Source organism: Perca flavescens, chromosome 5 (assembly GCF_004354835.1).
Source record: "Perca flavescens isolate YP-PL-M2 chromosome 5, PFLA_1.0, whole genome shotgun sequence".
In the NCBI taxonomy this organism is placed as follows: domain Eukaryota; kingdom Metazoa; phylum Chordata; class Actinopteri; order Perciformes; family Percidae; genus Perca; species Perca flavescens.
Window position 1 is genome coordinate 25,529,974 of NC_041335.1, and position 238,112 is coordinate 25,768,085.

General features: G+C 39.8%; 9 protein-coding genes across 21 annotated transcripts; 5 read left to right on the forward strand and 4 right to left on the reverse strand.

Moving 5' to 3' along the window:
* Positions 1-13,851: 13,851 nt before the first annotated feature.
* On the reverse strand, positions 13,852-44,954 carry cspg4ba (chondroitin sulfate proteoglycan 4ba). Its single transcript, XM_028577987.1, has 10 exons — positions 44,679-44,954; positions 40,100-40,263; positions 33,682-37,257; positions 32,536-33,009; positions 31,582-31,758; positions 22,826-23,024; positions 21,349-21,480; positions 19,003-19,175; positions 18,371-18,554; positions 13,852-17,735 (listed from the first exon to the last, which is right to left on the reverse strand). The coding sequence occupies exons 1-10, from the start codon at positions 44,764-44,766 to the stop codon at positions 15,676-15,678; spliced, it is 7,227 nt and encodes a 2,408-aa protein (XP_028433788.1). The 5' UTR covers positions 44,767-44,954; the 3' UTR covers positions 13,852-15,675.
* A 1,077-nt stretch (positions 44,955-46,031) lies between these two features.
* si:dkey-193c22.1 (probable isoprenylcysteine alpha-carbonyl methylesterase ICME) lies at positions 46,032-51,030 on the reverse strand. Of its 3 annotated transcripts, none has more exons than XM_028578631.1 (9): positions 50,970-51,030; positions 49,497-49,524; positions 49,252-49,401; positions 49,036-49,156; positions 48,697-48,909; positions 48,399-48,482; positions 47,799-47,940; positions 47,370-47,532; positions 46,032-46,849 (listed from the first exon to the last, which is right to left on the reverse strand). In XM_028578631.1, coding segments are annotated over exons 2-9 (1,110 nt in total). In that variant the 5' UTR covers positions 49,499-49,524; positions 50,970-51,030; the 3' UTR covers positions 46,032-46,614. The 3 variants fall into 3 exon arrangements, with proteins under 3 accessions (XP_028434432.1, XP_028434430.1, XP_028434431.1); XM_028578629.1 differs by lacking the exon at positions 50,970-51,030 and adding an exon at positions 50,676-50,768; XM_028578630.1 differs by lacking the exon at positions 50,970-51,030 and adding an exon at positions 50,565-50,728.
* A 46,188-nt stretch (positions 51,031-97,218) lies between these two features.
* Positions 97,219-103,218, reverse strand: lipg (lipase, endothelial). Its single transcript, XM_028577438.1, has 10 exons — positions 102,904-103,218; positions 101,507-101,694; positions 101,052-101,231; positions 100,007-100,118; positions 99,698-99,916; positions 99,212-99,454; positions 98,890-99,010; positions 98,242-98,469; positions 98,043-98,147; positions 97,219-97,931 (listed from the first exon to the last, which is right to left on the reverse strand). The coding sequence occupies exons 1-10, from the start codon at positions 102,992-102,994 to the stop codon at positions 97,919-97,921; spliced, it is 1,500 nt and encodes a 499-aa protein (XP_028433239.1). The 5' UTR covers positions 102,995-103,218; the 3' UTR covers positions 97,219-97,918.
* Positions 103,219-106,433: 3,215 nt separating this feature from the next.
* Positions 106,434-120,075, forward strand: LOC114556370 (E3 ubiquitin-protein ligase KCMF1). The gene is made up of 7 exons (XM_028579292.1): positions 106,434-106,681; positions 108,834-109,001; positions 110,071-110,210; positions 114,990-115,091; positions 116,405-116,585; positions 117,761-118,073; positions 118,563-120,075. The coding sequence occupies exons 1-7, from the start codon at positions 106,666-106,668 to the stop codon at positions 118,888-118,890; spliced, it is 1,248 nt and encodes a 415-aa protein (XP_028435093.1). The 5' UTR covers positions 106,434-106,665; the 3' UTR covers positions 118,891-120,075.
* Positions 120,076-127,934: 7,859 nt separating this feature from the next.
* Positions 127,935-191,030, reverse strand: slc20a2 (solute carrier family 20 member 2). 11 transcript variants are annotated; one of them, XM_028579115.1, is made up of 13 exons: positions 190,970-191,030; positions 187,734-187,846; positions 183,284-183,547; positions 146,869-147,440; positions 143,624-143,764; positions 141,727-141,812; positions 139,391-139,487; positions 139,042-139,161; positions 137,504-137,737; positions 136,286-136,922; positions 135,834-136,019; positions 132,693-132,777; positions 127,935-128,797 (listed from the first exon to the last, which is right to left on the reverse strand). In XM_028579115.1, the coding sequence occupies exons 4-13, from the start codon at positions 147,155-147,157 to the stop codon at positions 128,633-128,635; spliced, it is 2,040 nt and encodes a 679-aa protein (XP_028434916.1). In that variant the 5' UTR covers positions 147,158-147,440; positions 183,284-183,547; positions 187,734-187,846; positions 190,970-191,030; the 3' UTR covers positions 127,935-128,632. The 11 variants fall into 11 exon arrangements, with proteins under 11 accessions (XP_028434916.1, XP_028434915.1, XP_028434919.1 ...); XM_028579114.1 differs by lacking the exon at positions 190,970-191,030 and adding an exon at positions 188,668-189,152; XM_028579118.1 differs by lacking the exons at positions 187,734-187,846; positions 190,970-191,030 and adding an exon at positions 188,668-189,152.
* On the forward strand, positions 188,205-208,463 carry mthfd2l (methylenetetrahydrofolate dehydrogenase (NADP+ dependent) 2 like). Its single transcript, XM_028579125.1, has 8 exons — positions 188,205-188,398; positions 194,604-194,788; positions 195,004-195,126; positions 195,463-195,615; positions 199,031-199,138; positions 204,183-204,275; positions 207,722-207,847; positions 208,020-208,463. The coding sequence occupies exons 1-8, from the start codon at positions 188,256-188,258 to the stop codon at positions 208,133-208,135; spliced, it is 1,047 nt and encodes a 348-aa protein (XP_028434926.1). The 5' UTR covers positions 188,205-188,255; the 3' UTR covers positions 208,136-208,463.
* Positions 208,464-208,481: 18 nt separating this feature from the next.
* On the forward strand, positions 208,482-211,848 carry epgn (epithelial mitogen homolog (mouse)). Its single transcript, XM_028579126.1, has 6 exons — positions 208,482-208,610; positions 209,736-209,813; positions 209,998-210,129; positions 210,641-210,761; positions 210,908-211,060; positions 211,527-211,848. Exons 2-6 carry the CDS (start codon positions 209,780-209,782, stop codon positions 211,579-211,581), a joined length of 495 nt encoding a protein of 164 aa, XP_028434927.1. The 5' UTR covers positions 208,482-208,610; positions 209,736-209,779; the 3' UTR covers positions 211,582-211,848.
* Positions 211,849-213,503: 1,655 nt separating this feature from the next.
* Positions 213,504-220,226, forward strand: LOC114556219 (proepiregulin). The gene is made up of 5 exons (XM_028579128.1): positions 213,504-213,571; positions 217,041-217,124; positions 218,024-218,150; positions 218,264-218,410; positions 219,261-220,226. Exons 1-5 carry the CDS (start codon positions 213,532-213,534, stop codon positions 219,325-219,327), a joined length of 465 nt encoding a protein of 154 aa, XP_028434929.1. The 5' UTR covers positions 213,504-213,531; the 3' UTR covers positions 219,328-220,226.
* A 5,287-nt stretch (positions 220,227-225,513) lies between these two features.
* areg (amphiregulin) lies at positions 225,514-232,378 on the forward strand. The gene is made up of 6 exons (XM_028579157.1): positions 225,514-225,550; positions 226,273-226,440; positions 227,230-227,452; positions 227,964-228,134; positions 229,903-230,013; positions 232,323-232,378. Exons 1-5 carry the CDS (start codon positions 225,514-225,516, stop codon positions 229,994-229,996), a joined length of 693 nt encoding a protein of 230 aa, XP_028434958.1. The 3' UTR covers positions 229,997-230,013; positions 232,323-232,378.
* Positions 232,379-238,112: the final 5,734 nt, after the last annotated feature.

A 238,112-nucleotide genomic window follows, 5' to 3' on the forward strand; every position in this document is an offset into this window, starting at 1 on the left:
CATTTAACCAAAAAAACAACTGTTTTGTCAACATGTTGGTGACGCTAAAGGAAAACATCACGAGCATCTGTCAACAAATCCATAGCAATCCATCCAAAGACAATGAGATAATACAAGAATAAAGTGGTCGACCGCCAAGGCCATCTGTAGAGCTACACCGCTAGCATTGCTAATAATAGCCTATCATGTGGGGAACTAGTTCCGCTTGGAAACTCTCACCATCTCCTTCCTCTTTTCTAACCTCTATTTCTCTGTTGTTATTTCTGGTTTTCATTTGCTACATAAACTCAATACATGATGCACAGAGCTATTCTCACCCCTCAGGCTTTCTGTCAATACTGCCAACGCCCGAGGAAATGGGTGCTCCTGTTTTTACATTCTTGCTTCTGCCGGCCATGAGCTTTGGTTGTTCTGAATTAGTTAAACTGATAAATGTTAGGCACATAAAACTCAGAAAAGAAATTGGGTTGAGAACATTTTGGAATTGACAATTTAAGACCCACATATGATGAAGAACAACAACGTCCTAGATAGCGCTGAGTACCGAATTCAATACTTTTTAGACCGAATTGCCTCTAACGTATCTAGTATCGAAAAATGTCTCGTCATTCAATACCCAATTTCAATACCTAAGGAGTATATCTCATCAGTGTCAGTGAGCCAATAAGCACGCAGCATGCTTCAACCAAGATCTAATAATGTTTGTGATTGGCTGTCTAACGTTACACGTCGTAAAGATATGCAGGAAAAACTCTATGTTACGCACAGAAACGGGGCTCACGTAGTAAGAGCTGACAAATAAATTGAAAAAATTGTGCCGTAATGTTGTAATATCTTTTTGTTTTATGAAATTGGTTTCGAAAAAAAGTATAGTTTAGGAACCGGCATCAAAGTCACAGTATTGGAATCGGTACTGATACTGAATATTTTTTAACAATACCCAGCCCTAGCCATAGCAAAGTGGTAGTTTTGGTTCTGCTTGTCATTTTTTTAGTTAATTAAGAGTGCAAATCTTTTGAGTGAGGTCATAATCAGTGCAGTGCGGTTATTCTAAAACAAGGGCTTCTTACTCACCACAGTCAAGCGTGCAGGAACAGCTTTCGATTCAGACTTCCGACTCAAACGTTAAATGTGTGAAACAATGGCCACACAAGATGCTGCAAGGTTGCATGATAACATAGCATGACACAAGTGTAATCGCTGAAGGGTGAAAACATAGAGATTGTGACTTTCTGGAGGATTTGTTCTGGGAGAGTTTGTTATGGAGGCAGTCGTAGCATTTCAGCTCTAATGAGAAACATTGTCATGTCCAAAAACAAAATGGTCATCACCGCTCCCTTGAGATTTGGCTCTCTTCCTTTTGAACAGCGGCTCTCTGGAATTCACTGAATGTAACCCAGAAACGTCTGTACCTTTGTCGTTAGTGTGGCGACGACCCAAAAATGACTGCATCTGGCTGAAATCCCTCCCAGCTGCTCATTTACTGCTCTCACACAAGGAAAAAAAGTAATAATTTGACAGCATATGTTCACCTCTATCATAGCTGAATAGCACTTTTGGATTAGTTTCTTACTTCTTAAACATTTTTCTGTTTTCATAAGACTTGTTTACACGTAATCTAGGTCTGGGTTTGTTTTTCATCAGTTTCAATAGTTGGCACTGAGAAGCAGAACAGTAGTTCTCCCCTCTAATGACCCGGGCACTGACGCCGCATTTAACCACATTGCTTTCATAAGGCCTGAATCAGTGTCTCGAGATCCTTGAGTAGATTACACCCAATTCCTGTTGCACCCTCCCTGTGCAACACTCAAGTCTGATTCCTAAGTGAAACCAAGAAGCCAAGAAATAAACCTCTAAAACTGGGAGTACAGGCTCATTTCTGTCTGTAAATGTAAATCTGCTTGTCAAACACAACATAGGTATCCTTCAAATCACTCATCTCTGCTTTGATCCTACCATGCCACATGTGCTCATTTCACATCTGCTAACTAATACACCCTCAGCTCATCACCTCCCCCTTCAGAGCTTTTCCCATGACATAATTTCACACCTATCAAGTCTGAGCCTGACTTCCTCTTATTGGTTCAGCTGATTAAAGCCTTCCAAATGCCACATAATAATGCCAGGAAATGCCCTGAGGCAAACCACAAAGCTTTATTTCCTCATATTTCTTATTGTAATATTACTACAATATTGGAAGAGGAAGTGCCAAACCAAACACAGGATTTCTGTTAAAATAAAATGGTTTGTTTTGGATTGCAGTACCATATTTCAAGTCAAGGAGTGACTGAAAAAACAGAACATTATTTTTTTTTTGCATATTGTGTTGAAACAGCTGCTGTATGGTGCACCCCAGATAGTTGAATATTTTTCGGAAATGCACTTATTTGCTTTCTTTGCCAGATTAAGATGAAAAGGTTGCTACCACTGTCATGTCTGTATGCTAATGGTGCGTTCTTTTTGTCTTGTAATCGCGACTTCGGTGGACAAAAAGAACGCACCATAATTGTGAAGCTAGAGCCAGTAGCCGATTAGCTTAGCTTAGCCTAGCATAAAGACTGAACGCAGGAGGAAGCTAACCTAGCATAACTCCAAAATTAAAAAAATATGCCTACTAACAACTCAAAACCTCACAAATGAACACATAGTGTCTTGTTGGTTTAATCTGTACATAAATGTAGAAATGACAGGGCGTTAGAGCTGTGTGCAGTGACTTCTTTTCTTGTTGTCATGGTGAGGTTTCCAACCAACAGAGACGCTGCTCAGACATGTTGGGCGGCTGGATAAACTATTGTTCCTGAATCTCCATACTGCAATAATGGATTTACAACAACACCGACTTATCATCTCCATTATTAAGTTGACCTGGTGAACTTCTTATCAAACAGTTGCCTTTATAAGCATTCGGCATATACAGAGCAAAATTAGCATTAGCATCAAATAAGACCGTAATTTAAATCATGAAATTGATAGAAGTGGTCAATATATTGCAGGACTTTGGTTAATAAAGACAAATGGACTTAAACCAGAAGTCAGAATCCACGTCATAATGTGCAGATGAAGACATGTTTATTAACATATTCATCACTTCAAGTGAGTGTCTTGAAAAAGCAGCTGCACATTTAAAAACTGAGACTCAAGCCGCACTTCATAGTGTGTTGCTTCAGGTTAAGTTATTGCTCTTGAGAGGCATGCAGTTCATTTTTCTCGCATGGTAGATCAAATCGTCCAAGCATCATGATTCCATTTCCGGAATTTCAGTTCTTTCAAATTATTTTATAATGCTGGCTGGCATTAAACAATAACATGCAGGTTGGTTGTGTGCTACTTTGTCTGCAGTTGTAAGGCGGAAGCAAACTTCAGGTGCAGTTTCTGTTCTGTCTCGTTTTTTTTTTGTTTTTTTTCAGAGTTCATGCTTTTGGAATGTGAGGCGTTTGCCTGTACTCAGCATATTGCTGCTGGAGGGGGATTCTGTCTGGATCTGTTTTCTATTACAGCCGGGTCTATACTGGCCTTTGATCAGCGTCTGGGCAGACTAAGGCAGAGGGGAGATCTGGTCCTGACACAGCTGACTCTGGGCTGAACAGATTCTCTCTCTGGGGAAGAAACACAGAACCGCTCTCCAACACCAGACGTTACAGTCCCATTGGTACAATCCCTCCATTAAAACATTAAAAACAGTGTGTGCGTGTGTGAGTGCGTGCGTGCGTGCGTGCGTGCGTGCGTGCGTGCGTGCGTCGTGTCCTCCAGACGCCTCCTGAGATTTGTTTTAAGTTGGTCCCCTGTGAATTTGTCATTATAGTTTCACATTTTCTTAACCTTTTAACATTACTATAATGTTTGGAACTGATAATCTCCACTTCAACATGTTGGATGCTATACTACAAAAACTAAAATAAAAATAAAAGTATTTAAATCAAAAATAATTGACTTTTTGATTTAAATACTGTCTCCACAGGTATGGAAAATTACATCTTCATTCCTTTCTGTCATATCAGACCTGTTCATGTGACAGTGTAACTGGAAAGTTTGGTCGTTGTGGTTATCTGCAGACTGTTGATTTCATGGTAGCTGGTTTTCAAACAAAAATGACGTCAATGTTCTTTCTTCCTTTATGTTTAGCTTAGCACTTAACATGCCTAAAATGTTTAAACTCTGTCGTGTGTTTAATAGAAACTGAGAGTACCTGATTGTTTTTAGAGCAGTGTCACGTGCCAGTTTGTATTTCAGGCTGAAATGTAATTAAGTCTATTTAATTACTTTGTCACTCCCGAAGGGTTATGTTGCTCGGCCAGAGGTTAACTGTGTATATCAGTCAGCGGGTTTAGTCCAAAATACTTTGTTAGTTTTTTACTTTTAATGTTCTTATACATGATTTGTTTGACTTATCATTATTTTATTTTTATTTTACTGTGTGAAAAAGAAAAACCTGCTAAAAAAGCTTTTAACCGAGTCAAGCTCACAGTAGATAATGTTTCTCAACATTATTTTAAAGTATATTCCTGTTAAATAAAGAACAAACAGAACTAAGTGTGTACTTAGAAAAGAGCTGAATCTTTTTTCTCTTTTCTGTGTTTTGATATGATATTATATTTATTATTTTGCTCTTACACAGTGGCATTACAAGCACTTTTTAGTTTAGCAGGAAGCGTGATTAGACAAACATGTCATGAGATCATCCACTGACCTCAGCGCAGCAGCACCATGCCTACTCTCTGGGGCGAGGCCCTTAGTACTGAAAAAGGCTCTGACATGCTACACCCTGCTTATAAAAAAATATTTTAGGCTTAAATCACATTTGCTGTGTCTAAAATTGTGTACTGGGTTTAATCTAATTTAGAATCAATACAGCACGAGACTGTATGGCTGTATGGTTTGAAATAGCAGAAGAAACAAACAGAAAAGATGTTGCCTTTGGGTTTGTATGGTACTGGCATGATGAAATCAACTTCCTGCCACAGCCACACCCATTGTCAGTGTTACTGGAAAGTGAAGAATAAGACTACAAATGTCTACTAATCTCTTTTTATTATTGCCTGCTAAAAACAGTTTTCATAGAAGAATACTCCAGCTTGTCTCAATTATTTTCTCCATTGCTAAATAATTTTCTTGTTAAAGCAACCATATTATGCTTATTTTCAGGTTCATAATTGTATTTTAAGGTTGTACCAGAATAGGTTTAAATGGTTTAATTTTCAAAAAACACCATATTTTTGTTGTACTGCACATTGCTGCAGCTCCTCTTTTTACCCTATGTGTTCAGGTCTCTGCTTTAGCTACAGAGTAAGACATCTTACTTCTGTATCATCTTTGTTGGCACTCGCACATGAGCAGTAGCTAGGTAATGGTGCGTTCTTTTTGTCCACCGAAGTCGATCTACAAGTCGTTTTCCGGAGTTACGAACAGGAAGTTGCAAAAAGAACGCCCCCGAGGTCGTATATACGACTCGTCTGAACTCAGAGGACCCCGAGTTCACTTTCAAAGATGGCTACGTCGTGCATCACATGTAGTAAACATTGTGGTGTGTCTACAATTTTAAGCACTTTTGTTGTTGTTGTAACCAAATGAAGAAGTCGTACACATAGCACTGTATACTGCTACCTATAGGTATGTCGCTACAGTCTTATTATGAGTTAAATACCGCCTAATTAGTTATTTTGTAGCTTATGCAGCTGAAATTGGCTAGAGACGCTCGGTTGCTATATGACAACAAGGGCCGAGTCTTGAGCAGAAAGCAGAGCAGTAGCCTACCCGCGGTTATTCGTTTTTCGACACGGATGTGACGTCACACTCAAGCTACTAGTCGCGATTACAAGACAAAAAGAACGCACCATAAGGATCATATATCAGCTAGCTAGCTGTTTCCATAGACAGTAAAATAAATGCTGTTTCTCCAACATCGGTCAGTTACAAGGCAGGATTAGCTGGGAGACTTCTTCTAAACGAGGGCGCACTTCCAACTTTGCGTGGAATACCTGCAGAACAGGGACATGTAAGTAGTTCTTTTGTAGATTATGGTGAACTTGTGTGTGTTGTAGCAGTGTTTTGCCATTGAGAACGAGGTATCACGCTAACGCTAGCATGCTACGGTTAGCCACCTCATCTCGGCTACTGACGTAGAAGGTCCGGCAGATTTTGAACAGCTCACCCGGAGACTGAAGGCAGAAGACATTCAGAAATCTGTACCACTCAAAACAGCATGGATGGGTTATGCGTGTGGAAGCACCCGAGACACAAAATAACACCCCAAATCCCATAAAAAGTGTTTTTTTCATAATATGGGCACTTTAAAGGAGTGGCTAATATTGAATTTTCTTTCAATAATAGAGAAAAAAAGATTTCCAATACATGTTCTGATATTTGTCCTCAGAGGGTAGATTCTAATGAAGCTCAGCGTAACTTCTTTCAGGAAGACTTCTAAACTTCATCCACCTCTCTCTCTCTTCCTAACTGATCAGCTGTTTCGGGGTGTTCACTTTTCAGTTAAACCAAACAGAATTGGCCATGAATTCCACGAGCCAATCACAGCATGGCATCCTTGCTTTAAATCTGTTCTTCTCTCTGGTGCTGTCAGTTGTCATTTCAGGCAAAGCGTGCAACCCTCCTCCTCCCCTTTCACCTCCGGTCATCTCCATCCACGGCACCTTATCTTGGGTCCTCCTCTAGCGGACCGCCCTTGTAGGATCCTTCCATCCGGTCTTCGGGCTCCTTCACCACCACCAGTGTCTAGACTCCATCGGGGGATATGCCTACTCATGGCTTCTCTACCCCTTATAATTTATTTAAATAACAATGGAGTCTAATCTCCAAAGACTCTGTACATTTCATATTGTGCATATGTACAATAAACCTTTGCATATTTGCAACAAAGTCTCTCCTGATTGAAATGTTTTTGATGACCTCCCGGACCTTTCCTCTATTGCCACCATCAGTCCAAAATGTCCTCTTGCATAAAATAAATCTAATCAAATGGCCAGATTGCTGTGGCATTTTGTGAGTATGTTTCTGCTCCCCACAGGATGGACCTTTTCCATTTTACACCACCACCCTCTGGGCCAAATGAGACCTTTACACAAAGATATTGAACGATCTAATGGGCTGAAATGTATTGGAGGTATGCATGGGGATGAACCTGTTTGATCAAGGTGCAATTGAGGGAAAACTAGATAATTTCAGCCACATAGCTCTAAGAAAAGAAAAATAATATATTTTGTGTTTGTTGTGTGGAACATGTTTGTATTGTGAGATGTAATGAACATGACAGTCTCTATGGACCATTGGCGGGTCTTAGATGCAGCATTTAGATGCAGCGTTTACCTTTAGTGGCGTACATGTTTTCTTGTTTTCAATCAATGGCAATGCATCATGGGAATTGTTGTATATTTCTATTTATAAGGAAAGAGAGGAGGACATGCTATGTGTCCTGTACCTGGCAGAATGTTCAGGAATGTGGGCGCACTAGGCATTCTTTAGCCCCGGTTTTGTTTTTATAGCCCTCACACAGGAAGCTCGTTCCGGTGGGGCCTCATTCATGTAGTCTGAAAAACGCTGACTGCCCTCCCACCCCCACCTCTCTGGCTGCTCTCCAAGATAGACACACACACACACACACACACACACACACACATTTTTTTGTCTTTGTGGACCAATGTGCATTCTCCCCTCCCCCTTCCCCATCAGAGAGTTTCATTTATAGCTCTAATTACAATAAACAAGCGAGAACAACTAGGGAAGAGGGCACTTCCCCCACTCATAAAGTTATTGTCTTTTTTTTTTTTTTATCAAATGTTTTTATTAAACAACATAACACACTTACAAACCAGCAGCATGTTACAGGTAACAGAGTTCAACAGAAAACATACATGTAACACCCCCCCCCCACCCCAAAGAATAGTAAAAATAGAGAAAAAAGAATAAAATAAATAAATTATAAGGAAATAAGGAGTGTATATATACACATACACACACACACACTCACATATATACATATCTAAATACATACACATGAAACAATAACACCCCACCCTCCCCAGGACGCTGCAGTCACAGCCGGCCTTTTAATGTCTCAGCTGCTATAAGCCACATATCCACATTCACCTGTCTAGCTCCATTGTTGCGGGCTATTGAAAGTTCAACATAAACTATGTCAGGAAAGGTCAGAAACCACTGCTTAATGCCCAAAGTGTGTGGGGGGCTTCCAGCGCACTCCAACCATTTTCTTTGCAGCTGTCAGCCCAGCAACGACTATCCTTTTCTGACATTTAGAAATCTGGAGTGAAGAAATGCCATTCGGCAGCAGAAATGGTATTGTTGCAGGAACTGTCCCAGAAACCAATGTTGTTGAATGAGTTATTTTAGCACCCAGGAATAGAACCACTTGAATGTCTGTCAATCACCATGTTTAGTATATTCCTGTTTTCAAAATAAACTCTGTGTTAGAATTATTGCAGTAAAGAGCAGGTTACTTGTCAAGGCCATCAGATAAATTGTGAGGGTCACTGCTGGAAACAGCTTTTCAATCTGTAAGCGCTAAAATTGAATTCTGTTTGTGAGATATTTAATTGTATTCTAAAAGCAGAAGAACTTGAGTCATTTGCACTGGGTAGGTCATGCAAAACTTACAAACGTTAATAGTAATGTTCCTTTGTTCCCAATTGGGAGGGCAATGACTAACCAGAACCATCCACTGTGAGTACTGGTTTTGTTTCTTGCTAGCTTCATTTTCAAAATGACAGGATCTCTTCAAAGTGTTTTTTTCATGACATCGTGAATACAGGGACAGGATGTCCGTGTTTGCACATTGTAACCTTAAAACTAGCCTCTTAAAAAAGTGAGACGAGCGAAATGTCACTAGTTTCAAAGGATTACCCTCATTTCTTTCTGCGTGTGACTTACTTGTCCTCATGTTTATAACACATACCCACACGCGGACTCTCTCATATAAAATCAAGCACACTCTCACTCTTTCTCTTCACACACACACACACACACACACACACACACACACACACACACAGTGCTGACCAGCTAACCGCCCTCTTTGTCCACAGACCGCAGTCGACCACAGTCATCAAATATACCAGCTGACATGGACGCTGCGGGTGGTCTGACCTCTCTTCCAGTTACAACACACACCTCCTCCTGTACAGGTTCATTGTTCACAAGCTCACAAGCTCTGTGCAGGGCTTCAGGGAGAGCACGACATCAGGCCGACCATTTGATGCATGACGTCTGTATTTTTTTTTTATCCCACTCTGGATGAATCTATTGACCGATTTTGACAGGGAGTTAATAAATCAATGGACAGCGGGACACGTGGGAGTTGACAACACATGTGTTTGTGTTATGTGTGTTGGTAGCCTACTCTGTGTGAATGAGTGAAGAGATGCTGTTAGATATTAGGTTACACAGATGTGCCTTTATAAGGAAAAGTTACAGGCTTCAAAATCAGGTAAGATGCCGCAACCAATAAGTCCAAATGATTAAAATGTTGCCTTCAGTTTGCAGCAGATCAACACAATGTGGACTGTGTTGTAAAATACACTGCAACAAAACAACTTCATGAATGACCCAAAAAAAAGTTTGTATTCAAGTTAACAAAGAATGCAGTCCTAAAAAAAAAAAAAAAAAACATGAAGAAAATGAAAGTACAGACACACAGTGTAGCCTATGCTATAAATTGCCGTCATACCATTTATCAAAAACTTTCCCAAAAGTTACAGATGAGGGAGGCAGAAGAAATCCCTCAAACTAAGTAATCACCATTACTACTTGTTTACACCTACAAAACTTAAATGAGATGAATAAATTTCAGTTTCCCCGGGCATATATTACTTTTAATATGTGCATGATCGGTTTCTCTTTGGTGCCATTTCAGATCAGCCATGTGCAGAGCAGCTGCCAAAAATCAGAGAAAAGCTTATCTATGAATCAAGCAGCTAATCCTTTCCTCAGCTACGCTCAAGACCCAGTTTAGGAGCAGATAAAGCAGGGCCTGATAGTAATGCCACTTGGGTAAAGAGCTCTGGGAGGAAAGGAAAATAAGTTAGATTGCATAGTGGCTTTCTGTTTTTCTTCATCATTTGCACAACCACTTTGGCTTTCAACAACAGCATGCTACATTCTGAAACCCTTTGCAGTATTTTACGTGGCTTGATTAGCTTTTTACGAACAGACTAAATGACACTTTGTGGACAATATGTTAGTGGTACTTCAAATGCACAGACATTGCTATTCTTGCAATAGTTTATAAGACGAGAGCGAGAAAAAGGAGTCTTTGTAAAAATGTAACTGGCGGTTGAAGTGATTCAATTAAACATCTGGGTTTGTCTCTGTGGAACATTATTAAACCAAATGAGCCAAGACTGCTTTGTCTCCCTTAGTCTTGTCTTGCAGGGTGCTATTGTTCTTCAGCCCTCTGCCCCACAATTACCAACACTTAAATTACAATGAGCTCTCTGAGATCTAATATCTGAGGGCAAGAACTCATCTTGACTAATTATTATCTCTCTCTGACTCTTGGCTTCTCTCACACACACATTGGAAAATTGCATTAGTTGTATTGTAAGTGTGTTAAAAGCCCAGGGCTAACACAGTGTGTAACATTGCAGACATCTAGCGTAATACTAATTTAAGCCCTGACTGCTCTAACATGTGACTGCTTCCTGCCAGACGTCCGCGTTTCGTAACTAAATACCATGATGTCAGCATGTTATCTACACCAGTTTCCGCCTTTTGAGACCATAATTTGACTTTAGTTTATGGAAGTACACAACAGTCATGATTGTACGAGCTGAGTGCCAATTCTGTGCCAAACCTGGTTTGCAAAACTAATGATATTCCCATAAGCCTCAGCTGTACCTTGTTTAGTGCTAATTAGCAAATGCTAGCCATGGTAAACTCATATTATGAACATGAGGATGTTAGCGTTGACAATGTGAGCATGTTAGCATGCTGAGGTTAGCATATAACTCAAAGCACCACCATTCCTAAGTGATCGTCACAGAGCCGCTAGCGTGGGTGAATGCAAAGCCTCTTATTGCTATACATTGTAACTTCAGCTCCACTCCAAACTGTCCAAATCAGTAAAAAGTCCTTGTAAACTTTTATGAAATCCTAATATCCTGATTATATGACAATCTACTGGATTACATAAACCCTTCTCTTTTGTAACTCAGGCTGTTTGTAGTATTCGAATTGTGACATTTTGATCAATACGACCAAAATGTAAAATAATATCACATGATTCGTGTCAACACCAGCTTTCAATGTAGAACCCTAAAGTCACTATGTAATATTAATCTGATGTATCTGATGATCTATTTCACTTTCTCCTCTGTGTTAAAGCCTGTTCTTTTCCATTAGACAAAAGACAAAAATCTGACATGACGTGCAAAACAAAACCATGTATCTCTGCAAATATTTTCAGGCAAGAAATGATCCAGTCTCTGGATAATCTCAGTTTTACAGATCATCAGCATTCCTAAACACAAACAGGCAATCTCACCATGTATAACAGTTGTGTGGACACGTGTGCACGATTTCCCTTGTGATGATGAAAGAAAGAATGATTAAGTGGAGTTTTTTTTTTTCCACAAAATAACACTGTTGGTTTGACAGTTTAGGATTGAGGTTGGAACTGAGGTTGGATCGGGGAAGTACAGGAAAGCACAAAGACAGATCTATCTTTGTATTTTTGTTAATGTGTTTACGTGTGAGGGAGGGAGTGGGTGATCTTCTGAATCCTGCTTTACTTGGAGATAATCCCTCTCCCTTGTGTCTTAACACCTACTTCCCATACTGTAGTTTGAACACACTGTGTGCTATATCATCATCACAGGTTTTTTTGTTTGTTTTTTTTATCAAAAATGTTCTGAGAAATTATGATTCTGGCAAAACTCCAGCCTGGTAATCATACTGAATTGTCATTTCATAGCAACAGAACTTGGTTTCTCTAACCTGGCAAACAGATGTCATTGAACAAAACACCAGAGCTGTTTGAATCCCTGAAAAAAAATGGAAATGTGGGCAGTGACTTGGGGGTCTGAAACTAGGCTAGCAAGACACCACATCAGCACTGCCTTAACTGTAGTAACTGAGTGTTATTGGTGGAAGAAATAATTAGATCTTAGTAGTAATACCACACTGTAAAAGTCCTGCTATATTTTATTTTAATAAAAAGTAGTGTCAGAATCAAAATATTCTTAAAGTACCAAAAGTAAAAGTACTCATTATGCAGATGGCCTGTTTCACAATAATGTATATTATATTGTTGAATTAAAGTTATTGATGCATTGATATGTATGTTACTTTAGTGTGGCAGCTGGGGCTCATTTTTTGACTGCCAGGTAGCTTGTGAATCCCGCCCCCCAGGATCAACTTCTTATCTTAACTGATAATAACTGATATAATAATAACTGATAACCTGAATCTGCAAAGTAGCTAGTAACTAAATGTATAAACTAAATGTAGTGGTGTAGAAGTGTAAAGTAGCAAGAATAGGAAGTAAAATACAAGCACCTCAAAATTGTGCTTGAGTTATTGGTGAATGTGCACTTTTTACCATCACATTAAAAGGGGCTGTACTCGAAATCCTGAAAAAAATAAAACTGCGGGCTGGGATTGCCTCCACATGGCTCTCACAGACCGTTCCCCAATAAGTGAAACACCTATTACTTACTAACTACTAACATTTGTTTAACTTTGTTAACTTAACTTTCTCTAAATTAGTTTTTGGCGCTGGCAGGCAACTGGAGTCAACATACTTGGCCAGTAAAGTTAATTCTGAATTAATTAACAAATTGGGACTCATTTTATAGTGTTTGTGGTGGTGAAGAAGTTCAACCATTGTATCAGTGGGGGGGAGGGGAGGGGGAGTACATGTTTTATTTAGCTGTTTCAGTTCATCTTTTCCAGCGCTTAGAATGTCAGACTGCACACTCCTGAACAATTTGATTATGTCTGTCCAGAGTTGCACTAAAATTTCCTCTCAATAAATGACAATATTGTGGTCAAAAACAGTATCCGGGTGAAGTTCCTCTTGGTGAACTGTGTCGCTTGACATCATTGTGCCAAGTTTGCAACTCACATGTGATGTTATTGCTCACCGCTCCTATTAGCTCATGTACTGTCAACATCACCATTTAGCACACCAGCACTCATTGTGTACGAATCCTGAGCTTGGTGCACTTTTGGTGAAACTATTTGCATTCACTGTGAGCTCACAGTAATCTTTAATTAACACCTGTGCACATGTGACAGACACCCTTAATGTCCCCAGCATTGAGTGTGTGTGGGATCAGGAGAACAAGCAATTGCTTTCTTCGCATGATACCATCAGTCATGTGGACTGACTCACAGCAGCCTCAGCTGCAGAACAAGTCAAATCACATTATGTGTTTAACTTCGGGGTATTCACTCAGATTCTTAGTGGCCATTTGGAAAACACACATCAGATCATGTGACAAAGTCCAGCTGATTTTATTGTTTTCGGATGTGAGAAAACCACAATTAAAAGTAATTGCAGGAAACTGTGAGAAGCGATGATGGTAATAAACCTTTTCTAATTGGTCCTCTGGTGCACTGTATCTTTTGTTACATTGAGTAAAGTACTATTAAGAGGAGGGCAACGGGCTGAAAGTACAGTTTAAATTATACTGATAGAGCAAACTGCCAAAAACTCATCTAAGTGGAAGAAATAAGGGGACAATTTGGACCCTAATGAATCCTGTTAGAGGAGGAATGGGCCAAAAGAACACGAACACACACACGAACACACACGAACACACACACACACACACACACACACACAACACGAACACACACACACACACAAGAAAGTGATTCCTTGCGAACATTTTAAAGTGGTTTATTAAAAATATGGTATAAATAAATATGACACTTCTCTTACATAGTACTTTACATCATTCAGATGAGACTGGAATACAGTGGACAGACACTTCTCTTCAGTACAAAATCATTTCATAACCTATTACAGTGGTTTTCTGTGACAGCGATTTCTCATCTCCCATAGCTTGCCAAAACACAGAGCAGTAACATTTATTTCTTTCAGTTAATACATCAATTACAGAGTTAAATCACCAGGGCTGACAGCAGATAATTTCAAGAAACGGGCTTATCAGCCTATTTTTATATTAATACCAGCACTCATTTCAGTCAAAGAAATTGTCTGTTTCTTGTAATTTATCAATGAAAGACATGTCAGTATTTTTTCAAGATGAACTCCTTGTAATCTTAAAGATCAGTGCCTTGATTTTTCATACTGTACATGCTTCTTGAAAATATATAAATACTGTGCATAGTAAAATAAAATAAAAACATATGAAAACAGTGCTAAACTTTTAATCAGTGTGACTTGATCAGGGCTATACATAATGGTACAAACCCAGCCATTTTAATATACAGCCATGCTGGGAAGTATTTTTGACAACTGCCATTTTATAACAATCAATCCTGTAATGTTCAACAAAGACCTCACTTATTGAATTATGAATACATGCAACCTTCATTAAAGGTAACATGAAGTAAATGACTGTTAACAAAATACCTGAGTTACAAAAAGTTAATATACTATAATATATAATACATAACAATATAAAATCTGCACAATCAATTGAAATGCTTAGACTATACATCTTTGTGCCAGTGTCAGTCTTAGTAATTCACAGTTTCAAGCTGTTATTAGCATCATTTTCCACTCTGATGATCATGACCCATAATGGAAGAGACTTCAACGTGCATGAGGACCAGATAACAATGTAAGTGATTTAACGTACATTAGGCACCAAACATAGGTTATAATTTACCACGACGATGACCACTTTATAAACGCTCAAGTGAACAAAGTCTGTCCCACCAACTCAATATACAGCAGTGGTTGTAAATCAACGTTTCAATGGATTGTGCGACTCAAAGAAAACCCAAAGCTGTTCTGATGCTCATTAAGGTACCGCAAAGCAGTTTGGCCATTGTAGTTTTCTGCTTAATCCATCCAAGTGACAAAAATAATTGTTTGGCCAATAGAGGGCAGAAGACCTTAAAACAAGCTAGTACAGCCTTGACAAACAGTATTATGGCCTTTAGAAAGTTGTTATTCTAAAAGTTGCAAGCAAACAATTGCCTAATTATTCATCCAGCAGGCACAGAGCAACGTCATCATCCCATTAGAGGTGTGGCTTTCGCATTTTGGTGACCTTTTAGCTCTAGCTAGAAGTGTGTGGTGGTGTCTGTATCTGCAGAGAACCAGCCTTCTGCCTGTATTTTCTCTTTTCTTTTCATTTTGCTGTATGCGGGGCATTTCTAGAGGTCAGCCTTTGGGCACTGGGTGTGTAGCCACCAGCCACAGTGCACAGGGTCTGAAACCTGGAAATACCCCACGCAGACAAAGCTTGTTCCAAAATGAGAGTGAATCTCAGATTGGCTTTCATCCTGCTGGATGGGGATGAAGAGCAGTCACGCTTCTGGTGTCGTTGAGCCGGAGAGGAGGGACCAAGTTTGAATGTTGTAGTTTGAATGTTGTGTTTACAAACCAACAATCCTACCCATTCTGCCTTTAATCTAATTTATTGCTGCCTCATTTAAGTACACAACCACATATGTTATCAAAACCTGTAACATTATTCTCTAAAACATATCTACAAGTTGGTGTGTGGAAGATCATACCCAGTACTGATTTGTCTGCAGAGTGGGAGTGGTGGTTCTAATAATTTGGGAAGATGATGAAGGGGAACCATTACTCCAAGAACTTATGAGCATGTTTGAATCAATGGTGTTGTAAGCTAAGCCCTGATTTGGTGTAAATAACCGATCTTGAACAGGGCTACCTGGGCAGCTTGGGTTTAATGGAGTGACAGTCACTGTGGGAACTGTTGTGCTTCTTTGAGGTTGACCTTGGTAGGACTGACTGCTTGGAAGACCAGTGGAAGGTGGCTCCTTTTGTGCAGCAGTGTTCTGCTTCCTATGCCTGTTGTGTCTTAGAAAGACAACCACAACTACAAAGATGATTATAAGTAGCAGCAGGGCCAGTAGTGGTAAGATGACCAGGAGCGGACTGGAGGTTTTTTGAGGGTAGGACTCTACACGTACTGGTGTGTTCCTAAAGGGAAAATCCTCTGTTCCACGCGTTGGTTTGCCAAGAGTTGTACTGAAAATGCTAGTTCTGCTGGAGTTTCCCCAGCGGTTGCGTGCCTTGAACTTTTGCTGGTTTTTGCTTGGTTGCTGGGTGGAGAGGAAAGCTGTAGACAGGACTGGTGGAGCGGCCTCATTTCTGGAAGTCTGGATTGGTGTCTGAGGAACAGATGATGTGGTTGGGACAGGACTCTTTGTGGTTGGAAAAAGTGCTGAATCATATGGCACAACTGTAAAGTGGAACTCCCCTTTAGCAGGTTGGATGTTATCAGCTTTCAGTACAAACACCAGTGAGTCATTCAGCTCTTGAACTCCAGTCATGTTGGCATTCAGCACCAAGGCTACCTTCTCCTGCATCACCTCCTGAAAGGTGAAGGACTCGGCTGGAACAGCTGTCCTGGACATTTTAGGTTTTGTCCAAACCACCTTCCCATACTTAGGATGGGAGATAATTTCAAATATAGGGTCACTATCACTGATATTAGCTAGTTCAGAGGCATTAAGAAAGCTAGTGTTGAGTTTGACAGCAATGCCATTGGGAATCCTCAAACCTTTTCCAACCTTAATCAAAGGTCTGGCCGTTATGTTAAACACTTGGCCAGTTAAATTTGCCTCTGAAGTGAAGACAGTGAACTCAAAGCTGTCTTCTGCAGAGGAAAGGGAGAGCATGTGGTAGGACAACCATCCAGCCTGTAGATCCTCCTGTTCAAACTGCGCAACATCTTCATTATCCTTCAAAAGTTTGCCAAAGTTTGGAGGCCTTGTAATCTGGTAGTGAATGGTGAGGTTTTTCCCATTGGTCTCAGCAGCAAGGTTGTCTTGGGTCAGGAATACTGAAGTCTTGCCTTGCTCCAGTGTCAACCCAGTGTAGTTGACCAGAGAAATGGTGATTTCTGTCACTTCTAGGTTAAATAGTTTATAAATTGGTTTATGATGGCCATCTGTGACACTGAAGTAGAACACCCCAGAGACAGAGCTTCCATCATGGATGAAATAGACGCTTCCGTTATTGATTTGGGCTTGGGTGAAGGCCACTATTGACTCATTCAAACTTCCTTCAAGAGCTAGGTAACCATTGTTGGGCTTGCTAATCACAGAGAACTTAATATCATCAGGAGGGTTGTCTAAATCTTCAACTTTGAGATTATCAGGCCGGAGTGCTACTGTGTCCCCTTGTACCACCCTCAGACTTGGAGCTTTGGTTTTTAGCAAAGGTGGCTGATCATTTACAGGTGTGATTGTAATGTTAAAACGCTCCTCAACAACGTCAGTATCATCTTGAGGGCGTTGCGCAGTTTTGCCCTTAGAATTTAGCCATGCACTGAATGCAAAAGAATCAAGAGTTGTCTCTGAGTTGTCGTGCTTGTAGACGATACCGTATTTGTTAACGATGAACTGGGAGAAGTTAGGTTTCTCCTTGGTGAGGTTTCTCTCACCTACCACTATGACACCATGCTGAGGCAGAGATGTGACCTGGAACCAGACCTCATGGGAGCTCCGCTGAGGAGTCGGCAGCTTAGACATTAGGTTAGTGGCATCCAGCTTGGTCTCATCAATGATGACACTCTCCCCTTCTGTTACCTCAGCACCTAGCACCAAGCAAACATTACGTTAATCACCAAGGACAACATTGTTAAACATTTTTAAGTAATAAAAACATAAACAAGAGCATAGTTAGTGGTTTTTAGCCATGGGAGGCTTCGGTCCAGACTGAAATTTCTCAACAACTATCGGATGGTTTGCCATACAATTAGGACACTTATGGTTTCCAGATGAACGAGCCTGCAACTATTGGATGGCTTACCATGAAATTGGGTACACATCTTCGTGCTCTCCTCAGCATGAATTATAATAACTTTAATGAACCCTTAAAAACATTTCTCTTTAAAACAGTCTATGGCTAACCTCTTGCCGCGCGTGTGTGTCTTGTATATCTCTGCATTTGTATACTCTGCACCGATTGTTTTTTCACTTGCACTTGTTTTATTATTAGGTTCGTTTTATTATGCCAAGCACATTGTGTTGCATTTACTTAACCTTTTATGTATCATGAAGTTAAAATGTCTGTGACCAAATACTTGCAAAATAATTACATTCTCATCAGCCTCAGCTGTACGTTGTGTTTAGTGCTAATTAGGAAATGTTAGAATGCTAAGTCGCTGAGATGTTTAACATCATACCTGCTTTACTCGTGGTCATACTAGTGATAGACTCGTGTTCATACCTGTGTTTGCAAGCAGGACTGTGTTGTGTTCAGGTCCAGTATTCTCATAAGAAATGTCTATTTTGAAGGTCTGGCTGTCCAGAGAAGTAGGCGGGGATGCCACAGAGAAGGTCATAGAGTCCATGGCTTCCCAGCCCACTGACTCGATGGGGGTTTGCATGTACACAACCTCTTTCTTGTCCACCTGAGGTACAAAAACACCACAGATCCTCAGGCAAACCACGATCCAAAATATATTCCCATCAGCAAACATGCAGATCAGCCATCCCTAAAGTGAACTGATGGTTTAATCAACTGTATAAACAGTTCAGTGGCCTAAATAATTATTCACCATTCTGAAATACATTACTACAGTATGTGTAAGATTTCAGCATTAATTTAAATCTGTTTTGCTCAGCAGTAAATAAAGTGCACAGAGCATCACAGCTTTAACTGTGTCAGATCATAATCCTTCAGAAATAATTCATTACATAAGAGGCTTACATGTTCCATTTAGCAAAAGAAGTGCAAAGTCAGTTTTCTGAATGAGGATGCAGACTATCTATTATTCATACCTTGTAAATCTGGCAACTTTCAGTATATCTTATGTAAAATGAGAGAGAAGTGTTGATATGACTTTCAGTTCGTCTCACCATGTCTTGTGTGAAAGTGGAGATGTCCACTGTTGAATTATCAGGCTGTCTCTTCAACAGACGGCCCAGTTTAGGCTGCCGAATCACACTGAATGTAATGATGCGGTTCAAGGTGTTGCTGATGTCATTGGTCACTGCTTGTAAATCCTCATTTGTGATTGGAGTAGAAGAGCCTGGAGGAAAGACATGAAATTAAATGAAGAGAATTACTAGTGAAGTGGCTTGGATAATTGATCATGAAACAATATATGGAAAGAAAATTACTTTTTCTTGTCTGGTTTTCAGTTTAGCTGCCACCACACTGTTAAAGCTCTTGTGTGACTGCATCAAATGCTGCAAGCTTCCCCTCTGGATGCATTTCACATCTTTTTGCCACCAAATTATGCAAAACAAGCACTGAAATAGACCAATGAGAGTCCTTTGATGTGTCAAATCAAAGCTGCACTGCAGACATCACAGGCTTTTTACAGCACTGTCCAACTGCAGTGCGGGGTGTTACATAAAATCCAAACAAGAAATTAAAAGTGGATCAGCTCCTTGCAGGCGCAAAAATCTTCCACTTGGGGAAAATGTAGAGAGACATCAATGCATGATGACGGAGACCGACTACTGAGAGCTTCTTTTCTTCTTAAGATGAATTACATAGATATTCTAGCTCTGCTGCCACTGTGAAGATTGTATGGATCCTAAAGAATGACTGCTGATAAATGATGGAAGGCAATGATAGAGGGAAAGACGGATCAAAGCACTGGAAAATTCATTCATTGTCGTGAGCACTCCCACCATCCTAGTCTGTCTCTCATGGGAAATTTCCCTCTTAGAGGAAGAGGGAGAGACGCACTATTTTATCTTTTCACAAAACCTATCTTGCTCTGAATCTGCACAAGATGGGTTTGGGCTATATTGTCAGATATTTTATGCAGCATTTTGTGACGGCAGTATGAAAAAAGTGGATGTAGTAGCTCACAGGAACATAAAGAAAATACATAATCAAAATACTTTCTAAAACTCCTGAGTTGTTGTGTGTGCAACTGTGGTAATTTGAGACTGAGATATATAAAAAAATAAAATAAAAACTTGTGTGAAACATGCTTACCACTGCACAAACAACACACCATAAATTAAGTTTATGAGGCGTATGGGATAATAATACATCTACATCATACATATAAAATGATGACAAATGATTAGAAGAATACAGCAACATGGAACTGAGATAATCCATATTAGAATAGCATTAAGGCGCTAATATACTCCTATATGCAATGAATGTCTTCCAGAAGAGACTGCCTGAAGGTGTGTCGTTATCCCCACACTTCTGAAAACCAAACCAACGCCAATGGTTATCCCCATATTTAAACAATATTAATTTGTGCTTAACCTTCAAATATGGCCAATGTGAAAGTGTCTCACGTCACCCCTTAACCCATTAAAACCCTTCATTGTCAGTTAAAGCTCCCAATCCCGCCCCATCCCCCCTTCATTTGCCCCGCCTGGCACAAAGCACAAACAGGGCTGCCTAGCACAGACAGTGGCACAGCTTTTCAAGTACCCACTCACCCTGTGGCTGGGAAGCTCAGCAGAGCGTGCCAATTGGCAGTTTGCTGCTCTCACAATATCCTTTCCTTCTAACTCACAAGCCAGACCACTGGGAATCTCAGAAAATCTTGAAACGTGTTTGCAGACACAGACAACAGCCAGCGTGCTAAAAGTAGCATACTCTATATCAAAACTTTAAGTAATGTCAGCTGATTCACCAGACTGGTATTTGGGTAAAGTAATGACTTGGCTGATGGAAAGGTTCTGAATTATTTAACCTGAGCAGCTACTAGTGCAGGTAAAATCTTACAAAATACAGCAAGTAAGAGGGCAAGGGTCTCAAACACACAAACAGACAGAGAGACAGACAGACACACAGACACACACACACCAGGAACAAAAAAGGAGGAAACAATACTTTTATTATGGATATTAAAAGCACAACTAAAAAGCGTGATTGAGAGGCGGGAAACAATATGTTGTTTCAGTTCATTTCAGGAAGGAGCTGTGTAGTTTCATTAAACAAAAGCCTATAAAAAAGGAGAAATTCCACTTCAGTAATTCTTCTTCTGATCTCATATTGAAGGGAGGACAGAAAAAACTGCTAAAAAAAATGATGAAAATGAAATCAAGTTTGGTTTGTACTTACATCAAACCAGTGACCCGTTTTTTAAAGTTTTACATCTTTGAGCTGAGCACCACAGAAAAGGGAAGAGAAAAACTATCAAGAGACACTAGCACATTGTTGGCTTCGTTTGACAATTATAAAAAATATAGAATAATTATCCTTGTTCTTTAATGATTTACCTGGAAACACCTTTAGTGGACGGTTTTTCTCTAAACTGAGAACTAAGGCCCTGGCAGTGATGCTGAAGATCTGCCTGGGAGTGAAGTTCACACCATCGTTGACTTGGAAGTTGAACCCTCCAGACATAGCTCCTGAAAATGTGATGAAACAAAAAATAAACAATTTAAAAGCAGTCAAAAAGACTGAGGCAAGGGGTTGTTAAATTTTGTCTGCAGCAGTGGATTAACTGAAACTTAGTTTTGTGAGAACATGTTTTCACTTTGTTCTTGGCAGATAAGCTGTCTGGGTTCTGTCAAATATACATAAAAAAGTACTTGATCAGCACTCCTGATGCTGGTCTCAGGAAAAGCTGCAATACAAGCTAAAATCCGAGTCAATAAGGGAATACTCAATCAAAATCAATTGTCTAAACTTGTGTGTACAAAAAAGAAAGAGGCATACTTCAACGAGTCCCTTACACACGGTTATTACAACCTTTCCTGGTGGTACAAGAACAGGCTAAGAAAAAAGTAGTAGAACAGTAAACAGAAACCTGATCCGAGGGTGACACATTCAAATGTTGACAGATAATATCAACAATTTCCAGACTGTAAATGTATCAGCTCCAACCAGTCTGTCTGTATCAGTGTTGCTAGGAATTTAACGGCCAATAAAGAAAGTTGCACATTGTTCCTGCAGATGACTATGACGACAATGTGAGTTGACACAAGTAGAAAGTAAATCAAACGTTAGGAATTGTCGACAGCATCTTCTAGTGGACACGAAAGGAACAACAACCACAACAAGTTATCACTGCAATTCAATCTAAAGCATGCAGAGGAATAAAATGAATTTGGAATTTGGAGCAAGGCATTACAGGTTATACTTAGGACTGGTCAATTTGATTTAAATCAATGCCACAATATTAAAAATTGTCAGGATCAGTCTGAGGAACAACATCAGTGTGACTCACCAAAATTTAAAGAAAAGACCAAAACCAAAATCCAGACCTTCCACCAATCAAATATCTATTTTTTATAGAATGACAACATGATATGATCGAATTATCAAAATACAAATCTAATGAAAGTCAATAAATGATAACTGATTACTGAATTACCGCCCAGCCCATATTTATATGGCAATAGTATTTTTTTCTTGAATACCCCCCTCTGCAGAAACAGGAATGCTTAAAAATAGATATTATTGTAGTCACATTTCTGTTTTTTGTCTCTGTTAATTTTTTATCAATAGTCTTTTTTTTATAGTTTTTGTAATTTGGGGGGAGGACCACTGTATAAGTCTATGGCTTCTTGACCTCTCCTGTACCGCCCGTTTCACTTCGGTTTTTCATGCTGTTTGTATAAATGCAAAATAAAAAATAAAATCAAACAAAATTTCTAGCTTTTGATATCTAAAAACTATATATATCTTCTGGCTTCTCCAGCAATGTGCAGTGTTAATATTTCAGTAGGTGATAGAAAAACAGATTTTTACCTTTGTGAACAAACAGTAGCTGGCCCTGGTCTAGGTGTTCTTGGGTGAAGTTGAGCACTGCTTTCATGGGGGCACTCTTCAGGGCCAGGTGTCCGTTGCTGGGTGGGGTCACCATGAAGTGTAGCCCCTCTGGGGGGGTGTCCAGGTCCTCCGCTCTCAGATCCTCTGGCCTGATCTCCGTCACTGAAGACACCCAAACCTGACACACAAGGCACACAACAGGTGCCATTTGTAATCTCCATTAAAAAATTATAGACCTCAAAAAACATGAGGGAACAGAGACGTTCTGTATGACATGGCTCATGATGTAGGGGCTGACAGCTTAATGCCAGTTCGACATTTATTTTGAAAGAAGGAATTAAATACTGTCAAATGTTGTTATACAATGGCTACATTAAAGTTTATTTCCATTTGCAGATGCCAGTCTTTGAACACAACCCCCTTATTCCAAAATAGTAAATAAGCTTGTCTGTCTTTCTCACTTGTAGAGCAGCTATGCAACACCTACTTACTGCTCAGATATACAATTGAAAAGGAAGCGAGACCAACGGAAACAGCTGATGGTCCTCGTCATTCATTATGGCATACAATGGACCCAGGATACAGTGGTGTGAGTCCAGCTCCAAGGCTATTTCACATGTTTTTCGCTCTCTCTCTCTTCTCCTGTCATTTCCCATTGTGCAGTACTGTATATTATCCAACCAAGCAGAACTGAAAATAATCTCTAACTGAGGCACCTTTTGATTATAAAGACGACAACCTATGGAAAAATGTCTCTTTGAGCATCACTCAAGTCCCGTCCAACATCATAATTGAAATGAAGGACATCTCAGGACTAAATATAGGCATGACTATAAACACAGTTGGGTGAACTGCAGAGTGTTGGAGAGGCACAGTTAAGGTCCTGCTTCCATGTGAATTAAAAAGCCTCGAGCTAACACGAAGGAACAGAGGAACTCATTGACACACAGAGCACAAAAGCAACTGAGCCGCACAGACACTTGACAACAAAGGATGAGCCTCTGTACTTCAGGCCGGAAGAAAACTATTACATAACATACCACTGTCCCTCGCACTGGTTAGGATTCCACAGTAATTACTGACAAAAATCATGAGAATGTACAACTTACTCAAATCGGATTACTTGAAAGGACTAGGCCCTTTTTCACAGCAGATATTTTGACTTGTCATAGTAGGAATACGGAAACGGAAACGTTATTTTTCTAAATAAATTATTGCTTGCGTAATGGTCAGTGTGCGGGACTTTCTCTAAGCTTCTGATCTGCTACTTTTGATCATATCCTACGCATCTGACCGACAAAAGAGGTGTGCAAAGAAGCTTTCCTATTTTGACTTGTCATAGTAGGAAAAGCACAGGTCTTAACAATAACATTGACATGGCTCTGTTCTATTCAAGTGTCCCAGTGAGCCAGCATGCACAATACATGAACCCTAAAACTAAACCACCTGTGCTTTTCCTCCTGTAACTTGTCTTCGGTGATTGTGATCTTCCATGAGGCCTATAAGTATTGGTGATCAGTGCCTGCAGTAATATAAAGACAGACATACTGTATTTGGCCACTTGGGGGTAATGGAAACAAGTTGCCAACACTGACACATCATCAACTTATATAGTTGTCATCAAAAACCTCTGAACCAGAAGGCCCGGTCATGTGCACTAATGTCTAAATAGCTTGATATAAAATGTTTTCCATCTGTGACAAATAGCACACGTTTTTATCCAAAAAAAAGCAAAAAGTTGGTTATCTACACATTCAGCAGATACGAGGCAACACTAACATTCATTTGGTGTCATTTTTGTGGCCACCTAATGAATGTAAGTAATAATTATCACATTATGCAGTAATTTGGCCCTTCTTCAAAATATAAATATTGATTATAGCAGCTTTTTTGAAGGTTAAAATAAATATTATATTAAAAGGGTTGGTCACAAAGTCCACTCTGGTTGGAGTTCATGGTCTGAAATGTATTCTTATGTACCATACAATTTACAGTCCTTTTTATACAAATACATTTCCTGTTTAGAGCAGTTTTTAGTAGGCCATACTGTAGTGCAATGCAGCCAGAAGATATGAGTTTTATAAAAAGGGTGTGATCACAGTAACATCTCAGTGTTTACACAGTAGCTAACTAGCAAGCATTTTATTGGCAAGTTCCCACTGCTGTTCTATGAAAGTTGGTACTATATAATGCATATAATACATGACAAAAGTGTAAGAGAATCGCAGGTTAAGTTTTACCTTTTAAAAACACTAAATATTGGGCTACCCTAAAATGACCAAATTAAAGTCTGTGGTGTGACTGGCAGTGAGCTGGCCTCTAACTTGGTTGTAAATGTTACTTCCTGTAAGAGAAGCATGGGGTACTTTTTCAATTAGCACCTGCAAAACCCACATCCAACCACCATATGGGCACATAACACACATCTCATTGGTACCACAGCATAGCGTCTTCACACATGATAAGGTCTATGAGTGTGTGTTCAGCTAGTGGCAAATAACTATACCTCCAATAATCCCCCACTTAACAGGAAGTCACAGCAGGATCAGTCTGAGAAACATCAGTGTGACTCACCAAAATTCAAAGAAAAGACCAAAACCAAAATCCAGACCTTCCACCTGACATCTAGTAAAATAATAACTAATGATCACATTTAAAAACAGTTGAGAACCCTTTTGCAATTATGTAAGCACATAATGTAATCTGAAAACTCCTGCCCTGATTAAAAAAAACAATGCAACTGATCTCAGCTGGTATTCTGTCTGGAATGGAATAGAATGGACATTTCTAAGGGACCCCAAACTTTGGACCGGTTTGTGTGTGTGTGTGTGTGTGTGTGTGTGTGTGTGTGTGTGTGTGTGTGTGTGTGTATCTGTATGTATGTATGTATGTATGTATGTATGTATGGCATATAATACATAACACAAGTGTAAGAGAATCGCAGGTTAAGTTTTACCTTTTAAAACCACTAAATATTGGGCTACCATAAATTGACCAAATTAAAGGCTCGGGTGTACTGGCAGTGAGCTGGCCTCTCACTTGGTTGTTAAGTGTTACTTAGTGTAACAGAAGCATGGGGGACTTTCAATTAGCACCTGCAAAACCCACATCCACCCACCACATGGGGACATAACACACACATCTCATTGGTCCCACAGGCCACAGCATAGCGTCTTCACACATGAGAAGGTCTATGAGTGTGTGTTCAGCTAGCGGCAAATGACTATACCTCCAATAATCCCCCACTTAACAGGAAGTCACAGCAGGATCAGTCTGAGGAACAACATCCGTGTGACTCACCAAAATTCAAAGAAAAGACACATGAGATCAATCTGCACAAACAGCCCTGTGGAGTCAAGATTAATCCCTCAAACATGACGGGAAGTGTCTGCTGCTCATTAGTTTGCAGCTTAAGTGATGGAGATGACAGTCAAGTTTAAGCAAAACAAACTCACATAAGATTAGCACTACATTTGACTTCAGGAGACTCTGCTCACAGCTCTATTCTACTCTCTAGTCACACTTAAAACCCTGACAGTTAAACAATGTTTACAGTGGGGAGAACAAGTATTTGATACACTGCCGATTTTGCAGGTTTTCCTACTTACAAAGCATGTAGAGGTCTGTAATGTTTATCATAGGTACACTTCAACTGTGAGAGACTGAATCTAAAACAAAAATCCAGAAAATCACATTGTATGATTTTTAAATAATTAATTTGCATTTTATTGCATGACATAAGTATTTGATCACCTACCAACCAGTAAGAATTCCGGCTCTCACAGACCTGTTAGTTTTTCTTTAAGAAGCCCTCCTGTTCTCCACTCATTACCTGTATTAACTGCACCTGTTTGAACTCGTTACCTGTATAAAAGACACCTGTCCACACACTCAAACAGACTCCAACCTCTCCACAATGGCCAAGACCAGAGAGCTGTGTAAGGACATCAGGGATAAAATTGTAGACCTGCACAAGGCTGGAATGGGCTACAGGACAATAGGCAAGCAGCTTGGTGAGAAGACATCAACTGTTGGCGCAATTATTAGAAAATGGAAGTTCAAGATGATGGTCAATCTCCTTCGGTCTGGGGCTCCATGCAAGATCTCACCTCATTGGGCATCAATGATCATGAGGAAGGTGAGGGATCAGCCCAGAACAACACAGCAGAACCTGGTTAATGAGCTAAAGAGAGCTGGGACCATAGTCTCAAAAAAAAACATTAGTAACACACTACGCTGTCATGGATTAAAATCCTGCAGCGCACGCAAGGTCCCCCTGCTCAAGCCAGTGCATTTCCAGGCCCGTCTGAAGTTTGCCAATGACCATCTGGATGATCCAGAGGAGGAATTGGAGAAGGTCATGTGGTCTGATGAAACAAAAATAGAGCTTTTTGGTCTAAACTCCACTCGCCATGTTTGGAGGAAGAAGGAGGATGAGTACAATCCCAAGAACACCATCCCAACCGTGAAGCATGGAGGTGGGGATTGGGGATGCTTTTCTGCAAAGGGGACAGGACGACCGCACCGTATTGAGGGGAGGATGGATGGTGCCATGTATCGCGCAATCTTGGCCAACAACCTCCTTCCCTCAGTAAGAGCATTGAAGATGGGTTGTGGCTGGGTCTTCCAGCATGACAACGACCCGAAACGCACAGCCAGGGCAACTAAGGAGTAGCTCAGTAAGAAGCATCTCAAGGTCCTGGAGTGCCCTATAGTCTCCAGACCTGAACCCAATAGAAAATCTTTGGAGGGAGCTGAAAGTCCATATAGCCCAGCGACAGCCCGAAACCTGAAGGATCTGGAGAAGGTACATGGGCCAAAATCCCTGCTGCAGTGTGTGCAAACCTGGTCAAGAACTACAGGAAACGTATGATCTCTGTAATTGCAAACAAAGGTTTCTGTACCAAATATTAAGTTCTGCTCTTCTGATGTATCAAATACTTGTCATGCAATAAAGTGCAAATTAAAGGTCCAATATGTAATATTTGTACTGTAATAAATCCAAAAATGACACCAATGCCTCATCAGATATTAAGGAAACATGTTAAATTGAAATACTATCTTTTCTGACAACAATGCTAATGTCAGTATTTTTTCTTTTTGAAATTTACATTCCGTGACGGAATTTGTGTTTATGTTTTGATCTGTGTGTTGTTATCAACGGCCCAGTTTGACAGCCAGGCCGGGTTGCCAGATATACCTGTAAAAACGTAAACCCAGCACGCTACAGCTGTAACGGTAGTACAGCCATGAAAGCAGCAAACAAACAAACAGGATCAACGGAGATAGATTCTACGTGACATAAAAAAAAGAAAACGGCATGTTTCTAACAGTTGACAGACGTAACAACCCCCTGGTGAATATTGGAGATGTATTTGAAAGATGGAGACAGCTTAGATCCCAAAAGGACGCAGAGTTGGCTTATTTTCTCCTTAACAGGTAAGCATTAGCTTCAGGCTAATTTATCACAGCTACTAGGGATGGGCATTTTTTGTCATTTCAACATTTGTGTACTCACATTGAATTATACAGCTAGAGTACCCAAGTTGGTTACTCGCAATAACAATTGAGACATAGCCAGTAAAGTGATCCCGACTGGTCGCGGCTAACGCCGCCATGCTAACCCTGCTAACTGTTAACGTTACCGGGAGGACCAGGCAAGCAGCCCATGGCTGTTTACAACGTGTAGCCTCTTCAGCGGCTGGAGCCGACAACGGTGAGTTATTTTAAACCACGAGAGGGGGGCTGTAAATCGGAAAGAGAGGACTGTGAGTTTGCAGTGTGTTTAGCGATTGTTGCCGTAATTCTAAGCCAATGAAGTGTGTTCCGTCGGCAAGGTAGTGGTATTTTTAGCGTTTCGTATTGTAATTCTAAGCCGAGGAAGTGTGCCTGACGGGCGTGTGGAGAGGACGGTGAGGTTGTTGTGTTTTTAGCGGTTCATATTGTAATTTTAAGCCGAAAAAGTGTGTTTGTCAGTTGGTTACAGAGCTCCGCGTGAGCACGGGCTTTTATGACTGTCAATATAGCCAGCATCTACCGTTAGCTACTCCGCTGTGCTGTGGAGTAATGTCTGGCTATGTGAGAAAAGCGTCTAGCAACATTGTTGTGAATTCTGCGGTCTCAGCCTGGCAACCCCCGTAAACTTCGAGTCTGGGCAGGAGGGGGCGGGGGAAACGACTCTCCAGTATTTTGAATTGGTAGTGCAGTAACTATATTAACCGCTAGCTGCCAGTATTATATACAATATTACATATTGCACCTTTAATTACTTAAAAATCATACAATGTGATTTTCTGGATTTTTGTTTTAGATTCCGTCACTCACAGTTAAAGAGTACCTATGATACAAATGACAGACTTCTACATGCTTTGTAAGTGGGAAAACCTGCAAAATCGGCAATCAAATACTTGTCCCCACTATAATTCCATCTCAGAAAACCTCCACAGACTGCGGACATGAGTCTTTGGGATGGATTTATTTATAAATGTCTGTCACAGACCTTGGAAAACAGAAACAGGTCAAATGTAAGTCATAAATGTTAGTACTGCCACAAGTACAAAATCAAAACATTTGTATTAAAGTTTACTGGTTTCAGTTTAAAAAGTGTCTGCAGATACCGATATAACGGAAGTTATTTGTTGGCATAGAAAATATTTTTTTAAATCTAGAAATCCTTGGATGATCTTTCTTCTGTCTTTTTTCTTCTTCATTTTTGACAAAATATTTGTTTTAAGACAGATGTATCCATTTCACAGGAAGATCATATTAAATATTAGGGTAAATGGTAATCCCTGTGGCATAATTGATTAATCAAAATCAGATTAGTCCTTTTTATATATAAACATCAAAGCTGTTTCAAAACTAACTTTACAATAAATGATGAGGGAATAAATAAATAACTGTGATTGTGAGACATGTTTAATGAAGTGCAGTGGCAGAGAGCCACCTTGTGGACAAAATCCAGACCTTCTACCTGACATCTAATAATAACTAATGATCACATGTAAATGAAACAGATAATCAGTATGTGCAGACCAGTTTGTCAGTGACTATCAGCAAAAATCATAAACAGCTCCCGTCTAAAAAATATTCTTAGAGTTTCTAATTAAAGCCACTTTAATTCAACTGACATCCCAGTGCTCTTCAGTGCAGTGAAATTTAGAAGTCGCCCTTCTCTGAGTGTGCAGGATCCCAGAGGAATTTGAGGCATTTGGTGCAAAGCTGCACAGACAATATTAGACCTATACTTCAGCCTCTCTTTCCAGCTGGACGTCTCACAACTCTAGCCACTAAAGCTGACAGAGTACAAGTCAGCACTACTCAGCACACGGACACACCCGACAACTTCCATCTAATTTACGAGTAAAACATTTAAAATGTATGCGAGTAGAAGTGATTTTTACAGATGGGTTTTAAAGGGGCCATATTATGCTCATTTTCAGGTTCATACTTGTATTTTGGGTTTCTACTAGAACATAATTACATTAGTTAATATTCAAAAAACACATTATTTCTGCCATGCTGTCTGTCTGAATATACCTGTATTCACCCTCTGTCTAAAACCCTCAGTTTTACCGCCTGTCTCTTTAAAAGGTGCTGTACGTAGGATTGCGAAGATCCAGGACTTAGCCAAAAAAATTTACATTGACAACTTCTCAGTCCCTCCCCCCTTTCTGCTAAAGCCCAAAACGTTCTCCTAAGCCCCTCCCCCACAACGGAGAATGAATGCGTGTGCATGAGCAGTGATTGACACACAGTTAGACACCCCCCCCTTGGCCCTGATTGGTGCATCTGAACAGGGAGCAGCGGCGGGGGCAAATCACACTACAGGCTGTAGGTGGTGCCAGAGGAGCCAGATCTTTTTTTTAATTACCTGCTTCATGTAGTTCTACTCGAACATAGGGTCAGTTTCAGCAAATATGACAGAAAGTTAGTTTTATAAGTCTTACCTACTGGACCTTTAAGCCCCTCTCCCGAAAAAGCTTAGTCTGCTCTGATTGGTCAGCGTTTCCGGGTCTTCCTTAAGGCGTTTTGATACTTTCACAGTATTTATATAGCACCTCAACCTGCTTTATAATCAAATGGAAATCTCACTTTTTACAACATGGCACCTTTAAATAACCAGCAGGGTTTCTTCAGATAGTAAAGAGAGATGTGAAGTAGAGAAAACTGGACTGAACTGAGGACGTGGTCACAGTGTTTGCTATTTCCAGGCCATGCCATCATGCCAGTCAACACTATGATGCTTGCAAAGTGAACTAAATTCAAGCAAGGTATTTTCAGCAGCAACACCGTGCCTGTGGGTTTTTCATTTTGTTTTAAACTCTTTTGCATTCATAAGGAGTCTTTGAAATATCCAGTCAACCCAAACTATGCAAAATAGCAGCTCCCTCTTCAATTCAATTCTTCAAGCAGCATTGCTGGCAATCGACCCACCAAAAAGCAGTGCTTTATTGTAATACTAGGACACGTCCTAGCAAAACAACAAGCTTTTCTACAAGTCCCAGGCACCTCCAATGTATGTCAATGTCTGTATTGTGCTGCGCTGCCAGCCCCCTGAGACCCTCCTCCACATAGCAAACATAGTTTCCCTCATCCAGCCAGCCAGCCAGCCAGCCATGGCAACTTGCAACACTGCCCACATGAAAATTGTCTGACAGTAAGTTATGGTGCCAGAGCTGCTAGTGGAAAAAAAATGTCCAGAGTTTAAATATAGAGCAGCAGTGCCTACTCACCCTGAGGACCCTGTTGGCTGTAATAACAGGAGGCTCGTCGTTGACAGCTGAAACCTGGATGTACACCATCTGGGCTGCACTCTGCTTCCTTAGGCCCGTGTCATTGGCCACCACAGTGAAGTTGTCAGCTAAGGTTTCGCTGCTGTCGTGGACGTAGTAAATGAATTCGTGTTCCACCTGATTAAAGATAATGGAAATAAGTAGGGAGACTATGAGATTAAAACTGCAAAGATGTATTCAAAACAGAGAGGTACAAAACACTAGAATTATTTTGGACTTTTAGGTCATTATCATCACTTGGTCCATGACATAGCATGCATATACAGTATGGACAAAAACTAAAATCATTATTACTTTGCCAAATTTTGGAAATGAAATTAGGAACACTAATTGCAATACCAAGAGATTTCAGCTGGGGTTGGGTGAGATGAAAAGGTGGTCAACCAAAGGTAATGCTATTTTCCTTTCTTTGATGTTGTGATTTAATTAATGATGCCTTTTAGGTTAAACACATTGTAAACATAAAGAAAACCTGTAGATTAGGGTCAAATTTGAAAAAGCTCATTGTGTAAAATGGCAGTGGACATGACAGAAAAATACAGAGGACAAAAGCCCAGTGCCTTCAGTGTTACTTACTGCAATAACAATCAATCACATTTTTTATCCATCAATCAAGAAGTCAAACATTGCTTGATATTATTCTTAATACTGCTATACAGAATTGTAATTAAGAATGTATTTTAGGTTACAAAATTCCTCTCCTTAAAATCATTTTATGCCTGGAAAATGGCAATGATCATGCTAAGAAATGACCTCTGTGTCTTCATTGTTAGTTATGGGAGTGAAAAATATTACGACCACACTAAATTCAATTATTTATCCATCAATCCAACTGCTGGTCTATTGCTATTTTTTTCTGTTGCCACTATAAGAGCGTCTGTCAGAATTTCTCACCTGCCTCCTGGTAAAAGAGGTTATGGCCACACCGGGATGTCGAGAGTGCTCAATGTGACCATGCTGCGGGGGCTCAGTCAAACTATACAGGAAGTTGATTCCAGAAAAGTGTCGGTTGGTGACTTTGAGCACATCCTGGGTCAGCGCCTTGGAGGCGCCCTCATTCAGCGTGAAATTAAACACCTGAAGTGGGATGAGGCGTGGGATGATGTCAACAGACATCCTAATGCCGTTGACGTCTGTCACCCCATTGGTGGCATCAAGGATGAAAGTGTCGTTCACTTGGTTGGGCTCCACCTGCATGTACTGGATGTTCCCACTGTTAATGTCCTCTTGGGTAAACGTCTTGACAGGGGACTGTTTGGTTCCGATGTAGCGCTCCCCCGCTTCGACAAAACGCCGGAGAACGCCATGAGATGGGGCTACCTTCACTGTGAATACAATCTCAGATGGCAGGTTGTCCTCGTGAGTGACCTGCAGCAATCAGAGAACATATTCACTGGTTAAATTTGAAATGTTCCAAGCGTCACTAAAGTTTAGTTTTCATTTTGCTCTCAATGTAACATGACATTATCGTAAAAAGAAAACGCCGGCCAGCATTCAGTGTCTTCCCTTAGAGAAGCCTTTAAAACAGTACAAACTGCTCTTTTACTGTAACATTAGTGAGATATTGTCCTTTCAGCATAGTTTAAACTATCTGCAAAATGTTGTTTCCTTCTGACACCGTAACTACACCACAACATGATGCAGGTTGTTTAATGAAATATTTTTAGAACTAGGTTTGGAAGCTCTTAACATAAAATGTTGAAATGAAACACTGTGCTCAGATTCCACAAGTATGCATATCATTATTTAGAATGTATATAAATTATTATTATTATAATTCTTATCATTATTAGCTTCTGTAAAGGAGATGTTTAGTGACCACTGGTCAAATAATGAAAAAAAAGAAGAAACTAGATTTTTGTGGCAGATAATGTGGCATTGTAATGACATTTAAAACATAAATTGCAATATGAAAAAAAAAAAAAAAAAAAAAGGATGGTATTGGCCTTCAACATGGCCATTGTGTGATTTGAACCAAAATATAAATTGCATGACTTTTGATTAAAAACTCTCAATCTGGGTCTTTGCTGAAACACTCACCTCTAGTTTAGTTTCGCTGATCTTCACTGGTTTTCCCTCTTCCACCAGTAAGATGTTGTGATGCAGCACAATGGGTGGCCTCTGATGACTTTCCAGGTAAACCTTCACATTGACTCCCACTGTAAGCTGAAGACCTTTAGCTTTCACTGTTAAATTAAAATAGTCTGCAAGATGCTTGCTGTCATTGTGCCGATAGGAGATCAGCCCATCCTTAAAGTCAGACTGTGAGAAGGAATCCACCTTTGTTTCATTGCGATAAAGTCCTCCATACTTGGGAGCCTCATCCAACTCGAAGATGACCTCCTGGTCATCTCTGATGTCCATATTTGATATGACACTAAAATTATTGGCAGAAAAGGTTACTGACTGGCCCTTCTGAACCAGTAGGCCAGTGTTTTTGCCGACCTTCAAGAAAGGCTCATGTGCACTGATGTCTAAAAGGCTCGATATAAAATGTTTTCCATCTGAGACAAAGAGCACAAACCTGCCAGTGCTCACACCTTTATGAATGAACAAAACTCGCTTTTCTTCCAAATCCTTCTGTTGAAACTTGAACAGCCGATGAGTAGTGTCATTAACCAGCACTAGGTCTCCCATCGGGATTCCACGTCGAGTGTAAATCAACTGGCCATCATCATAATCAGAGTCTGCATCATGATAACGCAAATCCTCTATAGTGAGTAACTTCTGTCCATCCTTGACTACATGGAAAACTTTATCAATAACACGTACTGGCTTTTGGTCATTTAATAGATGAATAGATATGTTGAATATTCCTTCTTTGGAGCCAATTTCATCTTCTGCGATGGAGGATTTGAAACCTTGGCTGGTGGAGGCTATAAAAGTAAACTCATCTTGAGTTGTTTCACTGTCATCATGGATGTACATTATCCGTTCCTCTAATATATCCTGGTTACTAAAGGTTAAGATGTTGTCGTAGCTAGCATTGGAATTTGACTGACTAATACGGACTAGCTTCCCATGTTTGGGGCTGCTTATGACTGTGTAGTACATATCCTTTGTACTCAAAGTCTCTGCAAACAGGTCATCTTTCATTATAAGTTTACTTTCTCCCTCCAGAAGTGAGAGTCCATCGTTTCTTATAAACACACTGTTGACATCAGCTTTAATGGAAACCCGGAAATCATAGTTTTGTGACTGAGCATGTTTAGAAACCAGCTGAAATTTGAACCTGTCGCTTGTATCTTCATAAGGCCTGTCGACTAGCTCGTAATGTATTCTTAGATCTGTTATATCTCTTTGGCTAAAGGTTGAATTCTTGCTCAAGACTGTGGTGTCGCGCAGGAGATTCCCTTTCTTTGGTGTGGTGAGAACCCGAAAATAAAGGTCATCCTCTGAGAGGGTCACACCTTCAGCTGTGGCAAAAAGACACTCTGAGTCCAGTGTCACTTTCCTAACTTTATTCATGTCTATCATAACATTCCTCAATAGGTGGTACTTCACCCACTTCACAGTGATTGGGAAGAGTATTTCAGTGGTTTCCCTTGCAGCCACATTAACTTTGCTCTTAAAGTAATCAGTGACATTGGATGTCTGGATTTCTTGAAAAGTGCTAATATACCTCAGGCGCTCTTTTTCTAGAAGCCTTTGGGAAAATGAGTCAGTAGGCCTCCATTCACCGCTTGAGTGAAGTCTCTGGAGTTCTCCAAACTGAGGGGGTTCAATGATATCATACCGGATGTCTATAACTTGTTTCACAGCATTGGTTTGCACAGCCAGCTGCTTTGAACCAAGTATAGCTGTCTCTCCTTGAATGATCTGAAGGCCTGTGTTGTTGGCAATCTTATACTCCAGTGCTACAGCCATGACCCTTAGAACCACAGTATTGCTGACCTTTTCCCCATCGCCAACTCTAAGAACTATCCTTGAGTTTCGAACTCCTGTGTGAACATAGTACACCCTCAGTTCCTCCAAGTCTAAATATGAGAATGAGGTCACTGCCTTGCCAGGGTTGTTTTCAATTTCTAAATATCCTGCATCAGCATTTAGGTTCCCAAGCACAGAGAATGCAAGGTCGGTGTAGCTGCTGTCAATGTCTGTGGCCTTTAAAATATCAGTGGTGAGGCGTTTCTTTGAGTTCTCCAACAGGACAAAGAGGTTTCCTTCAGGGAGACTCAATTCAGGTGCATCGTTGGTGGGTGTCACAGTAATATTGTAGCGGTACAACTTGTTGCCCTTCAGATAATCAGGAACTTGCTTTTTACTGCTAGAATAAATTGAAAACATGAAGAAGTCATCTGGTTCCTCTGAGCCTCCATGGATATACATCACTCGTCCATGCCAAAGGTCCAACATGCTGAAGGTGTTCTCCTCTTGGTCCTGATCAACATCAAGCCTTATCTGACCACGAATTGGTTGCTCCCGAATTCGGAACATAATCTGAGACTGTCTAATCCCAAGCTTCTTGAAGTCCAAGAGTAACTTGATGTGTTTGGCCTCGAGAGATGCTCGACCCCCTTCTTGGACTACAAGGTTTTTGAGCTGCACAAAATTTGAGTTATACTTTCTGTCCAAGCCCCTTGCAATGGTGGACATGTGAAGTGACGGTGTTGGTGTCACCAAGGGAAAGAGGGATCCTGGAGCACTTGTTGGAATCACAGTGGTCGATGGTTCTGGTTCTTTCTCTGGCTCACAGCCAACTGAGATATCCTTGGTGACTACAGCATTGGAGAGACCGGTTTTCACTCCGCTGACTTCAATGTTCTTCAAACATCCTTTAAAGGAACCTCCTCTGACACGCTTTCCAGACACAGAGACAAGCCCCACCTTCCTGACTTCAGATCTGGTGCTGTCATCGATACCTCCAACAAAAAGATAACCTTTAAAATGAAGCCCCTTTGAACGAGAGCTAATGCTACTTTTCACTATCTCTCCATCAACCGTAAGCTCAAGGCTTTTGGAACTGAAATGCAACTTGATGGAATGCCATTTCCTGTCATTGATGAATGTAAGGGATCGAAGCTCAGTTATGGTTCCACCTTTCCCAACAATGGCCACTAGCAAACCTTCCTGAATCTCTACAGCCAGAAAGTCCCCCTCTCTGGCTGAATTGTACAGGAGAATTCCCTCTTTGGCTGAAGTATGCACAACACACTCGAATATCGCTTCCTGCTGGGTGTTCCAGGTTGGAAGAGAAATGTAAGCCCTGGAGCTAAAGAAGCTGATAGGGTCCTCCTCTGTAGCAAAGAATTGGGGACTACAGCCTAAAGACACCTCATGGACATTCTTGAATCCGGTATATGGCCTCAGTGATGACAACAAGTCATGTTCGTTAAAAATCACCTCGTCCATGCAGCCTCGGAAGCCGATCGGGTCTCTGGGGAGGTAAAGTCTGTCCAGGCCTCCTGAACCTCCAACATAAAGACCATCAAAAATCTGGAAATCATGATGGGAGCCTGGTGGCATCTTTGCACCCGTATGAGAGTTCTTGTCTACAGTCAGAGTGATGTTGTGCTGCTCATGGCGAACCTCCACAGAGTGCCAGGCCAGGTCGTTAAGCTGGATGCCTCTCTCTGACTGTAACATTAGCTCCCTCGATCCAAGATCAAGTTTCAGCTAAGAGAAGAAACAAAACAACTGGATTAGAAAATCTAAAAAAAGGTAAATCCTCATACTGATCTAAACAGCAATTTTATTTTATTTCAGGTTTATCATATTAGAATAGATGTATTTTGTGATATCCCACATTCAAATATGATAGCTGTTACACTAACGTGCTTCTAGGCAGCGTTGGTCAGTTGGTCAACACTGAACTACTTTAAGAACTACTGAATGGATTTGCATGAAATTTTGGTACAGATATTTGTGGTATTTAGAAGATGAAGCCTACGGACTTTGGTGATCCCCTCCCTTTTCTTCTTGAACCACCATTAGTTTGTTGATTTTATTTTTTAGTAACATTTCTGACAACTATTGCATGAATTGCCATTAAATGTGGTACAGATATGCCCAGAGGATGAATCCTGATGAGTTTGGTGATGACCTTTTTTCCAGCACCACCATGAGGTTCACGTTTGCAGTTTTAAAGTCAAATGTCTTGACAACTTTTGGATGGATTGCCATTCAATTTTGGTAGACATTCATGACCCCCTCAGGATGAATTGTATTTCATTTGGTAGTCCTTTGACTTTTCAACTACCGCCATTATCAGGTGACGCTAAACTAATATCATAAACATTATACAAACTCTACAGCGGTAGAGTTTTGGTTAAACGTTCATAAACAGGTTGCAACTGTTAGGTATGATTATGAAGGCATCATTGTAAAAATAATATTTTAATAAATATTAATATAACATTACAAATGCAAAAATATGCAGATTCAGAAAATATTTTCATTGTATCAAATGATATAATTCTTTCTATAACCTATGACATTATGACTTATAAGAATTAAATTATTAAGTGTAGACACTGTGACACCTGGAAAGGGAAACACAGGATTTAGACTGCTTATGTTCCATGATGTCACCCGCTGTAATAACAGTGAGCTTTTCTGCAATTTAAAGCAGGAAGAGAACTATCATCTCTTTGCCTTCAGCTATGTCCACAGAGCATCATGTCACTATCTCAAAGTAATGCTGCATTTAGATGACGTGCTTGTCAAGGCTTGCTGCTGAGTCCCTGCTATTCATGCACGGATTTCCAGGGAGCGACGCTCATGTCTGACTCATGGAATGAGACCCCAAGCCGGAGGATAAGTGAACCAAAAAAAAAATAAAAAATGGTGCCAGTTTAAGGAACAGGGACGAGCAGTTCACTCCAATGCAACACAGTCGTCAATTCATTTCCGGGAGCACAAGTCTGACACAAATAGAAGCTTAGCCACAAGGATTTCTCAAATTTGATGCACAAAGCTATAATGCATACCTCAGAACTCTGTGTGTTTCCTATGAATGTGTCTGCATATTAAAAAAGCTTTCTACAATATGTCTTTCCATTTTGTATGCTGATTTAGCCTGGCAGAGCTGCTTACAGGATACTTCAGATGAATAGTGTGGCAATATTAGCCTTTTTTACTACTAGTACACAATTTTAGTTAATTTTACTTAATTTTAATTAAAGATGACTTCTCATATTTTTTCTAACCTGGTAATTTAAATGTATTCTACTATGGAATTTAGTGCCTTAAGAAATAGAGAGATACACTCTTTGTGTGTGATAATCATTATTCAATATTACCAGTGAGCTTTTTGAAATTAATTACATAATGCTTTTTAACTAACTGAGCCTTGAATTGAGCAAAAGGCACTCTAGTCACTGAGCAGACACATTTATGGCTGGACATCAGGACAGTAAGTGACAGTGTTAATAACAAAAGGACTGGACAAAGGAAAGAATAGCTTATTTATAATATAATAGAGATGCACCGATTACAACTTTCTAGGCCGATTGCGATTTCCGATTTTGTTTGAGTTAGGCCAGCCGATACCGATTTTAGCGGATTCCAATTTAATTTTTCTAACCACTTTACAGCACACACAAATATTTATTTTCTATCTTTTCTTTAATAGAACATTTTGCACAGAACATAGAACATTTTTTGAACAGATAAATGATCACTATAAAATATAACTATATGGTGTGGGAAATTCACACACATCCAAAGTGCAATGTTAGAACCGGTGTTGAATGAACCGAATGTTGGCCGGTCTATTGGTGCATCTCTATAATATAATATACCATTATATGAAGACCACCACACATTGAATTAAAACTGAAATGATTTTTCAATTAATCACTTAGTTGTTCAACAGAAAATCAATAATTTTAGTAATTTCTTAAGCAGGAATGTCAAACATTTGCTGGTTCCAAAAAAGACATTTCATGGACTAATTAATTAATAAAAACAATTATTCAATATAAAAATAGTTGCAGCCCTATATTACATTATATTATGGAGCGATTATAGTACCAGAAAGTAAGTGCAGGGGCAGACGTGTGTTACACTACTACTGTACAACATACAGTATGATCACACAATGATCACTCGATTATTCAAATACATCAACACACAGATTAGCTGCATTCATAATCTCCTAGTTTCCACTGTGACTGGTATGGAGTTAACGTTCACACCACACAGGCTTGTCTGCTTGTGTTACTGTGTTGAGAGACTGACACTGTCAACTGTGATGGAGCCATAGCTTACGGTGATCAGTGTGTGTGTGTGTGTGTGTGTGTGTGTGTGTGTGTGTGTGTGTGTGTGTGTGTGTGTGTGTGTGTGTGTGTGTGTGTGTGTGTGTGTGTGTGCGTCATGTATTTTTATACACGTGCATGCGGTCAAGCACAAAGATCTGTGTGTATTGTATGCCTCTACATATATGCACGTGTGCATGTGTGTGCTCATGTATGCTTCAATACATATGCTCAAGTGCTGGGGCCATGGATGTACCCACCTGCAGGCGACCAGCATGGAGCTCTAGTAGGAAGTAGTCAGTCTGGCCGGCGGCAAGAAACAGCAGGCCGTTGGTGCTGGAGGTTCGAAAGCGAATGCGGAGCGCGTTATGGTCGGACGACTCCGTTGCCTTAAGCTGTACAAAGCCATCGCCATAGAAGGAAGCTGGAGAAAGAGAGAGAAAGAAGGATATATTCCCAAAAAAAAAAAAAAAAAAAAAAAAAAGAGGAAAAGAGACTATGTACAGTATGTATTCAAATTTGGTGTTCACTGTGTCTTTTGCAGCCTGTTAAATTAACACTTAACACATGTATGAGTATGAAGGAGAACTGCAACAGAAAGTGTACAGTAGCAGCAAATACAGCGAACACGGAACAAGTCGAGTCAAGCATTGTGATCTTAATATAGCCAACATGTGACATTTAGATATAAAAGTCAGGCTAATTATCATCTTGGTTGTTCTTTACAAGTGGAGCAGAGAATGCACACGCACGCGGACACACACACACACACACACACACCTCAGCTGAGTTTAGCCTTTCTGGTGGGCCTGTTGTATTTGTACTTTAGGTGCTCAACCACAGTGATATACATGCCTTCAAGTACAGCAATTATGAAGCACTAAAGCTGTACATATAGAATAATAAGCACCTTAAGGACAAAACAAAACCTGTGCATTGAGACAGAATCGCAGGTATATGCCTTCGCTCGTTCTTAGTTTTAAAAGAAAGTTGTTCACGGACTGTCCAAAATCATAGGAATGACTACTGAATTTAAAAAGTTATTAGACTTTAATGCCACAACAGCAGTATACAAACTAAAGCAGAGGATGTGGAGGTGAGCATGGGGGAGTCAGACATGTTTGGGCCTGCCCTGCCCTGACAGGAACCTTCAACCTGAACATGAAAGGCTCCGACATCTTCAAATTGTCCACGGCCTCATGTTCCACAAACAACGTGGCGGACCGACCCAGCTGTTTCTTCTACCTCACATCCCAGCCTTCTCACATCACCCTGTATTTTGGCCGAAATCGCTCTGAAGCTTTCTCATCCAAGCCTTCATGCCAAACAAACATTAACAAACATCTTTGCCTCTGAAGAAACATGTTTATTACACATTTGATTTATTTGTGCTTCGTGTCCCAGGGCGAGAATGGAGTACTGCTAATGGGCCAGAGTGACTCACTGGGAAAGCTAGATAAGGTTAATGTGAGTTAATGCGTTGTTGTTACTCCTAGAAGGGTTAATGCACTAATAGGTAGTTTGCCTGAACAAATCCAATCTGTATGGACTGTGCAGTAAATTAACCCCATTAAAACGAGTAAAGCATGGGCATAAGCCCTTCAGCCAAATCAACAATCAACAGGAGCTGACAAAGAGAGAGACAAACAACTAGGCTATATAAATCAACCTTAGTGTATCAAACATAACATGCATCCTGTGGAAAACATATACAAAAACACAAAAGAAACACTTCAATGTCAAATAACAAAATCAATTTCTGCTTTCGTATCTTGGAGATGTCCCTCTGAACGTATCAGTTTTTCTTCTTCTAGATGGAAATGATGTCATGTCACATCTCAACTTGGCACATAAAGATCTTGAAAATGATATACAACATCATTTTACATACATGTTTTGTTATCATAGGTTTATACAGTTTAAATTTGGTTCATATGTCAGAGGAACCTACTGTTCTTTGTATCCGTTCTAGTTTATCTTAACAAACGGTGATATTGTGTAGGGGCGGCAACTAACAATTAATCATTTGGTCTATAAAATGGCAGAAAATAATGAAAAATCCCAATTTCTCTCCATCACAATATCCTAAATCCCGGTCTTCAAATATTAAAGCCCAAAACCCAAAGATATTTGGTCTACTATCAAATAAGACAAAGAAACGCAGCATATTCGTACAACTGATTTTGCATGAGAAATAAATTGGTTATCAAAATTATACATTTTCTTTCAATCGACAAATCAATTAAGCAACTAATCCTTGCACTCCTCTAATCCTCAATCCTCTAATTGTATCGTAAATTAAAAAAAACACAATACTAAACCATAGCTGTAAAACAAAATGTGCAAGTATTTTGACCAAGACTCATTCATTTTGTTTATTTAATTACATTACAGCCAGTTTTCTTCCATAACAAGTAGCTAAACATTGTTTTTCAGTGAACTTCACATGGTTGTCTCCATCTCATATTTCCCACTGTAGTCAGCTTCGGTGCTTATTTGTGCACACTCACAAAACAGCACTGTTTTGCACTAACACAGACGTATTTCTTGGGCCCAGGCTGAATAATCAAGTAAAGTGCAAACACAAGCTTGAACAATTATTACATATATACTGTATTTAAAAACATATCCTCCAGTTGCTTACTTTCACCAAAGATTCCTCTACCTGCTGATATACAGTACCTATTATTTCTTTATAAATAAAATGTTTCAATTGCAGTTATTCCTATTGTTTGTTACACTGAATTAACTTTCATTAACAGACCAGTCAGGTCATGTGTAATGTGCCTTTAGCAACTGTTTAATACAGCTGAAAAAAAAGTCATTGATTGGCCCACAGGCACACAGCATCACTTATCCGTACTCCGACCCCTTGTCTTTTCTTATTTAGACGTCATGTTCATTCATCTGACTGGATCTGTGTGCATAACAGGGAGGAAGCATTCTCGAAAAACTAGCCAAGAGGAATGCAATGATATTTGTTCCTTAAATTCACAAGGATGGACATGCATGCTCAATTGTATTTTGGCGATGTCACAGTGACGTTAAAGTCGTATGATTGAACGTCATGTTTAGTTAAAACAAAAAGGTCTTTCCCACAGTTCACCTCCTTATAAGGAACTGTATTCTTGGAAAGATGTAAAAGATGCCATAAAAGAACTGAACACTAACAAATAATGGTGCAATAGCAATCTGACTTTTTCTTTTCTTTTATTATTGTATTTACTATATTTATTGTTTTTATTCTGTGTCTTTTGCCTTTATAAGGGTACTACTGAGGGTGAGTTAAGGAAACATTTCGTTGGACAGCTGCTGTCCAATGACAATAAAACGTATTCTACTCTATAAAATGGAAGAAAATCTTAGTTGTTTCAGCTATTTGTGACATACTCTCATGCTGAAACATGGCCATTTTTGGGGGGTATGTAAATGAAAGAGCACAGTCCACTACCAGAAGACATTACACACATACACATAAACATAGGCGTGTACACCTGACTGTGTCCCTATAGAAGAAGAAACAGGAGGTGTTTGGAGGTTGTTCTATAATCTACATGTCTGCAGGGGCAATTTCTGTGCGTCAGGGACATTTTTTGGGGTGAGATTTCACAAACCGCTCTTTCAACAACAAAGCCAGTGACCTTTTAGCGAACACCCGCTTACAGTTAATTTGAGGGGTGAGACCAGTGCTTGTCACTGCTTGTGTGCTCAATTTATACAACAGATCAGCGATGCAACTTGACTGAAGTGCCTCTTTGGGTTTTTGTTGACGGTCATGCCACTCTGTTGCTGATGCATTGCCAAAGCCTGGAACGTGGATGTTTTAGCAAAGGCTTGTTTCATAATTCCAAGGGAATACATACATTCTGAAGTGCACTGAAGTAAAACAGTTGTCCATACTGTAGTTATTTTCAATGATGGATAATGTGAGAATGAGTCACGGTAAAATAATTCCTGATTATCCCCAGGGCTAAAGCTTTGGTTCAACACTGACTTTAGAGGACACATGCATGGGATCAAATCAACCAGAGAGGCCAATGAATGTAAATAATGTACATCTGAAGCTGTGACTCACTAGAAAAACACATCTCCCCCTCATTAGAGCTTTCAATGCTGCGACAACTGTCCATTTCTTGATTTCATTTGTGTGTGCTACTGTCACAGTCACATTGTTATTTCAGAGCATCAGAGTCCCACTCCTGGTGCTTCCATATGACAAGGTATGAGCAATGCATGTGTGTGCGTGCACCATGCATGCACAGGTTATCCAAAGTAATGTATCTAAGATAAATACTGATGATGATTCATTTGAGAAAAGCATGCAGAATCATGCTGCTTAAAAAGCTAAACATGACTTTCTGTTGTTGCTGTTCTGAATTGGTGATTAACGTTGCAGCCCAACACCCACCAGCAAGACCTCATTCACAATGTATTCAATTCTGTTGAGGTCAACATTTAAAAGACCTTTGAACCACTACAGCAGCTCAACATCATACACAGAAAACATTTAACAATTCTCTGTAAGGGGATACTACAGTAGCCTAAGCCTGATACAGAAATAGTAGTGCAGCCTACTATGAAAGAAATCACAGCCAGCAAAAAAAAAGGTACAAGATCATTTGTTATGACCACTGAAGTGGTAGCCTGGAATTCTCGTTAACGTTAGCCCTCAGCCGGGAACTCCTATTCCCTCAGTAAATCACAAACACCTGGAAGAAACTCGTCAAAGCCCAGTAATATAATGCTATGATTACAGTATTAACAAATCGGCATTGAAGCACCTTCAAATGAGTTTATCTCTCATTTGTTTTCATTGAAAAGGAGTCAAAAAGTTGTCACCTCCCGACGCCAGCTCCACCAGAAGCGACCACCAAAGCAGACCGCGGAGCCACAACTCCTTCTGGGTGTTTTTCACAACGGAGTCCATCTTTCTTCTCCCGGTGGAAACACGAATGTTACATATTTACAGACATGATTTTACTTCTCTTTACGCTTCGGCAAATACCGTCAAACACAACAGTTGTGCGTGTGTGAGTGAAGCTACGCAGCAGAGCAGAACCTGAACTGAGACACCGATGTAGGTCTTCGCTAAACTCCGCCTCGTGTGTGTGCGCGCGTGTGCGTGTGTGTGTGTGCGTATGTTCTTCTCAAAGAAAAAAAAAGTATATTAATCTCAGTTTTCAAAACAAAAGAAGAAGGAGGGAAAATTGCTGGCCAGCTCTATTGATCAGATTACAGGTAGGCCTACTTTAATGTAGGCTACTAGCTATAAAAAGAACCTTCGTTTTTAATTTAAGGTGGAAATTCCTCCACATTTGGTCAGGTTAATTCATGGATACATTTGACTGCAATATATTAAAGTGTTTTATTTTGTTATAACCTCCGTTTAAAAGTTTTTTAAAACCCTCAAAAACTTTTTTGAGCCAATCCTACCTTTCCTATTCAAGGTATTTTAATGGGATAGCTGCATGGTTTAACAGCTTTTAAGGGGTAACATAAATAAATAAATAATGTTGTTCTGTAAAATGATAAAAGAAGAACCAAACATGGCAACTTTTGTGCAGTTCCGACTGTTTTCCTCCTCGTTTTGACGAATTTAGCCCCTGATCAGCTCTACTTTCTCCAATAACAGATCCTGGTCCAGTTTAGCCTCATCCAAACGAGCTTTTCACAATAAGAGACACCTTTATGAAACAGCCCTTTGACGGTTATCCGATGGCTTGTTGTTTACTCATTTGGTGGCTGTAATAAAAACAAATTGTAGCTTTTTAATTAAAAATTGTGTGAGAGTGGCTATATTTTTAAGTCAAACGAAAATGTAAATAAAGCTGGGGAGGGTCTTGTTTTTTATATTTTTTTTAATTTAAATGTTCATACAGTCCCCAAAAGGTGGAGTGGCACTAACAATAGAGACAAATCCATATGTATATAAATGTTATGGTATAGCTCAGATTAGCTCAGAATAATCTGGGCACCACCAACACATTCCAATCTAGGAAAAGTAAAACTATAAATAATGTATATAATAATGTAACTTCCAATTATGCCCAGTCCCTGCAGCAATCTGCAGCCATAGAAAATATCTTTCATATGTTGTAAAATGTATGATTAAATGCTCCATTGTTGAGACTGCATGTATTTGAATGTGTTGTTCTGAGAGATTTGTAGTCAATAAAGAAAAAAAGCAAATGGTTAGTTCCTTCATGTTGGGTTTAATGTGTCTGAGATCAATAAATAGTTATTCAAGAAAAAATATTACAATAAATCAAGAAAAATGTTTCATTTTATAAAAACATGCAAGTTAATGAATCAAAATATCAAAGCAACATCAGTAAGATATAGTTGGCCAAAAAAAAAAAACAAGATATATAGAGTGTAACTGTTCTCCCATTTCAGTACTATGTATAAGTGTGCTTTGCTTTTTTTATAATACTCTTATTGCTTCATAATTGATTTCACTTTTCTTAACTTGTATTTTACATTACTGCAAACTGGACAACAAGTTTTCAAGACAATATTAGAATCAGGTTATTCAGATTCTACTTCACACAAGAGTTTATATCAAAAACCAATCGGATGCAACTGCTGGATTTACTCAATTACAATCTGTTGAAAATATAAATCATTATTATGGAATCACAATCAAGTTAAAATCAAGGCTTAATACAATTCATTGTGAGGTATTAGAGCAGATACTGTAAACAAAGTAAGTGTATGGCACAATCATTAAAATATTAGTGATGAATGGATGTTTTTCTGACGCTCTGAAGGGTCGTCAGCAGGTTCCCAAAAGTTTTCTGTACTCATGTTTGATGCAGCTGTAGATGCAATGGTAGAAGCGCCTGTCTGACACCATGAGGTCAGTGACGATCTCAGTGTGGTCAACTCTGGGCAGCAGGTGGAGCGACACCTTTATGGACAGCGTGGTGAGGAGCTCAGAGAGCTTTATGGAAGATTCAAAAGGAACGATAATGTCATTGGTCCCGTGGAGCAAAACGAACGGAGGCACTCTGGCAGAAATGGAAACAAGAGAATATTGTGCATGAAAAATGTTGTATTGAATAACAGATGCAACCGATTTCATGAAGATTATTTTATTTTGGTCTTCTTGTCTCCACAGAAAAATACTTTGCACATATACAACGTGAGAAAGGGTAATAACTTCATATTATGTTATATATATATATATATATATATATATATAATGGATAAGGCACCAGCAGGTTTTGGAAATATGCCTAAATATGAATGCTCTACACATTATTTATTGTGTGGATTCATTATATAGAAATCAACATACATGTACTAAAGATTGCCCTGGAATTATTACTGTATATATATATAATTATAGTTAATATAGAGGGGTTGTATTGAAGTTTAAGCTCTATCTATAGTAGTGGATATGTGAATGAATGTTATGCACTTATGCCTGATTTCATGTGGAAGTTGTTGATGGTGCACAAAAAAAAAGGTCACCCCCTACAAAAGATGGCTTCTCAGGATGTAACACCATTTGTCTTCTTGTCTCACCTGTTCAGTTTGTCCTGGCTCAACGTCTTCAGTAAGTGTGTTGGTGAGTAGTACGGGAAGTTCTCCACTCCATTCATGGCTTTATGCATGGTGGAGACATATTCGACTGCCCGCTTCTGCTCGTGCTCATAATGGTCCATGATGTTGTACACGCCACTCAGACCTGTCCGGAAAAATATGAGAGATTAACTGAAAAGAATTCTGGCATTTGATTTTTGGAAAATATGAAAGAGGGAGATGTTTAAAGTCCTATTGTGAAAACTTCACTGCCCTCAGATCATAGCAAAGGCAATAAAAAAAACATTTTCAACAGCAATTCAGAAGCCACAAAATTATCTTTGTGACACACATACATTTATTAAAGTTGAGTTTACTTTAGCACAAAATATGGTTGCAATTGTGACTGATGCACTGCACATAAATCCTTACCAATAACTCCTCTAATTGCCAGTGAAATGTCCCTCAGCTTGCTGGCCTCTATGAAAAGCTCCTCTCTTGCATCAATGAGAAACAGAGTGGTCAGTGCACACAAATGTGCACCCGCTGAATGGCCTATTAATACTATGTTGTCCTACAAAAGACAAAAAAACATGACAACATGTGTAATGAACACTGGGTCAATGTGGATCAGTACTCTCCAAGAAAACATTATTATATAAGCTTGTTAATAAATTAGAAACCGATGAGACCGTTTGGATCAGTGCTACTCATACTGAAAGAGAAATGTTTTAGAATGTATTCATGATATGAGTTTAGTCTGTGAGCTTAAAGGACCCATGAAATTGCTTTAATATAATCATTTCCCACATGCTTGGACAACATTTTTTCTGCATGAAAAGGGATTTTGGTAAAAGGGAATGGATTCAGGAAATGTTAAGCTTTGGAACATATTTAAGATTTCCAACTTTTGGGGTTTTAAAATAAATGGTCAATCTTACCATTGTAATCTGAAAGTTTTCCTCAATTTCCAAAGAATCCTTGATATTATATCTTATACTTATCTGACTTGAATACTAAGATATTTCTTACTTTGTCAAAGTTGAACTTCTCACCACTCTCTTGGGCCCAAACCAAGCAGTCAGCAATATCTTGGACCATCCCTAAAACGTTCCCCTGGCAATTAGATGAAACAAGCAGTCAGTTCAGATACCACAGTAACATTTATAATGACATGTCTTATCTGCCATTTGAGTTACTTACTGCAGTATAATTCTTACTTATAGTTCATAAATATGAGAAATACTGTTCACGTTCCAGTGACACTCTGAATTTGTTGAATAAATCGTTAATCCAATTAGACAACGGCATGTTGTTCTAAAGCTTTTACCTTTGGATAGGTGAAGTAATCAGGACAAATGACAGTTGCACTCAGTTCTTCAGCCATCTGCCTCGCCAGCAGACAGTAAATGGATCGATCTCCGGAGCCCCATGCGCCTCCATAGACGAAAACCACCAGCGGTGCAGGCACATCTTTAGACATGCCCACGTTTGGAGGGTGGTACAAGTCCAGCTTGTTGCTTCGGCGGCCAAATTTGATTCCCTTTGAGTCCAGACAGACAAAACCGTAAACTCTGACACCATTTTTTAGGTATTACATAACAAATGTTCCATCGAGTTAAAGTGATGAATGCTGAGACAAACGTAACATTAAGATTCGTTAACACACCTTTTCATAATGCTTACGGTTTTCGTCATTCTTGTACCATGACTTCCACTGAAAGTAAAGTCTCCCATATTGCAGATATTTAAGAGTTTCCAGCACAGCTTTGGTCAAACAGTATATTCGCCTGAAGGAGAGGCCAAACATGAAAAAGGGGATTAAAAACTGACTTTTCCTAATGAGTAAAAAACAAGTACAGATCTACAGTATTTTACAAGTTACCTTGGTTTCAGGGCTTCTATGTACTTCTTATATCCAGGCTTATTGGGCCAGCCATAAATCCACTGGGTAGCCAGAGAGATGGAGTATGGGAGGCCCACCAACAGGACCCCCACCGACACAGGCAGTGACATGTGATATTTTAACCCTGACCTTCAAAAGTAAAAAGAAAATGCATTAATATATTTCTCTTTCAAAAGCAATATCACTCAATGTTCTTCAAAATGTGGTCTTTGAGAGGCTCTTACATGTTGTGGTTCTGTCTGTCTGTCTTACCTACAAAGATGAGAGAAACTTGTCATTGGTTATATTGCTATCAGAAACAATGTTTAATAAATAATGTACTAATGTTTTATAGATCACTTAATGAGGTATTAATAAATGGGTTGGCAGGTTGTGTCCATCATCATATAGCCTTGTGGTTCATCATATAAAAGCTCCAATCGACCGTTTGATCACTAAACTTTTAGAAAAATGCTGCAGAGCATCAAAATCCATTTGCTAATAACTAATTAACATTTGCAATACACGACCTGATGGATTGCTATTAAAAAAAAAAACTTTCTTATTAACTTGTTCATATTTATGATTCCAAATTAATTACTGAGATTTGCTGTTGGCTTATTAGAAAGTGAGACCCTTAATATCACTGACTTATTAACATTTGTAAATGCTTGTCTGATGGCTAATAAGTAGCAATTAATTAGACACTTGTTACCCTTAATTAATGACTATTAATGGCTTACCAGCCAGAGAAAATTTTTCACAACCTGGCTACCCAAACGTTGTTTTAATTAATGGCTTATGACTTATGTATAGAACATTATTAAATGGTGTATATATCATTAATAACGCCATTATGTATACAATCTTAATATTGGGTTACATATAAAGTGGTACCGTTACCCAGTTTTTTTTACATGTACCAGTGCGACCTCTAATGGGCCTTTACACAATAACACCGCTGCTTGTTAAAAGCTCCATCATTATCTAGCTATGCTTCTACTCGGTGAAAGAATAACACACAAATCACATCATCCTTTGATAAGGGCTACTGACGTCGCATGGTCAATTGGTATTAGCTAGCTAGCAATAAGCTACATTTGGATGAAAGTAATTAACGTTACATGTTGTGGTCACCTGCTTTTCACATTTTCGGTGTAACGTTAAAGCTAGCTAAGTGAATGTTTACGTTAGCTCTTTCAATTTGAACACGGTAATGTTAACGTACAAACGAAAGAACTATTAGCAGTAAAGTTTTCTCAACGTTAACGTTGGATGTTTTGTAGCTACACCGGAAGCCAGCGTAAACATACCAACATATAATCATATGTAGCGCTCAATACTGAAGCTCATGTCCCGAAGTGGTTTGGTATTGAATTCTTTGACTCGGATGAAACGATGTGGCGGATAACCTCACACGTTACCTGACTGTCCTCCAAGCCGGTGTCGGCCGGTGTCGGCCTCACGCATACAAAGTTAAATACGGCTCTGCGAGAGGAAAAACCTCCTTACCTTCCGTTTTGGTAAGGAAAACCAGGTAGCTTCCGGTGTTCGTCAGAAGTATTATTAAACCAAGTGAGTAGCCGTATAGCTGATACACATTATAATACACAGATATGTAATCTATTTATTTATTAATTTTGGTACACACTGATGTGCTCACGTTAATGAAATTTTGATGTGTCGGATTACACGGATTTCTATCTTTTGATACTCACCATCTCTGCACTGATAGCCTACCCCGGAAATAGATACTAAAGAACGAGCCCCTTTTATGTAAATAGCAGAAATCTAGTTTTTTTGTCAGGTTTATTGTTGATAATTGAATATTCGTTTTCTTCTCGTAACTTGAAGTCCGTTTCAATTTTACTGAATTTTTCTTCCCCAGCAGATGGACTTGTAGTTGGCTGATTGTTGCCTGCTTCGGTTGCATAATGACAGCTGTGCAAACTCTGTGCTGAGGAAGACCATGGGATGTGTCTGAAAGCTAATTTTAAAAAACGGAAACAAGCTATACAGTAAGTGGAGTGGACCTGACCTTGATTAAGATTTAGGCTAATTTAATCTTTTAACTTCTGCTCAACAGTTTAGTGAGGGTTTAAATTGGGGTGAACTTGGTAAAACTAAAGTAGTCAAAGTATATTTTATTTAAGGCTTCTATATATATATCTCATATTATTAAACTACTATATTATTGTTGATATTATTATTATTACTCTTATTATTACTTTTATTATTATGTCAAGCTATAAATTATCGTGGATGTGTGAAAATCACTGTTTTATTCTTAACAGATTAAATAAATGTGAAACTATATTGTTCTAAAAGGACCACTAATGTGTAAACATGATATTGATTAATCAAAATTGCAAATGTATTGAAATGCCCCAGTCTAATAACTGGGCCTATAGGCTACATGCAGGCATGCAGCAGCAACTTCCCATCAATTGTATGAACCACGCTGAAGACTAGTGTTTTTTTTCCCCCACACACAATGGTCAATTATTTGCCCCTCCAACGTCTTACTTTACCAATGACTCAAACAGTGAATTATCTTGAGATTTTCCACATAGCTCTCAGGCCTACTGCTCTGGTTTGTTTTTCTTCCACACATTAATTCAGGTCAACATCTGGAATGACAAGATAAGAGATTAAGTTTTGAGTTTATGTTATTTTGTGAGATCATGGTTTACCTCCGGTTTCTTTTCTTACTTCTTACTACTTTTGTGGATTGCAAAAAGTATTTTTATCAACTAATGAATCAATCATAATTCTCATAGCAATAAAAACAGATGTTATATGTACATCGCTGTAAAAACACATACACACTGTGAATCCAATTTTCTTGTTTCTTGGAATTCATTTTTAAAAAAACATACCTTTGTTCTAAGTATCACTATCACAGAATCGGTTGTCTTTCATCAAATGCTGTTTGTACATTTGCTTCCAATAAAAACTTTATTGGAAGTGTGTTTAGCTTGCTGCATTACAAAGTTATCAGATTAAATATACTTTTATTTATTAATCCAATTGATTATATTTGTTAAACAGTGCATCACTATAGGCTTATAGATAGCAGCACTTCCAGCATATGCCCAGCAGAGGGGGGAAGAATTCTTTCACTTGGTCCTTGAATTGTAGTTTACAATTTTATTCTGCATGTCTTGCCTGCAATAATTCAGCCAGATGGCATCTACCCAATTAAAGGAGACTAAACAATATGTGGATTTAAAACAGTTTATGCTTGCTTCACACTGAAGCACACACTGGACAGCGCCTCAATGTGTTAGAAATTGTTTTATGGGCCATGCCAATTTTTCTATTGTTAGTTTTAAGTTTGAGCCCTTTAACTACTGTACATCACAGCCTAAAAGGACTTTGGTTATATTACTGGGCTATTTTTACCACCCGCTTTGAATGTTATCATTGGATTGAATGGGCGTTATCAGTGGTTATCAGCCTCATAGATATGGGTCAGTAGGGGCCTGATGCGCCTACTGGTAGGCTCAGAAGGCTGTTATCATCCATTCACATGGTTAATCACGGATAACTACACGAGAAGACTCCAGATCCAATCCCAGAGCAATCCAGTTCTCGCGATATTACGAATCCCACTATGGCCACGCCAAGACCCGCCCTTCAATAGCGTTCACACACTACTATTGGCCAGGCGTCCATGCTTACATGTACAGGTCCTATCCCCTGACCAATCCCCTAACCCTAACCTTAACCACTCGAGGTGAAATGCCTAATCCCAACCAATCGAGCTGCTTTGTAGGGCGGGTCTTGCCGTGGCCATAGTGGGATTCGTAATTTTGCATCCAGGTCGCCGCTAACCGGAAGTCTGCTGGATAACGGCATATGTATACACAGGTAAGACCATTAAAATGAGAGCCTTTAAACTGTGATTATATAGTCAATAAGCGTCAATAAGCGAAAACAATACAGAATTTTTTTTTATGATGGCGTGACATTAGTGTTGACATGAGAACGTTATGGTATACGTGCAGTTAAGTGTCCCAAATTCCCCATACAATGTCCTTAATTAACTATGAACCTGCTAGCTAAACCACCTGTGCTACCATAACCTTAACCATAACCATTACCTGTCTCAAATAAGACCCTCGTCATTTGGGACACTCAGTTGTTGGAACATAATTTAAGACACTAAACTGCATGTAAGTCGAACGTTATTGTATTATTAGCTTACTTGCTTTACGTTAGCATAAATGTTACTAATTAGCATGTTTTGTTTTAGTAAATGACCCCATTAGCTTGAAATTAAGTAATTTCCCACAATGTACACAGTGTACATAGTAAGGCCTATTGCATATATTGTGTAGCGTGACATTAGTGTTGACAAGAGATTATTGTTGCAATTGTGTTAGCTAACGTTATTGTATTATTAGCCTACATTTGTTACGTTAGCATAAAACGTATTAGCATGTTTTGTTTTAGTAAATGTCCCCGTTAGCTTGAAAGTAGTTTTCCACACTGTTTACAGTGTAAATAGTAAGGCCTATTGCATGTAGCTGCTAACGCTTCACTGAAGCTATATCATACGCCTATTGAGTGAAATAAAAATAAATAATAATACCCAAAAGCACAAATCTATCTATATCTATCTATCTATCTATCTGTAATAATACCATGCAGTCATACATACAGACATAAAGTAATTTTAAATTGTTATGGTAATATTTTAGCAGTATGTTGTAGCAATTATTTGTGTCTTCAGTCTGTTGTTTTAAAAACTTTCTTTAGAGCTATAAATCTTTCTCCCTGGGGTTATTCCTATACTTACCTGAAGGCCATAGCACCCATGCTGTGTACATGAAGGACATGAAGGTAATTATCAGCACAGGTTTGTCATTTTACATTGAAAAAATGTGTATGCAATGTATTTAATTTTAAAGTTGAGCAATCCAGTCCTATTAAATGTGGAGTAATGTATGTGTCTCTATGGTAGTACTTTGTTATGTTTTTTATTTTATCTCCCTCTTTTTATTTGGCAGGACAGCTCTGCAGCGTCACTGTCAATATGTGTGTGTGTGAACCAGAAGCCTGCACTCTGCGAAGGTATGGGCTCTGGCCAGCAACAGCCGACAAGCCCCAGACAGCCTTTTCCATCCCTCTGCTCGAGCTTTTTGTTTGTCTGTCAGTCGAGTGTCGGGTTTTTGCAACACCCTACGCTGGAAAAACAACCTTACACTTGCAGATGTAAGTTAATTTGCAGAAGTTAGAAGTCATGTCTGTGAAGTGAAGATTTTAGTTACTTTCATGGAAGACTGACCAGTCCGCATAGATGTGACAATTGGACCTTCTACTTTGATTGTACTGCATCATTATTATTTTATGAAACCGTCTAGGATTATATAGTTAAATGCAAAGTTATTATTGATATTTTTGTATAAAAATAATGTCTTAGTAGGGCTGGGTAATATATTGATATTATATCGATATCGTGATATGAGACTAGATATCGTCTTAGATTTTGGATATCGTAAAATCATAATATACTAAATATGGTCTTTTCCTGGTTTTGAAGGCTGCATTAGAGTAAAGTTGTTCTGTACTTAGCAGACTGTTCTAGCTCTTCTATTATTTGCCTTTACACTTTGCCTTTACTCATTAAATCAACATTTCTGATGATTATCAAAAATCTCATTGTGTAAATAATATTTTATTAAAGCACCAATTTTCAATCCTACAATATCGTCACAATATCAACATCGAGGTATTTGGTCAAGAACATTGTGATATTTGATTTTCTTCATATCGCCCAGCCCTATGTCTTAGTTAGCTATCATCACCTTGGCCTTTATTTAGGAAGTGTGTAATTGTATGAAAAGGTTTCTATGAAAAGTAAAGGTTTTCACTGATGTGAAAATGCTGCTTATACTGTCTACAGAGCCCTGGTGGGAGAATCCATATCCCAGTTTAGGAATTACCACTTTCGACAAAGAAGTTTGGTAGATGTTTGCCCACAGTTAGATGATGGGACCACATGCCCAGCATGTCCAAAGGTTGGTTGTAGTTCCAGCATGGTTATTGTTTGATTAACTATATTTGACCTTTTGGCATTAAATTTATATTGCAAAATCAGTTAATTGTTGTATAAGGTATTATAATAAAATAGTGACAATATTAGTATGAGTGTATGAACCAGGTGTTCTCTGGTACAACCTGCATTTAGGAAGGCTGTATGAGATTAACCAGGATTACTGTAAATGTTTGTTTCCCAGGCGGATGGAGATATGATAGTGACATTGGAAGCCAACTTTGGCCTTGTGAGGAAGCAAAGCTCAGGGACAAGTGTGGTTGAGCCATTTCATGCTAAACTACCGATATAAAGAAAAGCTATTTGTTTACGGACATCAAGCTAGGCTAGCTATGGCTAGCGCCATATGCTATGTGCTTAATTTATGTTACTCACCCTCATAGTTGTGTAGCTACGTAACTTGATATGTCCCACTTCAAAGCTTTCTCCCGTTTCCTGATGGGTGCAGGTGAAAGACCGTCGACCATTCTGTGCACATTATTGACATATACTAATAATAAAGCGATGGACGGCGGGGTTAATTAAACTTGGGTTACAGACCCATGGTTACAGAGGAGCCAGCCGCAACGGATGTTCTCACGTAAAACGAACGCACCCTCAACGGAGCAGGGATCATTTCATTGGTCAACACTACACCTGGCATTCTATTGGTTGTGGAATTTTGATAGTGTTGTAACACAGAAAAATCCAAGCGCGCAGGAGAGATCCGAGAGCAGCAGATTTGCAAGCGCGCAGAATCAGGCTGAGTGCGAGGAGAAGGTTCAAAGCTGAGAGCAGGAAATCTGTCCACAGAACGACATATCTGAGTCCGAGCACAAAGGTTGAGCACAAGCAGAGAAAATCCAAGCGCGAGCATGACCATTTGAGTGTGAGAGCAAGGTTTTGAGGGAAATTATTACAAAATCTGAACGTAATATCAGTGAGAAATGCTCTCAAATTGAAAGAATGCGCTCTTGAATAAAGATAGGAATATAACTCCATATGTATACATATGCCGTTATCCAGCAGACTTCCGGTTAGCGGCGACCTGGAATGCTCTGGGATTGGATCTGGAGTCTTCTCGTGTATTTTTCCGTGATTAACCATGCGAATGGATGATAACAGCCTTCTGAGCCTACCAGCGCAGCAGGCCCCTACTGACCCATATCTATGAGGCTGATAACCACTGATAACGCCCATTCAATCCAATGATAACATTCGAAGCGTTTTTACCCACCTTAAGTTCGTAAGTTTTTGCAAGCTCATCGTCATACTGCTATGACAGTGGCTGCTGTGAAAATTGCACCAATGTAAGTATTTGTGATGCTTGGGAACAGCATCATAGATAGGGTTGGGCATCGTTTGGATTTTAACAATTCTGATTCCAATTCTGATTCTTCCTTTCGATTCCGGTTCTTATTGATTCTTGATTCTTGATTCTGATTCTTTGAGTGGTGGAGTTGAAATGGGTCACATGCTTATTTCACAAATAAACCAGACTAGAGCGCCGCTTACTGTGCTCCATGGCTGCAACACAACAAGTGCCTGGCTGCTACGGAAACCAAAACTTGCACGTTAAATTTGGAACCCATGATCGGATTTTAAACCAAATCCTCCAAACAATTCCAATAAAGAAACGATTCCGATGGAATCGTAATTTTTAGAACGATTCCAAGTAGGAATTCGGTTCGGTTCTCAATGCCCAATCCTAATCATAGATTCCTTTATGGAATCATGGCAATCTGTTAACAATTTAATTCAATAGAGATATTGTTTGGTCCAATTATTACTGCTCTGTGCTCTGTTAATGCCCACCATGCACTGAATAATTCTCTGTAAATTCACAGAGATGTGTATAGTACTGGACAGTGGTTTCATTGGCCATGACCATGGAAAACTTTGGATTAAACATTGCAAATTCATGGAAAGCAGAGCAGCGTACAAGCGCTGACCAGCAGGAGGGTTATTGTTATGTTTGGCCCCACAGCGGAGCCTCCAGCCCTGAGTGCGTGTGTGGTTGTTCCTCCATCTGCCACGATGTGGGGAGGCCCAGGTGCTTTTTCAGAAGCCACAGTGGAAACGTAGCTGTTGAGTGAGTGCAAAGTCAGGCATTCAGCCGTCAGTATGAGCAAAGTCAGCCCGTTTTGAATGCTGTGGTAAAAATTCACAGCATTTACCGTGTCTGTTTAAGAATTATATTATCCTTAACGGAATTATTGTATGCATAGTGGTATTAAGATAATAACAATTGACGTGCAGAAGCGTGTAGGCATAGAGGAGTGTTAGGGAGCTATTCATCGTGAAAAAATGTGTTCTTTGTGGAAAAGGTTTTAAAAGTAATTTTATTTTGTAGTCAAGTGGGAAACCATAAGAATACAACATCTGCCTTTAGGCCTGTATTGAAGTAGAGTGTACAAATGCTGAAAAGCAGTGACAAGATGTCACAATCATATTTTTTGCTCTCTGAGAATTCAGATCACATCAGAGCTCAGAGATTCTGTGGATGCTGCAGGTAAACACAGTGACCCATCACACTGCCTCAGGGTGTCAAGCAAGCAAGCAAACAACTGTCCTACTGACACGTCCTGGGGTAAGATGCTGTATCACTACCAGCTGAAGGGGTGCTGTTCTCGCTGTTGAGGAAACCAATATGACTGGTATCAAGAGGATACTAGTCTGTTCCCTTTTTATGTGTTTAATATCAAAAGGTTAGTTCTATCCTTTGGTTGTTTTTTTGTTGGCCCAATTGACTCCAATTTAAATAGAGTAACTGACAAGGAACAACAACTTTACCTCTAAATATTCTCAGGGACACATTGGCTTAAACCAGGAAACAGGGAAACAGCCTTTCTGACACAGTTAGATGATTACTATCACATGCTGATTGTACGTAACTAAGGCCCCGTCCACACGTACCAAAACGATCTTTTTTTTTTACCCATCTTCCCTGGATTCGTTTCAAGAATAGTTGCGTCCAAACGAATCCACTTGTAAATGACTCAATACGCTACTTCATATGCCAGGCCTATAAGCGGCGCTGTTTCTGCTACAGAAATTCAACAAAAAACGGAGAAGAAGAGCATAGTCATTTCCACTTCCCATCATAACATGACTAGCTAGATTATAATTTTCTCTTAATACATCCATGGACTATATTAACTTTTACCACTGCTCATTTTATAAAGGCCGCCGCAAGAAAATGTCTTTGTTTACGTTGTATAATGTGCTGTTGGATTGCTTTTTATTTTACATGATGCAGCGCGCTAGCAGCGAGCTAACGTTAGAGCGCTAACGTTCACTAGCTCTAACATCAAACAAACATCAATGATCCATGAATTATGTCTTTTTAATAATCTATAAGTTTTTTTTGCAGTAGCCTTTCTACAATAAGCCGTGGTAAAAGTTACTATAATCCGTTCAAGGAGTTGATAAGCAGACAGATTAGCTAGCTAGTTGATAAGTTATCTACTTCCACTTTATAAATAGATAGCCATAGCAGTTAACGTCACTTCGCTGCTGGAGCTGTCAGCTACTTTAGCGATGTTTAACTTTGGCTACATAACGTTAGCAATATATCTTGTGTAGAATCCAGAGGGAAGGGTCAGGGAGCAGAGACACAGTATTTAGATGAAGTGAGCTGATTTGACCATGGAGATGGGACACGCTCGCTTAGCTTCACCGCAGTTGTGTGCGTTAGCGGCCGTGGGAGAGGGTGTAAAAGAGGGGTGTGGCGATGACATCATCAATACGGAGCCGAAGTCACGCCCTTCTACTTCCGGTCCATGGGACCCATCTTTCGAAAAAAATATGAACGAGGGTCAGTGGAGAGATAATAATTATTTTTTGATCCAGTTTGAAGTGAGCCATGGATTACAAATATGATGTTCGTCAATTTAAAACATTATTTTTCAACCGAACAAAGTCTCCGTTTATTGTTAAACTGTTGAAGTATAAGACTTTGAAAATACGTAATTAGAAAGACTACAAACTTCATGGATGACGTCTCTCTGAAGCTACGATGTCTGTGTGTATCGTATCCCCCATATAACGTTACTCAAATGAGCAGAGGATCTCGCTTGTTCTTTTGCTTCTCTGCTGAAAACACTTGACTGGATAAAACACAGCAGTTAAAATAACGTTACATGTGTTGTGGAACAGAGCTAAGCTAGCTAGCTAGCGAGCAAACCAAGCATCAAGCTAGGTGACGTAGATTGTGTGAAACAGGAGATGTAGTCCACTGAGCTGTTTCACACAAAACTAAGTGGTACTATGACAAACCTACGGCTAACTGAGACTTTCTTCGGTTGAAAAATTATCTTTTAAATTGACGAACATCATATTTGTAATCCATCGCTCAATTCAAACGGGATCAAAAAATGATTTACCTCTCCCCGTTCACTACCGTTCATATTTTTTCTGACTTAAGGTCCCATGAGGTCCACCGGAAGGGGAGGGACTTCGGCTCTCCATTCACCATCCATACGAAGCCAAACGAGAGCCGTTTTCGGATTTTTTCACCCTGGTTTCAAAAAAGTGCGTTTTCAGGCAGCGCGTTTGCGGGATTCGTCTGGACGGACGGCCCAAACGATGCAAAACGTGTGGGTTTGCACAAAAAAAAGTTTCCGTGTGGACGGCCCCTAAGATACAGACTCAAGACAGCTTGGGCTATAGGGGTGGGAATCACCAGAGGCCTCACAATACAATATCATCACGATACTTATGTCACGATATTATTGCGATTTTAAACATATTGCAATATTCTGCGATATATTGCAATTTATTACCTTTTTTCCATCTTCATATTTTTCCCAATTTCAAATTATGTCCCCAAAAGGAAACATTGTCAACATCTGATTTATCTAACAAGATAACTTTGTCTGTTTGTTCATCTCACTTCAATTTTATTGCTGCAAAATGGGATTGTCAAGCAGACAAACTGACCAACACATATATAATAATAAATAAATACTTGGAGTCTGTGTACCAATACAGTACTGCCACAGAAAATATCGCGATACAATGCTGCATCGTTTTTCCCCCCCCACCCCTAGAGGGCATAAACATGACGTGATAAACACAACAGATTTCTTAGAAGATTTCATGTCTAGGTGCATTATCAATGCTGCCACCAGGGGCCTGAGATTTCATGACATTGTGTCTTTAATTGCTTTAATTCAGAATACCACAACATGGTATTATTTAGTCATTGCATTAGGGGAGAACTTGTGGTACTAAACCCAAAGTACATTTTGAACTAATATATAAACACTCTCTTTAAAAAGAGAAAGTTGAATTTCAAGAATATCTTGTCTGCATAATTGTTCCTGTGAAATTAAAAGGTGTGTTATTACTGGTGTAACTGACAGGTGACAAAAGCCACACTCAGTCAGAGGAGTTTGTGCACAAATCTAACTGGAAAGGCTGGTGATACTGGTTGTCTCTTTGAAATCAGATCGTTCAGTCTCTTTTGCACATTTAGCCCAATACAGTTGTGCTTTTGTAGTCTGCTACTATTTAAAACTAGGAAGTAAAAACCTAAAAATAAAGGTAAATCACCTATCCCATTTTCTGTAAGTAAACTATGAGAAAATAAATATATCATGTGGAATAATTTCCTGATATAGTGTTTTGTAACTGTGTGAGAAAATACTTTCTAATAAAACAAAGGGTTAAATGTATTTGAAAATGTATGTATGCATGTAGTGGCTTATCTGGTTTTATTTGAACCATTTTCACATTAATGTTATGTGTATTATCTTATTTAGGATGTACTTATCTATCTCTCCCACCGGTGAGTCATTGTGGGTGTTTCACATCAAACAGAAGCTGCACAAAGCGTACAAAGTCCTTCACCTGTGGAAAAAATGAAACAATGAAAGCATAGGGAGTGCCGATAGGATTGTCAAGAGATGAGTCATATGTAAACTATGCTGCAAAAAATATGTGAGGTACACTGCAAAAATATGTAAACTATACTGCTTTTTTTCTTCAATTTCTGAGTCCTAAAATATGCAAATATCTTTTTGTGAAGATTTTTGAAGTGTGCACATATCATATAAACATGGGGTTTGTTTGTTCAACTTTGTAAAAGCATTAGTAATTAGTCTTTGATTATAAATGGAAACTCAAAATGACAGGAGGGACAACATAAGTGCTGGGCGTACAGATGTCTACTTGTGTCAGCTTGTATCTTAGCAGTTGAATGTGTGTTTGCTGATGTAAATGTGTATACACTGGCCTGTTTACTTCCCCCACTGTGACCCAGTCCCCCTGAGCCCTTCACTGATGCGTGGCGCCGAGCCAGGTCCAAAACATGATGCTTCTGTGTTTCTCATTCCACTTGCCCTTCCATCCGCTGTGCTGCACAACCCCGACTCAGCCGGAGTCACAGAGGAATTCTGCTCTCAGTGGGCTCTGGACCTCAGGACACAAAGCCGTCTTTTCACGGGGACTTCACAAACACACCAGGCCCAGAGAGAAACTCGCTTTGACAGGGTGGGACCATGGAAACTGGCACTGACCACAAGGCCCAGTTTCTAGGTATCCCTCTGCCCGGAATCACACCCGTGTCCCGCAGACGCCAGAGGAGCAGCGAAGACAGAGGTGTTGGTGCTCAGAAGGTGAAGTTTTTCAGGGGGCCCACTGATTGATTGGTGAGAAACAGAGCAACAATTCTTGTCAGATGCACTGGATGAATGCTAACAAGCCTGTGAGGATGCTCAAGAGTGCATTCTTTAAAAAAAAACTAGTGGAGAGTGTTTGGCAAGATAAGGTAGTTGATGGGGAGATTGACTAAGAAAAGAAAGAATACTTTAAGTAGGTGAGCGTGTGTGTGTGTGTGTGTGTGTGTGTGTGTGTGTGTGTGTGTGTGTGTGTGTGTGTGTGTGTGTGTGTGTGTGTGTGTGTGTGTGTGTGTGTGTGTGTGTGTGTGTGTGTGTGTGTGTGTGTGTGTGTGTGTGTGCGTGTGCGCAGGTTGAGGGGGTTCAGAGGTACATCACTGCAACAGTTTTGTCTTTATATAGTCCAAGCTTTTTGCAGAGAGCACGAGTCAAGTTTCAGTGCGTCATGTGCCTTTCCAGCACTGACCTAATCAACAGAGCTTCACTCCACCGTGCAGCCCTAAAAAAACATTGAATATTCAAAACCTGACATGACTGATCACCTTGGAGAATATATTTTGAATTGTCAACTGTATTTTCCTTCACAGAAATAAGATGTTTCCACCATAAATTGGTGCATAAAAATGTATCCGAATGAAAGAAATTTAGTGTTTGACGCTAAAAAGTTCATGGGGGAGGACCTCCAGACCCCCCACTCAATGAGTCCCCCCCCAAAGGCACATTATCAGCCACAAAAAAAATCAAATCACTAGTTGTTGATGCCCAAACCAACATCTCTTACTGCCCCCCGATTCAAATCAGTCTAGAAGAGGGGCTGCTTTAATGGCTCAAGCTGCTTTAAATCAAAAGGTGAATGTAAATGCATATAAATAGAATGATACTGACTGTTTAGCTATAGCTTAACCTAACTTACGTGTCTAAGATCACGATTGTGCTCTTTGCTCAAACTGCCACAGTCTGGCGGCTGCATTGTGTTCAACTGAATCCTCTGTACATGTAGCCTGCATGGAGAATCTGATGTTTGTGTCTCTTCTAAGAGTTTCTCTTTGTAGTCAGGCACCAAGACCAAGACAGGATGTTTACTGATGATGTCTCAGATCACATTTGCTAAGATTTAATAAACTTTATTGTCGCTGCCATGGAAATATTTGTGTGTGCCATCGTGCTATTTACAAGAATTATGTTAAATATATGAACAAAGAAGCTTAGTGGTAGGCTGCTATTATCCAGCTAAATCGTGTAACCGTGGGTCTCAAAAGCCTCAAGATCACTGTGCGTCAACTGGCTTTATTAATTGAAACTTTGTTTGGGAATATGTGGTACTCAAGAAAAATCTCAACTGACATGATAAGCGCCTTAAGGTGGGTCTTACTTTATCATCTTGTGGTCTTAAATCTCCAAAATAGTTTTATGTTGCACACTCCTGAATTAGTATGTGTAGGCCTATTACCACACAGCAAATCAGAGGCATGGTAACATTCAAACGTATACATTGTGCAGAGAGTGGGAGCAACAAGGGATTAATAGAGACCCAGCGGCTCATTTTTGCCCCAGGTCCGTTGCAGAGCAGGTTAATCCGCTCAAAAAGTATTTATTGGAAGAGGGCTCTAAATTAGAGGCTGACAACCTTCTGAGACCTTTCCTTTCTTTCTTGTTCACTTAGAGCTGTCCACTCGTATTCGGATCATTAACTATCGGACAGATGTTAAAACCAGGTCAAAACCAGTCAGAGAATAACCAGGTTATGCCAGTTCTCCCCGTATACTAGTCTGGCTATCACCAGACCAAGCTCAATCTTTTAAGATTGAACATTAATCTGGGGAGTCTGCTCTGTATTTTCTACTGCACAAGAGGCGTGATCAACGGGCATAGTTCAAATGACTCTGTACGCGATTGGATAGTCCTTCAACCAATCAGACCAACGATCCGGGTGACATAGCAGCGACAGCGGCATCAACGGGTTGCTGCGCTTCAGTGGCCGCTATGTTGAATGTAAACAAAAAGCTAGCCAGACTTGCTTGCCGTCGCTTCTCTATCGTCATCGTGTTAAACCCCGCCAATAGGGCGCCAGGTGGATAAGTCAGTTTGTGATTGGTCCTCGCAGATTTGTAATGGAAGCAGGACAGAAAAACGTACATGTTTACAGCCAGAGCTGCAGGGCGACATCAAATCGCCGGCAGATCGGGCTGGGTTTACCCAGTCTACCCGTATAGATGAGCGAGGAAGAATGGGAAGAATGACGGAGTAAAAAAAAAAAAAAAAGAATGACGGAGTAACTCTACCTCCGGTAAAGTAGGTGGCGCTCTGCAATGCACAACTGGCTTTTTCTTCTTGCAAAAATTTCACCGAACAGCCACTAAATTAGTAAAAATTTAGCAACTTAATGTTTCATTTACACACTCTTGTCACAGCGAAGGAAAGCACAGTGTTCTCGCCAGATGACTGACAATTTGTTCGGCTCATTATATCTGTGACTAGTGTCGGGTGGAATTAGCTAACTAACATTAACGTTAGCCAGCTGGTGAGGTGTTTATATGGGGTTTGAGAAATCAGGGTATGTAACCCGAATATAGGCACTGCGTGTTTGTCTGTCTGCATGCGTAAGCCACATGAAAGGTTAATGGCCTGTCCAGTGTGTGTACCTTGCCTATCTCTTTTAGATTGGCAAGATCCAGCTCCCTATGCCCTTGAATCCAAAAAGAATTATAATAGTAATATGTTATAGCAATAGCTTGGAATGTTTTAATTCAGCACACTTGTGTTTGATTTTTAGTTCTTTGCGTGCAGCGTCCACAGCTAGGATTTAAGACATTCCTTTCACAGCCTGTTCTAGTATCAAATACTGTGAAACTGAAATACATAAACATTCCTTTTTCAAATTGAGGAAAGCAAAGGTATTTTAGATTTTTACACAAAAAAGTCAGTGTATTGTTCCAGGATAAACACTGGTGTTACTTTCACCAAACTATTCTGGCTTGGCCTTGAAACTGCCTCATATAGAATTATTTCAAACTGGACATTGCTCTTCATTTGTCCAGCGACTAGATTCTTAACAAAACCCCATGGGAACAAAAAACCTCAGCCAAGTGTACAGGGGGAGCGAGTTAATGACTCCAGCACTGTTCTCTTTGATCTGCATCGTCATGGAGCGCTCACTGTAAAGGCTAACAATGAAAGACAGCACCGACACTGAGCAACTGAGCTCTGCCTCAGGCATGCTGACATTTAGGGTGCATTAAATTCCCTTCAGAGCAGAAAGGAGCCTCACTTTTTTGTCAACGTTTAATTAGCAACTGTTTCACATTGTTATAGAATAGTTAATCAGAGACTATTGATCTCCAAATAAAAACTAAATAGTGCAACTACATAACTTTAAATTATATTATATGACATGCATATTTCAGTTTGGATCATTTGCCTTACTGGAACTTTTTCAGCACACCTTAATATGGAAGCATATAGTATAAGATACAATGTCAGGAGTTCAACGTAGCTCACAGCCTTTATCATACAGTCTTTGCACTATTTAAGGCTGCAATTAATCAGTGTGATCCAGTCCCCCTTTTTCCTCTTGGAAGCCTTTATTATACATAAAATCCCGTCACTTACACTAAACTATTAAAAAGCAGAAACACAATACAAAATATTTAAAGGAAGGAAATTAAACATGCATGTCATTTAGAAGGTACTTTAGTTTCACCAGGTTCACCCCAACTCACAGCTTCAAGAAACAGCTGAGCAGCTAAAGGTCAACTTACTAGTTTTCATACACATCTCCCAGTCTTCCCCTATGGAAGCCCATTCCCATACTTGAGAACGTGACGTAATTTTGTTAGACACTGCTTTCCAACAGTGGTCCAGGCAGGGCCTGAGCACAGTGACAGATATGTTGAAAGACAAATGTTTTTTTTACTCAGATAGTCAGCAGATTTAATATTACAAAATCTCACTTCTTTTGGTACCTCCAAATAAGGAATTTTGTCAAAAAGAATTTCACAACATTGCCCTATCCTCATACCTCATGCCTGCTGGTTAGAGGATTGTTTTAATGAAGGCCCTCCTGAACATCTTGATATCCAAAATCTATCAGCCAATAACCAACGTCGGTAGGATTTCTTGTGTGGGGAGTATGAATGTCTGTACAAAGTGTCATTGAAATCCATCTAATAGTTTACTGGGTGAGGTCAGAACCAGGTGGCCAGTCAGTGAGGGCAAAAGTCCAAAAGGAATGCAGATAAACAGCTAATTTCCAGAAGAAGGCAGAGATCATGAATAAACAAACACACAAATAGTACAGAAGGACAAGAACAATATCAGTTTGTTAGCACAATCAACTGTCTGGCCAAGGATTAATGTCTGTAGGTAGCTATATATATGGGGGTCGATGAGGGACAGGTGTCGCTTGATCCCCTAAAGACCCTGACACACCAACCCGACGGCCGACTGAGGTCCAAAAAGTGCCTCGGAACACACCAAAGCGACCCCGATTTGAGCGTACGTTCTGCGCGTGCGCGAGACATAATACGTCTCCATAACAGCAGGCAGCGCTAATTTGTATTGTCGCCCAAAAAAATTAAAACCGGCAGCTGATGGGACAAACGCGTCACGTGGGTCTGGCTGCTCCCGGATTTTTCCACTAGGCATAATGGCGGCTTCGTTCGGAATATGAGCTCATATTTTACGAAGATAGTTCACTGAAACGTGTTTCGGAAAACATTTTAAGTGAGAAATAGGCCATGCGGTTGCTGAATCTGTCTTCATTTCAGATTGACAAAGGTCAGTTTAAAAGATTTTCGTCAGATTTTGAGAGGCTTAGTCACGCTCATCCCGCTCGTCATTTCCGGCTCTTCCAACGGACGACGGCACGGAACACACTGAACAGACTCGAGTCACTGACCTCGCCAGACTGTCCGATGGCCGATTATCGGGTTGGTGTGTCAGGGCCATTAGTTTATCCAAGGGGGCAGACATTGTGTCTGTATAACATGACATGATAAGATAACTTATCTTTATAATCACAATCTGTTTTGCAAAACATACATACTTTTTAAAGAAAAATGCTGCATTTCTCACAGCTCAATATTGCATGAGAACATTGCAAAACTCAGATAACTATTTAATCCAGCAAGTAAACTCATTGTGACCTTTTCTAGAGGCTATGGAATTTCCTCCAGGGAAAGAAACAAATTTAGACACAACCACACATTGCGAGTATCACTGTGTATGATCATAATCTTGAACCTGACGCTGTACACAGTGTCCCTCCTCAAGTACTTCAAATGTTTGAAATTATTTTGCATGATGATTCTTTCAAACTGTCATAGTCAACTTTGCAGCTGACTCATGAGAATGAGTATGAGCATTTATTGAAATATCATATGGTGAAAACATTTATTTTCCTCATGGTGTATAAGGTATGAGATTCTTGTTATCCAATCCACGGATCAACAAATATCCCACTAACTGATTCTAAGTTACTTTATATTTGTGTTTTGTTGGTAACATTAGGAGCGTGGGTTCTCAGGCATAACAAGGGAGCAAGTTCTTCATATAATGATGACAGCTGGTGTCACTAGTAATGAGACTGTGTCATTCTGTGTACAGTAGGAGCAGTGAAAGTGAGAAAGTGTGTCTAATATGTCTTTGTCCAACAGCAGACTTTCACCTCTGTAGAATCAACACTGGGCTGAAATGATACCAAAAGTTACAAAGAGTGCATTTTTTCTATTACCTATATACAATTTTATATAAAGCTTTATTGCAGACCCAGGTCCATATAACACATAATACAGTATAATATATATATATATATATATATATATATATATATATATATATATATATATATATATATATATATATATATATATATATATATATAAAAAGAGATACAAAAATACATAATAATTACATATTAACCTATAGGATATACAGGCTATTGCACCAGTGCTGTCTTAACCTGGAAGTGTATCTATAACAGCTTTTCACAGGGCAAACTAAAGCTTCAATTATTTATTTATTGATATTGAAACATACAATGGTTGTTGCCTGCTCGATGTAAAGATAACACTACATTGTTTGTTGTATTTACCAGAGAAACAGAGGTAAGACCTACTGGTGTCTCACGGGATGTTGAAAAAGGCAAACAAAACACCAAAGGAAGTGATAAACTCGCCTCGCCTCATTTTCTCAGAATTTGAACTTTTTACTTTTAACCTGTTCTCTGGAACAGTGTGACTGACTGATGATCTGAAACAGAAACTTCCTTTTTCTCAGGAATATAATACTACTGTGTGTGTGTGTGTGTGTGTGTGTGTGTGTGTGTGTGTGTGTGTGTGTGTGTGTGTGTGTGTGTGTGTGTGTGTGTGTGTGTGTGTGTGTCTCTGGTTTGTGTCTATGGGATGGTTTTGTGGTTTGTCAATATCTTTTGGAGGGTGGGTGGTTGTCAGTGTTGTTTTTTTTGTCACTTGTTCTGTATGCAACCATGTTGTGTTTACCTGTCATGAAATGTGCCTAGCCTTTCTTTTGGTGGTAAAACTTTATCTCTCATGAACCCTCGAAACACCTCTCTGTCCTTAAGTTGCCATTGGCCTAAAAAGTAAATGTAAAAGGAGATTGACTGTATGACTCCATTAATAGCATCTTGGTGAGGTGATGTCCTCATGCTTGCAAATGTGTGTGCCAGAATATGGCCAACGGTGTCCCCTCAAATGTGGCTTGAGTGCATCAGAACAGATAAACTGCTCTCAGACATCAACAAGAATGAGTTGCAGTTAACTTCTTTAAATATGTAATGTAATCCTTCCAGGAGTAATAATTGAAAAACTAAACTGTCCATTTTCATAGAACTAGAAGTGATCCCCTTAGAAACACAGTGAATGCATATTGTAAAAATCAAACCAAAATCTCAGATAAGAGATGGAAACTGAGAGCAGGTGTTAAATGTCATTAGCCTACAGTCAAGAAAAAAAGCACATCACATACGAAATACTTGTAGGAGGGCAAAGGGGTGGGCAGACAGGTTATGACTTATATTGAAAAAAGAACTGAAACAAAGTTCCCCAAAGTTCTGTGAGGTTTCAAATCCATCTAGTACTGTAAAATGCCACCGGTTTACAAATGCCAGGAGGTAATACAGACAGACAGGAGCTGTTAACATGTACATGTTTCTTTTTGTGATGACACCTGTTATGTCTCACTTTCTCCATCTTCAGCATCAGACCAACTCTCACTGCCTTGCATGTATTGTGAACCTTCCAGACCATGGATGTTTCCCAAATCCAACTGTTGTCGCACAATACAATGCACTAAGCTGAGCTATGAAAATGAAAGCTCCTGCACACCCAATGCGATATTGATTAGACCTAACCCTGCCTCCAAGAAATTACATTTGTTTTCCCAATGATGTTGTGATGGTAAATGTATGAACAGCTCAGGACATGCAAGGAGGATGGTGGGCGTACAAAGCGCTGGACCTGCAGAGAACCAATCAGCCAGAATTGAAAACACTCATGTAGGAGTGCAGGGCCTTTAACACACATTTGTGGTGGTGGTGAGGAAGCAGCATCACTTCAAAGTCCCACTTTGACTGATGGCCACCAGCACATGCACATATTGCGTCATCTCTTGTCAGTACAAAGAGTAAAAGTACACCTCATCGGTGTGTTCCTGCCTCAGCCCATCACCTGATCCTGCTCCTCCCTGCACACTCCCTGTGGCTCGTTCCCTCATCAAGCTCTAGTGTCACCTGACCACACTCCTATTTGCTTAATTGCTTGTCTGCCATTGTGGTTTCACCCATTCCTACCTAAATGTTCTGCACTTACATGCTACATTATACAATTAAAACACTTTGACATTTGCACAATGTCTAGTAATTCTAGCCTATTTGACTGTGCAATAGATTCACTTGAATAATAACAAAATAGAGTAGGCTTTACATTAAAATACCTGAAGATACTTACAAAGATGTAAGGTGACCGTGAGTGTCATGAAAGGCGCCATTAAATAAAATTATTATTATTAAAAATTGCTTGATTTTTTTTTCTGGTGTTGATGGTTGCCATCGTCCCACACTGCAAAAAAGTTAAATAATTGTAGATGACATTGTGACAACTCTGGAGATGCATGAGGAAAAAGAATTGCACAGTTACCTATTTTGTTATTATCCTGTATATTTGCTGCTAAAAAAGAATACACTGTACACATGATGTTTACTTTCAAGTACAACACAGTTGTTATAACAGCGAAGAGAAACTAAAGTTTGATAAAGGACTTAAAGGGGCGCCTGGGTAGCTCACATGGTTGAGCGTGGATGAGTATAGGTCCTTGCGGCAGCAGCCGCTGGTTTGCTTCCAACCTGCAGCCCTTTGCTGCATGTCATTCCCCCTCGCTCTCCCATTTACTGTTTTTTACAATCACTTTGGCACTAATTTCAGAACCTTGACATCATTTTTTCAAAAATCACAACCAATGATCAAAATGCACATTTTTCAAAACTCTAACACTTTTTTTCAATTGCTTGGATACAATACACATAAACCTAAGATCATTTGTTCATTTAACAAAGATCATCTGTTCAATATGACACAACTTAACATCAGAGTACTACTATTTCAAAAAGCAATTCACACATTACATTTCAGATGATTGTCTATTCATTTCATTACAATGATCTAACTATCAATTGATACAACTGCTCAAAATGATAAGTAACTGTTGCGTTACTCTTAATGCATAGTTGTATGGAAACAGACAAACAATATTCTATGTTTAGATCATGAAAGTTTCAAGATAACGAGATTAATTGTCACCAATTAGCGTGGAGCATGAACCAATTAGACTACATTATCTATGGATGCAATATTTCATCATCCTTCTTTACTGTAATGTATTACTGTTTACCAGACACTGTTTCTATGGTCCCATGTACCACCTTTAAGACTATTTACTGTATTGACAGTACTGCACTGTATGGATGCAGGTCCTTGGAATTGCTGGTCCAATTCTGCCAACTCGTTACTGATGATTGAGATATATAATTTATATATACTTTTATATAAAGTATGATATATATATATATATATATATATATATATATATATATATATATATCTATATATGATCAGACTGGGGTTGTACTGGGCAGCTTCCAGGTATGAATGTGGAACTGTGTGAATGTGACAGGTTGTTGTTGCAAATGAGAATTTGTTCTCAATCAACTTACCTGGATACTGTAAATAAAGGGTAAATACAGTAAATAAATAAATGAAATATATATATATATATATAAAATATACTCATACCACATTAGTGGTAATGTAATGTAATGTAATGTAGTATTCTCTCTCTATTAGGTGAATGTATATATATATATATATATATATATATATATATATATATACATTCACCTAATCAACTTACCTGGATACTGTAAATAAAGGGTAAATACAGTAAATAAATAAATAAATATATATATATACTTGTATATGCTATGGACCGTTTTTTTGTATGTCCTGAATAAAGAATATGATGATGATGATGATATATATATATCATATAGACTCGACCACATTGGTCTGTAGTATTCTCTCTACTACTGCAGTACTTTTACAGGGATATATTTATATGTAGTACCATAATGAAACATGTATCACCTATTTTGTAAGAACGATGACACAGTGAAACTATGGGTGTGGGTGATCTAAAGTAATGTTTCAATGGTATTTCACCATAAATTAGTTTTTTGAACCAGTGATTGGGCAAGTGCAAAATATTTCATGTTTCATATTTGCAGCGCGTTTATGTTTTTGGTTGTGTTGTGTTTATTTGCAGCGCGTTTGCTGAATGCTGCGCATGTGTTGTCAAATGAATGAAGATGTTTTCTTAATTTGCTTGTGTTTTGTCTATTTGCGTGTGTGTTCTTAAGTTGCAGGGCGTTTGCCCCTGTCGGCCACCGTCCCTCTGCCTCCTACTGGTGCTCCAAATGGCATTTGGAAGTTTCCACCGCACACGAAGAAAAACAACCAATCAGAGCCTCAGGCCACATTTACAGTTTTTTCCGATTGCTAAACGACAGTGGGCACAACTGGAGTCACATGTGCAAAACTCTGACTACAGTCTGCACTACCAACAGTCACCTGAGCTAAACAGTTCACATCACCTGCAAAACTCATTCAAAGCAACACAACTCTCAGCACATGTCTCAAAACAGGCTCAGTGCTGCCAAACACTATGCACAAGCCTCACTGAGATAACACACACACACACACACACACACACACACACACACACACTGAGATAACACACACTGTCACTCAGAACACACTGAGAGTAAAAACACTAGCATCAAACACCAATACAGAAATTACAAACTTTATCATCTTTACAGTTTGAACAATTTGAGTGACTTGACACTACTCAATAGTTTATTTAAGGAAAAAATATAGATTGTATAACATACCAATTTTTACATACGGTAAACAAGAAGGAATTAAAATCAGTAGTTTTCTTCAATATAGTATTTTGTCTCTAGTAATTTATGGAATTACCGGGGAAAAAAACTAAAGGTACATAACAGTAACAAAGGATAGTGTGACTAATCCTGTCTCTCTCCAGCATCATGTGGCAAGTTTTCTTCATCACATTGGATGTCTGCATCATCTCTAAATACAAATGAATGTGGTGTTTCTATTGCTTTCACCTCCATTACTTTCTAAAAAAACGTAAGAACGCAGTTTTACTATTGTAAAGATCTAGTGTTTTTCACTTTTTTTTATAGCTGTGTACATAACCTCAGACATCTTACCTGGACATGTTGGTATCTTTGCTCTTTTACCTGTTTCTCTCAAACAGTACAGTGTATAATTGTTTCATTCTTATTTGGTGTTTGTATTACAAAAAAAAGGCTTTCTGAGCTTTTTCTGTATAAATACCATATATGTTCACTAACTAGTCTAAAACAAGACACCTGCTTAGGCTTTCAGCTGAAATTACAATCAGCAGTGTTTGATAGGCACCACACTGAAATCTATTCTGTTTTGAATGTGTGGTTTACAGTTTTGACAGCAGTGTGTTAGCATTTGAACAAAGTGCTGTAAATCTACAGTGTTGTGCACATTGTGGTTAAAGTCATGGGATAAGTGTGTAGAGTTTTGAAAACTGTGTTCAAGCAATGAAAAATGAACTAGAGTTCTGTGCAGACTGTAGTTAGAGTTTTGCACATGTTACTCCAGTTGTTCCCACTGTCGTTTAGCAATCAAAAAAAAAACTGTAAACATTTACGGTATCTTTGCCTTTGCAAATGTATGTTAATTATATGTTGAGCACAACTAAAATGGTTGCTATCGACTGTTAGTCAATCTCTAATGTTTATTTCATGCCAGCAGTTGTTTTATGATGTAGACTAAACTGTTTTAACACAAAGTTTTCTACAGGAATAAGAGAAATCCACCACCAGACAACAAAATGTGTCTAGATATGCATAGACCTAAGTGTTTGACTGTGTTACAATGTTTCCTGTCAGGCCAAACTGTCAGCATTGTCTGCAGCCACTTGATGACCATGGTGACATTGTTGTTTGTGAATGCGGTTGCAGGCAGAGTCTACATAAAGACAGTATAAATAAAACAATCAGGTTTTCATGGCATCAATTTCAGAAAGTTAACACCAAAATTGTCTTTCCTAAACCAAAGGTCAGTCAAAATTCAGAGATTTTACAGGATATGGAATAAAAAACCACCCAGGAGGGCTGAAGCTTTGTAAATACACTGAGATGTTTACATCAGTGAACTACAAAAATCCTTTAATCCACAGTGTACAACAGTTTAAGAACTCTATTTTACACATATACAGATGATGAACAGTGCAACAACTGAGGGCAGGAGTACGAGCCAAGAAGGTGCTTAAAGAAGGAAACAAAAAACACACAGAAACTCAATCTAAACAGAAATGAAAAGCCACAGGACCAGGGGCCTGTTTCACAAAAGCAGAATATATAAATCCAGTATAACTGATAAAGCGAGGCTTGACCTAGTCTAATCTGTGCAGCCTGGCTTGGTGCGTTTCACGAAGGCCAAGCCAGGCTGAGGAGGAGCGACTAGGTCGAGCCAGGCTGAACTAATTCAGATAGATGCGCATCCACGGCTTTCCTCAAAAGACCGCAAGGTCGATCACAGATTTACTGATGCCTAAATGGAGAATAAGCATTGTTCATACTTTATACAGAGTGAGCAGCAGCTTCTTGTGGAAGTATGATAACGTGAAACACATTATTTGAATAAAAAGAAAATAACACGGCTGCTGTAACGAAACAGCGAGAGAAAGTGTAGCAGACGATCACGGACCGACTGAATGTGTAAGCAGCCTAAATATCTACATTAACTGACCACTGCTCTGAATGGAAACCGTCATAATCCTACCATTCAATGATTAGGCTACTAATCATTTGCACAAATTAACAATTGTACTCTTTGCCTTAAAAGTAAGCAGAAGATAACTCAGGAAATTTACCATGAAGATCCATTTTCTATAACGCTAGAATATGAAGCGTAAATATCTTTTTCACTCTGTTCCTCCCTCTCTCTCATTGGCTGAAATATAAATTTCCTAAGTCATATTAACTTCCACTACTCGCTTTTAATGCAAAGTCTACAGGTGTTTGTTTTTTCAAATGACAAGTGACACATTGGTTTCATTTAAGAGCAGTAGTTCATAAATGTATATTTTTAGACTATCATTTAGTCGGTTCGCTATTATCTGTCACGCGTTTTTTTATTTTTTATAGAGGACGAGTTTCCTTCTCTACATATTATATGCCTTGCTCCCTGGTATATATGGACATAGAAATTAAAGACACTGAAGAAATTGCACTGTAAAATCTAGAAACTATAAAGATAATAAAGTGATAAATTCCATGCATACTATAAACATGAATGGAACAGAGTATATTCATCAGTTATTTCCCCCCAGGCAAAATATAAGGTCAAAAACCATTGAGGTGTCCTCTCCCTGTTGTTACATGAATGTACAGTAGCCTACATCACTAGATAGTTACTGGTCCAGTGAACTACGGCTATAATTTGGGAGGATTGTACAGTTAGGATATGTTCTTAAAATTGTACAATCCTCCCAAATTATAGTCCCAGTTTACTGGACAACACAAATTGTGTGCTAAGAATGCCAAATACAATGCACATGGAAGCAGAACAAACATGATCCTTATTGTTAAAGAATAAAAAAAGAAATTATAAACTAAAATAATTTAAGGTGCATTGGGGAACTATAGAAATGTACAGCATTGTATGTATTGCCCTTAGTAACAGACTTCATTTAAAACTCATTTGAAATTTTATCAGCCTTTTCTAATTATCTCAACAACTGCCATAATATATTCATCAAACTTCTTACAACAATATGAACAGCAGTCTTCATACAACAATGTAACAATGACAAATTTATAATTATAAAAAAAAATAATGGTCACAACTTTAAATAATAACAGTACTTAAATGAACAGCAATATGCACCTGTTGTATTTTAATCCAGGCTGATAACAATAAGGTGAAACCACTGCTGAGTGAACAGAAAAGGTTCCAGGATTAAATAAATCCTGGCTGTTAGCCTGGTCAGGAGCAGGCTAGCTGCACAGAATAAATCTGCATGGTGATTTATGTGCCTCTGCTTTCGTGAAACCGAGTCAAGGCTAAATTCATCCAGGATAACCAGGAAATCCCGGCTTAATCCCTTATCTTGGTTTTGTGAAACAGGCCCCAGGTGGAAAGAAAATACCTTTCACAATGTCAATTATGTTATTTAATTTCATTAAAACATGTTGGATTCTATTGTATTTCAAGAAAACAGTATTTTTAGAATCTGGTACATAAAAGCTGCCTTTTAGGATTAACATGTTTTGCCTGTCCACACACATAGAAACACACACAAAACACCTGTTAATGGAGACTCCGTGACCCAATTGGTGAGATGTGGTGTGATGTTTATGAGGTGACTGGGATGTGTGTGTGTGTGTGTGTGTGTGTGTGTGTGTGTGTGTGTGTGTGTTTGCAGTTGTTGCAGTGTTGGTGGATGGTGTCAGAGGGGCTTTGTGTGGCAAATTACGTGACAGACAGACTGAGTGGTGTGATATCAAGTCTATCTTTCAAATGGCTGAACACAGTCTCACATACACACACTTGCTGTCATGACCCCAATCTGCTGGGAACCCTATTCTACTGCCAAACGTTTTGTTATAGAGAACAAAGGTGTAATGCAAGCCAAATTTTTCTTCTGAACAACCTGATCTGATGAGCACATTCCTTTCCGCTGATGATATTGCCTTCATTAGGCTATATAATTAAGTAGAAAATGCCACATGTCTTTTCAGCAATTCACATTGGAAAAACAAGTTGGGATCAATAAAGGGAGAGAGATAGGAAACAACATGCACCAGAGGTCTCCATCCGGACTCAAACCAGAGACGTTGCGGTTTACAGTCAGTGCCTTAAACCCAGAGGTCACCATGGCAACCGATGCTTTGGAAAAGTGTTGATGTAGTGGATGAGAGCTCTGGGATATATGAGTGAAAATACTCGGGGAGGTGTCCTGCTATGCAAAAATTAAAGGACCAGGTGCAGATGAATAAAATATTAACTTTAATTTTATTTTGCTATAGTACACTGTCCAGGGTGCTGCTATTGTGCCAAAGTTATCACACAAGCTTTAAACCTTGTTTGTGGTCATTGTTCGGTCTATAGTTGTTACATACGGTTAAGTATAGGCAGGGTGCGATTTGTGAAAAAGCAGATGTTTTTTGATCATGCAAACAAAACAAAACATGCAATAATTAAATCCCCCTTTCAATACCATGGATATAGTGATAAAGTGCCACTCGGCCAGCCATGCCAAAACTCTTTTTTTCTTCAATATCCAATGGAAAATAATATCAAAATGAAATAGCACAACGTGGTGTCAACTTAAAACACAGCACTTTCAAGCTGGAGAGTGGAGTTTACTTTGTGGCAAAAACAAAATACTTTCACCCAGGAAACGCTTGTTTGTTCCTTGTGAGTGTTTTAACCACAATCTTTTTCCTAAACTTAACTAGTCGTTTTGGTGCTGTCATCGCCGCATGACACATACTTTTTGTTGGCTAAACTCATGGCTCCTTAAAGGACCGTCATCTGGCGGTGCCTGCAGCCGGCTTGCAGTCACCTATTGGCGGCTAAACACAACTACCAACTGCCGCTGATACGATGGAGCACCGTCAGAGCCGTAGATCTAATTTCCTTGTGGGAGTCATCCCAAAAGGATCAATAAAGAGAAGTCTAAGTCTAAGCCGGCGTCCCGGAGCTCTATAGCGGCAAAATACAACCAGCAACTGCCGCTCGGATTTAATCGTTCTATCACACTACAGACTTTTCACTTTACAGTGCTTTACTTAGTTTAAAATACTTCTATTTAGGCTATTGGTAAAGAAACATTGATTACTTTGAGTGGGGGGTAAATTTAGTCCCCACCAGGGATAAAAATAATTCAGCAGAGGCAGTGATATGTAGACCAGCAAGGGGAAAACGCACCCTGAGTAAAGGTTACATTTACCTTACAGATTTATAAATGTGGTTGACAGGAAAACTGTTGAATTCTGAATGATTTTCCCAGGTTCGCTAATCAGAAACAAGTATTTATAATTATATAATTACTGTATAGCCACTTCTTCACCACTGAACTTTTGGCTGGAGGATACTTCACTGACTTGTTGACACTAGATTGAAATATTTCCTTCTGATGCTAACAACACAAAACAAATATGATGCTTTAAGATCGTTGAACTCGTGGCTTTAAGGACAGAAGTCTGTTTTACTGCTTTTGTCTTGTTTCGTTGACAAGTCTGGTCATCCATTGATAGAGTTTGGCTGCAGGCATTTCCTGTGATGGCTTTCTTGCTAGCAGTCAACAGACCTCTCTCCAGGACCTTGAGTTGATAGTCTTAGCACACTTTGTTATGTGTCGTTTGTATTATGTCTGACCAGGAAGATGAGAGGGAAATGTACGTTTGAGCTGCTCTGCTGTGCCTCTGCAACCTTGACCTGGCTAGATAGATGGACTTAAACCAAAGGAGAGGCCCTTTGGGCTCAAGTAATTCCTTCAGCCAAACACAGGTTGTGTTTACCATGTAATTATTGTAAAATGGTCTTAGGCCTTTTCTTACTGTTGACCTGGTTTCACATTCTTGCATTGCAAGAAGCAACAGGCAGGAATTTCACACCTTATACAGCACCTCTGTACCCTCTAATTACATTTAAATGAACTTAATATAGTTGCACTCACATCTTTATGTGACTTGTTGTGGTGAGAGCATGTCTAATGGGTTTGAAAGGTTAATTTGCTGTTTTGCCAAAATAAACTTGGCTCAGACTTATTAGATACAAATTATGTATATGAAAATAGAAAGGAAACTGTACGTCTGAATTTGTTAAATTTGTGGGAAAAAAAATATCGCTTCCCGGTGGGCCGATAGTGTTTTGAGGCCGTGAGGGCCGGTCTGATAACAGTTAGGCCTATACATTGCAAGTTCTTAGCAACACCATCCCGCTGGTGAAACTGTGCAGCCTCTGCTCAACCTGTACGGCGGGCCTCAGCAGCCTCTTATTTTAATACAAACACAGGCTAATCAGAAAGCACTAACAAAGTGCAGGTCCCAACTATGTCTAGAATTTTCAGAAATATAGGGGGATCAGTGAGCGGCCCCTCCCCAAATGGCAGAGCCCTGGTCGGTGACGTAAAGCCATCGAACAGTTTATTTTTCCTTCTCACGTTTGGAAGTCTATCGGTAACGTTAACAGACAGTGTGTGAGTCTAATGATGGAAAGCCAAAAAAGAAAAGGGAAAGGTGGCGCTGAGAAGGGCAGACCGTGTTGCACAGCAATCAATCCCCCCCCGAAGGCCGGTGGTCTACGAAATTTTCCGGTAGATTTTTTTGTCCCACTCCACCACTGGCTTAGATAGTCTTCATTCTGTATAGTCTTCATTCTTACAGCTTAAATAGTCTTCATTCTGTGCAGCTCAGCACACCAGCAAGCTCATGTCTTTTTCAGCTGTCCTGTACAGCTCTGCAGCTCAGTCAGTACTTCCATTAACTAACATCAAGGGAAATACAGCACAGACTAAACATAAATTAAGCCAGCTACAAACGAAAAGAGGCCACATCAAGTGGTTTGCTTGGACTTCACCTAAATAAACAAAATTGTGGATTAAACATGTTCTGATGAAGTTATTAGGCAACAGAACAATAAAATAAACACTCTTCTCAGGTAAACCATCCAAGATGCTCAGTTTAGTTTAGTGTTTAGTTTGGAGGCCTCTTGTGTTTTAAAGACATAGTTCACTTCAAAGTTGTTGGATATATAATGTTAATGAGACATGGTTTAGGAAAAGCAATTTTCTTTTCAAGGTTTCCAGACGTCCTAGCTAATATGCCACAAAATATCAAGGTTTAGGTTTTCCTATATATATATCATCTTTTAAAATAAGTGCCTTGCCCAAATATGATAATTTAGTTTTACTAAGATGTCAAGGGTTTGTTCACCCAAATTACATAAAAAAATAAAATTTCACTTGTAGTATAACCAGTGCTATCTAGCCATGCAGATAGTTTTGGTTTTATTTACCTATTGTGATATATACGGCTGTAAAAATCTGACACCACCCCAAAATATACAGTATGTTAAAAAAAGGTCCACATTACCATATAGCACAATGAATTTTGATTCTCACTGCAACTCTATTTCAGTCAGAAAATATAAATAATAAAAATAATTTAAATAGATTTTATTCTTCTGCAATTTGTATTTGGCGGTATGTCTCCATACCGCCATGCCCTTCCATGTGCATACGTGGAAAGCCTAAAGCAGGGAGAGCAGCAGTGGCAGGATCCCCCTAGGTACAGAATAGAGCAGCATCAATGACAGCAGACTTGATATTGATTAAGTCAGACAACATGAATACAAATTTAAAAGGAGGAGCTGGGGTGGAAGTGGGTTGCAAGCGCTAGCAGAGATGCAGCAAGGTAGGCTGGAAAAAAGCAGTTTAAATAGAGCGCTCTATTTGGAAATCCAATCATATGGTTAGGAAGGAATCAGCTGAGCCATCAACTGGTGTGCTGGCTTAGGGAATGTCAGCTATGAGCTGAGCTAATAGCCGAGCTTGATTCTGTGACCTGCCTGGACTTGCGCTATGCTCCATTTCTAGAAAGACACGTTGCTGTTTACATTTTAAAATGCATTTTTACAATGTTGTGCATACTACATCCACAACTTCACATGAATGCTGATGCTGCTCTTTTGATATAGTTAAAATTGTTCATCACAACTGAGCCAGCTCCTTTCGATCAAGGGACTAAAATATAAAACTATAGTAAGAATCACGATACTTGAAGTAATTTTTCAAGTGATAAAGTCACATTGTGAATTTTTCTCTGAGCATGTCCGTAAATTTCAAAGGTGGGTTTGTTTGGGAAATAACTTATCACAACCACTTTCCCACCAAGCCCTCGACTTAGATTTGACACAAAGTCCCTTTGTTTGGCCAAGTGCCACAAATTCAATGGCTAACATTCAAAGCGAGCACAGGGTCACGGTCTAGGGATTAGGGTCAGTTTAAAGGTTTGGTGGAGGAAAGCAAGAAAGGGGTCAGGGGTTCAAGTTAGAATTGGCATGGGGAGGGAGTGGGGGGGGAGGGATATGGCTCAACTACACAGAGTAGAAATGTGTACATGCCTACAAATGAATTTAGTCTGAATGCTGAATTTTATGGTCCCTGGTGATGTCTTCTAAGCGATTACTTTACTTGCCATTGCAGATTACGCTGACACACTGCCTGTCACATTTGAATGCCTGAATGGCATGACCGAGAAGTAAGTTATTTGTTAAAGTTTGCTAATGTGATGCATTAAACTGCTTTAGATTTTCTAAATCAGTTCTTTGAGTTTCAAATATTTGTGGGTAAATATAGTTTTCTCTTACACATTTCGAGTCAGGATCTTTTGCTGTTTAGTCAAAACATTTCTAGGATTTTGTGACAAATAATGGAACAAATATGTGATTGTTCCTTCAGGATTTAAAGTGTAAAAGTAATACAGTTGTATAATACATTGACTGAAGCACCCAGAATGTACAGATCAATGACTGCACATGCTGGAATGACTGCTTCTGTTTTGAAAGGCATGTCCTTGTAGTGAATGTGGGTTTTCAGTCACGCTAACACACGCAACACAATCTCAACGTCATTGAACTGGAGTAACCCTCTTTTAAGGTGAGGCCATACCTCTCAACCAATCACAATGGACCTAGAATCAGGCACCCTGCCCTGAGCCAATCAACACGTTTGTGCTTTTTTCTCCCCCACTCTCTCTTTCAGTTTCCCCGGCTCCTTTTCATCCTTTCTGAAATACTATTTCATGAGTAACAACCAACCCCCAGAGGCGGAAGTGGTTAGCGTTTGTTGGTGTGTGCCAGTCAGTCAGTTTTTTTTCTCCTAAAGCTCTTGTCCTTGTGTCCATGTCTGCCATGCCATTGTGTGCCACTCATTCATTGACAAAATACACAATACCGGGGGAAATCCCTCAACCTCCGAGGCTCATTTGTTTTGGAGTGGTTGTAGTCGGGTTAGGACCCGCGTGTGATTGAGAGCGGTATGCGTGCAGATGTCCTACTGCGAGTGTTATTCGAGCTGGGAACACTGTCATCTGCCTCCATGGGTTGCATAATGTCAAGCCAAGACATGGCTGTTTCTGTTTCTTACTTAAGACAGACTCCCACAGAATACCATAACATACAGTAAAGCTCAGGTGGTCTGTTCCCATACATCCGGAGGATGGGAAGGTTCAGAGGTGAGCTCTGCTTGATAAGAAGTCTTTGTTTTATCTGGAGGGAGGAAAGTAACACAGAAGATATGTTTTAATCTGGTACGGAGGCATTTGTGATGGGAAAGAGAAATTGAAAAAATGAAAGATGAGCAAGGGATCAGGACTCACATGTTATAAATAAAGAGTAGACTGTAGATTATAGTAAAATTACAATATGGATAAACAGAATGAAATATTTAGAAACAGAACTACAATATGACATACTGTACAAGTGAAATTGTAGTAGCCAGATCTTGTTCACCATATGTTGTTAAAATGATCTAAGGTCAAACAAACAAACAAACAAACTAACACATTATGTCCTCATGCTATTATATATGTGAAAAAATGATATTGCTACCCCAAGCGCCCAGGAGCAGTGTTGGGCTGTTTGACGATTTGGCATAGTGGCCACACTCGTTATTGCAACTTCCTGCAGCATCATGTGACGCACACTGGCCCCAAAAGCCAGTCATACACTTTCATTTAAAAAAAGGGGCCTTCCAGAAATGTCTTTGTATCAGTAAATTGTAATAAATAATAAAACTTTGAAAGTTTAGAAGAGCCGTATGATTAAATTATTTTATTCCATTTATGTGTGTGGCTTGACTTGGCCAGAGGAAGTCTTCAACAGGTACTAGTGCACATGCTCTATGGACCCAAAAACGTGAAAGCATGAGAAAGCTCTTGGAGACTTATTAACTTAAGTTTTTTCTTAAGTGTGTTCTTGAGAAAGTTCCTAAGAAAAGTCTATGTCTGATTCATGACGTGTTCTCAAACAGCAGAATTGTTCGCAGGTGTGTTCTTAGAATGATGAATCCCAATGTCTTTGTATCTTGAAAGCTTGTGGTTGCTTTAGCATAGGTAAACGCCCATTTCATTTCCATAAAAGGGCATGAGATGGCAGAAAAGAAATGTCAAAAAGACGTGGTAAAGATTGTGTAGGCCTCGACTCCAAAATAAAGAAAAACTTTAGTAATTCTGAAGTGGAGGTACTGCTGCAAGAAGTTAGCAAAAAACGAGACATTATATTTAGTAGCGTCAACAGTGGATACAAAGCAGCAAATAAAACCGATGCATGGAATGCAATTACCATAGACTGTTAACAGTCTCTGGCATTTACTCATGCAGTGAACGCTGTATCCGGAAAAGGGCGCAGAACTGATGAAGTATTTAGGCCAAGCACAATTCACACACAATGCAATTCAAAGTGCTTTATGAATGAGCAGAAGTTAAGTGTAGTGTGTATTTATTAAAACAAACAAATAATTATGTGTAAAACAAAATTATAAAGAAATATTAATATTTTAAATTAGAACAGATTAAAACGGTATAACTACTTATTTTGGGTAAACATGTCAGCTCTCAATTGTGTGTAAGAGTGCTCTTGAGTGTGTGTAGATTCTGTTTTTACTTAAAGAACAAATCCCAAATAAGAAAACAGTGGTGAATGCCAGAATCTTCGTGAAAACTGCGTAAGAGGGGTTTAAGAACAAATTTGAGCTTAAGAATGATTGGTGAATGAGGCCCAGTGTCTTGTATCCAGTTCTCCTTAATAAATATTTGAACTAACTCTGTCTAGTGTTTGGTGCTGAGCTATGAGAATAGTAACAAAAACAATGAGCTGAAAGATGTTAAAAGGTTGCGTAGATCCGAAGGGGAATTGCACAGAATTGTGATAATTCTTTACTAGTTCATCACTATGAGTTACACCTTATGCACATGGAACAAAGAGCATCAAACAAACATTTGTTACATCTTCAACCCAATGGCTGTTTAGCATAGTTCTCACGCTTAGTGCGCCAATATTTATCACCTTGTTTGTCTGCTCTTCCAGGAGGGCGTGCCTCAAATTTAAACTGCTGATTCACTCCTAACACAACCACTGTATGAAGCCACTTTATAGGATGGGACTTCTTTGCATATAGACAGCAGATTAACAGTAGTTTAAGGCTCTTCACTAACAGACAGATAATACTACAATGAGAGGTTTTAAGTTGGTGTTTCATCATAACCAAAGACAGGGAGTATCTAAACTGAATTTGGTATTACTATGTTTTATTAAAATGATGCAATAAATAGATTACTCCATAATGAATTTCTCCTGCGATGTTAGCAATAGGCATAGGTTTATAAACTGCAACTTAATAGTGGCCCAACAATAAAGTTCCTCTACGTTCTGTTTCTAGTTAAGATAGAAATACCAGTCCAAACGACACAGAGACACATCTGTTTCTCCTAATTTTTTTGTCTTTGTTAACTGCTTTGCCTTACTGCTGTCCTCTAAGTGATCTGTTCTTTTTCATTAGATTTCCCAAAACTTAAAATACAATAAAACAAGTGAGTGTCTGAAGTATTTTCTTTGGGTGTTCTGCCTTGACTTATCTGTCATTGATTATTTTAATAACAAAATTACTTTTTAAGCTAAAACAGACAACTGTTACTGTTGCCAGAAACAGAAAATGCATGAATTAACCTTGCTGTGTGAAAATATGATGTTTCTGAAGTTAGTCAGTCACTCACAGAGGTTTAGAACAGACATTATTTTGTGTTAATGGGTTTTAAGACAGTAATAATTACTGTATATAGTTCTTTTGAGAAAAAAAATCCTCAGAAACAACCTGCAAAATAAAGTTGTCACCAAATTATTATTTAGACATTTAAGTGTGTAGTGAGTGAATACCCTCTCTGCACTCAACTGCCCCTTCCCGCTGTCTTCCCAAAAAAAGAAAAAGAAAGTATCTTTAGAGAACATGGTGTTGGTATTAAAAGATTAACAGTAAATCCTCATTCCACACCAGTGGTGCTCTGATGAAAAGTGAAGTTACCTTTGAGGTGGGATCTGTCTGCTGCTGCAGTGAGTTTGATCTATTGTACAAATCATATGAATCAAACCATGTGACTTCAAAGCCAAGTTCTTTCATATACACGTTATGGATTTGGCTCAGCAGCAGGTCACCGCGTCTCCAACGTGAAAACATAAAAGGCCAACAGCCATTGTTTTTTATTGTAAGTGCTGTTTAAACGTTAACATGTGCCTGTTTGCAAAACCAGTTAAGATCCATATGCAGATCAGAATAGAACACAAACAATAGTAAGTGTTGTGGTTAATGCTTTCGTCATAAAGCTGCTTATTGCCTTATGCAGGCAAAATAGCTGCCATAATCATGAAAGTAACAGACTGCTCAAATACAAACTAGCTATTTAAAGTAGTGACTAGCCTTGAATCACCTATAACAAACATTCCCAGAACGTCCTGAATGCTACCTTACCCTGTCCAGAAACATTCTGGGAACGCTACAAGGCGACGTCCTTTACACCAACAGGGACATAGCTGGCAGTGCCAAAAACTCACAGTATCAGTAGTAATGCGACTTAAGTGTAAAAACCAACAGTTAGAAGGCTGATAGGGTTGATATTTACATACAGGTCAAAGCCATATCAGCTCTACATGGACTCACTGAAACATTTGAACTTACATTTGTCTGCCTATCCATAGTTAGACACATTGAAAATCCAGGAAAAAACAATCAAAAACACCAACATACTCAAATCATTAAATAAATAAATAAATATATATTATATAATAAATATTATAAAATAAGTTAAAATTATCCACTTTTGTTATGATATGTATTGCCATAATCACAAAAGCATCTCAACTATTCGCTGACCTGCTTTCTCGTGCCCAGACTGTGTTTATTACCATAAAGCTGGTTTAAGTAGAGAAATTAAGCCAAATCAACGTGGAACGTTTATCCTTTGTTACATGTGAGAATTACATAAATCCTAATTACTGCAGATTATAGTTTTTTTTTTAAACTTTCTTTCAGCTAGACGGGCATTTCTTTGCATTCCTCACTTTTAACCAACAAAAATAACCAAATCATAACTAACATCATTAATCCTTAAATGTTAACAATTAAGTACCAACGTGCCTGCTCTAAAAATTCACCCTGGACAAAGACTCAAATGTAACATGTGAGAATTACATAAATCTAATCACAGCAGATTATAGTTTTTTTCTTTGCAGAATTTCTTTGCATTCCTCACTTTTCGCCTGCCTTGTTCCCATGAGAAAGTCTCAGCCTATGCTTCTGACATCATAAAGCAGCCACTGAAAAAATACTCTGACCAGCATCAGAGTGAGTGTGTGTGTGTGTGTGTGTGTGTGTGTGTGTGTGTGTGTGTGGGGGGATTGTGTTGGAGCACAGTGAATCAAATATTGTCCCATTAACAGTGATGTTCTCTGTGATACTGTGGGAGAGCTTGGGCATGTGCAATGCTGAGTACGAAGGAGGGGAAGCATTACAGTGTGTGCGTATGTGCTATTGTACATTTGTACAGGGTTCGAAATGACTTAGGACTCTTGGGGGGTCCCCTAAAATGTAATTATAAAAAATACTGAAGACTACCTTGCTACACTATATACTCCAGGCAAAATTATATTGACATATTTTGAAGGTGGGATAATGTATTCTATAGTGCAAAATATTGTTTTAATTACTATTATTATGGTAAAACATTTGGCTATATTACATTAATTTTAATGAAGACACCTGTGGACAATTGACCAATATATCTACAATTTCACCCAACAACAGCCATGGTATAACAAAGGCACAATTTACCCTTGAAAAAAGTCGGTGATCTTTCTTTTTCCTCTTTCTCTCTCCATGATGCAGGATTCTAAATTAAGAAAAATAATATTAGCTTCCTAGATAGCTCACCAAGCACTCATGTACACTCGTTCATGCTCAAATTACATTCACTTTAATCAACTCACAGACTTGAATTAAGTCCTCGCTATCTTTCGTAATCACTGACTGGACAATTAGGTTGTTATGCTAGCTTTGAATAACTAGTCTAACTGCTATATGTCTGCTGTTAGCTGGCAGATTATTTGGCTTCATACCTATGCTTCATACACATACAGCTAGCAAGAAACGTTGACAGAAGCACTCTTCTAATCATTACGTTACACTGGGTATCTAAGTTAGTGAATGCAACTTTTGATATAGGCACACCAACTCCAAATATTTTACTATAATAAGCAATTATTATGGAGATATAAACAAAATCAAAGCACTTACAGGATTTTCATTAGGGATTTTGGTCTTTGTGAGGCTTCGTTTTTGCTGCGTTCAACAATAACATACGTGTCTGCGCCATAGACTGTACTGTATGCGCCACAACAAAAATCTGTGATGCTATTAGCTGCCCTGATTGCTGCCCAATCGCGCTAGGAAATAAATTAATTATTGTTATAAATATAAAACGTCACTAAAGACCTATAATTTTCACAATCATTTTTAATGTTAAAAATATTTGTCGGGGACCCCCCAAAATCTAAAAATAAATTCTTATAGGGGGTCCCTAATGACTTATGGGGGATCGGGGACCCCCCCAGACCACCCTCATTTCGAACCCTGCATTTGTACTTTTGTGAGGATCAATTTAAGACATTTGAGTGAAAACGTTTTTGGAAAATTAGGACATTTCAGCAGGTCCTCACTTGTTCAAAGAGCTGTTTGATGGCTAAGCATTGGTTTAAGGGTTTATTTTAGAATTAAGGGGTTTGGGTGGCTGAGTTGGCTCAGTGGGTAGAACAGGCACACATAAACATAGAGGTTTATGCCAGGGTTCGAGTCCAACCTGTGACGATTTCCTGCATGTCTTCCCCCTCTCTCTCCCCTTTCTCACATAGCTGTCCTATCCATTAAAGGCAGAAAAGCCCGAAAAAAGAATCTTAAAAAAAAAAAGAATTAAGGGGTTTGGGATATAAGCCTATAATGGCCTAGATGGTATCTAGATGGTAACTATTTGCGAAACTATCGCGAGATGGTTAAGCTTAGCCATTGCCCTCGATGGTTAAGGTTTAGATTAAGGTCATTGAGCAGTAAGTCTCACGAACGTTTTTGCAAATCGAGGGTCACCATCTAGACCCAACCCCTCTTAGCTGCATCACACTGCCTTCTTGATCTGTATCTAAGAGCTCTGTGTCTTTCGTGGGTCTTTGTAGTATCAATGTGATGAATGATACAAATGGGGATAACGGCACACGCTTTCTTCTGCAAGGTTTTCACGGTGTTGCACGCAAAGTGACGGAAGTAGGCTAGTTGTATGAAGAATGAAAAAGTCAATGAAAGAGCTTGCGAGAAAAGTTTAAATCCTGCCTACTTTCTCATCTTCACACATTCTGCCAACCGCTGTGTGAAAAGGGTGTTATTGTCGGTGTGATGGTTTTCAGAAAATGTAACGTCGGAAATGTAAGTGGAAGGGAGTTTCTGATCCGACAAGCACTTTGTTTGAAGCCTATACTGTACTGTCCCCTTTAGGGTTAGGAGATAGCGACTACATTATGTCAGTGAGGAGCCTGACACAATGTCATTTTTTCTTTCACTGCCATTGGATGTTTTATTTTTTTAGAGAAGATGTAACAGTTCACATGGCATGTGCTCATCTTATATATTAGGAAACACTGACTACAAAAGCGTTGAAGCCTTTAGCGCCAGTAGAGAGATGACAGGAAATGAGGGAGAGAAATATGCAATAGTTTATGGTCGGCGTCTTTACCCCTAAGCAACGGAGGCGTCCCAATCTGTTATTGAGCAAGACACTGAACCCTGATTTGTTAGCCCATTATTTTGCAAGGCAACTTCTGTGGCTGTGTGTGAATAAAAGGAAAATTGTACAACACTGTATTCATGCATTCAACAAAAATAACCAAATAATACCAATCATCATTAATCCAGAAATGTTAACAATTAAGCATTACAGAGTTTTAAATGATTATTCACAACACTGAAGTGATGTTTGTTGCCATTACCTGATATTTAAACAGACATTATTAGTCATTAAGCATGTTTATCATGATTCAGGTTGAAATCATGTAACAGACACATTTCGTCTACTACTTGTGAGCACAGTAATGTACAGGCACACAGGGAGTCACTGTTGTGGAAACAGAGTGGCGTCAGAGAACACGAGGCCATACGGCATATTTAGGTTGGATGTGCTATGATGCCATTGGACACCATGCGGAAGTTGTGTTCACAGTATTGTTTCCTGACCTACTGATTAACCTAAATGAGAGTAGGAGGTGTATTGCACCTGCTTATATTTGACCTCTGACCCTGTGAGGAAGTCTGGCAGGGGAGTGACAGATTGTAAAAGGCGTCAAAGCTGGAGATGGATTTGTTGAACCCCTGGACCTCTTTACTCACAATGACTCACAACAACTATATGGACCAACTCAAAGGAATATTTTTTGGGTAACACACTTATTCTCTTTCTCTCTTGAAGTTAGATGAGAAAATACAACGTCAATCTCATGTCTGTGTGTTATGCTGGAGCTGTGATACGAGTTTAGCATAAAGATTGGAAGCAGGGAGAACTGCTGGCCTCGCTCTCACCAAAGTTAAAAAACGACACCTACAAACATCTCTAAATCTTAATAAGTAACACTTATTATATACAGAAATGTATCAACAACAATTTGTAGCTTTAATGAGGGAGTTTTGGCAAAAAAACGTTAAGCACTTAAACACTTCTAATGCTGGAGGTGCCACACAGAAGTGCTTTCAGTGAAGTTGTACGAACAGCATGTAACAGCCGCTAAAACCACAAATTCTTGTTTTTACATTTCTGATAACAAACAAACAAGATACAACATGTTAAACAGTGAGCTTTGGGGGTATTAGTAAGCAGATTTCTTAACTTTAGAGAGAGCCAGGTTAGTTGATTCCCATTGCTTTCCGTCTTTATGTTAAGCTAGGTTATTTATTAATCCTGGCCCCTAGCAAGAGAGGGAATTATCTCCTCTAACTAACATAAATAAAAGGAATAAGTCTATTTCCCAAAATGTAGAACTATTCCTTTCAAAAGTAAAGCACTGTTTACACAAGAAAAGATTCCATGGAGTTAAACGAAACCTGTCCTGTGATAAACAAAACGCAGCCGAGTTCTTTAAAAATAATTGAAACAAGTTGTTGGAAGTCTCAGCAGAACTTTGCGTGCGAAAAGGTTTAAGACTTCCCCTGCAATTGGGAATGGCTGAAATATGATTCATTTTATGTTTTAGTAACAAAGCAGTTTTTTCCCAAGATTATAATACATTCTGTAAGATCATTTTGTAATTGACATATGACATTTCTAAGCAAGAAGTCGTGGCAAATATGTGACATTCAGACACAGACAATAATTCTCTTTTTAATTGGGGAAATCCCATGAGAGAAAGTGCTGAGAACTGATGCTCACAGCTGACTGGGTCAAATGGGTTTACCAGATGGCCAGCTCTTCCACCATTGGCTCACCAGTCTCTCCAGTTGTGCTTCTGTTGGTCATAGTTGGATATGGTATGATACAGTAACGGGGGGGTGAAGGGAGGACAGCAGGGAGTGGGGAGCTCAGACTGGCAGAGGTCTAGCTGTGTAGGAGCTGTATGTCAGGACAACGACCCGAGACCTAACCCTGTACTGTTTTCCATTTCTGATTGTATTTCACAAATTAGTTATGTGATTCAGATGTTTTTCAAAACAAAATAACAAATATGAATGCATACAAAATCAGAGGCCATAAATGAGCTTTGTAGAAATACCCTTAACTATTTTCCTGAAAGCCATCCCTAACAGCATAGTTTCAAAGAATCATTCCAGTTGTTCTGGATTGTTTTAGAAGGCGTGGACATCTCCATGTGGCTGGCATGTGGCTATGAGTCCCTCATCAGGATCGAAATATCAACTTGCCAGTCTGCTTCCGACTCTGCTAGCCTGAGCTTTCAAGTTTTCAAACGTAAACATCAGAATAAACACAGAGGAAAAGGTGGAGAAGATGAGGTGAAGATGAAGAGGCGACTGGAGATCTCCACGCCTTCTAAAAACAATAAAGAACAATTGGAATGATTCTTTGAAACAATACTGTCAGGGATGGCCTTCCGGAAATGTGTGAATGTTATTGCTACAAAGCTCATTTATGGCCTCTGATTTTTTTTTTATGTATTTGTATTTGTTATTTCGCTTTGATAAAATTATGAATTTCTTTTGCGCAAAAGTAATTTATTTGTCAAATAAAAATAGAAATGGAAAAATAGGAAAAGGGTTAGGTCACGGGTCGTCCTGACGTACAGCTCCTACACAGCTAGACCTCCACCAGGCTGAGCTGTCCGCTCCCTGCTGTCCTCCCTTCACCCCCAACAGGAAGTTACTGTGTTAACCCTTGTGTTGTCTTTGTTTTTCCGGGTCAAAATTTAAAATTTAAACCGTAAGAAGCTTTTGTTGCTTTTCCCGGTGTTTTTTTTAATGTTTGTTCTTCTTTTTTTTACCACATTTTTTAAGCTTTTCTGACATTTTTTAAGCTTTTTCCAACATTTTGTCACTTTTCCCGGAGTCGATTTTTTATGCGCTTTTGACGTTTTTGTTCTTGTTTTTTCCGACATTTTTGTCACTTTTTTCAACGTTCTTTTATCAATTATTTTCTTCAAATGCTATAAAATTGAATAAAACAACCACATTCAATGAAAGTAGTGAACTGATCGTTCATTTTACTTGTGAAGAGCATAGTACCATCCACGTTATTATTTTTTATTTTTTATTTGGTTGAAAGAAACCCACATTTCTGATACAGAAACTTTTTGAAAAAAATGGGTCAGTGTTAATGTGATATAATTTCCTCCTCAGAACACAGGAGTTGCTAATTGGTGTTTTAAAGGGTTACTTCGGATTCACCAAAGTCACACAACAACTTTGCTGCTGCCCCGTGCAGCTTTCGTGCAGGTACTCCTGCCTGCTTCTCTAAACTGGGGGCGTGCCAACCGCCATCTACTGTAGGTCATACACTGACAATGGATCAATGGAAGTTAAGTACCTCATACAACACTATAAAAAATAGGAACTATCCCTTTAACAGAATCATTTCAAATGTATTATTCAGTTTGATTTTTAATGACCTCCATTGTATGAAAGGATAACCTCCGATTATAAACTTGACCTCAGGAACTGTTGCGTGTAAGTCGTAAAAGACTGAAAATGACTTGACGACTCAAACAACAGCTGAGAACCTGACGCACATCTCAGCCAGTCACACAGCACTGATCCCTCACACTCTGAACAGACGACGTAAACACAAAGGAAACAAATGTGACACCATAACAGTGGTGTCAGATTTTAACGCACCAATAGGAGCTGAGGGCACTTTGCCCACCCTCACACACTGTACTGGAACCAGGTCACAGTAGAATTATAGCCGCCTGTAAACAAACATGGTGTGTACTGTCAAAGAATAAACATAGACCACAAAACATGTGATCTCTGATTGGATATTCATTTTGACATGCTGTTTTATAATTGGTTAATAATAATACTTAATGTGACTGTACTGTACTGCACCGTCCCCTCTAGAAACAGCACTATTCTCTTGCATGTGAACACGTTCTGTACTTTCCTTTTGTCGTCATGACATACCCCACGTATATATAACACGTGCAATGTAAAAGGGCACAGCAATAAATAAGACAAGGAGATGTTTGGAAACTATGTAGAACAGGTAGCTCCAAATGTAAAGCTCACTGTGGCTTGTCATCATCTGCAGGCTAATTTTGCATTTAAATGCAGATGATGCAGATAATACACGTGCAGCCTAAGAACAGCCTCACCGAACCGCTATGGCTGTAGGGTCTTAGTCTTGTTTTTCCTGGCTTCAGTGGTGTAAACAATACATCAAGGTGTAAAAATAAAATCAGCTTTTCATCTTCTGATTTATAACTTCAAGACAATGTGATTGTCATCCAAGACACAGACTGACTCTGACAGTTTGCCTTCCTTACTGCCAAAAGGGACAAAACTTCAAGCTTATTACTGACTTATCCACTGTAACCCTAACCTGAAGTGTCAGACGTTTGTTTGTTTTTTTACACAGAACTGTCTATCACGTCCGCCGTTGGTGTTTTGAACGAACAATCGCGGCTATCACACACTCCTTAACCACGCTGAAGGTCTGGCAATGCATTACTTGAAGCCTAGTCTTGCATTGCCATACCTTCCTCCACAGCGCTTCACACAAATTCAACAGATAGTCTATCTAGCCGTCTCAGTTTACCCTGCAGAGATCTGAGAAGCAGTTAACCATAGTCCCATAAATGGACCGAAGTTTAACATGCCAATACAAAGAAAACGGAAGGTATCAGACATCCAGCCGAAATGAAAGACATCCGGCGGAACCTAACAATCCCAGAAGTGGAAGGTTGTGGATATAGACTACTTGAAGCATAACAAGTTGGACTTTCGTGTTATATCCTGCGATTCTCACGTGATCTTGTGATATTGCGAGAGTACAGCTGCCGTGCAAGGTAAGTGTAACCTCCACCTCTCCAAACTCATCTTCTCACAAAACACCTTAAACAAAATCACTGATTCCCAGATCAAATATCCAATGGATTATTTGTTCAAATAATCATATGTAAGAACATATTCCCTGAAAACAGATGTCAAGTCCACCTTCACTCTTTTCGCTTCTCACATTCCTAGAAGACTTGGAAGAAGTCTTACTTGGAAACACAGTCCATGTGATCTCCATGCTTTCAACTCTTGCCAGACTCTGACTGTCATGTCACAATCACTCAGCTGGCATCACAAGAGTACAGTACAGGTCAACAGCCGGCTCTGCTTGGAGTATTTTCCACTGTGACCGCTGTGATGTCGTATAATGTTTGAGAAACATCCTTCAAGTGGTTTGTCTTTCTGATTTACAGCTATGCATGGACTGATTGAACCATGTGAGTTGACCATCCCTGCATCCCCCTCCCACTCTTTGCTTTTGATCTGTAGAGCAGCGGCTAGTGTGGTGCTTGAGCCAACATCCCAACACGTGGCAATGTGTGCACCATCCTTTAATCTGCGAAGCACGTGGCACCGGGGTAACCAGCAACACAGAGCGTGCTGCGCCAAACAATCTGGAAGCAATTATAGGGACACTACATAAAGGACCTTGAAACAAATATGTTTAGATTTGAACCTCACTCAGGCTAATTTTAGCCTACGTCTTTATAGGACATGCACCAATGTATTTACTGTTAGATTGAAAAGTAGGGCAAGCTATCTTCAATCTCTTCAGATCATGTGATTCCAGTTCAGAGGCTAAACCAGACCGAAACCAACTGCATTGTGGTTTTTGTCTGCCAGGTTTCAGTTATCATTTTTTGTCAGTGGAGTCCCCCCTGAATTTTGGCATTTGTCAGAATCATGAACCATGTAACCAAACCTCTAACATTATTAACATCAGAAAATGCATTGATTTAGTTATCTATGTACTGTCAATGAAATCAGGAACAATAGCGGGTTCCAACCCTGTTTTGAATTTTGGTTGTGGGACAGTGCTTTTGTTTATCTTTAGATTTTGGATTGTGTCTTTAACCCGAGGACGACGATGTCGTACATGACAGCAATCTACACGATTTATGTCATATTCAATATTTCCAGATCAAAGCAGTGTAGTGACTTACTTTTTTTTCATTTAGAAGCAGAGAGATATGCCGTTTCAACAAGGTCTTCCCTGCGTCGTACACCTTCCAGAAGTTTGTAATCCAGCTACAGTTTTTTAGTTTTCTTTGTAGTTTGTACATTAAATCCATAATTATGAGTCCATAAATCAAGTTACGTAATGTTCGATATCTCCGCATTGCTTTAAGCTAGCGTCGTATTGATTGTTTAGCATGAGGGATAACAGCTAAGCCTGTCCAAAGAGGGCTTCGGTGCGAAACTAGGCCTTCCAGTGCTGTGTAATCCAGCCTGGAGTGGCAGTGTCTTTTTGGAGACTTTGCACAATAATTCCATAACTATAAATTAAATTATAAAACTACAACTGAATGGTTTTTTATTCATCATTTCGTATAAAAAGGTATAATTTTACTGTTAACCCTGGCTACCTTTCCTTGACTTCCAGAATACAGTGGGGTGAGCGTGTTGACCAATCAGCGGCTGTCTTCATCAACAAATGCACTGCGCTGTGATGTGACCCAGCACCATTGCTGATTCTACTACATTATCATATCCATCTATGCCTTCTGTATTATTATATACAGAAGCACCTGAAATGTGTAACTTCGCTACTACATATACTAAACATGGAACAAACGAGCCAAAATAATGAGATAACAGCATATATGTAATAAATAATGCGTAGATTCTTACTTGCACATTTGGATAGTATTGTAAGGCAATTTAAACATGAATGAATAGTTTTAATTGAGTTTTTACATATTTTGTGTGACTTATTGACAGGAAGTGATGTCAGGCGTAAGGCAGCTCGCTCGGCCAATAAATAACCCTAACCTGATACAAGCAGGAGGGCTTTTTATGTAGTACTGTATGTGTGTACTGCAGGCAGACAGGCAGATGTCTAAATAAGTGTCATTTGGGCTCTGGATAGCTCATAGCAGACAGGAAATGCATTGGAGATGGCACAACTAACTTTTTGGATAAAAGCGTCTGGACTCTTTTGGTAAAAAATATCTAAACAAATGTTTTATTTGAGTAACAGTTACTGTGTGTATTTTTGTTTATCCTGATTGTCAAGCCTTAGGAAAACAATTACATTTAAATTAAATTAATTAAATCCAAAAGTTTTGTTCATTATTGTTCTCTGTGTGATTGCAATACATTGCTTTGAGATCCAATTTTTGTTTAGTTTTTTTTCTTTTGTCTTTATAGTCATATAACAATTTAGAGAAGAAAAAGAGGGAAATCTGGCTTGAGGCGAATTCCTTCGGTAAGATTTCTGTTTACCACTTTGAGATCGATTCAGACCGCCGTTGAGCATTGTGTGTGAACACAAAAAGAACCAATTGCAGTGCTAACGAGCTTGGCATTCTGGTGGGTTGACACATAGATGTTCCAGTTAAGAGACTTAAAAGGAGCTTCGCTGGCCAACCAGACTGTGGTTTGTTATAAGTGGGAGGCAGATGGCATAAGGGGGGGTGAAGATGCTCCATGATTCTAAAACTGAAGTGAGTCACTAAACCAACACTGAGTGGTATGTTTGTTAATAGAATAGAATAGAACTTTATTGTCATTGTCACTTGTACAACGAAATTTTCAAAAGTACTGACCCGGCAGTGCGTCATTCTTAAAATACAACCAAAAGTAGTAAAAAAAGAATAAAATGATACATTGTATCTAAAAGCAGCATGGACAGGCATTCATACCTACATACTGTACATAGGTCATGCCGGCTGAAGGTGTTGTTCGCCTGACATAATGGACACAAAACAAAAAAAACGACATGTACATAAACAGCAACACAAAGCCTTGACCGGGAAAGCACTTATCCGCTGCATCTGTGTGCGCCGCCATCAAATGTAGTTCTTTCAATGTCAGTGTCTCAGTACATTAATGTAGGGGCACGACAGCTCCAGTAAGAGATTGACTTTTAGGGGGGGGTTTAATCGCTGCTGCAATGAGCTTTACACAAGAGTGTTGAAGATATTTTCAACCAGAAAACAGAGAAAAATGAGGGAAAAAATGTTGAAGACATGAATCATTCTAGCCTCCTGCTGTCACATAAAACCAAGAACTGACAATCTTAGACAACATGATGTTAAGTGTGGAGTATCTTTAAGACATTCCTTCCCCATTACTAATAGTCATGGTATTTTACTGTAACGTGATGGGACAGAGGTTGTTGAAAGTTGTTTGAGTTTCTGTGATTCAGTTTTCCTGGCATGAAGTTCGAGAAACATGTTGTCACTTTACAGTTCCATGCACCAACAAATGCTCAGTGATGTTTCCTGCATTCCTAATTTATCACTACTCACAATTCAACCTGTGTTATTACAGAGAGGTTTTACTTTAAGGTGAAAGATGGGATTACTTGTGAATTGTGCAAGCACTTGTAAACATGAGACCACAAATATTGTGCAAATTAGGCATTACACAACACTTACTTGATGATGGAGTTCTAGTTAAACCAAGAAGTGCTGCAATTTGGTGCTTTTATTCATAAGCTCTCCAGTTTTGGAGCATAAATTAGAGTCCAGTAAATGAGAGCAGGCAAGGGCTTACATGTAACAATTTACCAAGATGTGATTTTAAAGCTGGAACACGTTTCTCAAGTAAACGCGGTTTCTCTTGTTTTGCACAGATTTTGAGCATAGCATTTACCATTTTATGGAAAGGTTATGCTTAAGTTGAATCAACCAGTAAAGCTTGTTTAATGCTCAGGCATCAGTTTCCTGAAGTTTGTGAGCGCTGCTTGCACAAAGACCGCAAAACATTGCAGTTTCTGGAAAGGAAAACTAATAAACACTACTTTACAGTTGCTGAGAATCACAAGTCCATTCCTCCTGAAGCAAATCCCAATAAAGAACCTAAGAAGTCTTTCAGAGATGGGACAGTTAAAATGACAAGCAACAGCAACTGTTTCTACAAATTAATGATTTATTTTTCCAAGGTTATTTACATTATGTACACAAACGCATCCCCAAAATACACTACATACAGTAACACTATGCACAAAATCTCAGAAAGATTGTGTGCAATGAAATCCGGTATCTTCATCAGTTATACAGTGTATCAGTAATCTCTCAGCACAAGGCACACTTCTTGGTCACACAACAGACAAACACACACACACACACAAATACTGCATCTAGGAGAAATGCATTCAAAATATGCTTCATTATGGGATGTGCTCTGATAAATAACGTTGGTCTTGCAGTGCTTCCATTTTTCTCATAAATAAAATATTTAAAAATGTACAGTACAGCGACTACAACTGCTGGTGTATGTCCACTGGCACAGATCTGTATTCTACGTCACTACTGCACACAAAGGAACGTTCAACTCCTCGGGCAATCTTAATCATTTTATGACGCTTTTAGCCTGCGCGTCACTTTCCAGCAGTAAAGTAAACACTGGACAGACCCGTGAGTCTAATTCCCCAGAAAAAAGGGGAAACCTTCCAGGTGCAGTTTAGAATCCAGTCGAGCCCCTCCCATCGTGCCCCGATTAATCTTCCTCCTACAAAAAGTGCTCAAATAAAGAGAAGGCAGTGCTTCTAGCTGATCCATGTTGGGCCCACCATGGTAATGGTCCATTGGTTGTTGGAAGTGTCACGTTGTTACATGAGCAGCCTGTCAATCAAAAAACATGTTTCATTTACTAGGAATAAACACACACGCTTTAATTTATAGTATGATCAAATAATTCAATAATATTTTGATACGGCATCCACCATTTCGTACCGTTTTCTTGGTTTCACTTCCCAGCCATCCCGACATTTTGAGAAAACTACGGCCTCCCCTGGTGAAATTTCAGTTTTTGCAGGATCTTGTGCACAGAACGTAAACCTGTGACAAAAACAAAACAAATTTGTGTTAATGATGGTCAAAAATAAAAAAAATAAAAAAAACTGGGAGGTTTGGAGTCTAGACAGCTGCTTACTTCTTTTGAGTTTCCCCAGCTTTCACACGAATCCGCCGGACTTCCAGTACGGGTTTGGGAGGCTTGGCGTTCCAGGCCCAGAACGTCTTCTTAATGTTCTTCCAGACGGAATTCCAGGATTCAGAGTCTCCTTCCCAGCTCAGACGGATCTTTAGCAGGTCACCAATATCCTTCTCAGTAAAGACCAAGAAGGTGTTGGTCAGGTTCAGGCCAATAGTCTCATCGTGGCTGCACAAAAAGGGGCAGAGAAATTGAGATGAGTCAGGTGCCCAGAAGTTCTAACAACTGTGTTCAAGCCACCCATTTTGATTCTGCATTAATCAAAAATGTAATTGACTAAAGCTGACATATGTTGAACACTGAGCTGCTGTGATGCCCTTCTGAATGTCATGTTGTGCTTTTATGTCCAAGGTGGTGACAAAGAATTGAAATAAGCATGAACTAAAAAAGGGACTGAAGTTCCTCCTCCAGTCTGAGCTTGTTGTACATTACAAACCTACATGTCTGGCACTTTGAAAAGGTCAGTAAATACCAGGGTCAAGTTCCAAATTTATATCACAGCAGTCACTGCACTTCTAAATATTACAGGCAGTGTAGTCAAGCCAGCGCACGGTGGTTTTATGATTTGTCATCCGATTTTGTACTTACACGTCGACAAATATGTTTGCTGTATCATTATGGGCTCCGTACAACTTGACATGGAAGGTGGGATCTGCATTGTCTGCTTGTTTTCTGTTGAACACGTGCATTTTCATCTGGTAGTGGTAGCCTTAAAAAAACAAACAGAGTTAATGTTTAAGCTACTGTGGAATTGTGTACAGTAGTAGTTTACACAGGTGACTGGAATCATAAAAATGTGTGGCAGTTACAGATTACAAACAGTGATGTTATCTTGTTTAACTCAAGAAGTGATAGTAGTAAAAGATAAAACTGGCAATGAATTTACAGGCCATTCAGTATTATGACTCACCTCCGAAGGGAGTGTCAGCACGTGTCTTCAGATACATTTTACTGTTGCGCCTCTTGCGCATCTTTCTGGTGTTGTAGCCGATGTTGTTGCAGCGATTTTTGCGGCAGCTGAGGCAAATGCCCTTCTTGAAGCGGTCGGGGCCGGTGCACTGGTAGGCAAAGCTCATGTGTTCCTTGTTCATTAAGGAGTCCACAAACAAGTGTATGGCACGCTCATGCTCACACTTCATCACCTCCATGAAATCTGGAGAGAAAGAGGAAGGTAGGTTAGATGGGCTACAGTTCAAATTTTAAAAATTAAATTACAATACAGACTAAGATACAGTATCATTCATCTCTTTGCTCGGATGGAAATGGGATAACCCTAATAAACTAAGAAATGCAGTGAAGCTGTTATTGGTTTCTGCAGATGTTTTAATTGACAACTCGTGTTGGAGACAACTGGGGTCGACAAACAAATTCGACAAGCCATTTCTTAGGCACTTACTTCCAGCCACTGCCAGCACGTCACCCAGTGCACAGCCGGGCTGCACGTCCCCACCATTGGGGTAGATGTCAACGTCTCCAATTGGCTGCTGGATCCCAATGCTCACACCGAGAGCTTCTCGAGTGTATGTGTGCAGAACGTCCACAAAGTCTGCATCATCAGGGGAGAGGCGCTTCTGGTCCTCTACACCCTCAAACATTGGTCCTGCTGGATCTAGACCTATTAGCAATAAGGCGAGAGGTCAAGAAAATAAGGGTGGCAGCATCTCTGAGCAGTTTTTATTGCAGAGTCGTATTGCATTTAACTTACCAGTGATTCTGCCGACTGTGCCTCGCACAAACGTCCCTGCGTAGCCAGCTACGTGAGCACCTAAACTGTAGCCGATCAGATGCACTTTCTCCAGAGGCAGCTGCTGTTCATCCTGTTAAGATTTAAAAACAAAAATGCAACACTTGCATCACAGCTGTCACCATGAACACTAACCCACACTGAACAAATCTTGGACTTCAGCCAGTGATCAGTCATGCCTGCAGCCAAGCCAAGCTCAGTTAACCACAGAATTTACCAACAGTCCCTTCCATGCAACAGCGCCTCCACCATCTGTCAGTTTGTCTCCATGAAATAGTCTTTGCCTGTGTTTACAAATATGTGGCAGGGTGCCTGAATCTCCCCTCACTTGCCATTTGTGCATCGGTCCAATTATGTGACAGTCCTGCTGAATGGGAATTGTTGCCTTTGCTTCCGAAGTACTAAATAGACCCTGATCCTCAGTCAAAAACACCAAAGTATCCTAAGCTGTAAAGACAACACGCCAGAAGGAAATTGAGCTACTGCCTCAAGGTGCTCAAGGTGGAGCTAAAATATTAACATTTCACTTTTTCCAAACAAGTTTTGACAGTTCTGTCTCACTCACAGAAGGACTGTGATCCCTTACTGCAATGGTAAGACAGAAAGGGGGCAGGTTTTATGGATTTGCAGGTACTCCGCCTCTTTTCTGTCAAGCAGCATTACTGACTTCTGCTAAGATAGATCAGATGACACTACACTGCAAGTACTTTCTAAAAAAAAAAAAAAAACATCCCAAAAACATGTGAGAATTTATGAGATGATTTATGCTTCGGTCCCACATACTAAAAGACACCTTGGCTTTATGAGACAAAAGCCATGTGACGGGTGGGTGACAACCTGTGCATGACGGTACTGTAGTATTTAGTGGCACGTTACAATTAACTGGTTCAGAGCAGGTGACTGTTCCCTTTTTGTGGTAAATTATCTAAATAGAAACCCAATTTGCATGATTGGATTCATTGCCAGAAGAGCATAAATGAATGTACTGTAAAAAGACTGTACGCACCTGAAGCCAGTTGAGCATGGTGGCAATGTCGAGGCCGACGCCGTGGGTATGGTTGACGGCATCAGGGTACAGTTGCTGAGCCATCGATCGCCAATCAACAACCACCACATTGGCTTCACTTTCTCGCTGGATCACTGCAGAGACCAGCTTGTGCATCCAGCTTTCGAACAGCCCACTCATCTGGGAGAGAAAAAGACAACCGGTCAGTCAGACATTTAGTCAGCCAGACTACTTTAACCTGGTGACCTCTCTCAGACACTCTGCACTCAGTTCACATTCACATAATACATTCCCATGATACATTCCAACAATCAAAAGCACTCTGAATGGAGAGATGACACTTCCATTCATGAAACAAGTTGAGGTTTGTCAAGAGTGACCCAGCTAGAGAAAGAGAGGGACTGTAACTAGATAGCAAAGATCCAAAATATTTAATTTTTTAAACTTTTATGTACCGTCCAGCCATGAATGATGAAGATGGTCTTGGCTGTAGCATTGAAACCACACTCTTCTAGACACTCCTTCTTGCCAGTCTGCAGGTAGCAGCCCTCCTGCTCCAGATCTAAACTCTTCCTCAAGTTGTACTTGACTCCATTGAAAGCTCTGTTGTCTGTTGACAGTTCATCCAATCCACGGTCTTCACCTGAGGGAAAATTACACAGGATGTAAAGATTAAAAATTGAGAAAATGCTCACATTACCTTTATTTATCTTCTGCTTTTCTGATGCCAATGTACTGGAAAAAAAAAAAAAAAAAAAAAAAAAAAAAAACCCTAACCCACTTCAAAGAGGCACTCAGCCAATCATGCCTCACACGTGCAGGAAGCGACTGAGACAGCCAATCAACTTGCTTTTGTAGCCAACATCCGTTAGATTAGGCATAATGCAGATTGGGTGCAAATTGAACCGCAGAGCCAAAATCTCACCGCCACCCTGCTCTTCCTTTATGTCGTGCCAGTTTTCACACAGCTGCACCCAGAACTCGTTTAATTATATCGGACTTTAACACGCGTTAGGCTAAAACGTTGCAATTATGCCTAACCCTTGTGTTAACTTCGGGTCACAATGACCAGTTTTCAATTTTTGTTTTATAGATCAGAAAATATGGGACGTAGAAATAAGCGCTGAAAATGTGTAGAAGAAAAATGTAACAATTTAAAACGTTGGAAAAAGCAAAAGCAAACGAAAAAAAGCCTATGGAAATGTTGGTAATAGGAGTTATTTTAAAATTGCACAGCACATTTGGTCCATTTATGTTAGATTCTTGATTAAGGCGCAGGCTACATTAATTTAAACAGTCTGGATTAATCCCGCCTCGCAGAGCAGAAACGTCAGATCTGAATTTAAATGAACTCGACACCTCTTTGGGAATGGGCCACACAGACCAAAAAGACTTCAGCTGGGTAGTAAAAACGGTGGTGAGAGGTCCGTGGTAAAACGCGGATTCAGCGGAACGTCTTTCCAAATAGTTCACACAGACGTGGCGTTGTGTGTCCTCCACTTGGAGCTTTTGCGTCAAGACTCCTGCTGCTCCCAAAAAAGGACACGTCGCAGTCCTTTAAATCCATTCCCGTTTTTTCGGTTTCACTCTGCCCCCCCACCACACTTGTTCGCTTTTTTTGTAATATAACCTAATAGCCTAAAAATGTGGATGGATAAATCGGGGATGTGTAGGGAATGTGAGGTTTGGGCTACTTCTTTCCATTCATTGATCTTTCACTATAGCGCATATATTCCCTACACGTTATTTTAGATTTTGACACATTCCCTTTGAGGCTGGGAAAGAAATAAATGATAGAAATGAATGTAATAGACAAAGAATACAATGGACAATAGACAAAGCCATTTCTTACCTTGAAGAACAGCTTTTTCCCCAATAGCGAATGAAAAGAGCACAGCAGCACACTGTAGGAAAATCCACAGTAAACGGTCTTTATGATTCATTTCTCAGTCACAGGCGAAGAGTGGAGGAAAAGAGCTTCCTGGTAATATGAAATGTCTTTTGAATTGCCGGTGGTAGCACGGTAAATTGGTGAGTGAGTTTAGATCCAGTGGTGACAAAGAGCAACTGAGCCGGTGGTGCGTTTTGGTGCGCGCCTGTGAAAGCACCGCTCAAGAAATGTATAAACTTGCATCAAGTGTCTCATTAGAGTTTTAAATAGTTTCCCCCTTTCAGTCATCTGATCATCGGCTGATCTATCGTGAATCTTATTGGTCAAGCCCCCATTTGTTTACGTTTAAAGGCGTGGCAAAGCTGAATGAAGTCGTAGTAGGCTTCTCACGTTGCGCGTGCTTTAAACCGCGTGGGGTGTGTACAACTACCCAGTAGCTCAGTATTGGTTGAAGGTCGAGTAGCTCGCACCTTTGTTGCCAAGCCAGATTTAAACAGACTGTGTAAAACTAATCAATAGAAAGTCATTGAGCCAATGATGTTCTAGAAAATCAGACCCGGTGTTCACGCTATGACTTTCCTTTGTTTTTAATCTTACAATATAGGCCTAGCCTATATTAAACAATAACAATATAGTTGCACAGTAGCATATGTGGGAAACCCTCCTCTACGCGGTGATGGAATTATTTAAAAGGCTCCGACTGGTGTGTTGGGGGGGATGCCGGGGCTCCCTCCCCCCTGAAAGCATCGTCCCCTCTGCCTGGCGCGTTGCCAAACCATCAGCCGACCAGTTTCAATTGATGAGGGGAAGAATGGGCGCACTCACGCAAGGGTCTCTGCTACAATAACACCACTGTTTTGTGTACATACATCTGCGCCTATACCCAGTAGGAAGTGTCACCTGTCACCCCAGCAGCCCCGGGCTGGTGCAGTCTATGGGCTGGGATATAAACGCATCCCTGAAAACAAAGTGCTGCTGGTCACAATGTGCAGTAGGGTGATTGTCTCATCATGGTCTCAATAAGAAGTTATTCAGTAGGTCTATTTATTAGAGTTAAAGATTGTGTTCCTGTTTTAAGCATTTATATTCTCATATTTGATCTTATTTTTCATTTTATTATTTTATAGGATTTGTCTTTTTATTGTATTCAGTTATTTTCCTTTCTCTTGGTTTTTTGCGTTTATCACAGGGTGCAGATGATGATACATGTAGTATGCTACTTTATTGCCATACTAATAATGTGAAAATGCCCTTGATAGAAAGATAGATAGAGATAGAGATAGAGATAGATAGATAGATCAATAGATTTTTCAAGATCACTTTATTGTCCGTAGACACAGAATTTTGTCTTGAAAGAACAAATGAGTCATTAGTGTATTGACGTGTGTTTTGTACACACACACAATGCAAATGATGTCAAAAGCAAATGAACCCAATCTCTTCCATATCACGAGCTTTACCGTGGATTGGACTGACTTGACTAGAAATTATGCATTTTTTTAATTAAAGAATTTCAAAACTGGCATTAATATTAAAATACATTTTTCAAAGGGGGAGAGTGAGACAGTGGCGTGATACGGGAGCGTCCAAAATAACTTGTCCTATTTTTACCTACGTATTAATAGTCGTACTGTATGTCTGTGAGAGCGGAGCAGAAGGTGCATCTCCAGAGGGCACTGGAGTTCAAATAATAACATGATGCAATGCAGCGTAAAATCCATCCTGCTCTGTTATAGTGATCTCTGGAGGCAGTAGTCATTGCTGCATCACAGGATGTGTATTTTTATTTAATTTTTTTGGAAATTTTTAAACACTGGAAGATCATTGAGGATGAGATGATAATGCACTCCTCCAGCACACATGGGACTTATATCCATAAACTTATCATTTTAAATAACATTAAATCTGCCTATGACTGATATTTAAACCAACAGTAGCCAACAACATTTTATGTTTTAGAAAGATCCAATCTGGTTTGTGACAAAACTATTTAATACAGTTTTAATTTACGACACACCCTTCTTTTACTTCTGTTCTTTATCTGAACAACAGAGTGACAAAAAGTCTGTAGTTCTTCAAAAAATAAAAGAGCAGAACTCAATGACTTTCCAGAATTAGTCTCTTGGGCTGATGAAAGACAACGGCAGTTATATTTACTTCAAAGTTAATGTTGCTTGTCATGCAGGGGTATTGTTATTCTTTCCATCCACACACCTCAGCCAGCCGCCCAGTATGAGTGCCAGTTTGATTCTGCACTATGCTGACCTGTTCTGACTTTGCCCTACAAGGTCTGCCTGGCAAACCCAACAATGAGGCACTGTGAAATACTAAAACAATCAAGTGCGTAGACCGACGCAGGCTCCTCTGTGGGGAGAGCAAAAAAGAGCGTAATTCAAACATCTTCATCTAGTGTAACCTTGGTTCCTACTCACTAAAGTTATTGTCAAAAAATCCAGTATGAGCCATGAAGTCAGAGCTAAGTTTGCAGTGTCTGCAAACCACTGAGTTGTGTTAGCGGAAACTGTTTCTCAAAAGGACTCACACAAAGCTTTTGGATGCCCTGAAATTCTTGGTTTGTGCCTTTTGCTAAATCTTCTCCAATCCAAACACTTTTGAAATATTACATTTTTTGAAGCTGCTTATGTGTATACCTTTCATCATGTTTCTCCCTTCTCTCCCCTTTAAAATAAATGACCATAATGTCTGAGGCTCCATTCCAATTATCTTGTTTGCAGGATATGTAAAGATAACCATATGTTGTCTTTACTTTAAAGAGTAGCTTTCGAGGTGAAAAACTTGGGAAACTGATGTTTTCTTCTTCCAAATGCTACTTAAGTACTTCAGGTATACTTTAGTCTTGTGAGAGGTCTACAACTAGCCAGAAGGGCCCATCAATATCTCATAAGGAAGCTTCCTGCATGTATGCGGCTGGGCATTTGATATGTAGTGTTTATAGAAGATTTTAAGGTTTGCACAATTAAACATTTCTATCATTTTCTTATGTGTTTGGACTCATTTTGATAAATTCAGTGTAAATTAAAGCTATCAGAGATCTGTTATAATTATTTGTTAAATTTTATTTTCAATATCAGTAGCCTAAAACAATCAAGGAGTTTTGCTTAAAGTATTTTTTCTTATGTAGGTCTAACTATTATACATGTAACCTACTCTCAGAGTAGGCTATGACATGACATTCAAGCCTATATAAGCTTTGTTTTCTAAAGCATGTCCAAATTAAATGAAATTATTTTTAATTCAATCACTGCTGTTTTTTAGTCAGTCCTGTGTACATATTAAACCAATTAAAAGGCCTATTTTAGAGTTTGCCTAACGGTTCAAAATACATCTACAGTCGTGAAGCCCTTTCAGGTGACAGGGAAACACATCTAAGTGTCTTTTCAGAAAGATAGACAAGGAACGTTACATGATAGCATTAAAAGCTTAAAGTACCTGGAGAGTCAATAATGATGTCAAAATGTCTCAGTCACCCACCACCAGCCAAGGCAACTCAGCAACTGAGACAACACTGCCACCGTGTGGACGGAGCAGCAGTGCACCGGACAGTGACACAGCAGGAGGCGGAGGGGTGGCAGTGAGCCAGACCGGATCCTTCATGAGGGAAGAGGCCAGGGACAGCCAACCAACCCCGGCTTCTCTTCACTCATATTATTCTGTATTGCAAGCCAGGGAGCCCGAGCAGGGGGCTGCGCTAGTATTCGTAGGATGTCCCGTCATGAAGGTAAAAATACACTTCAACACAGAGATGTGAGCAAATCGGGATTATTGATAAAAACGTTGACAGAGCACCGAGCTAACGTTAGCTAGCCGATAATGTCTTGTTTTGCAGCCAATTCGAGCTAACGTTGGCTAGTGTTAGCAGCGAGGGTGCAGTGTAATTTCGTGGGGACGCATTATGGCGGCCACTAAATGTGTGTCTAACCCAACGGACCTCGCAGTTGACGTATATGTTTCAGAAAATGTACAACAGTCAGCGTCAGTTTACCAAAACAACGTTGACATATAAGCGGAAGAAGCTAGTTAATGTTAGCTAACTGTGCTATCGTTAGCTAGCCTGGGACCTATCTGGTAATGGGTTACGTAGGTTAACGTTAACGAGCTGGGGAGCAAGGGGGAGTGCCGAGAATAGGAAACATGGAACAGCGAATCCCAGATGACGTTGTGGGGTCGAGGGCTTCTCTTCTCGTTAACGTTGGTTTGTTTTAGCCTCCTTCCTGGTAAAAGTTGGCCTTTACATTCCAGTTTCGCAAACCAACATTCACCTCGTCCTTGTGGCCAACCTTGTTGGGCTTGAAGTTCGTTGTTGGTGTCGAGTAGACGTTAGCTAGCTAACGTTGTCAATCAGATGCTTGAGTTCACGAGCCGGGAAAAAGTTGAGTTAGCTAGGCGAAGTCTACCACAGCTGTCTTGCTTGTCAGCTAACAGTCTGGTTCATTCGTTAAATGGTGAGCCAGCAGCAAAGGTTAGTCAGGCCAAATCGGCCTTTAGTTTCCATGCCTGTGTTGTTGTTGTTGTCAACTTTGCTGTCAGTTGTTATCGTTATTTATGTCTGAGATGTAGCTAAGTGGTTATCGTTGTTACTGTCATTAACGTTTCTGCAACCGCTAGTCGTCAGCCGCTGGATAGCGGGATTAGGGTGGCACTGAGCTTTAACACCTTGCTAGCAATGAATGGAGATATGAGGGAGTTTAGACAGCCTGGTGTCATACAATACACCGACACAGCAGCACGACTGTCCTAGTCAATCAAGAATTGCCTGGTTTTAAACACAGAAGGCCCCCTTTACCCTATGTGAACACAAGGTTAAGCCTTTGATATAGCTAGTGTTGGAATGAATATAGTGATGAGGATGGCTTCATGAATGAGATGGGTGTAGTGAGTGTAGTTTTATTAAATGGGCAATGGGACAGACACTTGTCAGTCTTTGTCACTCCTGAGTAAGAGGATTGCCACAGGGGGTTGACACAGTAACATGTAACATATGATGCAGTGCAAGATCCCAGCAATAAATAGCCTACACACTGTGCATCACTTCAAATCTTCAATTTTGGCTGGACAGTGTCAAAGAAGTGTTGATTTTACTCCATGGTTATTTATCAGGCTGCTGATGCTGAAGGCATTTCCTTTGAATGCAGTTTTTGAACATTTCCTTCTTAATGTGTTACAATCAAACAGCACATACATTCAATCCACCTCACCCATGTTCCTTCACTGCCATGACAAAAGAAAATATACAACCAAACAAGCAAAATACAGAAAGTACAGAGAAGTCCAACAAAACAGTCACACTTAGAATATAATGCAACCCATTACACTACTACAGCACCTTAATATGAGTTTAACTTCTGTTACAGTCTCAATTAAAATTTAACATGACCGTATACAGATCTAGGCTAATGTTTTTTTTCAGGACTATATGATTGTATTGCATTTTGCAGGTGTTCATGTTCTGTCCACCACATGCATAATACCCATTTTGCAAAAATGTAGTTACCATTTGGTTTAAATTATACTGTATCATTCTAATAGATATCTTCTGAAGTGAACTTTTTTGTATCAAGTAAAAATATGAATTTTATTTATTGTAATCCATTTATTAATTATAAAAATACATTCTCAGTTAATTTTGATCTGAATTGGTTGAGAAAATCCCAGTTGAAACATGTAATGTTTAATGAGAACAGAAAATACTTGATTTATTTATAGGATCCAAATGTGTCAAAATTATGAAAAATTGTATTTTATAAATTAACTGTATGTAACCTTTTACATAGGCTGTGTTCATTGAGCCAAATTAAGTCAAGTTATTTATAAATATATACAACATTTAACCTCTGTCTTCTCTTGTTTGGGTCTTATCTTTCTTCCCTTAGGCGTGAGCTGCGATGCATGTTTAAAAGGCAACTTCAGAGGTCGACGATACAAATGTTTAATCTGCTACGACTACGATCTGTGTGCTTCGTGCTACGAGGGCGGTGCAACCACAACCAGACACACCACAGAGCATCCCATGCAGTGTATATTAACCCGAGTTGACTTTGGTAAGTAGAATTGATATTCACATCAGACTAATTATGAGCAGTGCGTCTATCCAGGTTGTGATTTATGGAAAGTGTGAATGTGAGCCACATGAGCACTCTGTCATTACACTGTGTGTGTGAGTGAGTGAGATCTGGAATTTTTATAGTATGGTTTTTCAAAGATTTGTACAGTGATGACAGTTTGTACAAATAATCAAGAACTGACAAGTAGATATGGTGTCATCTCAAACGTAATGCCTTATGGTTTTGATTGATTGGACCATTTCTCTTTCCGTTGGACGATCACTTTTACTAGTATTTTATACCTTGGCGCTGTAAAACATGTTGATATTCAGAAATTTACATGTTTCAAATTGTGAGGCTCACTCAAATTGATGAAACCACACAGAATTATTACCACACTAGATAAACCCTCCGTACCTAACCTGCCCAACACCAAATGGCATCTAGACACAGAACTACTAGCTGGTGAACACAATGGAGCATTTACCAACTTAATAACCAGATATTTCCCTTAGAAGTTGGTGGCGATCAAAACAGAGCTTGCAGGAAAGTGACAATTGGACTTACATTCATCAAGTGGACATAAACACTGCTTCAAATGAATGCTAATGGTGCTCTGTGTCTGCTGGATGGGTAAATAGGCAACTGTTTGCTAACACGTTCGTCATAACCACTTTTATAAGGTGAAATATGTCAGTGTTGTGTTAACAGTTTGTTTAAACTGCCCCCAGGTGGATTATTTATGCGAATGGGCTAGGTAATGTTTATAATGAACAGTTTCCTGTAATGTGGCAAGGTTAAAAAATAAATGCTGTAGTTAACTACAGGTGTCTCTCATCCTCTGAATTAAACCTATTTATTTATACGCCTTCTGAGGCTTTAACTTTCTGTTATCTGGCTCTTGACTTTGAGATTTTATACACAACCATATATCATGTATGACTCTGTGGCAACTCTGACTAAAATGTTGATCCTGTGTAGAAGAAAATTCCAGCAGCTGAAACTGCCATTTAGCTAAAACATGCGAAAACATTGATGCTAAATGTCCATCTTGATTCCCCTCCAGACCTGTACTATGGTGGAGAAGCTTTCTCAGTGGAGCAGCCCCAGGCCTTCACATGTCCCTACTGTGGCAGAATGGGCTACACAGAGATCTCCCTTCAGGAGCATGTGGCTGCAGAACACACAGAGACCTCCACAGAAGTGGTAAGTTGGTGCTGAAGCTTCACACACAGCCACCTATGAAACCTTGACTAGATGTTTGCACAGATCTTAAGACCTGGAAACATTCACATTTGTGTTGATTTTCCTCACATACCTCAGAATGTTTCTCAATCGAGTAAATTCAGTCAGTGTCTGTGAATGTCCTGAACATGAACATCAGAGGACCCTGTAGGTTTTTAAAGTATGCTATCTATGTTTACATCTTGGGGGTGGAAATAGGTCAGTCCATAGGGACTTGGCTTGGGAAACGCAGGGTCGCTGGTTCAAGTCCTGGTATGGACCAAGTGTGGACTGGTAGCTGGAGAGGTGCCAGTTCACCGAATCCCCAACTGCTTGCTTCTTTTAATGGGCAGCTCCCTTAAGGCCGTTTTTACAGTTGTGCGGATGCTCCACGCAGAGCTCTTGCCGTAGCCTACGTAAGTGGCCTGATGTTTATACTTGTGCGTCGAGGCGGCGCGTGTGTGTGTGTGGGGAGAGGGTGATAGAGCAAGGGAGAAGTGAGAGAGTGACGGCGATTAGCTTTGGAGCGAGTACTGACTCTAGAGTCATAGTGAAAGAAACAAAGTGTCTCTCCTGTGTTTTCTGACCAAGGTGGGAAATCTTTAGCAGGAAAAGTTAACCCTCTCATTGTTTATGGAGAACGAGAACCAGGAAATGAGCCGGGGGAAATGCAACGCTACCAAGCCACGGCCGAGCGGCGTGCGTCGCTCCGACGTGTAGTTAAAGGGGGTCCGGCGTAGACGCAGAGGGGTCTGCGGGGCTACGCCGTTGTTTTTACACACAACTATAAAATGGCCTTTACTCTGACATCTCTCCAATTAGTGCATGTATATAGTCCTGTTTGTGTGTGTATATTTTGGGCCTGTGTGTAATATGCAACAACAGAGTGTAAAATGTAATTTCCCTTTTTGGGGATATATAAAAGGTATCTCTTATCGCTCTTATCTTAATCGTCGTCTCCTTAACAATGTCACAGTTGAAGCCTAGTTCTGATGTCCGCTTCTGATGCTGCAAGAATAACTGAACTGCAAGTGATGTCAGGTAAACTGTGCAGCTCTATTTATAGATGCATACTGTTATTCAAGAAAGAAGACACGAAAACACTGGTTTTAAAGGCTGAGAAATAATTAAAAGAACCTTCGCCCATGTTCTGTACATTTTACATTACATGAATTGTTTTTGGTGTGAGTCTTCTTTGTTCCAGACCACCTCTGATATTTCATTTTAGAATTGTACGTAAATTAACCTGCAGATTCCACGGACTTGCTTGAGAGGGGTCCAAACTATTATAATTGAGTGTGTTGGAGTGGCACGTATAAATGCTGTACAGTTTGGAGATATAATGTTCCTACTCTGAAATTTTGAAATAGTTTTGTTTAGTCAAGGCTTATTAACTTACCACAGTGTGAATACTATATTAAATAGTTATATGAAAACTTCAGTTATTTAGTTTGTTAATTTACTTTGAATATCAAGACCCTATAGCAGGTACACTTAGTCTATATCAACGACAATTAATTTATGGGATTGCTCCGGTGCCGCCGGAAGATCCTCCAGACGTCCCTCATTTTCGGCCGGATGTCCCTCGCCTTCCGCTTTCTTTGGGTTGGCATTCTAAACTCTGCTCGATTTATGAGGACTATAGTTAAAGTATAATTTTGATTAATTTTTTTTCTCAACCTGGACCCCATTTCCCCATGCATTTGTGTATGGACTGATGTGAACATCTATGAAATTGTGCCCGTATTGAGCAATGACTAGCCGGCGCGAACCGAGCTGCAATGAAATCTAAATGGGCAATTGTGCACCCTCGATTCCATCAAAAATGATTGTTTTTGCCACTGACAGGCTCAGATTCTATTTAAAAGTGTGTGACGACATTATCGATCTCAGGAGGTGACGGTGTGGAGTGTGGAACGCGAGTCGGGAAAAGGGCGTTCCGGCAGTCTGTTGTTTTGGAGTAGGCTACATAAATTAGGCTATAGTTTGTGGAGAGAGAGAGAGAGAGAGAGAGAGAGAGAGAGAGAGAGAGAGAGAGAGAGAGAGAGAGAGAGAGAGAGAGAGAGAGAGAGAGAGAGAGAGAGAGAGAGAGAGAGAGAGAGAGAGAGAGAGAGAGAGAGAGACTTTGGCTCAAATGGATACGGGCAGTCATTGAACTATAACGACCTCATTCACATTTTTTAAATCATTTAAATATTGAGCCACGGCACTGAAAATCTTTTAGATAACACAACCCTATCATTTCTGTAGCCTATTCCGAAAAAACAGACTCCCGGAACGCCTTTTTCTGTCAGTAGCAAAAGAAAATTCCAAAAAGTTGACAAAAATCAACGGTGCACAATTGCCTCATTAGGTTACATTGCAGCTCGGTTCGCACCAGCTCGTCACTGCAATCACGCTCCATACTGGAACAATTTCAAAGATTTTTTCACATTAAGGCGCTGACACACTAACCTGATAATCGGCAGTTGGTCAGTCTGGCGAGGTCGGTGACTCGAGTCTGTTCTGTGTGTTCCATGCCGTTGTCCATCTGAGGGGCCGTCGTCCTTCATTTTGACCGACCTGACGTGTTCAGTTGGAGACGGGGCAGTCGGGACTCACCCGGAAATGGGGAGCGGAATGAGCGTGACTAGAGTCTCTCAAAATCTGACGAAAATCTTTGAAACTGACCTTTGTTGATCTGAAATGAAGACAAATTCAGCAACTGCATGGCCTATTTCTCACTTAAAATGTTTTCAGAAACATGTTTCAGTGAACTATTTTAGTACAATATGAGATCGTATTCTGAACAAGCTGCCATGACAGTCTGGCTTTGCATTTCCCATAGACAGTATATAAGAATGGACCAACAGATCCCATTGATCTGGACGGAGACCAGTGAAGGCTATTAGAAGCACTTTTCTGGTGAGCGCTGAGCGTTACTGCGCAGCCTCCAACTGAGAGAGACAACGTAAATGTGACGCAAACAACCTGTTTGAAAGTTGTAAGTCGTCTGGTAGCTGTGCCAAGAGAAATCTCAATCATTCCCAATCGTACAGAGACTGAGAGCGTAGGTATATGTAAGGAGATAACATCGGCACAGGCTAATTGTTGCTAACTAAAATGCTAGTTAACGTTAGTAATTAAACCTAAACGGCTAATGTAAGTAGAAACTGCCTGCAAGCTTCTCCTGTACTATACGGTAATTCCTCTACTATGTGACACAATCGTTAGCCTATTTTACAAAAACGTCTGCTATGGAGCCATAAGCCGTGAGGTACAAGGTAATTGAGCCTTTTATACATTGTTGTGTTTCTTTAGAAATAAACAATCGACAAATGGAGTCTTTAAACGCTTCAGATGTAAAGTTATTCGCTGTCAAGTGACGTCAAAGTGAATGGCAGTCAGTGGAATGCTAACGGGAGGTGATGGCTTTGTAGCATCTAAATGGCGCCATAGGAGGTTTGAGTTCTGAAGCGAAGCTTACCCCCTTGGCATTTCCGAAGAAAACAAACCCATGTGACGCGTTCGTCCAATCAGCTTTTCATTTTTTGGGCAACAATACAGATTAGTGCCGCCTGCTGTTATGGAGACGTATTACGTCTTGTCTCTTCGGTGTGTTCTGAGGCACTTTTTGGTCCAACTCGGGGAGACTGATCAGTTCGACTGGCTTTTCTGCCGATGGTTTGGCCATCTGGTTAGTCTATTAGACACAAATGCAGAAGGAAATGGGATCCAGGTTGGGAAAAAAACAAAATGACCCTTTAACAGCTCCTCACATCTCTTCAGGGTAAATTGAGACCGCTAGCTAAAACTATCTGTAACTATCTGGGTTTTCTGTTTCATGATTTAAACAACTTGAACGAGCACGTTACACCAAAACAAGTACCTTCCCGAGGCTGTTTTGCAAAGGCACCGCTATTGCATCTGGCGTTTAGCGCCGCCCAAGACAATTGTGATTGGTTCAAAGAAATGCCAATAAACCAGAGCATGTTTTCTCCCATCCCAGAATGCTGTGTGGATTAGCCAGACCCTCCTTTGCAGCGCTGTGGAGGAAGGTCTGGCAATGTGAGACTATTGTGCACTCAAATACCCCAAATATTGTAAATTGGCCTATCAGTGAAATGTGGCATTCTCTGTGGCATTTTCATGTTCAGTCATAACTCAGATTATCTGACCTAAAGCTATACAGGAAAGGTGTGTGAGTATTCGTGAGTAAATGACTGTCAGAATAGCCAATTAATGTCTAAGAGTGAATAACTTACTTGGCGACTGTGTCCCACTGCAGCAGACAAGCGTGAATATTATAATGTAGTTCATGACCTCAAATATTCATGAGAGCCTTTGAGTATGACAGTAAATCATTGGTCTTTTGGATTAAATAAGTGATATTTGGCAAATACTTTACCTACCTTTTTGAGTCGATACTGGTAGTTAGCTTGGCAAATTTTGATTTTAAGCCTTTATATACAAGAACCTAACAAAATCCCATTGTCCATGTTACAACAGTGCCACTCATATGTATTTCTATTTGACAGCTTCCACCAGAAAATTATACTACCAAATTTAAAATCAATTCATACCCTCAACATCACTTCATATCTGCTGGAGTTTTGACATGCTCAACACCGAGCATCGCATGTTACAATTAGTCATTTGTACAGTTGATATTTGCAGATCTCGGTGTTTGTTCCAGAGCACCCATCACCAACTGGTGGATGTTGAATGTGCAGTGATGTGTGCCAATATTAACATGTAACGCTCTCTCTTCCTTTCCTCTAGATCTGCCCCATATGTGCAGCGCTACCTGGTGGCGACCCCAATCATGTGACAGATGACTTTGCTGCTCATCTCACACTTGAACACAGAGCACCCAGAGACTTAATATCCTTTTCAAATAGTAGTGCCTCCTCCTCCACATAACATAACCTGGCTGTTGTATTGACTGAAACACAAATTCAACATTTTTTTCCCCGTTAGTTGTGGTAAGAGAAGCCTGTATTTCAGGGTAGAAAAGTGTAGAAAATATCCAGATATTTAAGCAAATGCTGTTGCATCCAGATTGTTAATTTATTCGAACCCAAAGCGAACGGCAGCAGGGCAAGAGTCAGGAAATATTGCAAGGTGTGAGCTGCAAGGTCTGTAGTAAATGGAAGATGCAAGCTTCCTATTTACATTCATTTTATACATGCATTCTAATGGCCATTGTAGGCGTGGCCCTAGATGGTACCCTCCATGTTCCGTAAAAATCAGATGAGCTCTTTATGAGATGTAAACTTTTGGCCGATCTAATCCAAATTTGGTCCAGAGGCTCATAGTGATGTGTAACGCGGTGTAGCTTTCATAGCCTTTACTTTGGACAAGATATGCTAAAGTCGTTGTTGGTCGCTAGCTACAAAATTTGTTCGTTCGTAATTTGCAACATTTTTTAAAGCTATATGTGCAACTATTACGAATGTCCGACATGGGTGTGGCCTATGTCATGTGATTCAGCTCAATTCAGATAACGTGTGGATATAAGGTTTTTAAATGTGCAATGTACGGTATGAGAGTTGGTTATAGTGCTCCTTGCTGGAAGAAATGTGTGAATTTGTGTGCCTCAGGTCATGAAAATTGCATCACCCCACCATGCACGGTTAGGCTGCAGCAACACTTTTAGTATATAATTATTATTATTATATATATACTTACAATTATAATGTATTATATTAAATGTGAACAGTTCATATAGGAATTAGCCTACATGTGTGAGTTGTTCAGGAAAGCCACAGAAAGGAGCAATTTTCAAGGATGTTATTTGTCAGATTGTGTGAAGGGTTGACATGGCAGCATCTGCGTTTGCCTGTTAGGAACCAGCTGTAACACTCCATGTGAGTTGCACTCTGGGTAGACTCAGAGTACTGCTGATGCAGTCTATTTATAGAGTACTTTGAATAAGTGCTGTTGAGAAAACAAAAGATGCAAACATGTAGAAATACAGATGGACCAAGTGCATCCTAAGCTTCACAAAATGGGGCCATGGTTTTTTGTTTGTTGCCATACCCAGTGTGGCACCATGCAAGTATTTGATCAGATGGCCTGAGTGTAGTGAGCATTCAGAGGAGTGACCGTTTCTGTGCTGCAACGTCAAGTTTATTAATACATTTGTCAATTAAACCGAGTATGTTCTCGATGTGTTCCTTAACGGCGAGCTCCACGATGAGTCCAGTGGGGTGCGGCATGTGAGGAGGATGTTTCACCCTGGTCGTGGGCTGGGGGGTCCGAGAGCTCGCAGGTCTAACATGCACTTCACCAGCAGCACCACAGGGGGGCTCTCCACCAGCCAGAGCTCCTCACAGAGTTCCAACTACAGCAGAGAGGCCATGGACCCTATAGCAGGTCAGACACACACACACACACACACACACACACACGTGACATGGTAAACCCATGCTGACATGTATGATACAGCCTTCCTCTGAGGCACACAGCTGCACAACAAGAAAGTGTGAAACCTGTTGTGGGTCAGGCAATGATGATGGAAAGTAGCCTGCACAGTTACAAATCTTAGACAGTGTATTTGGTGTAAGGCAGCGACATAGGATCAAAGAAAACAAAGATCAGATAAGTAATCTTATTTAATGTGGGGAAAAACAAAACCTTTTTTGTTTTTTAAATCTGACATTAAATAAGAAGATCTGTGAGTGCTGGAGTTTTTGTTTTCTTAGGTCAGGAAATGAAAGCTTTATTTTTGTTATCAGTACAGTCAGGCAGAAAACAATGAAGTCCAGTATCCCACAGCTACAACTGCAGGAGGTCTGAGACTAAACACTGGCGCTCAGTACTAAATCAGGCGTGTGGCATTAAGAGAGACGTTTATTAATTAGTCTTACTATAAATAGTTTCTCACACATACAGAAAAATGACCTGCAGTAGCAGAGCTATAACACAGGCCTAGTCTGAACGGTAGTCTGGATAATACAGTAATGTGTGGGCAGAGTTGTTGCCGTGGCAACTCCTTGTTTATCCTGTTCCCAATTTTAATCCGGTTCAGCGCTTGGCATTCGCAACGTCAGCTCCAGCTGTGCCATAATGAGGGTCCCTGTTCAGTCTGCTTCACAAACAGCCTCCTCACTAATGACCCACTGTACCTGCTGGGCCGTTGGCCCGACTGGTCGAATTTTAGCCTAAAAGCCCAGTGCTGAGGGTCTTATCCTGTCTCCTGTGAATCCTAGTGCTCTACTTTTGTGGATCAGAGGCTGCATAGCGGTCCTACTAGATTGTTGTTCTGTGACAGTATAGCTCATGTTTTTTTTTTTTTTTTTTTTTTTAGGGGATGAACAATGTGACCAATTTGAAATATGTACTTCTTACGTAAATTCACGAAAGAAATTCTTAAAAAGGTTGAATTATTTTTGAATGATCGGTTTTCATGATCTGCCTAATATATCATGTTTTCATGAGAGCCTACTGTCTGGTAGACTGATTGACTGGCTGTCTGGATCGACCAAGTCTTTGTTGGAATCCTCATTTCTGACGTTGAGCCCTTGTCGTTTCCATCTCGTTCCTCCCAGAGCTTCTTTCCCAGTTGTCGGGGGTGCGGCGCTCGGCGGGCGGACAGCTCAACTCGGGCCCCTCGGCCTCCCAGCTCCAACAGCTTCAGATGCAACTCCAGTTGGAGCGCCAACAAGCCCAGGCGGCGCGTCAGCAGTTGGAGACGGCCCGAAACGCCACCCGAGGCGGCGGCCGAGCCAATGCAATCCTCAATACCAATTCAGCTGCCGCAAACCCCAACGCCAACCACAATACCAACCCCAGTCCAAACCCGGGTCCGCCGGAGTCCAACACACAGCACACTGCACATAGCTCCCAGTTTCTACTCAGCAGGTGGGACTGTCGCTCTTATTTTCTGCGTCTACCGGAAACGTATTTAAAGTCCTTTTGGATGTTCACTGTGCAGAGTATTTTTTATATGTTTTAAAGGGGATATTTAAAGGTCCCATCGTGGCATGAAAATTTCACTTTGAGGTTTAACATTAATATGCGTTCCCCCAACCTGCCTATGTTACCCCAGTGGCTAGAAATGGCGATAGGTGTAAACCGAGCCCTGGGTATCCTGCTCTGCCTTTGAGAAAATGAAAGCTCAGATGGGCCGATCTGGAATCTTCCTCCTTATGAGGTCATAAGGAGGAAGAGACTTCAGATACAGTATTAGGGGACCACTGAGGTCTATATAAAAGCATCCAAAGAGCACCATGTCATGTGACCTTTTTTAAGCAGTTGTTTTTCTCTACTGTCACCTGATTTGTCATCCATCTGTCGTCTTTTTTTTTTTTTTTTTTTTTTTTAACCAACTGTTGAATTTCTCTTGTGCAGGCTGAGCGAACCGCGGCTGTCTGAGGCAGAGCGGCAGGCGTGCGAGGCCCAATGGGCCGACCGGAGCTTGTTTGTGACGGAGCTGCTGCTGTCGACGCTGCTGCCTGACTCGGACGCCTCGGCCTCCTCCTCCGAAGACGAGGACGACTGTCACGGCTCATTGCGGAATTTCGCTGACTTCGAGGCCATGGGCTGTGTTGAGGTCATGACCTTAGACGTGGCACTGGAGAACCTCAACCTCAAGGAGATGACCCCGGCCACCAAGACGCCGAAAACCACGACTAAAACAGCACCAACGAAGAAAGAGCCTCCTGCGCCGCCCCTTTGATGACATGGCCACTCCCTCCCCTCAAACCACCATTGTACTTGGCTAACTGCTGAGTCAGTCCGACTGCCAATGGATGACAAAAAAGACTGCAGTTCTTTTTGGCTTTGTTTTATTTTTTTTTTCTCAGTGATTGTCATTTCAGCTCTGTCGCTCCACAGTCAACCCCATGTTTATTACGTTGTGTACATTGAATAAAAGTAGTGAGACGAGAGAATGTGAAAGCAAGCAAGCGTGGTGGGTGCGTGAGAGAAAGAGAAAAATAATTATATAAATATATTATAGAAAAATGTATATGAAAGTTGATAATCAATTCCACATAACCCGTGTTTCCTCTAGCAGATGAGCAAAGTGTAGTTAGCCGTTTTTAAAGAGACAAACGTGTCACACACTCACCCAGGGAGAGGAGGCAGACAGAAACCTCTCTGGTAAAAACGCTGCTGTGTATTTATAGTTATTGATTAAAGAACTGCTTGGAATGGTTTACCACAACTTAAGCATGAGCTTAAATCACCATGTGCCCATTTCTAACTGCACACTGTCACTAAACTGGGAGGTCTTTCTCTATTGCTCAGACACCTGAGTAACTGTAAATGAACGGTGCCACACCACTGGCATTTCTGCACACACACACATGCACATATGCAGACTGATGCCCCCCCCTTGTGTGACATCACCTGTTTTTGGGTCTAAAGACCTTGCTTTATATCAACTGTGGGCACTTTGGTTTTGAATTGCATATCCAGTGTCCATTTGTGTACACTACAGATGCTCTACATAAAGGCGTAATGCAACTCAGAGGCAAACGGAGATAAAACTGTCCTCAGTGTGACCATTTTCAGGCCTTTTCTAACATGGAAGAAACACAACCTGGTCTTCATAGTTCACCCCCCCACCTCCCCCTTCTCTTTTACGGAAGACCAGACGCTAGCATCCCGTGATCTGAAATTACTTTTCTCTCCATTACTCATGAATGCAAAAATTACTCATCATGTGACTTGAAGGAGAGCATCTTGTATTGCTCTTTCCATTAATTTCTCTCAGTCAAAAAGATCTTTGTATGCCTCCACTGCTACATGAAGAAATGCAATTATGTTTTTGGCTCAGCGAAAAGCCAAATCACAGGGTAAACCTTTCAGTTTGGAGGACAATAAAAAAAATGTTTTGGATGGAAATTAACTAACCCAATCCTGCTCTCTCGTTTGTGTTTTTTACTTTCATTTTCTCTCTCTCAGTTGCTAACTTCTTGGGGAGCATGTACAGCATAAGGTCAAAAAATAAACACCTATCATACAGGTCAAGTTCAATCTCAATTAGTCTCGTCATCTCCTGATGCATTTCATTCACAGCAGCAGTGCAACAGACTTTCAATACATTTGTTAGTTTGTTGGGACCTAATGGAGACTGGGGGCTTTGCTAATAAGTCTACCATCCTTGATATAAATGGGGTGGACAAAACAATAGAAATGCCGGTCAGTAAAACGCAATACAATAAACCAGCACCCTAACTGCAGCTTACATAATGATCACAAAGTTGAATCAACATCTCTATAAAACATTTTAAACAAAATATGTAACCTTCATGAAGTTAGAATTTATTGCAGGACTTGTGTGTTAAATGTAGGCTAGCTACATACACTGTTAACTGAGCATAGGTAGTATATGTATATACAAACGTGTTTGGGTTTTGACCAAATGCCCTTGTCAAAATTGAGTCAGCGGGAAGATGTCTTTTTTTTATTTATTTTGTATTAATATTTATATTTCCTGGATTCTGTGGTTAAATGCTAGTGGTGGCTAATGTACTGTAGACTGAGTAGGTCTGGTAAACTCACTTCCCACTCTTTTTCATCCATTTTTCACATTTGTAGTCTTAAGCGCCAACCGACGCTGCCTCAAGTAACGTCACTTGGGGCAACGTTATTAAACATTACAGGCATAAGCAAAGATCCTCTTTACTAACTAAAACCGTCTCTGGCATAAGCTGCCCACATCTGGGGACTAAAGATAAGGGATATTTGCCTGGAGAAATAGCAACATGCAGACGCAGCTACCAGGTTTATTACAAACAATTTTTTGAGTCTATTAAATCTACTGCTAGCAGCATTAGCATTGTAGCTCCGTTGGCGACGTATAGTTCCGTTACAGCGCCACCCGGATCCCGAGGGGGTAAATACTGCGCCAACCAACGGACATCCATGCGCGGAATGCGCTCGTTTTAGACATGAACCCAGCTGTGATTTCCTTACAAGATGGGCATGCAGACTAGCCTAATGCAAAAACAAAATCAAAAGAGCTATATTTGGTTTATCTCACTGGGAACATTTAGTCATTTATGCAAATGAGATCAAGTTACATGCAAGTTACATAGAAGACAAATATCCATGTCTTTGCCGTGCAAACAGTAGGCCTACAGGCAGCCATAATTTGCAAGTTAGAAAAAGACCATGTAGGGATGGCCTGAGCATCTTAAAGGAAATAATTATAATTATTATTATTTTACCTTTGGGAGCAGCACACAAAGATAAAGTTTCACGTTTTGGAGCTTAAAACCTCACAGTCGTCTTGTTTTGATGGTGGTGTGCTCTCTTTTGAGGTTGTTTTCTCCCAATATCACACACACACACACACACACACACACACACACACACACACACACACACACAGGCATAGTCGACCCTGCAAGATGAAAGTAAATGTTTTTTAAAAGAAGCATGTAGTCCACTTTAAACAACATTCCACCCAGATCTGAACAACACCCAGCTGCTCCTTTGTAGTATGCCAAGAAATCAGTGACATACAATTGGATGAAAAAGAAAAAGTATTTAAAAATATGTAGGCATATAATGAGTAGCCTACATGGACTTAAAGGAGAGGCCACACTAGTTTAAAATGAAACAATGTGATTGGCTGTGTGAGAACAAGCTCTACACCCATCGACCCATGTAGATGGAAAGGTATTCTGATGAATTAATTCAAACAAAAAACATACATTTGTCATTTACACAGCCAATATGTTGCCTACTGTAGCAGAAGTCAAATATGCTGTTTAATTTCTGCTAGACTTAACAGCTGAAATCTCAGGGGTTTAGATAGATAGATAGATACATACATAGATAGATAGATAGATAGATTAATCGATCTAACAGGTTAGATATATAGTCTTAACAGAGAATGCCAAAAAGGCATCTGACATGTGGATGGATAGATTTTAACTGCAAACAACTGAAACCTGTTTTCAGCAACATGCAGATTCTCCCTGCATGAGAAAAAATCTGTCTTAAGTGGCTGTGAATGTCACTCAAAAACAAATGGTTGATATAATTACATTTTCTACATACCACAAATTACGCTGAATGCTTCAAGTTAAAAAGTCACTCTAAACCTCAAGCTGGGTTTAAGTGGACTTCCAGCCCGATCCTAAATGAGTGTGCAGGAGTCACAATTCCTCACAACCGAAGAGCTTTCTGTTGTCAATTAAGTTGAACACAAGAACCACAAATAAAGAAATCAAGTTGAACAATGTCTCTGTTTCTGAAACACTGGAAACCCTGCAGGGAGGTTATGGTTTCCATCTCATGTTGGTTACTGATTTAACCAACATGAAATGGAAACTATTATCCCCATTGGACGTAAATGGTGTCACTTGCTGTGTGCCAGCATCAAACCAGCATTTTTCAGCGTTACTGTAGAGACTTCTTAGACAGCCCCAGTGCTGGGAACTTAAAAGTGTAATCTGTGCCAAGTCACTGAATTATTATCTGCGCTCTAAAACCACTAAATAACAGCAGCCTGAAAAGATTTGGCACATTCATTCAGTCTTTAAGGAGGTTGGTTGCTGTAGGAAACCAAATGAATGCAAAGTGGGGGAAAAAGAGCAAGGACACAACACAACACAACACAACACTAAATAGTTTAGGGCACAACAATATATTGCAGATATATAGTTTCAAATCCAAAAATAAAGTTGATATTAGATGTATACAGGTTATGAGGAAAGAAAGAGTAGCCTAAATATTTCTATAAGACTGCCTCGCTATTGTAAAATATATATATATAAATTTTATACAAAACAGCAAATGTTATCATCATGATTTCAAGTTCTTGTTAAAGTATAAACCTTTAGCTCCACGAGGGAGTATTTCAAAGTATTATGAAGAATAGCATAGGGAATAAATGTATAGCCATTGAATTTAGTCAAAAGAAAGTGGAAACTGATTTTACACACCAGTCAATAAGATAAGTTGTTAATAAGTCAAAAAACACTAATAGTTCCAGGAAAATAGTACTGCATACTCAAATAATTGAACGCTCTCATTGCTTTGTCATCCCATATATCTAATAATGACAATGAGGACATACAATAAACATGTTAAAAAGCTAAACTATATCATCTTGTTGCATGTGTACAGTGTGTATGTTTAAAGGATGTAATAAAGCAATAAAGGGATTGTGAAAAAACGGTTTCCAGCTTGCAGTAAGCATCATGTCAGCTCGTGCACATCTTTCCAAAAATAACACACACAACTCAGTGGAATTTCGGTATTCTTTGTAATTTTAATTCCCATAATTTAGTTTAAATGCAGACAGTTCTTCACTAAAATCTTAAATAAAACATTACAGTACGATATATGCAAATCAGAAGAGCTTTAAGATTTTTTTGTAGAAGCAGGCTACAATTTATATAGATCTTTTTTAAAATTATTATTCATTTTTTTATTTATTTTTTTACTTTTGAAGGACCGAACAGTTAAATAGCAGTAAACAGTAAAAAGACAACACAGAGCTGTAAAGCCTGCAGGCCAGCCAAAGGAGCACATTCTATTACAAAACAGACCAGAAAACTAGAGACAGCACGTTAAGGTCTGAACTGATGCCCCTCCACCTCTGCGAGGCGGTGCCGGTTCCATACAGACAGGAGGGGGCGCTATTCCACCAGGCAGGTGGAGCTACACGACCAGAGTGACAGCGATGGAGTTGCACCTTCACAAACGGCTCGTTTTTGCACATTCAAGGGAGAGAGAAATGGCGCCTTCTGTTTCTCTATAAAGAGGTCACGCAACTGTTAGAATGCAACAGAAGCACAGTCACTGCCTCAATGGCAATCCCACCACTCACTGATGGCTGCCGATCAGCTGGAACAGACGGTTCCTCTCTACAGGGAGGGGGAGGGGTCAGGTTACGTCATCTAGCGGCTGCGTTCATACTTCATACCAAACCAATTTATAAAAAAAAAAAAAGATTATCACGATTTTTACCTGCACAATCATTGGATTTCAGGATATAATATGATCTAAAATGTATCGATAAAGATTCAGTTTGATCTATAATTCATAGCATGATTAATCTCAATAAAACGTCTGACTCAAGGCCCCGGAAACTTATTTTCTCAATCGGCAGGTTAGAACACGTTATCTTTGTGCTTTCCACACTGCTTTGAAGTGGGCGGGGCTCTGTTGGAAAATAGGTGATGTCAATTGAATCGACGACATGTGACGATAGTCGACCGGTTGTTTGCCAATGGCCGATCAAGCCAGAGTAGCGGAGTTTCCAGTGTTGAACCCATTGTTTTGTATCTAGGATTAAACCTTTGATAAATAATACCTACAGATGTTTGTTTTTTTCCTTCAAACTTTAACTTTATTATTTAAGGTTATAAAGAAACACGTAATATTTGAAAAAACAAGTTTTCAGGGGCTTTAATATATTAATAGCAAGGTTACTTTTGATATTTGCCATGTAGCTAGTTGCTTTAATGAAAATTACTATCAGATATGTTTTAACGCAGTCACCAGAAGACAATTAGACTCCCCCCCCCCCCATCTTGAGCAGTGCATCCCTTTTGGCCTATCAGGGCTGAGAATGGCATGGAAAAACAAAAGAAAATGACAATGTGAGTTACAAAAAAGGGGCCTTGCAGAGCACGGTGGTGATGCAGCACAAACCAGATGTCTGAAGCATGCTGGCTGACCTCAGTCCAGTAAACCTCATAATCCACCACGAGGAAAGTGGATCATCAGTCCCATTTCATTGTTTACTTAACTAAACACAAGAGCAACAAACATCCACCAGCTGCAGCCAGACAACAGAACTTGCCATAGGGTGACTTTCATCAGCGGAAATAAGCACGTTAAATGGGGTTCTATTATTCTAGAGTAGCGTATAAGCAATTATTTCAAACTTGAATATGTATTATTTTGTTAGCATTCAACAAGGTTTTAAGTCTGCACTTGGTAGCTCAACGTTGTTGTTACATGCTAACAAAAAAATCATTGTTTTATCCCATCTATAAATGACAAGGTGCTCAAATGTTACCAAGTATAAATGTGTAACATGCCTATTTATTTTAGAATATCAACAAAATAAGTAGCTTTTCTGCAGACAGATGAAAAAGACTCTATGGCAAAATACACTGAGAATTAAAAGCTAGTGGAAGCTGGACGTTCAGTTAGCCTGTTGCTCTCTATGAAACGATAACGGTTTTATTCTATAGGCTATTGAAGTTAGCAGTTACATTGGCTTGTTTTAAAGACCATAGGGAAAAATCTGATCTTCTAGGCCGGACCTATTTTCTCCAAATTGACTTCCTCCACTAGCTCTGTGCAGCCCCTTGTGTAACACACACGCCGTGGAAGAGTGAAAGGGTATGAGCTTCAAGAGTGGTTACCTGCCAAAACAAGGAAACAAATGTCCTCATAGTCCAGTTATCAGTTACCAAGTTTAAGATTTAGGTTTCTCCACTAGGAGGAGGATTTTGGCTTCTAGATTTCACCTTCAGTGAACAGTTGTCCTGGTTTTAGCAAGATGCTACCCTGCTCTCACAGCTCCATGATCAAAAGCAGTAGGGAAACAAAATTACAAAGTGTTTTCCATCTAAAATTCACAAAATAAAAATGGTAATTTAAAAATCTGATCTATTGGCAACCGACACGTCAATCTACTAGAAGAACACAAGGGGCTTAGAGGAAGTATGGCACATGGCACCAGCGAGGGGAGACACTTGTAATAAGACTATTTCTCAGTATCACAGAGATCTTATAACAACTAGTCCCTGTTTTCCAGTTTCCCATCAACCCCACAGTGTGTCCTCCAAAGTGTCTGGAAGCTCACCCAGGTTAAAACTCAGATATGGTAGAAAAATATATACTGTAGTCTTGATGAAATTTCTCTAGTCATTCTCTTCATTACTGAATTGCACACATACATGTAGTGTCAACTCATTGTAATAGCAGTGTAAAATGACGGGGATCATGATTAGCACTACTACTACAACAGAAACGAGTCATCGCGTACACACACACACACACGCACACATGCTCTCGCTTTCTCTCTCTCTCTAGACACTTCAGGTTATTATTTTTTTTTTACTTACACTTAAAAAAAATCATGGTTAATAGTTTTTCTTTCATTGGCATCATTAGGCAACAGTTTTTTTTCAGATACTTTACAATATGGTTACGATGTAAACACCACATTACTTATTATTTAACTGTATCTGCATAAAGTAAAACACAATGTTACAAGGCAAGTGGCTAGTTAAGCATAGATTTGTTCATGAGAAAAACATTTTTTTTTTTTTTTAGGAAACACACCACAAGAACAAAAAAGAACTTGCAACACCTGGCATCGAGTTTGTTCAAGTAAAAAAAAAAAAAAAGAAAGAAAGAAAATAAATGCTTTAGACTTTGTTTGTCTACAGGTCTGGTGACCCTGTTAAAAAGCTGGTGATGATCAGTACTATCCCCCCCAGATACCATCTCACATAATAGGATAAAAGTCTTGTGATATTGTTTGTGACACGAGCGGCCTCAAAACCACCATTGGGCTTCGATTCAGCCTGGAACTTGACCCTATGTTATCAACCTAACCTTTAGCACTTTGATTGAAACGCAGGTGATCAATAGACTAAATGCTTCTACACTTTAAAAAAAACAGCCCATTTTGAGAAGCTACATGTGTGGCTGGGGTTGAATCCCCTTTCTTTCCACCTCTGCATAACTGGCTTAGTTATAATAGGGGTTTGATATGACACATAATCGCCGTCTGACACGACAAGGCTGACCAGGGGTATGAGACCGAGGTTCAGGGCTACAGAAACAGGTAAACCCTGGACTAAGACATGTCATCTGACCGGCAAAACAGGGCGGGAGGTCTGAAGTGACCCGAACATGGACGGTGTAGAGGTCCATCACTGGCAGGGAGCCTTTAATATGAGGAAATGACTCCAGTAGCTGAGCTTTATATATGAAAACAAAAGGCATACGGATGAAGATATGTGAACATTTCTATGGGACCTTAGTGTTTCTGGTTCTGTTCAGTTTTAGCGTTTTTGGCTTCTGCGGCACCTAAACCTCATTCTACTTTAAGTCTATTGAATATCCCCATCTGAAACCCACCTAAACATTTTCTCAAGAGGGAAACATTTAAACTAAAGAATTGTTTGCCAATGCTGTTGATTTTACGGATACGATAAAATCAGAAGGAGAGAAATATCTCCAGCTTTCGGTTGAGTACGGCTTCATTACTTTCAATTTAAATACCGTTTTCCAATCAATATACTTCTGCACGCCTCCGGGAAAACAAAACAGCAGCCTGTCAAGGGTGTGTGTTCATTTAGGGTGTGTGTTTTCTGGGATAAAACACACCGTAATTAATTAATGCAACTATGACATCATGGAGATCCTCCCTTCCTACTACGTTAAAAACAAACCATGATCCCACATCCCCTTTCCCAAACTCTTTAAAGGACAGTATTTACAGTACAAATTACAGTATATTACATCATTAAAAAATATGAGATCCATCTCTAAAAACAGAATACAGAAGCTCTTGACAAAAATCAACTCTTTAGCAAATCAGGTTTCTGTGGTATCATGAGGAAAATAAAATTAAAAATTAAAAAAAGCAGAGTGACAGTTCCCCCCGCCCCCCACCCCCCACCCCCCTCTGAGGAGTCCTTTCCATTTGGCCCTAGTAGTACCTGGCTAGCATGTTAAGAGTGAGATGATGGATGGGTTGGTTTACCGCACGCACATCTTTTCTTCTTCTTTTTTTTTTTACTTTAAAGCAAGCCCGCAAAACAACAAATCACACTCAATCCAATACAACAATATGTACAGGGGTTTTTTTCTGGCATTTTGGAACAATAATAATGAGCACTTGACAAACTATGCTACCTGGGATTGCAGGCAGAACAATCTAGTTTTACTGTAGTTTAGGTGTGCAGAATTAACTGATTATTTTCAGTCGTGTGCTGCCTTTTTTTTTTTTTTTTAAAAGATAAAAAGAATAAAAAATAAGAGACAGAAAATGACTGCCACCGTTTCTCCAACCATACTTCTTGTTAAGAGGTACTGGAAATCTCCCTATTATTGTCATATGTACAGCAGATTGAATGGTATGGTGAACACGTTTCTTATGCACCCAAAAAAAGAGAATAAATAAAATCCTATCAGAAACTCAAATGAGACAAAAAAAAAAAAAAAAAAAAAAAAAAGATTACTGGACTACGGAGCCAGGCAGCATATGAACCAACCCTCCTCACACATCCACAGTACAACCAAGTCCATCGGTTAACCTCTGCAGCTTCCTCTTCCTTCTCTTCCCCGTCACCCTTGCTCTCTCATTTCCTTCTCCATTATCTGTACCCCTGACACTCGAGCTATGATTTCTACCAGAGTTTCCCTCGCTCTCTCTTTCACTGACTCACTCTTCCTCCTCTGTTCTCCCTCCCAGCCGTGCCTCCTCAGACGTAGGGCAGGATGCCGTAGACGAATAGGGCCATGACGGCAGCGCTGAACAGGCCGGCCACGGGCACCGTGACGAACCACGCCAGGAAGATGTTCCTGAAGAGGTGCCAGTCCACTGCTTTCTGGGAGCGGATCCAACCCACGGCCACAACTGAGCCCACCTAGAGGTCGCAGCCGGGGGGTGAAGAGAAAACAATCAGCAGCAGCACAGAACAAAATGTTTAAAGTCGGCAAAGTCAAAGAAGAGCTGCAGGTTGTTCAGGCTTTTCTTATGCGGATCATTTCAGATCATGTGAGCTTGTTTTTACAGGCCTACTTCTTATACATACTGTATGTTTAGCCAATTTTTGTCCATCGAGCTCTAATGGACTTGACAGCGGATGAGTGTATTTGCTATTATGTTTGTGGCCATTGGGTTATCAGCAAATTAACTGAAAGAATAACAAGTACTCATACGCTTTTTCCAACATGGCATCATGACTTTGCGTAAACATACACGCCACTTTCCTAAAGCCAAATGGCGTTTTATCTGTAAGCATTTTGAGCTTTCCACGTGTATGTCTACGCTGTATAGAGCGGATGTAAACATACACACCATGTGGCGTCTTATCGCGAGACCGTCACACGCGTTTAAAAAAAAAAAAAAAAAAAAAAAAAAAAAAAAAAAAAAAGGTTGGGTTTAGGAAAAGAACATTGGAAAAGGCTTTAGTAACACAAAAAAACCCGACTGTGACCAACGTCACACGCTTAGGAAAACAATAAACAGTTGGGTTTAGGAAGGAAACATTGGGGAAGGCTTATAAAAAATAAACGTTGACAAACACCACACGCGGGACACGATGTCGGCTCTCCTGGGTGAAAGTCCTGCGTTTTTCCTTTCATACTACTCGCTACGGCGAAAATCCACACGTAATGTAGGTCAATGCTAAAAAGCGATTATGCGTTTTGATAACATGCAAAAACGGCATACGAATTGGCGTGTCATACATAAGCCACTTTATGAGATCAGTCTGTCTTTTTCAGTGACATGTTATATTATTATATATAACAAGTACTTTTTTGGTACTCTGATCAACAGTAGGTAGAATATTTTATAAGACGATCATGAAGTATGTGTAAAATCTTCATTTGCAAAGTAACTATTAACTACAGCGGTCAGATAAATGGATGAAATCAAGTATAAAGAAGCAGACAATGGAAATATTCAACTAAAGTTCAAGTACCTCAAAATTGTACTAAAGTTAGGTACTTGATATGTATTTAGTTGCCTTCCATCACTGATAATAGTCGAGCAGACCAAAAAGATCCACAGGTAAGTAAACAAAAAGGTGATAACACAACATTAGTATCTGGACAGAAAAGCCTGCAATCAGCCTTCAGCTCTTTAAGACCAGATCGGTCCAAAATGTCTGTGTTAGTCAAAGAAAGCCGATTGTAAAAGTTACTACTACCTAATCCTTCAAATTCAATATTTGGGTGTGGACGTCTGCAATCAGCAATTCTGCTGTATCAAAAATCCTCTTTATTGGGCTTTAAATAATTAAACAATGTAAGAGTTTTATCAGCTAATGTATTTATTGTTTTTAAATGTCAGACGTCCATGAACTCTTCTCTTATACTTATTCAAGTAATCAAATCAGAATATTACTGAGAAGGAATTTTGGAGAAAACACAAACACATTTCAGACCCCTCGGTGTGTTGGAGTGGCACGTGCAGTGACTGTGTTCCGCTCCGTTTGGGACGCTGCAGGTAGGCGGGGGTGACACTGTGCCTGCTCATATACGGCCAGAGAAACATGAGACACCTGTCACACTCCCGACTAAATGTGGAAGGTCAACCGAGACCAGATTGTAGTCAATCTTACTCAAAGTTACACTAGCGACACTGGACTACCCAAAAATATATTCTGGAAAGGAAGGGAATGTTTTAGGCCAATTTTCATCTTCTCAGAAAGTTATTTTACTTCTTCCTTCATTTGGATAATTAGCATCATTCTAAAAGCGGCGTTTCAAAAGCCTGTGTGGAACAATATCTAAACTTTGGGGGGTGGGGTCAAGATTTTTGTTTACAATTGCAGTATTTCAGGCATGCATCAGCAAAGCCTGAACTCAGTGTGACCTCAGTGTTGACTGCCTGTAGAGCTTTAAAAAACACTGAGTCACTGCACATAACCTCTCCAGGGCTGGGCATCAATTCAGTTTCATCTGCACACAAGTAAACCAAAACCACTAAACCAAATTGATGCCCATTACCACTCAGTTACGCTCACAGTCTCTCTGGGTGAGGTTTACAGATATTGTTGGCTACTTTCTGAAAACGTCAGTGTCACTTTTAACAGAAACTGTATTATAGGTTTACAAATAACTTTAAAATACAAATTTCATCCAACAGTGTCTGTGCATCTCCCCGACACAATCACTCAATTTAAATCCCCACCAGACTAACATACAGTACCTCTAACCATCAGTAGATTTAGCATTATGGCATAGCAGTTGATTATCCGAGGTTTTAGGGAAGAGAAGGGTAAGTGGAGGAGAGAAGTGAAAATAAGGTATGGATGATGATGTTGACGTTTAGACAAATTGATTATCAGTAATTAAATACCAGTTTTGAGTCTTGTGCAGTATCCCTTCAGCAGACTGTTGATAATTTTTGAAGAATTTATCTAAATTATAAACACGATTGTTTTTAAAGTTTGTGTTTTCACAAATTCAGCTATAGGGTCCTTAAAATGGTGTCCTTTTTTAAAAACTTGTGTCAATGACATGATTTAACAATAAGATTCATGTGTTACACTTAACTTTCTTCCCAAATACAGGCTGCCAATTTGAAGATAATACACTTTTTGAGGCTACAAGGCAGCAGCAAGTTAGCTTAGCATAAAGACTGTAAACAAGAGGAAACCGCTAGCCTGGCTCAGTCCAACTTAATATAGCACCCCGTAAAACAGCAAAGACGTTTTAGAAATCGCTTTTTGTACGGCTTAAACTATAGAAAAATGTGATTCTTGTAATCTTAATAATAAAAGAATGTTAACAAGTAAATTAAAATCTTGCTACAAAAAAAACGGGAAAGAAATAGATAAACATTCTCATGAATCTCTCCGTTTTTGAAAAGTACAGTTCAATAGCTATACACTTGGGATATTCTGCTCTACAACTAATAAGCTTGTATCAAATGTCATCAAATTTTAGTACAAAGGTCCTCTTAAAAGGAAAACTTGTGAGGGTTTGCTACCAAAGGAAAACTGCAGAAGTCAAAACTGCAACTTTGGGAGTTGTGATTGGCTTTGGTGATTGAGAGCTACAGGTAAAGCGATGAAGTGGCTTCACTACCAATTACACCAATACCTTGCAGTGGGTGGAGCTTATTGGAATGCCCACATTTGATGCAACAAGCACTGTTAGCGCACTCATTACTTCAATGCAAAATCCGCTGTAAAGACAGATAAGTGCAGAGACAGAGAAAGATGGAGGGAGAGGTAAATAAGTGGAAAACAAGTGTGGCAGGTGGGATCGGGGGAGTAGGAGGAGCCACACACCAAAACATGCCAGTATTGAGAGGGCAAAATGGAAGAGTGTTGGTGGAAATGAAACAGAGGATGAGACACCATGTTGATGGGGAGGGGGCAGGAGAGGGTTGGGACTGGAGGGGTCGCCATGTCTTCCTGCCTGGATCCAATGCTCCTGAAAAGAAACCGGGGAGAGGGGCTGCACACTGCTGCCTGGGGTTGTCGGATTTCAACTGAATTGTTTGATTGTCTTTTAATGCAGCGAAAAAGGATCTGAACTTTGCTGTCTCCGATGAAATACATTTTATCAGAGCATCCTTGCAAACAACAAGAAGAAAAGAGATGAACAAAGATTGCCTGGCATAAATATGGCTATAAAAATGTGTAAAATCTACAGAAATTATTCAAATGCGAGGCTTTTTGATTTGGACTAAAGTAATGTGTATTTCCAACCCGGTGCCCTTGGAGGCAGTGTGAGCTTCCTGTCCCCTGGATATGCCTGGAGAGGAGTTGAGAGGCCAGCTGGAGGGCCACTCAGTCATACCTTGCAGTGCGTGGTACTGACAGGGATTCCGATATTGGAAGCTAACACGACTGTGAGTGCAGAAGCCAGTTCAATAGTGAATCCACTGCGGACAAGGGAGGGGAGAGGAGGGGGAAACAAAGAGACATCCTTCATTTTAATGTCTGGAATGCGCTGCTGATGGTAAGGTCCACATTAACAGTAATAACATAATAGAATTGTTCCTTAAACTATGATCAACACACACACACACAAAGGAAATAAAATACACGGTAATCAAACTCTTATTTCTCTCTGACACACACACACACATCAGGTCCTACATGTTGGTAGGCAACTCATAAGAGTGATACATGTGATCCACAGAGCATTATGGGAGTGTGTTAGTGCCTTGCGCTGACTAGGAGACACTTTGTCTTAAGCCATGTCCCGTTTCCAAAACACTATTGACACTTTGACACTAGACCAGTAGGCGCACTGGAAAAGAAAACCTTTTTTTTTTTCCTTAATCTACCCCCTCCCCACCATCCCAACACACAAAAACATTTGGACATTAGCTCGGGATGGAAAACTACAGATTTTTGTAATAGCAAGAGATTTTGAAACTGAATAATTAGCCGGTGCTTCTTTCAGTGAAGTTAAGTAAGTACTCGGTTCAAGTCTGGTCAGCGACCTTTGTTTCATGTCATACTCATCTCTCTAATCATTTCCTGTCAGACCTTTACTCAATGCTAGCAAAAGCAAAAAAAACACAAAAAAAAGTATGTCATCAAGTAAGTAATCCCTCATGTCTAATTTGTGTGGGTCTGTGTGCACCTGTGATCAGCAACTGAGCTCTTAACTTTCCATTTTTTTGACAAGTCAAAATGTCTTCTGTGAAAAATTCAGGAATGGCAGAGGAGAAAGTCTTTCTGAAGACAGGTCACATTTTGTCCACTGCAGATAAGTAGACGGCACTTACTCCACCTCTAACGGCAACTACAAACATTTGAGTAGCAAGCCAATTATACAAGTGTGCCACACAGGATGAGCTCATCACAAAGAGACTCGGTGAGGCCAGTTAGATCTGCAGCAGTCCGACCGATTGGTGGTTCATCAGGAGAGCTGTCCAGAATGATGAAAATCAATATTTCAACTTTAAAAACTTTTGATGGCTGTGATACACTGCACTGTTCAAGTCCACTGTGCCTGCTAAATTATATGCTCAGCCACAGACTATAGTTACACAAACTACACCCACACAGACACACTTTCCTGTCCTTACCCCAAACAACCTTCTGTCAGATTGATGCATGGAAACAGACATTGGAGGAAAGAGAGCTTTTAGAACTGTGAACCAGAGCAAATTTGTCTTTTCAGTCCTGGAAAAAAAAAGACTAAGCTGGTGATGGAAAGAGGGCGATTAAGAAAGAAAGAAAGGAGGCACACAGCAAGAGAGAGGGGCCAAGGAGAAGGAGAAATGAAGAGGAAGAAATAATGAGAGTGAGAACAATTGCGGGACTTTGGGGAGAAGAGAGAAAGATTTAGAGGTGAGGCACCGATAAAAAACAAGACAAAGATGCAGCGAGGAGACGAAAAAGGGAAGGAATGGAAGAAACAGAAGAAGCGAGGGAAAGGGGAAGAATAAGAGGGTAAACCACAAAATAGAGATTTACAGAAGAGAGTAGGGAGGAAAGGAATGGAAAAAAGAAGGACAGAGGGGAAAAAGAAAAGCGCAAGAGGAGTCAGGCTGGCGTCCCTCCCTGCGGTTGGAGAAGAGAGTCCAGGGTTCCCACTGTGGCTTTGCCCCTCCCTCACCCTTCCTGCTCCTTCCTGTTACCCTGTGTGATGTTTCTGCCAGGCAACAGAGTACACACACACACACACAAAAAACTTGCACGAACAATTAGACCTTAATATGCGTGCATGCATGCGTGCACACATACAGTAATCTCACCACACAATGTCCTGCAGGCACAGAGCCTAGCTATCTTCAGCTGACACTATACACACCAACATTCTTGAGGTATGCACGCACACAGGCACACACACTCTTCAGCTAATGCGTGGGAAGACAAGGGGACAAGAGAGAGAGAGAGAGAGAGAGAGAGAGAGAGAGAGAGAGAGAGAGAGAGAGAGAGAGAGAGAGAGAGAGAGAGAGAGAGAGATCGATCTCAAGGACAGAGGAGCAGCAGTAGTTATGGATGCGTGATGTCCGCTGCTGAGGTTGTTGCACAACGTTTGCCCTAGGCGCTGTGTTGTGGTCCGAAAGACTATTTATTTATTCAGAAATTGTTATGTAATAGGTCAGAGGGCTGAAGAAAAATATTGTATTATTCCTACTTCATTTGCTATGCAAAGGGCTATTACAGAGAAAATGATTACAGTAGATATCTACATAACCGTAAATAATTAGTTCTAGCAAAGTTACAGTTTGGGTAGGACGACTGTGTAATTACAGTTACAAATTTTAATTGAAAAGTTGTTCAGAGGTCAATGAAATATTTATCATCAAAATATTCTATAAATCTCTGGGATAACGAATGATCGATGATGAAAAAACTGAAAATATCCTTTCACTTTTGTATTGTACAGATGCAACAGACGGAAAAATCAAGTACAAGATTGTACTTGCAGGTTGCCTGTGTAGTTAAAATTCCTTTTGCCTGCAGCGGCAGCTCTGTATAGGAAGTAGAGAGTGGTTAAACAGTGCACACATGAGGCAAAAGCCCTTGATTAGTCAGACAAGTTTACTGTACCTGTAAACAGGGAGCGCTCGAGGCAACAGAGCAGCCGCTCTAAACGTGATTGCGCTGCCTTAGGTCCACGCATTATACTGCCAGCATAGTGTGGGATTTATGAATGTCAGTTGAATTGCAATTACTCGTTCAATAACATTTAACAGCCGTATTAAAAGACATTGTTTTTTGCATTCTAATACAGCTGTGTGCACATAAACACTAACCAATACTTACCAAGGATGCTGTTGCACCGGATGGACTTGTGTGTCAGCATACTGAGGCTTTTTGAAAACAAGTACGAACGTTCACCCCTGCCACAGTATTTCTCCCCCTTATCAAATTCTCTCTTTCTTTCTTTCTTTCTTTCTTTCCCATTTCCCATTTAAATACAGACAGACACACACACCCCTCCACCCACTCTCCCATGCGGTGGCTTTCTCACCTTGAGGGGGTGATGGGAGTCAGATCTTTCCCCATGGTCTGAATGACGCGGCGGCCCCACACCCACAGGCCGGCGCAGATGCCTACACCACCGTATAACAGCAGCCAGATGGGAGTGGCAGCATCCTGCATCACCCCACCCTGTTCGTAGATCATCCACAGCGCCACCAGGGGCCCAATGGCATTACTGCGAAGGTGAGAAAATAGATTACAAACTCAGGCAGCTCTTCTAGTATTTATGAGCGACTGAACATCACAAAGACAAAAAGATCTAGCAGAGTAAAGCGGAGATCTCTAGTTTTAGTTACAGAAACATTACTTGTACGTAATTTAATAGGGCAAAAAATTCAGAAATAACAAAATATATGATCGTGTGCTAGGGTAATTGACAATAATTTGACAACTGCATTGTCTATATGGGATCTTGTACGTTCTGTGAGCAGGAGGCAGTACCTGACATCGTTGCCTCCATGGGCGAAGGAGCCAAAGCAGGCGGTGAGGATCTGCAGGAAGTGGAAAAGTAGGAACACCTCAGGCTTATCCTTCTCCTCGTGCTCCTCCTCAGCCAAGTCGTCCAGAGGCACTGGAGCGGGAGCCCCTTCTTCGTCCACCCCCTCCAGCTCTGTGGCCAGCTTCATCTCCACCCCACCCTCCTCTGCTTCAATCTCAGCCTCCGCCACGGCGTTACAGTACGATGAGTAGCTATCGTAGCGTACCCTCTTCTTGGAGTAGGACACGCTGTTGCTCCTGCCGCCTCCCTCTCCGACCAGCTTTTCACTGTCATCGCGTGACTCTGTGCGAATGAGCGGCTGGACGGGCATGCCACATATAGCTGCTGTGTAGCAGGTGTAGCTGTTGTTGCGCCGCAGCAGGCGGTAGTTGTTGTCTGCCGGGCCGGCGTTGGAGCCGGAGCGATCGGTGTCATCCATGCGGCCCAGGTGGATTTTGTGAAGCAGGTCTTTATACAAACCTGAGTCCTTGTGCACTGTGTGGTACACCTGGCCATCGCTGCGCATGTGGCCATCGAAGCTGAAGCTGCCGTTAGAGATGGGTGACTTCAGGCAGCCGTTGGTCATCGAGTGGGTCCGGCCTGAAGGAGAGAAGATGAAGAAGTGGCATTAGAGGCACAATGTTTAGGAGTTAAGTAGTATTCAATAGTAGCACATTTCTTCTTTCCCAAAATATACAGAAACTGAAAAGGTATCTTAAGAGAGGAGACTATAGAGAAGCTGTTTTATTTCTTTTGAAATTGGGCACTTTAAGCCCAAGAGGGATTCAGGGAGTTCAGTTAATTCAATTTTTTTGGTTTTGTTTTTAGGCTGAAATGATATGGAATATATTTTTTTGTACTGAAAAATGTAGGCTCTATCTTTTTTTACACATTGATGGATGAAGAATTATTGGATTTTGTGTGAAAAGTTTTATTTTATGGTTAGGTTGTTGTGTAGGTTTTATATTCATTGTAATTCATAATTCTTTCAACAAAAAATACCTACTTTTTGTTTATTCCTAATATCCTGACCTCTCAAAATCACAACAATGCAGCAACAGAACAACGGTTACCCTCCTCGTCCACACAGATTACACAATGAACAGTTTCCATTCATTCGCTTTGTTCTTCATGAACAGATATAGTTATCTACTGGCACAAAAATAATCTTCCAGTTTTACCGTACGCCCTGCCATTTGGCAGGACATTGCCTCCATTAGCCATGTTGGTGAGTTCTCCACTGGAGTCGCGGGTACTCCGTTCACTGTTGCCCCCGGTGAGCGGCAACACAGCCTCATCTGTGCCCTTAGCTCCTGGTAGCTCCTTAAAGACGGGGCTCTCCTCCTCTTCTTCAGGTATCTTGTCCAGACTCTCATCAGAGATCCTGGACAGCGCCTGCTCCTTCTTCAGACGACCTGGAGGAAATCAAGTGATGGAGGGTTTAGTTAAGAGAGCATCCTAGAAAGACAGAATATCACAATAACAAAGAGTTTACACGGCCTTGTATAGTAATTACAACTGTATTTACATACCAGGCCTACATTCTGATATGTCTGAGTGATCATTTACAGTACGATAGTGAAACATAAAAAAATCCAATCCTACTAGAAAAGACTGAGGTTTTACAGAGAAGTCTGGATTGTTTTCAGTTAGGGCAAGCTGATAAAATCAGTTCAAGAGTTTTACAAGTTAATCAATAATTTTGCACACAGATAACATCTTTTTCCAATATAATTTTTCCATGCATGTTTTTGTTGATAGTGTATTGTTACTCTGCACTAATATCAACAATAATCAATTAAAAAAAAACTGGTTCCAGGACAGAAAGTGTGTAAAAAGTGAAAGACTGTAGCAACATTCCACAAACAAGTATAGCCATCAGCTAATCCAAACTAATCCCAGGGCTGACAAACCTGATGCCAACCCATAAACTCAGCCACCGCCTGAGTCACTTTGACGGATGCAGCAATATCCAGATTAGGATGGATAATATCACCTATAATCCTCACAGGCACGTTGAGCAACAGATCAAGTCGGCAGCACTCGTGTGCAGGGTCAAAGGAAAGTTCAAGAAAACAATCAATCATTCTATTTTAAGCCTCAACGTAGACGTTACTGCTTCAATAGAGACAGACTTGGAAGAGTTTGTCCCTTAGTCTGGATTGTGGCAATAAACAGAAGTTCTTATTTATCCTGCATGACATTAAGTTAAATTTAACAGATACTGCTATGTTTATGTAAACCATTCTCTCAGATATTCCAACTACTGCTCTTTCCACTGCTTGATTCAATATCTCATGTGTTTTAAAGAGTTGTCTGCTTTGCTGCAGGCTGATTTTCCCATTAGGGAAACAATTCCTGAACTTGATCTGAAAGCTTTCTACACTGCAGGCTATGATATTAACCCCGTGCATCTGGCCAAGTAGCGTCTAAGGAGAGCAACTGGAGCACTACACAGAGTTCACAGGGTTTCTTTGGTGGCTCTGGCAGAGGCCAATGAGAAAATACATCCGCTTGCATCCCTTGTTCTGGTGTCAGAGCACAGAGTGTCCAAGCGGAGGCTAAGGCTCTGTTGTTAGGCCCGGGTCATAGTGCTGGGCTTTCAGATGGCGTGAGAAAGACTCAACACAGAGACACAGAGAGACAGAGAGAGAGAGAGAGAGAGAGAGAGAGAGAGAGAGAGAGAGAGAGAGAGAGAGAGAGAGAGAGAGATACCTACTTGCTATTTTCCTCCTCATCCAGGGACATACGATAAACCAGACCAGGGCTGCACAGATCAGCGACTCAGCTAAAGTGATGAGAAAGATGGCCCACACTGGTAGCATCTCTAACCCAAGCACTGCAATCAATGAACACACACAGGATTCAGAAAATAACATCTTGCAAGTAGTTTCAAAGTATAATAATGTTTTACTCTTGTCACACTTTCAAAAGGAATTTTGAGCAAGCAAACGACATTGGCACTATCACCCGTTAAGGCTGAGATGCTAATTTGATCGTACATTGGTGTCAGACTAAATAAACAGAGATAGTTTCTCTATTAGGAAGAACAGCCGTTTAGCACTTACATGGGGCTCCAGTGTACAAGATGGAGAATGTGTTGATCCCAATAGTGGTGGCATAGAAGAGGGGCAGCGCTCGCAGGCCGTTGGGGACAGAGTCATCCTATGTAGCAAACACACAGATGGATTTTTAGTGGAGTTTCTGATGATTATGATGAAGGAGCTTAAACATTTGCATAAGTGATAAGTCATTGTTCTTGTAGTTCAATTCCAAGGTGATATGATGGGATCACTGTTTTACATACTGAATGATTCCAAGCAAATTTGTAATTAAAAACCAAAATAATGAGTTACTGTTTAGGTTTTAGATGTATGAAGAGTTTTGTGTAATGCTGATGTAATGCAGAGGACCAACAATGTCATTATTTTACATGTGATTTATTTTTGTACACTGGCCATATTTTCAGAGAGCTGATGTGATTAGTTGTAAAATTAATTAAATAATTAATTACCTTTATTTTTATAATTGTTAATAGTTTCAGTGATTTTTCCATAAAAAAATGGAAACTACCTCTAAAAGTAGGCGTCTCAAAAGATGAGGATTTGGCATTTTGTCATATGATCTTAAAGTGAATCTCTTTGGGTTTTAGACTGATGTCACATAAAACAAGGAATTTGAAGAGGACGCTTTGGGCTCTTGGAAATGAAAACTATTTAACATTTTATAGAAACAAATAAATCAGAAAAAAGGCAGATTAATCAATAATGAAAATAATCATTACTTGCATCCCTATCATTACATTGTGATATTGATGTCGACTACATACAGTATCTCACAAAAGTGAGTACACCCCTCACATTTTAGTAAATATTTCATTATATCATTTAATGGGACAACACTGAAGAAATTACACTTTGCTACAATGTAAAGTATTAAGTATACAGCTTGTATAACAGTGTAAATGTGCTGTCCCCTCAAAATAACTCAACACACAGGGTTTTATGTCGGTTAGCCTAATAGCTGGTTTGATTTGCATTGAGAGATGATCTTATGGAAAGTACCCCATGCCGATCTCTAGGTATGGTGAAGGGTATGTGATGATGTGGGGCTATTTTAATTCCAAAGGCCAATGGAACTTTATCAGGATGCATAGTATCCTGGATCCATGAAATAACTGGCCTTTAAAAATAAAAATCTGCCTGCCTCTATGGGAATTTAACATAGGGGTGTACTCACTTTTGTTGCCAGCGGTTTAGACATTAATGGCTGTGTGTTGAGTTATTTTGAGGGGACAGCACATTTACACTGTTATACAAGCTGTAAACGTAATACTTTACATTGTAACAAAATGTAATTTCTTCAGTGTTGTCCCATTAAAAGATATAATGAAATATTTACTAAAATGTGAGGGGTGTACTCACTTTTGTGAGATACTGTATATGGCCTAGTCTTACTTATGCTGCATTACTTCTACTAAACATTCTTATCAGTCTATTTAATTTCCCATGTGATGACCAACCTGCCATGTTCAGCAGCTCTACATACATGTTTAAGTGTTCCTGAGGAGGAAAATGAACAGTTCTTCTCACTAACTATATAGTACATCACTCTGGGCAAGGAAAGCAACTGGCTTAAAATATAAAAATGCACAAGTTGAAATGGAAGTTAATCTGTCATTACAGTCAGAGCAAAATTATGTGTGAGTGTAAGTGTAAACAGGGCCATTCATTAACCAGTTCAGGTAAAAGGTGGTGAGGTAAAACAGTTCACTCTTGCACAATGTGGTTTACTATTATGAGGAGCCTGACATACAATAAGACCGACCTACAGAGGTTTTAAAGTCTCACATCTACATACTAAACCATCGTCTTGACAATTATCAAATCTTAACACAGTATGAATATAATAAAACGATTAAATATTCCTGATGCAAATAGCCTGCAGAGACAGAGATTATTTTGACCCAGCTATACAGTAACAAATCGTCTTATGACTCATTCATACATAATCCTGCAGTTGTGACCTCAGGATGATTTTTCTTCCTGGTCTGCCAGAGATAGTCTGTTGCAAAATAGCAGATCTGCGGGTGTTGCCAAATCAAATGGATTTTTATCTGTGCTGAAGTTCTTTGGAAAGGGTTGTGTGTACACGTGTATGTCTAAATTCTAGTATTTAAACCCGTGGCTCAACGACCCCCTATATTCTACCACTTCATGGACAGTCGTATAACATTATTTGTTATGGTAAGTATTCCAGTGCCCTGATGTAAAGGCTTTAAACCTACATGTTTATAAGGTAAAATATGTCTTGAACTAGAAATGCAAATAAGAAACTATAAATGCAATGAGGAGGGATTTGTGCTTATGTATGTGCGAGTGTCATTATAATAATGTGAGCCCACCTTTCTGAGGATGAAGTGTCTGATGAGCAAGAAGAGAAATCCAGACATGAGTCCAGAAAGCAAGGGGGAGATAAACCACGATGACACTGGAGAGGGAGGAGAAAACGTCATCAAAAAAAAAACAGCAGACTACAATCACTCATTGAAACCGTATCATCGGGCAGCAATGATCAAGTGTTACAACTGTCTTTTTGCTCCCATTTTATTTCCCCAACATGGCTCATCTTCTGTTTATTTACCTCAGTAATTTCCTACATTTCCCAGAATGACTTTCAACTCTAAAGGAACAGGTATGGCCTTTTTAAATTAAGCTGTGGTTTATGCATGCAGGTGAAGAAAGAGATTTCTTCCTCTAGCTGAGGCTCAAGGGTGAAGAAAATGGTAACTCTGCCTCTTCTAATAAAGACTGCTCGCTGTGTAAAATGGTCAAAGGAGTCATCCTTGCTGAAAACAAACGGATGATTACTGTTAAGGTGCTGACACACTAGGCAGACAGCAAAGAACTAGTGAAAAAGAATTTCAACTGTGGCCTCACCTCACGTCGCCTGTGTCTTGGCCAAAAAGTGGCACACATCGCAAAGACTACAGTCGACGGGCAAGTACGTTCTGCGCCAGCATGAGAGGACATAACTCTCCATGCCAGCAGGCGGCAGCAATCTATCAGTCGTTCAAAAAGGGAAACCTGATATACAAACCATTGCTATGACACATACAACAACACAGGGTTTGCCTCAATCAGCCAGCGGCAGAGCACAGCCGTCGGTCCCACTGCTTTACTCCCCACCGGGGCGACAGCAGACGCCAGGAGATGGCTAGCTAGCTTGTCCATCTCCCGGGCTGTCTTCTGTTCTGTCGACAATGAAGTCTCCCTTCGGTAGGGAAGCAGAGGAAAAGATCAGCCAGCTGTGCATAGCTGGCTAGTTTGCGTATTCAACCCACCGTGCGGTCATTCTATACTTTTTACAAAAAATGAGCTGAATAAAGTTGTCACTCATCTGGCCATAGCAATCTGCTTTTATAGGCTGTGACAGGAGTGTGTGAATAAAAAACATTAAGTTGTTAAATTTTGCTAATTTAGTGGCCGGCTAGTTAGCTAGCTTGCTCGCCAGGGAGATCAGTTCTCTGTCTTGCACCAACCACGGTACAGAACATCTTTTTATTAGTTTTATTTTTAAAAGACGAGTTTATGTTGAAATAAATATACCTTTACAAATAGTTATGCATCTCATTATACGCTTGCCCTCTTATGGACATACATGCAAAAATAGATATTTGAAATGGTCGAACCTCTGTATTTAAATTTAAAAAAAAAAAAAAAGTTGTTTTTTGGCCAGTTTTGACAGCCCTGTGTATTTGATTGATCAGATGAAAAGCCTTCTGTGTGTACACACAACTTTAGTTGTTTGCTTGCTTTCTTCACTTCCGTTTTTCGAGTGATTCTTCTCACTGACAGCTCCAACACCAAAAAAGTCGACGGTGCTGGACACACCGCAAAAACTAGGGCGGTAGACGCTCACCGACCATCTCCGAGGTGTGTCATACCTTTAACATATTGCAGAGCTAAAAACCTTTCTGAGGTTTAACTTCACTGTAGTTGTACTGGAAACATCTCAGTGTGGCGATATTTAGTTTATTTTCTGTGAATTCTTTAATGGTAATATTACATACAAATTCTACACTGTACACACCAAGAATAATAATCATATGCAGGTATAAGGATATTCAGTAATCCACACACACACACACACACACACACACACACACACACACACACACACACACACACACACACACACACACACACACACACACACACACACACACACACACACACACACACACACACACACACACACACACACACACACACACACACACACACGCCCCTAGCCATTACCAATCTTGACAAGCTCCATCCACTGTACGCCCTTGGTGCCGATGGCCACCATGGAGAAGCCGATGGTGGCGCCAACAATGCAGTGAGTTCCAGAGATGGGCAGTTTGAGGAAGGAAGCGATTAGCTGCCAGACTGCTGAACCTGTGATCGAAACAAGAGACACAAATCTCAGAAATGTTTCATATTCAATTGTTTTCTATCAAAAATGTAGTTCTGGAACAAAGAGAAGTACAAGATGTAACCTAGAGAAAACAATGCCACATATATGAATTGCATCATTGTGTCATTTTTGTGCACAAATGTTCTTAACATTATGCTTCTGTTTGTAGTTTACTTTTTTTGGATTGAATACTTTTTAAAACTGCATTATTACAGCATGAGACATCTTAAATGCGTTTTGAAATTCTAAAGTAATGCTTTAGGTTTCTATAGTTTGTAAAGGTTGGCACAAGTGAACCTGTATTTAAAGTTTCAGTATAATCTCAAAACTGCAGACACATACTGTACCAGCACAGTACAAGTACATGACAAACAACAAAAAGGATAATAGTTCATTTATCAAGACATTGATTTATCAAGACAAACATGCCATGATGTCTGTTAACACAATCTTTTCCCACAGGTCAATTTATTTCTAGGCAACAGAGTCCATTATTTGAATAATAAGACCTCAGGGCCTCATTGTCAGACTTGGACGTCTTTTTTTAAAAGCCCTGAATTAGACGTTGACATGTATGCTACAGTATAGGATATACAGTACTGTATTGTGCTGTTTCTGTGAACCTCAGTGAAACAATAAAACCTGCTGGACAGAATCAAAGCATTTTCCGGCTTTTATTTAATCAAATCAAGAAGTTAAAACTTCTTCTCATACTGTATAAACAATAAGCCGGTGAAAAAGGTTTCCTGTTTGAGATTAAGAAAAACTGTTCAGTGTTTCCCCAACATTCACTTGCGGCAGCCCGTCACACGTGAATTTTCAGGGACACAGCAATCCCCTGTGCATAATGTCGCCTTATTTATCATGGTTTTCCAGCAGTCAGTCAGTCATTAAAATGGCATAGTCTCAGCGAGAGCCCCATTGTTTTCTGTTCTGCACAATTCATTTACGGAGGTAATCAAATTTTGATGAGTAAAGCTACTGTTGGCTTGTGCTTCACTGTAAATGGGTTTTAATGTGAAGACAAAGGCAGGTCTTTCTCTGGAAATGTTTAATCATAAGGTTTATCTGAAAATAGGTTACATTTTTTTTGTGAGGAGATTGCTTTGAAACTTTGCAAGGACACACTTTTATGACATCTCTCATAAATCCAATAAAGATGGAAGTTCAGAAATCAAAGTGCAGATGTTCTTCAAATGAACTTTTACCACTCCTAGAGTTTGTAATTCAGCAGTTTATTTTGATTTGTGAGCAAAAAGAAAAACATTTAAAGCCACAAACAGGTTCGATAAAGAGCTGCAGAAGCTTTTTTCATTTTGGGGAAACCTCAAACATGTAATCTCTGGACATTCGGAGGGCAGTGTGGGTGCACATGGACTCTGATCACAGTAGCTCAGAGCATTTCAAAGCTGTTTGTAAGGGCTGTATCAATACTCTTACAGGAGATTGTGTGAATATTACATATATTCGAATAGTCTGACATCCTATTGTGTTTGCCCTCAGGTCAGGATATGAATTTTTTTTTTTCTTGACTTGTGACCTGATTAAAGCTGCACATGAGGCATTTACAGGGGTAAATGTGCATAGCAGAAGAAATGGCAGAGCCTGCTCCGCAAAAGCTGAAATATATTAAATTATGGTATGTTTATTAATCGGCAACAATTTATAACCTTTATTTATTTAGGGAAGGCCATTGAGAGGAAGCTCTCTTTTCCAATGACGCCCTGATTACAGCGCATATAAAAGAAAAACAATTCCAAAATGACGGTACATATAAATATGATCATAAATAATGATCCCAAAATAATATCATTATAAAAACAAAAAACTACCATAGGTAAAAACGACAAGTACATATAAACAATGAACTAAAATGAAAATCACAGATGTGGGTGAATTAGAGGGCTATTAAAAACAAGAGCAGTCCCTATGTAACGCATCTTCAAGCATCACCCTGAACGTCTCAATGGAAACCAGGCGCTCTAATTTGAGTGAGTTCCATCTGTCAGGAGCGTTAAAGTTAAAAGCAATCTGTCCTAAATTACTGGTGATGCATGGCATGACAAGTCTAATGTATGTCTGTGAGCATGTCTGATATGTTGTGTTGGTGAAACTTAGCAGCAAAGACAGATACAGGGGAATCTTGCCACATACTGTAAAGCCTTGTATATTAACAGTAAATGATGTTGCTCTCTCCGGATGGTGAGAGAGGGCCAGCCCACTTTTTGACACAAAATACAATGCATCACCAGTAATAAAATGCAGAGCGCTGTAATATACCACATCAAGCAGCGTCAATTTGGCAGATGAAGCATGCATGTAAAGAATGTCACTATAATCAAAAACAGACATGAGTGATTGCACCACAGTTTTCCTACTGAAAATTGAAAGACAAGACTTATTACTGTACAGGAAACCAAATTGATCTTCTGTTTTTTGGTTAGATGTTCCACATTGGTCTGAAATATGAATCTACAATTTGAATTTGCTTGCCAATTTGGATAATCGATTATCTGCATTAGTTATTTATCAAGCAAAAATGCCAAACTTTCACTTCTAGCTTCTCAAATGAGAGGATTTGATGCTTGCCTTTGTTGTATATCATCGTAAATTCAAAATCTTTGGATTTTGGACAGTTGTTGAGACAAAAGGAGGCACCCTGGGCTGTATGAACTTGTGAACGGCATTTTTCACCATTTGTTCGTTTCAGTCCTAACATCTTTCCATGTTACTAATTTCCCAAACAACATGAACAGCAAATGTTTACCTAGAGGGATATTTCACTCTGCAAACACATCACAATGTTCACATCTTAATAGTGATGATCACAGAGGTTTCTCTTGATTTATTTCAGGGCTGCGCCTGACGATTATTTTCATTATCATATGAATCTGTTGATTATTCTTCCAAGTGCCCATGGTGGAAAATCCTCACAATTTTGAAGGTTAAAGCTGACAATATTTGGCATTTTTGCTTGAAAAAGTGACTATAATGATAAATACAAAATTTCTAAATTTAAAAACTAGTTGAATAATTGACTTATCACTTCAGCTGTACACGCAATGTAAAATTGAGTTCAACTTACCGACCATGGCGCTGACCTCCCCTGCCATGAGTACGGGCACCGTTTCGTTGTACAGGTTGACATCTATGATGCCCTTTCGAATCGTCTCACCCACTTTGGCCCCGAGCAGCATTGAGCCCAGTGTCTCAAAGATAGATGCAAGGATGCAGGCCTGTTTCAATGTGACCACGCCGGACCCCACCGCTGTGCCGAAAGAATTGGCCACATCATTGGCGCCCACTGAAAAGGCCAGTATGAAGGCAATGATGAAGCCAAGGATCACCATCCACAGATACGGCGACAGATCCATCTTGATATGTTTTCACAGAGAAAAAAATCCAAGTGGCGACAAACAAAAATAGCTTAAATATTCTTTAAAAAATAAAAGAAGTGCTGCTATGTGCGCTTTTAGCAAAGGACTTAAGTTAAGTCCACTCCTTTCTTCGTCCCCTGATTATAAAGAGTTTGAGGGGAGAAACACAGCCGCTAACTAAGCGTTTGGAGCTCAGTCCAAAGATTGGAGACTAGTGATGGTGGGTGCAGGAAGCATTCCATAGCTTAGTGTGAGACCGTCTGTCTGCGAGATCCTTCACCTGCCAGAGAAACAAGAGAAAAGAGACACAGAAACAGATTAGTGTCATAAGCCATGATTACTCTTTATCAAGAGCAGCTACCATCTGACAACACCTCCCTGTGACTTCTTCAGGAAACCTAAAACAAAGGAGGGGAGGGACCAAGTGAGGAGGAGAACTTATGAAGACAACACCCACCCCCCAAAACAAACAAACAAACAAACAAACAAACAAATATATATATATATATATATATATATATATATATATATATATCTCTCAACAACTGATTGATTCAGGATGGATGATGACAATGCAGATTGGGCTTTGACGAAATGGGGAGCAGTGCACTACTGTGGGGAAAGCTGAGGACATCTGAAATAGCCACAATAGGACATCACAGTCTGCACTTCAAAGAAATCAAATCAGACCATTGAGAGGGCCTGCTGTTAGCGCTGAGACTATAAAAAGACCACAGTATCCAGCATGAGATATGAGCAAAGAACCCAACATTAGAGTACACTGTTAACACCTTATCCAAAACACAACAGGGTGGCAGATGTCTCTGCCAGACCTGCCTTCATTTCACAGGTTTTTCCTTTGCCACACATCCAGATAGCCTTTGACAGGAATACATAATTTAGTGAGTTTCTATATTAGACCACTAAACTATCTCAACCACTATCACATTCATGTCTGACACAGTGATGCTCTTGACTGATAATAGGCACAATTAGCAAGGATATTAAATGTTTTACATCAAAATTTTGTCGCACTTCCTGAAATGCCTGAAAGCATTGTGCTCACACTGATCTTACTAAAATAGAAATGTGAACCAAGAGACAGTCTACTGCCAGCCTGGTGGATGTTTGCATGGCAAATTGCATTACCTGTCTAATCTCTGCTCTTTCAGCTTCAGCATAAACTGTGCTCGCTGTGTGACCGTCAAAGATACACACGAGTTTTGTAACAAGCTTTGGAGTACAAGTTCAAACTAAATCGAAAGCTTTGCTGCAGTATAAAATAAAAAAAATAAAAACTCAGTGAATGGATTTAAGTTAAGACTGCAATGCAGTAAGAACATCAGCAGTGATGTTTTACTGCTGCAAGAGGTGGGAACGGTTCACAGAACTGCACATTTGGGGCTCAGTTAAGTAAACTAATAATATAGTAGAGAAAATGTAACTTCTCTATTTTCTTGCATATTTTGTAAAATAAATAATACCGGTTTACAAAAACCTTAATTGCTGTGACATTAGCTATTAAGGAGGTCACCTAAAATATAAAAAAAAGATGACAAGATAATTTTAAATACATTGTACATTACAACTATTAAGTCCAGTCTGACAATAAGCATGATTCTCTTGTGAATAGGGCAGTGGTGTGGATAATTGTTATTATAAGAATATTAAAATACAGCGATGAAACGATCTTCAAACTTTATCTACAGAAAATGATTGCCAACTAGCGAATCGAATAATCGTTTAAGCAAATACAGCAAACATTTTCTTGTTTCAGGTTCAACAATGTGAAGATTTTCTGCTTTTTTGTGGTTTCATAACATTGTAAACTGAATACCTTTTTGATTTGGACTTGGTTGGACAGGCTGAACAGGCTCAGTAGTTAACGACACGCTAACGTGCTGACGGATCCGGTGTTGTGTTTTTAGCTGAGTTGGACCAGGAAATATTTGGTTAAAACAGATCAGTGATGCTGTTTTGCCCTCATCGTTCTCTGTGAAGTTTGCTGGAAGTGATGTAATAGCGTTTTATGTGGAGTGAGTACTGTGCTGGACTTTGTTTAAAAAAAAAAATAAAAAAAATAAAAACAGCCTTTTAAATGCTACATTGCTTGAAGGAAATAACGGGAGTAACAGACTAACCAACTAAAAAGTGGCGTATTTTCTTTTTAAATAAGTGCTGTTGCGGGGGATCAAATTCATGTCGATGTAGAGTGGTTCATGTGGAATTTAAACTGATAAATATTTAAAGAAACTTAAATTGAGAACAGAATCACTGCTGTTGTAATAAGAGTGCGTGGGCTCTGCACTTGCTGAGTTCATCTGATAGAAAGTCGATCACATCAGATCCATTAGAACAACTGGCAAACAGCTTCCTATGTCCCAGTAAAGTTCCACAAGGCTTATTTACAACGCAACAACGACAACATGCTTTAGAAACAGATGGGGCCACCAACACTGAAGCCTCTGGTGGTCCCTAAGAAACCTCTACACCACAAATGACTTGGTCTGGGTTCTTTCTCCTCTTTTTCTTCTGTCTATGCCACATAATCAAAGTCATGTCATAGGGGTTAATGGCTGCACATTTCCTTCTATGGTTAAGCCAATTGTTAATGAGGAGCATTAAACGTAAACAGCTTTCAGGCCGGACTAGCACATTCCCTCGACATGAACCGACTGTGTTCCTCATCGCGTGGGGGCAGGCAGCTCCTTTCTAAATAGCCTGCGGCAAGTTACGGCTCCCTCCTCCCGACCAAGAGCTCCATCTGGAACAGTTGAGGTCACATACTGCTATCCTTTATCCTTTGTTGAACCACAACACCCACATAAAAAGATGATAACAATTTCTGTCTTGATCAGGTCTGCGCAAGACCTCCATAAAATCTGAATCTATTACCTAAAGTGAGACTGAACACTAGTTAAAAATCTTATTTCATTTCCCTCACATTAACCCAACAGAACCCAGGACAGCTCTTTTGTTTTTTATATAGAGGAAAGGAGAGCTCAGGGGTTCTAAAAAGGAAAATGTGATACTTTGTTGATCCCTGAAGGGAAATTCTCTTAACCGGCTTCCCTCCAGAGAGAGATCAGAGCGGGGGTCAGTGACCCTGGACTTAAAGATTCAGTCTTCAGACAGAGGTTGGGCTGAAAGTCTGAAGTCATGAACTTATGTTCATCAAGACTGCTAATGACAACACTTAAATCCTAGGTAGGATGGTAGCTCTATCTGAAGCTTTAAAATTCTATTGATTCCTGAAGTACTTTATGTCACATATCATTTTCCCTTACAACCAGACTGGTTCATCAGAAACATTAAAATGCCATTTCATTTAGTCTGCACCATGCAGGCATTTTGAGACTGCATGAGGAGGGGGATGACACCTCATCCTCAAGAGGATCACACAGTCAAACATGGCCATCCACCAAGCACAACCAGAGACTCCACAGAGGAAACGGTCAAACACGACACCGGAGAAAGCAGAGTACACTGCTCCAGTGTGTGAAGGAGGAAAGATGAGCATGAGTGTGGGCGTGCACACAAGCGCCAGGCATTTTTAATCAGGTCTACAATTTTCTAAACAGGGAAACTTAACATGACAGCTGCAGCTGACACTTGGTCCATTTCTGAAGACCTCGTCCTGCTGTGCAACACATGAACACCAGCTCATATGCCGCCACTCCCAGTTGTGCAGATAAAAACTATTTTCTCCAGGGCGAAGTAGTCTGGTGGTAACCTGTGGAGTCCTCTCATTGACTGCTGTGCTACAGAGGAGATTCAAACTGTTCCTTAGTACTATAAACATGTAAAAAACAGTCAACTAGTCTAAAGGGAATAATAAAAAAAACAATGCGTTTTTGCTTCAATAGCCTTTGTCAGGGTTACAGGATATACTCAGTATATGAAGTGAAACTGTGTGAGACTGCCTGAGGGCCCAGAGACCAACCAGACCGCTCTATGTAGACATGTCGACCTTCACCCTAATAATGTGTGAAATGTGTATTTTTATTGTTTTCTTTGTATAGAAAAATAATAGAGAGGCAAAGTCCCTCTTCTTCCGGTGGACCCTATGGGACCTTATTCCTGAAAACAAATGGACGAAAGAGAATTTTTTTTTATCCCTGTTGGATTGAGCCATGGATTATACATAAGATGTTTTTGAATTTAAAAGATCATTTCACGTCAGGAAAGTCACAGTTTGTCGTAGTACCACTTAGTTTTGTGTGAAATCGCTCAGTGAACTACATATCTCATCTCGCACAATATACATCACCTTGCTTGCTGCTCGGCTTGCTCACTAGCTATCTAGCTAACTTAGCCTATGTTCCACAACACGTGAGGTTATCTTACCTGATTTGTTTCATCCAGCGTCTATTAATCATATTAAGTCCCTGTGCGATATTGGGGTGAGTAGTCTAAGAGTAGTCTTTCTAATTATGTATTTTCAGAGTCTCATACTTCAGTTTTACGACAAACTCCCAACTTTCTTGACTTGCAAAATTATCTTTTGTGTAATTTATTGCTCAATTCAAACAGGATCACATAATTATTTGTTTCTCCCTGTTCACTACCGTACATATTTCTGCCAAAATAAGGTCACGTGGTGGTCACGGTGGTGTGAGACAGTGTCAGCAAAAAGCTGGTACTCCGTGAGGAATCGTCCAAAATGCCTGTCTTCGCATCTCAACATCTGGTGTGTTAGCAGCGAGGTTTAAAAACACATTGAAATGTCTACTGCGCGGTGTGAACGTGGAAAACACAGCCTGGGAATGTTTGTACATTCTAACAGATGAAGAGGTATATGACCTTATGTCCTTAAATAGCAAATCCTGCCATGAGTTACTACATACAGCAACCACTCATGGAGAACACTAATGCGCCAGGACTCAGTTTCACATTTCTGATGCAAGCAAAACAAAGCTCATATGAAATGGATTTCTTGCCAATACGTGAGCTATAGGATTGTCAGTATGTTAGAGGAGTCATCACCATCTAAGGCTACACAAGCTGTGTGACTTGTGAGCATCCACACGGCTCCAATGAACATTATTCACTGGGACCTTGAAACTTGATAGAACCTTTTGAAAGCAAAACATTAGAAAAAAACGTTTGTAACATAAGAGTGTTATGCAACCTGCATGAAGGTTATCTTTTCTCATTACAAATAACTGTCTACTTAAAAAAAAACAAAAAAAACACATGACGGTAGCAAAGATATTGAATGTCATGTCATATCCACCACTTAGTTTTGAAATATACCTTTAGGGATCGTTATACACAAAAATATAATTTGGTAACATCTGCTCAGTCAGGGTTGCCATTAAGAAAACAAGCAGTTCTATAACGCAGATTCACCGGCAGTTATAATGGCTTTTGCTACCTGAGAATATGCACCATGATTATGTTGCCGTTTTGCTGGTCATGGAGATGCTGAAAAATAATCAGAAGATGAAACAGTAAAATGCTGAATTCAATTTGAAAAAACTGGCAGCAATGGTTACTTTACCAAAGGGAAGAAATGACTGTTCTGCTCAATAAAATTCAGGAGAGAGGTTTGAAATAATGTGAAGGAAACTCACTCACAGGGGGACAAAGTATGTCTTAAATAGTTGATGTGTAGCTGTCATTTAGACATGCACATATTTCATGACAACTGGAACATTATGGTTAATTAAAAAATATCTAATCCACAAGCCCTGCTCATATTTATAAAGATGATGGACCCACTTTTTTTCCTTTTTTACGAGGGGAAGCAGCTGGGGTTAATTTGACTTTATCTGTCTGGAGGATTCCGGAGTATTGTGTGTTAAAAAAAAAAAATCAACCAGATAAATGTTCAACTGTCATAACGGTTTGAAACGATCAAAACATACAGCTTCCTTTTTCAGCTCAGGTGAATCTTTAAGAACGTTCTGCACAAAGTGTGTCACGACCGCTGTCCAAGGTGCTGAACCTGAGACCACCAGGGAGCTGTTTGATGGGATTGCTGTTCCAATTCTTTATGACCAGGAGATATCCATGGTTTTATTTTATGTAAAAAGCATATCTATCAATATTTAAGTGTGCATACCTTGGATTATAGGGCCCAAGTGATTTTATAGACCTTTATGACTGGATTTTAATTGACAACTTATTATGATATTGTTTCCTTTTTTTTTTACTGCAAATCGGGATTTTCTAATTTCGCCGATTTCTATGTGTTTGTAAGTGGCCCACTAACCATTGCTGGTTCAATTCCCTGCTCCTTCTGTCTAAATGTCAAAGTGCACTTGAGCTAGTCAATGCTCACCCTGGGATTGCTCCCAATGGGCAGGCCAGAACATTGCCATTGCAGTTGTTTGTGAGGCTAACTGTAGTGCCACGTGTCTGCTATGGTAGGAAAGCCATATATACTATTTAAGTGCAGTCCTTTTACAATTTACCATATCATACTCAGTTTGAAATAAACTGCTGTTCCTTCTAAAAAAGCTAGCCTAAATAAAAACACTTAAAAAGTGACATCCTCTGTTAGGCAACATGCTCTTGAGGATTATTTCTCGCAGACACATTTTCTTCCTGTGGGTGCCAGGTGGCAAAACAGTACACACATAATGAGGGCACTGACACAAAAAACACAACATGGGGAAACGAGACTAAATTAGGTCTTCAAGCCATCGATGCTGGAATATTTAATTAGGATGTCTAGAGGATACATGAAAGACTTTAAAAGGAAAGTTGTACAATACCTGTGGAGAATATTGACATTTTTTTGACAACGGAAGAGAATATCCAGCTATATCACGACCTTTTACCTGTTACAGCATTGACCTCTAGATACATTTGTTGTGTTGTATGCCATGACTGTAAAGAGAAACTACTTACTGTGATCACTTCTCTAATTGTTTGCGGTCGCTGCTGTACAGTGCTCATTAATCTGCCTGAGATGCCACTGCACCACAGCCTCAGCTGGTGCAAAACACTGTCACGAGCTACGATCTGCATTGACACGCGGCTGCACTATACACGCACAAATTCAAACCCTCCCTTCCTCCTCTCATCAACTAACCCCTTCCTCTCTAGGCACATGCTAAAAGGACCTGAACTAGAAACATACATGCAGCGTCAGATGATGACTCACAGCAGCATCATATCCAGTGCTGGCTAATTGTTACACCTGAAGCATACACAACTGCAGTCTGTGCGTCAAAGGACACAGGATGCTCCCATCTACCAGATGCCTTATAAAGTTAAAGTAAAAAAACGAGATATGGTTAAGACAAAAAACAGAGACAAACCGACAAGTAGGCCTGGAAATCAACTCCACTCACCTTCATGTCTCCTCACATCAGTGAAGGGTGTAAGTTGTGGAGATGAATGTCAAAGACAAAAAGAGTATTGGGGAGAGAAACACTGAGAAATCATAGGCTGAAAAAGAAAAAAATTGACCAAGAATAGAACCGGGGGCTAAGCACGTAATATGACGGGAAATCAAATGATGAGGAGAGAGTGGAATGGAACAGCCGATGACAGGAGGAGAGGAGTGAAAGGAAGGAGAGAAAGCTTAGTGAGAAATCAGCAGGTTGTGGTAGTGTTGCAAGAGAGAGAAGAACAGACCGAGCTATCAAGAGAGAGTAACAGGGGGAGAGCAGCGCAGCCAGCTGAGTCTAGACTGCCTCTTAAAGGACAGTATCCGCATTCACAGCACACTCCAGCCAATGACGAATATCCCAGAGACTGAGGTGTACCGCTGACTGGCTGTCTGTGTGCCGAGAGGATGTTCAGATGGAGAGGCGGCAGCCAATGACAGCAAAGAAGGATAACTAACGAGGGGGAGATGAGAGGGAGAGGAGGTGAAGCTGTGCGTGGATGTGTTGTTGCCGGAGAAAAAGCATGCAGACGGATCAAGGGCATTCGGAGCACTAGCATTCCCTTGGTTACTCTGGTCAATATAATATGCACATTTTGGCACCCGAATACTGATACACGTTTAGAAGGAAAGCAACAGCGTGAGCGCTGAGTTACACAATCATCTATGATGCTCGTTACTGCATATGATGAAATGAGCCAGCCACTTTGGGCCATTTTTCTTGGTAACACAGAGGGCTGTCACACAAGAGCACACTGTATCTCAACACTGTTACTTGGCTACAATCCACCCATCACTTTCTCTGCCTTTCTTTCTCTGCCACAATTGTCCCTTTTAAGGACATGCTGAACAGTGTGTCTTTATGTGACTTGGTTTGAGCAGGCAGAGACAGCGGCTTGTCGACACAATGAAGAGTGCGGACCAGATTCACTGCAGGCTCAGAGCAGAGCCCATGTCTCTTCAGCAGTTCCTTAACACACACTAATAATACTTCAAGAAATATGGCAAGAAATATCCTACACACAGACTACCTCAGACATTAACAGGCCTTTCTAGTGAACTAGTCCATGAGAGATAAGGCAGGCAACTGAGTTGAAGCTTTTTGTTCTAAACTCTGATTGCAGCAATTACTCTGGGCTTTTTAAAATAGTTATGGCATCTTTATAGATGTTTTTTTAAACTTTGGAAAAATGTACCAGAGTACCGCTGTTTGGCTCAACCACAAACTACCTGCCTCACACAAAATATTCAATGCTTACAGTTTCTCGCTTGACCTACACACAATCTTTGTACTGTTAAAACCATATACTTAAAAATACTCATTACTCACGTACACCATTGAAGCTTAGGCAATGTCTGGTGCCGCTGGGCAGTTCAGGTTCTGTTCCCTTTGCTGTCACATACTGTGCACGGACTAGAATAGGGCCGATAAATTCATTTGTCCAGTACTGTGTCAGAGGTCTGATCTTGTGTTTGTTTGAATTCCTGTGGCTTTCTGCTCTATCGTCTCTCACTCATTCTCTCCCTTTCTGTCCCCCCAACTGGCCCTGCCTGCTAAAAAGCCTATCTGCGTCAGCTGCACCTGCTGCCTCTGACTCTTTGCTTCGCAGCAGGGAGGCGCTGTCTCTTAGAACCAAAACACACACACACGCACACACAGCATGCATGACTGCGAAGAACATGTAGCTCTCAACACCGTCTTCAAAGACTCTAAACACGCAAACCGTTCCATAAATCCTCTCACTCATTCCATTTTGTCACAACCGCCGTGGGTCTGCATTGCAGTACTAAGTCCTGTTGTCATACGCAAATAACTATGGTAATCCTCCAGATTGCTTCTGACGGCCATTACAACCACACAGGCAATCTGTAAAAAAAAAATAAAAATAATGTGGGCATGCAGATAAATCATTCATCATCATAGTTGTCTTAGTACACTTCTTTGGCTAATTTACCCTGAGAGGTGAGTTATCATCATCATCATCATCCTACTGTCTCCTCGACATCACTTGAGTCCCAGGGCAGCAGTGAAACATCAGGGTAAAATCCCTCATTTGAGAAAAAAAAAAATGCATGTGGGGAGTTTGTTTAAAATGTCATTTTGGGTGTCAAATGTTTACAGATATATTTATGTTGGGAAACAATACTGTAAGTATACGTTTAAAACTAATGCTTTTATTGTGTGAATTCTGATTCAACAGCATTCACAGTATGCTTATTCTTTTCTTTACTATTATTACACTTCTTCCGTACGTTTTTTGGTCTTCAACTACTTCAGCATACTTTAGGCTTAAAAAACAATTCAAATATCAAAATGTTTAGCTCTTTCAGCACATGATGGGACTTCAACTTTAAAACTTTTCACAAAATATTCAGCTATTGAAATTGTATTTTACAGTTTGATATCCTTTAGTTTTGTTCATTTCAGGCATTTTTATCAATTATAATGGGTGTGTATTGCGTGACTTACAGTGGGTGATGTCATGGCTAGAGCACTGAGCCTTGAGAAAGTAATATTAGTCTCTTCTCTATAACTTGTTGTCACGCCCACAAAGACCACACACACACACACACACACACACACACACACACACACTTAATGGGACAACACTGAAGAAATTACACTTTGCTACAATGTAGTAGTATTAAGTTTACAGCTTGTATAAGTGTAAATGTGCTGTCCCCTCAAAATAACTCAACACACAGCCATTAATGTCTAAACCGCTGGCAACAAAAGTCAGTACACCCCTATGTTAAATTCCCATAGAGGCAGGCAGATTTTTATTTTTTAATCACATACCCTTCACCATACCTAGAGATTGGCATGGTTTTATGTCAGTTACCCTAATAGCTAGTTTGATTTGCATTGAGAGATGATTTTATGGAAACTACCTCTAAAAGTAGGTGTCTCAAAAGATGAGGATTTGGCATTTTGTCATATGATCTTAAAGTGAATCTCTTTGGGTTTTAGACTGATGTCACATAAAACAAGGAATTTGAAGAGGACGCTTTGGGCTCTTGGAAATGAAAACTATTTAACATTTTATAGAAACAAATAAATCAGAAAAAAGGCAGATTAATCAATAATGAAAATAATCATTACTTGCATCCCTATCATTACATTGTGATATTGATGTCGACTACATACAGTATCTCACAAAAGTGAGTACACCCCTCACATTTTAGTAAATATTTCATTATATCATTTAATGGGACAACACTGAAGAAATTACACTTTGCTACAATGTAAAGTATTAAGTATACAGCTTGTATAACAGTGTAAATGTGCTGTCCCCTCAAAATAACTCAACACACAGGGTTTTATGTCGGTTAGCCTAATAGCTGGTTTGATTTGCATTGAGAGATGATCTTATGGAAAGTACCCCATGCCGATCTCTAGGTATGGTGAAGGGTATGTGATGATGTGGGGCTATTTTAATTCCAAAGGCCAATGGAACTTTATCAGGATGCATAGTATCCTGGATCCATGAAATAACTGGCCTTTAAAAATAAAAATCTGCCTGCCTCTATGGGAATTTAACATAGGGGTGTACTCACTTTTGTTGCCAGCGGTTTAGACATTAATGGCTGTGTGTTGAGTTATTTTGAGGGGTCAGCACATTTACACTGTTATACAAGCTGTAAACGTAATACTTTACATTGTAGCAAAGTGTCATTTTCAATTTCATGTTTTATTTTTATCTAGACAAATTATATACCAATAAGTTCACAAAGACCTTGTGGTGCTCACAATGAGGTCATTTCACTGATGCCACCTACAGTTTAGGCTGTCTGAGCCTTCTTTTCACAGGTCACTCTGTGTCCGTTAATGGGAGCAGTCTAACAGCACGTGATAAGCCAACAAATCAGTTCAGCTTTTCAAAAAAACCTTTAAATATTCCACATCTTTTATACATTAGTGTGGTTATTAAAGTTTTTAATGAAAATCATGTCAATTAAAACCATTCATACTTTTCCAACTATCCTCACTACTTGAACTTCTTCTTACGGATTTAAGCTATTAATCCGCTATAGCAATTTAGCTATTCAGTACGCATTTTCTGCAGGAAATGCATTTTCTAGTGTAGAATTCAAATTTATGAAGAACATCAGAGTATCGTAAACGCGCTGTTGATTAAATAGATTCATGAATGAGTTTTGTGTCATCGGCACTCACACCACTGGGGACAATGATAAAGAGCCAATAGTCATAAATCTCTTTTGAGTTAACCATCTACATCAATTTAAACACTGACATTCTACAAGGCTGTATACTGGGAATTCACAGGCAACACTCAGCGCGGTCTATGATGTGAAACACTTTGCCAGTAGATCTTCATTAATATGGTGGTTGGCGAGGTACCTTCTTCAATCCAGTTTTAAGGGATGACAAAAATCAGAGAAATGTCAAGTCTCACACTCCATAGACCGAACATGTATCTGAGCCTTCAGCAACACTAAAGCAGGCCGTGCTACAACAGCAAACAATCGAGCCCCCCCTCTGGCTTTCAGTGTTGAGTAAGCCTCATGTTTAAATACTCTTAAGGTCAACTCTCTCTGGTTTCAGTGGAGGCTGTACATGGGTTTGACTCCCTCACCCTGAAACGGCAAAGTGGCTGAAGTGACTCCTCAGTGCTCGAGTGTCTGTACAACTGTTTTGAGACACACTGTGCTGATCCTTACACTGGGTTTTGTTTACATTAAGTGTATGTCATCTCTGCGTATGAAGAATACACAGACATTACAGACTGAACATTTAAAAGACATGAAAGTTCACATGATTTGAAGAAGTTCTTTTTTCTTCTACGTAACAAATTTGGGATTTGAAAGTATTCTTTAGAAAGGTCCAGCTGAGTGTGTACACACCGATACAGACGCACACAAACAAACAATGCATAAAACCACTAAGGCTAAAATAGCAGCAACACAAAGGATGCAGTGCCCAAAATAAAGCTTTTAGGCCAGCAGAAACTATTAGTCACCTCTGAGAATAAACCATGCTCACAACAGGGATCCTAATTGACCAATCAAAATGTGCCTCAAACATGAATGCAGAGCCAACTACTTTATTACCAACAGTAAGGGAGCCTGTTTTGTTGGCTAGCCTTCACATCATAGGACTACTGACAGTATTAGGATTGGTACATACCAACAGTAGAGGCTTTTTGAGGTTGAAGTCCGGCTTTCTTCTCCTTCTTCCATCTGGCCTCATGCTCCTGAGTGTAAGAGTCATCTTACCCTTGACCCTCTCTCTGTTTTCCTCACCCCCCTCCCACACACAGCTTTAGCCAGACAGTTCCAGTTCTCTTCCACAAATCAGCATTAGGTGCCCAATAGCAAAGCCTGCCCCTTTAACCCCTGTGCTTCCTCCTCAGCTTACCCTTACAGATTTCTCCTTATCTTTAGGTGAGGAAGCGTAGAAATGTTGATCTGGACCTCCAAACTACCTACCTATTTCTCTGAGACTGGTAATCTACTGTTGGCATTCTCTGTGGTATTAAAATGTGTTACTGGGGCAAAGTGGGTGCCGGTATTAGGGAGTGCTGAAAACGTCGCCCAAAAAGGAAAAGAGGCTCGGTGGGAAAGGAGAGGTACAAACATGAGTAATTATGTTTTAGGCTACAGCCACACTAATGGGGATTAAAGCATCTTGTCCTCTCCGTTTTGGCCTTCCATCCATCCTCCAGACCAATGACATTTTAATGAAAGTGTCCTCCACAGTGTAGATCTAACAACGTCTTGTGTTATGTGCAAAGACAAAAATTTGTTTTTTGAAAATGCTGACATGACGGTCATAAGATTATCCAAGAGTCATGTGATCAATTTGAGAATTTGGACAAGGTTTAAAAAATAAATTAAATTTTAGAAAATATTTTTTTTTAAGTTTTAGTGTGTAACCCTGAACTTTCAGTTCATAAACCGTTTAAAACAGCCGTTTAAACACCTACCACCTGGAAACACCATCATTGTAAGGTTTCAGTTGGGCTTATAAAAACTATTCATCCCCTTTTCTTTTTTTTATTGTCATACAAAATTGAATATAATATTGAATGTCTTTTGACACTGATCTACAGAAAATGGCCCCGATAGAAAGTGATCTAAATCAATTACAAATATAAAATACATTTCCAGGTCCTCCGCATTGTAATTTTTTTTTATGACTCTGGGAAAGGTCTAAATAGCGCTAGTGTGCTAAAGGCCAAACAGCAGGTGGTACAGGGTTAAGGAAATGGACACATAAATAGAGTTTAAAGTGTCTGCATTGGTATGGATATGAGCTTACTAATTTATGTCACAGTATTAAGTGTCTGGACAGATTTCAGGAAAAAAAAGGGAACAATTCAGCATGAAGGGAAAAAAAGCTGATGCACCAACTGTGGATATATACTACCATATAGTATAGTATGAAAATGCCTGTTTGTTTCTATTAACTCTGAGTACCTACAGTATGACTGACATTTGTGATCTTGGATGGCGGTGTCCCCACATGTGAGGTTAAAAGATGAGGACAGAAAGGAAGAGAAAGAGGGGGGACAGAGAGCGAGAGCGAGAGCGAGGCCACTAGATCCTCCTAAGCTGGATCTAGTGGCCTGTGCCCTCCTGCTCTTAATCCTGGCTTCCAGCACATGACCCAGCTAACCGAAAACTATGGAGTGCTTTGATTAGACCTGCTGCTGTGCGCACGTAGTGGGAGACGTGGCGGCGGTGGGGGGACATGGGGTCCACTGCTCTGCCACAACTTTGCAGGAATGCCAGGCCTCTGCACTGACACATACCTATGCACACCAGGGTTTATCCTTGCACAGAATTGTCCTTTTGGGGGGGGGGACACACACACGCATGGCAGTAAGCATGATCGGTCCATGTACAGTATAGGCAATGAGTCCATGTTACCTTATTTGACAGAAATCTAAGCATTTTTCTGTTAGTTCAGACAATTTGATAAACAAAAATGTATATTATGCTTGACTAAATAAAACCCCAATTAACAAAATTGGTTTAAAAAAAAAAAATATATATATACTAATATTTAAATAAATCACAGGGAGAGTCCGGTACAGCCCGACTCTGGAGATAAAACTGAGATATCCTCTCATATTCAAGTTCTGCTTGTTTGGTAAATTGCTCTTAAAACACATTTAGAGGATTTGAATTGCTATTTGTATTCTCAATTCTTGTCATGTTGGTGCTGGTGATTTCACACACACACACACACACACACACACACACACACACACACACACACACACACAAGACACGAGGCTGGCTGGATTAGGTATGCAAGTCAGTGGATTAGCCAGACACTGTTATTCTAGGAGTAATGCTGAAAAATGTGCTGTTAGCATTAGCCACGGCTAATAGGCCGCAGAATTAACTGCAATAATGGCACTTGGAGCGGTCACAACAGGGAGGGGTATTTCACATGACAACTTCAGCAGTAGGCCTTAATTGCATCAAGGGGTCTCGCAACATAGACAGGTTTTTTTTTAAGTTTATGAACTAAAAAGGAAAAACTATTTCAAGACTTATTTTTACGTTTGCAATTGATAGAAAAACAACCCCTAAAAAACGGCTTGGTATTGAAAGTCATCCTGAATTGTGTCTATATTAGAAAGTATCTTCAAAGTAAAGGCACTGTTTTTAATATCTGTGCAGAAACGCACTGATATTGGGACCAGTATCAAAATTTTCAATGATTTGTGGTTCAATACACATTTACCACTCAATGTTGTAGAATTAACAACAACTTCTGCTGTGCTCTTACAAGATCATGAAATAGGGAGGGAAATAAAGCTGGTTAGATTTGAAAACAATACTGTAGAGAGTAAACTGTTGGGGAATGCAGCACAGCACGTCTTTACTGTGGGAGATGAACTGTATGTTGTATTCTGTCTAGGGAAGATATTTCTGGTCCTCCCGATGTTTGCACAGCAATCCATCCAAAAGTGATGAAGGGAAACCACAGAATATTTCAACACAAATAAGACAACTAGTGACAATCTTACACATTTAATGATCTCTGACCAGATATGGGATTTGGCAGAGAACCCAGATTTAACATTAAGATTGTTAAGCCATTGAGGACATTGTGCATCTGCCGGATACATTCTCGCCGAGAGATTTCTGAACGACAAAAACTGAAATGTCCACAGGCAGGTTCCTGATAGTGAACAAATCTGTGCACCAACAAAATCACAATATTGAATTGTCAACAGAGTACAAATATTGTATGGCAGGAGAGCTCGAACCATGCTGCTACAACTGCTACTTCTGAAGCATGAATGAGTTAATCTTAAAATGGCTCCGTACACACTGTGACCAGTGTTATCTATCACATGTTTGCCAGTAGTGAGAGAGAGAGACACACACACACACACACACACACACACACACACACACACACACACACACACACACACACACACACACACACACACACACACACACACACACACACACACACACACACACACACACACACACACACACACACACACACACACAAAGTAAAACTAAATGTTTGTCCTCCAATACTCAAACAATGATTGCTGATGATAGAGAAGTGTGAAATCAATTCTCCTTACAGACAAAATGTCTATATTATTACTCTAGTTCTGTCCGTCAACTAAAATGCTTGCCAACAAAAACACCACCAATTCAGATTATTTAACTAAATGCTATAATACAGGCGAGCGCAGCTGGTCGTCATAGTGCCGCCGCCGCAGGAAACTGCCATGACCTAACGCGACACACACATAGAACGTTGAAGGTGTGTTGTTGTTGCCACAGCCAGAAGACAAATTTTGTTTCAAAAGAAGCTGGAGGCAGCAAAAATTAACTATTAACTATTTTAAAAACTGTGGGTTTGTTCAGGACAGCCCCGTCTGTCGCTAGCAATGATGACGCAGTGATTAGTGACGATTCCCTCCGACCAATCAGTAGTCTGCAGGTTTTCACGTCACCTTTTGGTATTGCCTCAGCTCGCTTGGAACCTCGACGGAGGGGATACTTTTATATAAAAATAAAATAAAATAAAAAAAAAAGTACCCGTGGGCAGGCACCAGGTACTTTTTTTCATGATGGAAAACCAAAAAAGGAGAGTAGAGTCGAGGAGAGTCAAACAGGTACCATGTAATGGAAAAATGCCATTAGTGTGGTCACAGCATGCTTGAAGCTGAAGAAAACTCATTGCGACGAGTGGTCTGCTGGTGTTCCGGTGATGGAGGTTAAATGGGGCTGAGGGAGGGTTTGCTTGGGTCACCTCTAATCCAAATAATTTCCTTGAGAATTTTCCACCCATCGCCTCAAATCAGAACACGGTCTTGCCCCACCAGTAGGGGGCACAACATAGCTCAAATCCTCTCACTTTTCTCATGTGCCACTAGAATTTTAAATTTAAAGTTTGCTATAAATGCCATTTAAAAGTCTTTAAAGTCTAAACACTCCATGTACAGCATTTATTACAGCAAGAAGTTACTGCGGTCTCTTTTTGTTTGTATTCTGCCTCCTGCAAGTTGTAGGCTGCAGTTGATTTCATTGAAAACTTGCTGAGATAAACAGCAGCCTCTATTAAAGTAATCCACCATTTTAAATATACTACGTATATTTTATTCTTCCCTGGACATGACTTTATAAAGATCCAGTCATTGCCGCTGTATAAAAAAATTGTTCAATTACAGCAGAACTGAATGTGAAGAGATCACTTGGTGTATCCAGCTAGATGCATCCTCTCTACTCAAGTTTCAATTTGCTTCTTTGCTGCCACGCAAAAGATGATAATGAGGCGCAAGATAAAGCAGCAGTAGAAAAACAAACTGCTTTAAACTGCTACGGTTTTCAATAAATTAAACTAAAAGCCTGTATTTCCAGTCTACATAAACAAGATATGACTGTACCAAACTAACCTTGTTTCTACATTAATACATTACAATAAAAGCATGCAGTGGTTTGGGCCTGAGGACCTCCATGAATTCAGTCAGTTAAGCGGTTTTTCCATTGCATGGTAGACTTGACTCTACTCGCTCTTTTTTGGTTTTCCATTGACAAACGTTCTGGATAGTACCGGGTACCTTTTTTGGTAATAACTTGGTCGAGGCTTCAAGCAAGCTGAGCTGATACAAGAAGGTGGAGTTAAAACACGATACCGGTGCCGGTGATACTTTTAAACCATGCCAGTGCCTAACTGGTGCCGATACCGATACTTAAAAAAAAAAAAAGGAACAGAAAATAGGCTTGTTTATTGCTAAGGCCATATGGTCAAATTTAAATTATTTCTTTAAAAATGGCAGGGCAGACTGTTTTACAGCCCCAAAAACCTGGAGGTCTCAATTCAGGGATTTTAGGTTTTGATTATAAAACAATGACATAATATACTTGCAAGTTTAAGGCCGTTGAACTCTCTCCCTCCATCTCTTTAGAGCGTGCAGGAGGAAGGACATGACACAGATTACACCGCAGCCAGGTAGCCAGTTCGTTATTTGGTCATAAACAACCAAGTCAAAGACACTGGTAATAACGCATGCTCCTACAAATCACAAATTTCAATATAAAAAAAAATTATTAAAAATTTGTTTAGCCTTGGCATAATATATTTTGCAAGCCACAGCAGAATAAGTTGTAAAAAAAAAGATTGTGTTGACAAGTATGTTGACTGCAGTTCAGACTGAAGCTGGGTAAGCCTTCTCAGCAGTACTGGGTTACTGTAGAACCATATGTGCTGGAATGTGTGAAACATTATGAAGATGTCATCACATGCTCAGTGCAGGGAACCCTAGAGATTTTCAACGATATTTAATCCTTATCTTCCATAGTTAACTGGCCTGACATTACCCTAGAAAAGCATCTTTGCTCCAGGACAAGACCTGTTTATTCTGTGCGCACTCCACTGTGTGCACAGTGTTTTCCCAAGGGTTTCTTGTAGTACAGAAGTATTTTTTTGATGCCAGTGCATTTTCCAGGCTTTGTTCCAATATTTTACTCAGTTGTTAGTTTGGACTACCAGATTGAATGTTTGAATACCCTGATTAACAATTAAAATAAGTAGCCCTCTAATTCTGTGTCCGGCAGTCTCAGCTTGTTAAAGTGTAATGACATAATTCAGTACAGTCATCATGTGCGATCACGTTAGTATTTCCTCACTGTACTGTTAAATGTCTCATAGGTGAAACCAAAGACATAATTTACTTAAAAAAAAAAAAAAAAAGACTGTTCGCCAACCTGTCAAATACAGACGCTTTGTCACAGCCCTTGGTGTCAGATATCGACACACACCGCCCTCACATGCACTTACATGCATGCGCAGCCAGACCTACTAAAGCAAAGAACAGAGATTTTTGATTGGTTTGTTAAGTAAGCAATATGCCAGAACTCAGAAGAAAAAAAAAAACTCTACTCTTCACTTTGACTTGATCTTTAGACATCTTTTCAACTAAGATGTGCACCATACCTTCATTATCGCTTATCTTGAACAGAATTATTAACGTTTATACATGCCATTGTTCTACCGAGCTTGTGCCCACTCACTCAAGGTTGCCTCTGGATAGATACCCCTGCTCTCACCGTCCACCCTCACTGCTTCCCGAGGTGTCACATATCCACCACTCGCTCTTGTTGCTAAAGGGCATTAGGGAGGAGGAATGATTTGGCTAGAAATAGCAGTGTCACATGAGCATGTGCAGTGACCATTCAGCCAGCTGCTCATCCTTACATGGAGCCCTGCTCCATCTGTACAATCAAATGCAAATAGTGGTAACATTTCCAACACAACAGCGTGGACCGGGGAAGACAGGTCCATCATTCATGTCCGAGACTTGTCACATCCTTCACCACACTAGGAGAGCAGAGTTAAAATGGACATGTAAGTTGACACCTGCTCAAAGATTATGAACTTCTACAAACTCAGAAGAACTTTCACAAAGACAAAAAGTACCCCCTGAGCCCCTTGTCCCATGAGAGAAAGAACAAAATACAGTATGTCTAGACAATTAATAGAGAAAATATTTACACATAACAAGTTTATGTTCATACTGAAATCACAAAATGGTCTTCATCAAAAAACTCAGTAGCGAACCGTGAATCTTAAAAGGAACACGCCGACTTATTGGGAATTTAGCTTATTCACCGTAACCCCCAGAGTAAGACAAGTCGATACATACCCTTCTCATCTCCGTGCGTGCTGTAACACTGTCTGATGGTTCCAGCATTAGCTTAGCCTAGCACAGATCCTGCAGGTAACCGGTTCCAACTAGCCTACTGCTCCGAATTGTGACAAATTAACATAACGTAACATGAGACACAGCAGTCTTCTGACAGTAAACAAACCGGGAACTATATTCTCAGACAGGCTTGCTGTGAGCATATCACTCTGCCCAAGTACTATATTCTTCCGCCTGAGAATGTAGTTCCCGGTTTGTTTACAGTTAGAAGACGGCTGTGTCTCATGTTACGTTGTTTTTTGTACACGCTGTGACTCTATAAATCACAACATGTAAATAGGAACATGTTGGCATTATTTTGTCACTTATTTGGAGCAGTAGGATTGCTGGAACCATTCACCTGCATGTTCTGTGCTGGCCTGATGCCGCTGGAGCCGTCAGACAGCATTACAGCACGCACGGAGATGAGAAGGGTATGTATGGCCTTGTCTTACTCTGGGGGTTACGGTGAATAAGTTAAATTCCCAATAAGTCGGCGTGTTCCTTTAAACCTTTATTCTCTGACCCCCGTTCCCACGCCAGGAAAAAAAGCAAACTACCAGTCTAGCTTATAGTGTTCTCTCTAAAATGACTGCAAAAGTTACATATGACAATTCCAGCTCTAAAACAAACGCTAGTTCAACCTTAGCAATGCAACGAGCAAACAGCACAGAGAGAGTGAGAGCTATCACTAAAAAACAAATTTCTTAAGCAAAATGCAAATCCTCCTTAAAAATAATAGCATGATTGGACAAGCTGTGTGTGCACTTCAGCGCAATGTAGTGACAACGGGCCCCTCCTACCACACAAAACCAACTACATTTCATTTGCCTACACATAATGACTGCACGCACACAGCCAAGTTACGATTAGCAGCAGCGGCAAGAATAGAATCAGTTGGCACAGCGGCCTATTAGATTTACATAACCTACCTGATGATGGTTGTTGGCAGTTCAAAAGGTAAGTTCATTAATAGTCACTGGAGTTGAAATGCCTCTCAAAAGCCTTGGTTTTCTGCACAAAATTAAGCTCAGATGTAGGTATTTCTTTGCCAGTTAACTCTTAACTTTAGTTAATCTTGAAAACTGCATGGATAATAAATTCACAACAATGTCCTCTTCACCATCGGTAACGTTACTCTCGGCTTTCATCGCAAACCAACAGGCTAGCTAGCTAGTTTATCGGCGGTGCTAGCTTGTGATTTGTGTCCCCCCCAGGGAGTAGAACGTGTCATAAAGTTAACAATAACAAAGCCCGCCCATTTCAAGTGAAGATATGATTGGTCAATTTGAAATTAGTAACTCTTATTGCTTGGCCCTCTGTAAACATAGATATAGAACAATGTCTGTAAATGTATAGCTGGACCACCAATCACAGGGCTGAAAGTATCACATTTTCTTCATAGCAACAGCAAAATTCTGAAATTTACAACTGATGACTTTAATATTATTTTTTAAAATAGGGTCAGTATGGAATTGTCAGGGTCCTGACAGTTCCATACTGATCAAAATTTATTAAAGTGCAAATTATGTCCAGATCAGCTTCTTGCACAGCAGAATTAGCAGTCTTTAAAAACATTTTTTTTTAAACAAAAAAACCATAATAAACAATAAGTTATCTTATTTTCACCAAACCTCCCACAACTAACTACTTGTGGTGTTGACGTGACCCGGCAAATCACCCCAAATGCCAAGAATAACTTGTCCCATGCTACTCTCAGTATTTCCTAATACTACTTTGCCATCAAAAGTTTTCCAGAGCCTCAAAACGGACCCCAGGCCTTGGTGGCAAAATAATGACTCCTTAAAGTCAAGCAAGCCCCGGGTGCTCCTGGACAAATGTACTTGAGTAAGAAGAACAGGAAAATAATGTCCATTCTACATCCCATAAATAAAAGCACAATGCATCACAGTTCAGCAGTAAGCCTGTCATTAGCATACTTAACACCAGGCCAGCACCCAAACAAGAGACACTCTGTGTGACAGCGCTTTGATACCGACCCTGCCGCTTACAGAAGGCCACCAGAAACCGAAACAGCTCTCATGGCCCGAGTGGAGAGGACAAGCACAGCCAAAAACACACAACAGGTCAGACAAAACCATGCAACTAGCATATGCAGTCACATGCTACCTAGGGTAATTAATGGCTAATTGTTTACATGCAAGTTGATAGGAGTTTCCTTTTTATGGGAAGATTATAGAGGTTGTGTCTTTCAATAACTTAAAGGACAGAGGTTTTCTTGGATGAGTCTCTCTTGCTTCACAGCAACCAAGACGGGGAAACTACCGGGAAGCCTATGGCCGCCAGCATGATTAAATAACTGAGTCAATGCTAACTGTAAATGCTGCATTTCTCAAAAAGACACAAGAAACCTTAAAAAAATACCACAATCATTCTGTGAAGACATGTCGGTAAAGTATCTGAGCATTATGAGCTATTAAGGCTCACTTTAGGGTCAAAGAAAAATGCAGGCCTGCGTGACAGTGGTAACAGGAGGACAGAGAAGCATTATGGGATGCCAGCATTTTTAAAATCGGTTTTAAGGTTGCCACTAGACAGGAGTTCCCTAAAAACCAGCTGCATACACATACATGTGTACAAACCACAAATATTTAAGTGTATAAATGCAACCTCAAGTATTTTTTGCATCCAGGCAATCCATATCTGGTTAGATATTGGGACAAAACTGAAGCAGTGGTTTTAAAGTAGTCTAATTAAGAGCGGCAATGGTTTCGATTTTTTTCGCAAGCTTTAATGATTCCCTGACCCTGAAGCAATGCTGAAATGAAATCATCAAGAGACTCACGGAACTGTGATATCTGAAAAACTGCTATTCTTAAATTTGTTTTTTTCTCCATCAGTGACAGGTATCAGGTGGCTTTATGCATACTCTTTTCAGTTTCCTTTAACAACAATAATAACCCTTGCATGCCGACCTATTCTGCTCTCATCTGTCAAGTGAAAGACATGTCAACTCCACATGATCAATGACATGCGTAACCAGTTTTTCAGCAACAGTATGGACACACACACACTTTTTCTGTGCCATCATGTGATGTTGCCATGGAGAAGGTTGGGCTCAGATATAACAGTGTGATTGTGCTCGGCGAGCGGAAGGTGGGCCGCGATCAGAGAGACAGACTGTTCTGTGACTGTGACTGCCAGCCTGGTGCCAACAGCCCTCTGCCCACAGAGACACAGACACACCCACTGGCAGAAGCGCAAGCCTGCACAGGGCCCTACTGTCATGGAAATCAGAGACCAACTCCAATACATTTTCCATACATTGCTTTTTCTCACGTCACTCTGCAAGATCAAGGTCATGTCTTCTTTTTTTTTAAATAAAACAAACCCATCCATCAGTTGTGCTAGCAGCTATTAGGTCAGGTTGTAGGGCAGCAACTAACAATTACTTTCATTACTGATTAATCTGTTAATTATCTTTTTGATTAATCAACTACTCGTTTAGTCTCTAACACATCTATGCAAGCAGCTCTGTGAGACTGTACTTAGGCACAGAGGTGCTTTGAGCTAAATGATAACACATCTTAGTTTAGCATGTACGCATCCTAACATTTTAAAGTTAAGTTCAGTAAGTTATTGCAATCTATCCTAAGGGGAACAAGAAGGTTTCATTTCAATCCATCAAATAGTTGTCGAGATATTTCCCTAAAAAAAACACAAATGTCAACCTCATGGTGGTGCTAAAGGGGAAAAAAAGATGGGAAAGTATAAAATACAGCAGTCCCCTGACTGGCATTTTTACCAACAGGGTCAGGTGCTACAAATCAGCACAATGCACTTAAAAGGTACAATATGTAACATTTCTGCTTTAAAATGTCTAAAAATGACCATACCTATGTTATATATTTTTATGAGTTGTGTTCTTACACTATCCCAAATGTTTACACCAAATGTCAAACCCAGAGAAATCTGTTATTTTATTTTCAGATACGGCACGTTTCCTTTAGTCGCCCGTCAGTGGCGTCATATAACCTTTCACCCTCCAGTTACTCCAACTTCCGTCAGGTCAGAACACTGGCACCAAAGAATTTGCTGGCACCAAGATGATACGTTCAGGAGTAATTGTAAATCATACAATTTCACAGAAAAAAAAATAAAATACTTGTAACCGCAATACTTCTTTTTTTTTGCCATACAGCATCATTTTGTGATTAATTACATCCCACCTTTTATCACAGTCATACAACAGAGACCTTATCTATTTTGAAAGTTCAATATCGATACCAGCTTGACGTTACTACAATGTGCTAACGTTGATGCTAAAGCTTTGTGGGTAACATTATGAGGTTACAACATTGTTCAACACGCTAATAAAGTTATTTTTAGTATGACTGTTTCGACCACAGCTAACAGGACTGAGCTAACCCACGAATAACTTCACTAGTAACGTTAACGTTAGCTGTATAGATAGACGATTAATCTAATGCTAATTTAGCCAAAGTAGCACACCCCGGTCTGTCTGCCTCACTCCCCCGGCGCAGAGAGACTCAGTCCGGATGACAGCTGACAACAGCCCCGGGACATATAGCTAGCTAGTTACCGTTAGCCCCCAGTCAGCTATCAGCCAGCTACTTTAATTACAGCATCCCCCGGCCAGAACTTATCTCCAGTGCCTGGCGCTTACGACGCTAACGGCAGTTTAATTAAACGTCGGGAAACAGACTATAGCAGACCCAGCACCGAGTCGCAACAGCGGCCATCCATAGCGGTAGCTAGCTACATCTCCGTAGCGCTACCGGTGTATGTGCCAAAAATCTCCTCCCTGCCGAATTTCTCCCCCCTTCGCGTTTAGCTGTCTTTACGGTTAGCTAAATTAACCCGACAAAAGGTGGGTTAAGCACCAAAACGAAAAGTTAAGATTACTGAAAAGTGAAGGGGAGATAATTCAGTCAGCTGGGAGATGTTCTGCTGCTGCACAACAGGCATCGACCTTGCTGGCTCGCTATCGCGGAGATTTCCCCGGCAATCCCCCACCCACACCAGTCTTTCAGCCTCGTTTAGTAGCTAGCTAGCGTTACAACAAACCCCGTCCGTCCCGGTGTTGAAACCATCCAAAAGGTGACATTGATATGTGAAATATTTTGTGCTTTAGCTGATGGCTACTGCTAGCTTGCTGGCTCACTAGCTAACTAGTCAGCTACAAATAAAAATCTAATCAAGAACAACGTAATTATGTTGGGGAAACTGCAGCTATTTTATTACAATAACATGAATAAACGTAACATGAATACACTTAAATGGGTAAACTCGTCCGTGAACTGATGCATTCTAACCAGTCTAACCGGCAGCGAAGGTGTTTAACACTAAAAACTCCCATAATTCCACGCAACTTCCCAACGTCATCAAAAATCCAGTTTTACCGTCTATTGTTTTGGTTGAGAGACCCCTAGCGGCAGAAAGTTACATATTGTACGTTTAAGAGGCCAATCTATAGACGGGTTTCCTGTTTACAAACATTACAGGGTGCGTGCGCATACCAGGGGCAGAAAGACAGATTGGTGAGCTGGTCCGATAATGCAAACGCATTTTTGTCTCAGTGCACATTGTCTTAGTCCCTTCATTTCGTCATGGCATTTATATAACCCATACTCTATGGTCTTACAAAGCTAACGTTTTTGACCGATTACAATTTAATCATTTTTGCGAGCTGGAGAGCTCTCGTTATGAGAAGTTAGCTATAGCTCGGTTTGCCATTCATTCCAATGGGGAAACCTCGCGGCTAGACTTTCGACATACATTGCATATATTTACACTTTGAATTTCGTCATGGTATTTATATAACACATACTCTATGGTCTTACAAAGCTAACGTTTTTGACCGATTACAATTTAATCATTTTTGCGAGCTGGAGAGCTCTCGTTATGAGAAGTTAGCTATAGCTCTGTTTGCCATTCATTCCAATGGGGAAACCTCGCTGCTAGAATTTCGACATGCATTCCAGTGGCGTATTCCTTTAAGCTTTCCTTATTGTTTGTATATAACTGCTGACTTAATAAAACATGATTTTAGTTGGATCTGTTTGTTGGTCTTTAATTTTGCAGTGTTACTGTGATATATATGTATGGCTATAATTATCATTTTAGGCTAATGTAATAGCCCATGTTAGCAGCAGGGTTACTCCTGAGTGTACCCTTAATGATTGGTTTATGCCTTAAAATAATGGCCAGAAACATCAAAACATCACTGCAGGTTGATTGTTTTTCGCAGCAGAGGTTGATTGTGGGCGAGAGGGCGACAACACTGTCTTGGTTAGCTCGCCGAAGCTCTACTGCCACTGTCTCGGCAACGTTAGCTAATGTCCGCTAGCTAATGTAGGCTAACTATAGCCAGTTATCTTTGTATGTAACGTAACAAAAACCCACCCATCTCAGAGGAGCGAAGCTTAATATTTCATTCAATAAAGTTATGTACAAAAGGAGCACTAACGCCACAGGTCCTATGTTAGCAACGTGGACACAGATATAGTAAACTCCGAAGGCAGTCGTAATATTTACCTAGTAGGCTAGGCTAACACTGTTGCGCTAACGTTAGCAAATCATCGGCGTAGCTTTAGCTAGCTGTCTAAACTTGTCACGAGTCCGGACCTTTAATTGTCTATGGTCCGGACTCGAGTACCACAGTCCTGACAGGTAGATATCACTTAGCTGAACAACCACAAGCTGCAACTTTTCTGATTGATACAATGGGAGCCTGAAGAAGCAAGGTAGAGATGGAGTGACCCTGCCCGGAGGAAGCCCGGGGCAGATCTGGTGGGGCTTACCTCTACGCACAGTCTCGGTTCTGGAACCATACTCCTGGATAGGGGTTGGACTCTTTTCTTCTCCGGAGTTGCCCAGGGTGTGAGGCGCCGGGCGGGTGTGGGGATACTCACAAGCCCCGGCTGGCGCGCTGTGTTGGAGTTTACCCCGGTGGACGAGAGGGTCGCCTCCCTACGCCTGCGGGTTGTGGGGGGGAAAACTCTGACTGTTGTTTGTGCATATGCACCAAACAGGAGTTCGGAGTATTCGGCCTTCTTGGAGACCTTGACTGGAGTCCTGCATGGGGCTCCAGTGGGGGACTCCATTGTTCTGCTGGGGGACTTCAACGCACACGTGGGCAATGATGGAGACACCTGAGAGACGTGATTGGGAGGAACGGCCTCCTGATCTAAACCAGAGTGGTTGTTTGTTGTTGGACTTCTGTGCTAGTCATGGATTGTCTATAACGAACACACCATGTTCGAACATAGGGATGCTCATAAGTGTACCTGGTACCAGAGCACCCTAGGTCAAGGTCAATGATCGATTTCATAATCGTTTCATCTGATCTGAGGCCGTATGTTTTGGACACTCGGGTGAAGAGAGGGGCAGAGCTGTCAACCGATCACCATCTGGTGGTGAGTTGGGTCAGGGGTGGGGAAGACTCTGGACAGACCTGGTAAGCCCAAACGTGTAGTGCGGGTAAATTGGGAACGTCTGGAGGAGGCCCCTGTCCGACAGACTTTCAACTCACACCTCCGGGCGGAGCTTTTCGTGCATCCCTGTGGAGGCTGGGGGCATTGAACCCGAGTGGACAATGTTCAAAGTTTCCATTGCTGAAGCTGCGGCGAGGAGCTGTGGTCTTAGGATCTTAGGTGCCTCAAGGGGCGGTAACCCACTTAACACCGTGGTGGACACCAGTGGTCAGGGAAGCCGTCCGATTGAAGAAGGAGTCCTTCCGGGATATGTTATCTCGGAGGACTCCGGAGGCAGTTGCAGGGTACCGAAGGGCCCGAAGGGCTGCAGCCTCTGCCGTGAAAGAGGCAAAGCAGCGGGTGTGGGAGAAGTTTGGAGAAGACATGGAGAAGGACTTTCGGTCGGCACCAAAGTGCTTCTGGAAAACTGTTCGCCACCTCAGGAGGGGGAAGGGGAACCATCCAAGCTGTGTACAGTAAGGATGGGACACTGTTGACCTCCACTGAGGAGGTAATAGGGCGGTGGAAGGGGCACTTTGAGGAACTCCTGAATCCGACTAATACGCCCTCTATGTTAGAGGCAGAGCTGGAGGATAACGGGGGATTGTCGTCGATTTCCCAGGCGGAAGTCACTGATGTAGTCAAACAACTACACAGTGGCAAAGCCCCGGGATTGATGAGATCCGTCCAGAAATGCTCAAGGCTCTGGGTGTGGAGGGGCTGTCCTGGTTGACACCTCTTCAACATTGCGTGGAAGTCTGGGGACGGTGCCAAAGGAGTGGCAGACTGGGGTGGTGGTTCCCCTTTTAAAAAGGGGGACCAGAGAGTTTGTGCCAATTATAGGGGTATCACACTTCTCAGCCTCCCTGGTAAAGTCTACTCCAAGGTGCTGGAAAGGAGGGTTCGGCCGATAGTCGAACCTCGGGTTGAGGAGGAACAATGCGGATTCCGTCCTGGTCGTGGAACAACGGACCAGCTCTTCACTCGCAAGGATCCTGGAGGGAGCCTGGGAGTATGCCCAACCGGGTCTACATGTGTTTTGTGGATTTGGAGAAGGCGTATGACCGGGTCCCCGGGAGATACTGTGGGAGGTGCTGCGGGAGTATGGGGTGGGGGGGTCTCTACGCAGGGCCATCCAATCTCTGTATGACCAAAGTGAGAGCTGTGTCCGGGTTCTCGGTAGTAAGTCGGACTCGTTTCAGGTGAGGGTTGGCCTCCGCCAGGGCTGCGCTTTGTCACCAATCCTGTTTGTAATATTTATGGACAGGATATCGAGGCGTGGTTGGGGTGGGGAGGGGTTGCAGTTTGGTGGGCTGGGGATCTCATCGCTGCTCTTTGCAGATGATGTGGTCCTGATGGCATCATCGGCCTGCGACCTTCAGCACTCACTGGATCGGTTCGCAACCGAGTGTGAAGCGGTTGGGATGAGGATCAGCACCTCTAAATCGGAGGCCATGGTTCTCAGCAGGAAACCGATGGAATGCCTTCTCCAGGTAGGGAATGAGTCCTTACCCCAAGTGAAGGAGTTCAAGTACCTTGGGGTTTTGTTCGCGAGTGAGGGACAATGGAGCGGGAGATTGGTCGGAGAATCGCGCAGCGGGTGCGGTATTGCATTCAATCTATCGCACCGTTGTGGACGAAAAGAGAGCTGAGCCAGAAGGCAAAGCTCTCGATCTACCGGTCAGTTTTCGTTCCTACCCTCACCTATGGTCATGAAGGCTGGGTCATGACCGAAAGAACGAGATCCAGGGTACAAGTGGCCGAAATGGGTTTCCTCAGGAGGGTGGCTGGCGTCTCCCTTAGAGATAGGGTGAGAAGCTCAGTCATCCGTGAGGAGCTCGGAGTAGAGCCGCTGCTCTTTGCGCCGAAAAGGAGCCAGTTGAGGTGGTTCGGGCATCTGGTAAGGATGCCCCCTGGGCGCCTCCCTAGGGAGGTGTTCCAGGCACGTCCAGCTGGGAGGAGGCCTCGGGGAAGACCCAGGACTAGGTGGAGGGATTATATCGCCAACCTGGCCTGGGAACGCCTCGGGATCCCCCAGTCGGAGCTGGTTAATGTTGCTCGGGAAAGGGAAGTTTGGGGTCCCCTGCTGGAGCTGCTCCCCCCGCGACCCGACACCGGATAAGCGGACGAAGATGGATGGATGGATGGATGGACAATGGGAGCCTGACTCTTGCAGATGAACCCAATCAACCCCTCTTATGGCTTGAAGCCATAACCTCCGCCGGTTTTTGGCAAAATAATGCTTCCCCCTAGGTATGTTAAACATCAGTATGATGATCAGTATATTGAGGTTATTTAGAAACATTGTCTACATTCCAAAGTTTGTCCATCTAAGTCTTAAAAACAGATATCAGCACTGGCCCCAAAAATTGTTTTCCATCATCTAAAATATAAAACCAAGAGAGGCAGCAAATCCTCACACTTAAAGGTTTAGAAACAGTGAATATTTTGCCATTCTTGCGTGATCACATTTCTAACAGTTAATGAAACATTTATTATTATTTATTTATTGTTGCTGATTGTTTTTCTATTATTAATTAATTAATTAATTAATTAACAAATCAATTGTTTTAGCACCATTTCCCTGATTATGAAAATATGGCTTTAGAACTACAATAATGAATCAAACTTGTGTCCCACAGTTTGTTTCATAGAGAAAACATTAGGGCTGGGTACCGAACGTTGATACTTTTATGGCAGCGAAAAAATACTCCAATCTTATGAGTATCTAAAAATTATTTATCTTTCGAACCTTCCAAATTTCGGTTCCAAAAGTGTCTGAGCACGTAAGCAATCTGTCCGAAATTGGCACCGGATCGAAAGATTTTGAACGATACCCAGCCCTAGAAAACATAGCATGGGAAGTCTTTGGGAAAAAAAACATGTAAACCCTGCCATAGCGGGAGGCTGTGAAGTAATGTGCTGTGACCTGCCCGCTTCTCATGGATCGAGACACCTAAGGTACATTTTACGTTGGTACCTGGAACTAAAGGTGGAGTCATAGATGGCACAGAGTTCTTAGAAACTGCCAGCACACCTCCATGAAAACTTGTTTGACTCTGCTTTCTCAGCACTGTGTTGAACATGAAAACATTACACAATCTACATATACCTCCCTTCCTCCACTGACAGCCAGCTTCAACACAGAACTTACAAACACAAGCTTAAGCTGCCTGACTTAACTGCTGTTTAACTATGCACTGCTCTGTGTCTGTTATTAAGCATTTGGATTTATGGGTTAGCATAAAAGAGAGATTCCAATGACGGTGTGGTCTAAGCTGTGGCTGCACCCTGTCGCCACCGAACTGCCAATTTAGTGTGAATCACTCTGCCTCGATTGTTTTTTTTTTCAGAAGGATTACACTCTTAAAAAAAAGGCATGTCAAAGTATAGTCAAAATATAAATTGAATCTGTTCCTAAGATTTCTGTGAACCCACCTTATTCCACAAGGTAGCGATAGAAAAATGTAATTAAGGCTCAGTCAAAAGGAGGGCAACAACGGCAATATTAGTTTTTCCTCTCTGCCAAAGCTGTCTGATGAGACAGCACCTAGGGCTGCTCGATTATGGAAAAAAATATAATCACGATTATTTCAGTCAGTGTTGAAATCACGATAATTTAACACGATTACTCGTTGACTTCTGGAAAGATGTTGTAATTATTGAACTTAAAAGTTACATAAATCAACAGTAAAAAACACATACAACTGTGAAATTTGCCTCAATACTTGTCCTATTTAAACTTTATTTTTTCATTCAGAAAACAAGAGAAAATAAGAGTTTACTTGCAAAAGGTAATGAGCTAAATAATTGTTTCTCGATTATTCTGTTTTTGTGATCATTGGGAGCCGAAATCATAATCACGATTACATTTCGATTAATTGCACAGCCCTAACAGCACCACTGCAGCGAGACTTTGAAGTTTAAAGGGAAACTATTATACAGCATTTTCAGGATTATACTTGATTTTGTGTTTGTACTAGTACATGTTTACATGCTTTAATGTATAAAAAAAAAGAAAAAATACATACTGCCCATGGCTGCAGCACCTGTATTCACCCTCTCTATGAGACGCTCTGTAGGAGCACCTGTCTCTTTAATCCCTCCTCCCAAAAAAAAGCCCAGTCTGTCAATCTCCGGAGCCTCAGACCCCCCTCAGCGACTTTTTTTTTTTCACAAAAGCAACTAATGACAAATCTGGTGACTTCCTGTAGAAAAGACGCTAGTATTGTCCGGCGAGCACGCAAGGTATTTCTCTCTTGTGGCCACCAAAACAGTCACCTCTCTTCTGTTACGTGACTGAGGAGCAGCCCCTCCCCTCTCTGCGCAATACTGCGCAGGGAGGTAGAAGGGGAGGGGGGACAGGGTGCGGGGGCCGTTGTAAGTATGAGAGACAGCGGGACGTGACAGGAGAAAGACGCCGGTGAGCTGCCTATCCCTTCTTTAAGAATTCTTTATCGATCTTTCTTCCTCACTATGTAGAATTTTTTTTTTTTACTACAAATACAGGCTCCCTAAATAAAATTCCCATAGTGAGTTTGTGATTATTTGGCTAAAGATTTCTATTTCTTTCTATCTACCTTGCTGATACAACCACTAAGCTTTATAAAAATCATTGCGTAATGACATCACAAATATGCAAATGAGCATATGATGTCATCTAGCTACCTTTAGTGACTTTTGGAGCTCATGCTAGCTACTTTCATTGGAAAGAGTTGGCAACACTGCATGTTTCAGTAGTTGAAGCTGGAGCTACTGCAACGGAGTATATAGCAGGACTTTGTACTGTGAAAAATCACCAATAAAAAGGCTTCTAAACCAAATATTACACAACCAGACATGTCCCAGCAGTAAAGTGACTGGAATTTGGGGAGAAATTACCAGCATTGGCCGAGATTACAGCTATGTCGTGTTAGCATGTAGCTACTTAATAGTTAGCAGTATGCTAACGTTAGATGGTAGTGGAACAAAAACAGCACTTTTTACCGTGCTGGACCTGAACCAAACACTACCCAATCAGGCCTGTTTCAGCAATAACGCGACCCGGCATTTGGGAGAATTTAACTACACTGGTAGCCAAGGGGACATGGTTTACTTCCGTTAGCATGTAGTTACATGGGACAATGTTAACACCGCAGTGGCTTAAAAAACAAATCTAAAGAAACACTCCAGTCCTGCCTACTTGGAGCAGATGACCAATCATAGAAGGCCAGCTTAGAGTTGCGTAACACTTAGCCGAGAGTAGAGAAAAAAAGAAAAAGAAAAAAAAACATAACATTGTAGATATAATAGAAAACACAGAAAAGCATAATATGTGACCTTTAACTGAAATGTTTCTTGGAAAGCAAATCAGACAGCTTCAAATGCAAAACAGCAGATTAAACTATGTGGGTGCAACAAAATTTTTTATAAATCCCCTTTTAAGAGTTCTACAAGTGTGTGTAAGGTATAAACATAAGTGAAGGTTGTGAGGAGCTGCAAATTAATTCTAGTGCCACTTCATTTCTACTTCTTCATAGATAGGTGGGCATGTTTCTAAACTACAACTGTAGGGATAGGATAGGGAGAGGCTGGCGTCCTGGTCCTTATAATCCAGATTGTGCATTCGTAAATTCACAGAAAGCATACAGGTGTGTAAAAAGAGGGAAGTCATTAATCTTATCATAATACGATTTCAAATATTTTTTTATAACCTTTTATGGCTAGACCGTGTATGTGGTTCTTCCAGTTTACAAGCCCCTGCTACAGTACACTTCTTTTCCAAATTTTTATGAGAAAAAGCAACTAAAAGAAAAACGAGGTAGTGGCAGACCCCAGCATTCTTCTTTTTGACTCTCTTATCGGAATACACCATTTAATCATTAACTCACAAACTCTATTCTGTCTGCTTCAATGCTATGTACTTCCACTGCCTATTACAAGCCATATGATAAGATGTGTTTAGTGTGGGCTATGTGAAATATAAATAAAATTATATGAAGATAACATTTGACATAATGTGTTTTGTGGGCGGAAGCTGACTGGTGGCAGAAAGTCGTGGTGATGTCCAGTGGTGGAGGAAGTATTCAGATCCTTTACTTAAGTAAAAGTACTAATACCACACTGTAAAAATACTCTGTTACAAGTAAAATTCCTACATTAATAAATGTTACTTAAGTAAAATCAGGAAAATGTACTTAAAGTACTAAAAGTAAAAGTACTCAATGCAGAAAAATCCTCACATTTTAGAAACTGGTAACAATCAAAACAGTTCTGTCAATCAACTAACTGTTTAATTGGCTAATTTCAGATTGTTTTCAGAATTTCAGATGTAAGCCTATAAATTGTTAGGTAGTTTAATGTATAATAAAACATCATATTTAATAGACTACATGTGTTTTGTTTGCAAAAATCCTAATTTGTAATGTAACCAGTAATTTAAGATGTCAGATTAATGTAGTGAAGTAAAAAGTACAGTATTTCTTTCTGAAATGTGGAGTAGAAGTAGAAAGTGGCATAAAAAGAAAAGACTGAAGTATAAATACCTTAAATTTGTACTTAAGTGGTACATTCCACGACTGGTGGCGTCTATCGTTTTTCAAACCCACTTTAAAAAAACACGGCCACTGAAGCCTGGACAGCCAAGTTTGTTCAAAGAATTTACAATTTATCAGACCAAAATTTAGACAAGTTGCAGCACGGTTGAGCGATTTGTTGACTGATTTTTGCCATTTTATTTAGCTGATTTAATGGTCTGCTTTTGAAGAACGAGCCACTGCTCCGTGGGCAGTGAGAATGACTGACAGTGGGGAAACAAAGTGTGTTTTTGGAGGAGTTAAGGTGATTCATCTAACGTTAGCCTTCGTTAGGTGAACGAGAGAAACTTGAATTCAAAAAAGGAGTATGGTTGTTTTTTTTCTGCTTAATAAGGAAGATAAGTATATTTCCTTTCTTGTCAGTTTGTGAGTTTTTTTTGTTAAATTTATTAGACTGAAAAAACTAAGAGCCTGTGGAACAAAGTGAACTCGCTGATCGAACATATCTCCCAGAAGATGGAGGAGAAAGGGAGGTAGGGGTAGCCGCCGCAGCCGGCAGTTGCTGGGTTGCAAAATTTAAACATATCCCCCAACCGCGTACATACCCGGTCCCTAGTGCTCCCCGTCGCTGGCAGACTACTTCGCTGGGAGGAGAGCGGAGGCAGCTCCTCTGGAGAAGGATAAGCTAACGTTAGGGCCAGCTAGAGAGCTAGCTAGCTTATCAGTCTCTGGAGTCATCTGTTCAGCTCATTTTCTGTAAACAGTGCATCATTAAAACACTGTGGAACAAGCAAGCTAACTAGTCAGCTGTCCCCATTGATGTATTATAAGAAGGCTGTCCCTAAAAAAATCATGGATGTAATGTAAAAAAAACTGTGTATTCATCATTGTTTCCTGCTGTTTTTCTGCCACCACAACGCATGCGCAACTGCAGTGACGTAACTGTGACATCCACTCCAAATTCCTATTTGAAATAACAGGGAGTGGACAAAATAACAGGAACATGTGACACTATAATGCAATCCATAACAATGGTCATACAATAAATACTGTTTTAGTTGAGTTAAAACACTACTAAATGGCAAATTTGGCAGCGTCTGCAATATAGTAGTATAAGGTAAGTATATTTATTTCAGTACCGTAATAAAAGTACACATTTGAGGTACTTGTACTACACTTTTAGCATTTTTATTTTATGATACTTTGTACTTCTACTCCACTACATTTTATATTGAAACATTGTACTTTATCCTGCCACTAAATGTATTTGACAGCTATAGTTAAGTTACTTACAATAGTTAAAAATCATTCAAAAATTGAGATTACAAAATATGTTATAGATTAAATTTCCCAAAAGTAAACAGTAGTAGTCAGTAGTTAAAATTAACTCCACCTCCACCAGAAAATGTAATACAATATAAAATAGCATGGCACTCACAAAAGGGCATTTTTCTGCATTAAGTACTTGATACTTTAAGTGCATTTCACTAAAACACACACTTCAGTAACATTTTCAATACAGAACTTTTAACAGTGCGGCATTTCTACTTTTACTTTAGTAAATTATCTGAATACTTTAATCAGAGTGTTCCTGTTGTTCTTTCCACCCCTCTATGTTGACTGTGGGTATGTCCCAGTGTTTGATTTTTTTTTTTTTTTGTTGGAAAAAGGTTATCTATCATGGTGACAAAGGAAGAGGCTCGCCCTGAAAACCTGGTGAGGCCTCAGTAGCAGAAACGTACTTGTCTGACACAATAGCGTCTGGCTTCCCATCGCAGATGCATAGGCTATCGGTAGGTGAACAGGTTTGTTCCCTTGTGCGGTCTGACTGGCTGTCCTAAAGAAACAATGAGACCATCCACAGTCCAATAGCAAGGTAGACACGCCGACAACGTGCACGTGTCTCAAGCTCAGTGAAGTGACCCGAGGTAGGTCCTACTTCAGAGATGTTTTAGGCATGCTAGTCCCAACTTCTTATTGTTTTGGGGCAATGGGGCGGTAGAGGCAGTGCGCATGCCCAGTTGTCGTCAAACATTGTCTACTCGGCGCACGAAAAGCACAGAGTAAAACCAACTCGCGTGATTAACAGCGAAGTGATTCGATTATTGTTGAAATACGTGCTTTGGGCCATGTTTTTTCAGTTTCCCACACTGGTTCTGACCGGTTGATAGACCACCCGACAGCGTATCTGGATCGGTGCTGTTCTATCGGATGTGGAGTCCCTCACACACACGTGTAGCAGCTCCAATTAGCATACTCGTTTAGTTTCATGCGAACAGTGTGGCAACAATTTCACTAGCACGCTAAAAACAAAATGTAGCCACTTGTGGTGAATTGCAACACTTACAGCGATGCCTGTCAAACCTACACGCATAGGCTACATGTGTGAAGACTGCGTGGTAATGGGCTGCGGCAACTGATTTAAGTACACAGACATTTCTATTTTACGCTGTGTTCACTTACCAGGCCCGTTCTTCCTCGTTAAATGCAGCCCGCACAGACGCTCACCACAAAGAAATGCGCAAGGAAAGTGGCTAAACAAGATAGAAACCCCGTCGAAAAAGAAAAGAAACAGGGGGCAGACACATTTTTTTTGCCAGACAAAATGTACTTACCAACGAAATAGGACACCACAAGGGGGAAATGTGCTGTTTCTCTCCGCCTCCACGCCTCTATCTATGCCTGTATTTTCCCGAAACCGTTCTCCGTGGGTTGCGTCGAAAATGTCACAGATTCCAGCAGTGGCTGTCGTCCCCCCCGGAATGCTTGTCCTCGGTTCATGCGACCATGTTGCCCTTAATGTCGCCTGCTGCTCTCATCCGGGCGTCTAGGGATTGAGCCGTCGTTTTAACACTGCTCAGGATCATACAGGATGACAGCTATGGGATGAAGGAGGGGGAATAGCGTGAGACAGGGAAGGAGAGGAAGAGAGAGGAGTAGTGGTCAATCTGTTGAGGGCATGGTGATAGCCTACCAAGTAGGCTTGTTTAGGGATATCGCTTGATTACCAGTAAGGTTAGAAATCCATAAGCATAAGTCTTATGGCATTTATTTATGAATCTGATTGTATTATTCAGAATGTTAAAGTGTTCTTAACATGTTCTGTAACAGCAGGGGTATTTATCTCCAATGTCTGAATTTTGCTTTAAATTACATTCTCATACATGTTTTTTAGCTTTTTTTTTTTTTTTTTTAAGAAACAAAAGGGACCAAACTGCATTTTGTCCCGAGCAAAGACGACACAACCAAAACACACAGTCCTACAGTTACTGAGTGTACCTTCACATCTAGTTAAGAGCCGACACCGTGTGACGTTCTCTCCCCGTAGTCTGCTTTCATTGTGGATTTATTTTTATGGTCGTGCCGAGCAGACGAATCCGTCTTGGCGAGTTAACTCATTTTGGTGGAAAAAAATCTGTTATTTGACCAGAATCTGACTTAATTGACCCCGCCACTACTCTACGCCTCAGAGGTAAAATGTGGTTTGCGTGTGGACGTTTTGATCACTGGGTCGATGGTAATTTTTAATCCGTCAAAATTATTCCCAGCTATTATGGCTGTGGCCACGTGCGTAAGGCATTAATGTGTTACGCAACAGCACCAGCCAGTCAACAATAGTGGGTGGGAGAGAGAAAGGAGGGGTTGTTTGGAGGGTAATTAAACCAGACGTGTGTAACATAAATGTTAAAAAGCAGAGATTTGTTAGTTTTATTAATATATATATAATATAAATATAAACATAACAATTAAACAACCCACTGTAACCTCGAGTGGCTTCACAGTTTCAAAGAAGAAATCCCTTATGAAATGTAGTGATTATGTAGGAGCACTGGTGTGTGTGTTCTGAGAAATACATTCCATTTTGAGTTAATGCTTGTTGAGATATGACTGATCCCTTCAGCCAGTGTTTGGGAGGAACAACTGACTCTTACTATAACTAAACAGAATTTCACCCACGCCTAGCTGGTCCTACCTTATTATCCCACATTTGACCTTACTGCCTTGTAGGCCTACACTTTCTCAACCTACACAAGGCCACAGCTGTAACATATTAAAATACAACAACAAATGTATATAAACCGTTAGCCAACTCTCTACATACACTCCCAACAACAAATCCAGCTTTTCCTGTTATCATACCAAGGACATACACACATACTCACTCACACACACAAACCAAAAATACAAGAAATAAGATTTAATAAAATGTCAGAACAACTACTGAAAAATATATTTAGATAATACAGTGTAGAAGTACTCTGTTACAGATAAAAATCCTGAATACTCACTATACAGAATGGTCTTTTTTCCCTTTTAGAACCATATATTACTGGATTATAATTATTGATGCATTAATGTGCACATCCCTTTAATGTTGCAGCTGGTAAAGGTGGCCATCATTTTAATCACTTTATATACTGCTGTGTATCTTATCTATAACAATATATCAGAATGTATTAGTTAATTTATATTTTGTATTGATCATCTAAATCTGCAAAGTAACTAAAGCTTTAAAATACAGATAGTGGAAAACAGCATAAAATGGAGATAATCAGAACAAGTACCTCAAAATTTTACTTAAGTACCGAACTTGAGTAAATGTAGTTACATTCCACCCATCGGTATATAGGAGGACGACTAGATTACCAATTGTATAGAATGAGACCTCTTCCTAGAAGCGAGGAGGAGGCTAAAGTATCAAAACTCCCCAACTTGCTTTCTGGGTCTATATTTATGCATTGAAGGTTTCAAAAAAATTGTTTAAAACTAGGACAAGACCAAACACCAAAATAAGGTTAGCTTGAGCTTGGTTACACCAATGACAGGTTAGATCAAATTCTGAGTAAATATGACAAATGTGTCTGACAGATACTGAGGTTGTATGGATCATCTCAATGGATGATTTTTTTTTTTTTGGCTTCATCTTTGGTCTTCTCACCAAAGTTGTCCTCCTATTTCTTAAGATTCAATGATCCAATTTACACAAATAGTAATTTATTTTCTTAATTCAGGTGCAGCAACCCAGTTCAGAAGCTTGTGAATGTGACAGCAGCACTTGTCAACCAAACACTGAATGGTCATCATCTTGGGCCTCAGATGTACTTTCTGCTCTACAACAGTCACACAACAAATATCACACCTTCATCCCAGTTACAGGAAAGCAATCCCCTTTGTTCTTGCTTTTCCTGGAGTTTCCTATTTAGTCTGTGTTATTACAATAAAACAATTGGACCAGAAAAAAAAAAATCTAATATTATAGTTTTGCAGCAGATCACATGCATGTTATGTTGTCAGTGACAATTAAATGTATTCTAAAGTACAGCAAAGTTTTTGCTGTTACATAATTAACCTATGGATTGGCAAATAGTATGTGAAAGCCATAAGTTAAGTAAACTGCAGCATAGCTTTTGTCACACAGGATAATGAGAACATTCTGTATTAGTCTCGTGTCCGGGCAAGGCTGGTTGGGTGCGGTGTTTACCACATTTTCTGCATACACTCCCACCATTCACAAACCTTTATTCTAAATGCCGTAGGTACCATAATCTTTATGGCTTCATTAAATCTACAACTTTATCATGTCATAATTCAGAATGATGTGATAAGTGAATGTTTTTGAGTTTTTTTGTTCCAAGCTTCATACATGAATACTTGAATCTGTAGTTTAGATTGTATCAGTTGTTTACAATGCATTTCAGTTCTTTTCTTTTTTTAATGCCTTTCTTTTACAAATGCTCCTAACTTTCTTTTCTTGAACTTTTTAACACCAATACGTCATTAATTCATATATTGTGTTAGCAATAGCATGTGGTTTTCAGACATTTATGTAAAATGTTATTTCACATGTGAAATGTCCCAAAACCATGTACTCCTGTAGGTACATTTATTGTGAAGGTTTAGATTGAAACATGACTTCTTTTTTTTTTGCATCTATGCTGCAAAACCTCATGTTTCTGCATGTTTTTCTACCAATGACAAAAAGCTGACATTGTACACAGACAAACATATCCAATTTTCTGTTTTTAATGTTTAAATTTAGACAACTAATACTTGTTTCAGGACAGGGAAAAGAGTGTGGTCTTGACTAGCTATTGAAAAAGTAAACACTTATTGAAAACATAATACTGGATATAAATTCCATTCCAAGTGCCAAAGTCATGTGCTATGTGCACCCACCCTAGCATCCAACAAGCACCTTTCTCCTAGTTGCATTATAAGAATGCATTGCTTATCCCTATTTTCTTCATCAGTCTGGTTAAACCAGCAAGCTTTGGGACATAATCCTGGTGCTTTTTCCTTCAATCCTACAATCAAGATCCAGTCAGATATTAAATGTGATTTGTACATTATATTCTCAGTGAAAACCTCTTTCTGGAATTTCAAACGTTTAAACTGGACCCGCCACAATTCAGTTAACTCTGCACCATATATTTGCTGCCATCTTGTGGCAAAACAGGGCGTAGCTGTGACACCGACTGTTTTTCAGTTTTGGTTATTATCACTTCATAGTGTAATTTTAATATGGTTAATCTTCGCTTTATGCTTAAATCTGTGGCTATGAAATAGTAACCCAAATAAGAAAGAATTTATAGTGTAAATGTCACCTAAAAAAATACTGCAATTGAGTATACACTAAAGTATGCATTAAAATCCTTCAATACAAACCCTAGAATTGTATCCAATATGATGATCATAGCAAAATGTATCTTTTAAGTTTGTTGTATAAGTGTACACAGAATACAAGTGATTCATTAACACGCTATATCTTGATTGTTTGGGGTTATGTGTCGGGACTATTTCTTGGCTGGGCTCAGTGACTCCCTGAGCTTAATTAGTGAGCTTTAGAGATACTATTAGGTGGAATTTGTTAACTTTAGACAGAGCCAAGTTAGCTCTCCCTTTCCCTTTTAGTTTCACTGTGTTTATGAGTAGATAACTGGCAATCATACAAACAGCAGAGTGGTATGGATCTCTAACTCTCAGCAAGAAAGCGATTCCCCAAAAATGTCAAACTTCTCAAACCTTTTTTTTGTATAAGCTATTGACACTCTGACAAACTCTAACCTGTGTGCTTTCAGTGGCATTATTCCACAATTGGATGCTCCATCCAGAAATCCCTTTTCCAAAGTGTCATCCTTCTTTCTTTCTTTTCCCACACAAAATGGTATATGGATCACCTGAACAATATGAACACAACAGGGTTAACCAAGCAGTTCAAATTTACATGTTCACTTATTAAATTAGTTTTCACTTCAATTGAGAGAAAATTTACTTTTCCAACACAACGTGGTCTATGTTTGCTGCAACAGCTGTGTACTCACTGCAGCTCTTTTTTCAGAAATCATTGAATTTTCTATTTCATTCCATTTGCTAAATAAATGATCAGCTACAAACACGTTCCCTCTTCCTCATAAGCATCAGTATGTTTAGTACAGCCTATATCATTCATAATGGCAACGTCAACCACCCCAACTCTGCTTCTGAAGCTACAACACTGCCCTGTCCCCCTGTATATATATCTATGCCTGTCCCCTGTCTCCCTCTCGCGCACGCACGACGTACACACGCTCTACGACACACACAAACATGGCGGCCTCTATTGCACCGCTACGCTCCTCCTTCAGGATTTGTAGCCCGTTTAGGTTACACCATCACTGCTGCCGGGCCAAACTGCGGATGCACAGAAAATGCGAGAATCAAAGGAGACATCTTCACCAGTCGGTGACGAGGTAAACGGCACTCCGTTAAAAACAGCGCTGTTTTTTTCTTTTGTTGTAGGGTATTACTTTGCGGCAGGATGAGCTGCTTCAGCACCGGTGAAGGCGTGTGTGTGTGCCGTCACGTGTCAGAGGATGGTGATTGACAGCAGGTTTCACCGTTCACGGTAGAGAGGGCAGGTTTAACGGATATAACGTTACCTTTAGCTGAGGGGAGAAATTACAGGTTTGATTAAATCGACTAATGCTCTTAGCAAACGTGTCACTATTACATAACTCACCGTAGTTTCTCCGGTTGTCGTTGGCTTTACGTGTAAAGAACCCACTGCATTCATACAATGAATGTTGGCTGCTGCGGCTAGAGGAGCTTCAAGCCGTAAATGTTAATCACAGGTGCTGACAATGACCGTATACCGCAGTCTTTAGGCACACAGGTATCTCATCAATCACCATTCACAATTTAATAATATCATGAACGCTAACGTTACACCACACGGTAGACAAGAAAATAGTAACGTTAACTTGTCACTCTGGTTTCTTTGCCGCGGTAACGTTAGCTAGCTAGTCGACTCGTTTCCGTTAACATTAAAGCTCCAAAACCCAACGGTTGCGGTTCTTCAAAAAACATTGGCTAGACCGTGTTTGGCAAAGGGAACCACATAGCAATGGCGCCAATTTTTTTTCTTCTTTTTTTGTTTTTGTTATTTTGTTTACAAAGTTTTACGTTAATCATATAGCTAACAGCAAAGAATTTCCGTAGACCGGCTTTGCGAACAGTCTACTGCGGCGCCAATGGTATGAAACCTGAAACCATACGGTACATAAGGGGCGTGGCCACCTCATTAGAACGTATAGCTAGCTAGTGAACGTCTTGTGGATGGATAAAAAGTTATATTCAATAATTTATTAATATGTTCTTTTACTAACGTAAGATATTAAGCTACACAGCTGAAAGACATATTCGCAGAGCTGCCAACTTTTCCCCAAACCTTGGAGTGAGATTTGGTGGGGCGAATCCAAACTTTTTCTACTACAAAGCAAATGTCTTGGTCTCATTCAGCATCATTACTGTCAGGGTTTAAATTGTGATTTGTTATGTGGTGGGGTTCTCCCTAGGGGGGTCCGGGGGTATGCCCCCCCCCCCCCGGGATTTTTTTTGGAAAATAAACCATTAAATGGCACTTTCTGGAGAGTTTTGTGCAAAGAAATGGAGAAATCGAGTCTTACATGATATGTGCAAAACTGCAACATTTGCATTGTTGTAGTCTCAACAGGTATTTAGGGCATTTAGCATTTACATTACTGTTACGCTTCTCAGTGTAGGGACCAGGGACCCCAAAATTAAATTAACATTGGTCTACCAAAGGGATCTACTAGGACCACTGAAATTCTAAAGAATGAGAACCACTGATTTACATACATTATAATCCTTTAAAACTAAATAAATAGAAATAACCATTTTTTGGGTACCAAGGGGACTGGTGGCCAAAGACCAAATCTCATTAGATTAGGCAGTGAGGGAAAATCATTCTTCAAACAAGGCCTCTCCCCACCAAAAGGTCCAGCAGAAACTAGACTGAAAAATACCAACAGCAAGACAAAAGACACAGCATGGCTCATTTTGTGCATGTGTTATAGCCTTTCTTTTTTTGTGCCAAGGCCCAGTAATGTTTGGCCCTTGTCCTCTGTGCCCCACTTAATGTAATTCTTTTGAAAAAAGAAAGACTATTTTTTCATTTTTCATCTATTTATTCTCCTGTATATCAGCTTTTCTAATTATATCTGAGTCAGCACACATGTAGCCTAGGCATCATTTACTCTTCCCCTTTCTTTTGCATCTTTTGTTGAGGAAGTAACCTCCTTAAATGTGCATATGACAATTATTCACGTCAATGAAATTAATTCATTTGAATGAATTAATAAAGCCCTGGACTGTAATATTTCAGATTTGTTTGAGCAAGATTTCTGCTCATGTCCAAAACTTTGTGCACATTCAAAATATATCCGTGTTATCTGAGTTTTGGAGGAGTCGTGATATTTTGAGAAAAATAAAGTTATAATAGTCAATATATTTCACAAAATAATCTACCTGCACCATAATCTGCTGTGCATTACATGATTGCTCTGCTGATACGGTAGATCTCAGACCTTCTGACAGACACAGAGCCCAGTTTGGGTCTCTGAATGAGTGAATATTTAGGAAAGTGTCTGTACGCTGCTTTTTGTCATTGGTTGTTGCGTTAAATCTTATTAGCTATTGTGTAGCCCCTTTCTTTTTTTGATTGGCTGAAAAGTGGCAGGCTCGACTAACAACCTTATATATATATATATATGTCAATGCTAACAACTCCAGGGGAGACGCGCTTGATTCCTGCCGGTTCCATAGTGAGAGCGGCGCGCCAGAGACATTTTGGGCGCTGCAGCATATTCAATTTATTATAAATAGTTTTTCCACGTGAGAAATACAATATGTGGCGGGAGTGCGTGAAAAAAGACAGAAATGAGTGACTGTCACACTCAATTCGTGACACTTGAGAGCCTGCAGTCACTTAACTCAAGTGTTACAACAGCGGATTCACAAACCTGCACCACTTGTCCGCGGTTCGTCTGACTTCAGCTTCAGAATCACTCTCCGGCCGGTGAGGTCTGTTACTATGGTTACTAGTGTTCCTGTTCTGTACTATACATGAGTTTCTCGGCAACGTCATCACTGCTTGCGCACGCAACCGGGGGGCAGAAAGAAGACGTGTTTTGTGTAGATAGCTAGTAGAGGCATAGTGTAAGTCAAAATGCCAAGGAGTTGTTGCGTAGTTAATTGTACAAACAGCCAGTGATGGATGCCTGATGTTTAACGCACCTAGGGGGAAGCATGCTTTTGCCAAAAACCGGCGGAGGTTATGGCTTCAAGCCATAAGAGGGGCAGATTGGGGTCATGTGCAAGAGTCAGACTCCCATTGTATCAATCAGAAAAGTTGCAGCTTGTGATTGTTCAGCTAAGTGATATCTACCTGTAAGGGCTGTGGTACTCGAGTCCGGACCATAGACAATTAAAGGTCCGGACTCGAGACAAGTTTAGACAGCTAGCTAAAGCTACGCCGATGATTTGCTAACGTTAGCGCAACAGTGTTAGCCTAGCCTACTAGGTAAATATTACGACTGCCTTCGGAGTTTACTATATCGATATAGTAAACTCTGAAGGCAGTCGTCTGCGTCCACGTTGCCAACATAAGACCTGTGACGTTAGTGCTCATTTTGTACATAACTTTATTGAATGAAATATTAAGCTTCGCTCCTCTGAGATGGGTGGGTTTTTTGTTACGTTACATACAAAGCTAACTGGCTATAGTTAGCCTACATTAGCTAACGTTGCCGAGACAGTGGCAGTAGAGCTTCGGCGAGCTAACCAAGACAGTGTTGTCGCCCTCTCGCCCACAATCAACCTCTGCTGCTAAAAACAATCAAACTGCAGTGATGTTTTGAAACTAACATATTATTTTAAGGCATAAACCAACCATAAGGGTACACTCAGGAGTAACCCTGCTGCTAACACGGGCTATTACATGAGCCTAAAATGATAATTATAGCCATACATATATATCACAGTAACACTGCAAAATTAAAGACCGACAAACAGATCCAACTAAAATCATGTGTTATTGAGTCAGCAGTTATATACAAACAATAAGGAAAGCTTAAAGGAATACGCCACCGGAATGCATGTCGAAATTCTAGCAGCGATGTTTCCCCATTGGAATGAATGGCAAACAGAGCTATAGCTAACTTCTCATAACGAGAGCTCTCCAGCTCCCAAAAAATGATTAAATTGTAATCGGTCAAAAACGTTAGCTTTGTAAGACCATAGAGTATGTGTTATATAAATACCAGGACGAAATTCAAAGTGTAAATATATGCAATGTATGTCGAAAGTCTAGCCGCGATGTTTCCCCATTGGAATGAATGGCAAACAGAGCTATAGCTAACTTCTCATAACGAGAGCTCTCCAGCTCCCAAAAAATGATTAAATTGTAATCGGTCAAAAACGTTAGCTTTGTAAGACCATAGAGTATGTGTTATATAAATACCATGACGAAATGAAGGGACTAAGACAATGTGCACTGAGACAAAAATGCGTTTGCATTATCGGACCAGCTCACCAATCTGTCTTTCTGCCCCTGGTATGCGCACGCACCCTGTAATGTTTGTAAACAGGAAATACGTCTATAAAAAAACTTTGTTATATCCATAAATTAAGCCGGTTAGGCAGTAAGCTCGCGACACCGATGAAACATACAACATGCATGACAATAGCCCGAAAGCCAGCCCCTGATGACAAGTTAACGACGAAGAAGATTTATATTCATTTTTTGCGGCTCCAGTCCATAGACAGTATATAATGGACCAATAGACCCCGTTGCTCTGGACGGAGACCAGTGAAGGCTATTAGAAGCACTTTTCCGGTGATGGCCAGCTTTACTGCGCAGCCTCCAACTGAGAGAATGTGACGTGAGCAACGTGTCTGAAAGTTGTAAGTCTTCTGGTAGCTGTGACAAGAGAAATCTCAATCATTCCCAATCTTACAGATACGGAGACTGTAGGTGTATGTAAGGAGATAACATGGGCACAGGCTAATTATTGATCACTAACATGCTAGTTAACATTAGTAATTAAACCTAAACATCTCATGTAAGTCGAAACTGCCTGCGAGCTTCTCCTGTACTATAGGTAATTCCTCTACTATGCGACAGTAAGTCACTTGGTTATGACACAATCGTTAGCCTATTTTTACAAAAACGTCTGCTACGGAGCCATAACGTGAGGCACAAGTTAATGGAGCCTTTTATACATTGTCGTGTTTCTTTGGAACTAAACAACGGACAAATAGAGTCTTTAAACGCTTCAGATGTAAAGTTATTCGCAGTCAAGTAACGTAAAAAAAAATGGCGGTCAGCGGAATGCTAACAGGAGGTGATGGCCAGTTAGCAACAAAATGGCGCCATGATGGCTCGAGTTCTGAAGCGAAGCTTACCCCCTTGGTGGGTACAGATCGGGTAGTGTCGTAAATCATCGTACCACAGCGCATGCGCAGAACGGATTGTGCAGGTGGAACAGGTCGGGTACTGACAACCGGGTTGACACTTATTTCTTTTTTTTGACTTCAGCGGCCAATGCGTGAGAGTTGGCAGCTCTGTATTTGCATCAAGGAGTTTATTAATAAGTTTTGTTAGGGTGTTCACAAACGTTAAGTGACGTATGCTTCTCTGTTGCTAGCTAGATCTCGCAAGAGCAAAGTTAATTTTCTCCTGATGTTAGGGGTAGGCTAACGGTATAAAAATAATAAAATAACAACTTTACAAATTAAAATATAAATACAACAAAATAAAATATAAATATAACAAAGTCAACAACACAACCAAAAATACCTTCCATTACACACATATCTGTGATAAATAGTCAGTTGTGCAAAATAAGTAAACAAAAGCCACAATGTATAAATATGAATATAACAATATAAAAAACACAACAAAAAATACACTGCACACAGATATTTGTGAAAAATAAATTCAGTAGCAAAATAACAAAGTCAGTTGTACAAAATAAGTAAACAAACGCCAAAATCTATAAATATTAATATAACTCTTCTGACTCTCCGCCTCTGGCAGAGCTGGGAGGGGGAGGAGAGAGAGAGAGAGAGAGAGAGAGAGAGAGAGAGAGAGAGAGAGAGAGAGAGAGAGAGAGAGAGAGAGAGAGAGAGAGAGAGAGATGTGATGTTTGCACACTGGGCACAGACTTGGAGAGACGCTGTGTTCGCATGAACTCGGAGAGAAACTGCAACAAAAGTATCTATCTCATCACGACAGTATCGATCCCATACTAATACTCATCTTGGTTTAGATCGATACGCCCAGCCCTACCTGATGTGTCAGTCTGAAAAAATGCCATTTTAGTGTCAAAATGTTCTGTAGATATGTGACTTGTGAAAAATGTGTACAAATGTGTTACAAAAAGTGATTACAGTTCCTTCTGAGGAGGACATACATGTCAGAGAATAACATTAATGTGGGTCTATCCAATAGTTTTCTTTATATATTAAACTTAAAACCACACATTTCAACCTTGTGGTGGCGCTATATAAACAGTTAGCACTATCACCAATGTCCGTAGGATTCATTCTGTAAGGATCAGCATTCATTCATGTTTTTATGGATTACCTCTCCAGGCACGCCGCTGTGGTGATTTCGGGAACAGAGTTGGCTCGTCAGCTCCACAGAGAAATCCAGCGTGATGTGGAAGAGCTGGTAGCTCAGGGCAACATGAGACCCCACCTAGGAGTTGTCTTGGTGGGGGACGACCCAGCCAGTCGTACTTATGTTCGGAACAAGACCCGGGCAGCTAGCATCCTGGGTATGAGCATTGCGTGCATTGCTGAACATATCTCCCATTTTTTGGCATGCATGTACATATACTGTAGATACACATGGATAAACACATTTTTCATAAGCAAAATAAATGTAGTGTGTGAAGTCACACAACTGCAAACAAACATGTGCATGGCAACATGAACATGGAGTGTGTGTGTGTGTGTGTGTGTGTGTGTGTGATATGTGTGTGCTCTCCAGGTATTTCCAGTGACACAGTGGTGCGGCGTAGCTCGGTCTCCCAGGAGGAGTTGCTGGAGCTGATTGACAAGATGAACCGTGACTGGAGGGTCAGCGGATTGTTGGTGCAGCTGCCACTTCCCGGTAAACACAGGCGCCACAGCTGTGTGTGCACATGAGTTTTTCTCACTGACATCAAAGTTAAACAAAAGAGCTCGTCTGTACAGTTCAATTTGCAGTGATTGCATTTATATAATTCTTCCCTAACAAAAGATCATTGTGGAAGCTATATGACAATTGGATCAAGGTGGGCTTCAGTTAAATAAGTAAACTTCCATTATAGTAACGTTTGGTTTATTAAACTTGATTTTTATTTTTTATTTGAATGTATGAGTGAAGTTTCTTGCCTTTGAATGGCCTGACCTTACCCTATTATATGTAATATCATTAAGTATCTGTCCTACTCCCTCTCTTCTTTAGAGCACATCAATGAGCGAGCAGTATGTAATGCCATCGCTCCAGAGAAGGATGTGGACGGCTTCCATATTGTGAATATCGGTAAGCTGTGTCTAGACCAGAGATCCATGGTGCCTGCCACACCTGCAGCTGTCTGGGAGATCATCAAAAGAGCAGGTAAACCACGAAAAACTTCAGCTCCATTATTAATTTTTAGCTCCATTTCTAATGCTGTTGTGTTATGTGCTTTTCACGGTGTGTTTGCGTTTTTCTTTTCTTATGCCTCTGAGACAGCCGTGGCCGAGACATAACCGACTTAACTCAAGAATTCATATGCCAATTATGACAACATTTCACACACATTTCTAATAGGATAACATGATGAAGTGATGACATTTTACACCAAAAAGGTCAACTTCAGTGGGACATCATAATGTTCTGCAAAAACACTTTCCTGGCCATTATTGAATGCCATAACTCAGAAACAGAATGGGATATTGTGACCATGTTTCACATTTGGTCAGATACTGAACTGGTGACACTAATCTCAGGTGCCTACTGTATAGATCTTCTGTGCTGCCGGGTTTAAAATGTGTATGAAGCATCCACGTTTCGCCAAAAAAAAAGTAATACCTTTTTTAATTAAATTCCTTCAAAGTCTTCACTATATATATATATATATATATATATATATATGTATGTATGTATGTATGTATGTATGTATGTATGTATGTATGTATGTATATATGTATGTATGTATATGTCTTGACTTGCCTGGTTGGCAGAGGCATACCACCGTGTGGTGGTAATTCTAGTTTTTTTTTAACTGCTGCAAACAATCTATTGAAAGTATTAGTATTTCTGAAGGTTGTATTTAGTGCAACCTATTACTATTATTAATCAAATTTTTATCAATCTTGATATAGTCTAGCTCAAGGGATTTACATTTCTAGGATGAAGCCTGGAATCCAACGCATTCCTCCCCTCTTGCTTTCTCCGCTATTGGGGCTTAGAGCCGGCCAGGTTGGTTGTGAATGGTTTACAGAAATACAAACAAGCCAGAGCATTTTTTCCCCCTATCCCAGAATAGATAGGTGGTACTCCAGCACTGACACAGCCCTGTGGAGACAGGTCTGGCAATGCGAGACTAATCTTGATATTACCTAATAGAAGCACATTCAATTTGTTACTTTAGGTAAATTAATTACTGTGCTCGCTGCATTGTCATCCCTGTTGGGGGGGGGGGGGGGTGATCATCCTGTCCTTTCATGTGCGGCTCAGTAGATGGCGCCTGACAATCATTTTCCGACCTGCACTTCAAATCTGTCTACCGTTTAAATGCACTGGACCACTCAGTCAGCTTTTTGACCAAGTAAGAATGTAAATATTCTGCCATATTAACAATTTGGTATGAATATGCTGTGCCAAAATGTAATGTAGTTGCTCTTTTTTACAAACTCAGATTTACTTGTATAATGAGTTACAAAAATATTGTTCAAAGTTTCCAATCGGAATGAAATGATAATTACTTAAAATAAGACATATCACTCTTCAAAGAGCAGGCTGGGTTAATTAAATTAATTAAAAAGACATCCTTTTCTCACGTTAAGACAAGGAACCCAGTCATGCTACATGATGATTTTGATTCTGACTGAACTGACTGTACTTGGAGATGTCGTGCAAGAATTAAGAAATGTTACATGAAAAACATATTTTTCAGGGATAAAGAGTCTGTGAGAGCGTGTGGGAGAGTCCTTGACAATGTTGGAGGCTTTTTTTGGATGAAGTGTTTATGATGATCATCATGATGCTATTAATGATAAGTGCCCTATACTCTATGAAGAAGTGAGAGACCCTGTCTTCACTATCAGCTACTATCTATTAGCACATTTTTGCAATTCCCATACCAGACTGTGTTGAAGCTGCTTAGGATGCTTTCTGCTGTCCCTTTTTAAGAATGTGTTGAGGATGAGACGGGGTAGGTTTTTTTCTCCTTCTATCTCCGCACTACATGGACACACTACTGGGCTTTTGGGGCAGGGAGGACTAGAGGTAGTGTTGACTGTCAGGTTGAGATAGTTTGTGGAAATAAAAAATAAGAGTCACGAAACTTGCATTGTAATTGTATCATCTATGGGGATTTTACCCATTAATTTACTTCTTTAGTCAGTTCTTTGTTTATTAATTATTTATTTCACAACAATATTACATCTAAGCTTCTCCAACCAATAAAAAAGAAAGTTTAAAAAAAATCCTTCTTCAAGCAATCTTAGGTAGAGCAAGGAGAAAAGGTACATACACAGAGCTGTATAGTAACGAAGTAGAACTACTTCACTACTCTACTTAAGTCCCAAAAGGCTATATCTGTACTCTACTGGAGTATTATTTTTTTCTCCTATTTCCACTTTTACTTTACTCCGATAGATATTTTTTTGTGTGCTTCATCGTTACTCGTTACTGTTGTGAATTCCTCACGCTACGGAAACTGTGTAGGTTAGCGGGTGTACGTTAGTTACGTAAGAAATTTCAGAGATCGCGTCGTGTTTCTTTTCATTACGGTTGCCCGTTCAGAAGTCAGAGACAATGTAAGTTTGAACTCTTTCTATTTAGCTATTGTTGCAGCAGATGAAGCTATTCCGGAGTTGTTTGAGTCTGCAGTGAGTACTGAATGTTAACCGTTTGACCCTGTGATGTGAAGCTGCTAGTTTATCTGTGTGTTGCTAGCTTGCTTACTTTCCTGTACATCACACGTTACTAGCTAGCTAGTGTGTGATAACTTTTTATGGGGCTTTAATCGTTACTGTCCTGGAGAGGATGTTCATTTTACTTGCACAGTGTGATAATTGTACATTTTATTTCAGTATTTGTTAATATTTGTTATTTTTAATATAATTAATATTTGTTAATTCCTTTGGCTACAGCCTTGGCTAAACATTTGACATAATATAAACAATATGATATTCAAACCTTTGACTGCTTTCTTGAATAACTAAATAACACAATACTTGTACTTTTACTTTCAGTACTTGAGTAGTACATTTTAAACTACTTGCAATACTTAAGTACAAAAAATGTTGAATACTTTAGTACTTCTATTTAAGTGCTTAAAGAGCACTTCTGCTTCTACTCAAGTCACTTTTTTGATAGAGCACTTGTACTTTGTATGAGTCTCTAGTACTTTATACACCTCTGTGTGTGTGTGTGTGTGTGTGTGTGTGTGTGTGTGTATTTCACAACCATATATATATATATATATATATATATATATATATATATATATAATAAACTTCATCAGCAAACTGATATATCAGTCTAATTTATACATACCTCTCCTCCCACTATCAATTACTTTAATGACTATTGGTGTCTGCTGACAATAATTGTCACAGGCGCGACAATGTGGTGCCAGGCTGTGGTGCAGCCAAAAGAAAAACCTCCCTCCACATGCCGGTTATATCAGTCAAAGGTGAAATACTGCCCCTGGCTCTCTGTGATGTTTTTGTTAAAGTTCACTATTTTGTGTTTTTCAAACAGTTGTGCTCCTTGTACGCTGAAGTTCTCCACGATTTTCCCTTTACAAATATGTTTGCAGGTATTGAGACGGTGGGGAAGAATGTGCTGGTCGCTGGTCGCTCCAAAAATGTTGGAATGCCCATTGCAATGTTGCTGCACACTGATCGCAAGCATGAACGCCCCGGGGGTAAGTGTGTTTGTATTTATGTGCGTGCGCATGAACGCATGCTTATCTTTGCCTGTGCAGGTAAGTCAGCATTGTAATGAGTGCTGCTCTTTGTATGCAAATTATATTGCACCATCTTGGCTTTGCCTGAAAGATATTTGATGTTTTCGTCATCAGGATGTGACCAATAATTGAAGGGCTTTAATGACTCCTCACCTTTTTAATCAAACAATAAATACTGATGCACATCCTGCCAGAGGAGTTCCAAGAGGAAAAAAACAGAAACCGTGAAGGAAGAGTACTGACAGGGCGAGACTTTGGGCAGACGGATTAACTGTCCTTTTATGGGTATAGGAAGAAGGGAGTGGACTTGGAAGGTATTGCATGGGATTTGCTTTTTGATGAAGCAAGATATGTTTGACCTTTCAAAACTATAGTAGAAAGGAGTGGGTAACCTAAAAAAATCAGACCTTTTATCAGACATAAAGGTCATAGACTGAAACACAGCTGCGGTCCCCACTGTCATCACTTATACCCCTTTCACACCAATGGCTCAGTCAGGGTTATACCTAGGTCAACTGTGTGTTTGAATAGTAACCCTCCCCGATCTACTCGGCTTCGCGACCCAGGTTGCCAGGTGGGTTTGATCAGGGTAGAGTAGGGTCAATTTCAACGTGAATTGCGCACAACCTGGGTCGCTAACAGCCGGGGCGGGACAAATGATGTGATTGGTTGGAAATGACTGTGGGGCAGTCGTCACAGGCCACCGCCTATGTTCGCCGCACACTTTGAAAAAACAACAACATACATTTTGTCTCACTGTGCTTTACACTGAGTTTTCACCATAGCATGTATAAAACTAGGATAATTACAGGCAGCTTCAACAACAGCAGATTGGAACGGTTCAATTCCCATTGTTCTATATCTATATCAATTCCTTTCCGAAAACAGCCACTGACAGGGAGTGCCCGGGTGTTCACTAGTCTGCCTTTTGCACAGAGGTAGCGGCGTTTTACAGGCTAAACTGCCTGTAAAAAAACAGCGTTAGAAACTTAACGTATAAAAATAAGTTGTGTTTAATTCTCTCTGTACCGCCACTCTTACTCCCTCTCTCTGGCACGAGACACCCGTCTGCAGCCTGAGTTCAGTGCAGCTGCTGGGGAGCGCAAATCTCTCTCTTTTTGTCTGTCTTTTTTAAAAATGAGTGATGAATCCAACAGCAAAGCCCAACTTTCCTTTTTTTTGAAATCCAACAAAGAGAAAAGTTCTCCCCTTGTCTTAAAATAGTCAAAAATGTATCCTAGAGTAACCATTTCTCAGCTGCTGCAATAAATATGCAGAGCTGAGAAATCACTCGTCACAAAATCATCTGAGAAGTGTTTGATGGTTATTTATTTGTACTTTAGAACGTAATCTCTGCGAAACAATCATGAAGTAAGCCTTGTTTATCTCTCCCTACTGTACAATGACTACAAGTAGCTACAAAACATTTAAGTTCTTGTGGTACACCGATGGACTGGAGTATGTGATGTAATGGTTCGTTCTTTTTGTCCACCGAAGTCGATTTACGAGTTGTTTTCCGGAGTTACGAACCGGAAGTTGCAAAAAGAACGCCACCGAGGTCGTATATACGACTCCTCAAGTCGTCTGAACTCAGAGGACCCCGAGTTCACTTTCAAAGATGGCTACGTCGTGCATCACACGTAGTAAACATTGTGGTTTTCTACAATTTTAAGCACTTTTGTCTTTGTTGTAACCAAATTAAGAAGTCGTACACATAGCACTGTATAATGCTACCTATAGGCATGTTGCTATAGTCTTATTAGGAGTTAAATACCGCCTAATTAGTTATTTTGTAGCTTGTGCAGCTGTAATTGGCTAGAGACGCTCGGTTGCTATATGACAACAATGGCTTTAAGCCGAGTCTTGAGCAGAAAGCAGAGCAGTAGCCGAACGTTAATGTTAATCAAATCGTAATTTTCATGTATCAAACTGTGAAATATATTTGTGTAATATGTCAACAACTGGGTGAATAGAATCCTAAATGTTACTAAAAATGTTACAAAAATCCATCTTTTCTCTGACTCGTAGTATTGTGTGACAAAAAGAACGCAACAACCCACGGTTATTCGTTTTTCGACATGGATGTGACGTCATACTCAAGCTACTAGTTGCGATTACAAGACAAAAAGATCGCACCATTAGCTGTTCACTGAATAGTATGTGAAAGCCACGCCCATTTCTAGTACTTAAGGTAATTGTTATGCATTGACCCAGGTGATCTCTGAATTGTCATGACCAGGGATATACCCATGTAGACTGGCTTGGTTTATATTTCCAAAAGGAGGTTGAACCCTGATCAGACAACCTTAGCCCAACCCTGGTAGGTGGTGTGAAAGAGGTATTAGTGGGCTGCGTCATAGTTTTGGGTTGCTTTGCTGGTGAAAGTGTTGGAACTAGACTAAGTCCATGGCGGTCTCAAATGACTTGGCTACGAAGTGCTTCTGATACATGCCGTTCAAACTATAACACCTCTTTTAAGTTACAGAGCATGTCTGGCAGAGAATAGAGGAAGAGATGAACACTGTAGTGCAACAGATCATACACATCATCATACACATCATTTACATTTCTGGAACATTGCTCTGATAATTCTAGTCTTTTGTTTATGTATTTTTCTTTTCTCAATGTGGCATTTCCCCATTGTTTAATTCTCAACAGTAGAGACAGACAAAAAAAAGGAGAGAACAGGTTGAAATATCAATATGAATATTGCTCCTTCGCTGGAATTGAACTGGGGATTTTGTGGTCTTTAGTTCTTATATGTAATGTATCATAGACTGGTGGGCCAGTCTATTAAAGGATTTAAAGGAACTTATCTGACCTAAAACAAAAAACCTGTTCCATTAAAATCCTTCGACTTGCACCGATTAATCTTATAAGCTTGTACACACTGAGTATCCAGGGTCCCTTTGAAGCTATTACATACCTTTTTTAGATTTGAATATTAATGCAAAGCCAGTTGTCAACACACCAAGTTTACTTAGATAATATCTGAGAGCCATGTTTTTACTCCGACCTTCCATTATGCATTGTATTGAACTGGAATCAAACAAGTGAAAGCGTGTCAAAATATAACCTAGATACGTCTTAAAAAAATATTGAACTTGGATTTTTATGTATGGTTTCAATCCTTATTTGCATTTTATATCAGATTGTGTCACTGAAGAAGAATGTTGTGCATGTTGGAAACTTGGGCTGTTACTCTACTATTCCTTGAAAGAAAAGGCTAAAGTGAACCAATGACAAGGTTTTAAAACTGATGAAGCTAAAAACCAGCACCCGGTATAACTGTGGCAAATACACTCTGCTAAACTTCAATATAAGGAGTTTAGTTTAAGGAGTTCAATTTCTCACTCTCACTCACTCACTCACTCACTCACACACACACACACACACACACACACACACACACACACACACACACACACACACACACACACACACACACACACACACACACACACACACACACACACCTCATAAGGAATGCATCCTGGATGTTTGATGTGCTGTGACTTGCCTCTTTCCCTTGAAGCCCTGTGATCCTCTTTCCCACCCCATACCTGGCTTCCTTGTCACAGTTGACTGATGTGACTATGCAGGATGTCGTTGACTATTTTAGATAAAGATTAGGATTACTATCGTCATGTTCCTTTCCTTTATTGTGTAGTGTACCACCTGTCGTGTGGGTCACTGAAGAATGAATCACTGCTTTGATGAGTTCAAAGAGAATTTCATGATCAAGATTAATCTAATAAACATGGTAATAATAAGCAGGCTACTGTATTTTTTTATATTTAACAAGTGCGTACACACTCTTTCTCTAGTCTTAGTCTTACCCCTAGTGCTACTGATACTGAATGTAAATAGTTTACATTTCATGTGCTATGGTTTTGAGATATCCTCCTCTGAAACTCAATACAAAGGAGGTAAATGTTGTACCGCTCGCAGCACTAAGAAATGACATACCCTGACCAAAAGCTGTTTGCTTCTACTTTTCCAAGCTTGTAAAAACTCAGACTCTTTTCTTTTTTTATAGTGTAGCATGCTTCTCTGACTTTTTATTGTGGAGTGAATGTGTGCTGTGTGATTGATAAGTCACTGTTACCTCCTGAGCTAAGTCAGGCAGATGCATATAATAAAACTAAACTAAAACTATTAAACTTTTTTATTAACTTTTTTGCCCACAATTGCGTAAACTGACAAATCAAATAATGCAGTTGTCTTAAGCACCAAGATGCATAAATAGATGTGCAGGTTTCATGTAGTCCATGTGAAATATTCATCAACAGGTTCTTAAAAGTTTAAATATTGATTTCATTTCAGTATTTTATCTGAAATAAAGGACCACATGCTCCTGATACTGTTAAACATGTATGAATGTGTTAGGCTGGGCTGTCTGGATTCAAGCGCAGACTCTGAAAAAAGGTCGGAACAGGTATTGAGGTTTATTGAACACAAAAAATGAGTGATGCAGGTGCTGGATATCCCCTGGGGCTGAGAGCGGGCAGACAGGTGAGAAGCAGGTTCGAGAGGAGAACAAGGCTCAGACAGGCAGACTGGGCTTCCAGGGCTGTAGTGGGAATCTGGACACAAAAAACACAAAAAAGTCAAAACAAGGCTTGCAACAGGTATACATATAGGAGAGGGAAAACAGACAGCACCATGACAGAATGTCAGTAAATGAAATCGCGGTGTTAATTAAAAAATGGCAGCTCTTTCATAAACTGGAGCTTGTGTTTAGAAAATGTTTTGTGTTGCATGAGAGTATGTGTTGAGAAATGCTTATTTTCTGTATTTTGTGTTGTCTTTGTAAAGCTGTGGAATGGACAGAGTCCAAAAAAAATTCCCTTCGGGGACAATAAAGTATATCTTATATCTTATCTTATCCAAAAGAGACTTGTTCCAAGATCTGTTGAGTTTTTTGATATATAAGCTTTCTCTGTTTTATGTAATTGCCAGATGTGAAATGTAATCCTGGCAGAAATCTGTTTCCTCTCAGGTGATGCCACAGTGACCATTGCCCACAGATGTACACCCAAGGAACAGCTGAATGAGCTAACCAGCCTGGCTGACATAATCATTGCAGCTGCAGGTAATTACACCCCAGACACCATTAAGACACATGCCTGTCTATTAATTTACAGTTTCAAAAGTCATTACCAAAGTGACGTATCTGATACAGAGCAAAGTCTTTCAAGTTTGTTAATAGTACAAAATCATGCAGAGGTTTTCACAACATATCAGTCAGCTTTAAGGCTGCTAAACATTTTTTTTAGTATCAAGTAAGTTAATATGCGACAAATTTCTCAATGAATCAATTTCCTTTACGTCAAAGGTCTATCTGTGTAATAGGTTATTTGTGTTAAAATGTGACAATTTCAAGCCAAATTTGAATGGAGTTAATGAAGTGAATATAAATGTTTTTTTAAAACTGTCTTTTGATTTTTACAAAAATAAATGTTTGATTTTCACATTAGGTTGCAGTGTGTCAGTCTATGGCATACAGGAAGCATGGCTATGTCCGTTATATTTGCCTGTTGTACTGTAATCCAGGGATTTTCAACAGGAGGTCCAGGACCCTAGGGGGTACTCAGAGTCAATGCAGTGGGGGCTCCAAATTATTGTTAATTTTTGAAAGGTTTTTCAAAAATTAAGAAGTCTTAACATGAATCCAATAGGGGTGGGAATCACCAGAGGCCTCACAATACCATATCATCATGATACTTATTTTACCATACGATATTATTGCGATTTTAAACATATTGCAATATTCTGCGATATATTGAAATTTTTGTACGTTTTTCCAACTCAAATTTTTCCCAATTTCAAATGATGTCCCCAAAAGGAAACATTGTCAACATCTATTTTATTTAAAAAGATAAATGTCTCTGTTTGTTCATCTCGTTTTAATTTTATTGCTGCAAAATGGGATTGTCAAGCAGACAAACTGACCAACACATATATAATAATTGATACTTGGCATCTGTGTGTCGATACAGTACTGCCAGAGAAAATATCGTGAAACAATCGCAAACAATTTTTGTTTTTTTTCACCCACCCCTAGAATCCAACATATTATTAGCGAATACAAATCCCCACTGCTTACTGGCCTATAGGAAAGGTAGTCACTAAGGCCATCAACAGATTAGTTCATCCTAAAGGCTGTTTTATGCTTCTGCGTCAACTCTCTCAATTCGGAGTTCTGCCTCGGGGTTGCTTTGCATCGCGGTGCATTTCACCGCCATAACGCTAGGGGGTGATAAGTCTGAGGCTGTTTTGCAAGGTGTCTGCCAGCCAGTTTGTTATGTTAGCAAGCAAACTTTAGCACAACTGCCCACAAAGTACTGCTTGCTGGAGAAGGGCTAATTCCAAATGTTACTGACATATAGACACTTTACAACCGGATAACTCCGTCATTGTAACCAAAATATGTCTGAGTTTATTTGCAAAGCTTATATCAGTGAACTAGCATGTTGCTACTCCCCACAGTAGGCTGCTTGAAACACCGACTATCAACACACAGGACGAGTTGACCAATCACAGTCCTTGCGGTCTGCGTCGCCTTGACGCAAAGTTTCAAATTTTTGGAGGTGCACGTCGAGCTACAGCAAAGGGCTCAGAGGGGGGTTCGCGGCGATGCAGAGGGGTCTGCAGGGGTACGCCGTCGATTCGACACAGAAGCATAAATCAGCCCTGGATTCATTGTGCCACATGTATGTTTAACATTAAAACTTGATTTTTAAAATCATGCCAACAATTATTATGCTATTTGAATAGCTTAGTATTCTATGCAAAAAAGGTCTGTATAAAGGCTTTAGGCCGCCCTACATGTTAATGTAGGCCCAGTTTACTATGCAGTACTACTATGTAGTAGGGGGTCCCTGCTCCATCTCTCTTTCAGTTAAGGGGTCCTTGGCTTAAAAAAGGTTGAAGACCCCTGCTGTAAGCACAACTACAAGATATTAGGTCAAAGATGAACTACGTAATGCAAAATCGAGTAATGAGTAATAACTTTATCGTTCATCTTTGTTTTCACTTTCTAATAACTGGATTAGCTAATAATGCGTAATGTTGTTTTCCCTTAAAGGACCATATTTTTCTATTAATTACAATGTTGCATTACAAAATTTTTACTTTATTCTGTTTTTATTATTATTGAAGCGGTTCCAGCTTCATATGTACCTAATACCAGTGTCTGATGCTGTTTCATTATGTTGGCGAGCCAAAGAGGGAATTACGTGGCCTGGTAACGCAACGAGAAGGACACATTGTGAAAGTGCTTACCAGCCCTTACTTGAAGTGATCACGTCAAAATTGAGAACGTTTCATTATATTTACCTACTACTCTGTTCCAACAGTGGTCACGGATTACAGTTTTTCTGAGAACAATAGTGATGTGTGGCAGATGGAATGTGAGACAATCAGTCAATGCAGAGCAGGAGTATCTGTCGAACGATTCTTAAGTATATCTTAGCGGGTGCCATGTTGTACTACCTTTCTAATACATAGGAGGATGTTTCTGAGCCTGAATGTGAGTTTTGATTTTTGGAAATAAGAAACTGCATTCACGCTGCTCTGTATGATTAAGTGAATTCTAGCCATCCCCTGTACAACTGTCAAAAATGGTTTTCTTCTCTCTTCACGCATCTAGGTTTAATGGTTAGAATTGCTGTTAGTAGGAAATTATCCAGGTGTAGTTTAGGGTTAGCGTGTCGATGAGCTCCTCTGATGTCTGTGTGTGCTTTTCTTTAGTATTTTCTTAAGTTGGTACTTAATTGTTATTTGACTCTGTTGAGTAGCTGTAATTGCAGTATGAGGAATTAAAATTGACCGCTTTCTGGCAGCCATCATCAAAGTAGAGGGGTTATCAAAATAAATACACAATGCCTAATTATTTCCTTCCTCCTAGACAGTCAGCTAAGGTATCTTCTGATTCTGCAATGCTGACTTTTAAGTCCAAGGTAAAGTAATAATTCGTCCTAAAGAACCTGTGATTAAAAAATGATGGCAAGCAGAAAGAACTTGCTGTTTAGTCTACTGGAACCTGCAAAATGTGTATCTTTGTCCCAATATGGGCTCTTAAAATTGGTGTGGAGGTTGGTTGGAAAATCCAAATAATTTCAAATTATATTTTGCTTACAAGGTGCATATTAAATTAATTTGTTTAATCAGAACACAGAAGCTCTTTCATCTGTATATATTCTTACTGGTCTGTATATAAAAGAGCTGTTTATATTGTTCATATTACTGTTATTACTCTTATTCTTATTTTTATTTATTTATAGCTATTTAATGTGTATTTTTCTTATTTGTTGTGTGGCATTTGAGCTGCTGTAACAAGGGAATCCCCCAGTGTGGGATCAATAAAGCCTATTTTATCTTATTTTTGTCAAGAGGCATGATGTGTCCACGGGCTGCAGGGCTGTAGCTGACATTCTCACTCCCATGTGATGGTGTAATTTAAATAGTTTTCTTAGAATAACTAAGGAAGACGGGTCATCTTCTAACTGTAAACCTCTTCTTGGTTGCTGTGTATAGGTGTTCCTGGGCTGATCACAGCAGATATGGTGAAAGAGGGGGCAGCCGTCATCGACGTGGGCATAAACCGCATCCAGGACCCAAACACAGGGAAGCTCCGGCTCATCGGGGACGTGGACTTTGAGGGTAAATAATCAAAATAAATCCATTTCTGACTAATCGTGCGCGATCACCTACCTGCTTGTATCATGTGGACGCGCCGACAGTTTTGTTGTCACTACTTAGAATTCCTTATGGGGGCGACAAAACCTACGCACTATAGCTTTAACTCTTTGTCAATTTGTTTGACTTTTTGTAGGAGTGAAGGAGAAGGCAGGTTTCATCACACCTGTTCCCGGAGGCGTGGGTCCGATGACAGTTGCAATGCTGATGAAGAACACTGTGACCGCTGCCAGAAATGCACTGATGCATTAAACGCACTCCTTGAATGATATACAGTACAAACAGTGTATGCATACATACACACATATACATCAGTTCATTTAGGTTTACACACACTTTACCAAACATCAAAGATACTTTCATTTAAAAATCCATGAGCTCAAGACTCCATACCTGCTGGGAAACTTACTTGATATATTTTTTGATTTGTTCATTTATTTATTTAAGTTATTTATTTCAGAGTTCACTTTTTAAAAATTTAGATTAATATTTTTTCTACTGAAGTTGTTTTGGTTCTTTTTTGAACATTCCAGATTCACTGGAAAAGGATTATTAAATACAAATCAATGCTGTGCCGGTACTTCAGTTTCTCAGTCTTTTTTTCTGATTTACAGATGCCTTTTATTGATTGTGGCATTTTTCTGTCAACACTGTGGGAGGGAGAGAAGTATGGCATGCAACAAAGGTCCTCAGCTGGAATTGAACCATGTGACATTTTGGACATGAGGTATTACGTTAATTGCATCACATAGTTCTAAGCTTCATCGACATCGGATGGTAAGCTTTTGGGTTGTCAGGTTGTGGATAGTCCTCCAGCATGACACTTGCATTGTCCTTTTAGCTAGCTTTATTAATTCCTCAGAAAGACCTCTCTAATGCACTTAATAAGCCTTTATTATTGGCAAGATTGTCTGCCATAATAAGTTAGCCTGTGGTTAGTTTGTAGTTCAGTAGATTAATTGTTCTGAACTATTGTACATTACTTGGAGAACAGTACAATAAAGATAGCTAAAGAAAAGTGTCAAAGCAAACCAAAAGTTATATTAATGGTGTATGACTGATCTATAAACCATTAGATGATTTATTAACCGTTAATAAAGGTAGGCATTACAGCTCATAAAACCTTTTGTAAAGGGCACCTTAGAAACTGGTAGTGAGATTGCAAAAAATTCAAGCTGCAAGCACCGATGATCGCCCAGCATGTTTTTTTTTAAAGGGGGCGCTATCAGCAAATTTGCCACGCCCAAGCCCGAGACACCCATCAGATGTACATTTTCACCACGTCTGTGCAGAGTTTCATAACTTTCAGAGCATGTTTAGGCTCTCAAAATTGCGATTCATTTACACTATGAAAAAGAATAAACGGAGAAATTTGAATAGGGCCTTCGCCGACGATGTCTGTGTTCGGGCCCTAATAAGAGCTTGCCAAATAACATCTGGATGCTAATTCATAGAGGCAGCCGCAAAAAAAAAAAAATCTTGTAAAAACCTTCCTTCTGTAATCACCCCTCTGGAGAAATTGAGGCTTTGACAACATCCGTAATCGTCAATGAAGCAACCTCTCAAAACTGCAAAGGAGGCATTTGAGTGAAACTATCAATCTGCCAAGGCATTGCGTGGGTTCAGAAACTTCCAAAGAAAAACACCACATTTTAAAAGCTTCTGGGCAAACACGTGCACACACCACCACCATCAGACTTTGCCTCTGCATGCAGAGAGTGCACATGAAAGAAAAGCTTTTCTTTTCTTTTTTTTAAATGATCTTCAGTTCATCGATGATTGGCATTTTCAGTGGTTGGGAGCTCAGTATATAAACTCTGTAAAAGCCTGTTGTTGATCACACACACACAAGAAGTTGAGCTGAGAGCATCAGACACCACACCGACAGAAGACAAGATGGTTACACAAAGACAGAAATACCTGGAGAGCGGTAAGTTTCTGGATTGTTCTGTGGGGTCAAATTTTAAAATGTTATTACGGAAGATTGTAGTTTGTTTAAATTAGTTGAAAGGTACTTTTATAATCCTTGATTATATCAATACTATTGAATTGTGGTGTTTTGGTGAATCTGGATTCATATTTTACTGTAATGTATCCTTAATCGTGTATTTCAGCCCTCCTGTCAGCAGTGGCAGCGCTGCTTCTTCTGACCACAGCAGGACAGTCGACAATACTGCCCAACGAGCTCCAGACCACAGCAACTCCTGCTCTGTTAAACTCATCTCTGCTCACACAGCTCAACGACAGTAGGTGTCTTCAATGGAGGCTGAGTTTTGTGTCAATTGTGTTTTTATCTCTGTTTAGGTAAAAAAAAAAGTTATACATTTTTATTGTCAACACAATTTTTTAACTTGTGCACTTCAGATTAAAGATTCATCTCTTGCAAAAACGGAAAAACTAATCTGTGTTGGGAGCACTAGTCTCAATGGGGGCCCAGTTGTGCCACTCACTAATCAATTGATTAATGAATCCATGAAATGATGAATGATTAACAGCAGTATAGTTCCCACCTGCTGACACAAGGAAAATTGCAAATGAATGAAAATTGCAACAAATCACTTAGTCAATAAAGTCAGTTTTTTGTTATTTCCATTTGATTTTAAACATGTTTTATTGACTCATCCTTGTTAATTGATTCATTAATTGATTCCCTTATCAATTAGTCAGTTGATTAAAAAATTAATTTGTGTTAAAAAGTTGATAATTGATTATTAAGCTTCTCTCTCGCTCTCTCTCCCTCTCTCTCTGTCTTTGCAGGCAGTATGGAGAAACCTCAGGTTCTGGGCTTACACAGATCATGTAGAATTGAACATAAAACATACTGTGAAAACGGTGGAGAGTGCATGTACCCCCAAGACAGCGACAAACCTTCATGCATGTAAGACGTGTTCCAGCCTAGCCCAGCCCTGTTCACCCTGATGATGTTTGAGTTATGAGTAGAAACGCTGCTTTTTATCCACATGCACATGTTGGTTCGTGTTCAGCTTTGAAATGCACTCACATATTTGTCTGTTTGCTGTGCAGCTGCACGTCGTCTTACAGCGGGCCTCGCTGCCTGTTCTTCAACGATCGCACTCGCACTCTGCCTGAGTTAGAGCAAGTGATTGCCATCATCTTTGGGGTAGCCATGCTCATCATTGTCCTGGCCATCATTATTTTCTGCTTTGCCTATAAGAGGTGAGTATCCGCAGGCTTTCCCTTAACAATGCTGTACTTCTATGAAGGAATGGGAGCATGTAGGAGCGAGGGAAATATAGCTATAAAGCCTCAAAACATTTTTGATAAACATTTTAAATGCTCTCACTGTGGACATATTTTATAGGTCTCTCCCTGCTAAGTGGGACTCTCTGTAGTAAATCAGTCAAACATGTTCAAGAGCTCACTCATCAAGTCCTGACACATATGTCTACATACCAAACAAAATGATGAATTACCAGTGTTTTTTTCTTCAGTCTTGTGGTTCTTTACACTTTGATGAAATTATTTAAAAAAAAATACTTTTGAAATTGGTAGCATTGGTTTATTTACATTTAGTTCAGATTTGGGGCATTTCACTGTGTGTGGAAAAACAAGGGTTTTATTTAAACATAAATTGAATTGTTACCGAGAATAAGTTCTAATTCCGATGTTTTCTTTTCTTCAGGTGTATAAAATGGGCACCACTAATCAAACCTGCACCGTCTGAGTTGTCAGTGTGACCCAACTCATCTGTTCACCATTATCTTCTTCAGCGGCACAAGCAAACATAAGCCACAACATTTCCTCATACTGTATAATCAGCAGCGTTGGAAAACAATTTAAAAAGCAAATAAGAGACTGTATGGACTTTTTTTTTCTTTATTGGACATTTGATGTGCATAAAGATGACCACTATTCAGTTTCAGTTTGTCATTCAAACAAGCGAGGAAAGACTAAACTGTGTTTATTTATGTGAAATGGACTTCATTGTCTGGTAAAGAATGAGGGAGAATGAATATGACTATTTATTGTAATATAGCAATTAACTTATTGAAAGTGTTCAATTTATTTAAAATGTAATAAATATATTAAAATGTATGTGTTGCTGACATTACTGTGGTAAAAGATGGATAAACATACAAACACATCATTATTAACTTATTACTTAAGGAGATAGTCATTTTGTTAGTTATTAATTGATTATCTAATTGAGAGGCTCAACAAGCATTTCTTTTTATGGCAGGAGATACTGTAGTTACCATTTTGGGATATAAAAATTAAGAATAAATATAGGAATTGAATAGTAACGTGCCTGTGACACGTTAGGGCCATAGAGGTAACCAACTAATATTTAACGATTGATGTATGCCTGTTTGATTTTCATGTTTTACTCCTTTAAAGAGTTAAAGATCCACAGACAAACTCAAAAGGAGCCTTTATTGACCCTTAAAGCCTCCCATAAATCCAAATAAATAACATTTTATCAAGTTTTTAAAGATAATTTTTAGGCCTTTATTGACAGGACAGCTGAAGGTGCGAGGGGATGACATGCAGCAGGTCTGAGTCAAACCCGGGCCCGCTGCGTCGAGGAGTAAACCTCTATATATATATGCGCCTGCTCTACCAACTGAGCTATCCGGGCGCCCACATTTTATCAAGTTAAGATGTGAAAAATATCAAACAGTACCTGCGGGTTTGTTTGTTTTTTAAATCTTGTGCGATTTATTTTTCCCAGGGTAATTCCCTTTAAATTAGTTTCACCATGGGTCATTTCCTTTTAAATTCTTTTAGCATATGCATTCTTTTAATTGCTATTCTTTTTATTACCCGTAATTTATTTTAATTTTATAATAGGGCACATGCAATCTCCTCTCCACCAAGTGGACAATCTCTAGTACATTGTTGTCATGTTATGTAGGCTACCGTCAGGTATTGTATTTTACTGTCTACTATTACAAATTGATAGATTGATATGCAATACATGCGTTTGGATGCAGCTGTTGTCAGCACTTTTTGCACAAAACAAATTTCAAGAAATTTCCTTTGGGACCATAACGTTTATTTATACTTATAAAATGACATAAAACAGGTGTTCAGAGGAGGGGGCTAAAACAATCATGTATTTTGATCTATTCACTTAATAGATATAACAATGTAATGTATAATACATCTCAGACAGGAGACATTCTGCTCTATAATAACTCATAATAATAGCTCCATAATAATTATATTTTTGCTGATAATTTTACCTTTTAGGCTAATTAATTTGGATTTTGAATCAAGAACTTTTACGTACTTGTAGCCTAATGGAGTATGTTTTACATTTTAGTAGGCCTACAACTACTTTTTCTTTAGGAATCTGAATGCGTAGTAGGTTATCTGTTAAAGTACAAAATATGAGTAAACTTCCATCTGAATTAGTGATAGAAGCAGCTCCTCCTTGTTTTTGGTTAAGACGGTGCCTTCAGGATCTGTCTTTTTATTTGGACTTTTGATGTGTTAAATTACAAGAGTCTGTCACCACACCCAGACCGCAGGATTAAGCCCATTGGTTTTCAGTTTGTCTGCGCCAGGAGAGGCATCGCCTGCCCCCTTCATCAAATAGTTATTTTGACAAATCGGAAGCGTCTCTAATCCACATCTACCTGCGCGCCCACCGAGCCTCCTGTCAGCAACCTGTCTGCTCTGAAATGGGGAACATCAAACCTTTAGCGCTCCTCTCACTTATCGGTAAATAGTCCTTTTTTATTTATTTATTTGTTTACGTTTGATAGGAAGAAGATATTCACACATTTATTTGACGTGTGGAGTAGGGCGGGTGGGGCTCAGGTGTGGACTGAGTTTAAATGATCATGTAAAAGCAGGTCAAAAACATGAGGTGTAGCCTAAACCACACAAAACTAAATGTAGCAAATGGAACAATAAGGAAAATGCATTAACAGCTCTTGATTAATATGTTATGATTAATATAAATGCACTAACTAACGTTACATTTACATTAAGTAGCTGTTAAACCGTGCAGTTTTGAGGCCCTTGAGTAGCCTATTTACATTGTTTAGGCTACATACTTATAGTGGCCTACTTTTGCTTGCTTCTTAGGATCTAAATAGTGTATTTTTGAGATTAAGATTTTGTTAAAAAACAAAATAATTTTATAAACTACGAAACGTTGTACATTAAACTACCCAACAGTAATTCAATTAAAAGTAGCTCCATTTTAACCGATAACAGTGACATCCTACTCTCACATTAAAGGGATAGTTCGGATTTTTTTTTAAGTAGGGTTGTATGAGGTAACCGTAGATGGTGGTCACGCCTCCAGTTTAGAGAAGCAGGCAGGAGTCCCAATATGGAAGATAAGCAATGTTCTGTAGGCCACTGTTGAATATAACTGGAGACAACAGCACTTTGAGCAGCAGTTTAAGCTGCAAATTAAAACCCAATCAATTGAACAAACATTTGAAATAAGTAGTTTAGGGTTAAAACAGGTAGCCTACATTTTGCTTTATGAGGCCTACTTTACCCAGGATTTACATTAGTAAAAGATCTGATTTCCTTCCTACTAGCCCACTTGTTAAGTTAGTCAAATGATCAGTTATCACTAAATACAAGGCTTGTTACTTCAGTTATATATACAGTATATATATACATACATTATTTATATATATATATATATATATATATATATATATATATATATATATATATATATATATATATATATATATATGATAAGATAAGATAGACTTATTAATCCCACACTGGGGAAACTGGGGAGCAGCTCAAAAGAAAAAAATTTACACATCATAATAACACATATACACATTAAGTACACATAGGAGAAAAAATATACATAAAGTATAGGAAATGGAAAAATAGGATAGAATTAGTTATAATAATAGTAATAAAACAACCGTATTTACACAATAAACAACCTTATATAAACAGACAGTATATATATATATATATATATATTACTTTTATAGTAGGCTAATTTCAGAAAGCTGTTGGAGTCCGGTGAAGGACACATACCTGTGCTGACACACATGCTGAGCTCAGAGGCTGAGGGATGCTGAATGACGTTGGCAATTAAACCGTGAATGGAAGATTTATTATTTGAAAGCACATGCGGTCTGATTAAATCTGTCATTTGCTTGTTGTTTAGGGTAATTCTTATCTACAAAAAGACATGTAACATTCAAGCTTGTGTAAACTGATAAGTAGTGGAGGAAGTACTTGGGTCCTTTGCGTAAATAAATGTACCAATATAGTGTAAAAAATACTCTAAACCAAATTTCACATTATTGTTAATACAGATGCATTAAAGCTAACAGATGTACTGTGGTAGCTGGTGGAGGTGGAGCTAGTTTGAAATACTTCATACACAGTCGTTTGGTCATTTAGCCCAGTGGTTCCCGACCTAAGGTTCTCTCTGCTTTTTGTGAAATATTGAATAATTCTACATCACTGGGCATCGAGCAGATATATAAAAGGAACCACTGAGAAGTTAAGAGGGTAAATCAACAGCTGGCAACTCACAGACATATGAAATGTTACAAGGGGCCCAAATTAAACACTACTTCATAAGAGCTCACAAGCCAAAAATGTTGTGAACTGCAAACTCACCAGTAATTGTAACATATTGTAACGAGTAAAAGTACAATGTTTCCCTCTAAAAGTGTAGTGGAGTAGAATCAAAATACTCAAGTGAAGTAAAAGTACCTCAAAATTGGGCTTACGTGCAATACTTGAGTAAATACTCATTCTCCAACGCGGTGAGTACTGATAGGAATATTGTGATAACTTGTTTTGCCTCCTCAAAATCAACCACTTCAGAGTTTGGCAGTAACTCCATGCAACTGCAATTTGTATTTCTCTCTTTGTTCAATTTCACTGTGTAGCCACATGTGAGTTGTGAGCAATGTAGTTGTGGCCCTGCTCACCTTTGCCCTAGATTTATACGCATTTGTGTTTACCAGTTCAGTGTTGCATGTTCAACTTCTCACAAAAGAATCATGTCCTTGTTATTGTGCAAACCGTTGGTAAAATACAGGTGCATTTATCATCCCAATGAATGCGAGGAGGTGGGTATCAGAATCCCACTCCTGCCAGATGAGCGTCAATGACTGATGATATGGGCTGATTGGACAGTAATTAAATACTAACACAGGAAAGTTGCTTCGTCAGTACTTCCAGCTCATGTGCACTGTGTACATCAACCACGTCAGAAACACCCAACAACCAGGCTGAGTCTTCTCACAGAAAACAGAGAAAAATATCTCTGCAGCCATAACAACAGACAGGAACAGAAACCCAGAGAGGGCGCGATGGCGAGGCTTTTACAGCGGGTGTAACCAGATTCATAACCAGTCAAAACCAGACACATCTTGCATCCAGGTTCATGTTTTTCTTTTTTCCTCTCCTGCCTCCAAGAATGTGGGCGTCTGCAAATGCAGCGCGTTATAAAGTTGTGCAGGCTGGAACAGGCTTGGCTATAGGCAACACGAGCCACACTACATAACGTCCTAGTTGGCAAAGTTTACACGCAAAAAACTTGGCAGAAAATCTGACTTTTGTCACCAAAATGTTTTACTTTTAACATATGATTTCTGATTTTTGTCAAAAAAGTACAAGGTAGTCTTATCTAAAGACAACAAACATAAAACATTTTCAGAATAAGATTTATCACCAAAGTAAGTTACACTTACAATGAATTTGGGATGTCGTGGACTAAATGATTAAGAAAACAATCCCCTTTCTCACTTACAGTATGTCATGTTACAACTGCAAATTCAAAGTACATGTATTTTTTCAATTTTTTTTATTGTAAATCTTTGGAAAGAAAAAATGCTTGACGTGAAAATGACATTTTCACCTGTAATGTTCTCTGTTTGCATGTCAAATAAAGGTTTTACAAACAACAAATAAAGTCAAATAAAATTAGATGTGTTCAGGAAACACTTTAAAGTTATGAATTTAGGGTTTGTCCTCATCTTGAATAAAAACACGTAAGAATAAATAAATAAATCAAACGTGAAAAATTAACCAACATATTTAAAAAAGCGTTTAAGTGATCGGTAGGGACCCTAAAAGAGTGTTCAAGTCTAGTAAATGGGGTTAAACTCAATGTCCACATAGAGCTGACCTATTGACCTTATTTCTAGTGAAATTAATGAGACACATTTTCTCTGTTCAACAGGTGTCATGCTGCTCTGGCCGTATGTTCTCACCAAGAGCGTCTCATCCAGACTGCAGACTGCAGACAGCACCTCTCTATCTGCAGGTATTCACCCAGACAACTGCAACAAATCACTGTATTTTTCAAGTATAAGAAATGTGAAGGGAGAATTTGGCTTTTAAACAATAGTGCAAACACGTAATTCATAGTGTTATTATTCTTGTCTTGATAATTGTAGATAACTGTGTTTTAGACCGTTGGTCAGAAGACACAAGAGGCATACTGTACTTATACAGCACCTTTGCTTTACAATGGAGCTCTACAATTACATAAAACCAGGCAAATAGACGTACAGAAAATGAAATGTAATAAAATACACCACAATAAAATAAGATATGAGAGTAAAAATTCTTTTGGTCTAGAAAACATCAAAAAACAGTGGAAAATGGCCATCATAATATCCTTGGGTACACAGCGACGTCATCACATGTCCTGCTTTTTCTGACCAACAGTCCAAAACCCCAAAACATTGAATTAACTATAATGTGAAGTAAAACTTTAAAAAAGCAGCACTTTTCTACATTTGAGAACCTGGAACCATCAAATGTTTTATCATCAAACGATTATTTGATTATCAAAGTAGCTGCAGATTAATTTTTCTTTCGATCGTCAAATCGACTAATTGTTGCAGCTATTAATACAAGTGATATATAATATAAATCACTATCCAAAAATGGACTAACATTATTTGAGATTTTTATTTTATTTTAAAAGATGTAGCTGATTCGGCAAGTCTCAAATCCCAACAATTACACTATTCTGCAAAAATAAAAATTTTACATTTCAAACAGAGTTGAAGTAATTAATAACTATCACAGCGGTGGCTTTCTACTCTAAACGCAGGTCTGTATGTTGTGTCTGAATGTTTATTGCCACTGAGTGAAAATGATGCAGACTTTACCTTGAAAAGGTTTCCATCAGCTGTCTTGTTGTTGGTGTTTCAGGGCACGAGGAAGAGCGCCCTCATGTGGTGAAGCGGTCAATACAGAACTGCGACAGCACTTTTGACAGCTATTGCCTGAACAACGGCCAGTGCATGCTGCTGGTGGACATCAATGAACACCACTGCAAGTACGATCCTGTCTGTCTGTCTGTCTGTCTGTCTGTCTGTGTGTGTGTGTGTGTGCTGCTTTTAATTATCAGGTGTGATCATGTAGGCTATGACTCGCCTCTTTGTGTTGCAGGTGTGGGAGGGGCTTCTACGGCCCCAGGTGTAGCAACCCGGAGCTCCTTGTTAAGCCAATGGGAGAAGGGCAGATAATTGTCACCATTTTCTGTGTGACTCTGCTGATTATAGGTCTGGCTGGAGCTCTGTACTTCTGCTGCCAATGGTAAGGCTTTAGCCTATGAATAAATGTACGTGTGTTGGCAATAGCATTTACTTTTGATATGATTTCACTATTTCTGAGAGTTTAATATATGAAGGGTAATAACCACTGTTATTGCTGACGTTGATAATGATGTGAGCTGTTGCTATCAATACCTGTATTTTTGGGATAGCTGGCCAGGGCCACTGGCTTTGTTGCCACCTTTGACTCCCTCTGCTGTTTCTCCACAATTTCCTTGGATGTCAGAAATGATCAGAAACCTGGAAAAAGCGATTACATGCCGCAGTATCCCAGTTCCTATTGGAGTACTCCAGTTAGCAAATTCAGATTTCTCAAAACAGGATATGTTGTGTACATAAGCAACACATAACTGGGATACATCAAAAACCCAATCATAACCAGTGGTGGAAAGTCACATTTATTCAAGTACTGTAGGCCTACGTAATGTGATGCACTGGAGAGCATCATCACCTGAATCTGCAGCTCACCTCGACTTTTCTGAGCTTTATGGTGAGTTTCAGCTCATTGTTTAGCTCATTGTCCAGTTGCAGTACCGACACCAATACCGTGACTTCGTTACCGGTTCCTAAACAATTTCTCGATACCAATTTTATTAAACAAAAAGAAATTACAACATTACGGCACAAATCTTATTATTTATTTTTAAGCTCTCACAACGTGAGCTCCGTTTCAAAGTCGTTTCTTTGGACATTTAAACCTGGTCATCCTGCACTTTTCTGTTCATCCCAATGATTTGTATTTAATGATGGTAGAATACAAAGTTAATGATTTGGTTGGCACCTTTTTAGATAAATGTTAATAAATGTTGTTCTGTTTTTCTTTTTTTACACAGGTATAAGAAAAACAGATTCCCACGTCAACAGAAGCATCAGGGTTACAAAGGAGTCCAGACAGCTTAGACGCACACCCACTGCATCCGCCGCTGGAAAAGACAAACCAGGATTCTGAAAAGATGATTTCAACATACCATGACGTTACCTGACGTGCTTACACTCAGTGGCTGGTTAACTGGATGTCACACAGCTTTGGATCACTTTATCAAGCAGGCAAATTGGCACAAGAGATAAAAAAAACAAAAAACAGCTTTGTGTGCGGTGCGATTGTTGTTTCTAGCTGCACTGGTTCTTATGTTACAGCACCTGCTGCCCTCATGTTTGAAAAGATGAATGGTGAGACGCACAAAGACAGTTTCTATGGGTGACGATGATGGTGTGTCATGGAAAATTCATGGAGAAATGTGAAAGTCTAAACAAATATTAGGGGTAAGCGACTGTCAAACATTTCTAACCCTTTGCGATCCAGGGGCTGTAAAACGAAGTCAACCAAATCGCATGCTTTTTAAAAACGGCAATAAGCCACAGTAACGTGCAGTACATTATAATGATCATTATCAAAGCAGTTATGCTTTGTGTTACACCCTCTTTGTTGCCAGTAAATGTGAGATTCATTTAAAATTTTTAGAGAGCTAATTTTTCAGGTTTGGCGAGGTTGCAGATCTCGTCACATCTTTTAAATCAGCTTCAGAGATCAAAGCATAAAACTTATTGATCATAAAGTGTTAACCATCTAGCTGCCTTCTGACTGCCTACAGTACAGTTCTTCACTTTTTCTTAATAGTTTTTAATTTATCTCTAACACTTTTGCCTGGTTTTAGCTTGTATTTATTGTTGTTGTTTTTTTTGCCTTTTGTAGCTATTATGAATAGTAAAAATAGCCATTATTGTCATTAAAGTGGCCACTGAGTGTAATAGTTCTGTGTTTTATTTTTGTTAAGTCAGAAAGTATTTTCATTTTGATAATTTATTATAAAGTATTAATGTATACACTGGAACCATGTCTTGTTTTGGAAGTCCTGTTACTGCTACAAAAATCAACTTTGAATGAACTTTGAACTTTTGAATGACTTCTGACTGAATTTTTGACTCCTGTATAATTTTCTTTTTTCTGTTTCATTGACTGCAGCTGCTTTATTTAGAGCTCTACTTAGAAACTCGAGGTGTAGCTTCATGTACCCTAAAAACCTCAAAAAAATTGTTTTCACATGTGCACATTATGACAGGTTTAACTAATTAAATGAACAGCTGCGTTTGATTGACAGTTAACTGTGCGTATAGGATCCTTACTAAAAGTGTACGTACGTCTAAAAGCCAAAAATGGCTAAATATAAATAAAATAAAATAAAATAATAATAATTAAATCGGCATATTAGCCAGTCCTTGTCATGGTCCCTGAAGTCTCTTTTTCTCTCTTGGCGTAGTCCTCCTGCAGGACCAGCAGTGCCATCATGCAGCATTACGCACTGGGGTCACAGCTGTATTTATATGTTTACAACAATTAGAGTGATTAATAACACCTTGCCAAAATCACAGCATCAACTAGTGATACTATTTTTTTATTTATTTATTTAACCTTTATTCAGGGAAGGTTCACTGAGAGGCAGCCTCTCTTTTGCAGGAACGCACTGATCACATTCACACAGTTACACATTCATACCTGGAAGCTGCCCAGTACAACCATAGTCTGATCTGCTGGCCACTGAGCAACGGAGCGGTTGGGGTTAAGTGCCTTGCTCAAGAGCACCTCAGTTGAGGGATGAGAAGCACTGCTCTTTCACTTTTCCCTTTTATCCTGTCGGTCTGGGGATTGAACGGACAACCTTTCGGCCACCACTGCCGAATACAATTTGAAGACGAAAAAACACATTGTATTTGTTTATTGGGCATTTTAGGCCTTTAATAGTCAGGAGAGCTGAAGACATGAAAGGGGAGAATGACATGCAGCAAAGGGCCACACGTCGGAGTCGAGCCGCGGCCGCTGCGTCGAGGAGTAAACCTCTATATATGGGCGCCCGCTCTATCAACTGAGGTATCTGGGTGCACACACTGGGCGATATCACAAACACACTTTTTTTCATGTAGGTTTTGTCACAAACAGTATTAAAGTTCGGACTAATAACGAGGACATTAAGGGTAACGATTGCGCGAGAGCTTAACGGCTGTATTTCCAGACTTTGACATTTGATGATATATGCACAGTATCAAAGACATATATTTAGTTATTTAGGCTACACTGTGCTCTGCCGTCATCTAATGGTAGGGTATTTGATGATGCAGTTGGGCCATCTCCTCCTCCTGCAGACAATGTGATGGTAAGACAGCGCTGATTAAATATTAAAGTGATGGTTCGGAGTAATGTCACCCTAGGGTCCTTTGCACCATGACCTCGAGCCAAACACCCCCCCAGAAGCTTTTTTCACCTGGGTCGAACATTGGGAGAGTTAGCGTAGAGTAGTGTTATCAGCTGAATAGCTTAGCGCAGGGGCTAATGGATCTGAAGTGTCTCTTAACATTACTCCACTAATAATGCCCGAAATGATACCAAACGTCTACAGTAGTGCAAATAGGTTATACACTCATAAAACGATGGATTGTAAAGTTTGTAAGACGGTAATTTGTAATTTGTAGATGGCCCTAAGCACTCGTCTTACAGCATCAACAACAACAGCAGAGAGCAGAAGCCAGCAGGCAAGTGTTATTTACGTAAACTTCTGGTGTACTTACAAACTTTACAATCCATCGTTTTATGAGTGTATAACCTATTTGCACTACTGTAGACGTTTGGTATCATTTCGGGCATTACCGGTATTAGTGGGGTAATGTTAAGAGACACTTCGGATCCATTAGCCCCTGCGCTAAGCTATTCAGCTGATAACGCTACTCTACGCTAACTCTCCCAATGTTCGACCCAGGTGAAAAAAGCTCGAGTTTGGCTCGAGTTCATGGTGCAAAGGACCCTAGGGGGACATTACTCCGAACCATCACAATCTTCATGATAATGTGGATGATATGGAGTGAAAAAATGTGCGTGAGGCATCATTAGGCTACTAGAAAATATTACGAGTAATCGTTATTCCCACATTTACTTTCTGCAGTCTGACTTCAGTTCACCACCTCACCATCTGCGTCGCCAATTCCTATTTTGTCTCCAAAATGTGCGTACCCATGGGTGATATCTGGGATATATCCAACCTATCAATGGGTCAGAGTTTGCGTGGAGGACCGCACATTCTCCCGTCAAGTTTGTTTTTTATAAATCACAACCTTTGCGTGGGAAGCGGCGTACGCACGTTTTCAGCCCCGTTTTGTGCGTACGCCACGTTTTTAAATGAGACCCCTGGAACTTAATGGATGGAAAAACATGTAGGACTACCACAGAAAACACAAAACACAGAAAGGAAACCTTTTATTAGCATTCCATTTGATTCAATAACTAACTTGTTACATTTCGAATAAGACTGACACATGATGGTAGCATTGGGAAAATGTAGCACCTATCATTCCTCAACCTAAGTAAATCTTATACTTTGTAATATCATAACAGAGATCAAGGGTTTATTTGGAAGTCACTATAAAATCAGGGGAACATTGAAAACACATTTTGCCTTCAAAGTTGGTCCATATTTTTTGCAAACACATAACACATTCCTGTAGGCACTCAAAAATGTCAAGACTCACACTTGATAAGACATAAGAATGGATGGAAGAATTAGAAAATGATGACTTCAGTGTGCTAAGTACATTGGGTACTTAGCAGAGTCACCTTTACTGACCCTTACATACAATTACATTACAAGTAGTATTTTATGGTTGTACTTTTATTTGTGTTGTTGCACTTTCACATTTCACAGTGGTGTACAGACACTTTCTGCAAAACAAAAACCATGGCAGGTCCTTGAAACTTAACTTGTTCAGTGTTAAACCAGTTTAGTTTTTTATCTGATTAGTGAAAAGCATTTACTGCAAAGGATTTCTACGGAATTCATGACCAAGATTTCAGTGCTGTGCAGTATCCGGTGTCGAGTTAAGTCCATTTCACTCTCTGCACCCTCATTAGTGCTTCAACCAGAGTCAATGACCCATTTTTATACCCGACTGCAGCGTCTTTATATGTTCTTTATGCTAACGAACAGCAATGATCACACATAAACATTAACTTACTTAACTTAGGACATACTTAAAAACACATAAGCATACACTTACACACACAAAGACCCACAAACACATCCACTCTGTGTGATGCGTTTTGTTCTAAATATAGAACCTGTGGATAAACATATCCGAATAGTAGGTTGCTCATGCAGTGAGTAATGTGGTTGGTCAAAGCCCCATTAAGCTGCATCCTTGCGTGTCTTTTAATAAGAAAACAAACACTCGCACGTGTACCATGTACTGTACACATTTGTTTTGCAGCTCAAGGCTCATTCACTTTATATTTTTACTGTTATTTTGTTAGCCACGCTCATAGCATCTTTCTTCATGTTTCCAGGGGTGGCCATGTTGGTCTGTCGATCCACCAGACTTAAATATCTCGACAGCTATTGGATTGCCATGAAATACAGACAGTCATGATCCCCAAAACTAATGACTGTGATCCCTTTGCCTCTAGTACTATCAAAAGGTCAAAGTTTCCACTTATCAGGTGAAATAGCTCAACATCTCGCTACTACATGAATTGGCACAGGAGAAATCCTAATGATCCCCTGACTTTTTTCCTCCAGCACCATCATGTCAACATTTTACTTTGTGGTGGTTTGACAGTCCCATCAGCCCAAATAAATTTTACTTACACACTAAGGATGGTGAACATGCTAAACATCAGCATGTTAGCATGTTGATATTAGCATTTAGCAATACCCCCCAAAAAAGAATGGGAACACAACAGAAACTGCCTTCTTAGGATAAAATACAGCTGTCACCTGAAAGGCATTTATACCAGCCGTGCTACAAATCAGGGCAACCAACTTAAGAGGGGAATAAGGGACACCTGAGAACACATATAGTGAAATGGCGGTTTAATCCCGAGCTTTTAAATGTTTTGTGACAATGCGTGATTCAAAGTTTTATCCAAATAGATACTGTTGTAATTGCGTGTCAGAAGGTTTTCCTCCATCCTGCCGTTAGCTACGTAGCAGTGTGTTTACAGTGGGCGGCTGTTATGAGGTGCTTCTCTCCAGACTTGTGTCAGACTTTCCAAACGTTCATATCACATATCCCCAATGCCATTACACATAATCCAAACAATTCAATTCCACAGCCGTTATAAACAAAACGAGTCAGAAGATTGTTGAGGCCGAGTTCCTAACATTCCTGGAAGATTTCTATTAGATTCTGCAAATGAGCACGAATGATGGAACTGCCTCTTCGTGCAGACACAACAACATTACAACAACACACCCATCTGTGCAGCACCTCCACCCAAGCCTTAATGTCTCCTGTTGGTAAGAGTGTACTGAAATAGTAACATCATTTAATCAAACCACACACACATTCATTCAGCCACAGAAAGACACCCTGTTGAACAATACAGAGCATACGTGGAATATTTGACAATAAGATACCAGTGACTGAATAAAATTAGAAATAAAATAATGTAATTTTAAGAGTGTAAGTTATTTACTGTTAAAAACATGATTAAAAGATCATTTATCTTTTAAAAAAAGACACCTTTCAGTGACAAAGCAAGAGGTAAATTTTCTATCACTTTAAACTCATTAACTCCTCCCATGACATAAAAATGTTGTGTGTGTGTGTGTGTGCGCATGTATGTCAAAAATGTAATGACACTGTATTTATGGCCTAATTTGTGACCATAGAGGGAAACACAAGGAAGCAATAACAGTTTAAGAAGCAGGAAAGAATGTTTCTATGTTTCTCAGCGTGTTTTAATAATCACAAGAAACCAGTCAGAATACATCGTTTTGTCTCTAACTAGTTAGGCTTATTTATTCCCCAACTTATTTATGCCTTGTCTTATGTGAGAACATGAGGTGCAATATATATTGCCTTAGTCTGATTAATCATTAGAGACACACACACACACACACACACACACACACACACACACACACACACACACCCTTTTTTCCCTTGGAGAGGCAGGCGTTGGTCTAGGTCTATAAAAGCTGCACCCAGTGGAGGTAAAGAGAGCGATCTCTATTAGCAGGGGAGAAACACACACTCCAACACACAAACTTGCACACACAGATTAGCGCAGGGCTGTCATACACACAACACTCTTCCTGGGATATGAACCCTCTCATCCTCACCTGTCTCCTGTGCTTCGGTAAGTCTGAACTTGTATTGTATTCTCTCTCTGTGTGTGTGTGTGTGTGTGTGTGTGTGTGTGTGTGTGTGTGTGTGTGTGTGTGTGTGTGTGTGTGTGCAGAGAATGTGAATCATTGAAAAGGAGAGATGAGAAATGTAGAATGGAGTGAGGACAGGAGGAGGGGGCGAATGAAGGAAGAAATGTAACTGCAAGTTAAGACTTGTCGGGCAGGAGAGAGATATTTTGGTGTTTTAAAGAAAATAACTTGGGGAGTCTTATTCATCATTGTTCCTGTCTGGTGTACTGGTTCTACTGGTTTCAGTGAGGATACGGTGTCTAATTTGCAAGCTCTCAATATTTTTTAAGATGAATAGATGACTCAGATTTAAATGTGCCAAGACTATACAGTACAGGATAGGAAGTAACTACGCAACCTTAAGTTTCTGGTCACCATAGAAGAAGAATAAATGCCTTTATTTATGTCTAGGAGGAAAGGAAACCTCCTGGATAATTATAACTAATTTAATCTCTTCATGGCAACATATTCTAGTTTAGTTTAGCTTCTAGCTTTGAAAGAACATTCATCATGTTCCCAAATACTGAGTGTAGACATAAAAACCAACATTAAACTGATGTAAACTTTGACCCTAATTGCTGCTTATCATTTTCATATCTCTATGTAGATTTGATGTGATCTCACTCTTTATTTTCATCATCTTTGTGTCCTGTTGGTTTTACAGTAGTCTCTGGTGCTCAGGGATCTGAGGCCACGTTCTCCAGTGAACTAGCTGGAGTGACCGGGGGTTCAGCCTCCGGGGAGGACCTCCAGAGTTTGCTGAGCGATGATGACGAGCTGGAAGTAGATGAGGAAGTTTCAGGAACAGACAACGGAAATGTCAGCCTTATTGGTACGACCGCCAAAACAAACTCCTTTCTTGTTGACCTTTATTATTTATTTATTTCACTTCAAATGCTGGTTAATTAGGGTTGAAGCAGATGACACTGTTAATATAATAACTAAATCTGTCATTGGGAAATCTATGTTTTCTGAATGCAGGAATGTTGACAGTTTGAAGATGATAATATCAAATAGCTCCGTTTTCCCAAAAAATATCCAGCTATGGTACATTGTAAGGAATAGTTTTTAGTTTAGAGAGTACACGTAAGACTCGTCCAGATTGTTTTTATCAAGAAGTCCAGAAAAAAAAGACACATGTCTTCTAAATAATTCGAACAAATGGGCGCCTAGGTAGCTCAGTTGGTAGAGTGGTCACCCATATGTAGAGGTTTAATCCTTGACGCAGCGGGCCCGCGTTTGACTCTGACCTGTGGCCCTTTGCTGCATGTCATTCCCCCTCTCTCTCCCCTTTCATGTCTTCAGCTGCCCTGTCAAATAAAGGCCTAAAAATGCCCAAAAAAGTATCTAAAAAAAAAGTAGTACGAACAAATAGTCAATTACAGCTACAGTTATCAGGATGGCTTTGTTGACCATATAATCATTTTCTTAACTTATACAATTTTTGTTTAAAAATGTTTGTCTTAGTAACAAAAGTAAAAACTGATTACATGAAATATGTACTGTATGCCTGAAATCTCGTCTTTTATCAGGACCTTCAGTCTAGATACTCCTCTAAATTGAAACTAAATTATGCCAGAAACCTTAGCTAGAGTTTCACCTTCAGTTTCTCCTGCTACAGAGTTACATCCCAGCCAAGATGATAAGAAGAAAAGGAAGGGCAAAGGCAATAAAAGGAACAAGCACAAGAGCACGACTCCGCTCAACCCCGAGCACACGCTCTTCACCAACATATACGCATCGACTCTTAGCACCATGGAGGATCCCTGCACCTCCACCCACCTGGGCTACTGCATTCACGGTTACTGCAAGTACATAGAAGGGCTACAGGAGCCAGTGTGTATGTGAGTACACAATCAGTTTATTTTATATGTTTGCATGTGTGTGTGTGTGTGTGTGTGTGTGTGTGTGAATATGAGCTCCATGGTTAGCGCAAGGCAAGTCAAGGAAAACCCTCCTAAAAAATAATCACCAGAATAAATTATTCATATTCATTATGCAGAACTTTCTGAAAAGCAAAAATAAAAATGACCTGACTAGGACGCCCGGATAGCTCAGTTGGTAAAGCGGGCACCCATATAATGAGGTTTACTCCTCGACACAGCGAGCCAGGGTTCGACTTTGACCTGCGGCCCTTTTGCTGCATGTCATTCCCCCTCTCTCTTGCCTTTCATGTCTTCAGCCGTCCTGTCAAAATAAAGGCTGAAAATGCCCCAAAAAATAATCTTAAAAAAAAAGAACCTCCTTTTCGTCATTTTGACTAGAATCAGTACATTTTGTACATGTGCACCAGTATCTGATGTCACATCTCCTCACTAGCTCATGGATTTCTTCTGTTTACTCTTCCCTGTGCAGATGTATGAAAGGTTATGACGGAGAGCGCTGTGGGATCCAATCTCTGGAGACAGTGAAAACCAAGCCCGATCAGATCAACAATACTGAGCTGGTGCAGACGGTCTTAGTGATTATCGCCGTGGTCCTGTCGGTCATCAGCTGCACCGCCATACTGCTCATAACATGTGCTCAGTGAGTATGCAAGTGGCACACAGCCATGTACACACACACTGACACATTTTTTTTATTTTAAAACTGAACAAAAGGCTAAGGTAACGCATGGCTTTCCAGAGGAAAATTAGTGTTTGTGGGTGGGAAACCTTTGAGGGAGCTTGTGGTAAAACTGATACAAGCCCCTTAATGACAGAGACGCTGGTACTGACTTCCTGTGTACCTTATTGGCCATCTAAACCCTGCTTAAGCTAACAAAGGTGGCAGTGATACGCATGTTTGTACACATGTAGTTTTGCCAATTTCAAAGAATTGAGAGATAAAGAGATAAAGATAAGGGGGGTGGGTCATATGAATCATAGAGAGCCCTGAACTCTGAAGAATTGTAGTAAAAAGTTATCAGACTAGTCCTAAATATAACCAAATCCATCAATAAATAATATTGTTAATTAAATAATTAGAGCGTAAAAAGAAACATAAAGCTTTGTACTTTTCCTTTGACCACTAGTCAGTCGATAAAATAAATGAAAATGTGTTACATCTTTTATGATAATATCATATATAAAATACAAAATAAAAATTTTACTCTTCTATTTCTCTTTTACTAGATCAATTTATTTTCTATTTTTGGGGGTCTCTGCAGCAATTTAATGATGTATCTCTTTCTCAGTTTCCAACAGTTAGCAACATTTCCCGTTTCCCTTGGCTCATTTCTAATGTTTGTTTTGTACATGTTTATAATATTTTATGTGGTGGCAACAGGAAATCCTAGATTTACCCTGTTTCCCAAAATTATATTTCTTTATAGAAAAGGAAAATGTAAATACATTTAGTGAAATATGCAAAGTGTGTCCTAACCAAAAGTAAAACAAATGTGTCCAGAAAAAAACTGGATTCACCAATATTATGTTTGGGTTGTCTCATCCTTTTTTATTTATTTATTTATTTATAAAGCATCATGAACCCAGGGAACCCAGTATGCTGTGTACTAAGACCTTTTCTTCCTCTTTATTCTTTAAAACTGGACAGGTTATTGAAGCTTTAAACACAAACACTTGAAGGCAAACACCCCAACAAATCTCAACATTACACACATTACAATCCACACATCCTGCCCAGAAACACGCATTCGAACACACTGACACATCAAAAAGCACATTAACACACCCAAACACGCCCACACTATACAGATATTGCTCACCACCTTCACAAGATGGACTCAATTACTTCAACAGCTTTCATATCTTACTTTTATTGTAGACTTCTCATTTCATCGTAAATTGTGTCACGCCGATGAATGTATGTGTTCCTCATTCTTTTTTTTATTCTTTTTATTTTATTGTGCAACAAGTCATTTGCTGATGACCTATAATCACAGTTCCTTATCAATATGTAAGTGAATCACAGCTCTTGTTGTAATGTGGGACAAAGTCAATAGTCCACCAACATGGCATCATGACTTTGCATAAATATACACGCCACTTTCATAAAGCCAAATGGCGTGTTATTGTACGCATTTTCAGCTATTCACGTTATGCCTATGCTGTATACAGCTGATGTAAACATACCCACCACGTGGCCTCGCCACGTTGCGTGTTATCGCGAGAATGTCATTTTTTAAAATAAACATACATCAAAATCCAAACAACAACACGCCTTGAATTTAATTCGTCCAGATCAAAGCCGTGTAATTGACACCTGCCCTACCTCAAAATAACTTCACTGGGATCATCTGATAATCACGAGAACTATAATCAGCTTTTATACTCATGCTGAATGTCCTTTGTAGTTACAGGTCACATAAAAACTTCTTGGCATCCTACCTGGGAACTGGGACAGAGCAGGAGAAGCTACAGAAATCTATGGGCGAGGTTGTGGTGTGAGAGCGTCAAGTTACGAGGTAGGTTTCACTGAGGTTTTGACCTGTCACTCTCACTGTACTTCTTCACAGCTCAATAATTCATACTGCAGCATTTAAACTCTGACTCCATGCCATTCATAAATATGTTGATACCCCCAAACTTCAAAACTTCAATTCGCTAAACTTCTCCCCCGAACAGTGATTGTCCAATCATAGTTTAGCAACCGTAAAGCTGTCCAGCTTTGGATCTCTTAAAATAGTGTGTATTGGGTGATACTCTATGTGTAAAGAATTAAGATGGTGATTTCCTTTTTTTTATCATCTCTAAAACCAGAAATACAAAAAGTAAGGTGTAGTGTTTGAACAGTGTAGTTGTCTGCTCTAACATAAACTGTTAGCATGTCCGCCTAACAAGCTTATTACCCAAGACCAAGCATAAATCTAACCTCAGTATTGCTTGTTCAATTATTAAACAGTTACAGGGGTGCCTGGGTGTCCTAGTGGTATTGTTTGCGCCCATATATATAGAGGCTTGGTCCTCGACACAGTGGCCGCAGGTTCAATTTCAACCTGCATGTCATTGTGCCACTCTCTCCCCCTTCAAGTCTAAGCTGTCAAAATAAAGGACTAAATGGCAAAAAAAATTCTTTCAAACAAATAAACAGGGTTACATGTATGTTAAACTGGGACTATCTACTGTATAACTTTACAGTACACTGCAATACAAGAATTATGCATAGTCAGCATAAAACATTAAAATGTAAGTTTTTAGTTTCAGTGAGATGTCAACCAACTAACGTTAGCTAAACTTGCTAGTTAGCTATAGTTGTTAAAATTGAATAGCGGTAATTGTAAATTCAGCAGAAAGATCAAAGTTTTTCCAGATAGAAGTGAGCAGCCTGCTTTTGTCTACCTCGGTCTAAAATCAAGAAGCCATTGTTTTGAAATTGACGTACAGATTTCTACGTTAAATTGCCCTTGTTGTAATGGCCAAAGCACAGTTCCAGAATGGAACGCTCGGCCGCCGTACAGTATCTAAGGGGCAGTGAATGGAGCAGTCAATTGCTGGGTCTCCAAATGGAAACTCAAACCAATTCACCAAGCTGATGCTGTGTTAATGCCATTTGTGCAAGCAATATTGTAACGCTGTAAGAAGGACATGCAAACAGACGATCCTGAATTTCTGGTGGTGTTTAATTTAATGATGTATTTTGTCCAAACACCTTGCTTAAGTCCTCAGAGGGCGGTGTCGGGCCTCTGCTCACGTGAGCCTTAAGCCAAACAGGAAAGAGTGGGCTCAGAGAGTGACATAGGAGCCTGTACGCCTATTGTTGTTGTTATTGAACACAGCGAGTTGCATCACATAAAGAGGAATCCCCACTACAGGAATTAGTCTGGATTAGCCTGGGGGGTGTCTCAGCCTGTCCCATCTCTGCACTGCATACCAGCGTAAAGTTAAACCACACACTCGATCGTACACATTCACCTGTGTGTCCAAACATTAACAGTACTGACTCACTCACTCTACATGTAATGAAACGGATGTAACAGTTTAATTACTCCACTTACATGTGGTCATATCTGACTGAGCAACACACGAACGCACAAACAGACTTCATCTGTTTACACAGAAGTTTTAGCCTCGCGACAAACAATGCAGCTGTGCAGCATTCTCCTCATAGCCTGCATGTCACTCAGTGTACACCCTGAGATATGCAAATCAGGCTCACACATACAGTAAAAATTGAAGAAGTGGCAGTTGAAGACTGTATACCATTTTAACTTCACAACTGTAAGAACAAAGCTGTTAAATAAACTCACTAAGAGGGTCTGAAAAGTCACTAAATCTAGCAAGAAAGTCGCCAAGTAGGCATCACTGTATGCATGGTGTTTTTCAGGCTATAAATAGTTTTATTAATGGGAAAAATATGTCTTGGGTCCTATTTAGCCATCCTGTCTATCAGTTATGATAAGATTGTACTCATCAAAGCAATTGCTTATAGGGATGTGGCTAAAAGGGATACAGCTACGGCCGGAAGTTACGCAAAATCTTGCATAATCGAATAGAGTATAATAATATTAATACTTTAACCCATGAAAAGTGTGTTAGTTCCTGAGTAAATAATTTGTCTTTGTCCTGATTATTTTGGAGAAAGCAACCAAAGTGCACAAACAGAATCTACAGCTAAAAATGATTGGAAAAATAGCTATATACTTTACACCTTGTCTGTGTGCTTCTTTTAAGCTGTTCTGATTTCTTAAAAAACTGTTTTGCTTTCACACAAAATGCTCCGTGTTTCTATGTTCACATGCTTATCGACTTTTGATTTCTCTCCATCTATCCTCAGCCAGCTGCATGACTGAAAGACGAAACGGAGCAGAGGTGTCTGAGGACGGAAAGCAGTAGAGTTAATAGACTGTATCATTAGATGCTGTGCAAAAAAACACTGTCCGGAACTTGTTAGAATGTAATTTATTTAGTGTGATTATTTATTGCTAAAGTCTGTATGAGTGTTTGTACCGGTATGTTGAACTATTGTTATCATGTCTATTATGTTCAAATATGTGTGGTTCGGTTTTATTTATTATACTGCTGTTGTTATAGGTCAGTGAAAGGCTCTTTTTCTACTCTGGAAAAGGGATGGAATTTGATCACCAATAAAGTGTCTCAGTGTTATGTGAAAGAGTTATTTATGTATGCTTCTCTCTGCCTCTTTTTGTGTTTACATTCCCATCTGTGGATGCATCCCATACCTCTACAGCCTGCTCACACAAACACCTCGGCCTTTTAGCCAAACAGATTTAGCAGACGAGAATAACCCTGAGAGAAACTCTCTCTGACATCAGCGAGGAATTCGGAAAATCATGAGAGCATCACAAAAGCATGAGAGGCTGGAAAGTCTTTGTGTGTGTGCATGACAAGCAGAATTTATATTGTTTCAGGGTTTGATTCTTGAAAGATTATCTTATTCTTCTAAGAAAAATATTTACACTGTCATTACAACACAAGCACAAACTCACCAACCACTGTGTTACTAAAGCACTGCAATGTTTTCAGCAGTGGAGAGTGCTGTCAGTTGCACAGGTGTACTTGGAAAATAAGTGGGGGCATGTCTGGTCTGAGCTATTTTAGAAATACTTGGAAGTTATCTCCTAACAAATACAAACAAAGACTTGAACATAATTAGATGGTTCAGGACAAAGGAGCCTAGAACAGACAGGTGCACAAAGAATGCATCACATTCATGTAAACACAGGGAGACACAGGTTTGTTAAAGTGCTCATATTAAGGTCCTTTTCAGGCTCCAAATTGTATTTAGAGGTTGTACCAGAATAGGTTTACAGGGTTTAATTTTCAAAAAACACCATATTTTTGTTGTACTGCACATTGCTGCAGCTCCTCTTTCCACCCTGTGTTGAGCTCTCCATTTTAGCTACAGAGTGAGACATCTCACTTCTGTTCCATCTTTGTTGGGAGTCGCACATGCGCAGTAGCTAGGTAAGGACTACCAGCCAGTCAGAAGCAGAGTATGAGGGAGTGCCACGCTAGCAGCTAGGCAAGCATTATAATGTGTGTGACAGAGTGACGCACGTTTGTCACGGAAGTAAAGGCTGGACTACAATAGAGCTGTTTGGAGCAGTTTGTGAACAGGGTTTTCTCTGGAAGATGGTAAGTCCCTTTGGGGTGGACTTTGGGCTTTTTCACTTTGTAAACCTATAACATGCACAAAAAATATGTGTAGGCTATAACACAAAAAAGGAAAGGGAAAAAGCCAAAAAGCATAATATGAGCACTTTAAAGTGCGGCACAAAGTGAAATCAGGAGCAAGAAAAAAGGCCATAACTACAAGAAGTAGATAACTAGATTTCAAGCTTAATGTTGACCTTAAAAGAAGAGTTTTATTAACATTACTAACAGCACTGCAGTTTGAAAGTACATCAATTGACTCCTGGAACTGCATGGGAGTGATTACCAGAGAAATATTCATCTCCAAAGATAGCTGGCGGGTGTTAAAAAATAAACTATGGATGGAAAGATGGATGGATGGGCTTACTTTTCTCACTTCCGTTTTTCTTCGAATGCACTAATTTGCTTAAGCCAGTCAGAGTGAATGCTCACCGACAGCTCTGACTTGATGATTCAACATGTCAAAATTGGCCAACTAATGGCGACATCGTCTGACCAACTTTGACCGAGCTTTAGAGGTGCCAAGTGTATTTTTCAAAATGTCAAACTATTCCTTTAAAAATCTGAACATTTCCTCTAAGTCTTTATCCGAAAACAAATGTTGAAAAATGAAAAGTTACTTCTTATATACATATATAGGCCTAATACTATATATAGATAGATATATATATCTTGTATTTAGGTCACTATGGTACAAGTATTTTTACAGTATATTGGTAGAAGGCTGATATTATGTGACTCAACGGGATACAACCGTTTCCAGTCGCCTTAATAAAACAAGGTTTCACTCTGTGTTTGTGTGTGTGGTGTTGCGTCACCATTGAGCGAGAGAAAAGGTGATGCAAGCCAGGTAAACATTTAGGCCTACACTGTGTGTGTGTGTGTGTGTGTGTGTGTGTGTGTGTGTGTGTGTGTGTGTGTGTGTGTGTGTGTTGGTGTATGAGAGAAAGCGGTGATCACCATGGCTGAAATTTAAACACATCAAAAACATTCATAAATTCTTGTGCATTCATCCATTCGACAACATAAGTTTATATGGGTGTGGTGAGTTTGATAGTTTCGTGGCACTTAGGTGGGCCAATGAGCTTTTGTGAGTGGCCATGGAAACAGAGTAAACAAACGGGCAGATGGTTGGTCAGTGATACTTTACTTACAGCTCAAATAAAGGACATGCTGGAATTTCCTGGGTGTGGTACCATTTTTTTGCCCCTTCACCTTTACAAAAGAGCAGGTAAGTTGACAAGGCAAGTTCTTTATCTTTTGTTTTGTTTTTTAATTTTAACTTCCTACACATACTTTCTATTTCAGCAAAATGACACAGGTTGTCAAGCCGATAGTAAGTCATGCTAGCAGCGTGGCTCTATGGATGTTAAAGTCGGTCGGCCCACCACTTTGATCCAGACTGTAATATCTCAACAACTCTTGCATGGATTTCTCTGACATTTTTTATAGACATTAATGGTCCCCAGAGGATGAATCCTACTAACTTTGGTGACCCCCTGTCACCACGAGGTTTACATTTGTGCTAACAACTTTTGCTGGATTGCTGTATGTGGAATAAACTGTCATGTTCTCCACAGGATGGGAACTGTATAACGTTTCCTCTGGGGGCAGCATTAGTTAAAATGTTTATTTTTTTCCAATTGGTATAACCAAATAGCAGCCAAACTAATGATACTCTGATCAGCCTCAGCTGTACATTTTGCTTAGTGTCAATTAGCACATGTTAGCATGCTAACACACTACATTAAGAAGTATTAGCATCTCACAGCACCACTGTGCAAAGTTGGAGACTCTTAGGTCTGTTTTTTTATTATAATATTGTGCAATTGGGAATAATAAGCATCACACCCAATTCTGTTGAGAAGAGTTTGTGAACAGGGTTTTCTCTGGAAGATGGTAAGTCCCTTTGGGGTGGACTTTGGGCTTTTTCACTTTGTAAACCTATAACATGCACAAAAAATATGTGTAGGCTATAACACAAAAAGGAAGGAAAAAGCCAAAAGCATAATATGAGCACTTTAAAGTGCGGCACAAAGTGAAATCAGGAGCAAGAAAAAGGCCATAACTACAAGAAGTAGATAACTAGATTTCAAGCTTAATGTTGACCTTAAAAGAAGAGTTTTATTAACATTACTAACAGCACTGCAGTTTGAAAGTACATCAATTGACTCCTGGAACTGCATGGGAGTGATTACCAGAGAAATATTCATCTCCAAAGATAGCTGGCGGGTGTTAAAAATAAACTATGGATGGAAAGATGGATGGATGGGCTTACTTTTCTCACTTCCGTTTTTCTTGAATGCACTAATTTGCTTAAGCCAGTCAGAGTGAATGCTCACCGACAGCTCTGACTTGATGATTCAACATGTCAAAATTGGCCAACTAATGGCGACATCGCCTGACCAACTTTGACCGAGCTTTAGAGGTGCCAAGTGTATTTTTCAAAATGTCAAACTATTCCTTTAAAAATCTGAACATTTCCTCTAAGTCTTTATCCGAAAACAAATGTTGAAAAATGAAAAGTTACTTCTTATATACATATATAGGCCTAATACTATATATAGATAGATATATATATCTTGTATTTAGGTCACTATGGTACAAGTATTTTTACAGTATATTGGTAGAAGGCTGATATTATGTGACTCAACGGGATACAACCGTTTCCAGTCGCCTTAATAAAACAAGGTTTCACTCTGTGTTTGTGTGTGTGGTGTTGCGTCACCATTGAGCGAGAGAAAAGGTGATGCAAGCCAGGTAAACATTTAGGCCTACACTGTGTGTGTGTGTGTGTGTGTGTGTGTGTGTGTGTGTGTGTGTGTGTGCACGTGTGTGTGTGTTGGTGTATGAGAGAGAAACGGTGATCACCATGGCTGAAATTTAAACACATCAAAAACATTCATAAATTCTTGTGCATTCATCCATTCGACAACATAAGTTTATATGGGTGTGGTGAGTTTGATAGTTTCGGTGGCACTTAGGTGGGCCAATGAGCTTTTGTGAGTGGCCATGGAAACAGAGTAAACAAACGGGCAGATGGTTGGTCAGTGATACTTTACTTACAGCTCAAATAAAGGACATGCTGGAATTTCCTGGGTGTGGTACCATTTTTTTGCCCCTTCACCTTTACAAAAGAGCAGGTAAGTTGACAAGGCAAGTTCTTTATCTTTTGTTTTGTTTTTAATTTTAACTTCCTACACATACTTTCTATTTCAGCAAAATGACACAGGTTGTCAAGCCGATAGTAAGTCATGCTAGCAGCGTGGCTCTATGGATGTTAAAGTCGGTCGGCCCACCACTTTGATCCAGACTGTAATATCTCAACAACTCTTGCATGGATTTCTCTGACATTTTTTATAGACATTAATGGTCCCCAGAGGATGAATCCTACTAACTTTGGTGACCCCCTGTCACCACGAGGTTTACATTTGTGCTAACAACTTTTGCTGGATTGCTGTATGTGGAATAAACTGTCATGTTCTCCACAGGATGGGAACTGTATAACGTTTCCTCTGGGGGCAGCATTAGTTAAAATGTTTATTTTTTTCCAATTGGTATAACCAAATAGCAGCCAAACTAATGATACTCTGATCAGCCTCAGCTGTACATTTTGCTTAGTGTCAATTAGCACATGTTAGCATGCTAACACACTACATTAAGAAGTATTAGCATCTCACAGCACCACTGTGCAAAGTTGGAGACTCTTAGGTCTGTTTTTTTATTATAATATTGTGCAATTGGGAATAATAAGCATCACACCCAATTCTGTTGAGAAGTTTGTACCAGTACATATGTATTTTTCTTCATTTATGAGACATTAGGCAGAACAACTTAAAGTGCTCATATTATGCTAATTTTCAGGTTCATACTTATATTTAGAGGTTGTACCAGAATAGGTTTATGTGGTTTAAATTTCAAAGTAACTTAAAGCGCTCATATTATGCAAATTTTCAGGTTCATACTTATATTTAGAGGTTGTACCAGAATAGGTTTATGTGGTTTAAATTTCAAAAAACACCATATTTTTGTTGTACTGCACATTGCTGCAGCTCCTCTTTTCACCCTGTGTGTTGAGCTCTCTGATTTAGCTACAGAGTGAGGCATCTCAATTCTGTTCCATCTTTGTTGGGAGTCGCAAATGCGCAGTAAGTACTGCTAGCTTGTCAGTTGCAGAGGGAGGGCCATGCTAACAGCTAGGCGAGCATTATAACGTGTGTTGCAAAGTGACGCATGTTTGTCACGGAAGTAAAGGCTGGACTACAATTGAGCTGTTTGGAGCATTCTGTGAACAGTGTTTTCTGTTGGAGATGGTAAGTCCCTTTGGGGTGGACTTTGGGATTTTTTCACTTTGTAAACCTATAACGTGCACAAAAAGATATATAACACAATAAAGCAAAGGGGGAAAGCCAAAAAGCACAATATGAGCACTTTAACCCGTTTGACAAGT

Bases quoted from the DNA above. Each gene is read 5' to 3' on its own strand.
- cspg4ba (XM_028577987.1), bottom strand. From the start codon at position 44,766: ATGGACTCCGTTGTGAAAAACACCCAGAAGGAGTTGTGGCTCCGCGGT. The intron at 40,264-44,678 runs GTGACAACTTTT...CTCTTTCTCCAG, and splicing joins GGTGGAGCTGGCGTCGGGAG to CTTCCTTCTATGGCGATGGC. The intron at 31,759-32,535 runs GTGAGAAATTCT...ATCTTTAATCAG, and splicing joins CCTCTTTTACCAGGAGGCAG to GTGGAACACGAATTCATTTA.
- si:dkey-193c22.1 (XM_028578629.1), bottom strand. From the start codon at position 50,721: ATGCGTGAGGCCGACACCGGCCGACACCGGCTTGGAGGACAGTCAG. The intron at 49,402-49,496 runs GTAAGAGCCTCT...TTACTTTTGAAG, and splicing joins GACAGACAGAACCACAACAT to GTCAGGGTTAAAATATCACA. The intron at 49,157-49,251 runs GTAACTTGTAAA...CCTCTCCTTCAG, and splicing joins ATAGAAGCCCTGAAACCAAG to GCGAATATACTGTTTGACCA.
- lipg (XM_028577438.1), bottom strand. From the start codon at position 102,994: ATGAATCATAAAGACCGTTTACTGTGGATTTTCCTACAGTGTGCTGCT. The intron at 99,011-99,211 runs GTGAGTCATAAT...TGTTTTTTTAAG, and splicing joins TGCTGACACTCCCTTCGGAG to GCTACCACTACCAGATGAAA. The intron at 98,470-98,889 runs GTAAGTACAAAA...CTTTTTGTGCAG, and splicing joins GCAAACATATTTGTCGACGT to CCACGATGAGACTATTGGCC.
- LOC114556370 (XM_028579292.1), top strand. The intron at 109,002-110,070 runs GTAAGTAGAATT...ATTCCCCTCCAG, and splicing joins ATTAACCCGAGTTGACTTTG to ACCTGTACTATGGTGGAGAA. The intron at 115,092-116,404 runs ATATCCTTTTCA...GGCGAGCTCCAC, and splicing joins ACAGAGCACCCAGAGACTTA to GATGAGTCCAGTGGGGTGCG.
- slc20a2 (XM_028579115.1), bottom strand. From the start codon at position 147,157: ATGGATCTGTCGCCGTATCTGTGGATGGTGATCCTTGGCTTCATCATT. The intron at 137,738-139,041 runs GTAGGTATCTCT...GATTTCCTCCAG, and splicing joins GATGAGGAGGAAAATAGCAA to GTCGTCTGAAGAAGGAGCAG. The intron at 132,778-135,833 runs GTGAGAAAGCCA...CCTTGTCCGCAG, and splicing joins ACTCCCATCACCCCCTCAAG to TGGATTCACTATTGAACTGG.
- mthfd2l (XM_028579125.1), top strand. From the start codon at position 188,256: ATGGCGGCCTCTATTGCACCGCTACGCTCCTCCTTCAGGATTTGTAGC. The intron at 195,127-195,462 runs GTAAACACAGGC...TCTCTTCTTTAG, and splicing joins GGTGCAGCTGCCACTTCCCG to AGCACATCAATGAGCGAGCA. The intron at 199,139-204,182 runs GTAAGTGTGTTT...GTTTCCTCTCAG, and splicing joins CAAGCATGAACGCCCCGGGG to GTGATGCCACAGTGACCATT.
- epgn (XM_028579126.1), top strand. From the start codon at position 209,780: ATGGTTACACAAAGACAGAAATACCTGGAGAGCG. The intron at 209,814-209,997 runs GTAAGTTTCTGG...CGTGTATTTCAG, and splicing joins ACAGAAATACCTGGAGAGCG to CCCTCCTGTCAGCAGTGGCA. The intron at 211,061-211,526 runs GTGAGTATCCGC...TCTTTTCTTCAG, and splicing joins TTCTGCTTTGCCTATAAGAG to GTGTATAAAATGGGCACCAC.
- LOC114556219 (XM_028579128.1), top strand. From the start codon at position 213,532: ATGGGGAACATCAAACCTTTAGCGCTCCTCTCACTTATCG. The intron at 218,151-218,263 runs GTACGATCCTGT...TTTGTGTTGCAG, and splicing joins ATCAATGAACACCACTGCAA to GTGTGGGAGGGGCTTCTACG. The intron at 218,411-219,260 runs GTAAGGCTTTAG...TTTTTTACACAG, and splicing joins CTGTACTTCTGCTGCCAATG to GTATAAGAAAAACAGATTCC.
- areg (XM_028579157.1), top strand. From the start codon at position 225,514: ATGAACCCTCTCATCCTCACCTGTCTCCTGTGCTTCG. The intron at 226,441-227,229 runs GTACGACCGCCA...CTCCTGCTACAG, and splicing joins CGGAAATGTCAGCCTTATTG to AGTTACATCCCAGCCAAGAT. The intron at 228,135-229,902 runs GTGAGTATGCAA...TGTCCTTTGTAG, and splicing joins CTGCTCATAACATGTGCTCA to TTACAGGTCACATAAAAACT.